Raw genomic sequence first — 279,966 nt, 5'->3', positions numbered from 1 at the left:
ATTTAACGGGGGCCTTTTGGGTGTGGTTTTTTTTCAAGGTTTTTCTTAGTTTTGTTTCTTAAGACAAGGTCTTGCTTTTAGCCCAGGTTGACCTCAAACTCTGGTTCCTTCTGCTTCTTAGTCCTCAGTGCTGGGATTACAGGCATGTGCCTCCATACCTGACTGGATTCCCTGTAGTAAGTATGTGTTATTTAGAAAGAAGGGGAGTAAGTAAGTGGATGATGATTCCCTTCTGAAGTGGGCCTGGATGGTCCATCTGGGAAGGGGGATGTTTCAAATGAAGAAAACTGTTTGTTCTGGAAAGAGATACAGCTATCCTTGTGAAAAGTAATACCTAGGCCCTGGGAAAGGGAGGACAGGGGTCTCAGCTTAGAAGCCTGATTAGGGCTGTTTTATTCTGAGGGAACACATCTAAGGTTGCTTCCCAGACAATAGGTTTGGAAAAGGAAAGAACAGAGATAAAGGTTACAAATGCCTCTGGATGGTGAGCCGGGGCAACGTCAGATAGATTCACCCTACCCGCTTCTCAGACTTCCCAAGGCGGGATCCAGGGTGAAAAGTCTGTGCTCCTCCTTTTGCCCCTCACTCTGAAGGCTAACGGGAATGTGGAGGCAACCTGGTCCTTTTGTCACTGGTAGGTGAAACACCTGATGGTCCACCAACTAGTCCCTAGACTTAGCTGTAGCCTGGCCTACCCTCTCTGACCAGCAGAGGGCGCGCACCACTAGCGGGAAAAGAGTCGACTAGTCGCCAAGACACTATGAGAAATCCTTTCAAAGAGCAGAGGCATCTAAGGGGCAGGATGGGAGCCAAAGCTGCTGGGAGCAGGAGCAGGGGGTTTGTGAAGGAAAGTGAGAGAAGGTATTAAGAGAACTGGATGAAGCAGGCGGGGAAAGGTATTAAATTGGGGTAAAATGGAGTGGCTGATGGGAGGTTGGGATAGAATGAAGGAAAGGATGTGGGTGGCTTGTTGAGATGAGGGCAGGGGATGGCAGAATGATAGGGGTGGAGAAAGGTGGAATGGGGTGGCCGTTGGGTTGGAAGTTGGGATGGTATGGGTGAGGGTGAGAGACACACCCTCTCAGAATCCCACCCACCGGCCCCTCCTCACTTGCGGCCACCGGCCACCACCGACACCCAGACCTGCTTGCTCTCACTCTCCGGAGGCCTTTTGCTCTGCCTACGCTGAGCCTTTACCTCCTCGGCCTCCCCAAAAAGGGCCCTGGTGCAGCAAGGAACAGAGAGGAGGCAGTAGGGAGCTTGGGAGCTTTAATGGGGCTGAAAGGGTTAGGTACACGCTGGGTCCTTGAGCCAGAGTGTGGGGATGGGAGAGAGGGAAGTCAGAGTGTTGGGGTGAGGGGTGGGGAACGACAGAGATGTTTATCAAGCCTTCTCGGGTCCTGAGAAGGAGGAGTATGAGAAGCCTCAAGGTACTAGGGTTTGGAGCAGGTCGTGGGAGAGAGAAAAAAAAATGAGGAAAGAAACTAGAAAAACAGGGTCCATAAAGAAGGAGCCAGGGATGCAGGTGAGAAGAGAAAAAGACACCACGAGAGTTCCAGAATCTGGGGACTTGAAAGAGAAAAATCAAAGTGGGGGCACATTCGCCTCTCTTGGGGTGGAAATAATGGGAGGGGCTGGAAGCCTAGTGTTCTAGGAAGACCTCCGAAGCCTCCAATCTTTTCTTCCCTGGGATGGGCGCAACCGCTGCAATGAAATCTGTGATAATGGAACGTCGTCCCAGGATGAGGGTGGGATTGGCCACTGGACGTCTGGGAGAGGCCCTGCCGCCCCGGGCCGCCCCGTCTAGTGATAATGACCCCCCAAGTGCGAGGCGGCGGCCACTGCGCCGAAGGGCCCGGGCGGGGGCTGCAAGCCCGGGGTGGGGTAGAGGGCTGCGGTGGCGGCGGCGGCGGTGGCGTTGGGGCCGGGCCAGTAGGAGAAGCCAGCGGGCGCGACGCCGGCCGAGGCTGCCATGAGGTTGAGTTTGGAGAGGCCGGGGAAGGGCAGCGGGGCCAGGCCGGCCGGGAGCTTGTAGAGGGCTCCGTCCTGGGCGGCGGCGGCGGCTGCAGCGGCGGCGGCCGCGGCGTGGGCGTGCGCGGGCGGCGGCTGGCAAGCCTGCGCCAGGCCCTGGAAGTCAAAGCGGTAGGCGTAGCGCTTGCCGTGCACCTTGCTCATGATGTTTTTGTCGTAGTAGTAGCGCAGCGCGCGGCTTAGCTTGTCGTAGTTCATGTTGGGCTTGCTTTTGCGCTCGCCCCAGCGCCGCGCCACCTCGTCGGGGTCGGTGAGCTTGAACTCGCCATGGCCCCCTTCCCACGCGATGCAGCCGGCGTTTGCGCGGTCTGCCAGCAGCTCCAGGAGAAATTGCCACAGCTGGATCTGCCCGCTGCCTGTGGGGGGTGGGGAGGAGGGGAGCGGTCAGCCACGGACAGGGCAGGTTGGAACTAGGGGGTTGGAAGGGAAACAAGAAAACAACCCAAACCACTGGCAATCCTCCGACTGCACCCCGGTGAGCAGCAGGAGGCTGCTGGTCAACCACTGTAGACCAGCAGAGCACAATGGAAACGTCTTTCATTTCGGAGGAGCTAGGGCACATTGTTTCTGGCTTGGTTGGGTGTGGAGAAGCATTGTCTCCCTCGTGGAGAAGCAATGGTGAATCAAAGCTCTAGGCTTGTCCTGGGTAAGGGCCAGACATCAGCCTCTCATCCTCCTGGGCCAGCCTCCCTTATTTAGGACAGTCTGCACAGCGGTGCAAGACAGCCCGGGGCTGCATGTTGAACCAGGTGAGGGCCTGTCCAGAGATCCAGGCCGAAAGGACATGCATGTAGATAGATGGCGATTCCTGCCCCCATCCGCACGAGCACCAGACAGTCCCTACCACCCAAAGGCATACAGTAAGACAGGCCTGGCTTGAAGAAGCACCATGACAGACAAGAACAGAGGCCCTGTGTACTGAGAAGAGAGACCGATTCTCGGAGGCTTCCCATCCTCACCACCTTCGGGTCACTGACCTCTGTGATGCTGGGGAAGATGTGTGTGTTTGTGTGGGCGGGGTGTTGGTGGGGCTGGTGGGCAACTCCGAGGAAAGAGGTAGGGTTACAAAAGGATTGTGCGAGAATCCTGGATGGTCTTCCTACAGATCTCAGGGTTTCTGGTAGTGACAAGGAGGTTCTCCCCGGATATGCTGGAGGTGAGGTGGTGAGTGACCCAGAACCCACACTCTCCGGCTTTGAAGGCTTAAGGGACAAAAATCTCGGCAAACTGCCCCCATTCCTTTTTAGAAGGAAAACGGGTTTGCCTCAGGTGGAGCCTCGTGAGTCTCACTTCCCTTCCCAGTGCGGCTCGCTCAGAACCCAAAAGCTTCTTTTCTTCCACAGTTTCAAGCCCAGTTCCTCTAAGCCAGATCAGTGAAGATCTGGTTGCTTCTCGGAAGCCAGGGCTTAGTTTTAGAGCAGAAGTATGGGAAGCTTTGTTCTAAAGGGTGCACACAGCACCAAGAGAGAGCAACAGAGATGGCCTCCCCACCCCCCACCCCCTCTTCCCTGCTGGGTGCTACATCCCCTTCCTTCAGAGAAGAAAAGCAGTTGCCAGTCTCCTGTGGCTTCTTGTGAGATTAAGGCACTGGCTGGGACAGGAACTATGTGGGAAAGAGTTGAAATGCCAGCCATCAACAGGGTGATTGACTCACAGGTCAGTTGCCTGCTGCAGTAAACCTAGGTATCAAATGCAACGCCAAGGCTGGCGTGGCTGGCAGAGTCAGAAAGTTTGGCAGGGGTAGCGGGAAGTGCCTGCTAGGGATTTAGGCGTCTGGTAGCCTGGGGTGGCTGGAGAGGCCTCCCCACCCCACCCCATGAAGTGCTATGACTTTGGTCCACAGACAACCGACACAAAAAGGATGCTTATCACCACAGCAGCCTCTTGACAGCTTGGAAAAACCATCCTTGACAGAAAAAAGTCTGGAAGCCAAGGTCCCCTTCGTGTGACCTGTCCGGAAAACCTAGCGAGAGGACCCAGAAAATGCACGGAAGGCCAAATCAATGTCTTCCCAAGGCCTCTGCACAACCTGCCCACGGCCTTATAATTTTCCATAACGTGGGGTGCACACCTCTCTGCCCCTCTGTCTAGTGGCAGGGGTATCCTTCTCATTGGGTTCGTACCCCTGCGCCCATCTACTACCATCGTCTCTCTCCATCAGCCCAGTGTACCATTCGGCTCACCTTTCTGTACCGCGGGGCTCAGCGGCCCCCAGCTCGGGCTCTTCCCTTCCTTAAAAAGACCATCTCCGACGGGATCTGCGGCGCAGAAGAAAACAGTCAAGCAGACCTAGGCGGAAGTTGCGGGTTTGACCGAAAGGGCCCCGGGCTGCAGTGTTCTAGGGGTCCGGGCCACCCAGCTCCTCCTCCCCAAGCTAGGCTGCGACGCCGCGTGCGGCGCAGAGCCCCTCCGTAGCGCCCAAGTCAGGAAACGCGTCCAGGAAAAAGGAAATCCGCTTTCCAAAGGGGCCGGCTGGAGCCTTATAAAACCCAGAGGGGATTGCGCCAGCCGAGTCTGAGCTAGCGGAGCCCCTCGAAAAGAGGAAGAGGGCGCTTGGAGGGCTCGACCGGTGTGAACACTCGGAGGACGAAGGTGAGGACCCTTGAGGGCGCAGGGGCGACGCCCAGCGGATCACAGCTTTCAGGCAAAGCGGGAGCCCGGAGACCATCAACCTCTTAGGATCCCGAATCTGCAAGTCCTATCTAGACCCACACTGAAACCTCAGAGCTCTCTGTCTACCTTGCAGGTTCCCTGAACGCCCCAGATTGCAACCATTAGTCCCTTTCACACACCCACAAAGCTACCCTCTTGGAAGCATTCCCTTCCTTTGGTCCACCGAACTTGCCCCTTGCCTAGACTTCCCGCCCAGGGTCTTGGTGCCTCCAGCCCGCGGCTGGTCCCTGAGTACCTGGCAGGTACATGTTGATCAGCAGGGGCTGGGAGGCGCCGCTCTGTCTCATCGCTGCCGGGGGACTGGGCGGTGGGAGATGGGGGGGCGCTACGGGGGGGCACGTCAGCTTTGCGCTTAGGGTGCCGATCCCCGCCCGAGGCGACCGTGGGTGACGGGGAAGAGTAGACGCCACTGGGTCCGGCAAGGCCTGGCGGGAGCGGGCAGCCAGGGTGTGGCGCGGAGGGAGGGGGTCCTGGAGCGATGCTCCGAGCTACAGGGCCGCTTGCAGCCCTCCGGCCCCGCGCGGGCAGGGGCCGCAATTTCCGTTTTAATTAAAGTGCAGCCGCCTCGGCCCCCCAGACCCCGCCCCCGCCCCTCTTATCTTCCCATCGCAATAAAGTCTCCAACGCCGCCGCAGCGCCTCAGCCAAGCGCACCCGGCAGCCCCCTGCGCCCCGCAGCCCGGGAGACACGCGGGGGATGGGCCCCGGCTCCGCGCTCAGACGGGGGGGGGGGGGCAGGAGCGCGGTTTCTTTTCCGCCTCCCCGACTCTCTGAAAACATCGACCGGGCGGGAATGCTAGCCCCACTTCGGACCTCCGAGGCCACAGCCTCAGGCCCCCTCCCCAGAGCCCTTTTTTCCAACCCTCTCCCTCCCTTCTCTCCCGGCTTACTCTCTGCCCCTTTCCTCCCCCTACCCGGGTCCCCGTCTCCAGGCTGCGTTATCTGCATCTTCACTTTTAAATTTCCGCTTCCCTCCCTCTCGCCTGTCGCTGCGCTCCCGGCCGCGCTGCCGGAGCTCCCTTTATCTTTGCCCACCCCCTTGCCTTCTCCCTCCTTTCTCCTACTCTCAGCTGGTCCCTAGAGACCCGATCTCCTTCTCGGTCTCCCCTATGCTTTCACTGGTTTCCTGGCCCCGGGCCTCAGGCAGGACGCCGGGGCATCTCCCCTGGCAACTTCTGAGTTGGTCGTTTCTCCTCTGCTTCTTCTTAGGTCTCCTTGCTGCCCTGTGCCTGCTACGTTTTTCTCCTCCTTCCTCCCCTCTTCCTCCCTCTTTTTCATCTGTTCAATCCCTGTAAATTGGTTGGACCCTCTTGTCTAACCCGAGACAGAATGAATATAAGCTGCTACCCCCCCCCTTGTAGATTCCTGTTCTTTCCCCCACTTCTCACCAGAACTATTTCTCTCTTCCTACCCTTCCCGACTCTCACAAACACGCCCATGCTGCTCATGACTGGACTACACTGCTGGGTGACAGGGATCATTATAGAGCCGGCACCTGTGCCTTTCCTAGTGCGTGATGTGGCTTCCAAGAAGACCAGGGTGTCTGGGTACCTGTGAGACTTCCCAGCCCTGAAACTGGAGTTGGGACCCTGGGTTAGGAAGGCCTTTTCTGCAACCCTGTGACACTTGGGTATGTGATATTCGACACATATGACGGGGGCGGGGGAGGGGGCTGCTGTCAGACTCGCTGTTCTCTGGGTCATCCTCTCACTTAAACACAGGAGCTAGGAGAGCTGGAAATGGGCAGGGTCCTTGTCCCTAGGGTGCCTGTAGGAGGACTGTGCAAAAATCCCGCTCGGGTTCTGCAGGGGCCCTGGCCACCCTCACTTGCTCTAAGTCACAGGAGAGCTCATCTTGGCTAGTCGAAGGTGCAAAGGTGAAGAGGATTGCGGGAGGCAGTCAACAGAATCCTCTCCAGACCGGGATGGCGACTTCAGGATGCAGACACGGAATCTAGTGGGACCAAATGCAGAGGCTGGGGTGTGTGGGGGAACAAGCTTGGGACACCACAGGAAAGGGCCTCAGGGTGCTGCAGCTCAGTCCTCCTCCTGCACCCTCTTCTGGCTCCTTCCCACCACTACTGACAGCGGGCAACAGCAAGAAGGTAAAACCAGGAAGAGCTGGGAGGCTTGGAGGTTCATCCACTTACTATTCTCAGCAGGAGGCTGAGGCAGAAGGGAGGAGAGGTGTGTGTGTGTGTGTGTGTGTGTGTGTGTGTGTGTGTGTGTGTGTCTTACCCAAACACACTAGCTATATGCTGGGCAAGTATGAACAGCTCAGGCTTTGTGCTCAGCCGAACAGAGAACTCAGGTGCTGACGAAATGAGGCACTGGTATAAAAAAAAAATGTGTGTGTGTGTGTGTGTGTGTGTGTGTGTGTGTGTGTAAAAGTCTCCCCACCCCACTTTCTCCAGTTCCTCCTGATGACACATATTAGCGGTCAATGACAGCTTCTCTTCCATTGTCTCCCTGCTAAGCTGTCATGGCTCCTCCTGAGTCTACAGACCACCAACCAGCCTGTCCAGAATGGGAGAACCAGAGATTAAAACTCTCAGATATGATTCCTTCAACCTCTCCTTAAAAGCTGCCAGGGGGCCGGGCGGTGGTGGTGCACGCCTTTAATCCCAGCACTCGGGAGGCAGAGCCAGGTGGATCTCTGTGAGTTTGAGGCCAGCCTGGGCTACAGAGCAAGATCCAGGACAGGAACCAAAACTACACAGAGAAACCCTGTCTCAAAAACCAAAAAAAAAAAAAAAAAAAAAAAAAAAAAAGCTGCCAGGGGATGATAGATGTGGGTAGCAGAATGTGACTCCTGGATCCAAGAAAACCTAAAAACATCCATGCTGGCAAAAGCTGGGTCAAACAAACCTAAGACCCTCAGCAAACTATCCAGGGTCCCTCTGCTAGGTCCTAGAGGTATCTTCTTGATGCTTTCCAAGTGACCACAGATGCTCTTAGCAGGAGGATCACTCATCCAAGAGAAGGTACCAGGGTTCTCTCTCTCTCTCTCTCTCTCTCTCTCTCTCTCTCTCTCTCTCTCTCTCTCTCATTACCTATTTCTGACAACAGGTAAGGAGATGGGCTCTAAAGCCAAGATGGCCAGAGTTCTGGAATCTTGTCTATTTTCTACTTGTGTGACATTGCGGAAGTTAAATTTCATTTGAATTGTGCTTAGACTCATTGTCATAAAATTGAAAATTTACACATCTGCATGGTGTGAGCTTTTCATAAGATAGCACATGGTAAGTGCTTAAGGACCAAGTTGTATGCATTTAGCTTTGTTAATACTACCAACCTGCAAGAGATGACCAGTCAGGAACCCCACATATATTTCAGGCTTTATTGAAACCTGAGGGGTTTTAGCTCAATTTACCCTTAATTGAACCTGGACTTGGCATGGGGGCCCTGTTTTCAAACCCTGGCTTAGTCACTGATTGGGCAGGTAACCTCTGTAAGCCCCAATTTCTTTGTTACTGAGAGAGATGAAGAGTGTAGGGTATTTGGAGGATCAGATGCAACAGGAGCCATGAACTCTAGAGCCCATTCAGAATTCATAGTATTGAGAACTCTGATCCTTGGTTTCAAGACCTGTGACAGGGCAGGTGGAGGGTCCTACATCTACTGTCCCAATGCTTTTCCACAACCTTCCACATGCCCTTAGGGTGTTCTTATTAAATCCTCACAACAACCCCTAGACACACATGAGGCATGGATCAGAAGCTTCAGTTTACAGGCAGATGAAGTTTAATGTCACAGGAGGTGCAAATGATTGCTGTTAGAGTCTTGGGTCTGGGCTCGGAAGGATAAAGCCTCACCTGTAGAAGGACACAGTGGACAGTGGAACCTCCCATTAATGCTTCTCCTGGGATCAAAAGGAAGGGGACTATTGCAAGACACTGGCAGGTTTCCCTGGCTGCCTGGAAGCCAGGGTGAAGACACAGGCTGAAGATGGCCCCGGGTGGAGGTGCGGAACCAAGAAGAGCTTTTGCATATGGCCCATAATACTGTGTCCTGCAGCGTGCTTCCTGACCCAGGGAGTGTGTAGTGGTTGAAATTCAGCTGTGGATCCTACTTCAGGGTAGGATTGTTGATCCATCTAGAGAATGGCAAAGGTGCCACCTGGACTTTCAATACTTTGACCTATGAGGATGGGCTTTTCCCAAGGCTAGATCTGGAACTGGCTGCATCTTGTTGGATCCCACAGCTCTTGCTGGCTGTTCCTTTTTGGCTCCCGAGAGCATACCCATGCTCATCCAAGTTAGGTCATGCTTGATAGGTAAAGGTTCTGGGGCCTTATTGGAAGGAAGAAACAATCCACAGAAAGATAAGAATGAAGATGGAGGCACACACCTTTAATCCCAGCACTCAAGAGGCAGAGGCAGGCGGGTCTCTGTGAGTTCGAGGCCAGCCTGGTCTACAGAGCCAGATCCAGGACAGCCAAGGCTGTTACACAGAGAAACCCTGTCTCAAAAAACAAACAAACAAACAAACAAAACCCCAAAAGAAGAATGCACAAATGCATAAAGCTCTAGGTTCCATCACACACACACACACACACACACACACACACACACACACACACACACACACACACACACGAGGGAGTCCAAGACACCAAGAAAAGAGACAAGGGGGGGGGCAGATAGAGTCAAGAGCTTTTATTGAGAATCTTAGGGGTGATGATGACTGGGAATGCGAAGCCTAGTGCTGGACTCTTCGAATGGACTGCAGCTGTCCAGTATGAGCCTGTGTGCCAAAGTCACTGTAGGTACGGAACTCCCCACTGTGCCGGTCCCGCTCTAAAATGTACTGGTAGCCTCGGTAGCCAGGGTACTGGTAGGCCACCCACCTAGGATAGCGAAGAAAACCGTAGTGGGAGGACACTGCATCACTCCCACCTTGTGGTCCCCTCAATAGTCCCCTGTCCCAGCTACCAGCAGCCAGCTCTGAAACCATTGGTCCAGCTCTGCCTTTTGCTCTGGGCCTTCTTGTGATCTGTCTCCGTCTCCCCCATCCACCTAAGTTTTCACACACACCCCCACATTCCCACATACTCCCGTGGCTCCTGGTCTGTGTTTCCTCTTCCTACTCTTTCCATCCTCTTATTCCTCTCATCTCTGTTCACCTCTAGCACCCTCCACCATCCCCTCATCTTTTCTTTTGTTTTCATGAACTTCCCACTCTCCCCATCTCCCCTGGTCCAGCCCCAGGACTCACGCTCCAGAGCTGACTTTGAGGGAACCCACGTCTTTGCTGGTCCAGCCCATGGAAGGCAGCGATGGGTAGTCATCACTGAGTTCAAACTTGCAGCCTTGGAAGTTTTCCCCCTCAAACAGTGTCACACGGCTGTCGCCGTGGTTCTGAGGCACAGAAACAGGAAGTGGGAGTTACAGAGATGTCAGGCCCCCCAAAGGGGTGTTCATGGATATAACCTTAACCCTAGTCACCCAGCTCCTGCTCAGTACATATCATGCAGCCTCTTAGGCATTTCAGGAAAGTTTACCTCATCAGCTCCTAGTAAGTCTGGCCAGCTGGGATGCTCAGAGGCTCCATCTGGGCCCTGCCAAGACTTTGAGTTGTTTGCAAAAACTAGGCAATTCCCAGGGATTCTTTGAGCTCAATGCTGAAGGGACAGAACCTTTTTGTTATCGTCATCTCTTTGTTTTATTTGTGATTAATGGAGATCAAACCCAGCTGAGAATGCTAGGTTAGCCTTCAGTTTGTGATGCTACTGTCTTAGCCTCCAAAGAAGCTGGAATTATAGGCATGTACCACTCTCGCCCTGGGCCTACTTTTTAGGAGGAAACCACAGTCTCTGAGACAAAAGTCTGGCCCCTTAACCAAGATATTTCTTTAAGAGTCTCATTGACCACCCAACTCCTTGCTCAACTTCCCATCACTGCCCCTCTCAGATTGGGACCCAGCTAAGGGATACTGGATGGAACAGTCAGAACAGACAGGTGGGCATGGTGGTGTTGGCTGCACTTGGCCTCCCTAGCACAAGGGTCTTCCTCCTGCAGGGTTATGGTCCCTCACAGCCTCTGGGAACAGATGAATTGGACTGGACTGGGTCCACTAACCTTTACCACCAAACCCAGGGCTCACCAGTATCTAAGTGAGCATGGATGAAGAGTGAGGACCTCCTCTCTGGGACATTTGCCTCATTATTTTACACACACACACACACACACACACACACACACACACACACACACATCTCCAACACTCAAAGACACGCTGACACTGACCCTGTTCTCAGCCTAGTGTCATCTGTATTAACACATTTGACCCTGTTAAGTCACATTGTGTCTCGTTTCTAAGATTGTGTATGGGGCTAACAGCAGCCACCTCAGTTTCCGGGGACTGCGTGATTGATAAAGGTTCCTCACACCTATGGTGGACTGAGACTAGGACCGGGCATGCTCAGAACTGACTGTCTTTGATGCTGTCCGTGGTGCTGATCCAGGACTGTGTCCAGAGCCCCCATTTTCAGGCGTTTTTGGTTCTGGGGTAATGCCACGACCACCGACCACCGCCCCTCCCCGCCAGGAGTTTGTTCGCATATCCTGTTCAGGGGCAGTAGATTTTCCAAGGCACCACGCTTTTGCTGGGGCCTGGAGCTAGGCGACGGGAAAGGAGGGGAAGTGGGCCGTGCTCACCGCACAGAGCACTGGCCTGAAGGACAGCAATTGGTTGCTGTGGTGGCTGCTACTGCCGCTCCAGGCACTCCAACAGGGATAGTCTCCCTTCTCTAGAATGAACTGCTGTCCCTGGAAATCGGGGTACTCGAAGGCCACCCATCTGAAAAAGGAGAAGGGGAGCTGGGAGGCATCTGTCCGATCTCTCTCACCATCGTTATCACCTTCTTTGCTGTTATTAAAAAAAAAAAAAAAAAAGACCCAGGGACCCAAACTCTTTCTCCAACTCTAGATCATTCCCCAGACACACCCAGTCCCTCTGGAGAATGAAAACCCCAAACCCAGTGCTTTCGGGGCTTGGAAAGGCCTAGGCCTCCCATTCATGACCTACAGGTTAGAAGGAATGCTTCGGTTTACAAACACCACCAGATCAAGGACTGTCTTCAGGGATTTATGTGCCTTCGGAGGGATGCATCCAGCCCTCCGGCCTGCAAAGAAACCTCAGCTCTCTCCAAGACCCCAAGCTGGCTTCTAGGCTATTAAGATGGGGCCGGCAGGAAGGATCTGTCTCCACAAAGCCACCTGTCTCCACAAAGACTTCTCACAAAGAAACCTGTTAGGGTTTCAGGGCGCCCCGTAGATTGTGTCTCGCCTTTGTCTTGGGGAGGGTTGGGAGTTTTGGAGAGGACCAAGGTTTCTCTGGTTGATGAATCTGTCTAGGGGCATCCTGGAGTGCAGGCTGGAGTCCCAGGCTCTGACTTTGGCTGGGGTGGAAATGAGAGAAGCTGGACACCCCCCCTGAATTAGTTCAGCCGCCGCGGCAGGATCACTCACGCGCCGTTTTCCACCTTGACCGAGCGCACCCTGCGCAGGGCTCCTCGCTCGCAGACGTTCGCACAGTCGCTCAGCAGTCGGCAGCGACGACCCTGGAAGTCCTCCTCATCCCAGAGTGTGAGGCAGGCGGGCGCCGGGCCCGGCGCGGGGGCGCTGCTCATGCCGCTGCGGTTTAGGTAGGGCGGGATCACTGACTAAGCTCCCAGGAGCCCCTCTATTTAGCCTAAGCCTGCCCGTTCCCGGTAGGGTGTACCGGACCCTGGGGCTGGATCCGGCCTGGGTCTAGATACAGACAGCCGGAGGCAGGGGCTTTCCCTCGTTTCTCCCTCCCTTTCTCCAGCCCCAGGTACTCACGGGATGGGGGAGCAACGCACGCCCGGAGAATGGACAGGCTGCGCGCGAGTCTGGTGCGCACCGCTTTATACCCGCGTCTGGCTGCCTCTCCCTGTGGGATCCGGGCGCGGTGGGCCAGCTGAGTCAGCTGGCAGGCTTTGGTCAGCCCTGGTCTGCATAGGCAGCGGAGCCACCGATCTGGTCCCAGCCCGCCCGGGGTGACAACGGAAAATGCTGAGGCGCACATCGCGCGTCCGCAGGAGCCCAGGCTGACTCTGCGCTTTCTTTCAGTGGAGGCTTAAGCCTGGCAGAGACTCCCAGCCTAGGGGCAGAACATGCACACCCTGGCACAGACTCTCAGGCGTGAAGGGTAAGCCCGAGACTTAGCCTTTTCCTAAGCCTGACCCAGCACGGTTCTTCCCAATGCTGCAACTCCCTAGGTGAAGGTCGTCGCTAGGACGGAGGAAGAGAAGACCCTTCTCTAACGACCCTACATCAAGCCCCCAGGCCTCGTTAAGCTGGAAGATCTGTCCATCACTGCCCTTTCTTCCCGAGCTGGCCTTCCCAACCAGACTTCTCCCGCCCCGAGGTCCAGACCAGGCCTCGCCGCCAGGCGGCACTAAACACAAAAAAAGCATCCGGGAGCGCATATGTTTGCCTGGATTTTAGGACTACTGGTGCCAAGAGGAGGATTGACTGTCCTAGGTCGAAAGAGCATCTCAACCTTCCCCACCACCCGCTAGAGAGCCGAGGCCGCTCGAGCCCCAAAATGCAGGGCTCCTGACATAGGCGGCGGCCGTGGTGGGGGGCGGGGGGCGCTGGGGGGCAATAAAGGCTTAGAGCTCCAGGAAGGCAGGTACAGGTTCGCCTCGCCGTTAGCTGTCAACTAGACAGCTTCTTGCAGGTCTGTAATGCAAGTGCTCTTTAATGGTGAGAGGCTACCCGAGCAGGAGAGGTGGGGGATGGAGGGAACTATTTTGCTACTCCTGCTTGCCAAGCGCCTCCCTTAGAAACTCAACAGCGGCCTGGTGGGTTCAGTTTGCACACAAATGTGGAAATTGAAACTCAACCTGGTTTGGGGCTCTGCACAAACTCGCAACTGGCCAGTTTCAGAGTTAAGAAAAGCCAGGATTTTTGTTCTGTTGCCTCCCACCCCAACTCCTGGAAGCTTACTTAAGGCTCTATCTTTCACCTAATCTGCCAAGTCCGTTCCCAGCCCAGAGCCTTTACATTTGCCCTTGGAATCCCCTGGAGTGTCTTAACCACACACTCTTGGCATGCAGCTCCCCTGACACTTTGTGGGTGATGCTTGTCACAGCACACTTACCATCCATCACGTCCATTTCCTCTCCAGCATTTGTCAGTCTGAAGATACCCTCCTCTTAGTTCATGAAGGCACCGGCGCCCCCTTCACCAGACTGTAAGCTCCACACAAATGGGTAGGAACTATACTTGCCTTGTTCCCAGATATCATCCTCAAATCTAGCATGATACGGAGCAGGAATTCAATAAAACTGGAGTGGATTAACAAGACAACCAACTGTGGGCCAAATGCCCCCGGGGAAGGAGTGTACAAGAACATCTCCAGATGGTTTGCCCTTCCTACTAATCCCATTTCTGGAGTTCTGAGCTTCTAGGGGAGGGGGGAGGGAGCACCTCCCTTTGGCCTCTCCATTCATTCACTAGTGAGAAATGACTGCTGGGATTCACATACATGAACTTGAGGCTACAGTCCAAGCCAGGAGAACATGGGTGGAAAACAGGATAAGCCTGGCTAGGTTTGATGGAGCGTGGAGCCGGAATTACAGCTCAACTGCTTGACTCTTCCCTAGAGAGGGCTAGACAAACAAAAGGACTGTGATTTTTCCCAGACCATAGCGGAAAGTCCTGATTCCATATAGCACAGCAGCTACTCCTGAATGCTTAGTATTCTCGTTTCTGCTCTGTGTCACAAGTCCTGACTGTAGCAAGAAGTGAGGCTTGAGAAAAGAAAAAATATATATAATAAAAGATCATTTTCCTTCCATTAGACAATTCTAGAGGTGGCCACCAGGGGGCGGAGCCAGTCTGCACTGGCCAGAAAGCCAGACCTGGTGGTGTGGTGTGGGGGGCGGGGGTGGGGGGGAGGTTGCTCAGGAGGGGCTGTGGTGGTGACTGCAGGCTACACGTCTGTGCTGCTGGTGACTGTGCTCATGTGTTAGCTCCGAGACTGTGTTTGTCATGTTTAGCAGGAGCTGGGCCTGGGGTGGAGGCAGCTTCCAGTCCGTGTGTTGGTTAGGAGTCCTCAGAGATGTGCGTTAGCTCCAGGGTTTGGAAAGACACAGAGGGAAGATGAGCTCCTCCTTAGAATTAGGGGTATCCTGGTTTGGGGGGTGGTGATTTCTATGAAAGTCTACCCTTTCCAGTTGGACGTTCTCTTGGCAGCAGCCAGCCTCCCCGCTCCATCTGCACCACCACGGTTCCCTCATCGGGAAAATATAAAGGTCGCACCGCACGTCCATGGCTAAACGGCACATCTGTCACCACCACACCTGCTTCTGCCACCCACAGCAACTGAGGTCCCGTGTCCCCAAGCCTCAGAGAATGAGAAAGGGACCCAGACACCACTGAGAGGGGCCAGGAGGCTCCCAGGCAGCCCCAGCACCCTGACGGGCCAGAACAAAACTATGAGGGGTGCTGGGCTGTAGACGCCTTCCATTATCCTCCCGTCCCCAGCGGGCGGGTCCAGCTCCAGCCCCTGGTCTCCCCCTCATGCTCCTCCTGCCCCCAGCAGCTGTTCCTGTTTGTTTTCCCAGATTGGCTGAGCTTAGAGCTTCCTGAAGGATGGATGCCCAGGTGGCTTTGTTTGCCAGCTTAGTACCATCCCTTTTACCTCCTCCACATCCACAGATTTGACATTCAGGGAACAGTCAGGAAAAAAAACAAAGCCAAACCAGAAACCCAGCAACCTCAGCTCTACATCCCCCAAATCACTTGGAGACCTCACAAGGCTCTCTGACCCCACTGAGGTGATCATCTCACATAGGGACCTTTGGCACACACATCCCAGGAGTCAGTCCTAAGACCTTATCCACATCACCATTCCTGTTCTGTCTACCTCCCACCCCATGATTTTAAGAAAATACCCAATCCATGTTGACCCTTGGATCCACAAGGAACCTTCAGGCTTGAGCTTGATTGCTTCCATAAGGAGCTCACACTCCACCCAAATCCTCCATCCCGTGTGGGACCTTGTGGACTCTGCAGATAAGTGCCCAGACCCAATCCTGAGTTCCCATTCACAGCTCCATCTCAGTAAAGATCCAGAGAATGCCTGGGGAAGGGGCACTGCCCCTATATGGAGTCTTAATCCATGAAGAAGCCTGCTTCTCAGTATTGCTGGACAGTTTAGAGGTGCTGGTGGCTAATGTCCTTCCCTCAAGGTGGCCTGATCCCACCTCTTCCCCTCATTTCACAGGGAAATTATCCAGGGCCTTGGGGACTGAAAAATGCAAATTCTGTGAGTGGTGCCCTCATCCACCCCAGTCCCATTGCCGGCCTGTCCTCTGCAGCCTCCTAGCTCCTCTAGGCCCCGCCCACTTCAGCTCTGGAACAGGCTGATGAGCTCCTTCCCTGGGGCTGTACACGCCTTGTCTCCCAGGAGACAGAGATAAGTCAACCAACATGAGACAAAGCCAGTTCACCATACAGATGGGAGCCCTACCCACATAGACCCATGATCCCACCCTAGCTTATCTGTCCCTCAGTAGGGCTGGAGAACTGATCTCCATCCAAAGAGGTGAGAGGTGGCTCTCGCCTCTATGAACCAATCTCAACACAAGGCCACAAGACTCTTCTAGGACGTCAGGGCGAGGATACGTGCCCGTAGGTTCGCAGTGAGGTAGAGGTAGAGTCATCCTCAGTGACAGGTACATGGGCACGACCCCACAGCTTGATATGTGAATTGCCCTGTCCCGGGGCTCAATGGACACCTCAGCATCTGTCCGTTTGTGGGACAATGCTTGTTCAGTCATTTATGTGCCACGCATGGGGGAGGGCTCACACTGGAGCACACCCTCATGCGCTTTGACATGCAACGCAGCGGCCCCTCTGCAGTGACCCAGAGAGGCGTCATCTTAGCTGTTTAGCTGTGATCACGAAGGTACTGAAGGCTAGCTGGGCTCTGGAGCCTGTTGCTGCCTGAGATCAAATCCTAACTCTACTGTTCAAAAGCCATTGCACTTTACCCTTCCATTTTTCTCCTCTGTAAAATGGGAATCATTGTCTTGACTGCTGTGGGGATTTAAATGTATGTAAAACACAGAACCACCCTGCAATACACACTCAGATGGTAGCCGTTGCTGCTGCTATATTTTCCAGTTATGAACGTCTTTGTCTCAGGGTTCTCCCCACTTCCTCTGGGGTTGGATTGGGAGGGGTTGGGTAGCCAGCACAGCCCTGGGATCCTTAACCTCCTTTTCCCACCTGATCCTGGTTCTAGAAGCCAGCAGAGCAATCCACAGGAAGCCTTTCACTTTCCATCTCCCCGATCCACTCTGCTGACTCACGTTTGACAGGTCAGGGGATGTGTTCCAAGTCCCCCATTCTTGCTCAGGCCTATGCTGTCAAGGAAAAAAAAAAAGGTGTTTCCTCTGGTTTTCTTGGCTCCATAAGTGGCCTTTGCCAACCCTCTCCCACCCCCATCCTCCGCATGGGGCCTGAGTTTTTCACCTGTAAATTAAGTTGGCTGCTGGAGGAGGCCTTGGTGCTGCCACTTCTGAAGAAGACTCTCTTCCTTCCCCATCCTGCCCCCGGCTTGCCCCACCGGCCCCACCAGCTACCCACCTGGCCTAGCCAGAGTGAGGGGGTGAGCTGCGGTCACCATGGGGATTAATCTCCAAGAAGGTCACCAAGGCTCTGGTACCAACCTGGATAGGGATTAGCACCTGGATGTGAGCGCCCACTCCTAAGTCTCTCCATTCTCATGCAGACCCCCGGGAAGCCTCCGAGCCCAGAAGTTCCCAAGGCTGAGTCAATGCATCAGGGTGGGTGGGGGCGGGGTCTGTCTGTCTGTCTGTCTCTGTCAGTCTCTCTTTCTCTCTCTCTGCTCTCCTCTCTCTCTTTCTCTCTCTCTCTCTCTCTCTCTCTCTCTCTCTCTCTCTCTCTCTCTCTCTCTGTGTGTGTGTGTGTGTCTGTGTCTGTGTCTGTGGTGTGTGCCTGCGTGTGTCTGCTTTCTCTCTGCCTCTGCCCCTGGTTTCCCCCCTAGGTCCTGCCTCCACTGTCTGAAGGTTCTATACCTCTCCCTTCCCTGCCGGAGTGCTCCCCCTCTGGTTCTGACCTGACTTGGCTCTGAGCTACACTCTCCATCTGCCTTTTGCCCCTGTTATCCGGCCTCTTCTTCCTCAGCCACCCCTTTGGCCATTTCTGGGTCTCCCCGTCTCCCCCACCCCTACCCCCAGGGCAGCACTTCAACTCATCTGTCCCTTCCCTCTTCCCCCCTACCTGTTCCCTCCCCCCCCCCAACCCGGAGTGCTGACAGGGAAGACAGGAAGCAGGCTCTGGCTTCGAGCAGGAAGGGGGAGGGGCAGCCCGCACACCAGCTGCTGTGTACCCCCCCCTTTCCATCCCAGCACCTGCAGGCTTGTCAGACTCCACCTCGGTCTGAAGGGGAGGGACCCAGAGGAGAGGCCAGATGCCCCGCCATGGCCTGGAAAAGTGAATCTTGGAAATGGGTAGGGGGTGGGGACCCGGGAAAGGTGGCTTTAGGGAGGGGCAGCAATGCCCATCCCCAGGCCAGATCCTCAGCCCACTGCGTGGTCTCTCTTTGGTCACCCTACTTTCAAGGGCTGTTTTTTTATATGTTCTGGGGACCATTCCAGGGAGGGACCTCCGTTGTGCAGACTCAAGATCTGGAAGGCCCAAGGAGCGCTAGCTCCATGTCATCATCGGGGAGGGAAGAGTGTGCTGTCAAAGACTAGAAGGTGATCCGGGCTGCTGAAGGGTAATTCGCTCAGTGCCAGCGAGGGCAAGGGAGGAGGACTGTGCCAAGGGACGGACCTAGTCCAGGAGGCCAGGATGGGGATTACGTATACCCATCTGAGGACATGTGGATCTAGCCTGGCCTTGGGGTTAGCTCAGGCGAGAGCCCACCCTCCCTCATCAGGGCCACTTTTAAACCATCCCTCGGGAGCTCAGCAGATCCTGTGGGGCCCCTGGACAGCAGTGAAGGGGTGGCCGATGGGACAAGACAGCACTTCTGGGGACATTTGAACTGGTGACCCTAGTGTTCCATCTTCCTGGCATTGCTTCTGTCTGGGTGTGTGGGGTACCACTCTCCACCGCTGCTCCTTGACCCGAATGGGAAACCAGCCAAGGGATCCTTGCTGCTGGGCGAGGATGCTTTTTATGCCATCCTACAGCTGGCCTTTGTCACCACACAGTCTCAGAGAAGGCACCTGGAGTCAGAGGACAGACTCACTGCTCTCTGGCCTGGCCTCTCCCCCTTGTGCCAGGCTCTCAGTCGGGGCTCCCCTGCCAGAGTGTAAGACAATCCCCTTCTTGCAGGCCAGGTCACGGCATTTTAAGTAACTGAAATGGAGGTGGCCCATCCCAGGTCTGGGTTGTGACTAATGATCCATGACGGAACTCTGGCTGAGCTGAGCGCTTACCTAGACTCACTCAGACTAGCCTGTCGGACTGGGATGCAGAGAGCACAAGATTAGGGGGTCTGAGAAAGGTGGTGAGCCCTGTCCTGTGTCTGAAGACCCTGAGTTTGTCCTCTTGGCTGATCTCAGATTTGATTGGACTGAAAAACGGACCCAGGAGGTGGTAGAAGTGAAAATTGGGGGTGGCTGCGGCAGCGTGGAAGAGAGCTGGAGGGGTAGATTTGAGTCGACACAGACGTCTTCAGCTCACAATACCCAGATTTTCTACACCTCACAGCTCTGGCACCTGCTCTTAGAGGGCCAGGTTAAAGGGATTCAAGGGATTCAACAGAATGGTAGGAGCCCAGGAACCAGGTTAAAGAGGTTGGTGGAGGCCCTCACTCCTGTGAGAAACAAAGTTTTTTTTTTTTGCAAACGCGAGAACCAAGAGGCTGGGAAAACACTTGCCCAAGGCCACAGAATTCGCCCCGACCGAGCGGGGCTAGAATCCCAGTTTCCACCTTCAGAAGGGGATCTGTTCTGGACCTCAGCCCATTCCAGCCACCCCGCTGGAGCCTGCTCAGCCCGCATTACCCTGCAGCGAGCTGTGCCTGGCAGCTCGGAGTCTGCGGGCAGGGGCAGGCGGGGCCTGATGGGAGCCGGATGTCCCCCCGGGCACGGTGCGCAGTCTCTGCGACCCATATGGTGGCGGTGGCGGTGGTGGTGGCGGCGGCGGCGGCGGGCAGGTGCTTGCTTGCTTGCTTGCTTGCTTGCTTGCTTGCGTGGCGATCGGGCCAAGCCCCGGGGCTGCTGTTGCGAAGCTGCTGTTGAGAAGCCGCCCCGGCCTCACGCGAGCCGAACGAACAAAACGCTCAGGTCCGGTTTGTGCGAGGGGCTCGTCGCGGGGCCGGAGCGGAGGACCCGGGGCCCTGGCGGCGCTCGTCGGCGATGGCTCGTGGGTGATCCTCCTCCTCGAGGGCAGCGCCGCACCACGCTCCGCTAGCCGGCCGCCGCTCTCACCTGCGCGCCCCGGGGGAGCTGACACGTCGGCGGGCGGCAGCGGCGGACGCCACAGGTGCACACCTGGCCCGCCCCTCCCTCCCTCCCCGGCCACCCTCCTCCGCCGCTTTCCTGCCCCTCCGCCCAAACCAGCCAGGCTTGGCTTCGTCCCCAGCCCACGCCCCGGAGCCTGTGCCCTAGCCGGGGTTCAGAGCACTCTTATACTGCCAGTTCAGTCCCCGCCCCTACACACACACACACACACACACACACACACACACACACACACACACACACACACACCTGTCCGGGCGCCCGTTTGCTCGGGGCAAATATTGACTCATGGAGGCGGAGCGTCCCCCTCCCCCGCCCTGGCTCCGAGACCAAGCTTCTGCAGAGGCCTTGGCGGCGCGGGCTGGGGGGGGGGGGGGGAAGGGGGACGCAGGGGAGGGTGCCGGGGACCTGAGCGCCTCTGGAACAACACCAGATGTCACTTTTCCACCCACCTGGCTCTGAGCTCAGGGAGGAGCAGAGGACAGAGGCTGCAGGGCCGGGCTTAGGGAAAAAACAGAGGCGGACGTCCTAGTGAAGGCAGACCTTCTCTGGGTCTGAGGATTGGTAATGGGGGTCACTGAGCAGCGTCCGTAGCCCCTTAAACCGTGGCTTCCAAAAGTGCCTGCTGCTATTGAGTACCTCAGTTTCCCCTACGTCTTAACCTTTTTTGTTTGTTTACTTTGCTTTTGGTTTGGTTTTCAGAGACAAGGTTTCTTTATGTAGCTCTGATGGATTGTTCAGGAAGTAGCTCTGTAGACCAGGCTGGCCCTGAGCTCACAGAGATCCTCCTGCCTCTGTCTCCCGAGTGCTGGGACTAAAGGCGTGCGCCACCACCGCGCTCGGCTTCTTCTTACCCTCTTAGAAGAGATCAAGGAACCAGGCTGGCCCTGGAGGTGCTGGTGAACAGATGTGGGAAGTTGTGTCCATCCAGCCTCTGTGGCCACCTGTTTAGCCCACCAGGCCTAGCGCTTGGATTCTTGTCTTCCAGGATACACTGTAGCAAAGTCCAGCCGTGCCCCTCCTGAAGCGCCCTCCACTGGCCAGACTAAGTCCAGCACCCCTCTGCAAGTATCAAGCACTCTTACCAGCCCAGGGGAAACTCTTCCTCCCATTTCTAGAGGTATGGTGGGTCTCTGTGGTCCACACCAGCAGCTCTCACCTTCCTTCCACACATCTCAACATACTTCTTTTCTCCAGGCAGGGGAAAATAAAATCCAATTCTATAGGGAGAGGAATGCTAAATGTTTTACTAGCAGGACGATAAAGAGGGGACGGGGTGGGGGGAATTAGACATGCATGTATGAGGGGCTGGATGACGGCACCAGTAAACAGTCCATAGGAGGCTGTATCTCAGTGCAGATTACTTCTCCTTGTTGCATGGGCAACAACAGGGTGTCTGTCCTGCAAAACAGAAAGCCGAGGGTAGCAGTGAGGGAGGGGCTTCTAACCACATCTGAATGCATCTCCTGTCTCGCTCCCCTCCAAGCAGCGAGTATAACCCCGCAGAGACCTGTGCACGCTGACTGGTGGCAGGGCGATGATGCGGGGCCTGGAGGTGAGCACCACTTCTCCACGGCTTGCCTCCACCAGTATGTTCTGGATCATGTTCTCCAGTATCGACTCCTGCAGGTTGGCAAAGGCGGGTAGCCTGGGAAGGAGGGTGTTGCTCTTGTTAGCAAGGTTGCAGATCTACAAGCCGCTTCTCCACTTAGCGGTGTGCAAGTGTGCCGTGAGGGGGGGGGGGGGGCTCTGCACAGATTCCCACGGGAACCCCTACCCCTCCCAGCCCTAACACGATGGGGGCACCCTGCTGCCATGTCACAGATGCTAAGGTGTGTGGCTAGGAATCAAACCTGGCAGTGGCCACAGCAGAGCCAGGTTTGGAGGATGGTAGTGATGAGAGGATGCAGGAGTGGCTGGCTGTGTGGGGCCAAGGAATCTCAAAGGACAGAATAAACTGCCCCCCCTCCAAAAAAGCCCCAGGAGAAAGTGGTATCAGAAAAGTGGAACCTGTCCTCTGGCCCTCCCTGCTAGTGAAGAGACTTTGAAGCCTACCACCCCACTCCCGGTAGCGCTATGCTGATAGAGGCTATCAATCGGGTATCACACACTACATAAAACTGGGGTCTGCTCTTTGGAAAATCCTCCCACCCAAATCTTACACTACACCAAGAGGTTGTCCCTGGGGCCCGAGTTAGGAAGAGCGTCACACTCGGGTTGGGGGCTGCCTCGGTGTAAGCCTCTTCCCGGTTCTCCTCTGGTCCCAGCGGCTCACCTTCCGATGGCCTCCTTCTCATCGTTCTCTTGCTCCTCCTTGATCACGATTTTCAGATCCTGCTGCCAATGCCACTGCAAGGACTGCTGGGACTCAGAGGCTGTGGCTGTGCGGTGGCCTTGATCTCCGACCAGGTCAACTTCACGTCCTTGTCTATCTCCTCTTCCATCTCCTCCTTGATCAGCTCCTCCTCTTCTCTCTCCTCCTCTTCCTCTTCTTCTGCCTCCTCCTCTTCTTCCTCTTCCTCTTCATCATCCTCATCACCTTCCCCGGCACTCTTTCCATAGCCATATTTGTCCTCCCCCTCTTTGTCTTTTCCTTCCTCAAAGCAGCTGGAGGGAAGGGACAGGATGGGCATTAAGTACAAGCTGCTCTTCTGGGCCAGGAACCTGGCCGACTGCTCGTTCCAGAATTGGCAGAAGTAGGGAACCTGCTCCACCAGGCTTTGGTCCACAGCCTCATGGAAATTCTTGTCTTCCAGCAGGCCCCTGGGCAGAAAAAGAAAAAGAAGAAGAAGAAGAAGGGATGGAATATAACAAAAGGACTTTCAGCTGGGACAAGGTTGTCTGGAACCCCTGCTTCCTAAGGGACAGTTCTGGCTACTGTGTTTACTATCAAGTGCTAGGTCTGGGAGGAAAGCCCTTGGAGCAAGGCATCTTTGATCCCTATAGTCTTAGAGGCGACCAGGATGTGGTGCAGGCAGAGCCAGCAAGTCACAATACAGATAAAGGGCAGAGCTCCCGAGGTCATAGGCAACTGGCTCTAGATAACATCAGGACCAGCCGTAGAAAGGGAAATCATCAGGACTCAGCTCGGTTAGACCTGTTCTGTCCCAAGGGTCCTCCAGGAGAGGGATCTTGCAAAGGAATTCTCTTTTCCTCAGAGAGGGGCGTATTGGAGTTTCCAAAGCTTTCTCCGACGCAGCTGGAGAGGTGGGAGGGTGAGGACGAAGGGGCACAGAGCAGTTGGTACCTGATGATGGTGGTGAGACAGTCGACCAGAAGCTGCTTCTTCTGCCTCGAGATAGGACCCTCCTTTTCAGGGAGTTCGTCCTCAAAAGCTTTCGGCTCTTCCCTGGAGGATTTCTTCTTTGGCAGCTCCCTGGGGCAGACCAGGATATTCTGAGCGGACTTGGAAAGCTACTATGCGGTAGCGGCGGGGGCACAAAGCCATGATGATAGCTGCCTAGTCGTGAGGACGTAAATATGCTGGGCACACTCCCAGCCTTAACACAATGTAGTTGCTGTCCTAAGAGAGCCACACCCGACCCTTAGGTTAGAGAGGACCCAGAGGCTCCAAGATGGCAAAAGAGGAGAGTGGGAAGCCTTGGTGGATTTCTCAGGGCCTCTTTATTACTCTCTTCCAAACGACTTAAGCACGGAGGCCAGCCTGGTCTACAAAGTGCGCTGCAGCCAGGGCTGTTACACAGAGAAACTCTGTTTCAAAAAACTACAAACCAACCAACCAACAAACAACCACAAGGGACCTAGGCAGTAAGGATGGTATTTCGGGCCTATGGCGCCCTATGACTGCCTCTGCTCCTGCTTCAAGCCTTCCTAAAGGTTGAGTGTGGACACTGCTGCCCTACAAGGGGGGGGGGCGGCGGGGGAGAGGATTAAGCTGAGAGGAAGGCGGCCCATGCTTCCCCAAGAGTTCACCGGTACAGGAAGTGGCAGGGAAACTCAGAGAAGAAGTTGGCCAGGTAGTAGTCAATGGCATGGGCCCTCGCAGTGAGGCCTAGACAGAGCAGGCCTGGTACAGGTGGTTGAGGACATGGCCACGATGTCTCCTCCTTTGCCAACTTCAGGTTCCAGCTGGCAGGCCGGCTGAGAGATGGTTGGTTTGTGATGGGAGGCAGTGTCTTTAGGAAGAGGCAGGTATAGGTGATAGGACAACTCCCACGGCTCCTGGGTCCCCTGGCCGAGCTCCCTAGGGTTGTGGACTTGCTTAATAGTACCTTCCTCCCTCCCTTCTAGAAGGCTTGAGAGTCTCTCTGGGGGCAAACGAGGACCTTTTCCCTGTTACCCCAAGAATGTCATGGGGCTTTCTGGCTTACCTTATACTTCTTCACAGGCTCACAGGCTGTGCAATATGCTCTCCGCTGTAAGAGAGAGCCCAGCTTAGCATGTGACAGCCCCATGCATGTCCCCATCCCATCTCTCTCTGTGTAACCAGACCTTGCTTCCCTCTGGGTTTTGCCCACGGCCCAGTCAGTGCTACTCCTTTCTCGGACCTTCCCTAGGTAAGTGCCGCCTGAGAACACTCAAGGGGAAACCTGTCTAGTCAAGTGAAGGCTGGAGAAGGACCGTGATCAGATGTAGGGAGGCGGGCCCTGAGGGTGCTTTGCCCTTGGTACCCTGGGTCTTTGAGACTCAGAGAGACAAGGAAACAGCCTGCATTCTGAAGCCAGCCAGAAAGCGCGTGCGCGCCCGCGAGTCCCTACACGATCTGTATTCACAGGGGCCCAAGCTTCAGGGGAGCAGATGCTTCTGAGAACGGTCACAGAGGAGATCGAGGGATAAGAACTTGAGTGGAGGAAGGCGAGGAAATTAGGAGGAAGTAAGGTGTGCTATGTTTCCTGTTGGTCTCCCTGCAGAGGTATGGCAGCCTGTGTTTTGGAAATGGTCTCTGGATACTGGGCTCGACTCTAGGCACACTGTGTGTATTAATGTTGACAGCAAAGTGGATATTTCGCTAGCATGAGAACATATTTTAAAACATTTGTTGTTGACCGAGTGTGGTGCCTCATGGAAGCACTTAAGAGACTGAAACAGGAAGAGTTCAACTCCCTGTTTAAAAAAACTGAATGCCCAAATCCCCATATTTTATACACAAAGGGGATCAAATGCTACAAAGAATTCCCATCGTTCAGTCACTCAGCGCTATCTATTAACAACTCATGGCCAATCTGGTCTTACTTGTCTCTCACCTGTGGGTTTCTAGAAGAAAATCCCTCATTCCCGTTATTTTCATTTTACAGTTAAGGGACTGAGAGGCTAAGTGGCTTAACCACACAGTTAGCAAAGGTCAAAGCCAAGAGTCCAACCTAGGGCTCTCTCCAGACCCTGCGCCTAAAGCCACCAGGCCACAGTGTCCATCAGGTAAGCCCGGTGTGGGTTCCGCTGCCTTCAGCGCTCTGCGCACCACAGGCACCCACGGCATCCTTCTGTGTGGAGCAGGCGATCGCCCGCCAGCCAGCCTTGCTCACGCTGGGTGGCTCTGGCCAGCTGTGGGGCTGCTATCCTGAGTCTAGTGAGTAGAATCTAATCTCGTGGGGCGGACCGGCCAGTTTCCCGTGGAGGGCCAGCCCGGCCCGCCACTTCCGTCTCTTCTGCTGAGGCCGGTGGGGTCCGGGAAGGTGAGTCCCGCTCAGCTCTCCTCACCTTGACTTTCTTGTCTGTGATGGTGAACTCCACCTCCTGCCGCGCCTTCTCCTCATGCCACTCCTGTAACTCCTTGTGGTACCGATGCATGAGTTCCTGCCGGTAGACCTGAGGCCAGCACAAGGCGGGAGAAGGCCTAGACCTGGAGGCCCTCGACTGCAGCTTACCTTGGGCCCTTCCGAGGGTTGGCTCCCGCCTTTCTCTGGGGGTTCGGAGACCTCAGGACCCTCCTCTAGCTCATACTTGGGAGCTGTGTCTCAATCCCCCTGTGTTTCTCCGTAGCTGGTTCCTACCTTGCATATCAGGTCCACACTGTAGAAGCTGGCATGAACCGAGGCCTTGAGGGTCACCAGGATTGGGGCTGCCTCTTCGGGAGTCACTTCTCCTTCCATGGGGCTCACAGTTACCTGTTGATTTAGAGAAAGGGTCTGTGGATGTGGGAAAAGAGGATGGCAGAGGATAGGAGGAGGCAAGGTGGTACAAGATGGGATGGGATGAGACAGAATGCACAGGATGGGACGTGAGGGACTAGGCCAAGAGGGAATGGGATAGAAAAGGATGGGATGGGGTTGGAGGGGACAGTAGGAGATGAGGAAGGACATGATGGGATGTAATAGGGTAGGATGAGATGGGATGGGACAGCACGGGATGAGTTTGGAGCCTTGCCCTAAGTTCTGATCAGGGGAGCAAATGGACTCTCACCTCTCCGAAATCTAAGGGCCTTGGCTTCCAGGTGAAGACAATCGTTTCGTTTTTGGAGATGTTGTTGAGGAAGAGCAGGCGGCTACACTTGCTCTGCACAGGGATGTTTCCCAGGGAGATGTGGGACTGGGACAGGAAGACATTCTGTTGGTGAAGACAGCGTAGCATCAACTTGGGGGGCGTGAAGAAGAAACCGCAGAAACACTACCAGTTCCTGTGCGTCGCCCACTGGGCCATTATTGTGTTCGTTTCCCACACGTCTGACTCCCACAGTGGCCCTGTGCTGTAGGGACAGTTGTTCTTCTCTTGTGTCGGGTGTGTTAGGAAGGTTCAGGGGCACAGATAACTTCCCCAAATTCCTCTCACATGCAGAGCTAAGATAACCCCCAAAAGCCTCACCCCGAAGCCTGTTGCGTTCCCAGGGTTTCCAGTGTCCATCCTGAATTAGGGGTCTAATGGGGCTCTTAATAGAAAAGCGGGCAAGTGTGTAGTGATTAGATGGGTGGGCCCATGGAGAGATGGTTGTATAGAAGGATACAGACATTCGTAAGCGGTATGAGGTTCAACGGGTAGATGGAAAAATAGCTGAATAAATGGTGGTTAGATGAATGTGCCAGGCCTCCCAACAATAAGACTAAAGGTAGCATTAGCGACCACTAATATCTTGAGCAAAATCTACCTGACCCCAAGAGAGGGGCTGTTCTATATGAAGACAGTGCCTAGAATAGGAAGATTTCTTTATACATCTTGCTATAGCCCTCAACTCTATGCTTATAAAAAAGGCTGGGATCAAGGGTGCTGAAGCAGGGCCGGTGTCCCAAGAATACTATACATCACACGCACATGCTGTGTCTAGTATACCAAGGATACTAGACGTCAGCGGACAGGGCCAGCCTCTTGCAGAGCTGGTTCTCTTCGAAGCTGGCGCCAGGCTGATTCCAAGTCTCACCCTCTATCCCTCCTTAACCTGTATCCTTTTTTCTCCCTAGCCTCCCCAGCCCTTGGTCCTGGCTACCCTTGACTCTACTGCATCAGGCATTCCAAGCCCCCTTCCTCCCACCTGCCCAGGCACCATCAGCCTAGAGTATATGGAACTGTTGTCCCACGAGGATATGTTGTGGAAGGGGGCTGTGTCACCCATGACATAGGGGTCGTATCCCACTCCTTGGAAGCGGATGACAGCTGAGTTCCATCCGAGGATGTGTATGGGTACATCCACCTGGGAAGTTACAGAGGTGGGGAAGGGACCAGTGAAATCAGGGTACAGTGAGGAAGTCACAGCGCCAACCCCCACTATCCCAACATCATCCTGGCCGCTGCTCACGGTGTAGGTCTTGGCCTCGATGGGTGAGAAGATCCACAGGGTCCGAGCAGTAGTACCTGGCTGGATCTCCCCTTTGGGGTTCAGGCAGCAGAAAATAGGGTGGTCAAAATTTTTCTCTTGAACCTGAGACAGAACGCTGACCTGGACCTCGTATGTCACGGGCACCGAACCACCATTGTATAGCTCGTAAATCTGCAAGGGCAGGAATGGGGAGACCATCAACCAGCTCAAGGCTGCAGAGCGGAGAGCCTAGGACTCTGTCCATTTGGGGAGAGCAGGTCATCTTCACAATAAACCTGAAGATCTCCGGGCTCCACCCCCCAGTCATTTTCCCCTCTGGCCTGATACTTGGATATTCAGTCTCTAACATTTTGGGATACCAGCAACTCTGTTTGGAAAACAAGCAGCTTACTTCATTTGCCCTCAATTTACGCTTGCCCAGTTTATAAAAGGCCCTGATATAAGTGTCATTCATGTTGGGATTTGAGGAAATGTCCACATATGCCTAGACACCATCTGGACCCTTTATCGTCTAAGACTTTCAGTCTAGTCCATCATGACGACTGCCACTTTCCATGTCTGCTGTTAGAGGAAGTCCTGTTTAAAAGAGAGTGGGGGAGAGTTCTGAAGAACCAAAGAACGCCCCCAAAGGATGTCTTGGGAAAAAAAAAAAAACAGAGCTGTCTAATCCTTTTTTTTTTTTTTAAGAGTAAGAATGAAAACCAGAGAAAAGCAAAGAGTTCACCAGGGTTTGGTCCTGGTCCTTTCTCTTAGTACTCTCTCCTGAGTATGCTGACTTTGTTTCTCCAGCATGATCCATCTCATTGATCTCCAGATCCAGGGCTTTAGGCTGAATATTTGTGCCTACTCTGTACCCAGGTTCATTGGCTGAAACCTCATCTCCAGGGCAGAAATCAAGTTGGCACTGACAGAGCCTTCCTCCTTGCTGGCATAGGTTCCATAGCATGGGGAGTTGTAATGTAGGCTGCTCGGAGGAAATCATCAGTCCTACCTAACCGTGAACCTGCAAACTACAATAAGGACCAGCATGGCAAAGATACGTCGTGGGCACAATAATGACATGAATGTTCTGCGGGCAGCCAAGTATTTTCTGATTAGATTTAAGACCCCTCTCCACAGGAGGAAATGCGTGCCTGGTTCATGGTTTAGAACCCATGGTTGGTGGTGTGCACACACCAGACACCACCAAATCTTGGACCTCACCTGGCCTTCATTTTGGAATTCCCAGGCCTCAGAACTTCAGAACTCTAAGATCTCTCTCTCTCTCTCTCTCTCTCTCTCTCTCTCTCTCTCTCTCTCATATGTGGGTGTATGTATGTACGTTTGCGCATACATGTGGAGGCCAGAGGTGAACATAGGTGTTCTCAAGCCAGCTTGGTTGGCGGAGAATGGTTTTTTAAAAAGAGCTCTGACCTACACACACACACACACACACACACACACACACACACACGCACACGCACATGCACAAACACGTACATACACACATACACACAAAAGGAAAAAGTCTGCAACTGCTAGAGATTCACATTCCTATCCTCAGCTCTCTGGAAAGAGGAGCTTCTAAGAGCAATGTTTTCCAAGCTATGGCTGAGACCTCCTGGCAAACAGGTCTAAATGAACTAATGGGCCATAGCTAGCACTTAAAACATAGGACAGAATGACATTCAAAAGACATTACTTGGGGGTTGGGGATTTAGCTCAGTGGTAGAGTGCTTGCCTAGCAAGCGCAAGGCCCTGGGTTCGGTCCTCAGCTCCAGAAAAAAAAAAAAGACATTATTTGTGTAGTTTGTATATGTAGGGGCAGATCTGCAATAATTCTAGTTGAATGTGTATGTCAACACTGGAAGGCAGCATAAACGATATAAACATCTTAGTGTGGTCCAGGATCAAAGAAGCTGGAAGACCCTTTTGCTAACAAGGGAACAATACTTGTGCATTGGAATGGAGGCTGGCAAAGTGCTTTAGTTCCTGAAGACTTGGCCTTAAATCTCCCCAGCTGTCCCGTGTGGGGCAGTGTCTGTCATCTTGTCAAGACTGACACAGACACCCAGAGACCCATACTTAGGCCTCTTGGTGACAGGATCACACACACCACTGACCTGGCGCGGGGGCATGTGTCCCCAATGGGGACAGGAATGAACTGGTGGGTGGTAGAGGTGAAGTGCACATATTTCTGCTCCGGCCTCACTGTCACACCGATGAACTGTAGCTGGAAATGAAGAGCCCAGGGGTGTCACGCTGCCCGCGAGAACTGGCATGCCCAGCCGAGATCCCGGCCCCAGGTCCCCAAGGGGCACCACTCCCTGTCCAAAGAGCTCCCATAGCCAGTTCCCAGGAGGACAAGGGTGTCGGGTCTCACCAGGATCTCCCGTCCGTGGGACACCTTGAAGAGCACGGAGAGGCGGTCAGTGCCAACGAACAAGTGGCTGAAAGGAGGAGACAAGTTGGGCAGTGAGTTCTGGAGTCTTCTCTGAGTGGGAAAACAAGTGTGGCTTTGAGCCAGACAACCACCGCTTAGTTGGGATGAGGCAGAAATGACATGGACTTTCACTGCAGGGGATGGCCTCCCGGGGCGGGGGGCGGGATTGTCTAGAGTCCCCTGGAGTCATACAGAGAAAAGTCAGAGCTAGGGATCTCCTGGAAGGAAGGGCAGGGTGTGGGGTGCGGAGCACCTGTATTTGAACTCCACCATCTGCTCCTGCCCGGGGTTCAGGCTCCCTGACTTGGGGCTGATGAAGAAGAGGCAGTTATCCTCCGCACGCATTTGGTGGAGCTCAGCGCTGTTAAGCTCTGCCTGCTCCACCCACAGATCCAGGTCCAGCTGCTGGTCGCTTGGGAAGAGGAAGGCCCTGGAGAAAGCAAGCGAGAGGAGGGAAGCCATGCAAAGGGTAGGTCAGTCAGAGAGCCAGGCAGACAGAGGGGCTTGCACCACACCTCAGGCACCTTGCAACCCCCCCCATTTCATAAGCTGGCCCAGGTTCTGGTGAGCAAATGTAGCTAGGCGGATTCTCCTTTCATAACTGTCCCCAAACCTAGGAATAGCCAGCAGGGGTTCACACCTGTAGGACTAGCACTTGGGTGAGTGGTCAGGAAGATGGCCGAAAGCCAAAGTCAATTTGGGCTGCATAGTGAGCCCCAGACTGGGTTGGAGAATGAGAATGGCTCCTCGTATGTTTGAGGACTGGATCCCCTGTTAGTGGAACTGTTTGGGAAGGATTAAGAGGTGTGGCCATGTTGGAGGAGGCGTGTCACTGGGGGTGGGCTTGGAGGTATCAAAGGCCCGTGCCAGGCCCAGCCTCACTCTTTCCCTGCCTGCTGCCTTCAGGTCAGGATGTGAGCTCTCAGCTACTTCTCCAGCACCATGCCAGTCTGCTCCCTGCCGTAATGATCCCGGACTAACGCTCTAAGATTGTAAGCAAGCACCCAATTAAATGCTTCTCTTTATAATAGTTGTTTTGGACATGGTGTTTCACCACAGCAATAGAATAGTGACTGAGACACTGTCTTAAAACAAACAAACAAACAAACAAACAACAAACAAACACTAACTAGAGACAGGTGCAGAGCCAAAATGAGTAAAGAAAAGTGAAGGCCGGGATGCTCGTTTTGGGAACCAGGAGCCAAGGGAGTCACTTGTATAGGTGAGTCACCTAGGGCTGGCCACTGGTCCTTCTTCCATAAGTGCTGTGGGACAATCTTTCTGTACTCTGTGAATATTTGTTGTTCTCATTGGTTTAATAAAGGGCTAAATGGCCAATAGCTAGGCAGGTAGAGGTTGGGTGGGACTCGCGGACAAAAAGAGAGTGTGAAAAGAGAGCACGGGGAAGAAGGGTGGAGTCATGGGGAGCCAGAGGCAGAGGAAGCAGGAGATGAACATGCCTTGCTGAAAAGAGGTACTGCCACTTGTTAGTGCGTAGATAAGAAATATGGGTTAATTTAAGTTGTAAGAGCTAGTTAGTAACAAGCCTGAGGTATCAGCTGAGCATTTATAATAATAATAATAAGTCTCTTTGTGGCTATTTGGGGAGCCAGCTGGCGGGACAGTGACAGACAAACCTCGCCTACACATAAGATCTCAGGAAGGGGCCATTTGCAACTCCTGGGAATGCTGGCAGTGCCACCCAGGGGCCCCTGAGAAGGAGGGTGTTGAGGCTAGCTTGGACACAGGCTAGAGAACAGGTTCCCCGAGGGCTGGTGATCAGGAAGCAAACAAGAGCGTGAAGAGAACCGCCCACTCCCTTGCAAGGCCTCACACTGGAGCAAAGTAGATATTGCCATCCAACCAGCTGGCAAAACCGGTGACGAAGGGTCCCAAGGCCACCATTTGATAGGACTCGCTCAGAGATATGGGAGGGAATTGGCCCCAGTGGCAAACTGGGCCAGGGGTTGAACAGAGAGTACCCAGAAATAGAAGGCAGAAGAGCCGACAAGCCTCGCAGGAGTCAGGAACTACACTCCAAATTCATGAGGGGTCTGCCCGGGTTCCTCTCCCATGGGAAATTTGAAAAACAGATGCACGCAGTGCTGGTAAAGTTCCGGAAGAGCAGACATCCCCAAATGTAGGTGGAGTGAGAGGAAGTTCTGCCACCTTTTGGAAAAAATTTGGCGGCATCTACTACGATCAAGCACACATGTGAACATTTGACCCAGAAGCCCTACTTTCAGGATTCCACATGTGTGATTAAAATGCAAACATGAAAATATACCAACACATACTGAACATCTAAAAAATGTGTGTGTGTGTGTGTGTGTGTGTCATATGTGTACATTGTGTGAGTGTGGGCGCACATTGCCACAGCATGCATTTGGTCAGAGGGCAACTCTGGGTATCAGTCCTTGCCTTCCATCTTGTTTGAGACAGGCTTTGTTTACCACCATGGGTGTCAGACTAGTGGCCCACAAGCTCCTGGGAATGACTCTTCTGTCTCCACATCCCATCTTGACACAAGAACATTGGAGTTACAGACACGTGCTATTGTGACTGGCCTTACATGGGTTCTGGGATTCCAAACTCAGGACTTCATGCTTGTACATCAACTGAACCATCTCCCCAGTCCCACACACTTATATTTATATGTATGAAACTTTCTTCGTGGCGGCAAAAAGAGAAAAACATTTTGGGTTCTTTTTATTGGGAACAAAATCTTCCAGTAAAGGGGTGGCCTAATAATTTAAGTCCTTTTATACTGTAGAATATCGTGCAACTGACAAAGAGGACGTACTAGATCTATACGTACTGTACTTCGTATGTTCTTCCCTCACAGTGCACATTCTGGAAGGGATATTGCTGATGTGACGCCGACTGAAATCTGAATAGTATTGTGCCTTCTCTTACAAAAACCAAAAGAATCACTTGGCAGAGCATCCAACTGTCTGCGTGTGGGGCAAAGCCTGAGAGCAGAGCGTACTCCCAAGCCCTGGACGCTCCAGGATGGGCATGAGCCTGAGGGGGAAGGCTCTGACTGCAGGTGAGTGCTGCTTCTGTACTCTTATTTGGGGGACGCTGACCAGAGGCAGAGTGGGAACTCTGGCTATTTCAGGATGCTCTGGGAAGTTTCTGCATCTCCTTTACACACAGTCACTCAGCTGCTCTCCTGATTAAATGATTTCACGGCCTCTTCCCTGGCTTTTTCTTTTCTTCTCCTATTTTTTTTTTTTTTTTTTTTTTTGGGTTTTTTGAGACAGGGTTTCTCTTTTCTCTGTGTAGCCTTGGCTGTCCTAGAACTTGCTCAGTAGATGGGGCAGGCCTCGAACTCACAGAGATCTCCCTGCCTCTGCCTCTCGAGTGCCAGGATTAAAGGCATGTGCCACTACCACCCGGCACCCTAACTTGTTCTAATGTGCATGCTTTCTCCCACATCTGGAGGAGGACCACACCCAACTAATCCATCATTCCCCTGGATCTTCCCCTGGATCTTCCCCTGGATCATCCCCTGGATCATCCCCTGGATCTTCCCCTGGATCTTCCCCTGGATATTCCCGGCTCTGCAGCTCCCATCTCCTCAGTCACTTAACAAGTTCAAACTCTCTAGAGGAAGATTCCAGGCCCTTCATGTCCTGCCTCTGCCTGTACCTCCAGCTGCATTCAAGGTCCCCCTTCTCTCAATTTCTTAAAAACACTTCCCTCCTCATCCTCCTCCTCCTCCTCTTTCTCCTCATCATGCTAGGGATTGAACCCAGGGCTCTGTACACGCTAGGCAAGCGCTCCACTAAGTGAGCCGCTACACACCCAGCCCTCCTGAAAGTCTTTAGATGTCACCACCACCCTGACAAATGTGGGCAATGACCCCTGGGAATGTCACTTCTCCCTCCTTCTCAGGACACTGCCCCATCCTGGGGTCCTGGGAGGCCGTTCTACCCTGGGTTCCTGTTATACTTCAGAGGGCAGGGACTGGCCTGGTCCATATTTCCATTCTCAGGACTGACCTGAAGCTTAATTTTAGGAAGCACCTGGGACAAATTTAGCCCGTGAAATAAAAGCACACCGTGAACTAAGGTTAAGCTGCGTACTTGGCGTCTTTGAGGCGGTTCACTTGGATACGAGGTACTATGCAACCATACCCCAGAGTCAAACACAGCAGAAGTGTCGGGGGGAAAAGGATTGAGGGGGAAAGGCAGCTTCGTGGCTCTCTGACCCTCCTTTCCAACTCAGGGTCTCCCTCTGTCCTGTCTACCCTCATCTCCCGCCTAGCTCCACACTCTCCTCGCACCACTGGTCCTGGGAGGAATCGAAGATTCCATCTATTCTTTATGAGCCCAGCAGAGAAATGTTAGCGTTTGCAAAAAGAATCTTCTGAGAAATTGAAAGGAACCACAGCACAAAAAGCACAGAAGAGTCGGGCCACTTGAACTCTGGAAGAAGCGTGCCAGCTTCCTGTACTTTGGATCTCCTGCTGAGAGAATCCAGTCTGGTGAACTCTCCACCTGGGTCTTTCCTGCCCCGCTTGCCAACCTCCTGGACCTTCTCCACAGAGAGTGTGAGCTGAGTTGCTCCTACACGTACATGCCCATGTCCACCAAAATATCCCAGGACACAGGTCAAGCCCTGAGCTCTACAGATGCTGGCTCCTGGCCTGCTTAGAGGGGCCCAGCCAGTATCGAATCTGAAGCCCAAGGCAGGCTCTGGGCTTCCCCAACCACCAAGCTTTCCAGTTACTCCCAACCCTGCCTTTTCCTGTCGGTTGCAGCCTAATGAACCAATTTCCTCATCTCAACACCACAGAGGTGTGAGGCAGTCAGAGTTTAGGGGTGACCATTATACGCCTATCGGTACAGAGCCCCTTCCTTTACCCTACTTCCAAGACGTCCTCTGCTCAGGCCAGCAGGTTCTGACCAGGCGCCCTGGCTTGCGTCTTCTCCCTCCCTCACCTTCCCAGCACCCTCAGGCTGGGTCTCATCTCCCTCAGCCTGATCCAGATCAAGACCCTTCTTTTATACTTCTCATTAGGCAACCAGAACTGAAGGTCTGTAAATAGACATTTACTAAGAAATCTAAGCATACTCATGCTAGAAATGTGAACAAGCCTGGCCTGGAAACAGGAAGCTTGCTGGGCATGAGTTCTGGGCTCTGACTAGAGATCAGAAGAACAGAAGAGTGAGCTTGGCAGGCTCAGGTCATTAAGCCTGGCTTCCGGTGACCTGACCTGCGAGGTGACTCCGTTTTGTGGCCAGCCTCCACTTTGCTCACTCATGCCCTCCAGTGGCAGGCTCCTTCCTCCGTGGCAGCAGATGCTTGTCCTCCATGCTAACCTAGATTTGCCTCCATTTGACCCCAGCCCCTGAACTGGGAATCTGGCAGGCAGCCCGGTGCCTAGACAGTCCTGATGTACAGAAGCAACTTGAAGCCTTCTTGCTGACTAACTGGGGTAGGCAGGCGCCCTGGAGCTGGTACATCTGGATTTGAACCTGGCTCTGCCTCTAACAGCTGGGTGTCTTTGACTAAGTCCTTAGTCCATTGACCCTCAGTCCCTGTCTTTTTGAACAAGCCCGGAGAGGTCTTTTTCACAGGATCATAAAGATCCAGGATTGAAGGCTGGAAAAACACAGTGCCTGCTCTGTAGCATTCCTTCTTTTACCGACAGAGCGGTAACCAGTTTCCAGGAACTGTACACTGCCCAGAGTCCAGCTGCAGCCAGTGACACCCCCCAAGTGCTGTGGGTAACTGCAGTCTCCTCCAGGCCCCCTTACTCTGCCGCTGGGAGATCCACTGGCAGACCCCAGCTTTCCCAGGAAGCCCCAGAAAGTGGCTGTTCCCTATCCGGGCCTACAGAGCTCTGTCCTCAGACCCTTGTAGCAGCGCCCCTCTGCCCAGCCATACCAGTCCAAGGACACCAGCCCACTGTTCTTCAGCACCAGGAGGACCACAGACGGCAGCGCATTAAGCGGTGCTGCTCCAAAATTGAAGTCCAGTTTCAGAGGAGTGAAGATCGGAGGCGTGTGGCTCATGCTGTGGGAGGCAGAGAAACGGCTCCGTGCAAGGAGGTGGAGACCAGTCCGGGCTCTCGCCTTGGGTCCCACCCCCAGGTACAAAGCGAAAAGTCTGGAACTCAGGGCCAGTGAGGCAGCTCCTTAGTCCTTGCCTTCCCAGGTCCCTCTAGGAATAGACGAGAATTTGCTCCCCCACCCTCACCCCCCTCTCAGCTTCCTGGGGAAGGCCTGGTGTCGGAGGGTTGGCGGGTGGTCCGCGGACATCTCCGGCACTTCCTGCCTGCCCCCGAGTCCATTATCTTACCTGTGCCGGGTGGGCACTTTGTAGGTGAGCTCGCCGAAGGTGGGGTCACGTGCCAAGTAACTGTTGAGCACGTCGAGGTTGAAGAGGCGCCAGAGGTGCTTCCGGGTGATGCCCTCCGCACTGCCCATGGAGCAGATATCCAGGATGGAGAGCAGAGGAAACACAGCTTCCAGAGACACGTGGCACAGTTCCTGCCTTTCGCCAACCACGCTGTCTGGGGGGGGGGCGGGAGCGTGGGGGAGAGCAGAGGGTTTAGCCCCCCCCGGGGGGGTGGATGCAGAACCCTGGTCAGAAGCAGCGGCTGACCTTCAGGCTGGAGCACATTTCCGACGGCAGCCAACCCTTCTTGTCTAAGACTTTCTGTGTGCCAGGCACTGCTTTGTTTGAACACACATCCTGGCACTTCACTTGTACCACCGTTGATTGTCAGTCTCGATGCAACAGAGCGTAATTCACAGACTGTAAAAACTACACTCTGACACATACAAGTCGGTAGGCTTTATATATTCACAGGCAGGCAACCACCGCCACTAAGTTTTAGAGAGCTTCTACTGTTCCCTTAAAAAAAACTCAGTACCAACTAGTCAACACTCCCCCTCTAGGCCTGCCCCACCTCCAGCTACCACGAATCTAGTCTCTGGCTGTGTATTTTATCTATTTCGAATGTTCCAAACATGGAATCATTCAGGGCTTGGGTTTTTTTTCTGACTGGTTTCTTTCACTTAGCGTCGCGTTTTCAATGTCCATCAATGTGGTGGCATACGTTATCACTTTATCCTTTTTCTGTAATGGCCTCCCTTTTACTGATGGGGAAGGTGAGGCATATTTTGGTAGTGCCACACTACCAGTAAGTGTGGGAGAGTCAGAACCCAATCCCATTGGGTGACTATTCTTCTGACGATGCCTGTTCCAGGAACTTCCGGCGGGCACAGGGAACAGTAACAACTCCATCTCATGGTGGAGAGAGCCCCGAAGCTTGACTCGGGATTTGCCTGTCATCTCAATAGAAGGCAGCACATTTGCTGACTCTTATGTCACCACAGCTCGGGGACACATGTATGGGTGTCCCAGGGACAGACGCGGTTACACACATCAGATCCCAAAGGCGCGGTCCATCCCGCCCTCATCCGCTGGGCCAGCTTGTCTTGAACTGAGCGTGCTTCTAGGGCTGCATCTCACAATTCACCTCTTCCCTTCTCCCCTTCCGGGCCCCAAATCTCTACTGAGCGCCCAGGTACCTTTGTGGGACAGGAGACAGTAGCTAATGGTCCAGAAGTACTGGGAACGGCTCTTAGGACAGGCAGTCAGATAGAGGGTATCCTGGGAATGAGGCGGCATGGTCCCCTCCAAGCGGTTGAATTCTAGAGCTGCTGGGAGACGGTGCAGGGGTCACCGGTGGGCAACTGGACAGAGGCGTCCTGGCCTCTCACGTTCCTCCTCAGATGCCCTCCCCTGGGTCACCACAACACTCCCTGAGAGCAGAGCAGGCTTGGGGTGGAAAGAACTACGCGTCTTGATGTCATTTGCATCTGCCCCAGTTACAAAGTGGCAAGGCGACGTTTTCCACTGTCTTGCCTGATCCACACATGGTGTGGGTCACCTGTCTTAAGGACACACAGACACACGCCTCCCTGGCCCCAGCCCCAGCCCAGCCCCCAGTACCACAGGGGTCGTTGTTGAGGCCCTTGGGTCTGTGCTGCTCCAGGACCAGGCGGTAGTAGAGGGTGCAGTTGCCATCATTCAGGAGCACCAAAGGTTTGACCTCCCGGCTGTTCACCAGTATGTTCCCGAAGTCCAGCTCCTTTGGCCTTGCCTGAGATCACAGTCAGCCGGCTGCTGGGGGCTCCCCCAACCCTTCAGAGCATTCCCCAAGGAAAGGCAGATCTGAGGTCGTGTGCAAGGATCCATATCTCGTCCCCTGCCTTCTTAAGGTACCTGGGTACCCGGGACTTTCCCTCCCTTCTAGGTCCTGGCTCCGCCTCCACCAGGGCCTCCACTCACTGAGAGGCATCCGGTAACGCCCATGCCCACCAGCCGAATCCTGTAGTATTTGGTGGCTCGGGGATTGGTCTTTGGCGGCTGTCTGGCTTCCCAGACCCACATCCCCACTCGGAACAGGTACTTGGTCTCCTCCAAAGGGCTGAAGGTCCACGTCAGTGTCTGGGGTCACAGAGACAATTCATTCTTGCATGCATGTGTCCAGGACGCCCCCTCCTGGGCTCCTGGCTGGGGGAGGTCTCAATACCAAAGCTTGACACCATTTTCCATCTGCCTGTTTATTCAAATGCTGAGCACTTTGCACACATCGTATTATCCTGTCTCTGACGCCCCTCAATCCTGCATCCCCATGACAGGGCGAACTTATTTTGATGGAAACTGGAGCCTCAGAGAAATGGAATTCCTGGACCAGGGTCAGAAACCTGGTGACAGGGCCTGGGGCAGGAACTCAAGTGGGTTCCTACATGTGTGTGATTTCTCAGGCTCCTGTTTCCTGTCCCTGGGTGTTAATGGGTACCAAGTATTGGTAGTTACTGCTCTGCATCTGATCTACCTCAGACTAGGGACAAAGTTTGTTGTTTCAGGTGCCCATTTGGGTTCCCCTTTTGTACTAATCTGGAACACCCCTTCCTGAGAGAGTCACCCATTTGGACCATATCCAGCTGATTCAAACTACCTGCCAAGAATCTTGCTGCTTGGATACCATGAGTGATAAAATTTAGACATGTTGGGACCCTGGCATCACGGATGCCACATCCAGTCCCAACTCTGCACTCCTAATATCGATCTTAATTAAATACTCTTCCCCTGAGTCTTGATTTCCTGTAAGATGAGGGTGAGGAAGGTGTTACCAAAACCTTCTAAACCTCAGGCTGGGGGGAGGTGACTACGGATTGCTCAGATGGGTGTACATCACAGGCCATGAGAGCCACAAGTAAGCAACGGAAAAGGTAAGCGTGACAGGTACCCTCTCATCTACGCTTGGCAATGGGGCCCAGGCACTCACAAGATTCTCATGGGGTTGGATGATGCCCTTGGAGGGCTGGACAGCCAGCATCTTTTGGTGCTGCTGGGAGACTCTCCATTCGAACTCCAGGGGCAGCCGTGAGGGGTTGTGAAAGGTGAGGTCGCTGGTAGAGGAACAGCCCACCCAGGTGGGCTTGAAGAAGATGCTTTTGCAGGTGTCCAGCTTCAGCTGCAGGGGCTCCTCTCTGCTCTGAATGCTCAGCTCCTGAGCCAGAGGAAGGGAGGAAGGACAAGACTGTGACCTCTTGGCTCTCCCAACATGTTTAGGAGGAGGCATGGCTGTGCAGATTGTCACCCTTGGAAGGACATAGACAGAGCTGCTTTCCAGCTTGAACATAGCAGCTTCTCTCAAAAGCAGATTAAGATGAACCCAGAGCTAGGTGTGGTAGATCACTCCAGAAATCCCAGCACTAGAGTAGATGAGGCAGGAGGATTGCCTTGAGTCCAAGACCAGACTAGCCTGTTTAGTGATATTCTCTCTCTCTCTCTCTCTCTCTCTCTCTCTCTCTCTCTCTCTCTCTCTCTCTCTATTCTTTGAGATAGAGTTTTTCTCTGTAGCTTTGGAGCCTGTCCTGGAACTTCCCCTGTAGACCAGGTTGGCCTCAAACTCACAGAGATCCACCTGGCTCTGCCTCCCAAGTGCTGGGATTAAAGGTGTGTGCCACCACTGCCCAGCTGTGATATACTGTCTTTAAAACACAAACATCAAACTCTCAGGGACCCAGAGAGGATGTATCAGTTTTTCATGGGGTAGGATGTGGGTCTGCTATCCAGCCCTGCCCCTGCACTGGCTGAAAACAGGACTCTACCACTTACAGTATGAGTCTGGGGTTACTGCAGATTTTTCTCTGGCCCCAGACTCCACGAAGCAGGCAACTCACTGAGAAGCAGCAGAGTTGTCACAGGTGGAGCCCACGGCTCGCTCCCTACTATTTCTCTTTATTAGAGAAATGCCCCCATCCCCACCCACCAGCTACTTTGGCAGGGACCCTAAAAATGTGGCCTAAGGACCCGGTCTCCCTCTCCCCCGCCTCCTACCTTGAGATACTGGGGGTAAAAGTTGAATTGCAGGTAGAAAATGTGCTGCTTCCATGAGGTGCCCTTGGGGCATGTGCTGATAAGGAAGACCTGGTGGGCCTCAGGAGCTACAAGGCCAGAGGGGGGCCTCAGGGTGATGTCCGAGCTGCTGTTGGGGGCCAGGCTGAAGGTCAACAGCATGGGGCCTTTGTTGACCAGAAGCAGGCTTCTGTAGGAGGGCTCCCCAGAAGACACTGCTGGGAACATCTGGGAGTTGGGGAGAATAAGAGAGAAAGGGATCCTTCCTCAGGTCTTCACCCTAGATACTCATTCAGGGACACTCCGGTTGGGATGATGCTGTCTCCAAGGAGACCCAAGATCTCTGCACACAGCCCAAGCATCGAAGAATTCCTGATAATTAGAGGAGGTCACAGCCTGCCACCAAAGAATGCTTGTGTCCTCCAAAGACCTCCAGACATAGGGATGTGGTGACCTCAGGTCCCAGGGAAAGTCAGGTCTCTAAGGCCTGTCCTCAAGTTTAGAGGAGGTGGTGTTTTTAGCAATGATTTCCAGTTACTCTTTGAAGACTTGCTTCTACCCATCCTCGGTCAGAAGATCGGGGTCATTCGCTCTTTCTAGATGATTCCCACTCAGGTGTCAGAGGGAGATCCCCCACAATAGTCCCAGCTCCTAAACACTTCTCAGCCGTCTTGGATAAGGCCAGGACTAGGCTAAACGCTAAACAGGCTTCACAACCCAAGGCTCATAATCCCTGGGCCAAGTGCCTATCTGGCTGTGCCAAAAAGTTCATGTGAGTCAACAGACGTAACACAGGCGGCCACTAGACCGTGGGAGGGCCTCAAGTCACACTAGGAGGAGCTGGCCAGGGACCAAAGGCATCCGTGAAGACACCCTTGAGCACCGCGGAAGAGCTTTAGTTGAGGGAGGGGCGGCCTCGAGGTGGATATGAAGGAGGCACAGGCTTGGGATGGTGAACAGACGGGAAGCTGATGGAGAAAGCAGGGTGGTCTCATGCCCTTGTCTCAAAGAGGCATCCTTCCCAGTAACAAAAAACCGGTCAAAAATTGACATAGAGCAAAAGGCTGGGAAGGGACAGCAGAATTGGATTCTGGGAACTTGGCCCCAGGCCATGCACTTTTCAGCCGGGTGTCATCCGGCCTCCCAGGGCCAAGGACACCTCCAAGGCCTGTCTGAGAAGAGGTCTGGGAATTCTGACTCTCTCAAGAGTGATTGCGCTCTTGCTTTGGGCTGGTTTATCCCTAGGGTCCAGCCTAGGGCTTGGGAGCCAGCGGGTGCTCCGTGAGCAGGACAAATGAAGGACCTGGAAAGTATGGAGGACCAGGTGAAGGTTCCAGAAGGGGTGGAGAAGGACTGGTGTCCAGTCTCTAGACCGTTCTTGTGCTGGGACCATGGTCCAAGAGCGTGTTATTCACTGGCCTCACTCCCTCGAATGGCCAGGAAGGACATGGGGATGTATGACTGAGGCCTTCAGAAAGAGAGGCTGGGTGGGGTCTCTCGTCCTGCTCCCACTGTGGTTGGGGCCACGCTCACCTTGGGTACATCCAGGGAATATTGGGGGATGTGGTGCTCTAAGGCAGGATAGTAGCTGTGTCCTCGAGCCCGAACTTTCAGACACCAGGATGGGACCACTGTGCAGTCCTCCTCAATATTGCTGTAGCTCTGAAGGACCTGTAGGGGCCAGGCCACGAGGAAATTCAGAGTTCAGTCTGACCCTTCAGGCCAGTCACCTTGCCCCTCCCTGGCCCTAAGCTGTAGGCATTCTATATTGGGCGCAAGAAAGGAGGATTGAGGGAGGCTGCAGAGGATGGCCAGCCATGCCCTGTCCCTTCAGCTGGAGCCTCTGACTGGCTCTCTGTACACTCTGTGGGAGGAGAGTGCGGTGAGATGTGGAAGCAGCATTCATTCTATAGGAATGGGCCCAGAGCAGTGCTGGCCAATGGGAATACAACAGGAGCCACAGATTCCGGCTGAAAATGCAATTTTAAATGTTTCTGTGTTTGTTTAAACATTTTTTTTTTGTTTTGTTTTTTTTTTTTTTTTTGGTTTTTTTTTTTTTTTTTTTTGGTTTTTCGAGACAGGGTTTCTCTGTGTAGCTTTGCGCCTTTCCTGGAACTCACTTGGTAGCCCAGGCTGGCCTCGAAGTCACAGAGATCCGCCTGGCTCTGCCTCCCGAGTGCTGGGATTAAAGGCGTGCGCCACCACCGCCCGGCAAACATTTTTTTTAAAAAGTGAAATTGATTTCAATAATATATTTTATTTAACTTAATAGGTAAACGTTATCATGCAATCATTATAAAAGCTATTACTAAGATTGTTTACATTCTTTTCATACTAAATCTATGAAATTTGGGTATTTTTTACACTCATGGTACATCTCTACTTGGACCACCATACCTCAGGTGTTCGCTGGTCATGTATGACCAACACAGGTCTGAAACCTGATGTGCTCAGCTTTGGCCCGCCAGAAGTTAGCATCCTATTCCCCCGCGTCTCCCATTTCCCTGCTAATACATGAGGATGGGGACAGTTAAAGGGATAGGCATGGTGGCCTATGCCTTGGTCTACATAGGGAGTTCCAGGCAAGCTGAGGCTACACAGTGAGACCCTGTCTCATAAAAAAAAGAAAGAAGGACAAGACAAGATGCTGGGGGTATAGTTCAGTTGGTAGAGTGCCTGCCTATCATGCATCAAGCCTTGGGTTCGGTCCCCAGCACCAAATTAACGGAGTGTGGTAGTTCATATCTGTAATCTCAGTACTCAGGTAATGGAGGCCATCCTTGGCTATACAGCAAATTCAAGGCTTGGCCTGCACTAGACAAGATCTTCTCTACAAAAACAAAACACTGCAACCAAGCTTAGAAGCTGAGGCAGAAAGATTGAAATGAGTTGAGGCCAACCCTGACTATATAGTGAAAGGAACCCTGTCTATTGAAAAACAACAGAAAACATAAACTACAAAATAAAAACAGTGACTTTGCTTTGGAATACCTTCTTCAAGGTCTAGAAACCAGGGACCCTCTATCTGAGACCCCCAGAGAGTTCCCCCTAGGTACTAAGTTTTCCCAAAGTGCTTTATTCCAGCTGTGTTCTTCCCTGAGGGGAGGAGAGGGGAGGGAGGGAGACCACACAGAAGTGGGAATCAGAAGGACCGAGTCAGGCCATGAGCCTGGGAGGATCAAACCAGTAGAGGGCACTGTCTAGCCAAGGAAAAAATAGGAGAAGCCTGCGCGGAGAGGATGGGCTCTGTGGCCGCCGGGCATCCTTGTAACTGGCCTCTGCCCTTCAGGCTCCAGGGAGGGACCACTTGTCTGGTCTGTATGCACACACCTTATAGACAGCGAAGGCTTCTAGCTCCACCGCGTAGAGGCTGTTGGGGGCGGGTGGCTGGAAGTGCAGGCGCAAGGCTACGGACTTGAGTGGGCGCACGTCACTGGTGTTTGGGGTCACCCAGAAAGGGCAGTCAGATCTGCAAGTCCAGACCACGGTGATCTTGCCCTTGGTATGGTTCTTCAGGCACAAGGGAACAGGGTTGGGGACCTCAGGCCCAGGGCAGGCACCGAAGTCCACATCAATAGGCTCTAGACTGACAGCCGGGGGGAAGACGGCCAGGTCCTTGGTGCCATCAAAAAAGTACTCCGTCATGGGGGGGTGTGGGGGTACTTGGTGGCTGGCTGTTCCACATCCTGCAGCTCCTGCATAGGGAGAGACTGGGACAGGGTTCAAATGTCATTCATCTTGCTGCTGACTTTCTTCAGCTCCCTCCTCTCCAGAAAAGACTGCAAGCTCTCCGGGCAGGTCGTCTCCAGCTACGGTGGTGTAGGACACAGGCCTACTCAATGACCACTAGGGAAGGGACCAGGGTCCTGGTGAGAGCAGCCTGCCTCTGGGGGGGGGCTGCAATGTCCGGCACCCCACATACCTCCATGGGCAACATGAGGGCCCCGTTCTCATCCCGTTCCAGCTTTTTCTCTTTCAGCATGGCAGCCAGGATATCTGGAGAGTAAAGCGTCAAGCCCCGAGCCAGGTGTGTTCGGTACCAGGTGAGGTGCTGAGGCCTCAGGATGACTGGCTTGATGTTGTCTGAGTGGCAGGTTCCAATCAGGTCCAGAAACAGTGGGTCCTGGGACACCAAAGTCCACATCACACGGTGACATTTGTCCGTGTGAGACAGGGCATGGGGTAGGTGGTGAGGCCAGGAGATGTAGGGGTTGGACAGAGGATAGATGGGGAGCAGAGGCGGAAGGGTGGCCAGTCAGGGGAGCATCCTGAGAACTGCCCTCTAGCTGAGGAGATAGTGGGTGGGACTCCAGAACAAGTCAAGAGGAGCAACCTCCACCTGGAGATAGGATGCTCAGTTATTGCCTGCCCTTCCCCACTTCCCTTGGGTCCTGGGCATTCTCCTGTGTATCAGGGCCGATCAGGAGCCTACCAGACTAGCATTTAGCCCTGCCCATGGAGGGGGGATGGTGGAAACCAGGGTTGTTCTACCCTTTCGCCCCAAGGCCTCCAAGAGCTCATGCTTCACTTGTGAGAATCGGGCAAAGAAACCCTTCCCTAGGTAGAGGGGTGCAGCCCCGGGCCCAATTGATGAGGACAGGCTACATCTCAGCCTAAACTTCGTCATGGTGTCCAGATACTGCACATCACATTTGCCCAAGGGGGCTGGGTTTGGGCTCTGGCTTCAGAGTCCCCACCCTGCACATGCGGTGTGGGCTGATGTCCAAAGCTCCCCTTCCCAGCTCGCTGTCAGCAATACCAGCAGGTGTGGAAGCAGCAGAGCCTAAGGCAAACTTAGGCATGCCCGCCTGGATTAGTGAGCTTTCACGCACCCCTGGCCAAACTCAGCCTCTAAAGCCATGGCAGAGAGTCGAAAGATGACCCAGGCAGACAGCCTTGGATGTTCTGAAAAGAGGGAATAACCCACCAAGCCTTGCTTCCATCTCTGAGTCTCACGGCCTCTCACTAAACAGAACGGCCTCTTCGCCCCCATCTCGGTCCCTTCTCCATCACTCACCTGGTGGTGGATGAGACAGGCCACCCTCCGGAAGCAGATGATAGGATGTGTGGGCTGGTAGGCGCAGCGCAGGGTCATACGGGCCTTGCCTGCCAGGGTTCCAAAGGCAGGCCTGATGCTGAAGACACTCTCCGGGCAGTCGATGTCAAACTGGAAGTGAGCTATGCAGTCCGACTTGTTCTCGATCCACAGGGTCTGCTCGGAATGCTCCCCGAGCCGGATCCAGCTGAAGTTGATGCAGTAATGCTGCAGGGATACATCGGGACCTAGGCAGAGGAGATGGGTCCTCGTGAGAGGGCCCTGCCTCCTTGTGTGGGCTGGGGTGCCAGCCTCGAAGGAGATCTCATGAGAGGTCCCACGGCTGGGATGAGGACGCCCCCTAGAGCTAGGTGGCCAGGCTGGATAAGGCCCAGGGCCCCTGCAAAATTCTGAGTTCCACCATCACTATCTGGAAAGATGGGATCACCAGGCATCCAGAATGCTCCCCTACACGGCCACCAGGGGACAGCAGACGCCTAGGCTGAGGGACCGGAAGCAAAGGTCTCTCTGGAGTAGACAAAGAGCTCAACAGATTGACTCCCTAGTGGGATGCTTATGTTCTGGGAAGTACAGCCTCCTGGGATGGCCGTTACCTTTACAGAAACCAACGACTTGGAGCAGAGTTGGGGAGGCACAACCAGAAGGCACAATGGAGAAGTAGTCTATGGCTCTGCTGTCCAGGGTCTTGGGGTGGAAGAACACTGACAGGTACTTCTTCTCTCCTGCGGGCACGATGCCTTGGCTTATGGAGCACGAGAAGGTATGGTCTTTGGTCAGCATGTCCTCAGACATTTCAATCTTGAAGGGGGCGTTCACCTGTCAGGTCAGGGGTCACGGGGAGGAGAAGTTCTAGTCACAAGTTCAGGCAGTCTGTGGAAGGCTTCCTCATACTGAGGACGCCACACGAGGGATCGGGGACAACTCGTATCCGGTCCGGTCTATGTGAGTATCGGGTAACACAGGGAGAAAGGAGCCACACTGTGTGGCCCACCTCAAGGCTGCCCAAAGTGGGGGCATCTTTTTCTTCTCCCAAAGGTAGTGTGAGAGCTAGCCTCAGACCTGGGGTCAGGACACTCAGGGGGCTAAGGGCACCTGAACCCAGCCTCAGCTGACAAGAGAGAGAGGAACACCTGATGACGGCTGTTCACACACACACACACACACACACACACACACACACACACACACACACGTGTCCTGTGTTTGTATCAACAGTCACTAGTGTACAAGGCTTCGGGTCTGAGGGTGGAGAGGAGGGAGGAGGGCTTATAAGGGGGGGTCCTAAGCATACCGAGTCTTGGGGTCCCTGAGGCCTGCCCCTTCCCTCTTGCCCATCCCCTCCCAGTACATGCACACCACAGACGGATTGTACAGCCTGATCTGCCGCTCCATGGTGCAGCCCACGGCGACGGAGCCAAAGTGTAACACCTTCTGGAAGCCCTCCGTGTCCTGGTCCTTTGGCTGCTTGTGCTTTATGCTCACCAGCAGCTGCGTACATTTAGCTGGGGCAGAGATGGGGTGGGGGCTTGAGGGGGCCCTATCAGGGCCTCTGTAGCCCCAGTGAACAGTCCCTAGAAGGCACATGTCATTGTCCCCCTGCCCACCACCGGGAGGGATCGTCTGTGACTTGATAGACAATGAAGCAGGTGAAAAGACAAGAGGGGGCGGGGGGGGGGGGCACACTGAAGTCTAAAACCAAGGTCTCTGGGGACAGAGGGGAAGGCAGGTTTACCTGCAGCCTGTATCTGGACGCTGTTCTTCTGTCTGGCGCCCTTTCCGTACCAGCACAATGCCTCGACGTCATGGATGACAGCTATGAGGGGCTCAAAGGTCACTTTGATCTTACAACCCAGGCCTGGCTCCAGCATGCCCGTGGTGGGAAGTATCTGGAATGGGGTTGGGACTTCCCAGGTGAAGAAGGTGGGCAGATCCCTAAGAGTGAGGGGGTAGGTCAGGTCCTGGGGTTCTGCTGCCCCCCTGGCATAAACTTGTCTCCTCCGCTCCCTACGACTCTCTCCTCCCAGGGGCCGCTATCTCCCTCTCAGGACCTTAGCCCTATCTCCTCACCCCACGTTGTTCAGACAGAACCAGGTCTCCACTGTGTCCCCGATGGCACATATGGGCAGTTGCAGGGACGATGGGCAGTCTAGCATGTGGCAAGGCAAGGTGGCCTTCAGGGACACACAGAATACCCCTTCTTCTTTCTCAAACCACAGCTGGTCCGTGTATTCCTTCTGCAGGACGGAAGGCCGAGGAAGAGGCAGTCACCAGTGAGTGGTACCCAGGTAAAACTCGGGCTCACCTCTGCTAAGCCATCCCTTTGATAAATCCCTGGCAGGCAGGCGTGGCTGTAGCCCATCATGTCAAAACTTCCTGAGCTCTTATATTGTCTTGGCCTCTGAGAAAAGGGCCACTTCTGTGGGGAACAAGGAATTCCAAGAAGCCAGATACAATGGCACACCCCTGCAATTGCAGCTATTCGGGAAGTGGATGCAGGAGGATCACGAAAACCTAGAGGTATTAGGACAACCTGGGTCACATAGTGAGACTATGACTCAACATAATGACCCTCAAAGACAAAAAGTTTCACACACACACACACACACACACACACACACACACACACACAATCTGAGAAGTTTGCAGGGATCAAGAGGCTAAGGAATCTAGAGCTTTCTGGTGATAATCACAGCCTTTATGACCCCATACTCAGTGGGGAGCATCCCTCTATTGAATGAGATCAAGGTCTGAGCCTTCTTTTTTGGAGTCTTTCTAAGTTGTATATCTTTTTGTTTGTTTGATTGGTTGATTTTTTTTTTTTTTCTGAGACGGGATCTCATTTTGTAGCCTTGACTGGCTTGAACTTGTTATGTAGACCAGGATAGCCTTAAACTCAGAGAAATTCATCCGCCTCTGCTTCCCAAATGCAGAATGTACAGGTGTGTGGGGAAATCCCTGCTGCTGGGACAATCCTCCTAGTCTGAGGTCTCTGTTCTTTTGCCCTTCCCTATACTTCCTTGTTTCTCTGGAAGACCTTACCTCTTCCAGAGGTCGGAAGATGATGGGAAGTGTGAGGGTTATGCCTGGGCTCAGGAAGATGGGCTGAGGAACCATGGTGAAGAAGAACTTGGTCTTGGGAGACCTGCAGAGAAGAGCTAGGTGATGAGCATGTCAGAGCTGGGCTCAGAACCACCAGACGAAGCCAAAGTCAGAAGACTGAGGAAACTCAATAGGGGGCCGGATTGCAAGTCCTTCTCCTTTTATTTTTATTTTATTTTATTTTTTGAGATAGGGTCTTGTGTAGCGAGGCTGACCTCAAACTCACTACATGGAGCCTTGAACTCTTGATCCTGAAGGTATGTGTCCCCATACCTGACTCCTACAGTGTGTACACACATGTAGACACACACATATGCAGACACACACACATATGCAGACACACATATGCATATAAATAAAAATAAATCTTAAAAACAACTTTTAGGGACTGGAGAGATGGCTCAGTGGTTAAGAGCATTGGCAGTTCTTCTAAAGGTCCTGAGTTCAATTCCCAGCAACCACATGGTGGCTCATAGCCACCTATAATGGGATCTGATGCCCTCTTCTGGCGTGCAGGTGTACATGCAGATAGAGCACCATATACATAAAATAAATAACTCTTAATAAACTGTTATTTAAAACAAAAACAAAAAACAAAAAAAAAACAACTTTAAAAAATGTTAGAAAACCTGGCCAGTTGGTGGTTCATAATTGTAATGCCATCACCTGGGAGGATTGCCACAAGTTCGAGGCCAGCCTGGTTTATATAATGAGTTCTTGGTCAGGCAGGGCTATATAGTAAGATCCTATCTCAAAACAAACAAAAAATTGACAGCCTTCAAAAAACTGTCAACCAACAAAAAACAAAAGCAACTTTAAGCATATCGCATATAGCCGGGCACAGTGACACACGTCTATAATCCCAGAACTTGAGAACCAGATGTAAGGGGACTCAGTACTGTAATGTGTAATCCCCCAAATCGTCTATATATTCAGTCAAACCCCGTTATCACACACAAAAAGTAGGTGTGTATTGAGCTGATTTTAAGCTTTTAAGGAAGTTCAAAGGGAGAAGGACCACAGGTCATCTTGAGAAGGTGGAGGACCTCACACAACCAAGTATCAAGTTTACGGTAAATTCAACTAATTAATTCAGGCTACAACGATTAAGCCCAGGATAACACTAGTAGGTCAGGAGCACAGAGTGGTTCCCAGCTATGAATCAACACATCAACAGTCGGTGTGTGTCGGTGGCAGAGACACCATCAACTGGAATGTGTCAGCTTCCATAAATGATGCTGAGAAAACCGAACATTCAGTTGAGGAAGTGTATCATCAAACCATTCACAAACAGCAATTCCATATAGGTAAAAGAACAATTCGAAAGTCTCTTTGGAAAAATACTCTAGGGGAATATCTTCATGACCTGGAGGTGTATACAGAAAGGCAAATCAAGTTTTTTTTTAAATGTTACAAAAGCATATCATATTCTTTCATTCAAAGTTCATGAGGCAAATTAAACTCTATTATTTAAGGATGCCAACACATAACGGCAAATCCATTTGGAAACAGCAAGGAAGTTGTTAAAGCTGGAGGCGGGATGGTTCTCTGTGGGGAGGAAGGTCCCACGCTGTGGGCTCCAGTTATTATTTCTAGGATTCTTCACACTGCATGTGTTTTGAACGTTCTTCTGGATTGGTGGGTTTTAAAAGGTTGTTTTGTTTTCTTTTTAAAGAGAACCCACTTCAGGGACTTGAGGGCTCAGGTTCTGGGCCCCTCGTTCTGGTACCTGTACTTTAGCTTCTGAATCTTCAAGGAGAGGTTTTTCAGAACCAGGTTCCTCGTGATCTCCTTGCCCAGCTCCCAGCCTTTCCAGTGAAGCTCCTCAGTGACCTCGATGCCCCAGACCACCCTCTTCTTCACTTCATTTTGCTTCTTGGCGACGCATATTTTCCTGCTCAGGGGACTTGAAAGCTATTCGGGCATCAGGAAAAAGGGAAGAAGCAAAGCCAGTCAGCGGGAATAGGATGCTAAGACTCAGAAAACAGGTGAAGATGCCCCATCTCCATCCTGTTTTCAGCACTTCAGGGATGGTGACATCCCTCAGCCTGGGGTGTGGGCTAGAGAGAAAATGGAGTCCAGCATCATCACATCCAAAGTCACTGCAATGGTTTGCTCATAAAAGGCCCAGCAATGAGGCCTTACCGAGGCTGCCCTATCCAACTCCATCAGGTTTGCAGATGGAAGTCCCGGCTGCTGGGTTCTGTCCCTTGGGCATCCTCAGGCACCTCTTCCTGAGGAGCCTTTGCCTCCTGCTCTTTCTCTACCTGCCCTGCTCCCCAGAAGCCTCTCCTAGCTGGAATAATCTACCACAGGCATTTCTCCAGAATGAAGGACGTCCCACAGTTCCTTCACCTGACCATCAGCTGGCTATTGAAGCAGAAGAAGGAGCCAAGTTGCCCATGACCAACTCCCACCATGCCCTCCTAGGCCAGCTTACACGCTGCTTAAGACTTAGGGTGCCAGTGTTTCCCTGACTGTAACTAACAGAAACAAACAAACCAACCACTTCTTCCATTGATCCGTATCACTTATCTAGCTGAGAAGGGAAGAGGCTGAAACCTCTTAGGCAGTAAGATGGAGGACAGGTGAACTGGACACCTCTTCCTGCCATGACCATTGCCGTGGACACTCAACTCACTGCTTTTTTTTTATCTTTGACCAGTTATTGCTTGTCTGTTGTTCCACAACACAAGATGGAGTCATCCAGTCAGCAAATATCTGTTGACTGCCACGTGCCAGGCACTGTACGAGGCACTTGGGCTATGATGGTGAAGAAGACATAAATCCCTTCCCTCTGGAGATTACACTCTCCATTTCAGTGTTTCCTAAGAGCCTTGGATGGCCAGTATCCTTTCTTTCCCTGATTGCCTATGGAGGAAAGGGGGTACAGATGATGGAGAGGAATCCATCATCCAAATCAGTTAGTGCATCCATCAGGATCCAAGCAGGAAATAAGAAGCCGCTCGAGTGCTTGCTCAATCAGGGGGTCTCAGGCTCAGTGGGTGGGGTGCTTCCTGGGCTAAGGTGAGGAACTGATTCCAGATGCCCAGCACCCATGTAAAAGCTGATTGATTGCAGTGGCATGTGCCTGTAACCCCAGCCCTGGGCAGGGGTGAGGGCCAGAGAGTTGGAGACAGGCAGATCCCAGGGACTCGCTAGACAGATAGTCTAGCCAAAATGACAAGCCCCTTCACTTCAGTGAAATGCTCTCTCAAAATGTAAGGTGGAGAGTGAGAGAGAAAGATACCTGATAGTAATTTCTGGTTTCCAAACATGCCCATATAGACAAGTACACACCACACACACACACACACACACAACACACACACACTACCAAGCAGTGCAATACACAAAGACAGAGAAAAAAAAACCCTACAGGTTATCAACATCAATAAATGCCCAGCAGGATTGGAGAGAGAGCTCAGAAGTTGGCAGCCCTCGCTGCTCTGGCAGAGGACCAAGTCCACTCCCAGCCACCCACCTGTACTCATATCTGCCCAGGGCTCCATCTAGGGAGGGTAAGTGCCCGAGTGTATATGGGGGAGTCAGTCCCTCAGATTCTCACCACGTTGTACTGTCCCAGCGCCCCTCCATGGTCTTGCCAACGCTTGGTCCACCATCCTGACCAGATCCTCACCTGGGTAGTGGTGACACTGCTGCTTGCCAATGTGCTGGCACTCAGGCATGATCCATCATTCACAGTGTTCACGGTGCAGTCGCCGCTCTCCCGGGGCCTCGTGGTGTGGCATGAGTGTGCGATGAGCATCTCTAGCCAAGGCAGAAATTCCTACCAGATCCACACAGGAGTCTGGCACTGGGAGGGGAGCAGAGGAGGAACATGAAGAAGAGACTTGATGGGGGGAACTCACCATTATTGAGATGGAGGAGAGGTATGCTCCCTATTCTGACTGCTCTGAGGTGGCCCCGTGAGAAACGAGGTTGAACGCAAGCTCCAGAGCTTTGGCTCAGTGGCCTGAAGTACCACTCAGGAAACCACACGTAAAGTTCACGCAACCATGTTCTTCCATGGCCACACGTGACTTTAGTTTGCTTTCTACTGCTGCAATAGATGCCATGACCAAAAATGACTTAGAAAGGAAAGGGCTCATGTTTGTCTTCCAACTCCCAAGAAAGTCAAGGCAGGAACCTGGAAGAAGGAACTGAAGCAGGAACACTTTTTAAAGGCTTGCTCTCCATGGTTTACTCGGCTTGCTATTTTGTTTGTTTTTAGACATAGCCTCACTATATAGCCCTGGCTAGCCAGGAACTCGTTCTGTAGACCAGGCTGGCCTTGACTCACAGAGATCTGCCTGCCTCTGCCTCCCAGCTGCTGGGATTAAAGGTGTACATCACTGGCTGACTGTGACTTGCCTTTTATTTAACCTAAAAATCTCCCGTTTCAAGTTGGTGGTTGAGTTCCCCGCGCATTCAGATTCAACAACCTCGTGATCACCTGTGGGAGTTTACACACTTCCTGCAGACACACTCATTCCCTCTCCACCAAGCAGAGAAAGCCTCTGTTGACTCATTTCTTCCTAGAGGGTTCTCCAACCACTGGAGGGAACCGTCTCCGTTCATGCCTTCATCCCATCCATTCATTCACAGAGCATTTGCTAAACACTTACGACCCAGCCTGCACTCTGCTAGACATGGGACAAGACAAGTAAGGTTCCTACCTTCAACTGCAAAATGGGTGATCCAGACGGGATCCAATGAATACAAGCTGGGGATGAGGAGAAGAGTCGTCACTTCTCTGTCTTGGGATAGCTTTGCAATCCTGCCCCTATTCCCTGATTTCTCAGATATCAGGGGATTCGACAGACAGTTCCTGCCTCACCGCTCTGAAAGCCCCCACACAACAAATCAACCTATTTCTGAAAGGTCAGAGAAGAGAGGAAACGAAGTAGGGTAGAGGAGCGGTCCAACTCGGTCTTAGCGCAGTGAGCACGGAGCCTGCTGGGGACAGATGGGGTCATTTCCAACGTTTCGCGGTCAAAAGACAGGGCAGCTGTGGGGATTTTGTTGCTTTGCTTCTCGGTTTTGTTTTAAACCAATTTTCTAGTTTCAAGGTGGGGGGAAAAAGATACCACCAGCTCCTTTTATTTGCCTAATTTCCGATCTTAAAATTTTCCAAAATGACCGGTGGGAACACGGGGGTGGGAGGAGTGGATGTTGCCATGTGTAGTCGAGAAGAAAACGGGTAAAGCGAAGGGAACAAATTATACTTAGAGGGCTTCTCCAGGTCTCCCCGATCCCGCGGCTGATTAATCCCGCCCATGACGAAAGGGCTCTCGGGAGACCCGCCGAGGTTTCCTGGAGGAAGGGGTCTCGGTACAGATACCTTCCTTGACACTTCTCTCGCTGGGCTCCAACGTTCAGAACTCATACTGCCGCCATACTGACGTCTCCATAGATACAGGACGCGAGGGACACAGCGTCTCTTGGTATCCCAGGGCAACGACGGCAACCCAAAAGAGCCAAAGTTCAGAGAAAGCGAATGAGCACTTCCCCCCCTTCATTTATTTTCTTCATTCTCCCTTTTCTTCTCTTTTCTTCTTCTCCTTCTCCTCCTCCTTCTCCTCCTCTTCCTTCTCCTCCTCCTCTTCCTCTTCTCCTTCTCCTCCCCTCCTCTTCTCCTCCTGTTTCTGCTTCTTTTGGTGATGAGGATCAATTAATCACTAAGTCCTGACATTCAGTCTTGACTCCCAGACTTTCCCTATTGTAGCAGCTACTGTGATCTTCTTCCAGTTCCCGACAAAGTAAACATGGTCCCCCTAATTTTCAGGGCGTCCTGGCAGTCATTACTTTAGTAGACAACCATATTAATATACTGTTGCTGGGCTCAGTACCTGAATGGGAGTCATTCCTAATCTCTTGGGGTAGACATTGTTGATCTCAGCTCAGCGTATCATTCCTTATGATTACAACTATTCAGTTGAAAACAGCCCCTGGGTATTTCTTACTGCACAGGGATTTGTGAATGTGTTCCTTCTGCTGGTGAAAGAGAATGTCTTTGGCATTTTCTTCCAGGGTGTCTTCTGGCCCAAGATCAAGGTGAATCAACTCATTTGAAGAGAGTCAAAAGTTAGTGGTGTTGGGGATTTAGCTCAGTGTAGAGCGCTTGCTCTTACATATAATAGGGATTTTGGGAAGCCCTGTTGTCTGTGCATTGGTGTGCATGTCGGGAGAAAGGTCTCATTGCATGAACAGGGCTGCGAATCTCAAAGTTCATTCTTTGGCAATTAAATATGTTTTACTGCCTCAGGCGTGAACCCATTTCTTCTCAGAATGAAAAGGGTGTGGTATGGTTATAGAAGGAGAGCTTAGAGAGCTGGGGGCAAACCCAGAAAATAAACCAGCAGTTTGGAGGATCGGGGTTCCCTTGTGTAAGGTGGGCCAACGTGACAAAGCGACCTGAGTTGGCCTGGGAGATCACGGGACCAGCGGAAGGCAGAAGCGCAGGAAGGGCAGGCCAGGAGGTCAGTTAAGTCATGCCAGTCCGAGGAAGCCTGGAGCTTTCTGGGGATTAAAGGATGTGGGTCTCAGTGGGTGCTTCACTGGTTTGAACGGATTCTCAGAATCAAAAGCCTGCACTTTGGACATGATGTCGTTTATGCTGCTCGGAGTTCCTGTAATGATTTCTTTCTTGTTTTTCCTCAAGTTCTTTTTTAATCAGCCTGACTCAGCTGGACTTTACTGGGGGGACCTTTTCATCCTTATGCCAGAAAGAAGTGGAGAGAGCATTGACCCTTGAAGCGAGACTTGGTGGGGACCTTAGGGACCCCAATAAGAAAAAAGCTGATGATGAAATCAGACTTTTTCGGAGCCATGCGTCCTTCAGTCTTCATCCATGAGAGACTTCTTCCCAGAATCCCGTCTGTTTATAACTTGGCGGATTCTGAGCTGGGATGAAGAAAGGACACGGTCCCTTTTGTCATCACACGCTGTGTTTCTATGGAATTTTAACGGCCTCCTGGAAGCCTGGTGGTGTGACCTCAACTGATGTGGGGACTCCCAAGGAGAGGCCCCCGCCTACTGGACTTTGCCCAGCAAGGTGAATAACCTGGAAAGGTATGGTTGGGTGCTGGGTGTGAGTGGAGGGAAGAGGAAGCTGGACTGGCCTTGGAAGTCCCCTTCTCAGGAGCTGAGATTCTCTGGAAGATAATAGGTGTTGGATCCCAGTGGTCACATCCTCCGCAGGCCCGTAGACACAGGTTCTGTTCTTTTCAAGGTTGTGAGTGAAAGTGAATGATGGTTTCAGGAAACTGATAAGGACCAACACGTTAGAAAAAGGAAGGATGTGGGGGAAACCTGGGGCTGGGGGGCAAAGCACAATTAGCAATTTGGGCTTCACCACATACAAAATATTCATGCTAAGTGTCCTTTCCAAGTGTCTTCTCACCTCCTCCCCCTGGAATAGAGACGATCCTGGCTGGGAAATCAGACAGGCCTGTGATTAACCTTTGTTATCTTCTGGCTGTAAGACTTTGAAAAAGTCATGTGATCTCTCTGAGCCACAACTTCCTTATCTATTTGTTGTGGGCAGTTGTTTTCTCTTTCGTGTGTTTGTAGATACAGGTTCTCATTTCGCAGACCAGGCCTGCCTTGCACATGAAATCCCCCTGCATCAGCCTGCAGGGTTCTAGGCATTTGACACAAAGGCTTTGTTGATTAACTTCCAAAACACAGAGTGAAGATAAAAAACACTTTCTCCCCGCCTCTCCGATCTCCATAAATAAGCCACCCAGCTTCCTGCACACCTTCTCTCTCTCTCTCTCTCTCTCTCTCTCTCTCTCTCTCTCTCTCTCTCTCTCTCTCTCCCTTCCTTTCTCTTTCTTTCTTCCTTTCTCTCTTCCTTCTTCTCTCTCTCTTTCTTTCTCTCCCTTCCTTCCTTTCTTTATGTTTTTGTTTATGTTTTCATTTTTTGAGGATAGAGTTTCTCTATGTAACAGCCTTTGTTGTCCTGGCACTCAGTCTGTAGTCCAGACTGGCCTCAAACCCACAGAGATCTGCCTGCCTCTGCCTCCTGAGTGTGGAAATTAAAGGCGTGCACCACCATGCCTGGCCTCACCTTCCCTCTCTGCCAGCCTTGGCCTCTCAGGGGTGCATTTCCCCTTTCCATATTCCCTTCCTCTGTTTCTCCAGGACAGAGGCTGTTTTGCTGTGCTGAGATAGAGAAAGCTAAACAGAGGGTACCTATGTGCTGGGGGATGCTCTGCTGACCAGTCGACAAGTCCACCCTGCACCTACAGATGAAAGGGCTGCCCTTCCAGAACTGAAGGGGCTGGAGGCCAATGTATTCGTTACATTTTCCACCATTGTTACTGAATGCCTAATAGATGAAATTGAAAGGAGGAAGGACTGGTTTGGGCTTGAGATTTGAGAGGGTGTTGTCCGGCATGGCGGGGAAGGCACGGCGGAGTCCGTGGCGGTGGGAGCACGCGTCTGGGACTCCTCACATCTTGACACACCAGCAAACAAAGAAAGAGCAGTGCTAGCACCACACTCTTCTGGGGTTCTTCTCTCCCCCCTTTTATTCAGGCTGGGCCTCCGGCTCGCAGGGCGATGCCACCCACATGCAGGGTAAGTCCTTCCTCCCGAGTTAATCTCTCTGTAAACACCCTCATAGCCGTGCCCAGAGGTGTGTCCCCAGAGGAACCAGTCATGCTGACAGGGAAGATTAGCCATTACAGCTGTCACGTGACAAGAGAGCTCAGAGGAAAGGGCTTCGACCTGTTTAGGGCCAACTGTGGGAGCCCAGCTTCCCTAGACAAACCTCACCCCTCCTTCTCCCTTCACCGATGCTCTGAACTGCCACAGAGTAGAAAGCCACGGAGCCAAGAGTAAAGGAAAGGGAGAAAAAAAAAAAAAAACCCGTGCTACTTCATCTTAAAATTTTTAAGCTCAAGTCCTGGTTCCATCTTTCTCTTTGTTTTTATTTATTTATTTGTTTTTAAGATTGTATTTATTATGTATGCAGTGTTCTGCTGGCAGGCCAGAAGAGGGCGCCAGATCTCATTACAGATGGTTGTGAGCCACCATGTGGGTACTGGGAATTGAACTCAGGACCTCTCTGGAAGAGCAGCCAGTGCTCTTAACCTCTGAGCCATCTCTCCAACCCCCTTTTTCTTTGTTTTCATTTGTTTGTCTGTTTGTTTAGTTGGTTGGTTGGTTTGGTTTTTGAGACAGCGTTTCTCTGGGTAGCCTTGGTTGTCCTGGAGCTTGCTCTGTAGACCTTGAACTCAGAGATCTGCCTGCCTCTGCCTCCTGAGTGCTAGGGTTAAAGGCGTGCGCCACCACTGCCTGGCTGGTTCCATCTTTCAATAGCTGGACAATGTTAGGCAAATAGTAAAGCCTCTCTTTAGCTATCTGTTAAACTGGAACAAAGAGGGGTAGTATTCAAAACACTTAACAGATGGATTTCATAACATAAACACCAGCTTTCTTTGAGGCAGAACAGTGTCCTAGAGCACACATTGTCCCAGAGCTTGACTCGTTAGTTCTTGGGTCATGAGAGAGAGCTGGGATGTGGGGAGAAGACTGAGAGACCAAGCTTGAGGGGGCGGGGTTCAGCCAGTGGCCAGTAAAGCTATACTATACTAGTTTCAACTCAGTCTTGAGGACAGATTCTTACCTTACCAGCAACTGTACATCCAGATCTTTATTTCCACATGAAGTCCCTCAAATCTAAGTGATGGGGTTGAATTCATTTAGTTTGATGACCCCAGGCTCTTTCCCAAGCACTCTAGTCTACTGTATTCCCAGGAATACCCTCCCTCAGTTCATTTTATGCTTTGGGGGCTTGGGGTTAGGAAAGAGAAGCTTAGAAAGCCAAGGAAAGAGGAAGGGGGAATGGCCAGGACTGCTGGAGCTGTCCATGGTGCTGGTACCTCAAGTAGACCTAGAACTGGAAGGCCAGAAGACTATGTGGGCAAGAAAGGAAGACTAAACCCAGCAGGCCCTCTGCCAATGACGAGGATCAATAAGTGGAGACCGTAGATCTGAGGGACTTCCTGTTGGAATAAAGACATGACAGCTGGCTTCCTGTAGACATGAAAGTCCTCTTGGGCGAAGATGGGAAAAGAGTTCACTTGTGGTTGGTCCACAAGATTCTGTCTTCATTAGATTTTTTTTTTTAATTTGGTTTTTCGAGACAGGGTTTCTCTGTGTAGCTTTGCGCCTTTCCTGGAACTCGCTTTGGAGACCAGGCTGGCTCGAACTCAGAGATCCCTGCTCTGCTCCTGATGTGGATTAAAGGCGTGCGCCACCACTGCCCGGCATAGATTTTTTTTTTTAATCATGCCAGTTTGTATTATTTGGCATTGCTAAGCTTGATCTCTTTGTTAAAGTGGTGTCTGCCAGAATGTTCCAGTATAAAGTTGTGATTTCATCTACTCCTTATTAGATTTTAGTTCTGTTCAGTTTTTCCTTCTCTAGGATTAAGAGATTAAAACTGCAGGGTGGGTGATGGTGGTGGTGGTGGTGGTGGTGGTGGTGGTGGTGGTGGTGGTGGTGTCCGAGGTGCATGCCTTTAATCCCAGCGCTTGGAATGCAGAGGCAGGTGGATCTCTGTGAGTTTGAGGCCAGCCTAGTCTACAGAGCAAGTTCCAGTATAGCCAGGGCTACACAGAGAAACCCTGTCTCAAAAAACCAAAGAGGGAGAGATTAAAACTGGGTGGGCAAGATTGCTCAGTGGGTAAAACATTCGCTGTGCAAGTCTGACAATCCGAGTTCGAAACCCAGAACCACATTAGAATGATGTCCCAGATGACACACTCCCATGGCTGCAGACTGTTGGCCAGGAGCTCTGTCAGGCCATGAACCGAACACCCACATCTAGGTAGAACTAGAAAGAAGTGGTACAGGCATTTCCTACTTGTTAGAGTTACTTAGTGTCAGAGCATCCCCTTCCTTTCCTGAGGATGAGGAAGAGCAAAGAACTAGTAGATGTATTTTAAGCACCCCATACCCTATCTTGGGTTCCCCCACAGCATTTAGGTCATTCCTCCTCCAGGGCTACCTTTTTTCTAAGAGGGTTATGCCCATTCCTGGATTCATCAGGCCCTTTAGCTTGTGGCTAGGAGTGCTTTCTTTTAATACCCTTAAAATGGACTCATCAGTTCCCTCCTCCCTAGCTTTCTGCTGCACAGGACCTGGGTTCTGATCTAGGCTCTGCTATTGCATTTGGGAAAAAAAGTCACCTCTCTGGGCCTTCATTTCTTCATATGCAAAGAAAAAGTATTAGTATCCCCCCTTGGCGTTTAGGGCTGGAAGCAGTGATGTGACTAGCATGTCTAGCACACTTGACCTTTAGGAAGAGTTCCTGATAGGATGAAATTAACGCAAACAAGGTGCTTTCTCTCTGGGAAGCTAATTTTTTTTTCATCTCTGAAACAGGTATACTAATTCTCCTATTCTATCTCCCTGTGGGATGACGGACATTTTAAAGGGGCTGCAGGTAGGGCTACACCAGAGGACAAGCACACCCTGACTTGGCTAGGAAGGCCCCCATGTCTCTGCCTATCCTGGGTAGATGCATACGTGCGTGCGTGCCAGGCAGTGGGTGTGGCTCAAGGCAGTGTAGCACTTGGGGCTGGGCTGCTATCTACCCAGAGAGGCCTTATCAGATCCAGGCTGGCCAGGTTCAACCTGAGAAACAAAGAGGCTTTGAGAAGCTGACTGGGGTGTGGGATGTGGGGCTGAGCCCCAGCAGGTGCAGCCATCCAGAGGTCAGAGGGCATGAGGTAGTGGGAGCTGTCACCACGGGAGGTTTATCTGGACAGGGGCACCCTCTGGGGTGAGAGATAGGGCTTGTGCTCCCCTTCAGAGGCCCCCATTGCTAGACTCCGTCCTCTTTGGGAAGTTGTGCTGAGCTTTTCACATAGCTGTTAGCCCTGCCCCTGCCACAGTTCCTAGTCCCCACCCCACATCCTTGTCTCCCTTCTGACACCTTTAGCTCCAGTTATCACGTCCTTCAGCCCCGGAGGGTGCCTCGAACCTCACTTCCACACACCAGCTCCTGATGATCCACTCACCTACCTTTGCCCAAGTCATGCAGTGTCATAAAGGCTCCACCTTGTGTCTTTTTAGTGGAAAGTGCCTCCTTCTGTTCCTGTGATGTTAGACCACCACCTAAAGAGCCATTGCCTGGGCTCAGCTCTGATCAGCACAGGGTCCACCCACTGTCAAAAGCCTTCCATGTGAGCAAAAGGAGAGGAGTGAGACCCAGTTGGCTTCCAATGAGCCGTGCCAATCCTGGGATGATTTCTAAACAAGAGAGAAATCTGCAGGAATGGCTTGGCATGAGTACATTCAGAGAGACCCTGGCACAGACAGGAGGGGGTACCTAATTGCACTGGACCTCTCATTGAGGGTAGACTTCCCAGGCAGCTCCAGAGATCGTCCCCCCGCCCCCCACATCTAGGAAGTTTTCTAATTTCATTTTCTGAACCCCAACGCTGCAGATCTCACTATCTCCAGGTCTCCGCCAGAACATGTGGACTTGAACCTATGGACAGAGGGATAATCTGAGTTCCTTCTCCACACACTTTCAACGTATGGGGGTGCCATGGTTTGATTTCAAAATGCGTGTGTTATAAAAATAACCCTCAATGTATCTGCGTCAAGAGAGAGGACCCGTAAGAGTGATAAGATTGTGAGGTCTCTGCTCCTGTGCATGCATAAATGCCAATATCCTGGGCATGGGTTAGACATTGCCAAGTGAACTCCCGATAAAGCGATGTGTTTGCCCCCCTTCATTTACCTCTCCTGCCATTTGGCATTATGCCATCAGATGGCACAGCACAGAACCACCACCCCCCAAGATGCCAACACTTTGATAGTGGACACCCAACCTCAGGAACTGTGAGAAGGAAATGACCTTTTCTCACCAGCTCCTCTGCCTGTAGTGTTCTCTCATGGTGGCACTAAACGAAGTAAGATGAAGTAAGATGGAGCGAGAGAGCAGGCAGAGAGAGCGGGAGCCTCGGTGTGGGGTGGTGTCTCATGTACCCAGGAAAACCAGCTTTCAGCAACAAGGAGACCGCCCTGAAAACTCTTTCCGGGGCAGCCACTGAGGCCAAATGGTACTTGTGGGTGGAGAGGTGAAGGTCCACACTGACAAGCCCCAAACTTCACTTTGGTCCTTTCCTGACCAACCACCACGAGCCCTCTGGTCTCGGCTTCGATCTTTGGTTTTTGTCGCTTGAATATCTATACTCTGTCATCATTTTTCTAACCAAGCTGAGCTATGTCCCATGCTGATCTGCCTGGTCCAAGACCTCAGCATCCCAAACCACAAGGTAGCGAAGAGAGAAAGAGCGCATGTACATCCAGGTCTTAAGGGTCCCCCAGTGGCCACGCCCCGGGGCAGGGACCTCAAGGCCATACATAGGCAGGTGTAACAGCTACCTGTTACTTCACTGGGGGCGGTGCTTCAGGACATGGCTCAGACAGCTCCCACTACACCATGGCCAGGTCACCTACTCTTCCTTCAGTTGATGGACTCTCTGCTTCCAGGCTGTCCCTGCTACTCTCTATATTCAGAAGCCAGAGAAGCTTTTGGAAACTCTGGTCATGAGCTCCTCCTTGCTTAAAGCTCTCTAGGCCCTTTCGTTGACTCCAGCCAGGCCTTTCCCCCTGGCTCCTATTGCCTTGGCAATGAACACAATGATTACCATGACCATTATTATTAATTGAATTTTTCTTTTTGTTTTATTTTGTTTTCTCCCCTGCTCCCTGATCTGTGACCCCCTCCTCCTCTCTCTTCCCCTCCTCCCCCTCCCCCTCTGTTCTCCATGGCCTGGAGAGCTATCTATTCTATGCACCTGTATTCTCCAACAGGTTTTTATAACCTAATCTACCAGAAAAAGAAGGGGAAAGAAAATGGACAAGGACGTCATCACTGTCACCTCCTACTTCTCATTATACAAGAGCTGTGGACTTTTTAGCCTGTGGAGCAAAGATCTGCCATAGAGAGATGGGTCCATTCTAGGTGTGCCAACGCAGCCGACTTCCAGGCCTGGAATGTGAGGAGTGGCCTTCCAGAGTGGTCACAAGTTCACCCAGGGCAGGGGGAGGGGAGCCCATGACAATGGTGGCCTGAGAGGCAAACTAGAAGGCTACAAATCTTACCTCCGTCCCTTGTGGTATCACCTCCAGTGTTGTCATTTGGAAAATGGCGATATTAGTAAACACACCACACAGGGTTGTTATAAGCATTAAATGGGCTACAAGGGTCAAGTCTAGAATAATGATTAGCAATAATCTTCATTAGATGACAGCCTGTGGGTACCTATGGCACCAACCCTTAGGGCAATGATTGCTTGTTGCTTGCTTCTTTATTTTGTGTCAAGGTCTTATGTAGCCCTGCCTGGCCTGGAAAATTATTACATGTCATAGGCATGTGCCACCATGACCTGTGTTTGTTTTGAAACAGGGTCTCATGACATAGCCCTGATTGGCTTCCAATTCACAATCCTTCTGCCTCAGCCTCCCAAGTGCTGGGATTATAGGCAAGTGACACCTTGTCCAGCTCAGGAACAGCTGATTTCAGGAACAGCTTTCTGATTTCCTTGATGGTCCCTGGATATCACTGCCTATTTCTCCTGATCTGACTCAGGCAGGAAAATTTGCTTCATGTTAGAGCAACAGAAAGTGAGGGGTGCTATTCTGTCTTGGCAATAAGCTGGCTCTTCTGGAGGCACCACAGCACTTCTATGTGGTGGTGTGGTTTGGGATATGAAATGTCCTCCCATGAAAGCTTGGCAGTGGCTCTGACTTCTTTCCCCAACAATGAGTTCATAACTGAATGGGCTGTGAGAGGGTAGGTCGCTGTGTAGAAAGTAGGTCGCTGGAGGGGTCTTTTGAAAGGTAGATCTTGACCCCCGACCCTTTACTCTCTCTGTCTCTGTTTCCCAGATGTCATGAGAGGACCCGTGGAGCTGGCAGGCTGTGGAATGAAACCTCAGAGACCATGAAACAAAATAAACCATTTCTCTGGTTTTTCTCAAGTATTTTCTCCTCATGACAAAATGCTAACTGGTGTCCATAGGCCATTCACCATGTGTGAGACATTTGTAAAAATTAATTCCTGGGCCTCACATTGGAGCCCTGGAGACAGGAGCCTGGAAGTCAAGAGCATCCTTTAAACAAGCTGCCCAGGTAATTCTGATGGCTGACAGCTGCTGGTTTAGGGCTTGTCTAAGAAGTCAGAATGGACCGCCAAGAAACATGAATTCCACAGAAGCATTTCTTTCCATACTTCAGACCATTATGAATAGAAAAGAGTTTAAAAGCCAGGCCCTCTCTGAGAAAGTTCAAGACAAACAGGAGAGAAACTTTCACTAGGGCACAATATCATGGTTCTGGGTGTGTGGCATGACCATGGTTTAGTTACCTCTGTTCTGTCTCTGGCACAGCCGTGTTTAGGGAAAACTGAAAAGCCCTGCCCCATGCTCATCTGCCAGGTGAGAAAGGGCTTGTAGTGAGGCCAGGAGCTCTGAGGTTCGCCCTTAAAGGAAGGCACCTAGACCACCGATGGGTGACTGTAGCCGACTGTGCATTGGCCCCACTCAGCGTCCTGGATTCCATAGCTCTAACAATTTAAATAGTTTTTATTACAAAAGAAAGGAAAGACCAAAACATTCCCAAAATTCTCCCATGGGTTCCCCCTCCATGCAAATAAATAAGGTGAGGGAGACAGACTGGAGGAGGGGGTGGGGAGGGTTGTGGTTCAGCAGAAAAGGGGGCTTAGCCTGGGCAGGGGTGGCAAGGTCACCCAGGCTCCTCCCCCAGCGCCAGGTACTAGGGTCGCATTGCCTGGAGCAGAGACTCTGCCCATTGACAGCAAAGTCTGGGGCTGTATCTGCGGGAGTGTGGCCTTCAGAGAAGGTCATGTTTCAGGCTGGCCAGGCTGGCTGTGGTCTCTCAGTTCTGGGAGGCAGTGAGTCCAGCCAGCTCCCCTCTGGCTCCTAGGGAATCTAGCAGCATTGAATGAGGTGTAAGCCTACCTACGGGCAGACTCTCTTCATACTGTGATCAGTTGCCAACAGTGAAGTCACAAACCCAGGCTCCAGGAAACACTGGGGTAAGCCGTCCACAGACAGATGGAACGGGGCCTCCCTGGGCACGGAGGTGGGGTGTGAAGAATCGCAGTGAGCTAGTTAGGTTTCAAGGTCTCTGGGAGAAGAGAGCCTACCACCCCTTGTCAGCTTAGTTCACAGCTCTACCACTACACCAAGAGGAAGGCATGGGACCCAGCACCATCTGGCCAAGTCTCAATGGTGCCCCCACTCTGGACAGAGTAGGGAGACAGGTATCCTCAGGCCAGGTGCCTTCCAAGGTCAGAGCCTTCCTGGTGAGGAGGCGTTTGGACCCAGCATAGCAGTTCCAGGAGGGCAGGGGTTGGAGTCCTTTCAGCTTCCTGCCCCGGACATGCCCAGTGGATGAAAACTGCTCTCTTCTAGCAAGAGACGCCCCAGGCGGTAGAGCAGCTGGGGGTACCAATGAACCCCCTCACTTGGGGTCCAGCTGCCCCACGCCAAGCTGGGAAACAGTCGCAAGGGCCAGAAGGCCAGTTGAGCCAGGTGGTGATCAGCCACAGCTGCAAAGCAGGAGGCCACCACATCCTCCACCACCAATGTCCCATGCCTTGTGAGTGGAGCATAGGACCCCAGGGCCACATGGGTGGAGACAGCCGCCACCCGAGCAGGCTGTAGGCCTGGCACCCCTGCTACCAGCACGTACTGGCCTGGCTGCACGTGGCTGGCAAATGTGGCCCGGAAGCGGGCGGCTGGTTCTGTGTGATTGTCAGCAATAAAGAGCAGGTGGGCAGGCGTGAGTGCCAGCCGACGTGGGGGATCCTGGGTCTCGATGACCTGGAATGCTCTCAGCCTGTTTGGCTCGCGGTCCAGGAAAATGAGCACGTCGCTGAAGGTGGGGTTCCCATCCTCCCCCATGGCCAGCACCCGGTCTCCTGGCTTCACAGCTGACAGGGCCACACGTGCCCCGTTCTCCAGGCGCACCTGGGCTCCAGCAGGGAAGCAGCCACCCGTCTTGGCAGCAGCCGAGTGCTCTGTGGGGAGAAGGGACATGAAGGTGTTACTGCTGGGTGATCACACTCTCAGGTACAATGCCCCTCTCCTAGCCACCCTGGCCCGGGGGGAGCTGCTGTTGTTTTCAGATACGCCCCTTATCACTGTACCTCAGCCTCTGCTGACCCATCCCAACCCATATTATGGTTCTCTGTCCCTCTCCTCTCCAGCCCAAATCCTGGCCAGCGAGGGGAGCACACTGGGGCCCGAACACCAGGTGATGTCCCCATCTGGTCACCTTCTGCTGTAAAGCACCCAGAGGCTGGAGGTCAGCAGAGCCATTGACTACTGATGGCCTGACCCCAGGAAAGCTACCGTCTTGTGGAAATGGGGGGTTGCTTAGCATTGATGGCCTGCTCTACCACTTGACTGAATACTTCCAAGAAACGGCCCTCCCAGACCGAGGTTGCAAGGGCTGTGGTGGAGCTGACCATTTGAATCTATGGACGTTAGAGGAAAGCCAGCCCATGGAGAAAACAAACTCCTAAGACACCCTCAGAGTGAGTGCTCAGGGACGAGTTAACGGGAAGGAATGGTCGTTTTCAGTTCATGTGTTGGTCACTTATGCAGGGACTGGACGCAGTGGCATCAGAAGGTGGGATGGAGGACAGTGTTTGGGGCCAGGAGTCGTGGAACAGAAGTGGCCACTTGGAAGCTGACCTTGGGTCAGTGTTTTAGATGAAGGTGGATATGATTTTAAGTACACACAGTTGGAAGGGTCAGGTTGTGGGCAGGGGTTGTTGGTAGGATCACCCGTGTGAACCCAGGTGGATCAAAACTACACACACAAAAAAAGATCTAGTGTGCCAGTCTGTGAGTGCAACTACTATATGGTCCCATGTAGAGGGTGGAGCCCGCAGCCAGCTGAGGCCCGCAGGAGAACCACGTGAAGCGTTCATGAGTGGGTTAAGTGTAAGCCACAGGGGCACCAGTGAGACTGGGCATGAGGGGGGCAAGGCTCCAGTGCCTGCCAGTTCCGATCAACAAGGCGGCCAATCTGGGAAAATCCACTTTATTGAGTCCACTTTATTTTGGGCTTTACCCCAAAATGTCCAGTTTGGGGGCTCTGGGGAAGAGGTTGGGGACGCCTGCGCCCCACTGGGGGAGGCCTGACCTGCATCTGGGTGGTAGGTTCTGAACCTTTGGGCTCCTGGTCAGGCATACTGATGTCTGGACACACTCTGGCCCCTAGCCCCACCACGCCTTGGTCTGTATGGGCCCGGATGGGGGAGAGGGCGGTGGTGCCTGCCAGCCTGGCTTCCTCCATCTCTTCCGCTTGTTCTGTCTTGCACTTCCTGTGACAGTCTCTGGGCTGTGGACCACCACCTCAGCTCTCAGTAGCACGGGAATAGACCCTGTCTCTCTAGGCTCCAGCCATGGCACTACCGGACATGGGAGGAGCAGGCAGTCCAATGCAGCTGCGGGAGCGCCGCTGCCGCCTCCGAAATCCTCTTCCCTCGGGTCCCCGCCTCCATCCCCTGGAGGCCATCTTCACCTTCTTGGCCCTCGTGGGCCTTGCTCTGTCTGCCCATGCCCTGCGGCCCCGGCCCCGGGCCCAGCCCCCCGGCAGCGGCTCACCAGACTTGACAGAGCAATGCACGTGGGCCTTGGACTCGTAATACACCCAGTCGAAGCCGGCCTCCACTGCCAAGCGCGCCAGCAGTCCATACTTATTTCGGTCGCGATCGGAGGTGGTGATATCCACGGCACGGCCCTCATAGTGTAAAGACTCCTCTGAATGATGACCGTCTTCATCCCAGCCTTCGGTCACCCGCAGCTTCACACCGGGCCACTGGTTCATGACAGAGATCGCCAGCGAGTTCAGACGGTCCTTGCAGCGCTGTGGAGGGGAAGGAGCTCGGAGTTAGGGAAAAGGAGCCACAGGGTGCAGGTAACAGAAATTTCAGCCGACTCTCCCACAGCTCTCAAGGGACTTGGAAAACTTGGGAGGACCTCTGCCCTTTTCCCTTAGGAATAGAGGACTCTAAATGTGTTCTCCCAGTCTAGCGGCCGGGAGTCCCCAGGGAACTGGGCCACAGAGTGGCGCCACAAATCTGGAGGGCGCACGGAGTTGCGCACCCCCAGGGGACTCTTCTCCAGTCAGTAGAGTTCCGCTTGGCTCCCTCTGCCCTGATTAGCGTTTGCTTTCGCCACAAATGTAGCTACGCTTTTCCAGAGTCGGTTTCTCGGTTTTACCTAGGCACCAAGGCCGGCGCTCGGCAGGGAGGGAGAGAGTCCCTGTCGCTCCACTCACATTGCCTGCGGGCTGACCTGCTAGGCATGCAAGGCCAAAGGTGACCAGTAGGTGTCACCGCAGCCCCAGAGCTGAGGCCACCAGACCCCGAGCTTTGCCAGCACTGGCAGGTGCAGACCCGGCCAGCAGCGTGGGTCAGGGGGTGTGTTGGAGGAAAATTCCAGGTCCACTTAGATCCCTCCAGCAAGTGCCACAAAAACATTCCCGTTGGGACCTTCTTTTGAGCCTACGCCTGCCCACGCTTAGTTGGAGATATGACAGGCAGAGAGCCATGGTATCCTGGCCATCTGACTGGGACAGAGAGTCCCCCACCCTGCAAGGGACCAGGGAGCTCTCAACACCTCCACCAGGGTGCATTGTCCCTATTTAGGAAGGGGCCGGAGAAGAACCCTAGCCTTTGATCTCAGGAAACTGGCTCTCAATCTTCAGGATCTTCCTTGAACACTGTGGGAATAGAGCTGCACCCTGGGAACATGGATCATCAGCGCTGGCTGCCTCCCCAAGGGTCCCGGTCCTTCGCCCAGGGGACTGTGCAGTTGACTGAGGAAAGGGGGTGGCGTTCTCACCTGCGGGGAAGGGGCCCTCCACCGAGGTGAGGTGCTAGGCTCGCCAAGTATCAACTTACCTCTGCCCCACTGAGCTCGGGGCCCCACAGACCCTTGGACTTAGCCTCCCAGGAGCCAACAGTGACTATAATCCAAGGTCTAGTCAGTTTTCTCCACTGCGCAGCCTGGCTTAGGGGTGCTAACCCCCCGAGGGAGATATGAGCTCCTTCTAGATACTTGTGGTCCAGTCCTTAGAGCTCATGTACGTCTGTCTGCCTTACTAGCCAGCTCCCCGTCGACTCTTCCCCTCTACCCCTCCTTCTGGTACAGAGCCTGGGCGCTCGCTGTCAATGATTGCCCAGCCTGTGGCCCGGATCCTTATCTGCATTCCTCGGCGCCCAGCCCGGCCCGGCCACCGGCCAACCTTCGGCCCCGACACCGGCCGGCCGGCCCCGGCGCCAGGGCACATGCTGAAGGCCGTGGTTTAGCCGCTCTCTCTAAAGATTTAGAAAAGGGGCAGCTTATTAATACGGGATGGGTCTGTAGACCCCAGCGGAAAGGGACGTAAGTCTTTCCCAAGGCGCGCCAGGCTTTGGAGAAGGAAGTGTGCAACCCCGCTGTCTGGCGGAGTTGGGTCCTGTTCCGCGCGTGGAGAGATAAGTTAGTGTCAGCTCTGCTCCCTGACTTCCTAGGCATCCCTACTCATATTTCCAATCCCTCTCGTCCGTGCCACCAAGCTCAAAGATTCCCCCAAGCTTGGTCTCCGAGTCTGAAGGCTCCAGCACCCCACCCTTTAACCACAACCGCGCCGCTCAACCCTCGCGACAGACACGTGGGCTTACTCGGCTGGTTCCCTTTCCTACCTCTGCCTCCAAACTCAACTTTCCCTTGCTATTCCTTAAGCCCAGAGCCAGCCAAGACACGGCTCCGGGAGAGGGCAGCGCAGCTGATCAAGGGCACATGGGGAGGGAAGTCCACGGGGTCCCTGATGTCCCGAGCTCGCCTTAGGGGTGCCAAGTGGCTTTGAAATGACCAGGGTCGGGCTGTGAGAAATGTTAGGCCGGGAGGGATGGCGTGGTCCCGGAGGCGCAAGAGGCAGCCAGGTCGAGGTACCTTCGAGTGCCAGATCTGACCTGAGCTTCAGGCAGAGGGGCCGCCCGCCAACCTGCTGAGCTGTGGGACTTGGCAGCAGCAGAGAACTCCTCTCAAAGACACCGGGGCGGGATCCGGGATGCCAGCACTCCCGCGGGGTCCCTCGGCCAGCCCGTCTTGGGCAGAAAGACACCCGGGATTCATGAAGGGCAGGTGCCAGGGGGGGCGTGCCAGGCACTCGGGGAAAAGGTGCCAGGCGAGAGGCTAGGGCCGGGCTGGTGGCAGTGCTTCGATGGCGCGCTGGGAGGACGGATCGCTCTCACCTGGGTCATGAGGCGGTCGGCCCCGGTGTTCTCCTCGTCCTTGAAGATGATGTCGGGGTTGTAGTTGGGGGTGAGCTCCTTGAAGCGCTCCGAGCTGCGCGCGATCTTGCCTTCGTAGCGCCCGCTGGCGCCCAGGGTCTTCTCCGGCACGTTGGGGCTGAACTGCTTGTAAGCGAGCGGCACGAGTTTGCGAGGCGGCCTCCGGCGACTGCCCACCACCCGGCCCGGCCCGCAACCCCGCGCCGCGGGCACCAGCAGCAGCACCAGCAGGAGCAGACAGAACCGCAGTCGGGGCCGGAGCCAGGCGGGAGACATGGCCGGGTAGCCCGGGAGAGCGGCAGGCGAGGGCGCCTGGTGGGCTGATGGGTGGGCTCGTGCCTGGGAGAGCTTTGGGGGCTCAGGCGTCTGGGTGGCTCTTGGGGACTCCAGGCGGGGGCGCCATGGGCAGCGCGGCGCGGCTCGAGGCCGGCGGGACTCAGGTGCGGGGCGGGGGCCCGGGGCCCTGGCTGGTGACGGCGTGCTGTCCCCCTCGGCGCCTCGACTCTGAGCTGCCCGGCTCGTCGGCCGCCAATAAATAGGCCGGCCCGTTTGTTTTGGCAACGCGGCGACGGCGGGGGGCGGCGGGCGGCGAGGCTGCGGGCCGCCGGGCTGGGCTGGGCTGGCCGGGCCGGCGGGCTGGAGGGACCCGCGGTTAGCACCCCGGCCCGGCGGTCAGGCGGCTCGGGCAGAGCGGGAGCTGCTGCCGTCTGCGGCGCAGCCCGGGGTCGAGTGAGAGGGGAAATGGAAGAGATCCGGGCTCGGGGCCCCGCGCAGACCGCACCCTATCCATGTCCCTGCCTCCTGCGCGCTCGACAGCGAACCTGCAGCAAGGGCGGCCCAGCCTCCTCCCCCTCGGGCGGGCGGCCCCTAGGCTAGCCAGCCCTGTCCCGCGCGCTCCTTAGCCGCGCGTCCGCCCGCCCGCCCGCTGCCCTCTGCGCCCCCTGCGCGGCTGCCTGCGTTTGTCCTCCTCGCCCGGACGCGCCTCACCCCGCCCTGGTCTCGCCTCCCGGTTCCTCGCGGCTCCGGGGAGGCCCGCCAGGCGCAAACCTCCTGGACAGGAGATGCCACCCCCACGGAGACCGCAACCCACGTCGCAGCCGGACACAAGGGGCGGGGGGCAGTGGCGGGACCGCACAGCCGCCTACGGTGTCCCCTGCGGAGAAGCAAACCCAAAAGCTGGAGGCCATTCATAACCCGGTGCCCCACCCTGGCCCAGGCAATACGCCCTCTTCCCAGCTTGGAGGAGCAGAAGTATGGACCCGGTGCAAACCCCACGACCCTATACCTGCTGTGTACGAAACTGGGGTGAGGGGTGGGGTGCAGCCTTGTCAAGGGTCAAATAGGGCTTCTGAGTTGGAAACACTGTTAAAACAAGCTGGACGAAGTTGCAAAGGGAAAGGCCAGGACAGAACAGCTAAAATGGGGCTAGCCGCAGAGATGGAAGGTCACTGGGTGCCATGGGACAAGCAACAATGACTTCAGGAGCCGGGGCTGGGTACAAAAGCCAAAAGGATCCCAAACCACCGGCATACAGGCACTGCACGGGATCGCTCTGTTCCACTTCACAAATGCAAGAGGGCATGGAGTCCACAGAGGAAGTGAACGTGGGTTGTACACTTTAATAGGGCATTCAGAAAGACAGAATGACTTAATCTATGCTCCCCAAACAAGAAGAGGCACAAATCACCACCACAATGTCAAATCCTGTCGGCTGCAACATATTACACAAATTCAATAGAGTTAGAATTTTAAAAGTTCAAGCTCCCTCTGTCCCTTTCCTCTCTTCCTTCCTTCCTTCTTTTTTCTTTCTTTCTTTCTTTTCTTCCTTCCTTCTTTCTTTCTTTTTCTTCCTTCCTTCCTTCCTTCCTTCCTTCCTTCCTTTCTTTTGTTGTTTGTTTACAGATGGAGTCTCACCTATGTAGTCCAGGCTAGCCTTTAGTTCTGAATTCTCCTGCTTCCACTTGCTGAGTGTTGGGATTACAATCGAGTACCACCATCTTAGACTTGCTAGAGAAATCATTATGATACACACACACACACACACACACACACACACACACACACACACACACACCATCTGCCCGCCTTCCTCTACTAACGGAGATTGGACTGGTGCTGCTGATCTATATTGAAGTTCAGGTCATTTGTTTTGTTCGTTTGAGACAGGATCTCATGTAGCTGAGGCTGATTCCTTTGCTGTGCAGTTGAGGGTGACCTTGAACTACTGATCCTCCTGCCTCTGCCTCCCAAGTGAAGGGTTTATAATTATATATAGTGGAACTTAAATGGTGCCACTACCCCTTGCTCAAGATTCAGATCTCGAAGCACCATTGTGTCCTGAGAAAAGAGGATAATTTTGGAGTATAAACATTCTCCAGCTCCCCACCTCCACCTCTTAGACAAAGTCTTACTATGTAGCCCTGGCTGGCCTGGACCTCTCTATGTAGACCTTGATCCTCTTGCTTCTGCCTCTCAAGTGCTAAGATTACAGGCTTGCTCCACCACGCCTAACTCCAAGTTCTTTGAGTTCAAACTTTAGCCTAACAGGTTAAGTGATCTCAGGTTTATTTCTCAAAGCTTGAAGTTGTAAACATTAGTAAAATTGAAAGAAATGATGGCTAGGCATGGAGCTAAGCATGTATCTTGGTAGTAGACATAAGCAGGTGTGAGAACCTGGGTTCAATCCTCAGCACACACTGGCCCAACCACCAACAAACCCACCAGCAACCTGTGCAAAGAGGAACAGAGAGGTAATTGTGGTGGATTTTGCTAATTAGATAAAGCACCTATTACAAATAGAAGGTTTCAGGTAGATAAGCCTCCACAGTGTGCCTCTTGAAGAGCACATGCCTTCAATCCCTGCACCTAAGTGATCAGCCTGGCTGAGAGGGGTTGCATCTCAGAGAAACCCAAGCCAGCCAAGGGAGCAGCCCTTTGCAGACACACACCTGATGGCCAGTGGCAGCCTCACTGTGTAAGTAGTTCTTATTTGACACTGATCAGATCTTTAGAGACTCATATTCAAAAGGATAAGGGTTACAGTCTGAAAGAGGAGTGAGTAGGTGGCTAGATATTAGATCGTCTGAAATAATCCTTTCAAAATGTTATTCTTTAAGTTTCATGCATGTATACAACAACATATGATCATATTCACCTGCTTCCATTTCACTCAAGAAAAGAGTGTTAGGAAATCATAAAGTCTTGGGTTCAGTCCCCATTACCAAAAAACAAAACTGAAGAAAGATGGTGGGGTTCTCTAGAAGTGACCCGAAACTCTGGTTTTTTTGTTTTTTATTTTTGTTTGTTTGTTTGTTTGGAGACATGATCTCACCATGTAGCCTAGCCTGATCTTGAGCTGGTAATCCTTTTGCCTCTTCTACCTTGAAATCATAGGCAGACCGCATTATACCCTACAACCTGGGTCTTTTTAAATTCATGACAGGGCCTTAAGGACTTGGATCACTGGAGCTGAAGAGACGGCTCAGTCATCAAGAGCACTTGCTGCTTTTGCAGAGGCCCTAGGTTTGAGTTCCAGCACCCACAGCTCACAACTGACTATAACTCCAGTCTCAGGGCATCCAACACAGTCTTCGGACTCTTGTGGGCAATGCATAACATGTGATGCATAGACACACATGAAAAAAAAACCAGATACAAAAAAAAAATAAAGAATTAAAAATGTAAAAGAACTTAGAAAACTGTTTGGCTGCTTGTGTTCTTAGCTGCTTAGTAGATGTAGGATGGCTTCTGAATCAGGCCAGTCCCTGAATGATATCAAACAAAGCCTAATGCTTTTTCTGATCACCACCAAGCTGCCACGTTAACACTAGAGAACTGAGATGTGCCGTTCTGGAGGCACCAATGGTCTGGGATATCGTAACCTCATCCTCAGGAGTCAGAATCAGCGACTGCCTCTTCAGGGCACACAGCACTCCCCAGCCTGGGGCTTGCTGGTAAGATGGCTCTCTTCTTTCACACCGGACCTCAATCATCTCTATTTTAAAAAACAAAGAAAATCCATTGCTTTAGAAATACAACTTCTTTTCTTGTCTACAGAAGCAAAAGTTAGAAAAAGTGGGTTGTAAAGCATTGGAAGGGCTGACAAGATGGCCCAGCAGGTAAAGACAATTGCTACCAAGCCTGACAATCCGTGTTTGATTCCCTGGACCCACATGGTGAATGGAAAGAGCAGATCCTCACAAGTTGTCCTCTGACCACCATATAACCCACAGGCTAATGCTCCCCTCCTTCCCTCCTCTCTCCCTCCCCCCATTGTCTGTCTCTCTTTCCTCCCTCCCTCCCCCTCTCTTCTTCTTCTTCTTCTTCTTCTTCTTCTTCTTCTTCTTCTTCTTCTTCTTCTTCTTCTTCTTCTTCTCCTTCTCTCTCTCTCTCTCTCTCTCTCTCTCTCTCTCTCTCTCTCTCTCTCTCTCTCTATTTAATAAAAATGCTTTTAAGGCCCAGCATGGTAACACATGCCTTTAACCCCAGCACTCAGGAGGCAGGGGCAGGCAGATCTCTGTGAGTTCAAGGCCAGCCTGATCTACATAGTTTATTCCAGGCCAACCAGGGCTGTGTAGAGAGACCCTGTCTCAAAAAACAACGACAACAAAATGTCTTGAGAAAGGATTGGAAAATGCATCATAGGACCCAATAACTTAAACATCTGTTTGGTAAATGACCATGTTGACATTTTTAGTAAACCTTACTTTAATGCTATAATAGAAATACAGTATATTTATAGTATATAATGATATATACGTACGTGCACTATATACTCATATACATGCATGAACTACATAGGATCCATACTGCTAAAATACGATTTTTTTTCTCATAGTTCTGCCATTTGGCCAGGTTAATCCAGCTCTAAACCCCGTGGTGCTGGGCCACAACCAGAAGTTTCCAGGAATGCAGTTAGTCAAATGTCCTCCAGTGACTCAGGGTGCAGCAGCCCTGACCCAGCAGAAACAGCACTAGACCGGCGGGAGCAAGACATTGTCTTTGTGCCTTCTGCTCGTGTGACCTTTCAGAATTTCAGCTTTCTCATTCACAAAATAAGAATAATGCCAGGCGTGGTGCTCCGTGCCTGTAACCTCAGCACTTGGAGAGCTGAGGCAAGAGGACCGTGAATTCCCGGCTAGCAACAAAGCAACAGACTATTTCCAAAAATCAAAAACAAGAACAAAAAACAACTCCTACCTCAAAGAGTTGTTGAGAGGATTGAAAAATATAAACAATCAAGGATAGATGCTCTGTGTCCGTTGTTTTTATTCTCTGCGGCTTCACTGGAGGCGGTAGCCGTCCTCTGACTTCTACGGTCTGTCTATTGGGAATAGTTAAGGATGCCAGGTTTTGTGTGCCCTGACAGCAGTGGTCATTAGTAGGCCCTGCAACTTTCTTTTTAAAAAATTAGTTGTGTAAACCAGGCAGTGGTGGTGCATACCTTTAATCCTAGTACTTCGGAGGCAGAGGCAGGCCAATCTCTGAGTTTAAGGCTAGCCTGGGCTACAGAGAGAGTTCTAGGATAGCCATGGCACACAGAGAAACCCTGTCTCAAAACAGCAGCAACAACAAACATTAGTTGTGTGTGTGTGATATATGTATATGTACGCAAGCACACGTATGTGTTCATATGTGAGAGTAGGTGCAACATGGTGTACATGCCTAGATCCAAGGAAAAGTCTCAGCCTTAGTCTTTGCCTTACAAGTTGCTTAAGACTGGGTCTCTTGGCTGTTTGCTGAGGCGGGGGCAGGGGGGCATACACCAGGCTAGCTGGCCTGTGAACTTCTAGGGATTCTCCTGTTTTCACCTCCCAGCTCCTTGTAGGACTGTAGATTCGTGCCACCATGAGCAACTGTATGTGGATTCTGCAGATTCAGAATGAGATCTTCACCCTTGTAAGGCAAGCTGCTTTACTCAGTGGGCTGCCTCCCATCACCAGGTCCTGAATCCTTCCATTAGAGAACGTCTACCTGGCCATGGTAGTCTAATAGGAATGGAGGGAACTGGCAAAGCAGAAGATGTAGTCTTGTCCCCAGGAACTTACTATTCACCCTCCAGAGAAGCCACTACGACAAAAGGCAATTATAAAGGCACGCATGCCATTCATTAATGAGCACAGGGAAGCACATGATAAACTAGATAGACTAATAGATAAAATGAATTCCATCTAGGAAAATACAGAATCAAGAAACAATTATGGGGTGGGGTTGGGGGCTAGAAATCTCCCGAGAAAAACACTTTTGAAGGGGGGAAAGGAATGATGACCACAGATGGACAGAAAGGCCACTCAAAGGTGTAGGACAAACAAAATGATAGCCCTCACTGTGATGAAGAGCCAAGTGACATGGCCTAGGCAAGGGGACCTTTACAAAAGCCTTGGGAGAGGCGACACCATTATCTTCATTGTACAGATGAGGAAACCATCTACAAAGGCAGGGGAGCCTGGCTCAGACCTTGCACGTGAGAGACCGGGAGTCAGAACGTAGACCTGTGTGACTCCACAATGACGTGCTTTCTTGGAGAGTGACTCCTAGGGCAAGCATGCTAGGCTGCCGACTTCTATTCAAGCCAGTTATTTTTTCTGTGTAATCTGGAGAACTGTTTTTTCCTTCCAAGACCTGTTACCTTCTGAGTCCTCACACTTTATTTCTATGACTGGTTGGGGTCACGTTGACTCCTATTTTAATTTTTTTTTTTTTTTGGAAGAGGTTAGCAACTCCCAACAAATTTGACCTACCTGAAAGAAGCATGCTTCTCTTTCAACCCTCAGATCAGTTCAGAACACACTTAGAGACCTAATTAGAGCCACTGAAACCTAACAATGCTTTGAAAGGCAGCTATTGATTAGAAATGAGAATGTCAAGTTACCTTTGGGCAAACAATAAGCTCATTACAGGGTACTTCAGAGAGACCTGGGCATTCAAGACTTTGCTTTGATGACTTTGAACTGGCATGAAAAGGCAGAAGAATTGCTAACAGAGTGTTTACCTCAAGTCAGAGGCAAAGATGGGGGAAAGCTGTGGTGATACATTGTGTACCCCAATAAAGCTTACCTGGGGATCAAAGGAAAGAACAGAGCCAGCCACTAAATTAGACATAGAGGTCAGGCAGTGGTGGCACACATCTTTAATCCTATTAACTCAGGAGGCAGAGATCCATCTGGATCCCTGTGAGTTCAAGGTCACACTGGGCTACATGAGAGAAACAGAACCAGGCAGTGGTGACACACGCTTTTTAATCTCAGGAAGTAATATGGCAGGGCAGAGAAAGGTATATAAGGCGTGAGGAAACAGGAACTCACTCTCTGGAGGCTGAGGATTTCATAGAGGTAAGCCAGTGGCTGGCTGTTCTGCTTCTCTGATCTTTCAGCTTTCACCCCAATATGTGGCTCTGGGTTTTTTATTATAAGACCTTTTAAGATTCGTGTTACAGAAAGCCACTGTATAGACAAATATTTGCAGATACACATACATATAAATGTATTTCTCAGCCACAGGCCTGCAACCCTACTTCCCTAGGAAACTGAGGCCGGAGACAGTTGAGATCACTTTGTACAACACAATAATATCCCATCTCAAAAGAAACAGGGAAACAAAGGCTGATAAAGGTCTATGGTAGAGGGCTTGCCCAGAATGTGCAAGACAAAGGTTCAAGTCCCACTATTGCAAAAATAAGATAAATAGAGGAGTGGGGGGAAGAGAGGCTGAGGGAACGCACGTGACATAAAAGCGTCAGTGGGAAGGGTGCAGGGAAGATATATGCTCTGTTTGGGGGACAACGGGGGCCAGGAAGAGAAGGGAAGGTGGGGGCGGTGGGTGACTAAGAAAGAATAAGAAAAAATAATGTCATGATGAAATCCATTTCCCTGTCTTCTAACTTTTAAGAAAGATTTATAGTGTGTGTGAGTATGTGTGTGTGTGTGTGTGTGTGTGTGTGTGTGTGTGTGTGTGTGTGTGCGCGCAGAAGCCTGTGGAAGCCAGAAGAGGGCATCATATCCTCTGGAACAGGAGTTAAAAGTGGTTGACATCTGATCTGCCTGGTGTGGGTGCTGAGAACCAGGCTCAGGTCCTCTGCGAGGACAGCAAGTGCTGTCTCCACTGAGCTCCTTGTGTGCTAGCTAACTTTTAAGATTTGGTTTTAAAACGTGTTTCTATACAGGATGACGGCGTGTTTACTGATGGGCTTTGCTTGTGCCCTGGCGTCTCTATTTGGAATTACTTGCTTAAGAGAAAACCTTGGAGAATACTAGTTCAGTGAATGTCCCACAGGGGTACCACGCTATACTAGAGTGATGCCTTTTTCACGCCTGTCAGCTTCCTAGGCTTGATTTGTGGTTTTCATTCCCGCTCCTACCCAGTTCCTCTTGACAGATGTCACCTGAAGGATGCTGAGGACCTAGAACAGTGCTTCTCAACCTTCCTGATGCTGCGACCCTTTCCCCAGTTCCTCCTGTTGTGGCACCCCCTCCCCCGTCATGAAATTATTTTCGCTGCTACTTCATAACTGCAATTTTGCTACTGTTATGAATCGTAATGTAAATGTCTGTGTTCTCCGATGGTCTTAGGTGGCCCCCACGCACAGGTGGGGAACTGCTGACCCAGAGAAACAAAAGCAAGATGGTGCACACTTACTTCTTTCTACCTGCTGATAGTCTTCGTTTCCACAAACCAAAGCTCACTCCTTCACAGTAATAGCTGAGAAAAGACATTCAGCCCCCACTCCCACCGTATATCAGATGTCCCCCAATACAAAGTATGGCGGTCATAGCCACAAGTTTCTAAGGCATTCCTAGATCTTGCTGATACGAAAATGGGAATTCATGTGAATCTTTTTCAGTTATTAACTCAATAAAAAGACATTTACTTAATGCATAATTGTTCTTGGTTGCTGGGATATGAAAAAAATCAATGTTATTAAATTTTAAAGTATATTTGTGTGTGTGTGTGTGTGTGTGTGTGTGTGTGTGTGTGTGTGTGTCAAGGTGTGTAAAAGTCAGAAAGGTCAACTTTCAGGATTTGGTTTTGTCATTCTACCATGAGGGTTCCAGAGAACAAACTTGGGCCATCAAGCTTGGTGGCAAATGAGATTATCCACTGAGCAGGGACCAAAAAAAATAATAAAATAAAATAAAGTAACAACCCAGATTCTGGATCTCATGAAGATTTATTCTAGTGGAAGGAATTGGGGAGATAGACAGTTAAAAACAAAGATAAGGGCGTTGGGCAGCTTAATCAGCATCGGAGCAGAGCAGGCGGATTCTGTGAGTTCGAGAAGCTGGCTACAAGTGAGTAGGAAAGCGCAAAGCTAACAGAAAACCGTCTAAAAAAAAAAAAAAAAAAAAAAAAAAAAAAAAAAAAAAAAAAAAAAAAACAAAGATAATAAGGTAAAATACACATTGTGTTAGAAAAACCTTAGGGGGATAATGAACAAAATGCATTAACGGGGCAAGGGCTTGGGGGCCAGCCAGTCTGTAGGGAGGGGAGCTCAGTGGGTAGACCTCACCTGGAAGGGGCAATCTGCAAAGACCTGAAGGAACTGAAGGCTTGACTCAAGCACAACCCCGGGGAAGGAACAGTCTAAGTGGACAGAGCAGCCTGGAGTGGGGCCCCGACGAGCCTGACATGCCCCCGACAGAGCAAGGCACGTGCTGTACCCCTGAGCCATACCTCCAGTCCTTGAAGGTGATTTCCAAACTTTTTTTTTATAAAGCTCAAAGTGAAGATAATTTATCCCTTAAAGGCACTAATATGTAAATATAGATGAACACAATATAGTTCAGAGTAGGTACAGAACATAGTTATATATAAGATTTTGAAATGAGAGAGAAGGGGGTCTCTATTTAATATGCTTGGGTAACCTGAGGGAATAAAACCTACCCTTTAAATATCTGCTCTCTGCTTTGGGTTTGTGCAGGGTTGTTGAAAAGAAGGCGTGTGTCTATGTGGCCACACAGAGGTAACATAATAACCAGTTGGTAGGGATGCTTAATATATACATGGTTTGAGTTAATGCATGTTCAGTAACTCCCGTTTTCTATCTATTCCCAATACTTAACCACACCCTTGTGCCAGCCCCTTCAAGTCTTTTGTAGTAATCTGAACTGTTTTTTTTCCCGTTGGTCTTTTCCACCCACAATTCAAGTCCACGGGCACCATGAGATCTAACCAGCCATTTTGGCTTCTCATGCCCTACTTTCTGGTCAATGATACGGCACATTGTCTAGAGTTTCTAGGGGGACCGTGCTTCCCACTGAATCCTTCCCACTCACCATCTCAACCACTTAAATGTTAAGGTGCTCCCATCATCTTTAGATTATCATGGTGCTGGTGCCTCTACCTGCTTCGGCCCCAGTTGTTGACCACAAGTGATTCAGGAGATTCCCACCCAGAACTATATGTACATCTTAGATGCTTACTCCCAGGAGCTGCTAGCTCTCCAGGCCGCTTTCTGGTGGGAAGCTCAGCTCCCACCAAGTCGTGCCTGTTTTACAATGCCTTTGAAAAGTTCTCTCTAGGAACCCTGGCACTCCCTGGATCATCACTTAGCACCCTTAGGAAAAAACAGTTTCAGGACTTCTTCAGTGTTGTCCCGCCCCGCCCTATACGAACAGATTAATACAGTTTCACTTGGCACAGATCTGCCATTACCATTCTTCAAATCCTAAAAATGCACGTATACTTTGACCGTTCAATAGTCCACAGTGCTGGCACTGGGGCCTCACTGTAACTCACGTCACTGACTGGTGACACCTCCAAAAGCAGTGTGGCTGTAACCTGTGGCCTGTATATCTGGGGTGTACACAGCCAAGTGCAAACCCAGAGAGGCTCAGAGTCTGCAAAGGGAACTTTCTCTGCCTCTCCATGAACAGATCATAATCTAGGCACTGCATCTTTTCTTTCAATTCAAAACTCACTCACTCACTCACTCTTCTTCTCCTCTGATTTATTCCTTTGTGCTACATTTAATTCACATCCATCAAAGCTAGTGGCCCAGTGGAGCTGGCCACCACCGTGAAACCACGCAGGCTGTCGTTAGTATCGCCCCCACAGACCTTTGCGATATTAGTACTAAGTCTGTTGCCTATTGGTTTATTAACACTCCACCTTCCCAACCAGTGTCTTCCCATTCCTCCCAGGAGTGGTGCAAGACCAGCCGTGGCACTGCTCTGTGCCCTGGGAGCATCAGATGGCAATGATACCATCAGAAGTCTTTGCTGCTCACGTCTTGGATATGGGATTTCTTTGCCCCCCACGATCCCAAGCAGCACTGTTCTTGACTCCTCTTATCGCTCCTGTTCACCATTCCAGGCCTGGAGGAGGAGGGAAAGGATGGACAGGCAGTCAAGAGGACTGTTTCCCCCCTGCTCCCTTCTCCCCTCTCCTGTCACTGATTTCTGACCAGGCTGTCGATCCTATCAGGGGTCCATAAAGCTGGGAGGACTCTGGCCCGAGAGAGGGGGGTAGGGGTTAGGCAAACAGGCCAGGGAGGCAGTTGGTTGAAATTTAACCACAATATTCTTGGTCTCTATTGTTTTGAGTGAGGCCCAATATTTCCACAGCAGGATTATAGGATCTGATTAACCATGTTAGACGACAATGGTGAGCTGGGATGGGCTTCCCCTTCCAGCTGCCAATATGAAAAAGCAAATATAACACCCAGATTTCAGAAGAGACTCCCAGGAGCCCCAAGTTCTACTCTCTAGTTCCCCAGCTCTGCCACTGTTTGGGGCCCCAAAGTCCAAGGAGGCAGAGTGGTACTGCATGCTCCTTTAACTACTGGCCCTTGGCCCAGCAGACAAGTAATCCTGGCACGGTCTTCCCAGGTGAGTCAATGGCTGTGTGCTCCCCACACCCTGGAGTTCTCTCAGTGCCTCTTCCGGGTTCCCCTGGTAGGTCGGTCTGATTCTCAGAAGTCCATGAGAGTCGGATGCCCAGAAGGTCCATTCATGAGGGTCCAAGACTGTGGAAAGCCAGCAAAGGTCTGTTGGGGTCCAGACAGAAAAACTGAGGGAGAGTATGAGACTTACCAGCCCAGAAAAGAGAGTAAGCATTTGGAAAAGTGCTTTGGTACCATCTAATGACATCCCACGTGCCAGGGTGGAAACCACGGCACTGGGAAGATGTAGAAAGGACCATCATAAAGGCAGTGTCTGTATGTGAAGGTGTTCCTTAAAGCGCTCTGAGATGAAAGAGTAGGTGGTGGCTGGAGCTTCTCCAGGGTCCCCAGGGTCCCCATCCCTCACACACAGACAAGCGGCCTCATACTCACTCCTCTCAATGTTTTCCCTCAAGGAGCATCTTCTGAGGCTGTGGGCCGTGGACCAAGGAAGGGACCAAGATCAACAAAGACACCTGAACTTGAGTATCATATAGTATCCTTGGGGTCAGCAACCAGGGGCCCCCCAAAAGCAACTTCCTCCTTTGCCTGAGGTTTCTCCTGTATCTGAAGAGTCTAGTATAATTTGTTCTAACTTTTCCAGGTAACAGGGACCAGTGACCATGGTTGATGGCTTTCTTACAGTATGTCACTTGCTCCCTTTGAACAGGTTCCTCCCACCTCTAAGAATATTACAAAAGACAAATTACTCAGAGAAGAATTTAGAAAAATACATTCTGATTGCTTAAAAGACGTCGCCATAGTTATTATACCTTTAGTACTTACTATATTATCATTGCAGTGACATTTTCCAGTTAGAGTCAGAAACTCTGTTCACGGGAAACGAGGAAAACAAAGTGCATGAGAAAAGTGCTTGTTGACATAGGTTACGTTAATAACACAGTGGTGACGGGGTTAGCAGAGGTTAGCTCACATCAGGACGAAGTCATTGAAGGAGTTAGGGCCCCCTAAACTCCGTGGAGCAAATCTTTGCAGTTTTGTGAGTAGGAGAAAAGAAGAGACGAAGTAAGTAGAGAAAAGGAACATTGTCCCTAGCAACATCAAAGAATGATGGAGAAAGAATCCCGGGCTAGGTGGGAGCAGAGGTGCACACCTCTCAAGTCACGACCATCTTTGTAGCATACACAGGGGCCCCTGTGACTCTCCTGATGTCCCCACCTGTACAGGGCTGTAAGGGCTTGGGAGGTGAAAGGGGGTTTAAATGAACAAGGAGTGTCCTCCCCTCAAGGCCCGGGATGAACCCTGCAGCCCTCCGTAAAGATCTTAGTCAGGCCAGGCTGAGCTCTGCCAGTCCGGACCTCTCCCTTTGCCACCTTGGGATTTAGGAATTCCAGGGAAGACGAAGATGGCTCCTTCCTCTTCAGTTCCTTCGCTCTCCCTTGGAAACACTCTTGGATCGGGAGGCTGGCTCCTGGTGTCCAGAAAAAGGAGTGACGCGGCTGGGATTTTCCAGGACTCAGCTTGGACGGGCCGCTGGGAAACCCCGGGAGACACCAGGTAAGGGGGCACTCCCCAGCTGCAGTACAGAGAGGACACCCCCTTCGGCGCGGAGTGACCTGTGCTAGCTGGCGGGTCCCTAGCTGACTGCGGGTAATCAACCAACAAGACCACGGAGGCCTTGCGACCTAGGTGGCGCTGTTTCCCTACTTTTTAGGACCGGTTGCCGCAGGAACTTCCTCGAGGTCCGGAGCCCTGCTCCGGGCTTGCTGGCTTGCTCGTGTAAACCACCTTATATTATTTTTTTTTCTAAAAATACTCCAAAGCAATTGAAAGAGTCCCTTCTCCCACCAGCCAGCCCTGGCCCCAGCCCCGGCCCCGGGGAGCGGGCGGGTAGGCGGGGAGGTGGGCCACTGCTTTATTAAACACAGGGAAAACTAATATTTACGGAATAAAATTTATGGAGCAGCCACGAGAATTCGACCCTTTTATGTGCATGGGCAGTGGGGGTTGGGCCAGGCTGGGGGCCTCAGGGAGGGGCCCAAGCCAGGGGCAGGGCTGGAATAGAGCCTGGTTAGGCCAATTTGTCAAAGCGGGGATTTCCCTGGAGTTGCCCTGGGATGAATGATTCTCAAACACCACCCTAGCTCAGGGGTAAGGGCTTCAGTGATGCCTGAGCCAGGGCCTCTGGCAGTAATGCTTCCCTAACAGCGCATTTGAGCAATGCTCCCAAGGCAGGAGCAGCCTTTAGGAACACAGGAGCAGTGGACTGGAAGGTGACTAGGAATACTCTTGACAGAGTCCCACAATCTCACGAGAAAATGAACCAAGTTATGTTTGGGGAATTTTCCTTGCAATTTTAGGGGATTCGTGATTAAGAACGCCAGCTCAAGGCTACCATTTGGGCAGAAGGATTAGCCAGCATCGGGCACAGAGCTTCACTGTGGTGAGTGTCTACCGCAGGGCACACCCACGGTGTGGCCCGAAGGTAGAGGAAGGTAGAGCGATGTGAGCCACAGCAGGAGCATGGCGGCAGCAGAAAGTCCCAGCATCCTCAGGGGCTCCTGCTTTGGTGAGTCTGCACGCAGGAGAGAGATGTAGACTGTGGAAGACGGCAAGAGAACAGAAAATCTTCCTGGAAATAGGTTCAGTCAAGTATCTAATAAGCTGTGACTGGCTGAGATGTTCACTAATTCTGCCTGTCACTTACTAGCTGTATGACCTTTAACAGGTCAGTCATTTCAAGACTAGGTTTTCTAATGGGTCACTGGTACCATCTTCAGATGATGACGCTCTGCGCCCGACACTCATTTGGACAGACTACTCGGGACATGAACTACTCAGTAAGAGCTAGCCATTTGTTGTAATAATTAGTACTTTAGTATGACTTCTATGACCCTGTCTCCAAGGACTGACATCTGGACAGAGACATCAGTTTCAGGGAGAGAGGGAAGAGACATGGAAGAGGAAGCCCCCCAAAGCAAGCATACCAAAATGGCTTCCTCATCTCCCCCCCTCTACCTCAGTGTTCCCACTGAACATCTGAGTTCACTTTCCACTGCTACCAACCCAAGTTCAAGTTTCAGATGGTCTTACTATAGAGGAGGACATGGTGGAGAAGGTCAAGGTACTGTGCAGATAAGCCAGGTGCCCGAGAGTGACTTTGGGCTTCTGCCCTTTACACAGCCTTTTCTTGGTTTCAGACAAGATCTTATTCTGTGGCCCAAGCTGGCCTTGAACTCATAGCAATCTTCCAGGGGCATCCTAGCCTTAATACAATCTTCCCATTAGATACTGTTCAATACCAGTTCTGTTCTAGGGGACTTCTGGGGTTCCTGTTCCCTAGCCTCATAGCTAAACTTACTCCATTATTTAAAGTGAAGAAAGAGAAGTCAAATTTAGAGGTGTAGCTTACTAGGCAGAGTACTTGCCTAGCATGCAAGAAGCTCTGGACTTGATCTCCAGAATGCATAAACCAGGTGTGGTGGCACACATGCTTGTAATCCTAGCACTTAAGTGCAGGCAGAAGGACCAGTAGTTCAAGGCCATCCTCTTGTACATAGTTCAAGCCAGCACATGCCTTTAATCCCAGCACTTGGAAGGCAGATCTCTGAATTCATAGGCCAGCCTGGTCTACATAGTGAGTTCCAGGCCAGCTGGGGCTATACAGTGAGACCCTGTCTTGGGATGGGGGGGGGACGGGCTGGCTGTAAAGACAAAGACCACACACACACAGAGAGAGAGAGAGAGAGAGAGAGAGAGAGAGAGAGAGAGAGAGAGAGAGAGAGAGAGAGCAAGAAAGTCAAATTCCCTTTTCTCCCACCCCTGGGGCCTGACTTTTGCCCTAGTTCTTGAAGCCATTTGTAATCTGTCTGACACTATGGTTTAACCTGTTCTCTGTGCTTTAGAAGGACACAGAAGAAATACACCCAAGCTTGACAGAGAGCAGTAATCTGTCTTGTACCACCATGGAGAGTTCTCAAGATCAAGATGTCTAATTGTGACTAACCTCAGGCCACATCAGAGAAGCTGATGAGAACTCTGTAGGATGTAGGATCAGTCGTGAGGCAGAGATAACAGGGGCTGTGGGCATGAACAGGTTCTAGACCACAAACAGGCAGGCTCAACAGCAGGGGAGCATGGGCCCTTTATTCTGTTAGGAGAGGAGCGCTTTTCTAAGGGCCATGTAGGACTGGCGAGGGGCCTTTACAAAAAGCAGATGGGTGTCTTGGGCACATGCCTCTTTGCAGACTTGCTTTAATCTAAGTTCACCATAGGGTACGAGTTCTAGAGAAAATGCCACTGAATGAGGAGCTGACTTCAATCTATATGGAATACCAATACCAATGAGTTGGAGGCAGAGCCAAGCTTCCACCAGTGAGGAAGTCCCCATTCAGGTGGCCTGTCAACATAAACTTAGGCCTCCGACTGCAGCTCCATCCGAGGGATGCTCTGCCATGCAAGCTCCTTCCCAGATTATGCTGGGAAAGCTGTTCTGCTCCCTTCTCGGTGGCAGAGACATGGCAAGTTAACTGAAGAGTCCTCTTGGCTTTTTCCTCTTGGACTTGGCCAGCTGAGGTCTCTGCGTTGGGCCTGAAGCACCCTAGAAGAAAAGGAATTCCAGTTAATTGGAGTTTTGAAACAGATCTCTCTTGGCTCCTGGTTGGTATGAAGCCCTCCTTAAAGTATCTGATGTAGATGTTTTGAGGTTTATTTTAGGAAGTGCTATAAGATTCTAAGTGGGCATGTCTCTCATGGTCCATCACCGGAAGTAGAGTATATTCCGCTTCCGGTGAAAAGGGAGTCGAGGTTCATCACTCAACTCAAGAATGACAGGAGACGGCAAGGGAGGAGGATGTGAGAAAGCACGATGCTCTACAACTTGGCAGGAGCCCACAATCTCTCTCACACCACCAAGGCGGTGTCAACTAGGCAGCAAGTGCAGAAACCACGGCGGCCAGGTTACGGGGCCAACCTCTCCAGTGTTCGGAAGGCCGCCCAGGAAGCTGCTCCTGTCACTCACGGTGGGCTCCTGTTCAGGCTCTGAGAGGGCTGGAGTGGAGGAGGCGGCTGTTCTGGCTGGCTCAGAAGCTGGCTATCAGTTCTTCGAGGGGAGGTGCTGCACGATGTCTGAGTCTCTCCTGAAATCAGAAAGATCAACAGAAGGCAGAGAAAAATGCCTGCTCTCCGGAGAGCAGAAGCATTCACCAAGCATTGGACGAAGGGCAGAGTTTGCTATTAATATATTAACAGATTGAAAGAGGCAGCTTCCAGCTGACGGTGAGCAAACCCTGTTCCTACGAAGACTCCAAAGCCCACTTTCAGCACGTAGGTTGAGTTTCCTTGGTTCACGGGAGGTGAGCAAATCTCTATGCAGCCCCGGGTTAATTTTCTGGTTAGTGCTCTTGCTAACTCCTAGGCACTGGGGCCGGCTAGCTATGAGAATGCTCTGTGGTGGGGCATGTGTTCTGTATCTGCACCGGCCACGTGGCTACTGAGCACTTGAAATATGGCTAAAGTACACACGGGAATGATTTTTGATTTTATTTAGTTCTTACTAATTGAAATGTGAATAGATGATACGGTTAGAACTGCTAAATCCAACAGCATAGACCTGAGCTCTAACTCTACCCACGCAGGCCAGCTGTGACTGGAATACTCACCAGAGCCATGGCGCTTCTGCCCTGCTTGGATCTGCTGTCTGGTGACTGCCGCATACAGAGTCTGCAGATTCATGGCAAATGGCCTTCCATCACCAACGGTGCATGCCTCCGGCAGTTTCTAGAGGAAAGGTGACATTGTCATTGGTCTGCCTGGCTAAAGAAGAGAGCTGATATCCCACTGACAGAACTGCCATCAACCGCAGACCCAATACTTCTTCTGAACGAAGAAGTATGACCCTATACACGGCTTCCCTTTGAAAGCCTGCTGGAGCTGCTAGAATAAGCCTTCCTGTGCACTGTCCCCTGAAAGGTCACTCTGACGGCTCCTCCAGTCATGAAGTCAACTGTGTTTTCCTGTGAACCCTCCACAGGCCTCTGGCCTCTTTCTTTTTAACCTCTTGGGGGGCTGTTTTAGGAAACTATCTTCCTTGGCTGGGGGTACAGTTTATTGACAGAGTGCTTGCCTCGCATGTATAGGTCCCTGGGTTCAATCCCCAGCAGCACCACCATCCACCAAAGAAATGATCTGTCCTAAGCATCCCTGAGATGTACGGTTTGCTGTCTTAATGACGTTTACTTCTGAACTTCCACAGTAGAATGAGATAAAGAATGAAATCCAGATGGGAGAAGGGGATGAAATAGGGACAACAGACTGAGAAACAAGAAAGAATTATGGTGGCGTGACTTCAGTCAGAGTTGGAAAGTACAGTGGACAGAGCTTTGGGACCCACCTGCCACCTTATACTCTGGACCTGAAATCCAGATGTGCTTACTCTACTCCACAGGCCCCTCAGTGAAGGGATACTTCTCCCAAGGGGAGTGAGAAGTTTCTCGAGGAGTGAAAAAAGTTCCTCTTTTATAGTACATTAACATAGACACATACAGTGCATAGATGTTATCTTTGCATTCACTCATTTATGCATCTCTGCAAACACATATGCAGAGGTTAGAAGACAACCTGTGGGAGGTGGTTTTCTCCTCCTATCGCACGGGTTCTGGGATGGAACTCAGGTCATAAGACTTTGCAGTCAGCGCCTTTATCTGTGGAGCCATCTTACAGGCTCCATAGACAGACCTTTGGTACATCTGTGGAATTATGATTTAGGAAAAGTTGAGAGATTCCTGAAGGAGATAACGATGACATGGAAGTTGGGAAACTGCTTTAATTATATCACCATTGCCACGGGATGAATGGTAGACAACTTCCATTCACAGCAACAGGCTTTGCTTAATTTCTCTTTTCAGCTGAACTGAACTGAAAGAACGGCCGAAGACTGAACTACACGCAGTAAAAATGTGATGAGAGTATGGTGTCTGGTGGTCCCAATCTAGCTGTACTTCAGAGTCCTGGAATTCATCTGTCCCTAGGCATGCCAACAATGATGGTTCCCAGCCAAATTAGCAGGTCCAGGAGAGCAGCTGGGCCAGGAGCTTACACGAGAATCAAGTCCTCAGCCTGTACTTAAGATCTCATGTCAAGCTCCTTTCCTGTGATCTAAGGACATTTTTTTTGTTTGTTTGTTTGTTTGTTTTATTTATTTATTTATTTTTTTGAGACAGGGTTTCTCTGTGTAGCTTTGCACCTTTCCTGGAACTCACTTGGTAGCCCAGGCTGGCCTTGAACTCACAGAGATCCGCCTGCCTCTGCCTCCCGAGTGCTGGGATTAAAGGCGTGCGCCACCACCGCCCGGCCCGAGAACTTTTTTTCTTTATGGCGCTGGGCATCGAGCCTAAGGCTTCACTCATGCTAGGTGGATGCTCTACCCCTGAAGCTACACCCCAGCGTGACATCATTTCTGAAGCCCACTGTGGGGAAAGAACGGCCCAGAACTTGGGGGAAGCAGTGGGGTGGGTGCTGGATCACCAGGGTTATAGTCAGTCTCCCTGAGTGGGTGGAGGCTCAAGAGTCAGTCCGTTGACCCCAGGGGATAAAAACATTCATCACTCTGTGAGGACTACCTCAGGCATGGACTTTCTTTCATTTTAGTGCGATAGAACCCAGGTTTCAATGAGGCTTGGACTTTCACTGGAGAGCACAGACAATGAATCAGAGAGCCCAGGTCTAAACTTTGCCTCCGGCAGTAATCCCAGCGAGTTATCATACGGGCCATCTTCAGTTACACTCTGAGGAGTGACCTGAAACCGAAGGTGAAGCAGCAGGCCACAGCGCCTCCACTCTGCCTCTCTTTACTCTCCGATCCTTAAGCCAGCTCTCCAGAAGACAGCCCTCTACTAGCTGGGCAGCAGACCCTGGCAGCTGAGAAACGAAAAGATGCTCTCCTTTCTTCAGTGTCTGGGGTCTGTGCTCAAGAAATGGATCTCCTCCTGGGTCGTTCACATACAATTCAGTAGGCACAGCCCAGTCTGTACAAACAGGCCTGGCAGAATCCAGGCAGCCAGGGGCTTGGCTCCTTCCCTTTACATGGAAGGAACAGACTCATTTTGTAGGCTGATCTTTACCCAGCTCCTGTCCTCACCCCGTAAATGAAGTGCTAGAAGTAAAAGTCATTCAAGCTGTGGCTACCCTGGCCCTACATCCAAGTCTAGGACCTAATCTTGGTCCCTCCTCTATTCTCCCTTCTCGAGGGATCTGGCCCTGTGGCTGCCAATGGCTATCCTGTTCACATATCTAGTCTCAGAAAAGTACTAGCAATACCACTACATTTTCTAAATGCCTACTGTGTACATTGCTCTAAGGATTTTAAATACTAACCCACTGTTTTTAATCTTCTTAATGACCACTTTCCTGTCACTTAGAAGAGCTCCTCGCCTGCTGGGGGCTCAACTATTTGTGAATGAACGAACATGGTGGGCGCTAGTGTGAACCCATTGACTGAGATAGTTAGCCACAACTAGTCAACAGAAGAAACTGGATACTAAGCAGTCTGTCCTCACGACATAAACATAACACCACTACTTATTTACTTCTCTGAACGGCAGGTTTAGTCAAAATGGAAATCTAGCCTTTATCAGGATCACATCATAGTTTAGCTGTTATCACTAAGGGGACAAGAAAACCTAACAGATAAGAAAGGAGAACTGACTGGGGGAGAGAAAAGCAGTAACTGGTACAGACTGGAGCCCTCGGGGGCTGAGCCGCCATCCTCTATTCACAGTGGCTCTCCAGCATGACTGAGTCCCTGGGCATCCTCTCAGCATAGCCAGGGCAGAGAGTTATGTGGCCACCTGAGTTAGGAAAGCAGCAACATTAGCTCCCAGGACCGGACAATGGTAGGGGCGAGGTGGGGCAGGCCACAGAGATCAAAGCGAGAATGCTGGAGTTGGAACTAAGCAAAGCAAATAAATAGTGTCTCCTGCTGTAAGTACACCTAGCCAGGAGCACTGTGTACCAGCACAGAGCGGGTCACTGCCCAGAATGGCAGGGCAGGAAGAGTCAGGTGAGCCCACTGCAGAACCCTTTCATCTGATTAGCCCGAGATAATTCGAGCCAGGGAAAAGGGGACTGGGATTACAGAGAGCAGGCACTATAGGAGGAGGTGCAGAGGATGGACTCAGATCTGAGTCAACAACACAGCCGTAAATAAAAGTCCTACCTTTGAGAATTCACATTTGCATGTGTGTGATAGGCAGATATTTATTGTTTGGTTTTGTGTTTCGAGAGATATGGAGTTACAGAATTACAAACCAATGGTGATAAAAATTCAGAGAAGAAAGGGGTGAATTCCAACTGAGAGTCCTGAAAAAAAGCCTCACAAATGGTGACATCAAGGGGAGCTTTGAAAGGCAGACTCTGAGCATAGTGGAAACGTGAGGTACAAAAGTGTGAAAGAATGGGATGTGCAATGCAGAGTGCAACCAGAAAGCTAAATTCACACCCACTGGATTGCAGCCGCTTTCTCTGAATCGGGGTTATGCCCGTGGAGATTTCCTTGTGTTTTATAATTGGCTTTCTCTATTTGATAGTGTTTGCAATGGCTTCCTTGGTGCCCAAGTAATACTAAAACAATGATGTGGACTCAGAACTTCCTCTGGGTTCCACTTTTAGATTTTCTGTTACATTTATTTCAACTCCTAGTCCTTCTTCATTACTGACTTCAATAGTCACAAGTACTGCATAGCCCTCCCACCAGCCACTGCACAGCCCTCCCACCAGCCACTGCATAGCCCTCCCACCAGCCACTGCATAGCCCTCCCACCAGCCACTGCACAGCCCTCCCACCAGCCACTGCACAGCCCTCCCACCAGCCACTGCATAGCCCTCCCACCAGCCACTGCATAGCCCTCCCACCAGCCACTGCATAGCCCTCCCACCAGCCACTGCATAGCCCTCCCACCAGCCACTGCATAGCCCTTTCATCACCAACAAATGTTTACCCTCCTGAGATACTTCACTAGGACTCTGGCTCCTGTTATACCTTATCAGAAACTTTGGGGAAACCAAAGTGACAGAACCCCCTTGGGGTACCTTATTTTCCCTTCTTGTCCCTGATGCAGTCTACCTTTGCTACTGGGGCCCACCTTCTTTTGTGGTCACTCCCACCTTCACCAACTCCAAACACATACATTCCCAACGGTGAAGAAATGCAAGGAATCCTAGAGGATTTGTGGGTAAGATCCCAATGGGCACTTTCAATAGAAGTAGGTGGTCTGCTCCCCCATTCTTTCTTCTGAGATGTTCCAGAAAAGAAACCGAGTCCTGAGAAAGGCTCACACTAACACACAGCTCCCATCTGGATATGTATTTCTGTCTAAGGACAGATCTGCTAGATAGAAAGAGAAGGGAACAAGTTAACCAGAACCCTCCAGCATCCTTCCCTGGGTTGCTTCTGGCATTTGTCCCAGAAGCTAGCACAGTCCCAAGGCCTGGGGACTAACCCTCATCCTGTCACAGCCACCAAGGTCAGGTCCCCAAACGTGACTTCTCTAAAGGTAAGAAGTTCTCGCTGTCTCCCTACAGAGCCCACACCTCTGTCTGGGATTCTGGTGACACTCACCATTAGCTTCTCTTAGAGACAAGAAACAGCTTTAGAAAACTCCTCTAAGGCTTTAACCACCAAAAGGATTGCCAAAATAAGCAGATGGGAGCATGACAAATGATTTAGAAGGTATCTAGTGAGAAAGTCTTTTCAAGAAACATGACCCCCTCTGCCAACCTATTCAAGTCTAAAAACTACCGACCATTTACTAAGGCACGCAGGACTGAGCAGGTGCTGCCCTCTTGAGGCTTGCACTCTAGAGAGACCCACAACAAACACAGGGCTGATTTCATACTCTCAGGGGCTGGCAAGATGGCCCCCAAGCCCAATGCCCAGGACCTACAGGGTAGAAGGAGAGAAGCTATTCCCACAAGTTGTCCTCTGATTTCTACATGGGTGCCATGGCACGGCTGTCACCCTAAGTTTCTCTCTCTCTCTCTCTCTCTCTCTCTCTCTCTCTCTCTCTCTCACACACACACACACACACACACACACACAGAATCTTGGGGGGGGGGAAGTCCATCGAATAAAATAACTTAGTCAAAGTATTGTGGAATGGGGCAATAATTTTATGCACTGTTTTTATTTATTTATTTATTTATTTATTTATTTATTTATTTAGTGTGTGTGTGTGTGTGTGTGTGTCTGTCGTCCATCCGTCCGTCCATGCCCCCATAGGTCAGAAGAGGATGTCAGATCCCCTAGAGGTGAGTTACAGGCAGCTGCAGCCAGCTGACATGGGTGCTGGGTGCTGGGAAGCCATGCTCAGTCCTCTGGAAGAGCAGCAAGCTCTATTAACTGCTGAGCCATCTCTGCAGCCCTATATAGTTTTAAACAGAGGTCAAGGAGGGTATCATGCAGTATAATTCAAAAACTTTAAATGGAAGTGAGAGAGTGATCCATCCATATGGGTGACTTATTTCCAGTTTTCCTGGAACAGTCCAGTTTAAGCTCACTATCCATTTTAATTATTATTAGAACCTCTTTCTCTTTACAGGTGTCTGGATATGAACGACACATTGGGTGGTCACCCTGCATGAGAGGACGAGCATGGCAGGTGCACGGATATGTTCCTGTGCTTACAGCAATCATGACATGATGCAGCGGAAGCTGACATGGTCTGCTTTATGTTCAGAAGGATCACTGAGTGAGGGGATAGAAGAGAGCTGCTTAGGAAGCTGCAAGGGATAGTGGGTGAGAGCAGCGCGGGCTGTGAGGTTTGGGGAATCTAAAAGGGTGGCCTGCACACCTTCAAGCTGCTGGGCTGGGTGTCATGGGACAGGAGTCAGGCACAGGGCAGATGTAACAGGAAGGATCTAGAAACCTAGGAACTCCCGAAGTCAAAGGAAAGCTGGCGCATGCTCAGTGGTGGAAGGTTTGTCTAGCATGTGAAGGCCTAGGTTCCGTCCCCAGAAATGCATAAGAAAGAAGAAAAAGACAGCAATCTGAGCTGATGGCTGTGTCCACAACACCCAGTTCCTGCATCTAGTGTCTTGTTTTGAGAAAGCAGGGGAGGGGAAGAAGACAGAGGGGCAGAGGAAGCCGAGACTGGGAACACCTGTACCACAGAGCTTGTGAGGAGATTAGTAAGAGAACCGAGCACTATTCAGGAAATGGATGCTCTTCCCTTTGTAGGGCACACTGGGACCGTATTGTGTAGCTCAGGGTGGCCTCACACACGTTACCATGTATCAGGGACTGGCTTGGAATTCTGATCCTTCTTCCTCCACCTCCTGGAGAGGCATTCACCACCATGTGGGGCCAACTTCTGAGCCTTCTCTTGCCTGGTCCTATTCCTCCACCAAGCTGACTCTAGGAATGTCCAAATGATAACACATATGGAGAAAGCAGGGTCTTGTGACTGGCATCCCAAAGCACAGAATTTCCAACAACTCAGTGATTCGTCAAGACACAGGTGAGGGAGAGAGCCCAGGGTCACCATCTCCTTCCACCATGCCAGCCTATTCCTCAGTCTCTGAAGACCAAGAGTGAGGCTTCTGTGTGAGAAGGCCTGGGTCTAGATCCTACCTCCACCAGTGCCCTAGCGAGTTACTAGCTGCTGCTCTGAAAACCTTTGTTACCTCACCAGAAAAATAAGTCACTCACACTTACTTCGGGAGCATAGTCATGGATCCTGGGAGGTGATTAATTTTGGTCTTTTAGAAGCCGTATTTTTATTTTTTTAATTATGTGATACATGGGGGAAGGTCTATACATGTGGAATGTATGTACTGTGGAGTCCAGAGAGGATACTGGATCCTCTGGAGCTGGAATTACAGAGGTAGTGAGTCTACCTGACCTGGGAACCAAATTCCGGTCCTCTGCAAGAGCAGCAAGTGCTCTTAATTGCCAAGCTGCCTTCCCTGGTGTTTGTGAAGGACACCCGCTCCTCATTTCCCCATACCAACTCTTGTTGATCCTCAAAAGTCACCTTTGGATGCTGGGTGGCGGTGGCGCACGCCTTTAATCCCAGCACTCAGGAGGCAGAGGCAGGCGGATCTCTGTGAGTTCGAGGCCAACCTGGTCTACAGAGTGAGTTCCAGGACAGGCGCCAAAGCTACACAGAGAATCCCTGTCTCGAAAACAAAACAAAACAAGTCACCTTTGTTCTCCCACTTCTCAGGACCTGCTCAAGAGATCAAGGCTTTACCTCATTCCATCTGACCTTTGTAGGAGGAAACAGGGACAAAGGAAATTCAGTTCTAACTCTCTTCATGAAACATGCAAAACATGACCTCCACTGGCATACCATGGCATGTATGTGCATGTGTGTGTGCACACACAATTTAAATAATTTTTAAAGTATTAAGAGAGCCCAAGCTGCCTAGCGGTGTTTCAACTGGGAATGCTTTCTCATGACTACTGATATTTCCTGCTTCCTGACAAGGCTATGGAAGGACTGCTACATAACTCCATGAGGGCTATTTGGAAAACAGAAAAGCTTGTCTTCCAGTCCATCACCAAAAGGGTTGACAGCCAAATGGTTTTGGGTGGGATTAATCTCTTGGATTCCTCAGAAGTGAGAGAGGGCAACAGGAAGGGGACCGAGAGAACAGTCACACAGTGGCGACGCCTGGGCTTCAGACGACAACCGTCCCATCCTGCTTTTCCACAGCAGCTCATCCAGATACAGTTTCTGAGTTTTCGGCAAGACCTAACCATAAGGGGCTCCCCTGTTTTGTCCCTCACTGTCTTGACAGTCCCATATCAGATTAATATGACCAAAGTACATATTTCATATGTACGGAAATGTCATGCTGAAACCCACTGTTTTGTACAAATAATAGTCGCTCATGAAGGGGAGAAAAAAGTCGACCTGTCTATCTGCTCAGATGAGAAACCTTGGTATCTCGGGAAGAACACACAGCATCCTAAGGGCACACTGTCCTTGAAGTCCACGTGTGAGGTCAACAGCGCAGCTGACGCTGCTCAGTGTTTGGTCTGACTCAGCTTTGTTTGGGTCTGTGCCTGTCACAAGGCCACCACTGACCTCCACAATTAGCCTCTCGCTCCTAAGCAGCCACACAGCGCTGGGCTGTAGGGAAAACAACAGTGAGCAAGCTGGGATAATCTTGTGTTTAGAGACCTTACAAATCCATTGTGGCTTAGAAAGCTTGAAAATTATTTAACGTACAGTCTCCTTTCCCCTTTCCCCTTTCGAATGAGGTGGGGAACAGAGGCATGTTCACATCGAACGTGTAAGCATCCTGTGTGCCATCCAGTCCAGTTCCCTGGTCGCCTCCTGAGGCCTCACTTGAGACTGGGATAATTTTAACATCTGGTTCTCACCATGCTGGAATTACAACAGAGGTTAACACAGGTGAAGAGTTCAACGCAGTTCCAGGTAGACAGTCGCAAAAGTCTGGTTGTGCTACTTAACTCCTCTGGTTCAGTCTGAGAAGAGGGAAGGGAAGAAAGCCCCACAGGAAAGGTCCAAGCGGAAGGCTGCAACCGCACTTCCAAGACTAAAAATTTTGATTTTTATGCTTGGTTTGGTTTGATTTTTTGAAACAGCATCTCACTGGGTAGTTGGTCTCGAACTTGCTTGTGATCGTTTTGTGAATGTCACCACACCTGGCTAACTTAAAAAGCGATGTGACGCTGGAGAGTCACACATGCTAAGCACATCCTCTACCACCAAGTTACGAAGCTGCTGTCCTGAACAACTAACTTTTTAAATTAACCCAACAGATCTCCATAGTTACCTTATCAGCCAGGCAGTAAAATATTCTCATTTCATACATGAAAAAAACAAAGGCCCAAGGGATTAATTAGTTCTCCCAACGCACAGCAGAACGGAGAAGATCCAAAGAAGCGGCCTTCAGAACGTGCCCATGACCCACGACGAGGCAGAAGCCTCACAGAACCACCTTGGACAAGTCCATTTCTCCCTGAGGGGATGGTTCCTGTTCTGAGACCCAGCAGCTGCTAGAAACCAGCTCTGTCTCCCTTCTGAGGCCCCAAAGGGCCAGCCCAAGCTGCAGAGGTGAGAACACAATGCCTTCTTGAGGGGGTGAGCCGTGCTTCACCCCTGCACAGCCTCCCAGGGCACCAGAAAGTCACAAATTGACTGCGGCCCAGGGAGACTGGAGATTCTGAATCGCCTTTAGAAAGAAGCACAGCCTCTCCGAGTCGTTGCAGGAAGGCCCCAAAGAAAAATAATGGCAGAGGGAGTGGAGTGGGGGCGGGGCGGGGCGGCTGCTCTCATAAGAGCCCTTTGTGGTGGCTGCCTCTGAAAGGAGGTTTTGCTAGACAAGGTGGGACTTCTCAAGGTGACAAGCAAATGGCACAGACTGAGCTGTGACCCTCCGCTCACTCCAGAGCCACCCCCTCCCCTTTGGAGGGCCAGAGCCCAAACTGTCCCTGGAGCCCCACCCAGCCCCAGCACAAACCATGGCTTTCTAGTCTGCCGAGCAACTAATGAGTGGCAAAGGGGCTCCAGGGACCAGAGTGGTTTCCTGGGGGGATGAGTCCTCTGAGCCTCGCAGAAAGTGGAATCAGTGGACTCGCAACTCCAACTCCCTTTCCTCTGCTTTGCCCCCCCCCCTTTGCCCAAAACAAGCAGCTCCTGTCCCTCTGGCTCCGGCTGGCCTCACAGGGGGACAGGCAGTCTCAACATCAGGTTATCACCCCTCTCACATTCTGTTACCTCAACATCCCTTCCCAAATGGAAACGAAGCAGTGTGGTGGAACCAGGAAGGGAAAAGCACCACGTTTAACAACACACTCCCAGTTAGTTCTAACACTCCCAAGGCCCCAGCTCTGCGCCGTGCCACAGCCCCGTGCGGATTCCTCTGCCTTCCTGGTTTTGTGGAGACGAGAGGACAGTCAGCTGGGCCCACAGGTGCAAAGGTGAAGTGGGGGACCAGCAGTGTTCCCCGCAAGACCTCTGCCGCCATGGAGATTCTCTTTCACCGGATTACATGCCTGACAGCTGGGAACACAGCCTGTGGCCGGGTTCAAGGGCTCCCCGCCTTCACCTGCCTGCTGCCTGCTCTCTGTGGGGTGGTAGTGTCTTCTCCCTGAGAAATCCTGTTCCACTGGATGATGTACCACTTTCCCAAATGTGCACACAAGCGCATGTGCATACACACATGTGCATACACACACACACACACACACACACACACACACACACACACACACACACGCTCATCAGGCCCCGGAAAATATGCGATATAACCTAAACTCTCACAATATTAGGGCCAGCAAGACGGCTCAGCTGGTAAAAGCATCTTCCCTTGCAACCTGACAACCTGAGTTCAATCCCTGGAACCCACAGTGGACAGAGAAAACTATCTCCAGAAAGACATCCTCTGATCTCCACACGTGTTCCACGAGACACACACGCATGCACGCACGCACGCACGCACACACGCACGCCAATAGTAAAAATGAAAAAAAAAACTTTAAGCTCTCAAATCAGTATCTGAGAATAAACTGAGGAATAAACTGAGAATAAACATGGGAATAAACTGAGGTGATCACTTTGAAAAATGATTTGGCAGTTATCTATTAAATCAAAACATTCACAAATTACCTGTGAGGCAACCATTCCAATCCACTGTGCTCATTCAAATACAAATTGTGGCACAGTCTTACAGAGACATAGTACACAGAAATGAAAACCATGCCATATGGATCAATTTTATAAACGGAGTGAAAGAAGTCAGACAAACGAATGTATGTGATATGACTGTATTCAGATAAAATTTAAAACAGGCAAAATTAATGATTATATAAGAAGTCAGGACACTGGTTACCCTTCTGAGGTGGAAGAGGAGTACTTCTGAGAACTGAAATGTTCTAATTCTTTTTAAATTTTTTGACTTTATTTTTATTTTATAAATATGAATGTTTTGCCTGAATATTTGTGTGTGCATCACATGTGTACAGTCCCTACAGAGACCAGAAGAGGGCATCAGATCCCCTGAGGCTGGAGCTATGGTTGTGAACTAACATGTGGGTGCTGGGAATTGAACCCAGGTCCTCTGGAAGAGAAGCCAGTGCTCTTAACTGCTGAGCCATCTCTCCAGCTTCCAAATTTTTAAGTTTTGATTTGGGTGCTGGTTACAGAGCTGTTTATTTTGCAACATTTCTCCAAGTTAGGTGCTTATTGACATTTTTTTAAAATATGCATCCTATATTCTAAGTGGTTTTCTTGTTGCTTTGAGACAGTGACCTACTATGTAGACCTGGCCAGCCTGGAACTTTTACACAAACCAGCCTAGTTTCAAGTTCATAGAGCTACACCTGTGTCTGCCTTGTGAGTGCTGGAATTAAAGGCAGGTACTACCATGTCCAGCTGCACCTTATATTTTGATTCAAAATATTTATTAATATAAGAAAAAGTACTCCTGAAAACAGGTAATTCCTCAAAGAGACAACAATAGATTACTCTATGACTCAAACGTTCAAAGCTGAAACATGGTCACACAATAATGTGTACATCTTGGGGGATGTGGTTGAGGATGTGGGTTTGTGGTAGAGTGTAACCCTGGGGCCAAACCTCAACCCACAAAACTGTACACAAATATTCACAGCAGCATTGTTCATGATGGTAAAGGGGGTGGAGAGAACGTAAATGCCCATCAACAGATGGAGGGATACACAAAGAATATGGCATATCTGGGCTGGTGAGACGGCTCAGTAGGTAAAGGTACTTATCACATGTGAGCTTGGTGACCTGAGTTCAGTTGCCAGAACCCACGGTAGGAAAAGAACCAACTCAACAAAACTGTCCTCTGACCCTGACATGCACAACATGATGTCCACGTCCACACACATTGTGCCACACACATACTTACACATATGCAATAATAATAGTAATATAAAATTTCAAAAGTTTTTTAAAGGGGCCACTAAAGCTGGACAACCTAAGTCTGATTTCTGAGACCCGCGTGGTGGGTGGAAGGAATCAGCTGACTCCTGCATGTTGTCCTCTGGCCTCCAAGTGCTTGTTATAGCGCCCCCCATACATACATAAATAAACAGAATAAATGAACAAATACCCTTCTGTGAGTGTGGTGACATATACACTTAACCCCAACACTCAGAAGGCAGAAGCAGGCAGATCTATGGTTTCAGGACCAACCTGGTCTATACATCGAGTTCCAGGACCCCCAGAGCTACACAGCGAGACCCTGTCCCAAACAAACAAACAAACAAACAAACAAACAAACAAAATACCCCCCAAATATGTCAAAAATCATAGACTGGAGCTTTGTTTTTCCATAAACAGGCATGGAATACTGATAATTGCTTTAATACATGGATCCTGAAAGCACACTGCTAAATGAAAGAAGACAGACACAAAGACACCACAGCAGGCTCCACTCATATGAAATACACAGAATGGGCAAATTCCTGGAAACAGAGTAAGTCAGGGGTTTCTAGGGACTTGGGGTGGGTGAATAGAGAATAATTGCAAATGAATTTGGGATTTCTCTGGAGATGATGAGAATAGATATTGGTTACAACTGCACAATCATGTGACTGTTTAAATCACTGAATGGTGCACACTTGTTAAAGTATTTATTTTATGTATATGAATGTTTTGTCTGAATATATAGCTGTGTACCACATATGCACAGTGCCCACAGAGGCCAGAAGAAGGCATTAGATCCCTCCCTTGGTGCTGGAGTTATACACGGTTGTGAGTCACCATGTAGGTACTGAGAACCAAACCCGAAACCTCTGGAAGAGCAAGTGCTGAGCACTCCTTATTTTACTGCATCCTGATTATATTTCAATTTTAAAAATTATTTATGTGTGTGGATATTTTATTTGCCCATATGTTTGTATACTACATGCTTGCCTGGTGCTACAAGGCCAAAAGAGCTTGATCCCCTGGGACTGGAGTTACAGATGGTTGTAAACCACCATGTGGGTACTGGGAATTGAACCCAGGTCCTCTGAAAGAGCAACAAGTATTCTTAACCACTGAGCCATCTCTCCAGCCCCAGCTCATTTTCTTAAAGGATTATAAAATGATTAAGTCTCTACTATCCCACCCTCCTTTAATTATTTTTCCATACTGGTTCCTCTCTTAGGAATAACAGGCTCCCAACAAACCTGGACAACTTGTTTGTTTTGAGACAAGGTCTCACTGTGTATCCCTGGGTATCCTGCTTCTGTCTCCCAGGAGCTGGGATTAAAGGGGTGTGCCATTACACCTAGCCCCTGAACAATTTTTAAGTAGTTCAGACAGTTCTCAGCCTCCTCAGTAACTGGGCTATCAGGAGTGAGCCACTATTCCGTCAGACTTGAGCAACTTTTTTTTTTTTTTTTTTTTTTTTTTTTTTTTTTTGAGACAGGGTCTTAATACATAGCTGTGGTTGGCCAGGAATCACTAGATAGATCAGGCTGGCTTGGAACTAGCACACGTCTCCTCTTGCCTCAGTCTTCCCAGTGTTCTGAGGTCTAGATACTGTGTGTGTGTGTGTGTGTGTGTGTACATACTCATGTATATGTACACGGAGACCAGAAATTGATGTTGGATGTCTTCCTTTATTGCTCTTCACCTTATTTTGGGGGCGGGGTCTCTCACTGAACTGCAGCTCACCAATTTGGCTAGACTACCTAGCAGCCAGAAATCCCCAGTGATCTCCCTGTCTCTGCCCGCCCAACCCTGGGATTACAGGCATGTGCTGCCATGGGCTTTTTTATGTGGGTACTGGAGACAGAACTAAGGTTCTTACCTGTGGTGTGGCAAGCACTTCACAAGCTGTGTCCTCTCCCCAGCCCAGAGGCCTAGACACCCTTTAAAAGCCTTCAACACAGTCAGTAGCACAGACACCCAGTGCCTGAGCAACTGGAGTTGAATTGTGGAAGACCTGAGAATCTAGAATCAAACAGACCTAGTTTTGAATCAGTCCACCACCTAGATACTTGCTATATTATCTTGACCAAGCAACTTAATTTTTTATGCTTCAACTTTCTCACAATAAAATTAGTAAAATAAAGGCTGGGGATGTTGCTCAGAGGTAGAGTGGCTGGCTAGCATATGTGAGGCCCTAGATTTCATCTCCAACATCACACACACACACACACACACACACACACACACACACACACACACACTAAGTCCTTATCCATGAGGGCTGTCACAATGATAGTCAAAAGAGACAATATAAGTGATGCATTAATTCTGTTCCCCTGTGAGCTCCAAACACTTGAAGGCAACCAGGAAAAATACTTCATTTCAGCAAAACAGCAGGGTTCTGTAGTCACATGGCTAACACTTAAATCTCCGGGTCCATTACTTCATCTTTCTGAAACCTTTGTTTCTCCAACTGTGTAAGGGAACAATAATTCTATTTTCATTATGGAGTTATTACTAGGATTAAGTGAGATAATGCAAACTGTTCATTACAGGGCTTGGCACCTAGAAAGTATACAATAAATATCAACTGTTATTCACTCAGTCACTAAACAAAATTATTGAGTATGCCAGTCACAAGCTGTGTCCTGGGATGAAACAAGCTTCACTGCCCTCAAGAAGCTCATAGTCTGGTTAGGGAGTCAGACACATAAACAACCAATTGTTCTTCGTGGTCAGCCACACACTGCAGCCTTTGATTCAGTCAACAGCAGCAGATCTGGGGCATCATGGAACAAAGCCGGAATGTAAGGAACACTATGAGGAGGGGCAGCAGTGAATGGACCCTTCTTTCCCCACAAAATACCTATGGAAGTCTAGATAAACAGCCATGCTGATTTCCTCCTTGGCATTACTACTAGCTGGCCAAGGTCTGAAGGACACCTCTTTCCTATCTTGTCTCCCCTGCTCTTACAGTGACTGGGACCTTCTCATCACTCAGGTCACTGATCATCATCTATAACATCTGCCTTTGGAGCATTCTGTTCTTTTCCTCAAAACACCTATAACATTTTTAGTTACTCGAGTTTTGTTTCTGTTTTTGTTTTTGAGACAAGGTCACACATTCAGACTGGCCTCAAACTCTCAATCCTCCTTCCTCAGCCCCCACTGAGATTACAGAAGCATATACCACATGCCAAGCCTCGATTATCAATTGTTCGCAGGTTTCTGATCTCTCTCCAGGACATGAAGCTCTAGTATCTAGAGACCACTCACTCGGATAATGTGTGCTGAGTACCTCCTGTGTGTCAGGTCCTGAAGTGGGTGCTTGAGGTTCAGATGGGAACAGAGATATGGCCACTCTGCTCATGGGACTTACAGTCCATAGTCACAAAAAGTTTTGAGATGGATGTTTATCCAGTTCTCGCTGAGAACCCTCTTCTGACTGACCTGGTTAGAGATGAGTTCTTGACTATTCCTTTGAACTTTTTTAAAAAAAGCAAGAAGCTAGAACACAGTGCAGATGGTAATGTGGTGCCTCCTGCGGCCCTGGATACCCATGCTCATTGCCCAAAAGTTTATCTTAGGGCCCACAGCACCACCCCGGAGTCACTTCAGCAAGCTCTTCTCTTACGAAGCTGTGTATTGGCATTCTAGGTATAAGCATGGTAGATATCAAGCCAGAGACATATTGGCTGGGTGGAGGCCGGGGCAGAAAGTGTGGACAAAGTCTCCTCAGGACCCGTAGAGATGAAATAACCGAGCCTCAGAATGCCCAGCCATCCACACCCTTCATCTTCTCCTTGTCGTTCCAATGTTAGTATACAGGCTGCCAAATGAGCACCGGCAGCTCAGCCAGAGGTCTTGAGTTCAATTCCCAGCAACCACATCCTTCAGATGCAATGTCCAGAGACTCCCAGGTGGTGGCTGCTCACAATCTGAGTTTCTCTATCATTGAGTCTGACTTCATCTGAAAGGCTGCTTCCTGCTACATTAGCCTGAGGTCTAGAGATGCTGAATTCAACTCCAGTAAAAATATGCAGTGGCAACTCCCTGGAGAGAGGCCAAGAGAACATTTTTCCAGGGCTGGACGACAACAGCCTCAGAAGCTCAATGAAAAGGTTGCTTCCAATTCTTTATTCAATGAAGAAGGGTTTGTGCATATAAAATTAATGAAGCCTGGCATGGTGGCACACTCCTTTAAGCCCAGCACTCAGGAGGCAGAAGCTGGTAAATCTCTGAGTTTGAGGTCAGCCTGATCTATAGATCAAGTTCCAGAACAGCCTGGGCTACACAGAGAAACCCCGTCTCAACTCCAGTCCCCCAACAAACAAACAAATAAAATTAATGAACAAACCCTTGGTTACAGCAGGGAATAATGTCCTGAAAGCAGAATCAGAGACAAAACCACAGAAACAAATATTCAAGAACCAGTGACCAGGCATCTTCACTGAGCCAGGCTATTCTGGGTACAAAGAAATAAATTAATGTCTACGTGTTGGTAAAGTCTGTGGAGTTCTATGATACAGGTCCTCACACAGCCTGTTTGAGAGAAAATCAGGAGGCCCATAGGATTACCCCAACTTTGTCAGGGGTTTTTCTTGCCCCACCCTCAGCTCCCTCCCCTTAACCTGAATCAGGAAAGACCAGAAGCAATGGTAAGGCATCAGGGTTCTGGAGGAGGTAGACCAGGATGAAGGTGTACCCATAAACACTGAACAGCACACAAGGTTGAACAGAGGAAGGAAATCCACAGGAGCCAGTCAACTAACAGCCGTGGTCCAAATAACCGCCGCCAACGACCTGCCAGAATTAATGATGCAGCTACAGGCAAGCTGACAAAGAGAGACAGCCTCATGTGGGGAACAATGTTTGCAAGTAATCTATATTAGCTTGTGCTGTGAAAATGAAGTGATTTTCTCTCCAGGCTAGGAATTCGAACCCAAGGTGTCATGCATTCAAGGAAAGTACTCCACCTGGTTGGAAAAAATGAAATTCTCTGGAAATCTCTGCATTCCAGGTTCAAATTCAGTCCTAGGTTAGGAGAATGCTTGTCCTTAGCATTTAATCTCTGCCGATCCTCTTCGGGAAGATAGTTGGCATTATGCTGTTCTGATATAAGAACTTTCATATTTTAGATCAACATTCTAAGTGCATCTACTACAGATGTATCTTGGAATAACCTCTAATTTGAAAAAAAAAAAAGATATAAAGAACAGTAGTTCTCCCAGGATCTAATGATCCTGGGAGATACACACACACACACACACACACACACACACACACACACACACACACTCCGTTCAGCATCAAACTTTGCTATTCCAATCCCTGTGTTTCCTTACCATATGTATAATTTTTATTACTGTGTGCATGTGTGAGTAATGTATGTGGGTACACGCATGCTATAGCACACATGTGGAGGCCAGGAGTCAGCTAGCTCCATCCATCTTTATGTGGGTTCCAGAGATTGGTCTCGGGAGTCAGGCATGTGCAGCAGGCACCTTTACCTGCTGAGCCATCTTGCCCTTTCACGTCATATTAATATGCTACTTAGTGCCACCAAACAGTGCTACTCATTTTGGATGCATTTGATCTATCTGCATTTCATTATCTGGTTCCTTCAATGACTAGAGCACACTTTTTTTGGATGGATAGTACAACATGACGAAAAAGGGAGCTTTATACATCAGAGGTAATGACAACCAAGTTAACTGGGGTGGCCAGCTCAGCCATGCTCCCCGAAAGCCTCCCTTGAAGTCAGGCATGACAGCATGCCTGTAATCCCAATACTCCTAACACTGAGGCAGGAAGACTGCAAACTCAAGGTTAGCCAGGGCTACGCATTATGAGATGCCCTCCACCAAAGGAGAAAGGGGCTGGAGATATGGCTCAGCAGTTAAGATGCAGAACAGCCAGGTTGGTTCCCAGTGCGCGCGCGCGCACACACACACACACACACACACACACACACACACACACACACACACACCAGGAGGTTCACAAACTACAGCATCCTCTTCTGCCTCCTCAGGTACCTGCATGCATGTGGTACACGTATACACTCACACACACATACACATGAAATAAGTATATTTTATATTAGTAAGCCAAAATATTAAGTTGATTGAAACTAATTATGGAGAGACTATTTTAGATAAATATTTTTATTCATACATGTTTATATTACATGTATTTGTTTATACAGATTGAATAACCCTTATCCAAAATGCTTGAGACAAAATGTGTTTTGGATTTCAGATTTTAGGATTTTTTTTATATACATAAGGTATTTTGAGGATGGATTAAATATGAATTTTTTATGTTTTTTATGTATTTACTGAAAGCAATTTTATGTAATATTTTTAGTGCTGATATATTCTGTTTGTGACCCACCACATGAGGTCAGTGTAGAATTTCCCAGGTGTTATATCAACACTCAAAAAGTTTCAGATAAGACATCACACACTTTTGTCGTAAGAGGCGTAGAAATCAAGTTGGTACTGACCAGGAAGCTTCCACTCCACTGGCTAGCTTTCATAGGACCGGAGGGTGCTTGCTACGCAGGCTGCTGGGGGAGAGAAGTCATCAACAATCTTACCCAGCTGTGAACTCTGTGAGCTGCAAGAAGAGCTGGTGTGGCATATGCCTGTGGGTGCAGTAACGGCATGATGTTATAGAGGTAGCCAATCATTTTCTGGTTGGATTTCAGGCCCTATCCTGAGGGGGAATTGCATGCCTGGTACTATTAAATATGGCCAAGAACCCACAGTTGGGGAAGTCACAGGCTCCAAGGGTGAACCTACTACTACTATTCTGCTAAATGGAGATAGTATTAAACTGCCCTCTAATTCATATCTCTACCCCATAGATTAGTGAAGCTCTCAGACATCATTACAAAAGCATCTTTGTGCAGTGGACAGTAGTTAACTCAGAAACCTACAACTAGTCAAAGTGCAGAGATTTTGTTTTGAATACTGGATCAGGGAAGTTTGACCTGTATCAGTACCTGATAGGGTTATAAGGCTTAATTATTTCAGATTAAGTAAGTGTTCTCACCCCTTCCTTAAGGTTCAGGGACATTACAGAAAACTGTAAGACCCAGAAGTCAGAAAGTATCAGAGTGAACAGTGTCTTTTGGACATGACAGGACTGATGCACTCACTGACTCACAGCAGCTGTGGGAGGCTACACAAGACCTGTACAAGATCAAGCCAGTCGATAGCCCAGTATAGAGTGAGGAGTGGCTCATGAGCCCCTACACCTAGCTGAAGAACTATTACCAATTGACAGCTTTTAGGGGCAGGAGAGCCAATTTTTCTTCATGCCCAGGAATATATATGGGCATCACAAATCCACTTTGGTGGATTGCTGGAGGGAGAAAACGAGGACATAAAGTTGGGAGGAGGTGAGGAGAGGAAGTGCATATTCAGGGGAGTGAATATAATCAGAATACACTGTATGCACATAAGAAATTCTCAAGTAAAATATATATAATACATATTTAAGTTTCTGATATGGGGAGCGAAGCTTGGTAGTGCATGTTTTGTAATTCCTATACTTGAGAAATAAAAACAGGAGGATCAGAAGTTCAAAGACCATCCTGGGCTACATATTGAGCTCAAAGTCATTCTGGGCTACTCAAGACTGTCTTAAAAGAAACAATCTTCAGGTATTGAAGCATTTCATGTCTTGGATACTGGATTAGGGAAGTTTGGCCTGCATCAGTACCTGATTGGGTTATGAAGCTTAATTATTTCAGAGTGCAATTCTGTTACATAGAACCATGGCTGCTGAGTTCCATAAACCTTCTGTAGAAGACACCAATGGTAGCAAGTGCTTCTGGGGAGGAGGGAACTCTGTCTTCTGTCTGTTTGTCTTCTGTCTGTCTATGGAGATACATGGAGCTCACAGGAGCCAGACAAAAGGAGCAGGATGAGGAATCACCGATGAAGTCACAGTACTACCTAAATCATCTATCTCCAGGTTTCAGGAAAGCACGGGCAAGGGGGAGACAGAAAGGCCAAAATAAACCAAAGCTGCTCTGTTTTACTGATGAAAGAAAAACTGAGGAAGAGAAACCATGTCCTGAACATTTTCTTGTTATAAAAGTAACACAGATGTCAACGCCTAAACCATCACCAAATGATGTAGGCCTGCAGTCACTCCTGTGAAAAAGGGAACAGGACCCTTAAGGCTTCTCCAGTTGGAATTCCTGTTGTTCTTAATGCCTGAATTCAGCACCTCAGAGGTATTTACAGAGCTCCTAGGAAAAGATGCATTATAGGGAGGAAAACAAACTGAAGAACAAATGATGCTCACGCATGTGTCATTTAACATGGGGACACATTCTGAGAAATGTGTTGTTAGGTGTTCCACTGTTGTGTGAATATCACAGTGTACTTACACAAACTGAGATAGCTACAATGATATCAGGTAATATAATCTTATGGGACCATCATTGTAAATGTGGTCCATTGTTGACTTTTAGTCATGCAGAGCATGATTATTCTTCAGTTTGGAACTCAACTCAGAATAGGAGGCTGTGGCACTATGGGGAGGAGTGGGTAGGTTCTGGGAGAAAGGCTAGGGAAAGAGATATGTAAGGATCTGCAGAGGAGCCAAGATGGACCAGACTGTGATCAGTCTAGGAGCTGGGTGAGTTTATTGGACTTCTGGTCTTTTAGTCCAGACTTTTTGAATACCAGACTGTCGACTTCCTGGGAACAGTCAGGTATCCTGAAAGCCCAAATCAGTTCTGATCTTGTATAGTGCATCTCACACTCTTTTGGATACAGGTTTTACTGAGGTTATTTGATTTAGCATTTCCTAAAAGCTAAATGTCTCATTTCCTTGTAGTAAACCATAGCTTGCATGTGTACAATTCTCTGTGATTTGTTAATATCCCATTCTCAAGCTTGGAGGCAAAACCAGGCAGTCTGACACCAGGGTGACCCTAAGCAACATAGCTGCTCTGCTCCCTCAGGGTTCATCTTCAGGTGAGGGATGAAGGAGAACAAGCTCCAGGCTCTGGTTACAGGGCATCTAGAACACCTGCTGTTAATAAAACACTGTCTGTCAAGGCCTTAGGCCTCCAACCACCAAAGCAGAGGGAAGGGATAAGAGGAATTTTATGCCCTCTGATTTTCACCCCAGGGAATAATCACCCCCACGGTCCACCCCCAAAGCTACTAACTAGTAGAGAGGAGTACCAAATGACTCAGAAAACACTGCTACCATGGTCAGAGTAGTCATAGCAATCTCTCCCGGCAAGGGACGTTGGTCAGAGGATAAGGGTGAAGGGAAACTTGGCCAAGTGAGCTTGTGTCCCACCTCCAGGGGGCCTAACTGCCAAGGGAGCTAAGATGTATGGAAGAAGGTGGCAGGGAAAAGAACGGGGGAATGGCCCATCCTAACAAAACTGAGACTTCCGCAAGGGATGCGGTTGCAGCTTAATGGTGAAGTGCTTGCCCAGCATGTCTGGGGCCTCGTGCTCATCCTCAGCTGAAAAGGAAATTAAATAGGGGAAGGTTTTTGGTGTTTTGTTTTTTGTTTTGTTTGTTTGTTTTGCACTGGGGATGTAGCTCAGTAGCAGAGCTACAAGGGACATAAGAGTGGGTAGAGTTCTAGCCCAAGATGCCAGGCTTCATTTGGCAGGGAGCATGACTGTGAGAGGTAACTGGTTATTTGTTTCCCAGTACTTCTTAATACTGAGATCTCACCCCTGTTCCCTCTCAATTGCTCCCTTCCTCCCTCCCTCTTCACCTCCTCTTCTTGATGTGTGCTTCTATATGGCATAGCATAATGCTTTACACTTACTGCTCACCTAATAGCTGCCTCAGCCCTGCAATCAAAACCTTAGACAGTTAATAGTCTTCATCTCGGCCAACTCCTTGTGCCCAGCCTGCTATGGCTCAAGACAGTCCTTAGCATAGAAATGACAGCTACCAATGAGACAGCACCAGCTGGAGCAAGGATTTGTTTCTCTATCAAAGTGGACTGTTGCAGGAATCTTAAAGAGTCTTACTAATAAAATCAAACCCGGCCAGGTATTGGGGTGAACTGGAAGATCAGAGAACCAGAACAAGCCACAGCTAACCTCACCTGGCCAACTTCTCAGCTGATCTTGTTTCCTCAGACTGGAGGCCTCTGAGTCCTCATATCCAAATGGCTATCAGCTGAACTGTGCTGCTAGAAGCCTGAAGCTTAACCAGCCAAAAGCTTAACCAGCCAAAATGCTTCTAGTTCCTGGTCCTCACGCCTTATATATATATCTTTCTGCCTTCTACCATCACTCCCTGGGATTAAAGGCATGAGTCACCATGCTTGGCTGTATCCTTGAACACATGGATTTCTGCCTAGCTCTGCCTCCCAAGTACTGGGATTAAAGGCGTGTGCTACTGCTGCCTATCCTCTGTGTTTAATATTGTGACTGTTCTGTCTCTGACCCCAGATAAGTTTATTAGGGTGCACAATATTTCGGGGAATACAATACCACCACAGTGGACAGTGTGATAAATGCAATTAGAGAGCTAAGGGCAGACTTCACAGTGAACACTGAAAAATATTTTCAGTGAGGCAGTAAAGGGAACTTAAGGCTAGATAAAGAGCTGTGAGAAGCAGTAAATGTAACAATGATATGACATCAGAACTGAGGACCAGTGAGATGGCTCAGCACTTGCCCACAAGCCTGACGGCCTGTTTGATCTCAGGAACCCACATGGTGGAAAGAGAGAACTGACTCCTGAAAGTTCTATCTGACCTCCACACATGCATGGCACATGCATGCACACACAATAAATCAATAAAAGAGACAATGAAGAAGAGACTCAATAAACCAAAATGTAGACTGAGGAGAAAGACAGAGCCATGCTTATTAAGGGACTCATGGTAAACACCATCATGCTTCACCTGGAAATACTTTCTAAATTGGACTCCAGAGTCTAGGCATCAAGGAGCCAAATTTCAGAATGTACAAGTATGAGAACCTAACTTCAAGTCCTCAGAATCCACATTAAAAACCAGGAGTGGTCTCATGCCTGTAAAAGATGGGGAGACAGAAGGATCCCTAGGGATTGCTGGCCACACACATGCAAGCACACATGTACACACATGCACACACACACATACATACACAAATACCTATGAACAAACATATACAGGAAGTGATATAGAACTTTACATGATTATTTTTAGGTCCCATTTAGGACCAGAGACCAGCAAGGAGGCTACTGTGGAGTGAAAGTCATCCAGTGAGGAAGGCAGCCTAAGGGAGGAGCAAGTGTACCTCACACCAAGGGGGTAGAATTAGAGGCAGATTTTGAATTTAATTTGGAAGATGAGCTATCAGGATCTCCTGACGGACCAGATGTGGGACATGAGAGAAAGACAGATCAAACGCACCCCAAGGTTTCCAACCTGAGCAACTGGAAGGATGAAGTTGCCATCAACTGAGGTTCCGGTTAGAGCAGCTTGGGACGTCAAGGGGGGGAATCAGGAGTTCCACATAGACAGTGAACTTGGCATCACCAGACTTCCAAGTGGAAATGCTTACGCAGTCATCCACCCAGGTGTGGAAATAAGGCATAAAGATGGTGTCTGAAGCTGAGACTGAATGGGATCACTAACAGAGAATGGAAAGGCCAAGGAGTGGGCAGGCCCTGAAGCCATGGGGAAGAGACAGGGTTGGCTGTAGAGAAGCCCCAGATGGGCTGCTGAGCTGGCTCCATGGGTAAAGGCACTTGGCACTGAACTTGATGAGCTGAGTGCAATCCCACAGAAAACCAAGTCAGAAAGGTCTGCACCTCTGGATCCAACTGAAGAAATGGGCTGAGAGAGACTGGGCCCACCTGCACTGAGTGCTATTTGTATACCAGAGGGGATGAGAACCATTTACTGGATTTGCAATAAGAAAGTCAGTAGTGACATTTCAGCAATAATTTCAGGAGACTAAAAAAGAGCCAAAAAAAAAAAAAAGACAAAAACAAAACAAAAAAAAAACCTACAGAAATAATCTTAGAAGAGGAGAGGACACAGTGAAAGTGGGCAGTTCTTATTGGGACCTTTACAGCACAAGGGGGCAAAGGAGAGTGCTGTTAGGTGGGCAAGTGGGCCAGCAAGAAGATTTCCCTGTGTGTGTTGGGGACAGGGTCCTATAGAGATCAGCCTGGCCTCACATTCTCTGTGTAGCCAAGTATGATCTTGAACATTGGATGCTCCTGCCTCAACTACTAGGACAACAGGTGTGAACCACCATACCTGGGAAATGAGGATTTTTTTTTAAGACGGAAGAATAATAGCACACTTATATGCTAGCACGATAAACAGAACACAAAATGCTTGGGAGAAGAGAATTATTGATGCTTTTTTCCTTGGTAGATGTAATCAGGGATCTAGTAAACAAACATGGGGATGGCTTTTAGCCTCAGAGTGGCTAACTTACCCAGGCAAGTGAGTCCAAGGGCAGTGTCTGGATGCACACAGACAAGTGAGTCCAAGGGCAGTGTCTGGATGCACACAGACAAGTGAGTCCAAGGGCAGTGTCTGGATGCACACTGCAGACAGACAAGTGAGTCCAAGGGCAGTGTCTGGATGCACAGGGACAAGTGAGTCCAAGGGCAGTGTCTGGAAGCACACTGCAGACAGACAAGTGAATTCAAAGGCAGTGTCTGGATGCACACGGACAAGTGAATCCAAGGGCAGTGTCTGGATGCACACTGCAGACAGACAAGTGAGTCCAAGGACAGTGTCTGGATGCACACGGACAAGTGAATCCAAGGGCAGTGTCTGGATGCACACAGACAAGTGAGTCCAAGGGCAGTGTCTGGATGCACACAGACAAGTGAGTCCAAGGACAGTGTCTGGATATACACTGCAGACAGACAAGTGAGTCCAAGGGCAGTGTCTGGATGCACACTGCAGACAGACAAGTGAGTCCAAGGGCAGTGTCTGGATGCACACTGCAGACAGACAAGTGAGTCCAAGGGCAGTGTCTGGATGCACACAGACAAGTGAGTCCAAGGGCAGTGTCTGGATGCACACAGACAAGTGAGTCCAAGGGCAGTGTCTGGATGCACACAGACAAGTGAGTCCAAGGACAGTGTCTGGATGTACACTGCAGACAGACAAGTGAGTCCAAGGGCAGTGTCTGGATGCACACTGCAGACAGACAAGTGAGTCCAAGGGCAGTGTCTGTATGCACATGGACAAGTGAGTCCAAGGACAGTGTCTGCATGTACAGGGGCTTACAAGAAGCAGAAGTGGAGTTTTATTTCTGCTAAAGTTAATTTCTGAGTGATTCACTCTACCACCACCACCACCAACAACAACAACACCTCCAGCAACATAGAAGCAATGCCAGGGTGATGAAGAAGTAGTCATCTAGGATTATGGGAGAGTGAATGGCTTAGGGCAGTATACTTACCAGGCAGTATTAAGAACATATTAGGCACAGTCAAGAATTTGAATTTAAAAACCAGTCAGCATGTTTTGTTTTTGTTTTGTTCTGATTATACCTGGCTATATATGCAGGTATAAAGGAGTTAGAATAGAAATATATTTTAATTATACACCAGAGATGAAAATGGAACCAAGAGTGTATGCAAGAGGGGAGTTATAATGATTGACTGGAAGTTAGGTAAGGAAGGAAGGAAGGCCCTCAAAGAAGTCAGGACAATAAAAGGAAGGGAACACCCACAGACTACACTGCTCCACAAGACTGAGGAAAGCTGGGTCAAGGCAGAAGAGTGGAAAAACAGATGGAGAAAGTGGTCAAAAGTACAATGTGCAGAGCTGATGTCTCAGGTATGGAGGCGGGATGATCACTGGTGATAAGAAGGCTTACAGTAGAGTCCAGAGCAGGGCAGCTTAGTAGTGGCATTGATGACACTTAGGGCTGTTTTATGGACTCTAGGATGCTGAATGGTGCCTGGATTCGAACTACTACACCAGTGTTAGGAGCACCTCCTAAGCAAAGGCAACTAAATATGCTTCCATGTGTTTCTAAATAGTCTCTGAAGCCAAAACATCCCATCCTGGGGAACCAATGCTCTAGAGAATGTCCAGGAAATCAGTGAAGGAGGAGGAGTCAGGATGATTGGGTAAGTCCTGGGGAAAGTAGAGTTGGGATGATTGGGTAAGTCCTGGGGAAAGTAGAGTCAGGATGATTGGGTATGTCCTGGGGAAAGTAGAGTCAGCATGATTGGGTAAGTCCTAGAGAAAGTAGAGTCAGGATGACTGGGTAAGTTATGGGGAAAGTAGAGTCGGGATGATTGGGTAAGTTCTGGGGAAAGTAGAGTCAGGATGATTGGGTAAGTCATGGGGAAAGTAGAGTCAGGATGATTGGGTAAGTCATGGGGAAAGTAGAGTCAGGATGATTGGGTAAGTTCTGGGGAAAGTAGAGTCAGGATGATCGGGTAAGTCCTGAGGAAAGTAGAGTCAGAATGATTGGGTAAGTTCTGGGGAAAGTAGAGTCAGCATGATCGGGTAAGTCCTGGGGAAAGTAGAGTTGGGATGACTGGGTAAGTTCTGGGGAAAGTAGCAGAGTCAGGAGCTGAAGTCTTCAGGGTGTGACTCAGTCAGTGCATGATGGTAACAACGACACAAGACTCAAAATTGGGGCTTCTTAGGAAGAGGGCCAAGGAGTGGCCAGAAGGCAATGATTAGAATCAAGGAGATCATGGATCCCAACTCCATAATCAGTGGGAAGAGGGTTAGAAAGCAAGAGCAGCCATGTGAGAGGACAGCAGGAAAGGGAGCATCCTTGGAGCACAGCCAGACTTCTGAGTAGGAAGGAGAAAGTGACACTCTGGGAAGACACTGAAGATGAAGATGACTGTGCCGACATGAACTCCAGAGAGCCACTAGAGACTGCAGGAGAGTAAAGAAAGAGCACAGAGTGAAGAAACACAAGATGCTTCAGAGTGAATGCTGGGAGCTTGTGTAGGCCTCGAAGGGACGGTGGGACTGAGGGGACAGGTCTTTAAAATAAGAGAAGGAAGCCTTTGCTGTTTAAATTTTTAATTGCATTTAATTTTGTAATTCTCTCTCTGCATGCGTGCGTGCCTCTGTGTGTGTGTGTGTGTGTGTGTGTGTGTGTGTGTGAGAGAGAGAGAGAGAGAGAGAGAGAGAGAGAGAGAGAGAGAGAGAGAGAGAGAGAGAACCTAGGCCATGGCACTCATGTGGAGGTCAGAGACAGCTTGAGAGAAATGGTCCTCTTGTGGGTTCCAAGGATCTAGCTCAGGTTGTCATTAAGTGTTTTGACCCACTGTGCAATCTCATGACCCACTGTGCTGGCTAGTTTTCGGTCAACAGCTAAGAGGAGAAAACCCTAATTGAGAAATTGCCTCCATAAGACCAGGCATAGGCAAGCTTTTAGGGCATTTTCTTAATTAGTGATTGATGTGGGAGGACCCAAGCCATAGGTTGGTGGTCCTGGCTTCTATAACAAAGTAGGCTGAGCAAGCCATGAGGAGTAAGCCAGTAAGAGAAGCATTCCTCCATGGCCTTTGCATCAGTTCCTTCCCAATCTGAGTTCCCACCTTGGCTTTCTGAAAAAGACTGTGATTCTGGATACATAAGCAAAGTAAACTTTATGTTCCCAACATTGCCTGTGGTCATGATGCTTCAACATAGCAATATTGACCCTGACTAAAATAACCACCTTTATCATTTTTGCAAGAATGTGGACATCAAGTTAAGAATCAATTGGAAGTTTGACACCTGCCACTAGAATCACATCAACCCTATTCTAGAACTAGTCTGGCCAGAGTGGATAATTTTCTAAGCTTCCTCAGCTTTACTGTTAGGAAGTCAATCAATTAGATAAATCTATCTAGAAGTGAGGATGGAGTTTCCAAAAGTCTGAGACGTAATGAAACCTTCAAGAAGGGTGAATCTTATGTGAGGTAAGTTCAAACAGGCCTAAAAACATATGTAAAATTATTGGGTCATTTAGAAAAATGCCTTTTCATGAAAGGATGAAAATTGGGCTGATCTTAAAGAGAGGGCAGAGAAGAGCAGAATATGACAGAAAAAAAAATTTCAGACAATCTGTATAGAGCTCAACACTCTGTGGAAGAGAACTAGAAAGCAGATTCCCAGAGGGACAGACAATCCCACCAGGCGTGAAAAGGCTGTGGGAAGGAACCTGGGACTAGTGATCCCAGGATGTAAGCCAACTGAGCTACAAAAAGGCAAAGACTCCATAAGATACAGAGCTAGGGGCTGGAGAGGACTCCGTGGTTAAGAATGCTTCCTGCTCTTCCAGAGGACCCACATCAGGCGTCTCACAACTGCCTGTAATTCCATCTGCAGGGAATCTGATACCCTCTTCTGACCTCTGCAGGCACCCACATATATAAATACAAATAATAGTAAAACAAAAAATTTAAGTTTTAAAAAGATGTTGAACTGGTGCTGAATAAGACTAGCTGTTTGCATCCCTTCTCTGTGGGCACTTTAAAGAAATTACAAAAAATACAGATTCAAATCGAAGCACTGTAGAGGTATATACATACTAGCAAGACAGCCCTTCTTACTTTTGACCCGCTCTTCAGCCTATACTTCAAAAGAGACTCCTGTGAACAACTTGATGTCTACCCTCTTAGGCTTTTTTCTATCATGTATAAACAAACCCAGGTGTCCTCTAAGGCTCAGGGAGCATCATGGAACAGAAGGCAGAAAGAATGTAAGAGATAAGGAGAGGGAGGATGCTGTGAAACACCATCTTCTGGGCACAAACTCACAGCAGCTGTGGTTACCTGCAGAAGCCTGTACAAGATGTGGCCATCAATATCTCATCATGGCCGGGAAAGGGGCTCATGAGCCCCCACCCATCCCCAGGGAGCTATTTATTAGCAGGTAATGGTTGCTAGGGAAGGGGAAGTCATTTTCTTCAGTGTTATAGCCACCCACGTTCCAGTAAATAACACCCACCCATGCTTATGCAAGCAATCCTAATTAAACTAAGTGGGTCACAAACAGGACACAACACAACAAAACAAATAGATGTGAAAATATGAGGACACTTGTTGGGGAGGAGTACATAGAGAAGGATGGGGGACGAGAGAATGTAACATGAGAAAATGACCCAAAGGATGACATACATGTATAAACATGATAATGAAAAATAAAAAATACAAAATCAGTCCACAGGCACTGATCTCCAAATGCCCAAATGGGATGATAATATATACATGTACACACACACATACACACACACACACACACACACACACACACACACACACACACACACACACGTCATTTTTTCTTCCTCTTTTTTGGAGACAGGGTCTTACTATATAGCTCAGGCTAGCCTTGGACTTGAAGTAATACTTCTGTCTCAGTCTCCTGAGGGCTGGAATTATAGACATGTACCCTGATGCTTTGTTTTACATTATGTCTATTATTGTGCATCTTTACAGTATATCATAGCCATCTTTTGAAATTATATCTAGGCTTATCTTATTTTCAATGGCTTCACTGCATTCTACTGCACAGATAAACCATGATTTTTTCATATTTTCTTTTCTCCTTGTAGTTGTGGTTATTACTTTGAGACAGGGTCTTGCCTTGGCTGACCTGCAACTCACTATGTAGACTAGTCTGATCTCAAATTTGCACTGATCCTCTTGCCTCTGACTCCTGATTGCTGGAGTAATAGGTGTGTGCTACCACACCTGGCTACTTTCCATATTTCTAATGTTCTGTATTTTAAACAATGTTGTGTTTATGTATTTTAAACAATGCATGTATGTGTGTGTACACATGTGCATGTGCGTGCAGAGGCCAACACCAGCTGTCTTTTCAATTGCTCTCCACCTTACTTTTTGAGGTAGAATCTCTTACTGAACTTGGGACTCATCTGTTTGGTGAGACTGACTGGTCAGTAAGCCTCAGGAATTCTCCTTCTCCACCTCCTCAGCCCTGGGGTTAACAGGTGCTTACCCAGCTTTTCTGGGGGTGTTGGGGGTTGAACTTGGGTCCTCAGGCTTGCATAGAAAGCACTTTATAACTGAGCCATCTCCCCAGCCCCAGCAACACTACTTTGAAAATGCTTAAGCAGATGTCTTTGCACATGCATAACTCTTCAGATTACATTCTACCTGCTAGACTAAAGGACAGATCTGATGCTGTCACCTCCTACACAAAAGCTATCAATTTACATTCCTACCAAAGTATAGCGTATCCAATCCCACCCTCTTGCCAAACCCATAACAATCTTAATGTCTGCTAACTGATAGAAGGGAATTTCACTCTTGTTTTAATGTGAACATTGCTTGTTTTAAGGAAAATGTCTGTCTAAGAACACTGAAAACATTTCAAATTCATGTTATGCATAAAACAATGAAACAAGAAGATATTATTTTCATTAAATGCTCTCTAAATGGAAGGAAGCTTGGGAACAGCGTGTCACATGTAAAGCTATTACTTCTGAATGCTTATAATGTGCAGTACAAGAAGAGTACTTCTCTCTCTCTCTTGTTGAGCTCTCATAACTCTATAGAGGACTGTGGTGGTTTGAAAGAAAATGGCCCCCAAAGGGAGTGGCGCTATCAGGAGGTGTGGCTTTGTTGCAGTGGGTGTGGCCTTGTTGGAGGAAGTGTGTCACCGTGGAGATGGACTTTGAGGTCTTGTATATGCTGAAGTCACACCCAGTGTCTCAGACCACTTCCTGTTGCCTGTGAATCAAGATGTAAGGACTCTCAGCTCCTTCTCTAGCACCATGTCTGCCTGCAGGCTGCCTTGCTTCCTGCCATGACAGACAATGGACTAAACCTCTGAAGTATAAGCGAGCCACCTCAATTAAATGTTTTCCATTATGAGTTGCCATGGTCATGGTGTCTCTTCACAGCAATAGATTCACAGCAATAGAAACCCTAACTAAGACAAGAGCATTAGCCTTATTGCACAAAAAGAAACTGAAACCATACAGATTAACTTTTTCAAAGTCACACAGGAGGAACCGAGTAGAGGAAGGTTTTGAACCCAGAGCACCTGACTTTGAAGCCCTCATTTAGACAGATTAAGTAACCTGCTCACCCTAAGTAGAGTAGCAAGTAAGTAGTATGGTCAGACTTCAGACCCAGGACTGCCTAACTCTATAGCACATGTAGGTGAGTTGTTTGTTTCATATTTTTTACATCATCTGTATAAATAATACGATGGCAGTATTGAGAAGATTTTCTTACTATCCAAACATGTTTTAGGTTATAGTTTTGGTATTTTGGGTTCTTTTTTTGGCATTGCTTCGACAAACTAGCAACCACTGCATTGCGTCATTCCAGGAGCATCTTGTTTGTGTGAATAGTCAAGGCATTCAACATGGTGGCCCCACAACCACATACAGGCTGACTGACTAAAGGAAAGGGAAATTTTCTGCCCACAGGCTGCCAAGAGTTAAGGGGAACAGAGTGTCCCCTGGTGGTTGAGAATGGTATTGCGTTTTGCAAGCGTCTAGAAGTCAGAGACCTGGAGTAGCTGCTGAGCTAGGATTAGGAGACACCAAAGCATCATTGTCTTCTTGGCCCTGGGTTTTCCTTATGAGTGTGCAACATCTACCAAGACTCCTCTACAGACAACCAATGCAGAGACACTCAGGTCCAAGAGCAACGCATCTACTCAGTAAATGATGACTGGACAGGAGAGCGATTTGTATCTTAAGAGAATAGGTGGCCGAGAAAGGGAAATATACAGGAATAGACTCAAGACTAGATCATCAGTTCTGGAAACTTCTGTGCAATCTTCCAATGCCACCCCCCTAAAAAAAAAAAAAAAAGCACTAGAAAATTAGGAAAACCTTGAAAATGTTCTCAAGGGAGAAAATGATGCTAAAAGAAACCCAGATGTGGTGAGTATGAAATGAATGGAATTTTGGATTCATTCCTACTGTCAGCCTCTCTTAGAATTGAGGCAAAGGCAATTGCAGACTTGGGAAGAAAGGCTTAACTTGACCAAATTAAAATGGCCTCAAGCCATGAAGAGACCATGGGTAAAAGAGAAACACACATCAGCAGGGGTAGAAGACAGCCCCAGAGTCGGTGCGTGACTGAAGGAGATGAAGAAGCTTCAGCCACAGCTAACATGATCCCCGCTGAGTGCTGATCCCGCTGATTGAGAAGGAGATACTCTAGCTAATCACGTTTTCTACTTTAACGTTTACCATTTGTTTCTTATATAGATTACCAATTTTCAAAGAATTAGAAGGCACATTATAAAATAAAAATAACACGAAAATATAAGCCTTTGCATTATCTTCCAAAAAACATGGGGAGTTCATCAAAAGTGCCAATCATCACCGTTGTCTAAGGGTTGTGCAGAATCTGGTCTCAGTTATTGACCTGTCAAAGAGTTGGCCAAGTAGAAATATCTAGACAAACTTAGATGGTACCAAGTAAGGAAATGATGATGCTCAAACAAACAAGCAAACAAAGCTATTCTTTGTTGTTCAAACAATTTAGTACTGTGACAAGCACAGTAAATAACAGCAGTGGGAAAAAGGAGGAAATGCCACATTCTGACATCTGGTTCAATGAGAGCAAGGGCCTTTGCATTGGTCATCACCCACCACTGCTTCCAGAACACTGACTGGTGCACAGTAGGGACTCAGAAGTCTTGACTTGCAGAAGGAATGTGTGTTCCCGCTTAAAATGAGACCCCTTCCTCCAAAAGCATTTCCTGAAATAAGGACGAATGTTGTGGCTAATATAGCTTTTCCCTTAATTGAGGAGATTCTCATACTTCCCAGTCTAGCTCAAATTTCACTTCTTCAAAGTCTTCCCACACCTCTTCCTACTGCCTACAGCCCTGCCTCCCTCAAAAGGTCAGAATTAAACCCTCTTCATTCTTTATTCTCTACAACATATTACTTGTTCTTTCCATATCTATCTTGTCATTGTTTGAGACAAATATATATATATAATTAAATTACTCAGGCTGGCCTTGAAGTCACTCTGTAGCCCAAGCAGCCTTGAGCCATGATTTTCCTGCCTGAGATTCCTGGGTAGCAAAGATTAGAAAGCCCACATCACCAGGCCTGACTCATTCATTCTATGTTAAACTACAATGTTTACTTATCTGACTCTTCTGCAGGGTTCTAAGCTCCATGAGGGCACAGTTCTAATTTAATCTATTCGTGTACAACAACATCACCATCCTCTCCTATTCTTCCTCCCTCTTTTAGTTTTCTGATAGTCTCCTTTTATGTAGCCCAGGCTGACTTGGAACTCATGCTCTTCTTGACTCAACCTTCCAAGTGCTAGGATTACCATCAGGCCCAGCACAAACCTTCATCTTCCAACATAGTAACAAATGCTTAAGTGTCTGTTGGTTTTCACAAAATAGAATTATATTCTTGGTGTCCAGTAAGATACCAGCATAAGCCGGAAGGTGGTGGTGCACACCTTTAATCCCAGCACTCGGGAGGCAGAGGCAGGTGGATCTCTGTGAGTTTGAGGCCAGCCTGGTCTACAAAAGTGAGTTCCAGGACAGCCAGGAGTTACACAGAGAAACTTTGTCTTGAAAAAGAAAAAGATACCAGCATATATTAGATGCTCACAAGTGTTCATTACATAAATGAATTGAAAGAAAAGTCATTCCAACACAGCTAAGGTGCTTCAAATCCCAGGGTTGGGAGACATCATACCTTGAATATAGAAAAAAAATCTCTCTCTTTCCCTTGTTTCTAAGCAGACTGTCCTAGTTAGGGTTTTTATCGCTGTGATAAACACCATGAACAAAAGCAACTTGGGTTCATTTCATCTTACAACTCTCAAGTCACACTCCATCACTGAGGGAAGTCAGGACAGGAACTCAGGGCAGGAACCTGGAGGCTGGAACTGAAGTAGAGGCTAAGGCGAAGTCTGCTTACTAGCTTGCTCCCCAGGGGTTTGCTCAGCTTGTTTTCTTACAGCACCCAGAACCACCAGCCCAGGGTGGCACCACCCAGGGCGTGCTGGGCCCTCCCACATCAATTATCAATCAAGAAAATGCATCACAAGCCTGCCCACAATCTGGTGGGGAAATTTTCTCAATTGAGGTTTCCTCTTCCAAAATGACTCCAGCTTGTGTCAAGTTGACATAAAACAAAACAGAAAACCTTGCCTAGATCCTGTCCCCAAGGTTGAACACTGGCACCAAAGCTGTAGAGATAAGTTTGAGGGAGTTCCAGCAGAAGTAACATAAGTGAGGTGGGTGAGATGGCTTAGTAGTTCAAATGCTAGAGTGAGGACCAGAGTTCAAATTCCCAGAACCCACAAAAATGTCAGATGGGCATGGTGGCCTCCCTATGATTCCAGCTTCCAAAGGAGAGACAAGGGGTCCACAGAACAAGCTCATTAGAGAGACTAGCCATATTGGTGAGCACTGGGTTTGACTGAGAGAACTCTGGCTCAATTAGTGAGGTGAAAGACCAATGGAGAACAATTTCCAGCATCAGCTTCAGGCTACACACACACTTGCATGTGTACACATGCATGTGTTGTTCACACATGCAAATATGCATGCATGTACATGCAACAAACACACACACACATAAAAAATACAAAAACATAAAATAATTGTGCCATAACTGCTGTGGGCTGGAAGAAAAAGGGATGAAGAAGGAGAGCTCAGGTGCTCGAGCTAGGCAGATGTGTTAAGTGACGTCTGAAACTAGACATGATAACCTTCTGCCAGCACTGGGAGAGTGTAAACACCTCCAAGGGAGGGATTGTTTAGCCTGGCCCAACAAGCTCAAAGCAAGAGAAAGAATGAAACCAGGAGGAGAGATCAAAGCCTCTGACAGGACAGTGAAGTGAAGAGACACTGTTCCCTTTGGACTGAGAAAACAGTGCTACACACATTTTCACAGACATCAACAACTGTTACTGTCCTCAGTAGGAGGCACGAAGGAGAGCCACACATGGTCGGACCATCACAGCTTGAAGAACTAAACCTTAATGCAAACAGCTTTTGCTTGGGATGGGAAACCCTTTTACCCATTATGCAAAATACAGTCGCACACCCAGTGTGATCAGAGTGGTGTCTAAAACCCACTGACTGACTGCTCTACGAGTGAACGTACCTTCAAGAGAAGATGAAGAAAGAAAAAACAGAGAGAAAGAATCAGCAAAGCCAGGGAATGGATTCTCCCAAGCTCAGGGGTGTGCAAACTAGCAAAATCTCCCAGGTACATTCTCATTGACTATTCACCACTGCCCATGACCAGTGACCCCTCACCCTGGAGTTTGAAGAACACACACTCACTTCTTCCTATTTCCTGTTTCAATGAAGTTTGCCTGCCTGCCTTCTGGCAGGTTCTAGGAGACCTCAGTGATTCTTATGACACAGACAGTGATTGTGATAAGGAACACATGGTGTTCTTCCTGAGTGCATTGTAATCTGCCTGAGAGAGTTTTTAAAAAAGTATGTGAAAACCTTAAGAAAATACTGAAAAAAGGAATACAATACCCACAAGGGAAAATAGGATAAACTATAGAATTGCTGTGAAATGTGGGGACGGTAAGACTGAGGAGGCCTCCCCACCACAGATGAGCTTCCCAGAGGAGAAAGACAGACATTAATTAGCTGAAAGCATTTAAGATGTATGCTATCAAAATTACTTGTTCAACAGATGAGTTAAACAAAAAGCCAGGGATCTTAATTAATATATCCAAGTGACAAAGAAAGAAAAAGAAAAGAAAGAACTGGACTATAAAGCAAAGTATTTTGGCTTCAAATCCAAGGCAGATGCTAGGAATAGGTGAGAAGAAGCAAGAAATGTGAAGTAGGGCTAAGCAGAGGCTTTGGCTGAGGTAAAGGGAGTGATTCATAGAATAATGAGAAATCAGCAGCCCCTTCTCTTCCCAAATAATCTTAGTGGCTCCTTCTCTTCAGGAATACCCGCCACATCTTGAATCAGCCACAGGCGCCCTACAGGACTTCTGTATTCCTCACAATTGTGCCCAGCTCTAGAACCTGCTTCCCTTCTTAGGGATGCCATCCTTATTCCCAGATGCCTTCCTGGTCCTAAGGGCCCTAGAAGCATCACATTTTACATATGGCACAGCCACGAGAAGTCACTCCACATACGAACTGGCTCCGCTCACAACTCCACCCTCCTCTCTTGCTCCCACCAACGCTAAGGAAACCAGATGTACAAATGGTTAACAGAGGGGGGAAAATCCCACCCAGACCACTTGAAACGCGGCTAGTCTGGCTGGGCTTCCAGTCTGCTCAGCCACTGCTCCATGACTGCTATTTATAGTCTCTGGGTGCCCAGCCCAGCTTCCAGGTCACTAATTGTGGCCCAACCCTGAGCCAACTCCACACCTCCTCCTCCGCCCTGTAACACAAGGAACAAGAAGCAAATCCAGCTTCGTCCAGCTGAGAACAGCCAGGAGTGAGACCTGAACCCAAGACCAGCTTCTAAACGCCTTGCAGGAGGCACCACAGTTGTCTAAGGCCTGCTGCCCTCGTACTGCATGTGCGGGAGAGCTCAACTGTCTCACCTCTAAAGGCAGCTTGCCTGGATTCTCGAAGTTCATCTAAAGTAAAGCCTGAGTTCAGCCATTACCACACTAGAGAAGCAAGGTGAGGGTTGACTAAGTGTCTAAGCATTCACAGAGCTGCATGCCTCTTCTGAGTCTGTTGGCTTATCCATCCATCCATCTGTATTACTACTCCAGTTGCCCACAACAAGAAAAGTAATCAGAGAGGAGGCATGCTCAGAACTAAACTTTTCAAAATGCTTCCCTAGCACCTACAGAATACATTTAAATCCTCAACCTTCTTAGTTTCAGATAGAGACCCCGAGAGTATGAGTTTCCTGAGAATGTTGGGAATAATCCCTTCTGATTTCAAAGGCTATTATTTGAGTATTGTTCTATAATAATATACTTTCCCCAGAGATGCAGAATACTAAAATGGGCAATGACTTTTTTTGGCATGTGAGGCTATGTGAAGTTATCCATATATATATTCAGAAAAGCTAGTCCAAAGACTTGCTAAGTTTTTTTGTTTTGTTTTTATGTTAGATCTGTGTCTGAGCTGCACTGGAAAGCCACCAATGGATCACAATGAATCTACCATGAATTCTGTATCTGAACCCTTGGTCCCATCCATCCTAATTAAATTTGGCAGTTGTCAGTGACGTTCACATTCAGAACAAAGGACAGGGACTAGAGATGAAGGAAAAGGTAGAGCAAGAGCAAGATGGCCCCTCCATTCCCAAAGCACGGTCACCCTTCTTCCCATCAGTGCGAGTCTCCACCCTCTGTTCCCTTGACTTAGACCACTCAAGACTACACACCCTGATGCCAGTCATCTTCTCATTTGGGGTTCAACTTAGCCATTGGTTTATAGGCCAGGGATTCTAGTTATTCTGAAGCAAGAACCAGAATGTTGCTGCGCTACCTCATCATCACCCACAAATACCCATTCCCAGCCCCAAATCTTTCCTCCCAAGACCACAAGGGGGAAAAAGTTTCCAAATTAAAAAACTAAAACTGGCAACAAAGGTGCCCCATGGCAGTAACCTTTAAAACTGGCCATTAAAGTTTATAAGTCAGACGGGCACCAAGTGAATGATCAAGAAGAGAAAAACAGCCCCCTCCCTTCAGGACCCAGAGCCACAGCCTCCTGCCACACAGCTGATGTCACAAGAAGCACTTGCAGCCATCAAGGGCTCTCTGTGTCCCAACTACAACTGCTCATGATATAGGTAGCCTCTGTGTGTCTAGCTACCTAGAAAGAGAAGAGGAGGGACAAGGAATCATGGTTTGGGGTATGGATGAGGTAGGGAAAGATGCGAAAGGAGAGGAAACACCCAAGACCTTTCCCTAGTAGGAAGACTGCCGAGAGCCACAGGCCAGAGGGGAACAGACCTCATCAGACTCCTAGGACAGCAGTTCTCAACTTTTATTTCAACCCGGTGCACATGAGGCACAGCGCAGATTCCCACCAGTCGCTATGATTCATTATGCAATGACCCTTAGTTATCCTGGGACAAAGGGGTGCATATCAGAGTTATTTTGATGAAAATATTGTAGCTTAGAAAGCCTTCCAAATCCCTCTGATCACCTTCCTTGTGGGGTATGTACCCCTAGGAAGAACCACGAGTTTGGAGACGCTACTTCTTCCTCCCCTCCCTTCTTTCCACATGGAAAGTGTATTCAACAAATACACCCAGAAGGCTCTTGTGCCAGGCATCGTTCTTGGGGCACCGGGAACGAGCATGGACACACAGACCTAAATTCCTGCTCTCACTGAGAATCTAATCCCACTAGAGAAGAAAGGCCACACACTAAAAAGAGCAACATCTGCAGAATATGGGCCCCAGCAAACACTGAGAGAGAAAACAGAGTGAGGTAAGGAGGGAAGGGGCTGGGGCACCGTGCTGCAGGTCAACAAAGCACTCAAGAGGCTGAGACACGAGAACTGCAAGTTCAAGGCCAACTCAGGCTGCAATCTCTCAAACAAACACTGCTAGCTGGGCTTGGATGGAGGTGAGGCTGAAACTGTAGATAAGGTAGTCAGAATATCCTCAATTAGAAGGTAGCACTTGAGAAAAGACCTAAAGAAAAAGAAGCATTGGTTAAGATGGGTCAGTAGTTAAGGGCACCTGCCAGCTACCAGGCCTGAACACCTGACTGCAATCCCTAGGATCTACACGCTGGAAGGGAGAGAAGTGACCCACTGTCCTCTCACATCCAAGCATGTCCTGATGTGTGTTTGCCCCAAACCCCATGGCACATACCATGCACACAGAATGAATAAATGAAAATGAAACCTAAAAGAGAAAATGAGCCATGCATACATCAGTAGAGGTAAGAACAAATGAAAAGGTTTGAGATTGGGGCACATATCTAGTATAGCACTAGACACACTAATATAAGGAGGAGGGCACAGCACTGAGCCTATGTACCATTGGCCATCACAGGGCTCCTCCTCTGTCTTGGATCTTAAGGCTCTGGGTAGGATGGGCTGACTGCCTGTTGGACTAAATCATCCAGGCCAGGGACATACCAACAAGCAGAAAAAACTTAAATAGCTTAGTGGAAGAGCATATGGGTAAGGTGAGCTTAATATCAAAGGACTTCTCTTTATTTAACTATCTTCAAGTTCCCTTAAACAGAATCTCATCTGTCTTCACAAAATCCAAGTAAGGAGCAGAAGCTATGCCTTAAGTTAATAACTAGCAAGGAGAGAAGGGATCATTTATTTTAAATCTAGAGCTGGAATAGGAATTTGCTCTTATTACCCTATCATAAAATCACAGAATACTTAAAAAAAAAATACAAGACATATTAGCTTTCCCAGTCCTCTCATCTTAAGAAGCACTTAGCAAAATTAAAATTCAGCTTCCTAAGCAAGTGTTAACACTCCTTAGAAAGCAAAATGGTGGTGCAGTTTTTGAAAAAGAGAGACCAATTCTCTCAAATCCCACATTCTAGAAACTCCCCAGCAAGGAAAGATATGGTGATGTCATCAGGGTCAGAGAAGACCAAACAGCATCTTCTGTCTTCTCACCCCTAGAAAAAGCCTGGGTCCACTGTCCTTTATCCAGCTCCCTTCAGCTTAACGTCCTTTGGTGACAGAAGCTTCCCTAGCCAGGGGGCAGCAGCTCTGAGACCCAAACTAAATCTGTAGCATGAATCTACACACACACACACACACACACACACACACACACACACACACACACACACGTGTGGGGGAGCTTGTGCATGCATGCACAAACGTGTACAGTCAGTGGTGAGGCACACATACAACACAACACAGCAGGGCAGCTGCAGAAAACAACTGCTTGTTAAGTTAAAATTAAACTCTGCACAAATATTGACCTTTGGAGGGGACAGAAACCGGCCCCATATTTACCAGCTTTATAAATGGGCTTGACCACAGCTGCCCCACGTGCTTGGCCGGCATGATGGCAGGATGGGGTGAGGCCCCACTCTGGGGGGTGGGAGATGGACAAGAGGGGCAGAATACATTTTAAACACTTTCTGAAACGTACTCCCTCTTGAAAAGTCAAAGTGCCCAAAGCCTTACAGTGGAAGATCTAGGAAAGCAAATAAGGGAGTCTCGGAAAGTGGGGGTGGGTGTCAGAGAAACAGGACTAGAGAAGAAAAAGGAAATAACCGAAAGGCGAAACGCTAAGAAGAGTGAGATGCAGAATACATTAAAGCAGAATGTGGAGAACACTGAGCAGCTTATCCTTTTGAACCCTGGCCCTTGGTCAAACCAAGAGTCATAAGGTAGACCAGGTGACCAATTTAAGTAACCTAGCAGAACAACGTGAACTGACCTGGTTTGAGTTTGGGCTATGCTGCTTATGGGATATATAACCTGGGGAACTCAATCACCCTCAGTTTCCTCATCTATAATATATTAATATTCATATATTAATAAAAATATTGCCCTAATTCACTAGAATCAAAAGAAGGCAACATGAGTGAGAGTACTTTGTCAACCATAAAGACCACACAGATATCAATCATTTTATTAGTTCTGTGCCAGCTAATTGCTTATCTTCATATTCCACACTTGTGGGCAAACTAAAATCTCCCTTGGGCAAAGTCATAGGCTGGAAAGGACAGCTTAACTGTGCCCTGAACTGTTTAAAGGGTCCTCGCCTTGCAGTATGATAACATCGAAGCCAGCTCAATGAACACAGGACCATCCCCAATCCAGACTTGGGCCAGACGCAAAGGAGGAGAAAGGACTCATGAGATCCTGCTTCCCTGAACGCTGAATTCATGCAACCCAAGGTTTTACAGGAACACACATCAGAGATGCTTGGAAAATTAGTTCTGTCCTGAATCTCAGGTTTCGCCCTCTTTTACACCCCTTTATGCTCATGATCTACACTGTACAGAAAGATGCACAAAAGTCTAGATTCATTTCTGTGTGTCATCATACACATCTCGTATGTTTGAATATGAAATATCCCAAAGGCTCATGAGTTAAAAGTTTGGCCCCCTGTTGGGGGGGGGGTGGTGGCGGCGGCGCACACCTTTAATCCCAGCATTTGGGAGGCACAGGCAGAGGTAAGTGGATCTCTATGAGTTCCAGGCCAGCCTGGTCTACAGAGCGAGTTCCAGGACAGCCAAGGCTACACAAAGAAACCTTGTCTCGAAAACAAACAAACAAACAAACAAACAGGTTTGGTTCCCAACCAATCAATGATCAGAAGTAGGCTGCAGGAGGAGTAATTGGCCTCTGAGGCTCTGACCTTATCAATGGACTCCTAACTTGATGGTGCTATGGGTAGGTGACAAAAACCCTAGGCAGTGGGACCTAGTTAAAAGGAATGGGGCCTTGGTGGCATGCTTTTAGAGGACATATCTTGTCACCAGGCCCACTCATTTTACTCTCTCTGCCTCACAGACCTCAGCAAATGAGTATCTTCGCTTCCGCTTCAGCACGTGTTCCTCACCATGGTGTTCTACCTCACTACCAGTCCACATCTACAACCGAAACCTCAGAAACCCTGAGCTGAAAATAGCCTTTCTCTCCTTTAAGTTCATTTTCTCAAGTAGTTCTGTCTCGGCAATGGAAAGCAGACTAACATACCCACTAAAATTCAGAAAGTATTGCAAATAAAAAGTACACAGAGATTTCCCCCCCCCCAATTAGATGCCCAGCTTTGCCTGACATTCCTGTGCCTGTATGTGGTATATTGCTCCCACTATACATCTTAAAACCATGGAGTGGACAAGCAGCTACTGTTTATGCATCTGAAAAAGGTGGTGACTAAATTAAATCCTTTGCCGTCTTGGTGCTAAGCTGCTATAAACCACTAGTGTCTTTTAGATTCTGCTTTGCTCATTCAATGCTTTACCTTAATATATTACAGTTTATATTGTTGAACGTGCGTCATAAAACACACACAATGTACAGCAGGGCCGTGTCAGCAATTCAGGAAGAATTCCCAACGTTGCAGTCTCTGTGGTCACAAGGCACGAAGATGTTTTTGCATTCACGGCACCAAATACGTGCTGAAGCATAAACTCGAAACAAACTGGGGAGGAAGAGATGGACAGGGATGGTCGGGGTGGGTGGGAACTAAGTTGCAGGTGGAGGACTATCTCCCTTGGACACTGATCCGAGAACTCACATCAAAACTGTAACCCTTAGCAATCTCTGTAGCCCTCTTCTATGGCTTTGTCCTTGATGGCCTCCAGAAAGGCGCTCAGGCTTCAGGTTCAGCCACTCACAGAGGAGTCCTTTCCTTACACAAACCTTCCTCATGGACACATGGCTCACCTCAGTAGTCCCTCTTCTACAAAAATGTGGAGAAGTAGAGCTAGCTGGCCTTCCCTGTATAAGCCTACGGTTTCTGGTCAAGCCCATTAGACTATAGCCAGAATGGATATTGTTTGCAAGGTATTCCATACTTGTAGAAAAAGGGAAGGAAAGCCATCAACACCACACACACACACACACACACACACACACACACACACACACACACAGGGTGGAGAAAGAGACAGAGAACCTTTTTTCTTTCTTTTTCTTATTAAACTTTTTCCTTTATTTTACATACCAATCACAGTCTCCTCCTCTCTTCCCGTCCCCTCCCCCCATCCACTTCTCATTCAGAAAGGGGCAGACCTCCCATGGGAGTCAACAAAGCATGGCATATCACGTTGAGGTAGGACCAAGCTCCTCCCCCTGCTTCAAGTCTGGGTGAGGCATCCCAGCATGGGGAATAGGTTCCAAAAAGCCAGCTCATGTGCGATGGACAGGTCCTGATCCCACTGCTAGGGACCCCACAAACAGACCAAGCTACACAACTGTCATCCACATGCAGAGGGCCTAGGTCAGTTCCATGAAGGCTCCCTAGCTGTGGGTCCAGAGTTCATGAGCTCCCATTAGCTCAGGTCAGCTGTCTCTGTGGGTTTCCCCATCATGATCTTGACCCCCTTTGCTTATACAATCCCTCCTCCCTCTTGTCAACTGAACTCCCAGAGCTTGGCCCAGTGTTTGGCTGTAGATCTCGGCATCTGCTTCCATCAGTTACTGGATGAAGGTTCTCTGTTGACAATTAGGAGATTCACCAATCTGATTACAGGAGAAGGCCAGTTCAGGCACCCTCTCCACTATTGCTAGAAGTCTTCGCTGTGGTCTTCCTGTGGATTCCTGGGAGTTACCCTGGTACTAGGTTTCTCCCTAACCCCCAAATGGCCCCATCTAGCAAGATATCTCTTTCATTACTCTCCCCTCCTTGTCCCGCGCCCCAACTCAACCAACCTGATCGCTCATGTTCCCATTCCCCATCCACTCCCCTCCACCCGCCCACCCTGGTCCCCAGTTTATCCAGGAGATCTCATCTATTTCCCCTTCCCAGGGAAATCCATGCATCCCTCTTAGGGTCCCCTTTGTTAGCTAGCTTCTCTGGGGCTGTGGATTGTAGCCTGGTTAACTTTGCTTTGCGTCTAATATCCACTTATGAGTGAGTACATCCCCCCAAATCAATAACTCTGGCAGGGAGGTTCTTTGGAGAAGAGTCGGGCAGGGACTGGAAACAAATATTATATAAAGCAAAACATTCTTCAGAAGAAATCTAGGACTTTACACAAACTAGTTAATCTGTGAAAAGAACAAAAAAGCCCACAATAAGACAAATGATTATCATCCAGCAGAAGATGTGGCACATCCATTTGTCTACAAGGGGTTTCCTGATTCTACCCACAGCTCCATCTATGACCCTCCTGAGAGTTCCCAGACTAAATTCAGACCACCCAACTTCAACAGTTTTGAAACTACAAACACACATAAGATTTACAGTTAAATACTATTTGTTTTCAGTGATCTGTGTTCTCCTGGCTGAGTGGTAGATTAGTATCTCTGAGATGTTGGTCCTAAGCAGATCATGTGACATTAGAACCGAATCCTATTTAGAAAGTCTTAGTCCAAGCAAGCAAAATATTATTCCTAGGGGCTTCTGAGCAAAAGATACTTTAACACTGAAGACAATAGCAATGTAAGTACTCTATAGGTCAATAAGACTCAAAAGGCTTATATACGGGTATGAGAAATGGACATGGAAGACAGGTCCTGGGAAATGAGCAGATGTGGCCCAACAAGAAGGATACTCTTATATGAAAACTGGATGACCAAGACAGAGTGACCCCCCCCCCAAAAAAAAGAGACAGCTAGATGTAGTGGCACACCTTTAATCCCAGCACTCGGGAGGCAGAGGTGGGTGAATCTCCGTGAGTTCGAGGCCAGCCCGATTTATGTTGTGAGCTCTAAAGTAGCAGAGCTAGGCTCTGTCTCAAAGAGAGAGACAGAGAGACGGAGAGACAGAGGAGAGACTCACAGACCCAGGGATGTGTCCGCACTCAGGAGCTGACCTACTTTCTATCTGAGACCCGGGCATAGCAGCAGTCTCTGGCTGCCCAGGACTGTCTGAAATCCGAAATGACCAGACTTCAAGCACACTGGGAAGCGCCCTCCACTGTACTCCTTGAAGCTCTCAGAGAAGCAAATAAGGAAACACTGCTACCGGGTACCTGTGAGTGCCGCCGACTCGCCAGCCCCGGGAAACAGCCTGAATAGAGTCCTATTCAGGCCAAGGGAAAACGCTGTTAAAACATACAAAACTCCTTTGACTAATGGGAGAGGGGGAAAGAGCCTCTATAATTAACAGAGACTGTCACAGGCATCAGGGGCCTCGGACGTGTTCGATGCAAACCACTTGAAAGACCCAATCTTTTAAGAGAAGGCTGGGGTTTGTGAGCAGGGCTCCAACAGGCTGGGGACAACTTTTCCAAAAGCATCCCACCATATTTAAAAAGAAGAAGAGAAATGGGGGTGGAGTATGGGGAGGAAAAACCCCAAACCTCAACTTAATGTTTTCCCACCACTGGAACTAAAGAGTGAAAAGAAGAAGTCCAAAGGCAAGCGGGTTTCAATTAGGGCCTAATTAGAAAGAAAGTGGCAACTGCTTTGACAGATCCAGAGGGGAGATGCAGTCGGGCCTTCTTCTGGGCCGGCCATCCACTTGAAAGCCTGAAAGCCACGATGATTAGAGGACAGTTTATGGGGAGAGGTGGCAGGGGGGAGGGGGGAGGAGGAGCAGAAGAAGAGAGATTGGGGCTGACCAATCCTGCAAGGCAAGGGCCAGAACAGAGAGTCAGAAGCGCACACTGATCAGCCAGCCACCATGTGTAAAGCATTACACAGAGGGCAGCAAGGGGAAAGGACCCCACTCAGGCTCAGCACTCACCACTACACACACACACACACACACACACACACGCACACGCACACGCACACACGCAAAAGTGTTCCGGGAATTTTAAACTCCGCTTCTTTAGAGACACAGATTCACATGGATAACTCACAGGGCCTCTCTGCTTTTCTCTCAGATCCTACTAAGTTTTGTACATGACGCACAGAGAGCTGCTTAGGAGGAAAGCATTCTATCATCAAATATTCCTGAATGAAGAGCTCTGGATTTGCCCCAGCTCTCAAAAGAAGCCAAGTTAAGCTTAAGCTTATCCCAGCAGGGAGGAGAATGGCTGGAAAGGCGTTTTCTCTTTTCCTTTTGATCGCAGAGGATTTAAGTCCTTTCTCTAGGAAGGCCATGCATGATACACAAGAACGGGTAGACAGGAGCAGGTAGCACCCTCGTGTACAGTGCAGGAGGAGAGGAACAGCCTGTTGAACTCCAATGGGCAAGAAGACTCGAGCGGTCTGACTAGACGGCACGGACTACTTTCCCCTTGCTCGAGGGTACACTCTCCCTTGTTGACTTAGTCCAGGCAGCTTGGAGGAGGGACAGGACGGGCCACAGCAAACATGTCACAGCCTGAGTGAAAAGGGCCGACTGAAAGACGAGGCAAAGACCAGAGCGGAGGGGAAGGAAAGGAGGAGAGGCCTCTCTTCCCACCCCACAGCCTGGGCTCCATCCAACACAAAGTTCATTGCTAACCTCGACTTCGCCACTCTGCCCACTGCTTACATGATTTATCCCCCTATCTGCCTGCATGGCCTTCATGAGCCTCCCAGCCCTACGCACCATCATAAGAGATGTCTGTGCTGCTGGCTCAGCCTGGTCCAGCACTGGCTCCTGCCACGGTGGTAACCCTTCTCCACCCTTACATTTCACAAGCCTTCCACCATCACGGAAATCTGAAATCCCACGAAAGAACAGTAAACAAACACCACAGAGGAAAGAAAACACCTATCCAGGCCACTCAGGACGGCAAAAGTCACGAAGAGATGGACGTCTGAAGGCCTCCAGGCACCAGCGGTGAGCTGCCGTCTTGGCTGGGCCCAGCTGGACAGGAAGAAGGAACTTCACACAGATGAGCTGATCCTTCGTGGGACAAAGCCAAGTCTGAACTTCAGTTTTACTCCCTGTACTATGGATGATATTAATTCATAAAAATGTGACAGTTAGCATTCAGAGCCACAGCTGAGTGCCCGGCATACAACAGGTACACAAAATAGTGGCTACTAAGCGGGCAGTGGTGGCACACACCTTTAATCCCAGCACTCAGGAGGCAGAGCCAGGCAGATCTCTGGGAGTTCGAGGCCAGCCTGGTTAACAGAGCAAGCTCCAGGACAGGCACCAAAACTACACAGAGAAACCTTGTCTCGAGGGGGAAAAATAGTAGCTACTGTGATCTGGGATGTTAAACATCTGAAAAATGGAGGTAGGATAGCAGTTCCTATGTCTTCCTAATCCAAATTTAAACGTCTCAATAAGGTTTCTTCTTTATTCTGTACAAACTTTCCCTTTCAAAACTAGATTCCACTGATGGACCCAACCCAAGAAGAAGCCGAATGAAGTTTCCTGGGAGTGGTGTCTGTTTTACCGTCTTTTTGTCTGCTTGTTTGGTTTTTTGTTTTCTGGAACACTGTCTCTCTCTGTAGCCCAGGCTGACCCAGAACTCACTATGTAAACTCAGGCTGGTGATCCACTTGCCTCAGCCTCCCAGGTGCTGGGATTACAGATGTGGATCATCACTGCCTGGATATTCTCTACTGTCTTGTATAACCTGGTCTCTTCATCACTTTGAACCCATAAAATCTACATCTGCTCCTGCATCTCCTCAGATATCCTCAAGACTCCCTCAGTGTCAGCGTCAAAGGCTATGCTTTCTCATCACAGGCCTCCAGAGAACCTGCCAATGCTGCTGGAATCTGTTCTTTCCCTAAAATGCCCTCTTACCACAGAGCCTAAGCCAAAAATTAGGGTCAGACCTTCCCCCAGTTAACTTGGCTGAGAATGGACACTAAGGAATTCTCCGCAAGTCTCTGGGGCTCCGATTGCTCTGCCAAGGAGCCCGAGCACTCCCCCAGGGTTCTGTTGTTCACTTGGGGTTAAGGAGCCAGGAGATGGAGGCGGAGGGCAGGAGGGTTGGGGAGGGCAGGAAGAGAAGAGAGCTTTGATTCAGCGACCAGACTGAGTTCTCTACAGGCCGGGCTCCGCTGAGGTTTCTCGGGTGAAACAGGCCTCTGTGGTAGCTGTGTCTGTAAAGCGGATGGAAATGCCCATAAAGCCATATCAAACCCTGTGCAGAGAAGGACAAGGATATATATAGAACCAGGAACCAAAGGAGCCACAGGGGATTCAGGCGGCCAGCTCCGCCCAGCCCTTAAACACGCCTCAGGGAAGGGGGAGGCCCAAGGAACAAGCTCCAGGAATGAAGGCTGGAGACAGCCCGGCGGGTTTGCCAAGGGAGTGGGGAAATTAGGGGCGTCTCAGGGACAATGCTGGAAGGGAGCTAACAACTAGGCTGTTGGAATCAATCAGGGCTGGGGGCAGCCTAGGCCTGCACCAGCTCAGGGATGCTAAGGAAGCCGACTAAGGAGTTTGCTCAGAGCCTGGGCGACTGTGACAGTCTGCTTTGACAGTACACTGTTTCCTTCTCAGAGCCAAAGAGCCACTAATCAATTTGCTTCCCTGGCCTTACTCTCCCAACCAGCACCTCCACTTTAAATTAGTCCAGGAACTAGGGTGTGCCATCCCCCCCCACCCCGCCCCCAATCCCAGCCTCCCAGAGAAACTGGAGTGGAGGGCAGGTGAAAACAACAGAAATCTATCCTTAGGAAGTGTCTTGAAACAAAGAAAGTGCCCCAAGAAGAAAAACTGCCCCAAAACAGAATCAAGTCAGGCGAGCTGGTACACATCTGTGTTTCCAGCACCTCGGAGGCCTAGGCAGGATTACTGTGAGTCTGAGGTAAGCCAAGTGCATATATCAAGTTTGAGGACAGCTTGAGCTACATAGTGAGACCTTGTCTCAAGAAAACAAAGGATAACAAGAAAAAGAAAACAGAGATGCTGATGAAGGTCAGTCATCAACAGGGAGCATGCTAGCAGGCACAAGGTCCGGAGTTGATGCCCAGTCACACAAACAAAACAACCCCAAACAAATTCACAGGGAAGGGCAGCTCAGGGAATGAGGCCAGAGCCTTCCAAACCACTGTACCTGCTAGAACAAGGCTCAGAAGAGACAGTCGGGAGTGACCAGGCTCATCGGCTCATATGGGCTAGGATCCCTCCCTCCCACTAACCATCTTGCCAAAAGTAGGCTGTCAAGACCCAATGCCTGGGTATTGGGTGCTGGGGAGCTAGAAGACACCAAGCCTACATGAATGTCTTATCTGAGCCACATCCAGGCAACCAATCCTCCAACTCCCTTGACCCAGTCAAGAGAAGCCCTCCCTCTCTGAGTCACCAGTCTCAGGCAGCACAAATATACCAAGGTTTTGGCGCCACCTGCCGTCTACTCCCTGGTAGCTGAGTGGACAGGACGGACCTGGCTTTTGCCTTCCTTAATTCATCACAAATGCTAAAGGAATAAAGTTTAAGAGAACATTAAGTTCTATAAGTTCTGAAACCAGGGTATATCTCAGTGGTACAGTACTTGCTTAATTCCTACCAAAGGGTGATCCCTGGAGAAATTCACTCCAGTTTCCAGGTCTGACACCTTGGGAACTCCAACTACAATTCCTTTGCATTTCTGGTTCTTCCAAAGCAGTGGTTCTCAACCTTCCTAATGCTGTGACCGTTTAATACAGTTCTTCATATTGTGGTGACGCCCAAGCACACAATTATTTTCATTGCTACTTCCTAATTGTGATTTTGCTACTGCTAAGAGTCGTAATGTGAATATCTGATATGCAGAATATCTGATATTCAACCCCTGTAAAGAGTCGTTTGAACTCCAAGGGGCCACATCCACAGGTTGAGAACCACTTCTCCAGAGCCTTCTATTGTGTGTTTATTTCCAGGGTTAAAGCCATTAGTCTTCCAAGTTCCTTTTCCAAGAGTCTTGTATTTTTCTAGTTAATACAGTCTATTTTTAAATTCTCTCTACAGCACTTTATTTGGGTTTTCTTGGTTTTAAGTAGAGATTCTAATTTTGCACCTACGTGACATAATCAGGTTCTTCTCATCCAATATTTTAATGACAACAGTTCTCATCAAGCAATGACTTAGTTAGTTCAGACTGCTTTATGTTCTGTGTCTCTCGTTCTGATATCTCATACGTTCACTGAGAAGTCAGTTTATCCCACAGATAATACATCTGTTAATTCAATTTACCAGATATATCTATAGCATCTACATGGACCTGACATGAAACTGGAGCTAGGGTGGTAAGAGATACAAGGTCTCTACTCTTGTACATTCTAGAATCTTTTACCTACTGACTTATTAGGTGTAGAAATTCTTCATTCATCTTAAAGAATACCTGTGTGATCCACAAAGATCAAAATAAAAACCTACACACCTTTGTAAATAGATAAAATGAAGAAATATGAGGAGATGGGGGAGCAATGGGTGGGTAATACCAGGACTTGGGAGGCTGAGACAGGAAGATTGCTCTGAGTTTGAACTATGAAGTGAGTTCCAGTCCAGCAGGCTAGTCCATGGGGAGGGGAAAGGAAGGAAGTTTGGAGATTTTGTCTCTAAAGACCAAAATTAAGTTTCCCCTACTACACAATACTGAACCAGTTCTAGGGGCCACGTGCTTCCTCCGGTCCCAAGGTCTTTATTGGGAAGAAAGGAGGGAGATGCTATCTGCCCCACATTAGGCTTAATGGTTCAAGATGTATATAAGCATTTCTCCAAATGGCACCACAAAAATATGTGGGATTCCATCAAATGAAATGATGAGAGGGTTTTTAAAAAATAATTTGTTTATTATATATGTATGGTTGTTTTGCCTGCATATATGTCTATGAGCCACATGCATGCAGTGCCCACAGAGGCCAGAAAAAGGGCATCATATTCCCTTGGAAGTGGAGTTATAGATGGTTGTGAACCATCATGTGGGTGCTGGGAATCAAACCCTGGTCCTCTGGAAGAAGAGAGAGGGTGTTTTGCTTGCTTGTTTGTTTTTTAACGGATCTTATCAGAAACTGGTAAGCTAAGGGAAATAAAGTCAGCCATAGAATTGTAGGATACTCATGTCCTCTCCTAATCTAGCTCCCTAGTTTTCCCAGGTGAGACTGATACACTGGTCATTAGAGAAGGCACCTCAAATTCTAGAAAAAGGGTTCCCAAAGCTTCTGGCAATAGTCTCATCAGGTAAGACAATCTCCCTCAACTATAGCATTACTATCACAAGTTTATTTCTTTTTGGACTATCCTGAATGAAATGGCTGGGAGTATAATCCATTTCTTTTATTATTGCCCTGGTTCTCCTATGGTACAAGGCCCCCGTGAATCTTTCAAGCATGACACCAAAATTCCCAGAGCCCACTAATCCTAAATACGACGGGAGGGAGGGAGGGAGGGCGGCCTGGCCCTGCTGTGATTTCTTCAGTCACGCTGTCATCTCAAGTGTTTGCTTACTTAGGTGGTTGACCTGGGCTTTTGTTTTGAATTTTGTTGTTTCTATTGTTTGTCTATATTTTTTAGGCAGAATCTCATGCCTATAATCTCAAGATTTGCGATGTGGAGACAGAAGGATCAAGAATCCAAAGCCAACCTAGAGAGTTGGAGGTCAATCTGGACTACAAGAGGCCATTTCAAAAAAAAAAAAATTTTTTTGAACAAAACAATAACAACAACCCTGAAAAATCCAAAGGCAATAGATTTTTTTCTCTTGTCTTAAAAATTAAACAAAACAAAAAAACAAGTGTTTTTAGTGTGTAGCCCAGGCTGGCTTTAAACTTCCAACTGTCTTCTTGTCTACCAAGTTTAGATTACAGGTGTGCCCATCCTGAGGCTAGCCTCAGCTGGCTATGGAGCTGAGGATGACTGTGAGCTCCAAATCCTCCTGCCCCACCTGCAAGGTGTGCATCACCAGAATGGCTAACTCTGATGCTAAGTTTCCAAACTGAACCAAAGAACAGACCACAGTTGAGGGAGCTACGTTAAATCTTTCAAGGGAGAGTCCCTTGAAATTCCCCACGTCGGATGCATGCTTAGAGGTCCCACTCAACAAGTCTGAGGACAGGGGAGACCCTGATGAAGGCAGAGATGGTCAAGGCTAACAAGCAGGGAACCCAGAAGAAGGTTCCTCCAAGTGACTTTCCTTATGTGTTATCAATCTTCCTAATGTTGCCACCCGTTAGTACAGTTCCTCACGGTGTGGTGACCCCCAACCATAAGATTACTTCTGCTCCTACTTCACAGCTGTAAGTTTCCTACTGTTGTGGATCATAATGTAAACATCTGTTTTCCAATGGTCTTAGGCACCACCCATGTGAAAGGGTCATTTGACCCCCCAAAGGGGTCGTGATCCACAGGTTTGAGAACTGCTTTAGATCTAGCCATTTCTCGGGAGCTTTCTGAGAGTCCACGAATTTCCCCACAGAGAACACTCAATTTGTCCTCATTAGACAATTTGTTTTTCCCTACATAGCACTCTTTTTTGGGCTGTGTGTGCATGAAAACCTGTGCCCACGTCTAAGACATCTGATTCTTGGGACAAGAATCAGGTCAAGTCATCTTTGTATCCCTAGCACTTAACTAGAGATATGTCGGGGGAGGGGCGGGGAGGTGGCTCCCCTGGCAAAGTGTTTACTGTGCACGCCGAAGGACCTGAGCTCAGTCCCTACATATATAGATATGCTGGGGTCTGATGGCTGTACCTCTAATTCTAGCCCTGGGAAGGCAGACAAGGATCCATGAAGCTTGTTGGCCAGCCGGAGAATCTGCAAGCTCGAGCCTCAGTGAGAGGCCTTCTCTCAAAGCAACAGTAAGTTCCAGGCTCAGGAGGTGACGCTCGGTTGGTAAGCACAAGTATGAGGACCTGAGTTTGAGTGCCCAGAAGCCATGGAGAGCCAGGCACAGCAGCAGCACACATCTGTAATCCCAGCATTTCCAAGGGGAGTTGGGGGAGAATAGCCAGAAGCTCACAGGCCAGAAAGCCTGGCGTATGCAGTGGAAAAAAAAAAAAAGCAAGAAACCCTGTCTCAAACAAGGTGGAAGGCTGCCCTCTGCTCTCCACACACAAATGCAGATGCATGCACATACAGACACATATACACAGAGACGCTAGTTCCCTGTCCTCCATTCCAGTACCTGTGCCCAAGAAATCTAAACCCAGTAGTGCTCAGTAAATGCTGGGTAAGGACAATAACATTCACAGCAGCCGTCCAGCACAACTCTAGGTTGTCAGACCAGTTCAGGATATTGGCATGAAAATTTTACTCTTGGCCCAGACATTTACTCTTAAGGTTTGCCTCCTCCTCAAAAGACTCTAGGAAATAGGGTTAGTTTTAAGTTCTAGAAACTCTAATCATTCCTGTTTTCTCCAAGCTAAGAGCCTGAAGGAAGACTGTGGATACCTCATGAATATTGATGAGTCCCTGCGGTCACATGAATATTAACAACGCCCTGTGGCTTTCGGGAATAACTGCCCAGCTAGAAGGTCTAATATTAACCTTGGCTAGGCCAGAAAGGTGGAATGAGCATATGCCCATACATCCCCGTGGGGAGTAATGGGTGGATGGTGGGGGCCAGTTTAGGGGTTGGCCTCTACGCAAACATGGGCACGTGGGCAATTAAGGAAAGACTAAACATGTGCCTCACATCCCTGGCACTGGAGGCTCTGTTAGCTGCAACCTGGGCAGGAATCTCCAATTCTCATGCTTTGCAAGCTAGGCTGCAGAAGCTAAATCACACACAATTCGGGGCTGGGGAGGCATCGTTAAAATACACTGATCTATTTCAATTGCTAAAGCAGAGGGGTAGGCAAGGTTGGAAGTCAGACCACATTGGACAGAACCTAGGATCAAATAAGACTCAATCAAGTAGCTAAATATGGAGTTTGCAGGTTACATATTAACAGTAATGAAAGATCTACAAACTGAATTAGCAGACAAAGGAACAATAGCAGATTTAAGAGGAAAGTGTCCTCAGGCTGAAAAGGTAAGAGATGGAAAGGGTTAATCTATATTTATACCTATAGCTAGGGTGTATTTCAGTGGTAGAGAACTTGCTAGGCATGCACAGGTTCAATCTCTAATATATATGTGTGTGTACATGTATACATGTATATATGGTTGTGCGTGTGTGTATGTGCGTGAGTATGTACAGATGTAAAGATATTCACACCTACAGATTTTGAGGCAGGAGACATCAAGAAGGATGACTTTTTCTTAGTGTTTTGTTAATTTGTGTAGTTTGGGGCTTTGCCCAAATTATGCATTATGTTTGTACAGCGCCCTTGGAGACCACACGAGAACTTGGGCCCTGGGACTGGAGTTTCAAACGGTTGTGTTACAGACGGCTGGGAGCTACCATATGAGTGTTGGGAATCGAACCCCAGTTCACTGCAAGAGCAGCCAGAGCTCTTAACCACTAAGCCATGGCTCCAGCCCACCCCGCTGCTTTAAGTAATACTGTGAATCAAAATCAAGCGAAGAACCCTATTGCCCCCCACCTTGGGTCTAAGTTTCAAGCCTACTTCTGTGCCACGCGACAGTCCTATTCAAAGGACAAGCAGGTCCAAGGCCTCTGGACTAGTGAGACTTATTGCTAATGAAGAGATTCTCACTGCACTCCCACACTAGGACAAACTACTCTGAAAAAACTTCTAGGCTGATGTGCTCAAAGGCCTTGACCCCTGAGCTCTGTCTGAAAACACCGACCCAGCCCCCCTCAAGCACACTTAGGAGGAACAGAGGGGCCTGTGGACCTAACCCAAGCTGAGGTGGTGAGAGGCCACACCTAGGAAGAAGGGGGGCTACTCACGGGAGCTGTGTTCTGTCACACAATTACCATATTATGTGGGTCTAATAAAAAGAAATACTTGAAGTTTTACTAGTGCCATATAATAAAGTATTTATAGAATCCGGGAGGGGGGGGACGGGGAGGGAAACAGGCAGAATCAGAATTGTTAGTAACAGCCTGGCAACAACAACTCCCAGTGTCAGCCATCCAGGTGAGATCTGAATGCAGAGCCTCCACTGTGGGGGTCGGGAACGGCATGAACACAACACACAACACAGACCCTTTCCTCAACAGTGGGTCTCTGGCTTCTCTCTGGCTCACTGCAAGTGAGGTGAGGAAAAGGCAGGAAGAATGTGGAACACCGGCAGAACCGCTGGGTCCAGGCCTCACCGGGCTGGGGACAGAGAAAAGGGGCATCACTGGAAGAGGCGTGGGTGACAGCTTTACAGGATTCTATTCTGGAGTGAAACTTCCAGCACCACCCCACACACCTGACCATTCTGAACCCTGCCCAGGTAGGGCTTGCCATTATCATGCCTGCCCTTTCACAGACCTCTCAAACTCCACAAGGGTGCTGTACCCCCATCTGCCCCAGCCACAGTACACACCCACTGCTTCTCCCATAAGGCCTTCTCTTCATACACGCATCCTCACAACCACGGTATACACGTATGTATGTGCATACAACATACACACACATGCACACACATGTAAGCCCATGCACGCTCACACCAGCACACTGCTTCCTCAAGGCACAGACTGCTCGCCTTGCCTTGGGCACCTTCCCAGATGAAGACAGTCTAGATAAAAACGTCTTCTGAGTCTATATTCCTCTTTTAACATTTCAGAATTTTCTATTACCCAGAAAATCTCCCTAAAGAGAAAGAGAAGCGAGGGCTGTGGCATTATTACAGAGGAGACTATAAACAGAACAAATATAGAGTTGCTTTATTACAAGGCAGTGTGGGCTGGTGGCTGACTGATTACAGGGACACTCCCCAGGGCTCTCTGCAGTCCCAAACCTCAATAAAGGCCAGACTAGAGCTGCCATCAAGTGAGTGGCAGTTGGATCCAGGGCACCCTAGAATCCCTCCAGATTCCAGTCCAGGATGTGATACCTGCCTTGGCTGAAGATAAGGAGGAAAGCAAACACAGTCTAAGAGCTGGGCTTGGCAAAAAGCCATCAGGCCATCTTCTCAAAGGCAAACACAATTAGTTATGGTTTGGGTTTCTTGAAATCAATAGATTCTAAATTCCAGTAGGAAAAAAAAAAAAACTGGAACTCAAGAACAAATTGACAGATTCAAAATCCATATATATCAAGAACAGTACAAAGGGGGGTGTAGTTAGAGGCAGGAGAGGAGCAGTACAACTGGCCTGACTAAAACAACCCATACTACGCACAAGATCATAGAAGGAAAGAGTGGGAAATCCACAGATCCTCCCTCCTGGGCTCCGGGCACACGGCGTCCCTTCCTGGGTGACTCACAGTGGGATCACCTTCACCCCCTGCTTCATGTGGTGAAGCCCTCTTTATAAGGAGACACACTGCGAGCCTTCTCCTCCTCCTTGCCTGCAAGCCAGGGCAATTGCGTCACTGACCCTCACACACTCCCTCCTCTTTCCAGCAGCCACCACACAAGGGATCTTGTCTTGTGGTCCCCGAAATCCTTTCATCTGGGCTCCAAACCCACTGTCACCTTGGCCTTGAATCACTTTCCAGGAGACACTTGGGAAACAGCGGGACAGAGTGTGTCTGGTCCTGAAGGCTAGAATCTACTGATCCCTGCTGGCCCATGCTCTTCTCTGCCCAAAGGCAGGGCACAGGAATAAATTCTGAACCTGGCCCTGCCTACAGACTAGGTTTCCCACTGAAATGGATGATCATTCCCATAACTCCAGTTCCCAAATTGAGGGATAAAAAGGAATGAGAGGCATCATTATACATTGTAACTCCTCCACCCTCCTTGTTTAGAAGAATTGATAGTGTTGAAGAATGGCTCGCAAATATGTGCCCCTGACTTCTGCTCTCACCCCATTTGGTCAATCTATTCTCAGTCCCAATGAAAGCATTTGGCAACTGAAAATGTCAGTATCTCTCAGATCCTTCTCCAGGATAGAGGAGTCCTTCCGATCCCCTTTCAACTCATTCCTAGGTTGCATAGTTCTAACATTTCTCCTTGACCTTCTATGTGGGAATAATTTCCGCTTGCCCATTCTCCTCTAACTTCAGAACCTGCACTTCAAATGGCAGGTTCACGGCGAGATACAGCAGTGCTCTCCTATCTCAAACACATCTTGTCAGAACAGAGCCGAAGAAGCAATCTGGGATTGTAGGGAAAGTGTTGTACTAGCGAGTCAGAGGATAAGGTCCTGCTCCACCTCAGTGACTTGTGAGACTTGGGTTCATGCAATTTCTGTGAGACAAGGCATCATATCTCCTCAGCCTCAAGTGGCCTATGGGCTTAAAACAAAACAAGGACTATGTAAATTGGTTCTATGTTTTTATTTATTTATTTTATTTATTTTGAGGCAAAGTCTCATTATGTAGCCCTGGCTGTCCTTGAATTTGATATGTAGACCAGGCTGGCCTTGAACTCATAGAGATCCTCCTGCTTCAGCCTTTAGAGTGCTGAGATGAAAGGCCTGTGCCCCCCGCCCAGTTGAGTTTTATTCTTTTTAGCTAAGTAGGTGATCAAGATTTTGTGCTGATTTTACTCAGTGGAGCCTGCCTGTTTCACCGGGTAGCTATGAAATCATAAAGACAGAAGTTCTCTGAACACTCTGTGGCAGCTGGTGAAGGTAGTGCATGCCTGTGATCCTAGCACTAGGGAAGCTGAGGCAGGGGGATCATGATTTCAAGGCCAGCCTAGACTACAAGTGAGACCCTGTCAAGAAAGAAGAGGGAAGGGAGCGGGGAGGGCAGAGGGAGGGTAGGAAGAGGAGGGTGGGATGAAAGGGAAGAAGAGAGAGGAGACGAGACAAGAAAAACCAATGAGTGCTTTCAATGGATCAGCCAAGTTAAACACCATGTAATGTCCCCGGGAGGGAGGCCACAACAGACACTAGTTACAGTACTGTTGAGATGACATGGACAACAGGAGGAGAGGAGAGGAGAGGAGCACACAGGGCAGGCAGATGCAGAGGACCAGAGGCATCCCCGTGGAGGAAGGAACATCTTCACTGAAATCCAACCATGAAGAGAAGAGAGGCAGGCGATGTAGCTCAGTGGTAGAGCACTTGCCCCACGTGAGAAAAACAAGTTGAAAATCCGTGCTGCTGGCATGCATGGGCTCCTGGCGGCATCACAAGGAGGAGCCCCACCTGCTAAAAACTACAGCTACAGAAAACAATGGACTCCAGGCACGGACAGCAGCTCACATCACTCAAAGTGTAGAGTTGAGACAGAAGGGGTGTGTGGGCATGGTTATGACTGTGCCTAGGTAGCACAAGAATGGGGATAAAGTTAGAGGTAAAAGTAATGCTTAGAGTTTAAAGGGCCTTGACAGATTAGTGGGGTGAGCTTTATCTTAAGGGAAGCCACCAATCTTTTAAGATTCCCTTTGGCCAAAGCTTCTCCCTGGTTTCTTTTCCTGATGTGGATCTCCGGAGCTAATGGGGCATTAGTAAAGACACAGACTTCAGGCTGGGTCTACTTACTTCTTTCCAGCCTTTAGCAACGGTGGAATTCAGCAGACTCCCAACTCTTTCCTCATGAGACTCTAGTCCTTTAAACTCTTGGTTTACTTTTCAAACAGGCTCTCTCGCTATCCCCTTATTGCCGCCCCCACCCAGAAAGGAAAAACCTTTGATTGTGTAGCTGATGCCTTCCAACTAGCTGTCCTATTGACCTGGGCTTTTAGCCTCTTTTCTTGACTATTTCCTCACCATCGCCAGCCTCCAAATAGGGCTGTCAACTAACCCTGCCAATAATCCACATTTCTAATCCAAAGCTCATTTCTTATCTCTCACCTGAATTCCACCAACTCTGTCAATATTTACTTTTCTCCCCAATCCAAGATCTCTCAACCTCTAGAAACAATTTGGTGGCCCTCTAACAGAAGACCAAGATAATGCTGGCCAAACACGTGATCAATCGTGTAAGAAAGGCCTCGTATCTAGCTGATAGTGGCAGACTAGAAAATAAACCAACTGAAAGCCTCCACCGCTTTGCTTTCTTCCTTACCTCATTAAGTTGCCTGAAGGGTAGTTTAAAGCCTAGGATCAATACCCTACCGGAAAATCACCACAGTCCTTAACTTTATCTCTTGGCCTCACACCATTTAACCTTAGAATCCCAGAACCTTGGCATTGAGAAAGAAACCTTGAGTCCACCCTTCCACCTCATGTCAGAGCCCTTTAGCATGAACTGGTAACTGAGGCTCAGTGCTTCTAGCTGACAGAAATCTCCTGGAAATTCTGTGTGTGTGTGTGTGTGTGTGTGTGTGTGTGTGTGTGTGTGTGTGTGTGTGTGTGTGTGTTGGGGCGCACGTGGGGGGTGTTTGGTTGGTTTTGGGTGGGGTTTTTTTTGTTTGTTTGTTTTGGGGTTTTTTTTGAGACAGGGTCTCACTGTGTAGCTCTGGTTATCCTGGAACTCACTACACAGATCAGGCTGGTCCTGAAGTCATGGAGATCCGCCTGTCTCTGCCTCCTGAGTGCTGAGTGCTGGGATTAAAGGTATATGCCATCACACCCAACAAAGATTTATTTATTTTGATTTTATGTGTATGAGTATTTTCTCTCCATGTGTTCTGTATTCAGTGTGGGGGGGGGGCAGGAGAGCATCAGATCCCCCGAAACTGTTTATATGTGGGTGTGAGCTGCATGTGGGTACTGGGAACTGAACCTGGGTCTTCCACAAGAACATCAAGTACTCTTAACCACTGAGCCAGAGTCTTTTCCAGGGAGGCTTATGTCTGTGATCCAAGCACTCAGAAGGCTGAGGCAGAAGGCCTGTCACAAGTTGAAGGTCAGCCTGAGCTACATAGTAATTACTAGGCCATCCAAGCCTACACAGTAAGATGCTGGTTCAAATAAATAAATAAATAAATAAATAAAAATAAATTTTAAAAAACCTTGAATGAAGAAAAGAGAGAGAGAGAGAGAGAGAAAGAAAGAAAGAAAGAAAGAAAGAAAGAAAGAAAGAAAGAAAGAAAGAAAGAAAGAAAGAGAAAGAAAGAAAGAAGAGAACCCCGCCCCCAGGCAGATTTAGGGTCAGGTCACTAGGCTGATAGATCCAACAGGGTTGAATTCCACTCACAAGATTCCTTTATTTGGTTGATTTTGGTTTTCTGAAACAAGGTCTGCCTATGAAGCTCTGATTGCCCTGGAACTTGCTCGGTGGACCTCAAATTCTATCACCCTCCTTCATCAGCCTCTCAAGCCTCATCTGACACAGCCAGCTTCACCGAGTCTCCAAATTCTAGGATGGTGCTATTTCAAGTAAGAGCGGCCCCTGGGTGCTGTGGCTTGCTCTCTAGTCCCAGCTATCTACTCAGGAGGCTGACTGGGAGGGCCTGAATGCAAAGGCAGTCTGGGCAACACAGCAAGATCCCATCTTTAAAAAGATGAACTGTGTGATCAGAAAACTGGTGGTGAGATATGAAGAAGCTGAGCATAAGCCTTTAAACACTTCTATGTCATGACACCCACACGCGTTCAGAGGACTCATCTCAATGAACAGGACATCTATAGAACAGCCTGGGTGCCGCTGAACTTGTACCAGCTGTGGGGCTCATGCCACCTCATTTATGTGCAACAAGACCATAGGTCAGATTATTTTTAAAGTGCTTGCTCAAGGTCTCAGTGGAAGACACCAATAGGACCTGGGTATAAAGCTAACTCCTCTTTTCCTTCTTTCTGGGGTCAGGAGAGTGAACCTGCTGTCTCGGATGAGGACAGGAAGCTGTCCCCACCAAGTCACTGGCTGTATGGGGTGAAGAGGAGGGCAGGAGTTGGTGGCCAGGTTATCAGGCAATAACAAACTCAGTACCCAAGCACGCGACTTCCAGCAATGCAAGGAGCTTCCTTTGTTTTGCGAAAACAAGAGCTGCAAGAAGCTTCTCCCTGACACGTTCATGCCTGGCTTCAGAGGAGTCCAACCTCCCCCAACACACAAATAGGACAGTCTTGGCCAATGATGGAGAAGCCAGCACCCTGACCACAACCCCTGTTTGCTCTTCCTTTTCCACCACTTCCTCAGTTGGAGGGCCACTCTGGGGCCATAGGTGGCTGGCAGCCTAGGTCACAGTCAAGAACTTCACCCCCAATGACCCAGTACCTAGTCCACACAACTCTCCTAATGCCCTTTCAGCCTGTGTTCTCTCCCAAGTACGGTATTTTTGGTCTCAGAACAAAGGCCCATTCTCTGGACATGCAGGTAGGCTAACAAATTAAACCCCAAGCAGCACCTATCCAAGTGCAAGAACAACACTTGACATTTCACCAAAATATTCCGAGCATGGATTTGTGTGTGTGCTTGTGTGCACAGGTGCATGAAAACTTGAGCGGATGTGCACATAGGGGCCAGAGGTCTACGCCAGGTGCCTTCCTCTGATGCTCTCCACCTTCTTCTTTTTTAAATGTTTGAATATTTATTTGGTGTGTGTGTGTGTGTGTGTGTGTGTGTGTGTGTGTGTGTGTGACGTGTGTGTGTGTCACGTGTGGAAGTCAGAGGACTATTTTCTGTAGTCAACCCTCTTCTATCATGTGGGTTCCAGCAATCCAGGTCAAACTCCAGTCATCAGGCTTGGCAGCGGGCACCTTTCCCTGCTGGGCCATCTCACGGGCTTTCTAGCTCATTTTTGAGACAGGTTCTCTCAATGAACCTGAAGCTCACAGATGGACTAGGTGGGCTGAGCTCCAGGGATCCACCTGCCTCTGCCCCGCTGAGAGCTGGATTACAGACCTGTTCCACTGCACCCAGTCTTTTACATGGGTGCTCAGGATCCAAACTCAGGATCCAGGCCAGTGAGATGGCTCAGCCAGTAAAGGTGCCTGCTGCCGAGCTTAATGGCCTGAGTCTGCAGCTCAAACGGTGGAAGGACAGGTCCAACACTCTCAAGTCCTCTCCCCTCCTCCACATGTGCACCCTCTCCCCTCCTCCACACACAAAGAAAGAAACACGAGCCAGCTCAGGGCCTCGAGAGTCTGCCTGCTGAGCTATCTCCCCTGCCTTCTACCATGCATTTTTATGTTACTTCAAGAGTCACTGATTCATTAAAAGTTCTGTTATCTCCATAACTAAAGTATTGAAAACAACACATGGGTTGTTCTGTTTTTGTAGATGGGGAGGGAGGTCTCTCTATGCAGTCCTGGCTGTTCTAGAACTCTCTGTGTTTACCATTCTGGCCTCGAACTCACAGTGATCTGCCTGCCTCTGCCTCCCAAGTGCTAGAACTAAAGGTGTGTGCTACTATGCCCAACTGTACTTATTTTTGATGCAAAATGCTGTCACATCTTCCAGGCTTCCAAGGATTTAACTGGAGGGAGGTAGCTGGGGGAAGGCTTAGGACCAAATACCAAAAGCATCCATCGACACCTGGAAGATCCTCACTCTTGAGGGTGTAAACAGAGTAAGTCCTGACATTTCAGACTCACGTGAAAGTGCCACCTCAGGCCAAAGACTGCAGGGTATTTTTCCCTCAGGAGCTAAGAAACAGAACCCAAGAGGCAAACCCTTAGGGGGCCAGTAACCCTTCCTCCCACTCTGATTAATCAATGGCTCTTACTCTGTACTCTGATGGTCCAAGAGCCCAAGTTTCTGTGAAGACTCATTTGTCCAGGAAGGGGAGGGGTGTGGGGGCGGGACTCCCCCCACCCCAGGCCTCTTTTGTGCCAAAGAAGGAGGAAACAGAATAAGCAAAATAAAATTCATAAAGCAAAGCAGTAATTATGGTGTGGTCAACAAGAGGCAGCTACTCAGGCCCATCATTATGTGGCTAAATTTAACGCCCTGAAAGGCCAGGGGAGCCATGCGCCCCGGGCACGGTGTGTCCACACAGACGCCAGCTCTGCCACCTTCTCCCGCTCACAGCCGCCAGGGTTGCCAGAAAGCAGGTCACCCTTTTTTTATAGTCTGTTTACTAAGATGCTGTTTTTACTGCCGGCGCTTCTCTCATTTTATCTTTTTCCCTTTTCCCCAAACAGACTGGCCTGTATTTTCTGTCCTGTTTTTTTTTTTCCTCCCTCTCTCAGTACTATTTTCAGAACTCTAATTTTATATGGTATGTCCCCCCCCCCTTTTTTTGGTAAATATTTGCCATAACTAAGCCAGGCACATCCAGTTTAAAAGACTCCGTCCCACAAAACATCAGACCTTTAACGATATGCATCTCATTAGCTTGCCTCATGAAAGGGAGTATAGAAAAAAAGCAATTTACAGACTCTCTCCCTTTTTATATCTAGAAAGACCTATATTTATATGTGAGGACAAGTTGAACACTGGCCCTGGGAGCCCCGATAGGAGTAGTACAATGGCCATTTGATTCAGGCTTCCAGCCTCGGGAACAGTTTTAGGAGAGTCCAACTCATGGTCTGTGTATTGCTGCTGGTCCACCCAGGCCGTTCTGAACAGTCAGTACAGCTAGAACATTCCCTGGTCATTAGGGCTCTCCAGGATTAGGTGGGATAAAACTCTAGATCCTAAACTGTCAAAATATAAGAAAACAACAAAAGGCAGAAGGCCACAGATGTTCCGTCTTTCTCTGGCCAATAAAGTTACAGAAAGGCAGCTGTGAACTAAGAGAGGGACACTTTCCAAGTCAGAACTTCTACCCCACCCACTCACCGTCCAGGACTTCTCTAGACGAGCAAAGCCCCAGAAGTGAGGGAGGACTTCTCACTGTACGTGTGAGGTTCAATGAAAGTTGTATAACTGAATCTGCATCCTTCCCTAAAGAAGGGCACAGCATCCAATAAACAATCTCCAAACATCTGAGACACTTTTAAACTCAAGATGCAATTAGAGGCACGCCTGTCTGCAGTGTTTTCAATGAAAAGTAGGGGAACCATAGGGGGAGGGGTTAGGGAGAGGGCTCCAGTGCTAACGTTCTTACTGGACAAGCCCAAGCCCAGAGTTTGATTCTCACACCACGTAAAAAGCCAAGGGCGGCAGCAGATGCTTGTAATCCCAACACAGGGGCAGGCGAGCTGGCCACCGGTGGGGATTAATTTGCAGCAAGGGGGAGAATGAGTGACAAAAATACTCAAGCGCGCGCGCGCGCACGCGCGCGCGCGCACACACACACACACACGTGCACTAATGCTAATGCAGCAGCAGTAAAGAGGCCCACTGTGAGAAAGCTTCTTCTGGTCAAGAGAACAGACTCTCTAGAATGGTGGAGTTGGGCAAGTCAATCACCTGGCCAAGGAATCACCCCCCAGGAAGATGAGCCACCCCTAGGAAAGTGGGTTCCCTTTAAGCCACGCTAATGTGATAAGTAGAATAATTAGCCCTTTAAAGAGAGAATGCATTTCTCCTTCTCAGAATTCTCACCCCTGGAATGTTTCTTACGTAACTGCAGACAAGCAGCTTACATCTGCCCACTTTTCTAAATTACCCGGGAAAGTGCTGCGTCCTTTTTCTCCCTCTTTTCTAAGCATGCTTTCTCTCACACTTCGAGTGCCCCTAGTATGCTGGGCTTTCTCATCCCGTTTTTTGTTGTTGTTGTTGTTGTTGTTGTTGTTGTTGTTTTGTTTTGTTTTTTTGTTTTTTTTTTGGTTTTTCGAGACAGGGTTTCTCTGTGTAGCTTTGCGCCTTTCCTGGATCTCGCTTTCTAGACCAGGCTGGCCTTGAACTCACAGAGATCCGCCTGGCTCTGCCTCCCGCGTGCTGGGATTAAAGGCGTGCGCCCAGGGCCTTACCCCATTTTTAAAGCTTCCTGTCCCGCCACGTGGCAGCCTGCTTTCCTGTGGCTCACTTCCATGCAAGCTCAATTCTAATGACCCAGCCTTCTCCTTCTCCTCCACCACCCTCCTGCAGGCATTTCAGAGATTCAGTCTGCCTGCCCTGCAGTTCTTCTTTTAAACTCCAATAAAATTGTTCTCAAGCTTCTACTTGAGCCTATTTTTAAATTATTTTACTAATGAGACCAAGAACATTAAGAGGGGAACCCTGGGATCCCTTGGATCATCTGGTAACCACGAAGGGATGCCCCAAATTTCTGATGACAGTACAAATGAGGGAAGGCAGATGAGCCTAAGCATGCAGTTCTGGTTACTTAGAGCCTGGGAACGGTCCAGGAGTTCAAGGACATCTGAGGCAACAAGCTCCAAGGAAGGAAGTGATGAAGGAGGGAAAAAAGGAGAGAGGAAGGGAGGTGAGAGAACAAGCTGGGGTGGGAAAGAAACACATGGATTGAAAAGCCTTACCTGGGGTTGAGCTGGCTCACTGGGTAAGAGTACTTTTTAAGCAGGAAGACCTGAGTTTGAATCTCCACCTCCACATAAAAGCCAGGCATACAAATGAATGGAAACATATGAACTATGAACCAAAGGCTGAGGGGCCCCCAGCTGGATCAGGCCCTCTGAATAGGTGAGACAGTTGATTGGCTTGATCTGTTTGGGAGGCATCCAGGTAGTGGGACCAGGTCCTGTCCTCAGTGCATGAGCTGGCTGTTTGAAACCTGGAGCTTATGCAGGGTCACTTGGCTCAATCTGGGAGGAGGGGACTGGACCTGCCTGGACTGAGTCTACCAGGTTGATTGCAGTCCTCGGGGGAGGATTTGACCTGGAGGAGGTGGGAATGGGGGGTGGGCTGGGGGTAAGGGGAGGGCGTGGGAGGGGGGAGAATAGAGGAACCCGTGGCTGATATGTAGAACTGAATGGTATTGTAAAATAAAATAAATAAAATTTAAAAAAAAAAAAAAGGCTAGGCATACTCCCCATCCCATGCACAGGGCAGCAGGGACAAGCTAGGCCCAGGACCTCACTGCCCGCACCCCCCCCAGCCAAAACAGAAAGGTCTAACATCTTTAACCTGCTTTTCTTAGTTCATTTAGGAACGAAGACATTTAAATCCAATTTATTAGTTACTACGTGGAAATTAGGCTCTTCCAATTACTGAAACATCTTCAGACGTTGCTTTCCCTGGGAAATTGAATATACACTGAGAATGCTACTTGCTAAAACCAGAAAAGATAAAAAGTAGTAAATGGCTTTAGGGAGAATTCACATACTTTGTGTGAGGTAGAATTGTGTGTTACATTGTATCAATCTTTCCCAAGATGCTAGATACATAGTTATTCTTTGGTTTCTCTTCTCTCTGTTTTTAGTACATGCCCCCAGACACTAAAAGGAAGCATTTCTAATTGCATATAAGACCATTAAATTAAACATCTCATCCTGCTCATTCTCGAGCCTCTCAATGGAATACTGCCATTTCTGCCAACTGTTCCTTCTTTAGTTAGTTAGTTCTGTTATTTGAGTCAGGGCCTCACAATGTAGCCCAGGCTAGCCTCAAGCTCATGGCAATCCTCCTGCCTCAGCCCCTCCCCAACTGCCAGAATTATAGACATGAGCCACCACACCTGGATAACTAACTGCTCTTTTGTTCTTTTTAATTTTTAAAATTACAAGCATTTATTTATGTGTACAAGTATGTGGGCACATGTATGCTACAGCACACATGTGGAGGTCAGAGAACAACTTGGAGAAGGTTCTCTCCTTCCTCCACGTGGGTCTTGTGAACTCAGGGTGTCAGACTTGGCACCAGTGTCTTTCCCTGCTGAGCCGTGTGACCAGTCTGTCCTCAGCCCTTTCTTCTTTAAATCAGCATCTCAAAGTGCAGCCCCACCCTACCTTTGCCTACACTGGACTGGAAGGGGCTCTCGAAGTAAAGATTCGAAGAGGCCAATGCACAACTTCAAAACGGCTCAGACTTTAAGTGTAAAACTAACTGGACCAGTAGAGGCAGGTGGATCTCTGTGAATTCCAGACCAGCCTGGTCTACATAGGGAGATCCAGGATAGCCAAGGCTACACAGAGAAACCCTGTCTTAAAAAACAAAAACAAAAACAAAATTAACTGGACCAAATGAGCCCTTGAAGGATTCCCTTAAACCATCATATGATAGACAATGTCCACTTGAAAAGACCTAGAATGACCTAGGAGACAAACCTCTAGGTGTACGAATGTGTCAGAGTTTCTAGATTGAGGGAGGAAGACCCACTCTAAATCTGAGCAGTACCACACCATGGGCTGGGGTGCTGGAATGAATAAAAAGGAGAAAATCAGCTGGGCGGTGGTGGCTCCCGCCTTTAACCCCAGCACTCAGCAGGCAGAGGCAGAGGCAGGTGGATCTCTGTGAGTTCGAGGCCAGCCTGGTCTACAGAGTGAGATCTAGGACAGCTGGGCTCCACAGAGAAATGCTGTGGGGAGGGGAATAAGTTAAGCACCAGTGTCTGTCTCTCTGTGCTTCCTGCATGTAGATGCAATGTAAGCAGCTGCCTCGCTCCTGCTGCCACGGCCTCCCTATCATGGTGGACTACACACTCAAAACGTGAGCCAAAACAAGTCTTCCTTCCTTCCATGCCTCTGTCAAGAAACACTCGGGAAACAAGTACAGATATTCTTGTAACACCAGCTACACTGACACAGGAAAAACCCAGTATGTTATAGGAGCTCAGAAGAGGAAAAGAGTATCGCTCAGACTCTAAATTCTGTCCTTTCCACTGTTTCTACTACACACACACACACACACACTATGTACTTTATATTGCACCAGTTCCCCTTGGCTATCTGCAACTCTATCCTAACTCTCTTCGTCTCTAAAGTTTCCTTCATGGGTTCCTACTCCATTCAATTATGAAAGTTCCCCAAATTTCCATCACCAGGCCTTTGCCTTTTTTCTCCATGCTCTCTTCAGTAAACAATAAATCCATCCTCATAATTTCAAACACTGCTCCTTTGCAGATCCCCAATCTGTGCCTACATGTCTTTTCAATATAAGCTTCAATTTCTATAGGCCCCTTTTTCTTTTTTATTTGGGGGGGGGGGTTTGAGATAGAGTTTCACTATGTAGCCTTGGCTGCCTAGAACTCACTATGTAGACCAGGCTGGCTCATACTCACAGAGATCCACTTTCCTATGCCTCCAGAGTGCTGTGATTAGAAGGCCTGTGTCACCGTAACCACCTTAGAAGAGGTCCTGTGGAAATCCACTCATGTACAAGCTAATTAAAATATATTTTAGCAGGAGTTTTAACAGAAGTACCCTCCCTGATAGACAGTGATGCTCCCAGAAGACATGGGTTATTAAATAAAAATCTCAATGTCATGCATGGGATATTCCCTATAAATTATTGGTTAGGGAGGCCCCAGAGGCACATAGAACAATACAGGTCGTTGCTATCACTTTTGGTTGCCCACTGCAACTAGATTATAAGGCCCGATTACTGAAGACACCACTCTCTTTGGATGCAGAACATAAAGAAAGCGACCTTGAACTGATCGGGAGACTTGCTTCCTAATGACCAGGTCATGTTGTGTCAGAAGGCTATGCAGGCTGCTGGGGAGAAGAGGCATCAACGGTGTTATACAATACCAACCGCCCCCGCCGGCTGCATCTACGGTGCAATGGTGGCCTGATGGTTATGGAGGCAACCAGCCACGTCCTGAGGAACTCCGAGCTGACCTGACCAGCTGAGTGCTCCGAGGTTCCTGAGGTGGCAACACAGATGGCAGTAAGGAGGCCGGGGATAGCAGGGCAGTAGTAAGAGCGGGAGATTAGGGACTCCTCCTTTCAGGACTGGATATAGGACGGAAGAGAACAAAAATCAAGGGTTTTGCTCAATTAAGTAGGAGGATGAAGTTTTGATTGACTTAAATAGGAAGGTGCTGGGTTTTTTACGTACTTGGTACGTAAGACTCTATAGATGCACCCTCCCTGGCATTCAGTTTGGGACATACCACATATAAAATGTCTATTACATTTCCACATTAGTTTGTTATTTGCATTTGTTTTAGGAGTTCTGGGTTTGGTTTGTTTTGATACGGGGTCTTACTGAGTAGTCTAGGCTGGCTTTGAGTTCACTTTACAGCCCAGGCTGACTTCAAAGTCCCTGTCACCCTCTTGCCTTACCCTCCTGAGTGCTGGGACTACAGCATGTACCCCATGCCAGGCTCTCACTTGGGAGTACTGAGCAAACGGTCTGGAGCTGTAGAGGAAGGTCCAATCAGAGAACACTTAAAGCTGTGGGACTGTCAAGATGAATGAGAGTGAAGAAGAAAGAAGAAAACCAAGGACAGGAGCTGGCGAGACGGCTCTGCGGTTAAGAGCACTGGCTGCTCTTCCAGAGGACCTGGGTTCAATTTCCAGCACCCACATGGTACTCACAACTGCCTGTAACTCTAGTCCCGGGTGATCTGCCACCCTCACACAGACATATATGCAGGCAAACACCAATGCACATAAAATAAATAAATAAAAATGAAATGAAGTAATTAAAGAAAAAGAAAAAGGAAACCAAGGACTGAGTCCTTAGGAGCTCCAACAGCTTAGCAAACAAATGGCAAGAGTTTGTGAGAAGAGACCAAAAACAAGGTGGAGAGGAGAGGAGAGGGTGTGATGCAGGACCCATACTAAAAAAGAACCTGAGCAGGGACCCTGCCACATCCCTGCAATCCCAGCCTTTGGGAGTCTAATGGAGGAAGATCAGGAGTTTGAGGCCAATTTGGCCTCATAGTGAGACTGTCTCAAAAAAAAAAAAAAAAAAAAAAGGTGTGAGGAAAAAGACTCGCCAAGCACCATACAGGAAAATCTAATGGAGAAGGGGTGGCCAACTCAAGTTTCACTGTCTCCCTTCTTGCTATCTGGGCCCTCCCACATGACAAATGTTCTGGCAGAGGGTTGTAGGAATAGCACCATGGTCTATTATGCCTGAAAGAAGAGCAGGCTAAGGGAAGGAAAAATTGTCACAGAAGACCAATGAAGAGCTGGGAATAGTGAACCGGACAGAAGAAGAAAATACCAGTTAAATGGAATGAGATGTGTACAAGTGGGAAGCTATCAACACTTTAGATGTACAAGTTCAGGGCACAGTGATGGAGCCACAGAGGATCAGGATGAAGAGGTAAGCAGGACCAATCATGAATGGTCTTGTGCAGCATACAAGGAGTTTGAACTTTATCCTATACACCACTATAAACCACTAAAGAACGGTAAACAAGAAAGCAGGACAATCAGGTTTCTTTTTCAAAGAGACTGTTCTGATAAATGTAAAGTCAACTGGGAAGTAGAAAGAGGATGATGGGAAGACAGGTAAGGAGGCTGTTGCAGGGTCAAGGCAAAAGGGGTAATGCTTATCTAAGGCAACAGGAGCTGGGATAGAGAAGAACAGATCTCACCACGATAGTTGATGAGTCCTAATTGGAAACAAAGACCAAAAGGAATGCAGGAATGAAGGCAAATCCCTAGTTTCTAGCTTAGAAAACTGACTGGTGATGGTTCAATTTGCCAAGGTAAGAAATACAACAAAAGAAATGGGTTTGGAGAAGTAGATAATGCATGTGGAACATGCATGGGATGCAATGATACTTGTGAGGTATCCATGTGGAAGTATCAAGGATGCAGAAAAAAGCATGGGCCTAAAGCACGTGATGCTATAAAACTGGCTCTCAGAGGTTTATAGTGATGCTGAGACCGGGCTCTCAATGAGACAGCCCAGAGAGAAGGAGAATGAAGAATAAGACCATCTTGGATACAATTCTGGGTAACACTGACCTTGCTAAGGCAAGCTTTTTTTTGTTTTGTTTTGTTTTTTTAAAAAAGGAGAGCCATGCAAAGAAAACGAGGAGACCCCCCTGTTGACATATGTAACAGGACAGCAGTTTTCAGGTTGCAAGTATGAGTATCTCGAACTTAGTGCCTTTGACATAAACTCAGGCTTAGGAAGAGCAGCAGTGGGTATCCCTTTATATAAGTAGTGCTCTAAAATGAGGCTGCAACCAGACTATGCTACAGCTGCATTTAGGATACTGAGTCAGATCAACGTTAACTATCACCCCAAACTTCTTGGCTAACATACTACACTGAGGACAGTATTTAAGTGTTCCGAGACATTCAGAATACAGCAATGGGAGTCATTGGTGGGCTGGGTATCCTTGTGTAAAGTCTAGGGAGAGAACTGCAAAATCTCTATCTCTGTTAAGGGCCCCCACCCAGAGAAAGCCAACTTCGTGCAGCTGCCCAGGTTTCAGTGACAAGGGCTGATTCCCAGCCAGAGGTTGCCAGCTGCAGAGGGCGGGGCTCTATTTTGGGCTGCCTGCTGTCCCTGAGCCTGGCCGAGTCTGGTTTGAGCAGCATGCAGCCCCAGTGACTCACACACCCATGCAACCGCCTGTGGCTCAGTGGCATGGCCTCAGAAAGCCAACCACAGGCCAGCTCCCTCCTCACCCCATTACACTGGGATAAATAAATAAAGATCCCGCCAGCAGCCACATAGCCTGATAGCAACCAGATGGAGAGAAAAAGACATGGACAGGGCCAGGGGAAGGAACTCCTCCAGCAGAACAGCCTGCAAGGGGCCACACCAGCCCATTCGCTCTAAATGCTATCTTTAACATAGTCACATTGCCATGTATAACAGTCTCCAATTGCTCGGCTTTTCTTCCGCTCCTAAAGATGCCCCTCAGCCTCTAGTCTTGGGCAATGGTGTATTTGGGGGATCTTAGTCTATGGAAGGATTACCCAAGAGACACCATACCCAGCCCTGAACTATCAACATTACTTGAGAGAGTTCCAGGATGCCGAAGCTAAAGAAGATATTTAACCATTGGACAGGGGTTACTTCCCCATCTTTCTGCTTTAATTCTTGCCTTGAGAAACTCTGATGTAGCCAGGTGCACACCTTCAACCCCAGCACTCAGGAGGCAGAAGCAGGCAGATCTCTGGGAGTTCCAGCCAGCCTGATCTACATAGCAAATTTCCCCTTTGGTAGGGTCACTAGTAATTAGTGTCCACAGGTTCTCTGGAAGTGAAAAATTAGAGATTTATTTTTCATTGTTGTATTTCTTTGTTTGGTTGTTTGGGGATTTTGGGGGGTTTGTTGGATTTTTTGTTTGTTTGTTTGTTTTGTTTTGTTTTTATATAGGGTCACTACATAGCCCTGTCTGGCCTGGAACCAGCCATGAAGACCTACCTCTCTTGAACTCCCAGAGATCTGCCTGCTTCTGCCTCCTGAGTGCTGAGGTTGAAGGTGTGCACCTGGCTACATCAGAGTTTCTTAGGGAAAATTTAAACAAAAAGATCAAATATGGGGAATAACCCCGTCCAATGGCTAAATACCTTCTCTAGCTTTGGTATCCCAGAACTCTCCCTGCCCTCCTGCCCTGTGCTCTAGGAGGCTATGGCCTTGTGCCTAGCAGTATTTCCAATGGGAACAGAAGTGGCCCCAGGCACTGACCGAATGGCCCTCTGACACTAGCCTGGCCTCCTTGCCTGTTCATCCCAAACTGTCTCCCTGGTTTGTTTATTTTCTATTCAGTGTTGCTTATTTTGATGGCACATCCTTTCAGTCCAGTCTCAGGTGACCTCCTGACCCCTCTATGTCCTGTTTATAGGACCCCAGGCCAGCACAGTAACTGAAAAGATGCTGGAGCTGCACAGGCCCAGTATCACACCTTTCCGCTCTAGCAGCTCTACGGGACGTTCTGAAGATAGCACAGGCGCCCCAGGGGTCACAAGCATCCTCATCACCCTAGCAGCGTTCATGGTTCCCTTCACTGGTGTATACAATGAGATTGGTGAGATACAACAGCGATGGACGGAGACGGCCTTGGGCGTACAGACTTCAGATTTCAAAACAGAAATCTGAGACTGGTGAGATGGCTCAGAGAGCAAAAGAGCTGCCACCAAACCTGACGACCTCAGAACCTACATGGTGGAAGGAGGGAAATGACTCCTACAACTCCTCTGACCTACACACACACACACACACACACACACACACACACACACACACACTATTTTGTTTTACAGGGTCTTGCTATGGAAGATGCTTGGTACTCACTTTGCAGCTCAATGTGGCCTAAAACTCATGGTAATCCTGCTGCTTCAGCCTCCTTATGACTAGGATTTTACAGGCTTGAGCCACACACCTGACTTGGGTGCTGTGTTTTGGAAGCAGCTACTTCAATTTCTGGTCCTCTGGGATCTGAGTGGATGAACCAAGCCTCACCGACTTAAAAACATAAACGTAAAATATCTGAGAGACAGGTGGCTGTAGCCTTCTGTTTTTGTCTTTGGTGTTTGTTTTTTTCAAGACAGGGTTTCTCTGTGTGGTCCTGGCTCTCCTGCAACTCACTCTGTAGATGAGGCTGGCCTCGAACTCAGAGATCTACCTGCCTCTGCATCCCCAGTGCTAGGATTAAGGGCATGCGCCGCCACCGCCACCACCACTGCCGCCGCCACAACACACCCCCCCACCCCACCTCCCCCACCCACCTCCCGACCCCCGATGCCTTCTGTTCTTTAAAAGCTTGATGTTTAAAAATTGTATTCATTTGTTTTTGTTTTTGTTTTGTTTGTTTGCTTGTTTGGTTTGGTTTTGGTTTTGGTTTTTTGAGACAGGGTTTCTCTGTGTAGTTTTGGTGCCTGTCCTGGAAATTACTCTGTAGACCAGGATGGCCTTGAACTCACAGAGATCTGCCTGCCTCTGCCTCCCGAGTGCTGGGATTAAAGGCATGAGCCACCACCACCCAGCCATTTGCTATTTTTTATTAGTGTGTGTGCGCGTGTGCGTGTGCGTGTGTGTGTGTGTGTGTGTGTGTGTGTCTCAGAGGACAGTTTGCAGGAGCTGGTTCTCTCCTACCACCTGAGGACTCTTTCATTCATCTCAGGATGGACAGTCCGGAGTTTGAAGGCAGGCCGTCAGGCTTGGTGGCAAGGGCCTTTGCCCACTGAGCTATCCCTCTGGCCCTTCTTTATTATTATTTTTTAACCATAGGTTGGTTCCATGTAGCCAGGACTGGCCTTAAACCCACCATGTTGCCCAGGCTTGCCTCTAACTCATGGCCCTACCTTAGCTTCCCAAGAACTGGAACTGCAAGCTTGCGGTACCTCACCAGAGCAACTTTTATTACACACACACACACACACACACACACACACACACACACACTCTCTTGGGATGGCACCTGATTCTACATGCTTTCTCATACCATTCTACAGGGCTCTCTCTTCCATGACAGCATGAAAAAGAGGAGCCTTCAATTTTACAAATGAGATAATAGTGGTCCTGAGGGAAGTGATTTGTTCCAGGCTATAAAAATAAACCTTGAGAATAACAGACTTCCTCCAATACAACTCTAATAAGCAACACTGTGTCCATGGGACACATTGCCACAATTTTCACAAGATCCTTGGCACAAATGTCTTAAAATATTTATTCAGAAAACTTATCAAGGTCCTCCTACTTCTAGCCACTACCATCCATGTGAAGGATATAGAAATGCTGTCATCCAGTCCTTGGTCTCAGAACTGCTCACAGGTCAGTGCAAAAGAGCGCTGTAGTCTTCAGACCACATATAAACAGTGAGTGGTAGAGATGTAGGCCATAGCACTCTAATAGCGGGGAAGGATTACTCTTCCAAGGAAGGTCTAGAAAGGCTTCCCAAGAAGCCGAAGCTAATGCTTGAAAAGATGAATAGAGCCAGGCAGTGGAGATGCACACCTTTAACCCCAGCACAGGGGAGGCAGAGCAGGCGGATCTCTGTGAGTTCAAGGCCATCCTGGTCTACAGAGTGAGTTCCAGGACAGCCATGGCTACACAGAGAAACCCTGTTTCAAATAACCAAAAGAAAGGAAAAATGGGTAGTCATTTACAGATAGATAAGAAGGCATGGGCATTCCTGAAAAAGGAAAGAACATACGTACAGACACAGGCAAGCAAAGACAGCCCTTGGGAAAATTAAAGTCATCCCATCCAGCTGGTACAGACGCACATGGAGTAAGTGTGTAGAAGTCAAGCTGGAGAGGGATGAGGCAGGAGAATTAGCTTTGCACGGCTTCACTACGTAGCTGAGGGACGGAGCTAGCATGTCATCCCTGGACTACATTAACCTCCTCTCATGTTCAGATTAACAGAGAGAAGTCACTGAGAGAAAAGTGGCCTAGAGAATCTCTTACAAGTTCTAGTTTAATAATCTCTTTTCCCCCCACAAAAATTAACAACTGGGGCCAGCAAAATGGTTCACTAGGTAAAAGCACTTGCCACACAATCCCAGGAAACCACACTGTAAGGAGAGAAGCGACTTCTGAAAGCTGTGGCGTGTGTGTCCCCACCTCATATATACCATTCACACACACACACACACACAAATAATAATAATAATAATAATAATAATAATAATAATAATAATAATAATAAATAAAACATTTTGACACCTGTTAAGCCTAAGACTTCAACATGAGTGACTCTTCCTCCCGCGGAGTGTGAGTGCTCCAGTCCAAGGGTGGGGCACCCACCACACACTTTTTTCTCTTAATGTTAAGACTCTGGGTATGAGAGCTCAGCCAAGGTTCAGAGGAAGAATCGAAGGTTCTCAGTCAAGAACATTCGCTCTGTGCCTCTCCCAGTGGGGAAAAGAATGCTAACTTCCCCATTCAGAAAAGGTATGACACACAGACTTTGTCCATGGAAAGCTTACAATTAGTCTAGATGGCAAAACAGAAACATGAACCATCCATTTCAATACTATAAAAGCATTGTCTACTTTCATCATAAAGCAGCAATGTGGGTAGCTAACATGTATGAATTTAAAATGGAGCAACAATACTAAGGTACTACCCACATGACCAACAAGTTCCAGAAGAGTCGAGAAGGGAAAGACCAATATTGACTGGTATTATCAAAGGTCACTATTAATACTCCCACTGTTTGGCATTCAGTGGCTATTTCTTTTGGCCAAGCTCAATCCTTAGAAGGGAACCTCGGCAGAAGCTTCTGACAGGCCACAATTATCTACTCCCCATTCATTCCTGTGCCAGCCCCTTGTATAAACACTGTGATTTTCCACAGCCTGCTGTGCCCACAAGACAGTCCCCAGATGGTAGCCCTGAGCTTCTTACCCCTTCCTCTACTGCTGGATGCTAACGGGACCAGACAATGGACGAACGAACAGCCACCCTTCTACTGCACAACCCAGGTCTCAACAAACAGACCAACCAACCTTCCCAGCGTTAAAGAATGCTAAATGACACCCCGTGTGCCACCTCAACAGAGTGGTGGGTGGGAAAAGCCCACTTTTGCCTCCTCACTCTTCCCCCCACCTCCTCTACACACATCGCAAGCTTCATCAAACTTTCCACCGGCAACTTTTTCAGGCAAAGGGCTTTCCAACCACACAAGCCACCTAACGCCCCAAATGCAGGTTGCCACCCAGGCACTCTGCCCAAATTTGTAAAAGGAGAAGGGAAATAACAAATACCCTACCTCTACCATAAACTGTTCCAAGAAAGAATTTTCTTCAAATGGCTCTGTCTTCAATCGACCTGTAATTAAGAGGAGATAGAGAAAGGAAACATGAACCTAAGGATGAGCTTCATACCTATCAGATGACAGGGAAGAGAGCCCAGGACTTCTAGGAAAAGAAGTCAGAGACCTGACACCATAGGACCCTAGGCTGGGGAGAGAAGAAGGGTTGAGGGTAGGAGCACAAACGGGGAAATAGGGGCAATTAGCAACAGTGGGTCAGCAGTGGCATTCGCTCTAGAAGATTCTCCTGCCATAATGACAAGGAGGTGCAGAACTTTTATTCTGAAACTAGAACTATAGAGGGTCCTCAGCACTGGAGCCCACATTCTGCTAATACAGTTTTGGAGAGCTGTTGACCCCCTTCCAAAGTCGTTCCCCCCATTGTCTAGGACACGTCTGGACTTGGTTTTGGCTTCTGCTGGCCACATGGGCCCCAGCCAGGTACCTGAGGCAGACAGAAGGGATATCCAGTATTGAGTCCTCAGCTGCTAAAGTTCCTAGCACCTATCCTTGGAGAGAAAATTTTGTCTGTTGTTTGGGCTTTTTGTTTTGTTTTGAGACAAGGTCTAATGTACCCCAGGCTAGCTTTGAGCTTACTGGGTAGCCAAGGATAACTTCCTGCCCCTAAGTCTTGAGTGCTGGGATCATATGTGTATATCAACACTCCCATTTATGCAGTTCTAAGGATCAAACCCAGGAGTTGGTGTATGCTAAGCACCCACCCACCCAACTGATCCACAACTCTAGCTCAAGAAGTATTTTTAATGCAAATTATACTCTCCTTTTTCTAAGACCCTTAGACTACCTGCTAAGACCACTACTCCCCACCCATCCCTCCAAGAATGCCCTCTTACTTCGGCTCAGCACAGCCCCACTCTCCTGGTAGGCCTGGATCTCTAGGTCCTTCTTCCGAAGCAATGTTGCTAGCTCCTTCCCATGACACTGCAGTGCCAGGCTCATACCCATCAGAGGACGGATCAAATGCTGAGAGACCTTGATGAAGACGAAGTATCAGTTAGCCAACAGGTACTTGCAAAGTACTCTCAAATGCTGCACTAGCTACTACAAGAAAAATACTCAGGAATAAACATTTTCACAAGAACTTACAATTTCATAGATTTATTTATATGAGCATAAATACAAATGCAACAGTTAAATTTACGTATTAAAGAGACTCAGGGATTTTCTTTGTGGCCCAGATATGGAGTGGGAAAAATAAAACAAGAAGAGGGATGGACAAAAAATCTGCAGTTCTGATTTAAAGAAAGAAATATATGAGCTGGAGAGATGGATCAGTGGTTAAGAACACTGGCTGCACTTCCAGAAGGCCTGGGTTCTATTCCTGGCACCCACATGGCAGCTCACAACTGTCTGTAAATTCAGATCAGGGATCATGTGCTGTCTACTGGCTTCTGCAGGCCCTGCAGGCACACGGTGCACAGACACACATGCAGGAAGGAAAAATCTTAAAAAATAAGTCGATAAAAAGAAAAGGATGATGTAGTTGAGAAGAGGGCAGTGCTGACTCAACTCTCAACAGAAGACAAGAGCAGAAGACTCAAGGAATCCTCCAGAAAGGGGTGTGGTTGAAACAGCACACCAATGGGAGAAAAAAACAAAACAGAAACTTCATCTAGATTTGTATTCAGAGCCATTTCAGGGCTGATAAAAGGTCAGAGTTTGAAGCTAGTCCCACAAATACAGCAGAATTTAAAGCCAGTTACCCAGAGACTAGAGTGGGAAGACACAAACCAGCCCACTTCACAGTGCGGCTACACTGAGCACTCCTACACTGAGCACTCCTACAATGAGCACCTTACACTGAGCACCCTACACTGAGCAACCTACACTGAGCAACCTACACTGAGCACTCCTACACTGAGCACTCTACACTGAGAACTCTACACTGAGCACTCCTCCTACACTGAGCACCTTACACTGAGCACCCTACACTGAGCACTCCTACAATGAGCACCCTACACTGAGCACTCCTCCTACACTGAGCACCCTACACTGAGCACTCTTACACTGAGCACCCTACACTGAGCACTCCTACAATGAGCACTCCTACAATGAGCACCTTACACTGAGCACTCCTACACTGAGCACTCCTACACTGAGCACTCCTACACTGAGCACCCTACACTGAGCACTCCTACACTGAGCACCCTACACTGAGCACAGTCACACAGAGTCACGGGAGTCACCGATGCCAGGTGGCCATTAGCCTGTGGCTGGGGGAGGTCATCAGCCTTTTGCTTCCACCAAGGGCATGAACTACAGGAGACAGTAAGTGAAAGGGACGCCCTAGATGAGGGGTCAGCAAGCTTTTCCGGGAAGAGCCAGATAGTCAATATTTTCAGCTCTGTGGCCCACAGAGTCTCTGCCGCAGCTACTCAGCTTTGCTGTTGCGGCACGCGAAAGCAGCCACAGACAATATGTAAACAAACGAGGTGGCTGGGCTCCAGTATAACTCTACAGAAGCAGGCAGCGGGCCACATTTGGCCTGCTGGCCATCGGATGCTCATCCCTGGCTAGATCTAAAGAGGGAGCATTTTAGACAAGATCCCCCAACCTGGGCTTGAAATAAGGAGAAGGTACACAGGATCCCATCACCTGGGTCAGGACCCCAAGCAATAATTCCCCAGACGCCTGGTTTTGCTGCCCATCGAGTCTCTAGAGGAAACCAAAGGCGCAGCTTGTGCTGCAGCTCAGGTTATAAGGCAAAGACTTTTCTATGTTTCTCTAAAGATTGGTCAGCAGAGAAGAAAGACTGGATGTGGAGGTATGGCTGGGCAGAAAAGGGCAGTAGCTTTTTGTATCAGAATCCAAGAAATGGAGGTGTCCTGGCACAGGGAATAAGACAGAGTCTAGCCGGGCGGTGATGGTGCACGCCTTTAATCCCAGCACTCGGGAGGCAGAGGCAGGCGGATCTTTGTGAGTTCGAGGCCAGCCTGGGCTACCAAGTGAGTTCCAGGAAAGGCGCAAAGCTACACAGAGAAACCCTGTCTCGAGAAAAAGAAAGAAAGACAGAGTCTAGACCAGCTATAGATAATTTTTACCTTTTTTTGTCACTGGCACACCCCAGCCTGGTACTGCTCCCCATCCTAGGTCCAAAGGAAGGACTTAAGCCTCCAAGAAGTACTGCTCAGAACTCCTGGCTTTAAGACATATCCTGGGCCTGTGAGACGTTCAGCAAGCTGACAAGCTTGATGACCTGAATTCAAACCCCCAGACCCACATAGTAGAAGGAGAACTCGTCCCTGCAAGCTGTCCTCTGACCTCCACATGGGTATTGTAGCACTCATGAACACATATAATAATTAACTCAAGACAGTGATTTTAAAAAAAAATAAGGTGGTCTAGGCTCAACTCTATACCCTAGGAATTATTCCTGGTCAAGGTAGATTAGAAAAACAGGCAAATAATTATATGAAAGCCAATAGGGGTTTGGTGGGTTGAACTGAAAATAATCATCATTGCTAACCAAGCAGCCACAGTGGCCCTTTGGTGGCACCCCTCAAATAACAGAAACCCTAATGTTAATAACCAGCTTCTCACCATGGTGGGCTGGGGAGCACTACCTTTGAGGTACTAAATATAACAACATGGAACACGGCAAGGAATAGTTTTTAACCAATGCCATCTCTATAGAAATATGATAGCATGGTCTCCAGCAACTGGAATGATCTACTGGACTGCAACGTCTATATAGAAAAAAAATGTTTTTTAATCAGGAAATATTTTAGCTTCCCAAATAATTTCACACCACTCTAAACTCCTGAGCTATAATTAATTTCAAAGTTAGATGAACATTAAAATGATTTCTCTTGGGCCTGAGAGGGTTTCTTTGTTTTTAAACTTATATGAATGCTGGTTAGAAGTCCCCAAAATATCTATTAATGGTCATAAAAATATTAGTATAAAAATAAAAAACAAAAACAAAAAGGCATGCAATCATGTAGAAAGATCGGTGTGCTTCCAAAGGCACAACAAGGAAAAACTATGCAGTGCTTTAGGAAAGGGACATCCCCTTTCATTCATGGAAAGCAAAATAAGAAGACATGTGCTCACAAGCCAGTTCAGCCTATATCCACTGGGAACTAGGCTCTGAGGCCTCTGCCTTTGAAGAGCTCCCATGATGGGCCAGGAAGTGTGGTAGGTACAATAGACGTTACCACTCTTCCCCAGAGAGGAAATAATCCCACCCCCTAAATTCTGATTTCCTACAGAATTTTTGTGAGTCCTAGGCAGGAGAGAGCTGGCACCAGATGAGATATATCAGATAGTACAGTGAAACCAAGCAGACTGGAGGATCAGGAGACAGATTCTAGTCCTGGATCTGCCAGCATCTCATATGACCACAGCTTTCACTGTCCTTATCCTTCACAAGAAAAAAATGAGTGTTATAACACTTTCCCTCACAGCCCTCTATAATCCTGCAGTAATGCTGCATGTGTCCTCTTTTTGAATCATCATAAGCCCATAGTAATGTTGTAACTAGCATTTGATAGATGGACAAATTGAGTTGTAAAAATTCTAGTCCTAATCCAAGGTAGCATATATGTAATCTAAAGGTAGTAGGGTTGACTGAATTTGTCTTCTGGTTCCAAAGCTTGTGTTCTTCCTACCACTAAGAAACTCTGGGGTGTGACCCTAACAATCATAAAAAACCAAACCTGTGACAAGTCTGAAAGTGACAACACAGAATATCAAGGATTATATTAGATGCACAGCTGTAATCTCAGGAACGGGAGGCTGGAGCACGAAAACCACAAGTTTGAGGACAGTCTGAGTCAGACTGTGAAACTCAGTCTCAAAAAACAAACACAGGGCTGGAGAGATGGCCCAGTGGTTAACAGCACTGGCGCTGCTCCTGCAGAGGACCTGGGTTCAGTCCCCAACACCCACATGCTGGCTCACAACTCTCTGTAACTCCAGTTCCAGGAGATCAGATGCCATCTCTGGCCTCTTTGGACACCAGACATGCACATGATGCACATACATACATGCAGGCAAAATACTCGTACACATAAAATAAATAAATCTAATAAAAATTGAAACAAACAGAAAAAGTATGAGGAATAGTTATATCAGATACTAGAAAGAACAGACAATAGGAAAAAGGGAGGAGTAAAGGAAAAATTTGCCAGGAGTAGAGACCGATGCAGAATCATGAAGCAGAGACCCAAAGCCTTACATATTCCACAACTACTACAGATCATTAAGAACTATTACGTCCCTTAGAGTTAATAACATGTGATGGCTTGCACCTGCAATCTCAGCATCTGGGAAACAGAGGCAGAAACATTTTAAACTCGAGCTGGGCTACAGGGCAACACCCCATCAAAGAGAAAGAAAAGATGGTCAAGAATGTGCCTCAGCTCACAGTCTTTGTCTTGAATGCATGGAGCCCTGGGTTGAGCTCAGTTGCCAACACCTGAATCCCAGTGCTAAGGATGTGGAGGCAGGAAAAGAGAGCTTGAAGGGTCCTTGGCTACACTGTGACTTTGAGGATAGCCTGGACTACATAAGACTGTGGGGCGGGGGGAGGGGGGGATGAGTAAAAAGATTCAGTAATCGGTAATTGCTTTAGAAGGAAAATAAGAGCAGACAGATCCCATTTGTTTGTTTCTTAGACTGTATACTTTAAATGCCGCATGAAATGTTTGTCTTTGGCATGAATTACCCATTCAAAAAAAAAAGCAAATGAAAACTATCACAAGAATGAGTAACAGACAAAACTTCCAACCGCATGACCTCACAGACACACACACCCGCCTGAAATAGCAGCCACCGACATCCCTGATAGTGTCTACCAGCTCCAGCTTCCTCCCTGCGAAGTTCCCTGCAGCCCAGGGGTTTCCCTGGGAGAACAGTCTTCTTCATCTCATGATAAGGACTTCACCTGAACTTCAACTGTGCGTGTTAACCAACTGCTCTGAGCCAGTGTCTCCCTGTGGCCATCCAACACTCATTCTCCTCCAAACACCGCAGCTTCTTTCCCTGACAGCTCCTCGGCTGGAAGACCACACTAAAATAATTACCTTCGCCTTTCATTTTTCCTCTATCATTGTATCATTCCTCCAGTGTTCTTTATCGCCTTTTCCCCCCAGGGCTGGAGTTCCTGGCCCATGCTGAACAAGGGCTCTGACACTGAGCTAGCTACACCCCTGACCTCCTCTGCACTTTTGAAAGAAGAAATTACTAGAGGGAACCTCCAGGAAAGCTGCCTCCCCACTCACACTAGTCTGACTTCGTAGGACTATACGATACGACTAGCTATCCTAGCTATCGATGGGGATTCTCAAAGGTTTCAAATGGCTGGAGGCCAGAACAAGCATCCCTGAGGAGACAGTGCCCCCTGCTGTCACCTAGAAAAAACCAGGGGCTTTGAATGACTACGGCGTTCTGTATGTAAAGTGGGATGGAAGAGTTCTCAAGAAATTCACTTCAAGTCAACAAAGGTGAGGGTTAACTACATGACAGACCTGTGGGTAGCCCTCAGCAGTTTCTTCCTAAAGTCAGTCACAATGGGGCACACCTGTAGCCATCGCTACTTGAGAGATGAGGTGGTCTTGCCCCCAGGAGTTAGAGGCCAGCCTTGGCAACATCAGAGAACATCCTTAGCTGGGGTATAGCTCAGTGGTAGAGTGCATGCCTAACAAGTGTGAGGCCCCGGGTTTGGTCCCCAGTACCACAAGCCAACCAGTGATGAGTGGGCAGTTCTAGCACTCAAGTGTGGCTTTACAAAGTTCCAGACAAAAAATAAACAGCAGCCAACAGTCTCTCAAGAAGTCCTTTGCTGGCTGGAGAGATGGCTCAGAGGTTAAGGGCACTTGCTGCTCTTCCAGAGGACACAGTTTGGTTCCCAGCAACCGCTCTAACTCCAGGTCCAGGAGATCTTCTGGCCTCTCAAGTACACAAACCCACTCACAGAAATACACATTATTAAAAATTAAATCCTTAAAAATAAAGAAGTTCTTTGTTCCATCTACAGTCTCCCTCTCTTTTTTGTTTTGTTTTGTTTTGTTTTTTTGTTATTGTTATTGTTGTTGTTTTGTTTTGTTTTTCAAGACAGGGTTTCTCTGTGTAGCTCTGGCTGTCCTGGAAATCACTCTGTAGACCAGGCTGGTCTCGAACTAGAGATCCGCCTGCCTCTGCCTCCCAAGTGCTGGGATTAAAGGCGTACGCCACCACCACTTGGCTCCATCTAGATTCATTTATTGGTGCCAAACTATCACATCACCTGTAGGAAACTTCAAGTAGAAAACCTTGAAGTGGGAACTCGAAAATGATGCTTTTGCGGATGGCGCTGCTGGACAACCTGCAGCTACACCTCTCAAAGAACACTCTGATCACTGAGGGCTACTGAACACGGCGAGCACCATTCACTGATTCTTGAAACTTTATATATAGTTTTAAGAATCAATAAATATAATATATATATACATATATATATATATGATATACTATAATTAGTTTAACCATTCACCTCTTGGGTTATTTCTGGCTTGGAAACAAACAAAGACACCAGGGCTGGAGAGATGGCTCAGCAGTTACGAGAACTGGCTGCTCCCCCAGAGGACCTGGGATCATTCAGTTCCTAGCATCCACATGGCAGCTCCCAACTCTGCAACTTCCAGGAGGTCCTGATACCCTCTTCTGGCATCTGCAGGTATCAGACACACATGCGGTACAGAGACAGATATGAAGGCTAAACATGTGCACACAAAACAAAGTTCTTAAAATGCCACAATGAACATTTGGGAAGAAATCTGAGTGGCTCTATGTGGGGAAGGGAGCCTGAGAGAGTTGTTTCTTGTTTGGTGATACTGGGTGATACTGTGAAACTGTGAAGCTCTGGCTGGCCTAGAACTCACTACATAGCCTAAGCAGGCCTCAAACTCCTGGTGCTCTTCTCGCCTCTGCCTCCAGAGTACTGGGATTAAAGGCATGTACCACTATACCTAGCTAGACACGTGTTTTCATCACTCTTAAGCAAACATCCAGGAATCGAATGGCTGGATGAAGTAGGGTATACGCAGCTTAAAAACAAAGATTGGGGCCAGGGGAGTCGGCTCAGTCAGTAGAGTCTGAAGCTCCAGCACCCACATAAAAAATAGTGAGCTGTTCGAGGCCAGCCTGGTCTACAGAGCGAGTTCTAGGACAGCCAGAGCTACATAGTGAGATCCAAAAGCCAAACAAACGAACAAAGAGAAAGCGGTAAGCATCTGTTATCCTACACCACAGGGGCAGACAGGAGGGTTTCTGGACATCGCTGGCCATCCAATCTAGCCAAATCAGCAAGCTTCAGGTTTAATGAGAGCCGCCTCTGTCTCCAACAACAAGGTAGAGAAGAAATTAAAGAAGACACCTGAAGCTGGGCAGTGGCGGCACATGCCTTTAATCCCAGCCTAGTCCACTAGAGCGCTCCAGGACAGCCAGCACCACACAGAGAAAATACGGGGCGATTTGAAAGAAAAGGGCCCCCAAAAGGACTTGTACTGTTAGGGGGTGTGGCTTCGTTGGAATGGGTGTGGCCTTGTTGGAGGAAGTGTGTCACTGTGAAGGCAGACTTTGAGGTTTCATATATGCCCAAGATACTTCCCAGTGTCCCAGGCCACTTCCTGTTCCCTTCTGATCAAGATGTAGCCAGCACCATGTCTGCCTGCCTGCCCACATGTCCCATTACGATGACAGTGGACTGAACCTCTGAAAATATAAGCCACCCCATTAAATGTTTTCCTTTATAAGAGTTACCATGGTCATGGTGTCTCTTCACAGCAATAGAAACCCTCACTAAAACACCCTGTTGGAAAAAAAAAAAAAAAAAAGGTGTGTGGGAGACACCTAAATTTGACATTTGGCCTCCACACATATTCTAACGCACTTGCACATGTACCTGTGCACACATACACACACATTATTCCCCAAACTGCCTGTAGTGGTTCCAATGTGACTAGCCCTATAAGCTCATAGGGAGTGGCACTATTAGGAGGTGTGGCCTTGTTGGAGGAAGTGTGTCACTGTGGGGGCGGGCTTTGAGGTCTCCTATGCTCAAGCTACACCCAGTGTCTCAGTTCACTTTCTGTTGCCTGCAAATCAAGATGTAGGATTTTCAGCTCCTTCTCCAGCATCATGTCTGCCTGCCTGCTGCTGTGTCCCCCCATGATGATAATGGACTAGCCTCTAACTGTAAGCTAGACCAATCAAATGTTTCCCTTTCTAAGAGTTGCTGTGGTCATGGTGTCTCTTTACAGCAACAGAGACCTTAAGCCACTGTCTGTGTCACTGTACATTCCCATCAGCTACAGTGGGTATTTGGAAGAAATTCAAGACTTTAAGTTTTATAAACTATCTCAAATCCTCAAAGCGATGAAGATGGGATTCAAACAAGATATACTAAATCCAAAGTCAGTTTCTTTCTTCCTTCCTTTTTTGTTTTTGTTTTGTTTTTTTTTTGTTTTTTGTTTTCTATGTAACAGTCCTGGCTGTCCCAGAACTCTCTGTTTACCAGGATGGCCTCGAGCTCACAAAGGCCCACCTGCCTCTGCCTCTGCCTCCTGAGTGCTGGGAATAAAGGCATTTACCATGCCCAGCAGTTGGTTGGTTTTTGAGACAGAGTATCATGTAGCCCATGCTATACTCAAACTCACTATGCAGCTGAGGATGGCCTTGAACTTATAATCCTCCTGCCTCTCTCTCCCTAGTGCTATGATTACAGACATGTACAATCATGCCCAGCTTTGAAAATGTGTCTTTTTGTTTTGTTTTTTGTTTTTTGAGACAAGATCTCTCTATTATGCAGTTCTGGCTGTCCTGGAACTTGCTACATAGACCAGGCAGGCCTCAAACTTAAGTGCTGGGATTAAAGGCATGTGCCACTACACCCGGCTGAAAACTTGTTCTTAAATTTATTATTAATTATTAATAAAAGTTCTTAGGGCATTAAAGCTATAAGCAAGAAGAAGGCATGATCCTCCTAGTCTGTAAAAGAGAGCTTTGAAGTTCACTAGACTAATACAGAGTTCAAATTCTAGTCATGAATAAGCTGGATGGCTTTGGGCAAATTACTTTCAATCTTGGTTTCCTGTTCTGAAAAATAGAAATAATAATATCTATCTTGTAGAAAAATCATAAGGACAAAAAGAGGAGAAAATGCTTAGATAAGTATCACACTCCACTCTGTTATCAAAGTGGTCTTGGTAAGTCACAACTTGGAACTATTAAAGCCTCTGCTTTAAGCCAGGTATAGTGAATCCCAGCATTTGGAAGCTGAGTCAGAAGGATTGCTTCAAGTTCAAGGCAAGCCTGGGTTATACAGTGATTTCAGGGCAGCTAAGGCTACATAATAAGACTCTCAAAAAAAAAAAATCAAGAAAAGTGGAACTGGTATCAGGCAGAGATGGGCAGATCTCTGTGAGTTCCAGCCAGGGCTACAGTGAGACCCTATCTCAAAACATCAAGAAAGCCCAGGGATATACTCTGTAGAGTGCTTGTCCAGCACAAATCCCTGGGTTCGACCCCTCAGTGCTGCCTAAGTGAGCATGGTGGTGGATCTGTAACACTCGGGTGAAAGAATGAGGTAGTCCTAGAATAGCCTAGCATACATGAGATCCTGTCATTAAAATAATAACATTGGCCGGGCAGTGGTGGTCACGCTTTAATAGCACTCAGGAGCAGAGCCAGGATCTCTGTGAATTCGAGGCAGCTGGCTACATGATAGAAAGCACAAAGTACACAGAGAAACCTGTTCGAAAAACAAAAATAATAATAATAATAATAATAATAATAATAATAAAAAACATGAAAAAAAAAAAAAAAAAAAAAAAAAAAAACTTGAAAAAAAAAAAAAATGTGAAGATCCAAACCCTGTTTCCAAGGCAAGGCTATATCAGTTAAAAAATCCCCAAAGCCTCTGGTCTAGTCAGGGAGGGTTTATTATTATTATTATTATTATTATAAAAGAATTTCAGCAAGACAGCAGTTTAATCCCAGCACTAAAAGGCAGAGGCAGGTGTGATCTCTGTGATTTCAAGGTCAGCCTGGTCCACAGAGTGAGTTTCAGGACAGCCAGTGCTACACAGAGAAACCCTGTCTTGAAAAGAAAAAAAAAGAATTTCAGGAAATATAAGGGCACCCCGATCTTTACCTGAGGCGGCTGGGATCCCCACCTGCAGCCTCATCTAAATTGCACTCACCAGTGAAGAACTAGCTGGAGTACAGTGGAAATGCCAGTTGAAGGGGAGACCAGACAGCTCACTCCGCACCCGAAGAATCAGTGCCTCTGCTACCCGTCACAGGAGAAGGTAGCTTGGCTAGGGTGAGCAGGATCTTTAAAGAACGGGACAAGCACTTCCTCCAGATGGCGGAGAAAGGCTGACGGGGGAGCAGTTAGGCGCTTGTTCAGCTCCTAGAGAGACAGAGTGGGGGCGTTAAAAGGCAACTCCTCAAAGGCAGGAGCAAAGGGGAACCCATGAAGACAACGGGCAGGAGAGGAAGGGAAGGCAAGGGGAAGGCATGGCGGCAAAATGAAGACAAGAAAAAGAGCTGTGAAGGTCGACTAGCCTGCTCCGCAGCTCTGTCCTGGGGAAGAACAGTGCACTGAGGCCTGAATACATCATACGACAGAGATGACCGTGTGCATTATTGTTCTCTCGCGCATTCTCTCTCTCTTGCTCTCCAGAAATGTTTCAGACTTCCGAGTTTCTTGGATTTTGGAAGATATGCATAGATTTTCACCAGTTGCATAACTCTAACCCCAAAATCTGAACTGATCTAAAATCTACAACTTTTTGAATGCTTGCGTATTTAGGATGTAAAAAGTTTCATATTTTAGAGCAATTCAGATTTTGCATCTTTAGGATAGAGATGTTAAGCCAATAATTGTTTCAAACCAACTCAGCCCTTCTTGCCAATGTATAGATAGACAGGTTGATGATATTAATGTCCTATGGCCAGCACACCACACCACAGTGATACCTCTCTTCACACTTATATTCTTACCTTGGCTCGCTGGCTGACCACCAAAGTATCCGCCTGTTCATGCCACACCTGTTGAAGATCTGAAATCAGCAAGGCATAGCCCTGCTTGGAGATAGACGCCTTGGCCAAGAGTGAGTTCTCAGCAAGTTGTAGCCACGCCCATGGCTGCATCAACAGGCCTTGCTCTAGTTCCTCCATCTGCAGGAAAGTCCTAATTTAGCACCGTGCCTCCAGGAAATTCAACCCCCAAGAGGACCACTCACAATCCCACGTCAACTGAAATCGTGTGAAAATCGTCCCCAGTAAAACAGAGGCATGAAAGCATACACATACACCCCACCCACCTCTACATAACCAGTCTACCCCTTGACAATTGACCTCAAATTTATTTAGAATCTGGGGCTGGAGAGATGGCACAGAGGTTAGAGCACTGTTTGCTTTTCCAGGATTGAATTCCCAGCACCCACATGGCAGCGTACAACTATCCGTAACTCCAGTTCCAGGGGATCTAATGCCCTCTTCTGGCCTCTTCAAGCACTGCACATGTAGTATCTGCATACATGCCAGATACTACAAATACTTATACACATAAAATAAAAATGAATGAAATCTTTTTTTAAAGATCAGAATATTTCTTACAATAAGTTCCTAAAGAATAGAAAACCTGTCTTTACCAAGTGTGGTGGTGCATGCCTGTAATCCCAGCATTGAGAGATGGAGGCAGGGAGTTCAGGATTCCCAGGCCAGCTGGGGATACACCAGACAGACTCAACTTGGTGTAAAAGGAGGAAGGGAGGAAGAAAAAGAGAGAACAAAGGAGGAAAGGGGAAGAAAGATCTCTTTCTTCCATAGTGTTTAAACAGCATATTGATGCATTTACTATAATATGGAAACCCAAGCCAATCCTGCTGAATCTTTACTTGGATCCTACATGTGTGATGCTATCCTCCCCAGAACTTTAAGAAGGAAAAGAATGACTCTTGTCTTGAAAAAAAAAAATTTGCCAGGGCAGTGGTGGTGCACACCTTTAATTATAGCACCTGGGAGGCAGAGGCAGGTGGATCTCCAAGTTTGAGGCCAGCCTGGTCTACAGAGTGGGTTCCAGGACAGCTAAGGCTACACAGAGAAACCCTGTCTCAAAAAACTAAATAAATAAAACTTAAGTCCTGAATATGAGGGGCTGGACATTGAAATTATTTGACTGCTAAAAGCAAAGTTAGGGTCAGTGAGCTGGCTCAGCAGGAAAAGGCATTTGTTCTAAGCCTGATGACTTGAGTTGCATCCCTAGGATTCATATGGTAGAGGAGAGAATTATCTTCCATAAGTTGTTCTCTGACCTCCACAAAGGCACCAATAAGTGCTATACTTGTTTTGTTTTTCAAGACAGGGGTTCTTCATGAAGCCCTGCTGTCCTGGAACTCTGTAAACCAGACTGGCCTTGAACTCAGAGATCCGCCTGCCTCTGCCTCCCAAATGCTAGGATTAAAGGTGTGCGCCACCACCACCTGTGCTATAATTTTTTTAATAAAAAAGAAAGAAAGTTTGAAAACAAATAATAAAATCCTAATCCCAACACTGGGGGGAAGGAGGTGGCAGACCAAGGCTGGCTCTAATGGTACCACACCTGCCTCACAGGGACCTAGATCCAGATGCCCAGAACCTACAGAAAAAGCTTCGTGGGGTGGTTTGTACCTGTAGTCCCAGGACTAACTAGAGAGAGGCCAAGAAAGGCCGAGAAGCAGGCAGCTACACCCAGGCCTACTTACCAGAGTTCTAAGCTGAGACTCTATCTCACAAAGCAGTAGGAGGCGCCTGACGACCACCCCTGAGATGGTCCTCTGACTTCTATATGCATTGTGCTTATACACACACACACACACACACACACACACACACACACACACACACATCCTTACTCCCAGATAGGAGAATATGAAATGAATAAATAAAATTTTTTTTTTAAAAAAATAACAAAATTCTTAAAAATTTACAAGCAATAAGAAAAAAAAAAAAAATTTAAAAAAAAAAAAAAAAAAAAAAAAAATTTCCAAATAAGTTCAGGCGTCAGGCGGCGACGACGACGACGACGCACGTCTTTAATCCCAGCACTTGGGAGGCAGAACCAGGTGGATCTCTGTGAGTTCAAGGCCAGCCTGGTCTACAGAGCGAGATGCAGGATAGGCACCAAAACTACACAGAGAAACCCTGTCTCCAAAAAAAAAAAAAAAAAAAAAAAAAAAAAGGAAATAACCAAATAAACAAAAGTTCAACTTACATAATGAGTTCAAGCAAGGTCATCCCGGACTACATAAAACCCTGTCTTTAAAAAAAAAAAAAAAAAAAATCCTAAAACAGAGATTCATTTTGAAGTCTTCCAGAGGTCCCGGGTTCAATTCCCAGCACCCACATGGCAGTTCACAACTATCTGTAATCCAGCTCCAAGTGATCTGACACCCTCACACAGACATACATGCAGGCAAAATGCCAATGCACATAAAAATAAATAAAATAATTGAAAAAATGCTGTATCCTCAACCTAGTTAAATAGGTAGTAACTAAGTCTGTCTGACAGAATTTATTTTTCCTGTGGGAATAAAAAGTCAGATGATTTCCTTCATTTTCTTCATCTATAAATACAAAATGAAGTGCCAGGAGGTGAAAACTTAAGACTACAAAGAAAATAATGAAATTCCTGTTTAAATCTGATGTAACAGTCATTTCCAACTCAGCCGAAGCCATCAGCCTCCCTAGCTTTCAAAGCACTGTCTCGTGGAACTCCTTAATTTGCACTGTAATTAACAGGTGGAACATAAATGTATGGAGTCAGAAAGGCTGCATTTATGACAGGGATACTTTAAGATCGTAGAACTGAGTGACATGACTGCCATCTTGGTCCAAGCATGCGCACTGTGTGTGATATCTGCACAGTGATGGAACTGCCTCACAACACAGTTCTCAAAAAACGTATGTCCACTTCAAGTGACAACCAACTGCATACATGGTGGTTATTGGCAGCAGCCTTGGAACCGTCTGTGTTGAGATGGTTATTTCCATCACGTGCTGTTCCAACAGGGAAGGCTGGCCTTGGAATAGTTAAAGAGTCTTCACTGGGCAAGAGTTTACATTGGAAAAGTTCAGAAATACAAATGAAGTTGCCAAACCCTCTAATTTCCCTTATAGGCACATCCTGGCATGCACTCTAAAAGTCACCAAAATTGAGTTTATTGGCCTAACTGGTCCTTCCTTAAGTCTCGAAGGTCAAAACCCACAAGTTAATGTTTTGTCTGAATGGGAGGAAGCTGTTTAATGTGGCCAGGGACAGCTTGCCCTATAAAAAAATGTGTAAAGCATTCAGCACCAGACCCAGGCTGGCTACTCCCTACCACTCAGCCTGGACTGAGGTAAGCTTAACTCGGTGAGTCAAGCATGATGAGGCATGCACACAGGAAGCTGAGGCAGGAAGAATCTTGATTTGGAGACCAACATAGCAAGAGCCTCTCCCCAAAAAAAAAACCAAAAAACAAAACAAACAAAAAAAACCCAAAAACAAAAAAACCCACAAAACAAAAACTCTCAAAAACAAAACAAAACAAACAAACAACCCAAAACTCCGTGGTAGAATGGATCGGGGCCTGAGATCGCCTCCAGGATGGTGGGAGAAGGAATCTCTGGGTTTTACGTTCCCCAGTCCAAGTTGGTCTTCAAGAACATGTTAACCAATTTCACCGGTGTGATGGTCTTTTAAACAGTGAGAAAGCGAAGTTGCAAAGGAGTTCTGTCACTCGGCCGTGGGTGCTCCTCAGGACAGTTCCTACAACACCCTGCAGAGGGCAACGAGGCCCCACAGACCATGCGGCGGGTCCACGCCCTGTGCCACCAGAGAGGGCCCTTGCAGCCAGAGGCCACCCCGGGAGCGCCCTCCGTAGGGCGTCCATCCACCACTCCCGCAGGGCCTGGATCGCCCGTCTCTCATTTTTAAAGCACCGGAAGCATGCACGTATGGCTCAGGACCCTAAAGGGGTAACAAAGCTAATTCAGCCCAATCGGCCGAAGGGCCAGCCAGCTAAGGATAAGGAGCCACCCGTGAAGACTGACGCCGCAGGGGGATTGCGCACGCGCAGGACCGCCCACTCCTGGAGGCCTGCCCCAAAGCCCGGGCTGCGCGCGGTCCCTTCTGGGAAAAAGCACCCGGGGTAGGGGGGTCACCGTGAGAGTTCCTCTCCGCTTTTCGGCGTCCGGCGGACCCGGATCGCGGCTCTGACTCGAAACCGAGCCTACCTACCGTCAGCGGCTGCGGGAGCTCCCACCCTCCTCACGGCGGGCCTGCCCTCGTGCGCAAACTGAAAGGCCTTAGGGTAGAGGCCACCCCCCCCTCACTCGGGAAGGCGGGGTTTTGGGATATGGGGCGGAGCCAAGACCTGGGGTGGGCGGGGACCCGAAAACCCACTCGTCAAGACTACTCGCAACCCTGCTGCTTTCCTAATTCCTTTCCAGTCGAAACGAAATACCACTTCCTCCTTGCCCCCTCATCATTATTTTCGTCTGCATTATAAACTGTCTTCTGCTTTGCATTTTAGTCACTAATTTAAACCTTAAATGCAGGGAGAGGGCAGGGACCCCTGCCATATTCATATCTGTGGATGCAGGACCTTGCTCGTGGGAAGCACTCGATAAAGTATTTGAACGCTAGAGTTCATTCAAGCGGCATTGACAGTCCACAGGCAAAAAAATCTCATTTATTCACTAAACCCACGCCCCCTGCTTTCTGAACACTTCAGCCTGATTAAGAGGAGGAAAGGCAGCCCTTTCTGCTGGGAAACGGCGCATCTAGGTGGGCCACGTACACCTTCTCACTGGGAGAAAGTATTGCCTTGAAGGCAAGAGGCTCCAGCAAGCTGGGAGTGACTGCTAAACTAATAAAGACAAAAATGGTGCTCTTGGTAATTACTGGGACCTAAACCCGTCTCTGCTCGCTGTAGGGCATGACTCGTCAGAGTTAGGCAGCAAGTCGGCCATCTCTCCTGTTTCAGAGGGCCCTCCTTCCTCATCCTCAGAGTCCTCCGGCATTGGACAGAGGCAATGGAGAGGCTGTGGGATGCAGGAACACAAGTTTTGAATGGGTAAAGGAAGCCCATACTCTTGAGCAGCCTTCTCCCTGGACTTCTGAGTTTCTTGGGCAGTGAAAGAAGTTGGCAGCCTTTGACCCAGGCCTCGCTCAGTCTGTGTACCTGCAAAAGAGGGATGGGTCAGGCTGGAGGGATAGCTCCCCAGTTAAGAGTTGGTACTACTCGCACGGAGGACCCAAGTTCCCAGTCCCAGCATTGATATCAAATGGCTTACAGCTGCCTGTAACTCCGGGTCTGGAGGGATATGAATTCATATGCATATCCCCACAGACACACATGCATGCATACCCATAATTTAAAATGAAAATAAGTTCTTAAAAACAAGTAAGCTGGGCAAGCGTTTAATCCCTGCACTTGGGAAGCAGAGGCAGATGGATCTCTGTGAATTCGAGGCCAGCCTGGTCTACAAAGTGAGTTCCAGGACAGCCAGGGTTCTATCACGCAAAGAAAACCTGCCTTGAAAAAATAAAATAAGTACAAGGAGGGATTAGTCTGGTCATTACCCAACTCAGGGAGTCATGACTTCCCAGCCACTCCCCTAGGACCTAGTCCCAACTTACCAGAAATGGTGTTTTCTAGAAGAAAGCCCAAAAGACCAGCTAGAAAAATGGGTTCTGCCAGCAATGAACGCAGGAACATATCCAAGGGGCTCCAGCCTACAAAGGGTTGGGGCCAGGCAGGAAAGTAACTCATACTGTCCGAGGCAATGTATCTTCCTTTTCAGACCTAAACTAAGTCTTGGACCAGGGCCAGGCTTCACTAAGTCATCATTCCATCCCACTCTGTCCCTCTACAAACTCCATTTCCCATACTCAGGCCCTTCCCATAGGATCCCTTCTTAATACCATGTTTTCTAAGCACCCACACACCCTCCAGATACCCTTTGTCCCAGGCTCCCTTTCTCTGGAAAGTTTGGCATTAAAAAGCCCCAGTCTCTCCCACTTCTGACCTTTGGTGCTCTAGCCTGAGCCTCGAAACTTCAGTCCTACTAACACTTTGGACCGGATAATCCTGTTATAAGGAGCTGTCCAATGCTTCAAAGGATGTTTAACAACCTCTATAAGCACTGAATGCCTGTAAAAATCCTTTTTCTCACCAGATGTGGTGGCACATGTCTTTAATCCCAGCACTTGGGTGGAAGAGACAGGAAGACTCTGTGAATTCGAAGCCAGCCTGGGCTACAAGTTCCAGGATAGCCTGGACTATTACACAGAAAAACCCTGTCTCAAAACAAGCAAACAATTAAAAAAAAATCCTCTTTCTCCCCATTTCTGACATCCAAAAAAATGTCTCCAGACATTGCCAAATGTTCCCCATGGAACAAAATCACCCCCAGTTGAAAACCACTGCTCTAGACAACCCATGTTGTTTGCAGCTTTCAGGAAACGCTACTTCTGTCCCATAATCCTATTTTCTATCTTTGTATATGATAGAAATGTGATCAAGAATGATCTTATCAGCTGGGTGGTGGTGGTGGTGGTGGTGGTGGTGGTGGTGGTGGTGGTGGTGGTGGTGGTGGTGGCACATGCCTTTAATCCCAGCACTGGGGAGGCAGAGCCAGGAGGATGTCTGTGAGTTTGAGGCCAACCTGGTCTACAGAGCAAGATCCAGGACAGGCACCAAAACTACACGGAGAAAGCCTGTCTCAAAAAAAGAAAAAGAAAAAAAAAGAAAGAAAATAATGATCTTATCAGCTGTCCATGTGGCTTGCATCTATAATCTTGTCACTTGGGAGTCTGACGCAGGAGGATTGCCAAAAGTTTGAAGCCAGTCTAGGTTCCAAAATGAGACCATGTCTCTCACACACACGGAAATGGCCTTTTGCCAAGAATGTTTGTTTCAGTTTTTCCATCCTCAAAGACCAGTTCGGTTCTACTGAATCACCTCAGACAGAAGCTACTCTTGTCATTGAGTACCACAGGTCCTTTGTTCTTGTTTTTGTCAGGGTCTCTCTTTGTACCCCTGCCTGGCCTGGAACTCACTGTGTAGCCTATTGGCCTCAAATTCAGAGATGCCACCAGCTTGTTGAATGATGGAATTAAAGGCATGATCCATCACGCCCTACGCACAGCTCTTATCTTAACCTGCCTTGTGATACTCCTAACAAATCACCTCTTTCCTAACACTGTACCACCCAGAGAGAGGCACTTTTGGGTCTTGACCTAGCTAGCTTGTTTTAAAAATGTGTTTAGGGGAGGGGTTTTGTAACTTGTTAGCTCTAACTGTTAACTTGTCACTGCCTAGGGTCATGTGAGAAGTGAGTCCCAATTGAGGAATTGCCTAGATCAGATTTGCTTGTGAGATAAGTCTGTAGGGGACTGACTTTCTTGGTGTGATTGATTTAGTAGGGCCTGGCTCACCATAGGCGGTACCAACCCTAGACAGGTGGTCTTGAACTGTATAAGAGAGTTAGCTGAGCTTGAGGCACCATCGTCCATGGTTCCTGCCGTACTTCTTGGCTGTGAAGTGAGTCCCTTGTTTGGAGGTAATGCCATGTAGATTAGTAAGCAGGCCTGTCTTCAAGAGTCTGCCTTGAGTTCCTGCCATGGCTTCCCTCAATGATGGAATGTGATCTGGAACTGTTAACTGAATAAACCTTTTCCTCCCCTACGTTGCCTTTGGTCCGAGTGCTTTACCACAGCAACAGAAATAAAACCAAGACACAAACACACAAAAAAATGGGAGCACGGGGCTCAATGAGCATTTGTTAAATAAATGAATAAAGTGCATACAAAATCCCATTGTGAGACCAAGAATTCAGAGAGCCTAAAGCAGTGGTTCTCAACCTTCCTAACGCTGCGACCCTTTAATACAGTTCCTCATGTTGTGGTGACCCCGACCACACAATTATTTTCATTGGTACTTCATAACTGTAGTTTTGCTACTGTTATGAGTTGCAATGTAAATATCTGTGCTTCCTGATTACCTTAGGCGACCCCTGTGAGAGGGTCATTTGACCCCCAAAGGGGTCATGACCTACATACAGATTGAGAGCCACTGGCCTAAAGCCTCAACCCTACCCCCCTTTTTTTTTTCCTCCACCCCACTTGCCTGTGTTGAGCAGGACTGGGGCTTCCCGGAGCCACCTTGGCAGAAGCAGGGCCATGAAAATGGAGAAACCCACGATGAAGACATTTCGTCCAGAGTCGATGTCAGCCAGGTGGAAGCTGGAGAAGCCAGCAGACAGAACTACAGCCTGGGTCACTCCCAGGACCCCACCTGCCTCGTACAGAAGAAAACAAAGCAGTGGGACGAGGGCAAAGTTCAGGGTTTGTCGGACAGGCAGGTTGTACAGAGAAAAGATAACCAACAGGCTTGTTTCTGGTTCTGCAAGAGTCTCAGTCGGACTGAGAAAACAAGAGCATACGACCGTATCCATTCAGAGAAGCTATTTAGAAAGAAATGGCACCAGCCTGGCCAACTGGTTGGGCCAAATAGCATTCTAATACCTGTCTTCACATCTATTCACTCACCAAGCACAGGCAGTGGGATGTTGGTGAAGAGCTGAGCCAGCCTTGGGGAGAGCCCAAGCCCCATGCAGAACAGCCCCACAAGGTGGGCTACTCGCCGTGAACCGGTCTGCATGAAGAAGAGACACTAGAAAACACAGCCAACTCCTTGGACTACACCAGATGTTTGCCTGGCCCGCTCCATCTCATCCTTCATATCCCAGCTTAAGTGTGACCCTTGTAAGCATCCTAGCCACTCCATCCAAAGGAGCCTCTTTGCTCAGCCCATACACCATTGCTTTCGCGACAGTGTTGACTGCTCTCAAATTATGCTATATGCTTCCTTTTCTTGCCAAGTTCCCAAGAGAATGGGGCTTTCTCTGATTCATTCTTCGCTGTAGTGAGCTTTGGCGGAGCTCCCAATTCACCTGGCATACCGATGTCCTGTTTCTCTACATTCATAGCATTTAGCACTTCTAGGCACCTCCCTCCGTGGACTGCCTGCCTGAGAGCTGGCCCAGCCGACAGCCAACCACCCTGAGCTCCTGCCCCTGTACTGCCAATCCCCTCAGTCCTGTCTCAGATCCACGTACCTGGAAAAGACTCACTGTGCCTACATTAGGGAAGCTGGATGCGGTGCCCAGGGGACTCCCCAGCAGCCCTGCCAGCACACTGCCCAGCCCCTCCATGCTCAGCCCTCGACTGCAGGCATGGGGTGGTGGAGGAGACAGATGCAGCAGCTGGCCACACAGGGCATAGCACCCCAAGGAGCTGGTGGAGGTTGCCAAGGCCATGGAGATTCCTGCAGCCAGGGCTCTGGGCGTCAACAAGGGCCAATCCCACTCACCTGAGGAAGAAGAAGGAGTCATCTAGAGACCAGACTCAAGCCTGGAGCATCCCTCTGCCCCTAAATGTCTATACCACAAGAATCCCAGATGCTCTAACTTTTCAGGATAATACTGTGGGGCAAAACCACTGAACTCTAAATAAAGACCCTTCTTTTCACTATGATCTACCAGGTTGGTCTGACTCTCAGTTCTGTTCTAGTCCCATTTCCTGTCACATTCCACTTTACTTCAAACACACTAGTCTTGTTTTGGGCCCTGGATTTACTGTGTTCCTGATGACCACAGGGCCCTTGCACATGCTGTTTACCTAGTATGCTGTTGTCTCCTGCATCCTGTCCAACTGGCTCCTACTCTCTCCACCTCTTACATCTCATCTCACTTCTTCAAGGACTATTTCTCCCACCACATCCAAGTGGGGTGATGCATCCCTGTAATTACAACGCTCACAAAGCTACAGGGAGTTTAAGGCCATCCTTGGCTACCATTGCAAGTTCAAGGTCAACCTGGGCTATGTGAGGTCTTGTCTCAAAACAACAACAGAAGGAATGTAAGAACTGGGGGATGGGGAGGAATGCTGTGAGAAGCTGTCTTCAGGACATGACAAGGCCATTGCACTCATGATGTCGCAGCAGCCATGGTCACCTGCACAAGACCTGTACAAGATCAAGCCATGCAAGAGTCCAGCATGGAAGCATGAGGGAGGTAAAGGTTCATGAGGCTTCACCCCTAGATGAGGAGCTATATTCGGTGCTAACTGCTGGGGTAAGGGACTGTCATTTTCTTTCAGCGGTGCAGACCCTAGCAGATAGCCCCATACCCATGCACATCCACGCAGTACCTAATCTGACTCAGTGAATCTTTTTTCTTTTTTTTTTTTTTAAGGACATGCAGATGGGATGGGGATGTATTGGGGACAGTGGGAGGAAGAGTTGGATATGATCAAGATACATTGTATACATGTATGGAACATGTCAAGAAATAATTTGAAAAGAAAAAAATCTAAATAAAAAAACCCACTTCTCTCGACTCCGCTAATAGCGTCAAATTCCCCATTATTTTCTCTCACCACAAATCCTAGTTTTACTTAGGTACATTTACTATGACGCCAGTTTCACATTATTTAGTTGCTTATTTGGTTCTATATACCCCTAGTAGACTGTCAGCTCTGTGAAGCAGACATTATTACTCCTGTATCCATCACTACGCCTACCATGTGCTTAGGGCCTCATCAGAACTCAACTGGCCGTTGTTAAACTGTTCCATGAAGGGCTCGGGTAGAGTTCAGTGTAAGGCACTTGCTGAGTATTCTGCACAAGGTTCTAAGATTGATCCCCACCACCATGACAAATGAACATGAGTGACAAAATCTCACATACGCTGACTCCAAGGCAGGAACTCTACAGTTTACCAACAGAGATGTCCACAGGGGCTGAGAATGTAAACTTGTTCATTGGTCAGGGATATCAGGAGTAAGCAATGGGGTGGAGAGTAAGGATACATGGTATAACATCTCCTGACTCTAACCCAAATAATGCATCTGCAGTGAAGTGGGGGGGGGTGGAGCAACCCCTCAAATTGGCGGTTTCTCCATCTGTGTTTTGAGAAAACACAGATTTTATTCAGAAGTAAAAAGTGAGCTCCATTAAATCTTTTGTGTGACTTTTTTTTTTTTTTTTTTTGAAAAGGGCCTCATGTAGCCCAGGTTGGCTTCAAACTCGATATGTAGCTGCAGATGACCCTGAATTCCTGCTCCTCCTACCTCCACTTCCCGAGTATTGGGATTACAGACGTGTGCCACCTCACCTGGCCGAAGACTATGAAATTGTGAATGCAAAGAAATAGAAGCCTTGGTTTGAGCGAGAGAATGGAAGCATGGGGAAAAACCTACCTGGGTGAGGCAGCCAAAACCATGGTGCCTCAGTGGGGTCAGAAAGCTGCAGGGGGATGACACTCAGACCCAGAAGGGCAGAGATGATCCACACACAGGCCACAGGGGTAAGCACCTGAAGGGCAATAATGAGATGGACAAGAGCTCCCTCCTCCCCAGAACCTTCTGAGTCAGCCTGGGTGGGGTCATCAGAAACTCAGAAATAGGGACCAAGGGAACATTCCAGGTCAACCCCACACGCTTTTGTCTGTTTCAACGATTTGATTTGATTTTTGAGATAGGATCTCTCTGTAGCCCTGGCTGTCCTGTAACTCTCTATGTAAACCAGGCTGGCCTCAAGCTTACAGAGATCTGCCTGCCTTGGCCTCTCAAGTGCTAGGATTAAAGGCGTGCGCCACCACACTTTGCTCAACTATTTTATTTTTATTTTGTTTGTGTATGGGGGAGCAGCTGGAAGGCCAGAAGAGGGACTTGGCTTCTGGAGCAGGAGTTGCGGGCAGTTATGAGCCACCCACATGTGTGATGAGAGCCAATACGGGGGTTTTCGTCCATGTATTTCAGGCTGGGCTGAAAATTCCTAAATAGCAGAACTTGAACTCCTCAATCCTTCTGCCTCCACCTGCCCAGGGTGGAATTATAGGTGTGTGCCACCTCACCTGGCTATGCACATCAGCCAGCCCTTCTCACTTCATCTGCCCAGGGGCCCCACATACCGAAAGGAGCCGGAAGACAGGCATATAAATGGGAGTTGAAGAAGCTGAAGCTGACCTCCAGGAGCACAGGGGTACCTGGCAGGAACCTAAGTGCTGAGAACATACCACCATGAGCAGGATGAGCCTAGGAAAGAGAAGGAGCTTTGCAGGTCCGAAGCCTCAGAATCCTGAATGCGGGCAATGCAGGGGAGCAGACTATTGTAAAAGGAGGCCCCAAGGAAGAAGCTCCTCATGGAAGGGGTGGGGAGGTACCCTAAGGTACCATAGCATGTGACTATGAATATCAGGAAGACTGCATGAATTCAAAGAAAGCCTTGGATTCCAAACCTCAAACCTCTATCCCTGCCCAGGTAGCTGTGGAATCTGATAAGCCAGAAGCTCTGCCCTCCCCAGGTCTGCACACCCACTGGGTACCATCCCACACCTCTCGGGACTCACTTACAGCAAGGCCAGGCCCCAGTGAGCGGAACAGAACTGGGCCACCTCCTTGTGAGCCGAGAGCCCTGCTACAACCAGGCTGGGAGCCAGCACCAGTGGCCCACAGTAGGGGAACACACGGCCAGGCACCCCTAGAAGTCCTATTGTGCCCTGCAGCAGCCCGGATACCACCACTGCCCCCGACACCTGATGGAGCAGAGGAGAGGATGGAGAGAAGACTTTCTGTTCAACCAAGTTGACTTCAGCCTGAAATTTCTTTTCTTTTTCTTCTTTTTTTTTAAAATAATTTATTTACTTTTATTTCATTTGCATTGGTATTTTGCCTGTGTGCATGTCTGTGTGAGGGTGTCAGATCTTGGAGTTAACAGACAGTTGTGAGATGCCATGTGGATATTGGAAATTGAACCCGGGTCCTCTGGAAGAGCAGAGAGTGTTCTTAACTGCTGAACCATCTCTCCAGGTCCAGCCTGGAATTTCTAACTAATTCCAAGGATAGGCTCCTGCCTCGCTCCTTAGCATCATAGATAGCATCAGTGTCTGCATAATGGAAGTAAGAATGTCGCCATGCTGGGACCATCCAGTCTTTCTGCTGTCTTTTTCCAGGCACTCACCTCTCGGAGAGGAGTGTTCCAGAGCTCCAGGCCATGGCAGCTTGTCAAACTACACAGGCGCAGTGAGAGGGAGACTGTAAGTTTGGGGTACAGAGAGGTGTAAATGGAATGGAGACTCAGTGCTCTCCTGTCCCAAATGATGCCTGGTGTGACGCCCAAGACCTCTCTCTATGATGCTCAGCCACAGTACTAACCGCCCAACCTCCAGCCAGCAAGTACTTCTGCCACTAGCCTGTCTTGACTTTGTACTCACCATTTCCAGGTGTCTTGGTGGTCAGAGGTAGCTTCTGGTTTGTCAGCACCAGCGCGGGGATAAGGAATTCTAAGGATGGAGCCTGGACTAGAGGCAGCCTGAAGGAACAGCGGCCCCAGCAGGTTTGGAAACGTGTGACCGTCAGCAGGATTCCCTTAAGTCTCTTTCTGGGAGCCTACTCCCTCTCTCAAAGGAGTGCCCCTCACCTGCTGCCCATCCAAGTTTGCAGGACCGTAGACACACCGCAGGAAAAGAAACTGGAAGCCAGGAGCTGAGCAGGTGAGTATGAGAGCCCCCCTGGGGGAAGACTGTGGAGCAGCAGCAGGTGGGAGGCACAGAGCAGAGATGCCAGGACCAGGAAATGCTGCGGATAGTGTAGAGGGATGAGCCGCAGAAGTTTACCTATCTGTGTGGGTTTCTCGCGACTCATTGACTCCCTCCAAATACCCATCTCAGCCGGCGCCTCCACCTCCTACCTGCAGAGCCAGAAGACAGCTGAGGCCCCAGGTGGAAGGCCCACACCGAGAGGCCCGTGAGTGGGAGGGGGGATTCTGAAGAGGGGGCAGCAGTGGTGGCAGGGGAGCAGGGGCATCCTGGGAGCCCACAGGTAGGAGTGGGATTGGATGGAGAGGTGATCGGCTCATGCTGCCCTGACTTGATTGTGTCTGGGCCGCCCTGGGCTAGTTGAGTAAAGTAAGAGGTCAGAGTGTGAGCAGAGTGCGCTGGCTGTTGTGGGGAGGAGCTGGGGGGGTGTCAATGAAGCGGAGAGAGAGAAATAAGGGCTTGGGAGCAGGACATGGCTCTTTCACCTTTGCCCAGCTCTTGAGCAAATTCCATCAGCCATTAACCTAGCAGCTGAGTTCTGGACCCCTCCCTGAAGAATTTTCAGCCATATCCCCTGCTTCTAGACCAGGCTCTGGAAACGGGAGGGTTAGGGAAGACCCATCAAGATAGCCTGAAGAAATTTTGCAAACTGCCTCATCAGCATTCAGCATCATCTATTAGGTGCACATTCCTCAACCAAACAAGACATGCCCTGGATCAGTTCAAAACAAAACTCATGCATAAAATGCCCACATCAGCTGGGTGGGGGGGGGCACATGCCTTTAATCCCAGCACTCGGGAGGCAGAGCTCTGTGAGTTTGAGGCCATCCTGGTCTACAGAGTGAGCTCCAGGATGGGCACCAAAACTACACAGAGAAATCCTGTTTCGAAAAACGAAAATAAATAAATAAAAAATAAATAATAAAATGCCCACATCCCGTATGACAATGACCACTACATAAAACGCACTCACTGTAAAGCAAGAGTAATTAATAGTAATATGTACTTCAAAATGTGAAAGTTTGGGCACAAATAAACCAGAAGAAATGGAACAGTCTGCCGCCTGCACCCATAAACAGGATCACTGTGGATGTGATAGCCAGTCAATGACATTTAATGGGAATTCAGATGTCATAAGCAGGATTGACATTGGTGACCAGGTTTTCTAAAATAGTGAACAAACTTTTGGTAAAACACTGAACAAAGTACACATTTACTTTACATGGAAGTATAATTCCCTGAAAATTATGTTTAAATTTTTTTTTTTATTTTTGAGATTATATCACTTCTGCCTTCCCTTTCCTCCCTGGAAACCCTCCCAGATACCCCTCCACATCACTTTTCACTTTCATGTCCCTTTTATTATTATACAAATATATGTATATACACATATGTATTACTAACTATAACCTGCTCAGTCTGTATAGTGTTATTCGTAGGTATGTTTCCAGAACTGACCATTTGGTATTGGATAACCAATTGGTATGCCATTCCCTGGGGGAAGACTTACTCCCATTCCCAACATTCCTTTGTTGCATTCAATTCTTTGTGTAGGTTTGAGTCCTCCATTCCCCCCCCCAAAATACACAAAAATATTTCATGTTTGCACTTAAAAAAATATCTTCAGAATTGACTAGGGGTGGTGGCACATGCCTGTACCCCAACACTCTGAAGGCAGATATAAGTGGATCACAAGTTCCAGATCAGCATGAACCTCGTGAGACCATTTCCAACAGCAGCCAACTCCAGGCTCATATAAAACAGGATTTTCATCTGCATGATGACGTCTATCTAGGGAACTGTTCACAGTAAAGGAGGTTTTAAACCCTTTAGGGTGTCTAGCATCCCACTCAAGATGAAAAAATGCCAGTAGCATTCCCCAAGAGTCAACCAAATAAAATGAGTACATGTCCACAATGACCCTTGGGGACAGAAGCACCCACCGGTCCACGGACATCTCCTCCTGCCCCAGACACCCCTCAACTATCTTTGGCAGTCAGCTAGCAGTCCACACACCATAGATTGTTCTCTTATTGATGACCCAGCTCTGGTTCTTCAGCACCAGCTACTTCCATGAGTCACCTTGGTGAAGCGGTCAGCAGGGCTCACATTCTAGGAGCTAACCAGGTATGTGTTTTGACACCACAAGGATCCACAAGGCTGGTACCCACCCAGGCTATGCAACAGCAGACAAGGCCTTCCCAGGCCTGGGACAGTCATTGCTTGTATCCCATGGTAGGCCATATCCAGCAATCCCAGCCACCCCCCCCCAAGGTAGGAGCAGTAGGGATGCAGGAAAGCTTGAAACAGGAACCAGTAACTTTGAAACTAACAGGAAGTTTTGAAACAGAGATCAGAGAAGACGCTATGTGTTGACAGGATAGTGCAACTGACTTGGGAGGCAGATGAGAGAAGGTCCTCAAAGGATGGTGCAGAAGGAAGAGGCCAGGCCATGCAACAGAAACTGTTTATTGAAACCTCAGTTCTACAAAAGCGTGAAAAAACTCAGATACAAAGCAGTGGTGCCCAGAGAGGCGAGGCCCGGAAGGAGAACACCTGGAAAAGAACTGGTCAAGTGGGAAGCCTTGGAGCAGGATGCTAAGGTTGGAAGACAAAAGGACAAGGTTGAAGGGCCCCGGAATCCTTGGCTGTGACAACTACATCCAAGGGATGGGCGTGGCAAGCTTCCTGCCTCGGGAAGCCTTCCCTCAGCGGCTCCCATCTTGGTACCATCCGTCCCTGGTTTTCCTGCCTCGGGGACATCACAAATACAGAACTACATGAATGTCTCATTTCCCCCCTCATCCACCTCCCACACCCCCCACCTCTACCTTCCCATCTTTGGAAAAGCAAAAGCAAAAGTCTACCCCACCCCCCAGGCTTGAGAAGACAGAAAGAGAGGTGCTTCTCTGTCGTCGTCGTCGTCGTCGTCGGTGACATGCCGCTGGTAACTGAGCCGAAACTGTACCAGGCACTATCGATGTCCTAACCCACTAGCCAGCCTCTGAGGTCTAGGAGGGTGACCAACCTTGCTCTGCCCCAGAATCCCAGGTTCCTACTCAGGAGGACAGGAGACTAGCCAAGGACCCAGAGAGGTAGCAAAAATCTAAATCAAGTTTTCCTCTCCCAGGTTCTTAGGGACTCCCAAAACCTCGTAATGAGTTCCTCAGAGCCCTGCCTACCCTGGAAAAATGAAAGACTTGAGACGGGCCAGCTCCATGACACTAAAAAGAGAACACTGCTGGGGTTGGAGGAATGGAGGGGCTACCGGGTTCGAGAGCCAGGGTGGGGCCAGGCCGTGGGTATGGTAGAAGGGGCGTGAAGGACCAATAGACACCGTACGGTTAGGCTGGTGGCAGGCACGGCAGTTTGGGGGATTTCTCTGGAACTTCTGGCAAAGGGGGCATTTGTGGAGAAGAGTAGGTGGGGCCGGGGGGTCTGGGGGAGGGACTGGAGGGGGTGTCAGTGAGGCCAGAAGGGTGCCCCAGAGTGACGGCCACTCCACATTGCCTTCCGGGCAGCTGGAGACATTAGTCAGGCACTGTGGCATGGGGGGAGGCATGCAGGGCTGCGAGAGGCCTTTGGAAACCAGTCTGAGGTCAGGAGGGCCTGGCGAGGGGCTGCAGGACAGCCCCAAGGACTGGTGTATTACAGCCACCGACGCCACAGCTAGGGCCACACTGCTCACATATGCCACGGCTAACAGGCAGGACAGCTGCAGGAGAGAAGATAAGAACACAGCGGGCTGTTGACTCCCGTCAACTCTTCCCCACTCCCAGCCTCTCACACGGAAGCTCTCTGTAACTCCCTCTGCCTCCCCTGCTCTCCCATCTACTCTCAAATTTCTCCTGAGCCTTTCAGAATTTGCAGCACGCATGCTCGCTCTCTCGTGATCTTTCTCAAGCCCTCTCTTTAACAGCCCCTTCTCACCTTGACCAGCCGCTGGCAGAGGGAGCCCAGAGACAGCTGCCACGCCGGCTGCTCCAGCAGCACACACAGGTCTGTGTAGGTGTACCAGCCACGCCGACGCCCTTGCTGCTCAGCCACGCTAGTTGGGAGGAGAAACAAGGGGTTGGGGACTCTCCTGCAGTGAGCCCAGGGGCCCGCATCAGAACCCATCAGAAGACACTAAGGAGCTGGTCAAATACACAGATCCCTAGCCTACCCACTGATCCAGAAGATGAGACCAAGACCTAAATGTCAAATTAGCTGCTACCACCACCAAAGGAGGGCAAAGAGGTCGACTACTTTGAACAATTCTCTTTCTCTTCTCTTCTTTCTCGCAGCCACACAGACCTCATCTCTAGCTCCTATGGCACTAGCCTATGCCTCTAAATGCCTCAAACCCCTCTTACCAATTCCTGGAACTCACCAGCTCTCCAGCCAATTCAGCACCTCAAAGATCTCCCGCGGATCAGTGTAGAGACGCCAATCCTGTGTGCAACAAGAAAGGTAGGGATGGTAGTTCATCCCTATGACCTCAGTACTTGGGAAGCTGAAGTATTGCTGCAAGTTACAGGCCAGCCTGGGCTACATAGTGAGTCTAGGCCAGCCTGGGCTATAGTGTAAGCTTATCTCAAAATATCCTAAGTAAATAAGAACAGGGAAGAGAGCACACGGTGTGGTCTGATCGGAGCAGCTACAACCATCAGCTGAAAAGATGTGCTAACTACTATCCAAAGGGCTTGCGTTTATTCTATCATGCAATCACTACCTACCTGACCTCGAATTAATTACCCTCCTCTACAAAGTACAAAGGGAGAAAATAAACCCAAGAATGGCCAGTGTCCACAGGGAGCTCAAAGTCTAAGGTGGGAAAAGTCTGAAAGCAAATATTCCGAGGCCAAAACTACAGGGTCTGCCTCAGAGTGTGCCCTAGAGGAAGAGGGTGTGACGTGACTTCTGGACTCACTGTTCCAGAAGCCTCGAAACTCGTCCTGAGAGAACTGGAAAGGAAGACCCTGCCAAAGACACAAGGGGCAGCCACGCAAAGCCAGGTGCGGTCTGTGCACCTACGATCAGCACTGGAGACCAACGCAGAAGGGACAGGAGATCCATCACAAGGTCAAGGCCAGCCTTGTCTACCCAGTGATTTCTAGGACAGACTAACTTGAAAGAAACAGGGTCTGACTATGAAGCCCTGACTGTCCTGAAATGGACCAGGCTGGCCTCGAACTTAGAGCTCTGCCTGGGATTAAATGTGTGTACAAGCACATCTGGTAGGAAAAAAAAAAAATTAAATGAGGACAGTTGCTAGTTCAGTTAGTAAAGACCATATATGCAAGCATCAGAAACTGAGAGGCCCCGGACCCACATAAAACAAGTGGGCATGACATGATGGCATGCACTTTTTATTATCTCTGCACTAAGGAGGCAAAGACAAGCAGATCCCTGAGGCTTGCTGGTCAGCCAGCCAGCCAGCCTGCCCTAATCCGTGAGCTAAATAAGAGACCCTATTTCAAAAAGCAAAGTAGACAGTTCTTCAGGAAGAACACTGGAGGTTATCTGGTGTACACACACAAAGAAAGAGAGAGAGAGACAAAGAGAGAGAGCGCTAAAGACAACAACAGAAAGCTGAGAGAGAACAAAGAATAAAGGGAAAAAAGACAGATAAGAGCCACTCACCATGGCACTCAGGAAGCTCCTTTCCAAGGCATTGAGAGTAGACACGGCCATTCCCCCAGCAGCTCCCCATTCATCATTGAAGACCTCCTCTTCCTCCCCTTCATCGTAAAGGTATTTGCTGGCCACCATCTGTAGAGAAGCCAGAAGCAGCATCAGGGGAGCTCTTACCTGGTGCCTGGCTCACTAGGGAAATAAAAGGAGGGGACACCTTACCATGGAGATCAGAAACAAGTCAGAAGAGGACACGTGCTGCAGGTAGTCTGGGTTTCTGTGCCGGAGCCGCTCAATGTACACCAGAGCTAACATCATAGCACAAGGGGATATACAAGCCTCCCTGCGAGGTGGAAAGGATCAGTAATTAAACCCAAGGGTCCTTCAACTCTCAAGATGCTCATCTGTCTCTACACTTTCTCTTTAGAGACAATACCACCCCCCTCACACACACAAACACTCTCTCTCTCTTCTTCTATGCCCGCAATCCCAGCCTCACCGGGACACGTGAGCTACATATTTCTTCTGGAGTCGGCGAATAGGACTGGGTGCTGCTTTCTGAAGAAGTTCCACAGTAATGTCTGCAGGAGATAGAGGGGGCAGAACAGTCAACCCCCCCAACATACACACCAGTCCCTATAATTGTCAGGGAAGACCTAGGTCTGTAGTGTCTGGGATCTGACTGTCACAGAAACCTAGAAGTCAAGTTCTCCTAAGCTGGGAGGGCATGGTGAAATATGCCTGTAATCCCAATACTCAAGACACAGGGGCAGGGGGATTGGATTACTCCATGACCAGCCTGATCTACAGATGAATTGCAGGTGAATTATAGGCTAGTTAGATCTATGTAGTTAGATCTATGTAGTAAGTAAGACACTGTCTCAACCTTTCATCCTTGATTTTCCCACCTCCCCCTCCTCCAATTCTAAGTAGATAAAAGCCTTGATTCTCAGCCTTTCCTTCTGTTGAGTTATTTGTGTTTATTTTTCACTAATGTTCATCTAAGAACTGTGCTTTGTTTACTTGGGAAACATATAACAAATATAATTAGAAAACCTAAGTTTCTGACCCTATAAGTCAAAGGGGCAGCATGACTTTAGGGTAGAGCTCCATGGTAAAATGCTTGCCTGGCACACACACAAGGCCCTAAAAATAAGAGACTGCGATTTATGAGCTGTTTTTACTCACGTGGGCTAAAAGAATGTGAAACGCATCTTGCATTGTCAAACCAAGTACCAAGTGAGGTAAGTTATGAGACACAGTGCAGCTCAGCAAACCTCTAGGCATCTGGGTGACTACTGAAAACCCTGCCCTCAAAGATACTTGCTCAGACACACACACACACACACACACACACACACACACACACACACACACACCCTCTAACCTGCCACAGGGCTGGAGAGCTCCTCCAGGCTGCAATCTGTCTCCCAGTCCCAGCCATAATAGAGTCGCCTTCGGATTCGAGCACTCAGTTTTTGGTGTCCTGGAAGGAACTGAAACAGGGCCAGTAGTGGAGGGTGAAGGGCAGGGAAGGGTTTGGTGGACGTCCTGGGTTGGGGCTGGAAGGCTGTACAGGACTTGCTGCCACTGGGCCTATGCCCCACCCAGCTCCGAGTTCCCAGGATCTTTTGCTAATGGTAGCCTAGTCCTGTCCTCGGGGAGAGGAAGAAAGACACCCTGTCATCACTAAGGGCTCCCAGGAGAAGACTAGAAAACTAGAACCCAGATGGACCCTAGTCGAACCACCCGTAGTTCCCTTCCCATAACCTGAGGCTTTGCCTCCAGGCCCAAGTGGCCCGGGCCTCGAGTAGGCATTGCTCTCAACAGCTGCCCAATCCGGGGCATGGCAAGTGACACAGTTCCCATTCCGCTCGGGTCCGGAGGGAAACGCCCCGGAGTCCTGACTCCCAACCTAGGGGGGTGGGTGCTAAGGACAGGCGGACTGTGCTCTCACCGTGAAGTCCTGGAAACCGGTGAGGGAAAAGGTGCCTTCTTCGTCCAGTAGGAGCCCAGCCAGGTCCATCGCGCCGCCGTCAGCCGCCCCCCTGTGAAGGGGAGGGGGAGAAAAGGAATAGTAAGTTGCGGACAGAGCCGTCCTCTCCCGTTGGCCCACCTGCCCGCCTCTCCCGAGAGGGCCGCCGCCCGGGTCCGCGCAGTCTCCTCCCCTCTCGCCGGCAGCCGCAGGACGCCTCTTCCTGTTCCGCGCGCTGCCTGGGCCTCCCGGCGCCCGACGATCGACGATCGGCGCGGCGCTCACCAGGCCGAGTAGGAAGAGGTCCGAGGGCCAGAAGCGTTCTCAGCCCGTGCTGCGTCCGCCTGGCGTTTACAAGCGGCGGGCGTGTCGCCGACGAGTCAGCCCGCCGGGCAGGAAGTGCCGACCGCCCGGCCCAGCCTCCCCGCCGAGAGCTCCGGGTCACGAGAGCTCCAGCACCAGGGTCTGATTTTTGGATTACGGTTCCCTAGGGGACCGGGACGCACCAAGGGTGAACGAGCTGGCCAAACCTCGTGGTAGTGGTGCCCGATATTAGCGAGACTAACACAAGAGGTAACATACAACGAGTTGTTTCCCGGAATTTAGTAGGGAAGATGCACGCACTCAGCAATGCACAGGAAAGATGAACAAGAAACTTACCCGTGGGAGAACTGTGGATAAGGTGGAAGGGAATCTGTTGAACCACTATGCCCCTTACGAGTTTGAAATTGTAAAGCTCGAATGCATACTGTATTTTGTAGGGTTACTCCAGCAAATTAAATGATCTCAAAAGATACGAAGCCTCAAAGAACGATGTCAACAAGTCTCCCAAAAGTAAACAGCACCTAAATGAGGTTTTATTTTCAAACGCGCCTTCCACCCAATTTGCCGCCGAAAGATTTGGGAAAGAAAGAGCGCCGACGCTCGGAGCGGGAAGAAGCAACTTTTCTAAACTGGTGAGGCTGCTCTTAAGGCATTAAAGTCACGCGCTGGTGTTTTGTTTATCCGCTGAGGGGAGGAGGGGACCGGAGGCGACGAGGATTGAGTAATGGCAATGCCGCCGCCCTTCCAGAGCCGAAGCAGATCCTAGCCAGGATCCTGGGCGCCTGGAGGCCGACTTCCACCGGGCGGGGTCGCACGGGAGCTACGGGTCGCCAGCAGCTTCCCCAGCCGCCCTGACACCACCGGGAGAAGACCGCAGGCTGCGGAGACTCCACGCGCCGCGCCCGGGGTTGGCTGCTCCGGCGGCCTGGGAAGCCCACCTGCGTGGGTGCGCGAAGCGCAGCCGCCGCCGCCCCCCTGCGCACGCGCGGACCTCCCATCCGGGCTGTTTGGGTCGCGTCACGTGACCGCGCGCCCCGTCACATGACCGCGCGCCCGCAGGTCCGCCTCGCCCGGGCGTGCGCCCCCTTCCGCCTGACGCGCCCCCGGCGGCGGCCGCGCAGCCCTGGCTCCTCGCGGGGCTCGGGCAGCGGCTGCGGCGCGGTGATGGCGAGCGGCGGCGGCGGCACCCACCACCGGCGCAGGTGGGACCTCGGGGCTAGGCCTGGGCCTGGGGCTGAGCCTCAGCATGGGGGAGGCCCCGGCGACGCGGAGGAGGAGGCGGCGGCGGCCGAGGCGGTGGGACGCCTGGCCACGTCGCTGTGGCTGCGGCTCCGCGGCTGGGAGGCGGTGCTGGCGGCCGCGCAGCGACTGCTGGTGTGGAGAAGCCGCTGCACAGCCTGGTCACGGCGGCCGCACTCAACGGCCTCTTCTGGTAACGGCCGCGGAGGTGGAGGAGGAGGGGGGGGCGGGGCCGGGCTGCGCGGGAGAGCGGGGGGCGGGAGGACCGGGGGCACCCTCCCCTGGAAGGGCTGTCAGCCGCTGGAGCGGTGATCCACCGTCAGGTTGCCCCCTTGCTTAGTCTCTCGGTGGCGGGGTAAGGCTTAAGAGGGCCGTCTCCCTGTCGGTGGGTCTTTCTGCCCTTTCCGCTGGGTTTGGGAGCCTCTCACCTACGCGCGGCTGAGATGCCTGTCTCCCCAAGGTTGCTGTCTTCGTCGTCCCTCCGACCCTTCTTCGTGCTCAGCATCTCACTTCTGACCTATTTTCTGCTGGATCTCTGGCATCCCCGCTTTCTCCCCGACGCTTCAGGTGAGTTTCTTCATTCCGCACGCACGCACGCACGCACTGTTCTGCACAGGCCGTGTTGCGAGGTTGAACAGCAAAGGGAAGAAGGTACAGCGGGGCCGTTTGCGCCTCCTCGGCATACTCCGTGCCCGCCCCCCTCCCTCATCCCCGTTTTAAGAAATTGCCAGAAATGAGAATCGTCTCGTTCCCAAAAGTAACGTTCTTGGGGTTTTAGTAGTCAAAACTGTGGAGTTTAGAGCGGAGTGTGGTGGTGCACGCCTTTGATCCCAGTACGCAGGAGACAGAGACAGGCGGATCTCTGGGAGGTCTAGGCCAGCCCGAGTTACATAGTGTGACATTGTCTCAAAAAGTAAATAAAAGACTGTAGAGTGTGTAGCCAAAGCACCTGAGATAGAATTCCCTACTATGCCCTTAATCAGGTGCATGGACTTGTAAGGAATTGCAAAAGTAGGGACTTTGTTTGTTTGTTGTTTTTTGAGGCAGGGTTTCTCTGTGTAGCCTTCCTATCCTGGACCTCCTCTGTAGACTAGGCTGACCTCTAACTCACAGGAATCCCCCTACCTCTGCCTCCCGAGATCAATCCCTCCTGGGATTAAAGGTGTGTGCTACCACTGCCTGGCTTCTTTTGGCTTTCTTACACGCACCTAATGTGCATCGTGGAACAACTATGTATTGGGCCGTGTATAAATTATTGGGGACACAGACGAATAAAGTGTGGGCTTCTGTGTTTGATAAAGGCTGAATCTAAAGAAGGAGACAAAGGTAGCCCTGGCGGTACAGACCTGCCATCTCAGCTGCGTAAGAGGCTGAGGCAGGGGAGGGTCCAAATTCAAGGCCTACCCTGTCTCAAGGAACAGGGGACATAGCTCAGGGGACATAACATCATTTGCCTGATGTTTACCGCAGGTTCAGTTCCAAGTACTGCGAAAAAGAAAAAGGGTGCAGAAGCAGCATGTAGTACAGCCTGTTGTTAGCGTAGGAAGGAAGTTCTGTGTGCCTGTGCAGTGGTTGATGCCTATAAGTGAGAATTTGACGTGAACAGTGCCGGGGAGCAGCAGTTCTTTCTGATTTGGGATCTGTCTCTCAGTGCCTCTTGCACTCTTAATTTAGTGCCCCTTTTTCTCTATAGCATCGCCCCCTGAGGAACCACACTCTGACAGGTGAGTACAGACCACCTTTTAAAGAAGATGCCCAGATGTGGTCTGCTTACCATGTTCGGGTCAGCTCCTAGAAGAGCAAGGCTGCTACTTCTGCACGCATAGGCCCCAGTATAGTGAAGGGGCTTGCAGCAAGCGAAAGTGTGCTGGCCCTAGACTTTTATGTGCCTTTTCCTGTGGAGGTAGAGTTGAGTATCCTGGGGATTTGCTTTCCCGGACTAGGGTGACCTCTGGGGGAGGTGGGGTTTTCCACGTCTCCAGATTGAAGAGCTCATCAGCAATCTCAGAGTGATGTGAGTGCTTTAGAAAGCTGGTTTCTGAGGCTTCCAGGGGTCATGTCATGTCTCCCCAGTGAGGGTGCGGGGTCAGGCGCCCAGCCGCACCTGCTGAGTGTGCCCGAGTTGTGCAGATACCTGGCTGAGAGCTGGCTCACCTTCCAGATTCACCTGCAAGAGCTGTTGCAGTACAAGAGGCAGAATCCAGCTCAGGTAAAGCTCCTCCTGTAGTGGTTGTTCCTGAGCCAGAGGGGATGGGAGAGGAGCGGTATGAGCAGTATCTGCTGTAGTTTCCCAGTCTGGTCCCATTCTTCCAGCGGATGAGTAGTGTTTCCTAGGTGACGGGGCACATGGGCTTAGTCCAGGGTTTTCATAGACCTGTGCTCTTCTCCGCAGTTCTGTGCTCGAGTCTGTTCTGGCTGTGCTGTGCTAGCTGTGTTGGGACACTATGTTCCAGGGATTATGATTTCCTACATTGTCTGTGAGTGGAGGCCAGCCCTGCCCTTTCCAAAGCCCTTCCTATTCTTTCCCTGGATTGACCCGGAGGACAGACTGGGTCTTCTTTGTCAGTTACCTGTCTGGGGAGGAGAGTAGGAGATGAGGGAAGAGGATGTCACTGCCTTGGGGAAGGATCTCATCTTTGTTTAGACCTACCTGTCCAGGGGACAGTTTAAAGAAGGCTCTTGGGAAATTGGCATGCTGAGCTCTGAGTGGACTTTCTAACCCACAGTGTTGAGTATCCTGCTGTGGCCCCTGGTGGTTTATCATGAGCTGATCCAGAGGATGTACACTCGCCTGGAGCCCTTGCTCATGCAGTTGGACTACAGCATGAAAGCAGAAGCTGATGCCCTGCACCACAAACACGACAAGAGGAGTAAGGGGTTCCCTTCACCCCGAGGGAAAGGCGGGAGGGAGGGCCTGAGGTTCTTGGCTCATGATGTGTCCTGGACTCTAAATCATTTCCAGTTCCTTAGTCATACTTGTCTCCTCCCATTGTCTTTGCTCACACTGCCTTATTGCCCTTCTCTAGAGCGGCAAGGGAAGAATGCACCCCCAGCAGGTGATGAGCCCCTGGCTGAAACAGAGAGTGAGAGCGAGGCAGAGTTGGCTGGCTTCTCTCCAGTGGTGAGGTCCAGGGAAGATGGGGTGTCAAACAGAAGGCTCAAGGGAAGCTGGGTGTGGTGATGCACACCTGTAATCCTATTTGAGGGGTGGAAGCAGAAGGAGCAAGAATTCATTATGAGTTTGAGACCAGCCTGGGCTGTACAAGACCCCTTCTCCAAAAACTGAAAGGCAGAGGGAGGGGGGAGAAGCTGACTGCTTCAGAGCTACCACTTCTGGAGTAGGTGGGACCGGAAGGCTTGGGGTAAAGTGTTTGTATCCCTCCCTCCCTTTGGGTTCATCCTGGTTCTTCTGCAGGTGGATGTGAAGAAAACAGCACTGGCCTTGGCTATTACAGACTCGGAGCTGTCAGATGAGGAGGCTTCTATTTTAGAGAGCGGCGGCTTCTCTGTATCTCGGGCCACCACCCCACAACTGACAGACGTTTCTGAGGGTACGAGCAGTCTTTGCCCTCTTAATCTTCCTGCTCCCTGATGTTGACTTGTTGCAGGCTTTGTTCTCTGAGTTCCAGAAATGCTTCCTCTAGCTAGTTGATTCTCTGATTTACCCTAAGCTCCCCAAAGACCTTGGCTCAGTATTCCATCTTCACTTTGCTTTGCTTTGTGGTCTTTAACTGTCCTTTTATTGTTTTCAGATCTGTTATTTTATGTGTGTGAGTATTTGGCCTGCATGTATGTGTACAACACATGCATGTCTGGTGCCTGCAGAAGTCAAAAGAGGGCAACTGACCTCCTGGAGTTGGAGTTGTGGATGGTTGTGAGCCACCATGTGGGTGCTGGGAATCGAACCTTGGTCTTCTGCAATAGCAGCAAGTGCTCTTAACCACTAAGCCGTCTCTCTAGCTCTACTTTGCTTTTTGATAAGGATCTTATATAGCTCAGGCTTGCTTCAAACTCTATAGCAGAGGATGGCCTGAACCCCTGATCCCTCCTGCCTCCCCTCAAATGCTGGGATTACAATAGACGTGTGCCACAGAGCCTGGCTTCTTAAGTTCTCTTCGTGAACTTACTGGCTTTTGTGGCCAGTCAGAGAAACCAGCCCATTCCTAACCCTGTGTTCTCTGCACAGATTTGGACCAGCAGAGCCTCCCAAGTGAGCCAGAAGAGGCTCTGAGCCGAGAACTGGGGGAGGGGGAAGAGGCAGAGCTGGCCCCTCCTGAAGACCTGCTCACTGCCTCTCCAGCCCTCACAAAGCAAGCCCTGGATACAGAGGAAGAGGCTGTCGTCAAGGAAGCCTTGCTTCGGCTCTCCTCCCCGCTTCACTTTGTGAATACGCACTTCAATGGAGCAGGGTCCCCCCAGGATGAAGTGAAATGCTCTCCTGGAGGACCAGTGGAGACCCTGAGCCCAGAGGCTCCACCCAGCACCCTCTCACCCCCACTTTGCCTGGCTGAAAGTGGTCCAGTTACCCTCCTCTCCCCCTCTGTGCTCCCGCCCCTTCCCCAGGACTCACCTCAAGCCCTGGCTGCCCCTGAGGAGGAAGAGGTACTCACCACTGAGGACTTTGAGTTGCTGGATCAGGGGGAGCTGGAGCAACTGAATGCAGAGCTGGGCTTGGGACCAGAGATGCCCCCAAAGCCCCCTGATGTACTGCCTCCTCCCTCTCCTCCTCCCCCTCCCCCCCTCCTCCTCCCCTGGGGCCAGACAGTCCGTCTCTGGTCCAGTCAGACCAAGAGGCTCATGCCGTGGTTGAGCCATGAGCCGTGGCAGAGTGAGTGCAGGCACAGAGGCTTCCTGACTAGGGCTGCCACAGCTCCTCCTTCCCTCCTCCTCTGGGGAGAGGCACTGTGTGGAGAAGCTGGCTGTCCGATAGAAGCCAGCCCACTGTCTGCCCGCCCACCTGCCCGCCTGCCTGCCTGCTGTCCTGGGACCTGGTACAGTACCTGTGCCTAGGGTTGGTTTTAAGTTTGTAAATAACTTTCCATTTGGGTTAGTGGATGTGATGGGGCTAGGGAAGTCCTCCATAGCCTGCACTCGCTTCCCTGCCTCATCTCTTCTCATTGTGTCCCGAGCCCTGCTGGTCTGCCCTTTCTTTTTCTTCTTCCTGTCCTCAGGGACCTGTGCTGCTCTGCCCTCATGTCCCACTTGGTTGTTTAGCTCAGGCACTTTATCATTTTTCTCTACTGTCCTAACTCCCCTTGGCTTTATTTCCCTGCTGTGTCCTGTCCTTACCAGCGTGCTCCCCACTCTTTGCCAACTCCTCCTTCCACAGGCACTGACCACGTTTTAGGGCAGGTTCTCTTCTGAGAAAAGAAGAGACCTGGAGTGCTGTCAGGCCAGTAGTGCTGCACTTCGGTCACTGTAGCCTCGAACCTGCACTGTACCCTTGCCTGGTTCACCCTCATGATGCAGGACAGCAGGGTCCCCTAGCACTTTGCCAGCACTGTGGTTGATGAGCATGCTCTCTCGGTTTGAGCTGAGGGACTTCTTACTGTCTTAGAGAGGAAGAACAAACCTACTCTTCTGGACCACAGTTGAGACTGCTAGGGTCTAAGTGGGTAGTAACATCTGTGTAGGTGTTAACTGGAAAAATAAAGTGTTGATTGGCTAGAACTCTTGCCTGCCTGTCTCACTGAGAGCTGCTTGCATACTGTTCACCTTGTCCCTCCTCACCCCGATGCCCTCATCCCAATGCTGCCCCTGGTTTATTTTCCTTGGTGTAAGACAAAGTCAGAAGCGGGGATTGTCCTGACAACCCTGCCAGCTCAACCATCTTCCTTGAATGTGCGGTATGTGGTGAGACTTAGCATGTGTAAATAAATTACACACAGAAGGAAATTGCCTTGCCTTCCTAGTCAGTGGAAGCATGGAGCCATAACAACTGGTTCCTACTGCATGCCTAAGCTTTTAACATTGTCTCCTTAAGTGACCCATCTGCGCCGGGTGGTGGTGCTGCTGCTGCTGCTGCTGCTGCTGCTGCTGCTGCTGCTGTACGCCTTTAATCCCAGCACTTGGGAGGCAGAGGCAGGCGGATCTTTGAGTTCGAGGCCAGCCTGGGCTACCAAGTGAGTTCCAGGAAAGGCGCAAAGCTACTCAGAGGAACCTTGTCTCGAAAAACCAAAAAAAAAAAAAAAAAAAAAAGTGACCCATCTTCATGCTAACATCTCAATCTGATGTCAATACTAGGCCCACTAACCAGCAATGGAATACTGTTCATATTAATAGAAACTGGTTTCAAGACAAGGGACTAAAGAAATGGTATCTTAACTTTTTTTTTAAGTGTAATATGTATTTGGCACTAAGTTATTTATTCAGTTATTTTCAACAGGATTTCTCCGTGTAGCCCTGACTGGCCTAGAACTCAGAAATTTGCCTGCCTCTGCCTCCCAAGTGCTGGGATTAAATGTGGGCCACCACCACTGGGCTGATTCTAAGTGATTTATATATAATAATGGTTGGGGGCTTTTCCTCAGCTTTTAAAATGAATTGGCTCATTACTAGACATAGTAGCTGACATTTGTAATCCCAGCAGTTGTGAGGCAGAGGCCAGAGGATTCAGGCTGGCCTGGGATACTGAGGGAAAAGACCCTATCTCAAACAAAGCCCACTACAATTAAAACAAAACAAAAACAAAAATCAAAACACTGCTATTAACTTTTTTTTTTTTTAAAGTTTTTTCGAGACAGGGTTTCTCTGTGTAGCTTTGGAGCCTGTCCTGGATCTCGCTCTGTAGACCAGGCTGGCCTCGAACTCATAGAGATTCTCCTGCCTCTGCCTTCTGAATGCTGGGATTAAAGGCGTCCGCTGCTGCTGCTGCCGCCGCCGCCCCCCCCGCCGCCCCCCCCCCCCCACCACCCAGCTTTAACTCAATTTTTAAACACAGCTTAACTTCCTGAAGGGCCTTAAGGCTCTAGGAATGGAGCCATGATTCAAACCGATTAACACAGTTAAGCTCCTGTCCAAGATGGGCACAAGGGAAGAAGCCAGGAACTGAGAACACCAGTCTAATGTCTTTGGCTTTGTGAAGAGTGAACTCTTTTTTTTTTTTTTTTTTTTTTTTTGGTTTTTCGAGACAGGGTTTCTCTATGTAGCTTTGCGCCTTTCCTGGAACTCACTTGGTAGCCCAGGCTGGCCTCAAACTCACAGAGATCCACCTGCCTCTGGAAGAGTGAACTCTTAGCTGTCGTTGCACTGTGGTGAACAGTTTAGAACAGAGCCAGGAGTTCAGGTCCTCTGCCTTCAGCTGCAGGTACAATGTAGCAATGCTACTTGTCTTTGAGGTGGGCCTCCTGAAACAGGTGTGTCCCGGGGTATCCCATTTTCTGAGAGAATTTTCTGTTTCACATTTCAGAGAATCCGTGTTGACCGAGGCCTGGTTCTATATATTGAAGGAACTTGCTAATGCAGAGATTAGCATTTCTGATGAGAATACAAAAACAGATCTAACCAATAAACAGGCAGTCCCAAAAGGAAATAACCAATCAAAAAGAATTGTTGCCTTAACCCATTTCCTTATTAAACACCAAGTCTGAACTTAGAACCGGAACCCTGTAGCTGGATCAAAATATTACAGGTTTGGAGTCAGTGTCACCCCTTCACATTTCCATTGTCTGGTGTTTTCTATGTGTTTGGTTGGTGGTGATGTCCACTATCAGATATCTTGATCAGTGCTCTCCTGAAAGGCACGTGATGAAAGCTTTTCCTAAGTAAAAGGAAAATGAGCAGAAATGTGAAGCCCATTATTAGGACACACACACACACACACACACACAGTCCCAGCACCCCAAGAGGGCAGGACTGAAGGACTGGGCATAGGTTGAGGCCAGCCTGAGCTACATAAGAGACTGTCCTAAGAGATGGGGGGAAGGAGAAGTGGGGAGAGGAAATCTAACAAGAAGAGTTGGCTACATGTTTTATGTTCAGGGAAGGGGACGGTACATTTTAGTTAACATGTATCCAGATAGTTAATAGTGTATCTTGTCTGCCTTAATGGAAGTGTAGCCTTTAATAAGCAGGTAGTACTTCTGTGTCATGCCTAAATTAGCATGCTTCCACAAAGGAAGGCTTTGTGCATTGAGTTTATTGACAAATTCACAGACTACAATGTGCCCAAGAGAAGACTACCAGAGGCTGGATGCTGTAGGCAGAATTCTTGAAGGAATTGGGAATGTTTAGTCCAACAGAGAAAGGAGTTGGATTATGTCAACAGCCTTCAAAGTTTGAAGGATTGTCAGTAAGACTTCAGAAGGCAGAAGTGAATTGGGTGACCATGGATAGATAAAAATGCTAGATAGAATTTAGTGTTCTGGCCAAGACACACAGCAAAACAAAATGGTCGGAGGATAGGGGAGGGGGCCAGCATATTTGGGTTTTGTTTTTTTGACACAGTGTCTCATGTAGCCCAAGCTAGCCTCTAACTCTTGGTTTTCCAGCCACAGCTTCTGAAGGGCTGGTATTACAGATACACAAAAACACAAGCAAAGAACAGACAAGATTAGTGTTTTATGGGGGCAGGGTGGGGCAGAGCAAGAGCTCTATCACTGAACAGCACCCCCACATCCTAAGTGATCTTTAAAGTTATAGCAGTTCTAAGAATAATTTTATCATGGAGGGGACACGTCACTTTGCCTTGTGTGTCCAACCAAAGTCGGCTTCTTCTACCTTACATATGGGTATATCATTGTGTGTCACTGGCCCAGGCATCACTGTACTCTGCTCACTCATCCTGGGCAGTTTCACATGTTCACCCATTTGCTTCTTCCTCGTATGCTGATAATCTCTATCTCATAGGTCAGTTCTTTTCCCAGAACTTCCACCTAGACACCTTCACTTGAATGTGCCGCAGGTACCTCTATTCAACTCATCAACACTGAACTCTACTCTACATTCCACCCACCTGCCTCCAACAGCGGCCTGTTCTGTAGTTTTTATACCGCTTATTGACACTCTCAACCACACAGGCTCATTTTTTTTTCTTCACCCTACACCCAGTAGATCTAGTTGTTTTCAGTTTTGTGTCCTGTTAATTTGTTTCTTAGCCAGGTGTCATGGCACTACATGGTGAGAACCTGCCTTGGGGGAGGGGCTCCAGGTTTAGTGAGAGATTCTCAAGAAATACGGCACAAAAATGTAATCCCAGCACCCAGGAGGCAGTCGCAGGCAGATCTCTGAACTCAGACCAGTCTGACCTACATGGAAAGTTCTAGGTAAGGTGGCAACAAACTAACAAAATACAGTTAAATATAACACAGATGTTTCCTGCCCCAGGCACAAATGCTGTAGGCAGAATTCTTGAAGGAATTGGTAATGTTTAGTCCAAAAAGCTAAACATGGTGGGAAAAAAATTATATATATCTATATATCCATTATATAGATAGATATATAGATATATATATAGTTTTTTGTTTTGTTTTTTGGGGGTGGGTTTTTTGTTTTGTGTTTTTTGAGACAGGGTTTCTCTGTGTAGCCCTAGCTGTCCTGGAACTCACTTTGTAGACTAGGCTGGCCTTGAACTCAGAGATCCACCTGCCTCTGCCTCCCAAGTTCTGGGATTAAAGGTGTGTGCCGCTGCCACCATCATCCAGCACATAGTGGAATATTTAGAGAAATAAATAGAATGTGCAAATAGTAATTATAAATGAAATATAGATATATTTTGTAAATTTTGTAAACAATATTAAGCAATAGACAAAATCATATATATGATTCCATTTATATAAAAAAGTATAATGCTATACATAATGTTAGTAACTACTTTTGTGGGTGGGAAACCAGTGACTGAAGGGATCTTCTGAAATTCAGTATATATATTTCCCTCTATTTGGTGTTGGAACTGAACCAAGGGTCCCACAGATCCTTGGTAAGTGTTCTTATCACTGCACTACCCCAGGCATTGACTTATTCTGAGGACTGGTTATGTGGGAGTGTTCCATTTATGAGAATTTGTTGTGGCATCTCATTTTGTATTTGCGTCACACTGTGGTCCGAATGTTGAAGTCACCTCTTTTAGTTCTTTTGTGCTACTGTAATGAACATCTGAGTCTGGATAATTTTTAAACAACAGAATTTTATTTCTCACTGTTTGGGAAGCTGGGGACCTTAAGATCAAGGATCCAACAGCTTGAGTGTCTGGTGAAGGCCAGATCTGCTTCCAAGAGAGGATCTACTGTTGGGTCTTGCAGAGGGCTCTGTGGCTGTGGACTTACATGGGGAAGGGACAAACAGCGATTTTGGACTTCTTTTATAGTCATGAATCCCATTCACAAGAGTTTCATCCTTATGACTTAATTACTTCCGAAGACCTCACTTCTCAAACCACCACAATAGCAATTAAATTGTTTCTTATTTTCATGTAGGTTTGACTGCGTTAGATCTTGGTTATTTTATGGATTGAAAGACCTTGTACATGGTTGGGCTTAGAAAGAAGCCTTGGCGTGGGAACTGTAAAATAGTGATAGACAGGGTGGTCTTTGGTGCCCAAAATGTTTTAGGATTGAAGTTTTAATAGATGAATCTCCAGCCAATTGTGAGTGTGTACACTTGCACACTCAGGGGATGACAAAAGAGGACAACCACTAATTTGAAGTCAACCTGGTCTATATAATGAATTCCAGGTTACCTAAGGCTACATAATCTAATCCCCAGTGTGATAGTATGGTTATGAAGGGTAGATACTTATTTTTAAGATTTATTTATTCATGTATTTTATGGATATGAGTGTTCTGTCTTTATGCACATCAGAAGAGGGCATCAGGCCCCATTGCAGATGATTGTGAGTCACCATGTGGTTGCTGAGAATTGAACTCAGGACCTCTGGAAGAGCAGTCAGTGCTCTTAACCTCTGAGCCATCTCTCCCACCCTGGGTAGATACTTTTTTGGTGGTGGGGTTAAACAGGGTTTCATGTATTCCAGGCAGACCTCAAACTTACATGTAATCCCTGACCCTTTCCTTTCTACCTCCCAAGTGCTGGGATTATGTGTGTGCATGTGCCACTTTAGAATTTTTTGAGGCAGGGTCTCACTGCGTAGCTTTGGCTGGCCTGGAACTTTCTAAGTAGACTAGGTTGGCCTCAAACATACAGAGATCTGCCTGTCTCTGCCTCCCAGATGCTAGGATCAAGTGTGTGACATCACTCTGGACTTCCAGCTCCTTTTTGAAAAGACAAACATTGAGCTGGTGAGGTAGTTTGGCAAGTGAATGTGTTTTTCTTTCAAGCCTGATGAGGTGAGTTCAATTGCTGGGACCCATGTTAGAAAGCTGGATTTGGTGGTTATCATCCCAGAACAACTGACAATGAGATGGGGGACAAAGATAGAGAATCACACAGAAGCCTGTAGAACAGCAAGCCTTGAGAAAGGATCATAACAAAAACAAGAGAGACCCTACCTCAAAGACTGAAAGAGCCAACTGCAAAACTTGACCTCTAACCTCCATGTAAGCCATGGCGTGTATACCCCTGCACTCACATACACACCCCACACTACTAATAAAACATTACAAGATAAGTGATGAACATTTTGCTTTAAGTATAAGTTATTACCAGGAAATGGTGGCACATGCCTTTAACTCCAGCACATATACAACACACACACACACACACACACACACACACACACACACACACACAAATTAAATTTTTAATTAAAGAAGATAGCTTAGTCTACAAATCGAGTTCCAGGACAGCCAAGGCTGTTACACAGAGAAATCCTGTCTGGGGGAAAAAAAGACATAGGTGGGAAATGGGTTAAGCTGCTGTAACATAATCCAACCGCAGCATAAACAAGTTTAATTTCTTGCTTGTATGAGAATCCTGAACTGGTGTGACATTCAGAAGCCCCGGGTCCTCCTAGTTTGTTGCTCTGTCTAAAGTGCTGCCTCAATCCATGTGTTTCCAATTGAGTCCTTATTTCAGGCCACAGAATGTGGGAAAAGAAAAGGATGGCATACCTCGGCCGTTTGAGGGCCTGACCCCAGTCAGCTTGTGTAATTTCTGAACACTTTGCACTGGCTAGCACTTACTCACATGGTCATGCTTGGCTCCAAGGGAGCTGGAAAATGCAGGTGGCCATGTGCCAGATAAAACTTGAGGAAGAGCAGATATTTGTACAACAATTGGTGTCACAGAGGGACGTAAAGGGTGACTTTTGCGGTATTGAGAACATGCTAAGCCTGAAGTAATGAGACAAACGTTAGGTCCTGTAAGGCTTTTGTCTTGGCTTATGATCTTGACCTGGAAAACAACAGGATTGAGTATTACTTTGTCAATCTCCTATGGTGACCGTCTCTGTTGGTTGTCTGTCCAATATCCACTCCCCACCTCCCTTCTTAAAGACAAAACCTTCTTAAAGACAAGACCTTAGTTAGTCATCATACACTGAACAATTGCATTTTGTTTTGGTTTTTTTCTGGGTTTTCGAGGCAGGGTTTCTCTGTGTAGCATTGGCTGTCCTGAAACTGGCTCTGTAGACCAGGCTGGCCTTGAACTCAGAGATTCTCCTGCTTCTGCCTCCCGAGTGCTGGGACTAAAGGCGTGCACTAGCACCTTCTGGATCTTTTTATTTTGAGACAGAGCCTCTTCTCTAAGTTGCCCAGACTGGTCTCAAATTTGTGATCCTGCTGCCTCAGCCTCCTGGATAGCTGGGATTGTAGACACTGACCATTGAATTCCAGCTAGAGTGAGTCTTTTTGTTTTTGTTGTTGTTGTTGTTTTGTTTTGTTGGTTAGTTGGGTTTTTGTTTGTTTGTTTGTTTTGGGTTTTTTGGTGTTTTTTTTTTTTTGTTTTTTTTTTTTGAGAAAGGATTTCTCTGTGTAGCAGTTCTGGCTTTCCTGGAACTGGATTTGTAGACTGGGCTGGCCTCAAACTCACAAGAGATCCACCTGCTTCTGCCTCCCATGAGTGCTGGGATTAAAGATGTGTGCCACCACTGCTTGACTGGAGCCAGTCTTAAAGTAGATGTGTGTTTTGTTTTGTTTTGTTTTTATGGTGGTGCATGCCTTTAATCTCAGCACTCAGGAGGCAGAGGCAGGCAGATCTCTATGAATTTGAAGCCATCCTGGTCTACAGAGCTAGTTCTAGGTCAGCCAGGGCTACACAAAGAAACCCTGTCTCAAAAAACCAAAAAGAAAAGAAAAAAAAATAGTAAAGTATTGCATACCAAGTTTGAGGCCAGTCTGGATACACTATACACGGTGTATACAGAAATAAATAAGCTAAAGTGAGTTAATAGGCTTGGGGTGTTATTGTGTGGTGGAACACTGACTTAGCATATTCAAGACTTGGTTCCCAGCACCACAAAGGTAAATAAGTTTCTCACTGTAAAGTAAGAAAATAAGAATGGAGATGCTGGTAAAGGTCACTGTGTTCTTAGCTGTCCATCTGCAGTATCTAGTATTCACTGGCAGTGGGATTTGAGCCCTTGAAGAATGGTGCCAGTTTTCTTCTTCTTTTTTTAAGATTTATTTATTTATTATGTATACAGTGTTCTTCTGCCTACATGTATGCCTACAGGCCAAAAGAGGGCACCAGATCTCATTACAGATGGTTGTGAGCCACCATGTGGCTGCTGGGAATTGAACTCAGGGCCTTTGGAAGAATAGTCAGTGCTCTTTACCTCTGAGCCATCTCTCCAGCCCACCAGTTTTCTTCTTAATTTTAATTGTGTGCCTGCCTGCCTGTCTGTCTGTCAAATATAGGTGCACTCTGCTGTAGTGCAGGTGTGGAGGTCAGAGGACAACTTTCAGGAGTTGGTTCTTGAGACCCCTCAATCCATTTGTTGTTGTTGGTTTTCTGGTTGCTGTTGTTTTTTTTTTAAGAAAAATGCAAGGTTGGGTGGTGGTGGTGGTGGTGGTGGTGGTGGTGTGGTGGTGGTACACACCCTTACTCCCAGCCCTCAGGAGGCAGAGGCAGGGGAATCTCTGACTTTAAGGCCAGCCTGGTCTACAGAGTGAGTTCCAGCAGGGCTACACAGAGAACCTTGTCTCAAAAAAACAAAAACAATGGCCGGGCGGTGGCGGCGCACGCCTCTATTCCCAGCACTTGGGAGGCAGAGCCTTGCGAGTCTCTGTGAGTTCGAGGCCAGCCTGGCCTACAGATCGAGATCCAGGACAGGCACCAAAGCTACACAGAGAAACCCTGTCTCGAAAAACCAAACCAAAACAAAAAGATGCTGATTTATTGATATCTACTGTATAGCATAATAACATGAGTTCTAGGTTCAACTTTGTTTTGAATTATCATACAAAGTAATTGGTTTAATTATGACATTTTAATTCAACATGCCATATTACTTGGCTCATGTTCACTCCTCCACTACCCTCTCTGGTACACACACACACACACACACACACACACACACACACACACACACACCACACCCCTCAAGACTTATATAAGTAATATTATATGAGTAATGCTCAGCTCCAGTTGGCAGAGGATTGAAGAGTGGTTATGTCATAAGGGCGCTCCCCTCATGAATAGGTTAATCCTGTGATGACTCCATAGCTGAACAGTCTATTGGGGCAGAGCGGAGTTGGAGGATTATAGCTCCATGCCTTTGGAGACATGGGATCTCCTCAGACCCTTCCTCTCTCCCCTCTGCTTCTACTTTTTCGTCACATGATGCTCACACGAGCCCACAGCAATGGGGAGGAGGGGCCATGGACTCAAACCTTCCCTCTTTGAAGCTGTTTTTCTTGGGTATTTTCTCCCAGTGACGAGAGAAGGACTAACACAATAACTTTACTGATAATTATCTATTTCTGATTCATGAAATAACCTCAGACAGCAGATTTTCAAAAATCTAACATACAGGAGGGAGAAAGGAAAAATAAAAGTAAACAGAAAAGAAAGTTAGGTGAAAAATATAATCACACAAATGCGAAATTCAGATGAATGGCTACAATGTAAATTTGAGAAAATAATTTTGAGAACAACAGAAATATAAGCTGGGTGTAGTGTCATCCACTTGTGATTTTATTTTATTTTATTTTATTTTATTTTATTTTATTTTATTTTATTTTATTTTATTTTATTTTGGCAAGGTTTAACCCTGGATGTACTGGAACTCACTCTGTAGCCCACAAATCCACCTGCCTCTGCCTCCCAAGTGCCTTCCAAGGACTAAAGGTGTGTGCCACCATCACTCGGTTCCATCTGTAATCTTAGCACCTGGGAAAGAGCCAGGAGGGTTAGAAGTTCAAAGTCATCCTCAGCAACATAAAACAGTTTGAGGGCTTGGGCAACATGAGACCTAGTCTCAAGAAATGTGGGAGAGGGGCCGGGCAGAGGGAGGAAGGGAGTTTGGGAGGGTGGGTTGCAGTAGCCTTAGAGGCCATTGAAGGGGAACCCTTCCCTCATGAGGGGTTTTGGACCCCACTTCCCACTTCCCTCTAACACTGGAAAGGGAAAGGTGAGCCTTAAGCCTTCCAGTCAAGAGAATGGGCTATCTCTGGCCCTGGCTGGAGACATGACATTTTGCTCTGCTCTGAAGATTAGAACATTGCATAGTATTGATTCCTTACTTAAGAGTTAATCTAACTGCGCCTGTCAATCACCTGGCCAGGAGTCCACCCCGCAGGAAATCTAATGCACCTGAACACTTGCTAAGGATATGGGAATAATAATTATCTCTTTTTCTTTCAGTTAATGACCAAAGCCTAGGCATTCTTTCCAAACGATGTTGGCTTTCTCTTTCTCTGAAGTCACGCATCCCTTCTGCCTTGCGGCTACCTCCACCGTAAAAGGTATAGCTAACTTTTTCTTCTCTATCTTCCTCTTCTGGGCAGATGTTGAAGTTTATAGCTTGCCTGCCTGTTGTTTTTTCTTAAACTCAAATAAAATTGTCCTTGACCTTCTTTCTGAGTCTATTGATTCTGTTTTAATTAAAGTGTGTGTGTGTGTGTGTGTGTGTGTGTGTGTGTGTGTGTGTGTGTACTTGGGTATATAGAAGTGTACCATGTGCATGCAGGAGCCTGTGGGTATAGGAAGAGGGCATCAGATCCTCTGGAACTTGAGTTGCAGGCAGTTGTGAGCTGACCAATATGGGTCCTGGGAACTCAGGTCCTCTGCAAGAGCATTAAGTGCTCTTAACTGATGCGTTTATCTAACTTATTTCTTTCTTTTCTTTTCTTTTTTCTTTTTTTTGGTTTTTTTTTGTTTGTTTTTTTGTTTTTTTGTTTTTCGAGACAGGGTTTCTCTGCGTAGCTTTGCGCCTTTCCTGGAACTCACTTGGTAGCCCAGGCTGGTCCTGAACTCACAGAGATCCGCCTGGCTCTGCCTCCCAAGTGCTGGGATTAAAGGTGTGCGCCACCACTGCCCGGCAATCTAACTTATTTCTAATATCAATAAAAACTCAGGAGTTAGGTATTGGGGGGCGGGAACCTAATAGATCCAAAGAGCTGTAGAGGAACAGCTCTCCACACTTCCCATAGCAAAAAGGTCTTGAGGGGTTGGGGATTTAGCTCAGTGGTAGAGCGCTTTCCTAGCAAGCACAAGGCCCTGGGTTCGATCCTCAGCTCAAAAAAAAAAAAAGCCTTGAATCTCTCCAAGCCCCTCCCTATCTCTTCCTGTGCCCCCTATCTGGGTCCTCTAAAATCTCTAAGGCTAATTCTGGTCAGCCAATCACTGACTCTGCCCTTTGATTCAAGGTAAACTTTATTGGCAGTCTTGGAGTGTCAGTGAAAACAAATATCCCTCAACACTTAACTGTTGAGCCATCTCTTCGGGCCCCAGGGTTAACATTTTGTTGGCAACCTCCAGGGACAATACCCATGGATTTTTAAGTCTGTTTAGCTCCCTAGAGAAAAACTTGTAGTATACAGTGTGGTGCATTGGTCTGGGTCCAGGAGAGGAGAGGTGTGGTTTCTCCTCCTGACTACTCTGGAGGAGGCCCCTCTGATTTAGTCTACAGAGAATAGTCTTCCTGCCTTTTATCAGGGTAGGAGGGTGAAATCATTAGGAGAGAGTCTGAGGTCCTAACTGTTCCTTCCATAAGACTTTGCTATGATTTATATATGGTTGACCCATTTTGAAACTTAAATTGAAAATGAATCCCCACTAAAGAGTATTGGCTTGGTGGTAGAGTGTTTGCCTAGGTTGTTTAAAGTCTTTCCATCACACTGTGAGAAAGAAAAACATAATCCGCTTTATGAGCTATTAAGATGTGTGGTCAAAAAAGACAGCCTACAGAATGGGAAAAGACCTTTACCAACCCTGCATCTGACAGAGGACTGATCTCCAAAGTATATAAAGAACTCAAGAAACTAGGCATCAAAATACTGAACAATCCAATTAAAAAATGGGCTAAAGAGCTAAACAGAGAATTCTCAAAAGAAGAATCACAAATGGCTGAAAGACATTTAAAGAAATGCTCAACATCCTTAATCATCAGAGAAATGCAAATCCAAACAACTCTGAGATACCACCTTACACCTGTCAGAATGGCAATGATCAAAAACACTAACGACAGTCAATGTTGGAGAGGATGTGGAGCAAAGGGAACACTCCTCCACTGTTGGTGGGAATGCAAACTTGTACAACCACTGTGGAAATCAGTATGGCGGTTTCTCAGAAAATTGGGAATCAATCTACCTCAAGACCCAGCCATACCATTCTTGGGCATATACCCAAGGAATGCTCAATCATACCACAAAGATACATGTTCAACTATGTTCATAGCAGCACTATTTGTAATAGCCAGAACCTGGAAACAACTGAGATGTCCGTCAAAAAATGACAGCATGAAATTTGCAGGCAAATGGATGGAAGTAGAAAATATATCATCCTGAGTGAGGTAACCCAAACCCAGAAGGACAAACATGGTATGTACTCACTCATAAGTGGATTCTAGATACAAAGCAAAGAACAATCAGACTGCAACCCACAGAACCAGGGAGGCTACATAGCAGGGGGGACCCTAGGATGACTGTGGCTTAGAATAAGTTTTGGTTTTACTAATAAATAAATAAGTAAATAAATAAATAAATAAATAAATAAATAAATAAATAAATAAACAAACAAAAAAATAAGTAAAAAAAAAAAAAAGATGTGTGGTCAAGTGGGACATTTAGGAGCTCAATAGGGCTATAATGAATTGTCTCAAGATTGGTCTGTTACAAAAAACCAGTATGGCTAAGCCTCTCCTGCATTTCTGACTCTTGCTGTCTTGGAACTCTTTCAGCAAGAAGATGTTGGACTAGAATTGTGAACCAAAACAAACTCTCTAAAATGCTGTGTATGTGGCACATGCCTGTAATCTCAGCACTCAGGATGCTGAAGCAGGAGGATTACAACATTCAGATCAGCTTGGGATAAATAGCAAGAGCCTGTTTCAAAAAAAAAACAACTCCATTTTTCAGTTGTTAAGGACATTATAGAGCAGGTTTGGGGAGGTGATGTTGTACAATATAAAGAATAGGTAGGGCCAGGCAGTGGTGCCATACACCTTTAATCCCAGCACTTGGGAGGCAGAGGCAGACAGATCTCTTTGAGTTCTAGGCCAGGCTGGTCTACAAGAGTGAGTTCCAAGACAGCCAGGGCTACACAGAGAAACCCTGTCTCTGAAGAAAAAAAAAAAGAAACAGAATAGGTGCTGAATATGGTGGTACACACCTTTGATCCCAGCACTTGGGCAACAGGCAAATCTCTGTAAGTTCGAGGCCAGCCTGGTCTACAGATCAAGTTCCAGGACAGCCAGGACTACATAGAGAAACCCTGTCTCAAACAAACAAACAAACAAATCTGGATTCAGCCCAGTATGGTGGTACAGACCTTTAGTCCCAGCACTCAGGAGACAGAGGCAGGCAGATCTTTGAGTCTGAGGCAGCCTGGTCTAAAGAGCAATTTCCAGGACAGCCAGGGCTACACGAAGAAACCTTGTCTCAAAAAGGAAAAAAACAACCTGGCTTCAGATTTTCTCTGTTTAAGGAAGTAACCTAATCCCTCTTAGCCTCAGCTGGAGTGGAACTGGGGCCAAGACAACTTGCTGGTCATTCTCGCTTTGACCTTGCTTGCTTTACGCCTGCTGAAGCTGAAATTAGAGACGTTGGGCCATGACTATACTTACCAACTCTTAGAGGTGCCCGTGTCTGATATCCTACAAAGCTGTGGGTTCTATTAACACTGCCACTGCCCAGAGCCGTTTAGCGGGTCTAGGCGTGCTCTGTGGCTCTACAAAAGGCATGACATAGCGCTGTTCGGTTGACAATTGACATCCCAGAAACAACCGTGTAGGTTGCAAATCATTGTTCGATTCCTTTAGTTTGGAACCCAGGACACTGCCTCCAAGCTCTGTGCTGGGGAAACTGTGGCTGTTTTGTCCCGCCAGCCTTCTCTCTGAAACCGAGGGGCTTCGTAGCAGGCAGTGTTAACGAATGCCAGGAGCTGATGATAACCGGTCAGTAGGGAAATAGTCGCTAAGATGCTGAGGGCTTCGGCTTCTGTTATTGAGACAAGGCCACTAAGGCAACTAAAATATGCTAGCCCAGGCAGGGCCTGAGGTTCTAGCTCAGTGGCAGAGCACTTGCTCAGCTTGCTCAGCATGTGTAAGGGCTTGGCTTCCACAGCCAACATTATAGACAACAACAAAGTAAACAAACAAAATCCATAAAACCTAATTAAACCATTCTGATTCTTACAAAAGAGAGAACCCCAAAGATCTCTCTCTCTCTCTCTCTCTCTCTCTCTCTCAGCCTACAATTCTAAAACCACTGATGAGCAGCGTATGAAAAATGAAGAACTATAACTCTTGAAACCATCTGATTATACTTTTACTTGGAAATAATTATTTAAATTCATTTGTTAAATTAAGAGGTTAGGGATGCATCCCAGTGGTAGAGTATGCCTACCATGTCCAAGGTTCTAGGTTCAATCCTAAATAAATAAATATAAGCATTTATAATCTTGAAGAAAATGCAATGAACAGAATGTACATACATACTATGTCTATACTGGTATTGGTGGGTCCCAAACCCAAGACCTTACTTATGTTAGACAAGTACTGTACCCCTGACCCACACTCTTAGCTCCAGTCAATGGAATATTAATATAGCATAATAACATTATATGGGAGCCTTTCTAGATCTGTGATGGTAGGGTATTCAGTTTCAGAGCTTAGCAACCATTCTTCACCTACCATCAAAACCACCAGGATGTAGACCGTAAGCCCGTAAAGAATTCTCACTGGGCAAATGCTCATTTTTATTAAGATAAGCTAACCATAGCAGCTGTTATCTAAAAGAGAGTTTGGGGTTTCAAAACACACAGACCTCCTAACAAGGCTATTTATTCACTTATATAAGAAGAGTGCAGACTAATGTCCAGTTAGTCAACTCTATCAGTGACCCTGGAGTTTTCCTACCTAACTTTTCTACCATCTTCAGAGTGTTGTCTTGTTTTCTCTGCCTGGTCCTACTCACCGTTTCGTTTGCTGGTTTGTTTAAAAGGCTGTCTGAGTGATGAATGTCACAGGTAATTTCAAAGCAGAAATAAACTTTCATTTAAATGGATAGTATGAGCTGGGTATGGTATAATCCTGTGGTCCCAGTACTCAGGAGGTTGAGGCAGGTTTTCCACAAGACCAAGACTATTCTGGGCTACAAAGTAAGGCTGTTTCAAAACAAAAACAAAAACAACAACAACAAAAAAACACAACAAAACAAACACCAAGCTGAGCATGGTGGTGTTCTTTAACCCCAGCACTTCAGAGGCAGATGCAGGTAGATCTCTGTGAGTTCAAGACTAGCCTGGTCTACATGGTGAGTTCCAAGTTAGCTCCTGGATTGTATCTCTACAGATAGAGTCTCTAGCAAAACCAAACAACCAAACAAACGAGAAAACCGGGCCAGGTTAAAGCTGTAGGTTCACTACCACTCCACTGTACCGCCAAAATCTGAGTAATGGGAGGTAGAGGCAAGAGGCGCAGGAGTTCAAGGTCATTACTGGCTAGATAGGGAGTTTAAAGCCAGCTGGGTTATGGGACTATCTCAAAAAAAAAAAAAAAAGAAAAAGACATACACATTTTAACATTTAAATCATTAATGAGGAATACAAAGTTGTCAGCATTTTTCTGGAAATAAATCTTTTGAAATGACTAGGTTATAAAGTAAATTGATTAATATTCAAAACAAGCATAAGTCCCAGAATACATTTGGAGTCAACGCCTCTTCCGGGCGACATAGGAGCGACCCCTTATCAGCTTGTGCAGGGTACACTGCTTTTTATCAGCAGGGGGTTGTCGGTCAAGCACACTGGAACAGCATTTACAATGCCTAAGAGCAGCAGATGAACAGAAAGCGGCTTACTGGAAAGGCACGAGTGGCATCTTTTCAAAAGAAAGTGGCTAACACTTTTGTTTTTCTAAATGTTAATTTTTTTCTACACATGCCATGCTCAAGGAGAAAGATGGTAGTTTAATTGGCTTAGAGATTTTTTTTCTCCAAAAATTTTAGATTGCAAAGTATTAATGGGATGGTGGGTATCTTAATGAGGGTTACTGCTATTGTGACAAAATTACCACCATGACCAAAAGCAACTTGGGGAGAAAGGGTTTATTTAACTCACAGTTCCATATCATCAAAAACAGTGAGGGCAGGAACTCAAGCAAAGCAAGAACCTGGAGATAGAAGCAGATGAGGCCATAGAGGGGTACTGCTCATCATAGCTCGATCTGCTTTCTTTCTTTTTTTTTTTTTTTTTTTTTTTTTTGGTTTTTTGAGATAGGGTTCCTCTAGTGTAGCTTTTCACCTTTCCTGGAACTCGCTTTGTAGACCAGGCCGGCCTCGAACTCACAGAGGTTCGCCTGCCTCTGCCTCCCGAGTGCTGGGATTAAAGGTGTGCGCCGGGCTAGAGAGGTGGCTCAGAGGTTAAGAGCACTGACTGCTCTTCCAGAGGTCCTGAGTTCAATTCCCAGCAACCACATGGTGGCTCACAACCATCTGTAATGAGATCTGGTGCCCTCTTCTGGCCTGCAGTCATATATGCTGTATACATAATAAATAAAGGTGTGTGCCACCACTGCCCGGCAGCCTGCCTTCTTAAAGAAGCCAGGACCACCAGCTCAGGACTAGCCACACCCACAATGGGTTGGGCCCTTCCCATCAATCAATAATTAAGAAAATATCCTACACTTCACATAATGCTAACTTGTATCAAGTTGACATAAAATTAGTCATCACAGAGGGATGAAAAAAATCCATAGTATATTGCAACCAGTATATTGCAATCTTTTAAAAAGTGAATAGAAGAATAGAATATCAAACATAAAAAAGAAAAGTAAATAGAAATAATATCAAATGTAAGGTCAAGACTTTTTTTTTTCTTTTGTTTTTTTGAGACAGGGTTTCTCTGTGTAACAGCCTTGGCTGTCCTGGAACTCTATAGACCAGGCTGTCCTGGAACTCACAGAGATCTGCTCAAGTGCTGGGATTGAAGGAATGTGCCACCACCACCCAGCAAACATGGTTTTTATTAATATGGGTAATGGCTAAAGATTTGGAAAATATCCTCTCCCAACCTCTTTTGAGACAGGGTCTTACTATGTAGCCTCGGTTGGCCCAGAACTTGCTCTGTAGACTAGACTGGCCTGGAACTCACAGTGATCATCCTGCCTCTGGATCCATGTGTTGGTATTAAAGGTGTGTGCCACCATAAAAACAAAACAAACCAAAATACAACTACTTTAGGACTATCTCAGGGGCTGGAGAGATGGCTCAGTGGTAAGAGCACTGACTGCTCTTCGAGAGGACCCAGGTTCAAGTCCCAGCACCCATATGGCAGCTGACAACTGTCTGTAATTCCAGTCCCAGGGGACTTGAAACCCATGGCAAAACAACAATGGACATAAAATAAAAAATAAATTAATTAAAAAATATAAAATAAATGACTGGCTCAGGCAAGTCAGTGGTGCACGCCTTTAATCACAGCACATGGGAGGCAGAGGCAGGTGGATCGCTATGAGTTCCAGGCCAGCCCAGTTTGCAAATTCCAGGACAGACAGAGCTGTTACATAGAGAAACTCTGTCTCAATCCAACCAACCAAACAACAAACAAACAAAAAACTGGCTCTAGCTTCTAGCTTGAGTTTTTCCGCCTTGCCCACAGTCAGGACAAATCTCTGTCACACACCAGTCCCACAGCCGCTCAGACCCAACCAAGTAAACACAGAGACTTCTATTGCTTACAAACTGTATGGCCGTGGCAGGCTTCTTGTTAACTATTCTTATATCTTAAAGTAACGCATTTCTACAAATCTATACCTCGCCACGTGGCTGGTGGCTTATCGGCGTCTTCACATGTTGCTGGTCATGGCGGCGGCTGCAGCCAGTCCTTCTGCCTTCCTGTCCTTTTATTTCTCCTCTCTGTTAGTCCCGCCTATCCTTCCTGCCTAGCCACAGCCGATCAGGTTTTATTTATTGACCAATCAGAACAACTTGACATACAGACCATCCCCCAGCACAGCCAAGTGCAGACCATCTCAAACACCTGCACTCAGGCCCATGGTCCTAATCATCCTCTACACGGACCTGCTGGGTAACGCCACAAAGAACCCAAGAAGGGCTCCCACAGGACATACAGATCATCCCACAGCACTAGCTGGAATTCAATGGTCAGTGCCTACAATCCCAGCTACTCCGGAGGTTGAGGCAGCGGGATCACATATTTGAGACCAGTCTGGGCAATTTAGAGAAGAGGCTGTCTCAAAATAAAATAAAAATAAAAAGGGCCAGACAATGCTTGTGCATGCTTTTAGTCCCAGCATTCAAGAGGCAAAAGTAGGAGAATCTCTGAGTTTAAGGCCAGCCTGGTCTACAGAGCCAGTTTCAGGACACAGGGCTACACAGAGAAACCCTGTCTCAAAAAATCAAAATAAATAAAATAAAAAAGGGGCTGTTGGGTAGTAGTGGTGTACACCTTTAATCCCAGCACATGGGGAGGAGGCAAAGGCAGGCAGATTGCTGTGAGATTGAGACCAGCCTTATCTACAGAGCCAGTTTCAGGACAGCCAGGGCTACACAAAGAAACCCTGCCTCAAAAACCCAGAAAAAAAACAAAACAAAATGCAATTGTTCAGTGTATGGTGACTAACTAAGGTCTTGTCTTTAAGAAGGTTTTGTCAGCCAGGCGGTGGTGGTGCATGCCTTTAATCCCAGCACTTGGGAGGCAGAGGCAGGTGAAAGCACTTGGGAGGCAGAGGCAGGCGAATCTCTGTGAGTTCGAGGCCAGCCTGGTCTCCAGAGCAAGTTCCAGGAAAGGCACAAAGCTACACAGAGAAACCCTGTCTCAAAAAACCAAAAAAAAAAAAAAAAAAGAAGAAGGTTTTGTCTTTAAGAAGGGAGGTGGGGAGTGGATATTGGACAGACAACCAACAGAGATAGTCACAATAGGAGACTGACAAAGTAATACTCAATCCTGTTGTTTTCCAGGTCAAGATCATAAGCCAAGACAAAAGCCTTACAGGACCTAACGTTTGTTTCATTACTTCAGGCTTAGCATGTTCTCACTACCACAAAAGTCACCCTTTACGTCCCTCTGTGACACCAATTGTTGTACAAATATCTGCTCTTCCTCAAGTTTTATCTGGCCCATGGCCACCTGCATTTTCCAGCTCCCTTGGAGCCAAGCATGACCATGTGAGTAAGTGCTGGCCAGTGCAAAGTGTTCAGAAATTACACAAGCTGACTGGGGTCAGGCCCTCAAACGGCAGAGGTATGCCTGTTATTTATTAAGCGGCACAATGTTATTTATTAAGCGGTGCTGTTTACCATGTGAGAAAAGCCACGAGGCACAACAAAACCCACTATAAGTTTATTAAGGGAAGGGAATAGAAAGGGTGTGCATAGGCCTATGGAATGTCTGTTAAGGAAGAGAAGGAAGGAATAGATGGAACCCACTTTTATAGGTCCCCCTGCACATGCGCATATGGGCTTATGTAGCTATGACCACACAGCCCAAGGATTACACAGGACGTAAGGCCCTGGGATGACTAAGCAACTTGCCTGGCTGCTGGACAGCGCATGTGTGGTCATATAGCAGGGGGAGTGGCTAGGAATTCTAACAATGTCTTCCTTTTCTTTTCCCACATTCTGTGGCCTGAAATAAGGACTCAATTGGAAACACGTGGATTAAGGCAACCCCTTAGAGAGACAGAGCAACAAATTAGGAGGACCTGGGGCTTCTGAATGTCACACCAGTTGAGGATTCTCATACAAGCAAGAAATTAAACTTGTTTATGCTGCTCTTGGAGTATGCTGTAGCTGCTTAACCCATTTCCCAACTTGTCTTTGCCCCCTTCCCCCAGACAGGATGTCTCTGTATAACAGCCTTGGTTGTTCTGGAACTTGGCTGGCCTCAAATTCACAGAGATCCACCTGCCTCCCAAGCGCTGGGATTAAAGGTGTGCTCCACCATACCTGGCTTTATGTCTTTTTTGTTTTTTTGTTTGTTTGTGTAATTAAAAATTTTTTTTACATATTTTTCGTATGTGTTGTGTATGCACACGTGCTACAACACACATGTGGAGGTCAGAGGACACCTGTACAGGGTCTGTCCCTCTTTCCAATAGGTGAGTCCTGAAGAGTGAACTCAGGCACCAGGCTCGGCAGCAAGAGGCTGTACTAGCCGAACCAACACACTGGCCCGTGTTACCTGTTTTCTACTCTATTAGCTACAAATGGTAGGCGTCAGAGGACGTAGCCGTAGATAGTTCACCTATCAGATCTTAAAGTGTATAGCGCTTTGTCGTTCTGAGGACTGAAACTAGGTTCCTGTACACACCAGGCAAGCACTCCTTTCCCATTAAGTGGTATCTCCAGCCTCTTTTTACTTTCCTGAGGCAATGCCTCACTGAATAACCCAAAGCTGCCCTTGAACTTGTGATTCTCCCACTTCAGCCTTTTCAAGCAGCTGGGCTTACACTCCTGTGAGGACAGGTCCTGTGGTACTTGGCCGATACAATACACCATGCACAGTTTTATGCTTTTTTTTTTTTTTTTTTTTTTTTGAGACAGGGTTTCTCTGTCTAGCTCTGGCTATCCTGGAACTCACTCTGTAGACCAGGCTGGCCTCGAATTCAGAGATCCAATTGCCTATGCTTTCCAAGTGCTAGGATTAAGGATGTGTGTCACCACCACCTGGTGGTATTAGGAGGCTGAGGATTTTGTTTTGTTTTGTTTTGTTTTTTCAAGACAGGGTTTCTCTGTGTAGTTTTAGTGCCTGTCCTGGATCTCGCTCTGCAGACCAGGCTGGCCTCGAAACTCAGAGATCCATCTGCCTCTGCCTCCTGAGTGATGGGATTAAAAGCGTGCGCCACTGCTGCCTCATGAGGCTGAGGATTTTCACAGTCAGAGCAAAATAATTCTTGCCAGTGAGATGTATTGTTTACATTCAACTAAATCACATTTTGTTTTTATCATTTTTTTTTCTTTCCCCATTTGTGGGTGTGTGTGTGCCATGCACACACATATTGATGTATAAATGTTTCCATGTGTGGTCACATGTGTGGGTGGGTGTGGACATGAATTTGTGTGCACATGGAGGCCTGAGGCTGATGCCAGGAATCAATTTTTATCGATTGCTCTTCCCTTTATTCATTGAGGCAGAGTCTCTCAATTAAACCCAGAGTTTGCTGATATGACTAGTCTTGGACTTGCTCTGAGGATACCCCATCTCTGAGACTGGAATTACAGGGGAGCCTCTGGACATTTTATTGGCGTTCTGGGGATCCAAACTCTGGTCCTTGCACTTAGGCAGCGAATACTGTAACTGCCGAGCCCTTTGCTGTGCGCTTTAAGACAGGTTCCTGCTGTGTACCCCAAAACCTCTCAAGGGGTAGAATTATAGGCATCACCACTACAGTTTGGCTTGTTTTTGTAAGTATAAAAAGTGGTTAAATAGGGGCTGGAGAGATGGCTCAGAGGTTAAGAGCACTGACTGCTCTTCCAGAGGTCCTGAGTTCAATTCCCAGGACCCACATGGTGGCTCACAACCATCTGTAGTGAGATCTGGCACCCTGTTCTGGCCTGAAGGGACACATGCAGGCAAAACATTGTATACATAATAAATAAATCTCTAAAAAAAAAAGGGGGGGGGGTGGTGGAGATGGCTCCATGGGTAAAGGCACTGCCAAACCTGGACACTCATGTTTCATCCCAAGGATCCATGTGGTGGGAGGAGAGACCTGACTCCCCCAGTTTGTCCTCTGACCTCCACACTTGTGCTGTGACTCCTCCTTCCCACCCCCCTCTACAAGTGACTAGAACCACAGCATGGGAAGGGGAACAGAGACACACAGATCCTGAGTTTGTTGGCCAGCCAGTCTGCTGCGAGGTGAGCTTCCAGTTCAGCGAGAGAGCCTGTCTCAAAGCAATAGGCAGACAGCAACAGAAGACGACCGCTGACATCTTGCTCTGGCTTCCACGAGGCATGTGTACCTTCAGACTCATACACATCACACACACACGCACACACACAGAACAAAGGAAAAATACAAAAAGGAGAGAGAGAGAGAGAGAGAGAGAGAGAGAGAGAGAGAGAGAGAGAGAGAGAGAGAGAGGTGAAATCAATAAAATAGCAGTTAGCCATAGATTTGCTGGGGGTTGGAAACTCAGAGAGGAGTCAGATAATGACTTAAATCCTTGGTGTGAGCTGCAAGATCCGTGTCTTTCTATGGAGCTGTGTCCCATCAGAGCATTTCAGTGTGACAATATGGCAGATAGTCATCCCATAGATTATATGTTACAGACCAACTTTATTATGCACACTGATTCTCTTGGCCTTGATTCTGAATAAGAATCGGATTGGCCATATGTAGCCGATGCTCCAGGTGCCCTGTGTCACAGCTGCCCTGCCCATTCCAAACTTCAGCTTTCCCTGCAACAGACAGTGCCTGGGAGCCTTAGTGGCCCGCCTAGCCTCAGGATTTCTGTCTCAGGACATTTTTGTAAGGCCTCTGAAGCTGAATCAGCAAGCATACATGTGTGGCGGGCACATAAGTTGGAAGATGACCAAAGACAAGGTGACTGGGTACAGTGGGAGCCAGGAATAGGGCTTCTGCCTGAGGTAGCCAGGGAAGACAGTATTAATTTCTACTGGCCTTAGAGTTGTGAGGGTCCAAGAAGTAGACACAGCGAAAACCGAAGTTGGAAGATGAGGGGAAGGTTGAAAGGGACAAACTGTCTCTTTACTTCACCTGTTTGCTTTTTTTTTTTTTTTTTTTTTTTTTTTTTTAGCTGAGGACCAAACCCAGAGCCTTGTGCTTGCTAGGCAAGCGCTCCACCACTGAGCTAAATCCCCAACCCCCTTTCCATGTTTATACCTATGGGAAGATAGACTGACCACCAGTCCCAAGTAGGAGAAGCCATGTAAAAAGCATGTGAGAAGCAAATGTGCTGAACAGGAAGGCCTTAGTCTGTGGTTCCTAAAGGTGGATACGAGTCTAACGACTTCCACACTTCATTAAAACAAAACAAGACATATTCCAGAACACTGAGAACATACTAAGCTAGTGTTTTTCAAAATGTGATGCATGAGAAATCTGCATGAACAATCCTTCGGGAGCTTCCCACTGAATTGGAAGTTCTAAGACCCACGGATCTACTTTAAATTAGCTTTGTAGGTGATTAGGCATCTGATGGCCACTGTATTCTGGGTAGTCAGGTGTTGGGACTCAACATACAACAAGGTAGACCTGGTCCCTGACTCATTATACTTTAATTTCATCCCCCCTCTCCCTCCCTCTCCTTTTCTTTTTCTGTCTCTGTGTGTGCGCGCGCGCGTGCGTAAGTCAGAGGGCAGCTCTCCGAAGTTATGGCATCAAACTTAAGAGATACCCACCTGCATCTGCCTCCCAAGTGTTGGGATTAAAGGCGTGAACCACCAAGCCAGACTGGTGAACAACTGATTCCAAAGAGCTGGAATGGCAGGAAGGAGATGACACAGCAGGTGTGCCTAGGTCAGACTGACAAGAGCCAGGGGATCTTAAAGGATGGATGTCAAACCTAAAACCTGGAGAGGAATCTGCACTACAGAGAAACATAGTAGCTGTCATTTCTTAGAAAAGAGGCAGCGTTGGGCTTGAGAAGCGGCCAGAGAAAAGAGACGCAGTGAGAAGCAGACCAAAGACAGAACTGCCTCCAAACCACCCTGGTCCACCGATACGCCCATTTCCGCCCTCAGCGATCGTTTCGCTCATACCCGAGGCTTCCAGAAAAACCCTTCTCGGAGCTACACGGGCTCGAGGGAGGCCGGGTCCCAGGCGTGCGTAACTCTCCTGGGATTCTCCGCCCGCAGCTCGCTGCCCACCCGCGGCGGGCCCGCCCGACGCGATGACGTCAGTGCGCGCGCGCCAGCGGGAGGAGGAGTAGGGGCCGCGGGCCGGCAGGCGCCCGGGCTTCGGTAACCTGTGCTGGGCGGGGGAGAGGAAGGGGCGGGGCGGGGAGCCCCCCGGAGTTGCTGGGTTGCGGACCGGACCCGGAGCGGGAGTCCTCGGCACGCTCGGCGCTCGCTGCTTCCCCGCGGCCGGCCCCGCACGGTCTGGCCATGGAGTTTCCGGACCTCGGGGCTCACTGTTCCGAGCCGAGCTGTCAGCGCTTGGGTGAGGGGCGGAGCGCGCGCGCGGGGGGGGGGGGCGGGGGCGGGGCCGGACGGCTGGGACCGGGGACTGCAGGTGGGGCGGGGAGGGTGGGCACCGGAGCTGGCGATGCCAGGAGGGCGGGGCTCCAAGTTGGGGAGGGGCGGGGGTGCCGGGGGGCGTGGCCAAAGGCATCGTGGACAGTGGAAGGAAGGGGTGCAGTGTGCGGCAAATAGGGCGGGGTTTTCCCTACCGGAGTGGAAGCCTTTTAGCTAGAGGAAAGGACAGCCAGGTTAGTTTCCCTTTGAACCTGCAATCCCTGCCATTCTCTGTAGATTTTTTGCCACTCAAGTGCGATGCCTGCTCCGGCATCTTCTGCGCAGACCATGTGGCCTACGCCCAGCATCACTGTGGATCAGCTTACCAAAAGGTGAGGGGGCGATCGTGAGGGTGAAAGGGGGTGGTTCTGAGAAGAGCGGGAGCAGATGCTTTCAGGAATCTGTCTGCCTTATATTTCCCACTCTTAGTTATTGTGTTTCTAAGCCCCGGTCCTGGGAAACTTTGTTTTCTAGTGTATTTGTGGGTGGTATATCCAGGTTAAGAGGTTGGTGGGCGCTCAGACTGACTCCTGCTCCTTGACTATAGGATATCCAGGTACCTGTGTGCCCCCTCTGTAATGTGCCTGTGCCGGTGGCCAGAGGGGAGGCTCCTGACCGGGCTGTGGGAGAGCATATTGACAGAGACTGTCGCTCGATCCCGCGCAGCAAAAACGCAAGGTAAATGAATAATGGAAGGGTTGGTGATAGACAGCCCAGCTTCGAAATACCGATGTCTGCAAACCTAAACAGCTAGCTCGGTGGGGAGAAAAGAGTTTCATAAATGACAAACCCTGCTTCATCTCAGATCTTCACCAATAAGTGTGAACGTTCGGGCTGCCGGCAGAGGGAGATGATGAAACTGACCTGTGACCAGTGTGGCCGAAACTTCTGCATCAAGCACCGTCACCCACTGGACCATGATTGCTCTGGGGAGGGTCATCTGACCAGCCGGGCGGGGTAATTGCCACCAAGTACTCTGTTGGCTTTGCTTCAGCCATAGCTGCCTTGACCAAAGTAGTCTTTGTGCTTTTCCCCCTTTTGTTTCCGGAGCGAACCCAGAGCCTTGCACACACTAGGCAAGCACTGTACCACTGAGCCCTTTGTTGTTCTTTCAGAGGTTTCACTTTTTAGCTCAGACTGGCTCAACTTGTGGCTGTCCTCCTGCCTCAGACCTCAAATTCTGGGATTACAGTGTACATTATTTCAGGCTCTTTTTATTCCTTTGAGACAAGAGTCCACTAAGTTGCCCAGGTGTCATTGAACTCACTCTGCCCTGTCTGAACCCTCTAGGGAGCTGAAATTATAGACTATATGCAAAATTGGGCCTGGATTTAACTCCTTTTATTTATTTATTTGTTTATTTTAGTTTTTTCGAGACAAGGTTTCTCTGTGGTGCTTTGGTGCCTGTCCTGGAACTCCCTTTTTAGACCAGGCTGGCCTCGAACTCACAGAGATCCGCCTGGCTCTGCCTCCCGAGTGCTGGGATTAAAGGCGTACGCCACCGCCCGGCCTCCGATTTAACTCCTTTTCAAAGTATACATTTTGCAGAGTGCTTAGAGGAACTACCCTCTTAACTTCCAAAGCATATCCTGGGAGTGTGTTAGAATGCCTTTCTTCCCTGCAGGCTTGCTGCTATCTCCAGAGCTCAAGGTCTGGCTTCTGCAAGCACTGTCCCCAGTCCAAGTCGGACCCTGCCTTCCTCTTCCTCTCCCAGCAGGTAGGCCTACCTGTCTCTTCTCTCCCCCTTTGAACCCCTTCACATCTCTAACCACAGTCTGTTTAATGTTTGTCCTAGAGTCACATCCCAGACTCCACCCCGGACATCTCCTCCAGTGATTGCTTTACAGAATGGCTTGGTGAGTTAGGGAAGGTTGGATAGACAGAAGTAGATCCATACAGAGTCAAGTCCAAGGAAACTGGTCTTTCTTTCTCCCTTTGCAGAGTGAGGATGAGGCTCTGCAACGCGCCCTGGAACTGTCCCTTGCAGAGGCTAAACCCCAGGTCCCGAGGTACCTGCTCTAAATGAAGGCAAGATCTGTTTGGAAGGATGGAGATGGGCCACTCCAACCCACTCCAGTAGCTAACAACTTCGTTTCCAGATTAGATGAAGTATCCCTAGAGGCCTTGATTTTCTCTGTACCAACAGCAACAATGCTAATATCTATATATTATAGATCTATATATCTATCTATATATATAGGTTATAGTAAAGATTGAGGTCACACTCAAGAGGTACTCAGCACCATGATACTGAACAGATCACATCCTCGGGTTTTATAAACTTAAACTCTTCCTTTCTCAGTTCTCAGGAGGAAGAAGACTTGGCATTGGCACAGGCACTGTCAGCCAGTGAGGCAGAATACCAACAGCAGCAGGTATGCGGACTGGCTAAAATGGGTCTTGTGTTGGGGGGTGAGAATTAGGGCCGCTCCCTCCCAGCTCTGGAGAGTATGGGGTGGGTGATTATCTCTGCCTCCCTCCAGTGACTCCAGCTCAGGCTGAGCTGGCCCGGGACCTGCTCGCTCCTGTCCTGACTTTACCCTGTCTTCTCCTCTCCTTGCTCCAGGCGCAGAGCCGTAGCTTGAAGCCGTCCAACTGCAGCCTGTGCTAGGGTCCTGGGCTTGGGGAGGGAGGCTCACCTGAGGACTGTGACCCTCACATCTCCAGGGTACCCAGGGGAAGGAAGCACAGAGAAGAAGCCCGGATTGCAGAGACAAGCAAGAGTGACGTGGAGGACACTCCATGGAGCCTGGAGAGGAAGGAAGTTTGTCCAGCCAAGCCAAGGAACGACCCTGCTAGTTCTGCTGCTGCAGAGGGTGGCTGGGAACCATTCTCTGTCTGGAGCCTTGGTAGACTCCACCCCCAGCCGCTTTCATCATGTCACCCCCACCCCCAACCCTTCACCCCTCACCCCAGGCTGCCACATGTAGTGGACAGGGAGAGGCCTGGGCAGAGTAAAGACCTTGGCAGTTAGTAAGAAGTCTGTGTGTTTCTTTCTCCTCTCTAACCCAGAATAATCAGTGTTGACAGGAATGTTCATTCAAGGGTAGAGGCCCCTCGCGGTCCCCCACACAACCAAGCCACAGCCATCCTTGCGCAGTCCATTTAATTCCTTACAGTGCTTTCTGGAAGGCCCCCTTCCTGTACAATAGCGAGCACCGAACTCCTACAGCAGGATGAAAGAGGCCACGGAGAGGGAAGGCATCTTTTTCTCCTGAGTTAGCTTTTGGGAGGGAAGAGGCCACCCTCGTCACTGTGCGGAGTCCTGAGGTTTAGCGTCTTCAGAGACAGTTTCTTGTCCTTGCTGCTGCAGCTGCCACATTTCAGCATACACACCGCCTCGGGACAACAGAGCTTCGTGCCTGGGGTGATAAGGCAAGTCTAAGTCCCACCCACAGGTCTCACCCCAATCTCAAAGAGAACGGAGTAAACAAGGGAGACGCCCGCCCTCCAGGAACCTCCGCCCTGCTCATCCTGCATGACTCACCTTCCTCTCTCTATGATGCAGCCGTCTTTGATGACAAGAATCTGGTCAGCATGGACCACAGTTGAGAGCCTGAGAGGTCAGACATCAGTTACCTCCTACCCCCACCCAAAGCGGTCCGCAGGGCCAACATACGAGCGCGCCCCGTAGTCCTGTACCTGTGTGCTACGACGATGGTGGTGCGGTTGGTGCAGACTTTGGCCAGCGAGGCCTGGATGGCTCTCTCGTTGGATGTATCCAGTGCTGATGTTGCCTACAGGGAGAGCTTGGGTGAGAAGGTCTGGCTACCCCGAGACGCCAAGGGGAGGAGGATGCAGGTTCCTAGGGGAGGCCTCCAGGATAGTTTGGCTTTATGAACTACGTAAGACTTTGGTAAAGATGGACTGGTGATAGCTACGCGAGGTAGGAGCTGCTTGGGGCGTGGCTTGGCCGTGGATGGGAGAAGGACGGGCAAGTGTCGGGGCCTCACCTCATCCAGCAGAATGATGTCTGGAGCCTTGAGAATGGTGCGGGCGATGGCCACTCGCTGCTTCTCACCCCCACTCAGCTTCAGCCCCCGCTCGCCCACCTGCGTCTCATACCCTGTGGATATTAAGCCCCTCCCTCGCGTCACATGTAAATCCACTGGGTTTCTGTGGGCAGGTGGGCAAGGGGAGGGTGGAACTGAATCTGAGGGATTAACAGGACTTCACTGGGTGGGGAGAGAGACCTCACCTTCAGGGAAAGAGAGGATGGCATCATGAATGCCTGCAGCCTGAGCAGCAGCCTCTACCTCGCTGTCCCCGGCTGTGACGCGACCGTAGCGGATGTTGTTGGCGATGGTGTCATTGAAGAGGACAGTGTCCTGGGGCACAACTCCAATGTGAGACCGGAGAGAGATCTGGGTCACCTGAGACCAAAAGACCAAAGATACCCTGTTCCTGTGAGATCCCTTCAAGCTTCCAGGAAGCATTGGGAAAAGCTGCTTGGGGAAGATTCCACCATGGCCACCACAAATCCTAGCTGGGTGAACAAATCACACATCTCTCCAGGTCCTCTCCATTCACAAGCAGAAAACATGGCTTCTGCCTCTTGAGAGACAGACATGCACACCTCACATGGCACGCTGTCCTTGCGATTACTTCCCTGGGTGACTCTTGGTCACATGGCACTAAGGCCCAGGTTCTTACATTTTTGGAGGTCTGGAGAGTAAACCTGGGAGCCTCCCTTCCCCCCATTTATTTGGAGACAGGGTCTAGCTGAGTTAACTCAGGTTGGCCTTGAACTCATTTGTAGCTCTGGCAGAACTTGACCTTGCTATCCTCCAGCCTGGGATCACAGTCCAGCACCATCAGACCATGCAAGGCCCTAGCTTTTTTGCAAGGCTGATATCTCAGGGATGCCTATCCTTTGCTGTTCCTCCATAGATCCCTAGCCTAGATCAGTCTTCTCTGCGGCAACCTTACCTGTGAAATGTCCTGTCCATCTATTCGGATGCAGCCAGAGTTGATGTCATAGAAGCGAAAGAGCAGGCGTAGAATTGTGCTCTTTCCTGACCCAGATGGCCCCACCTGTGACATTGGAAACATGGGAAGAAAGTTCTCAGACCTTCTGGCTTTTAAGGCTCCCTCTTTAAAAGGCCACCAAGATCCAGGAAGGCTACACCATTCAATCCTGTTGCCTGTTACAATCAGGCTCTGAATGCCTAGCCAGGGTCATAGGGAGCCATCATCAGCTCTGAATGAGAGAAAGTCAAGGAATTCCGGCCGAGTAGCTAGGTCTTCCCTCACCAGAGCCACCGTCTGTCCAGGCATCACAGTGAAGGACACATCCTGTAAGGTCTCCCGCCTGCAAGAAAGAACACTGGATTCAACAGTGGATCTATGGAATCCGTCAGGAGCAGATGGACTCTCCAACCCCAGAGCTAGCAGTGGTCCCTCCCCTCTCCTGTCCAGGCTCCCTCTGTTCCCGATAGCACAGTGGTGGATTGCAGAGCTGGGCTTCTGAGCAGGACGGAGGGCAGGAAGGCGGTGTGCAAACAGACGAGGGGAAAGAAAGCACAAGGCAACGCTCACCCATCAGCGTAGCTGAAGTGCACATTCTCAAACTCAATCTGGCCCTTGTGAAAACGAAGGGGCCCTGCTCCAGGAACATCCTTCACCTGGAGAACACAGCCAACATGTGCTACCATCACTGGCCTGGGATTCCCAGACACAGAAACCCGCCCCCTACCCCGTCTGACTCCTCCCCTTCTACTCACTTCTGTCTCCTCTTTCAGCAAGTCAAACATGTTCTCCATGTCAATGAAGTTAGTCTGGATCATCCTGCAAAAAGAGTGACAGCTGGGGCTCCCGCGAGGGACTGTGGGAGCCGTGCACCCCGAGCGGATGAGGGATGGGGACCAGGTTACCTGTAATAGGTGCCAAACCAGTTGAGAGGCATGTACAGTTGAGTGATGTAAGTGCCGAAAAGCACAAAGTCCCCAACCTATGGAGACCCGGAGAAGCAAGTATGTCACGGGAAGGCTGCAGTTGCTCTTGCTGTCCCTTTGTCGACAGCCCATCCAGGAGCCTAGCGGCTCACACGGGGCCTCGGGACCCTCTCCTTTCTCTCTCATGAGTCTGCCTCACCTGCAGCTTCTGCTCGCTGACGAAGTACGCACAAAGCAAGGAGCCAGCGAGGAGCCCAAGTCCAATCACCAAGTTCTGGGTCTGATTCAGGACCACCAGCGAAGCACTGGACTTCCACTCCAAACTCTAGGGACAGAAAAAAACAACGGGAGGAAGGACCGGCCTGTGTGGGCCAACCACGGTCCAACCCCAATCAGGGCCCAAGAACCTCCAAGTTTAACCCCTGGTGATGACTCAGGTCAACTCACACGAGCATCCTCACCTGATACTTGATGATGGCCTCCCGATAGCGCTCTACTTCATAACCCTCAGCGTTGTAGTATTTCACCTGAGGAGTTCACACAGCACAGAACCGTTGGAGCATTCCCTCCAGAGGCCTGATCCCTTCTTCTCACTTTCTAAATTTGTTTCACTTTTATTTTTTGGTTTTTCGAGACAAGGTTTCTCTGTGGAGCCTGGTTATCTTGGAACTTACTCTGTAGATCAGGCTGGCCTGGAACTCAGAGATTCACCTGCCTCTGCCTCCTGAGAGCTGGGATTAAACTGTGTGCTGCTACAGCCTGGCATCTATATTTATTTTTTAAGATTTATTTATTTATTATGTATACAGCATGTATGATTGCAGGCCAGAAGAGGGCATCAGATCTCATTACAGATGGCTGTGAGCCACCATGTGGTTGCTGGGAATTGAACTCAGGACTTCTGGAAGAACAGTCAGTGCTCTTAACCTCTGAGCCATCTCTCCAGCCCCTAAATTTATTTTTAATAATTAAAAAAATATTTTTTTGAGATGGGGTCTTGTTATGTAGCCTGGTTGACCTGGAACTTGCTACGTTGTCCGAGCTGGGCTTGAACTCAAGAGTCTTCCTGCCTCTGCCGCTTCCCAATTTCTAATATCCCCTCCGGATCCTTTATCATTTCAGTGGTCCCAGCCATGCTCCCCCGCCGCCTCTCCTCGCTTCCCACCACCATCTCAGGGCCTCTGTTACCGTCTCAAAGTTCAGCAGAGAGTCCACTGCTCGGGCCTTGGTGACATTTTCCTGTGTGTTCATGCTCCGGCGAAACTTGGCTCTCCACTCAGTGACCACAATCGTCAGTACTAGAGGAGGATGACAGGAGGGAGAGGAACAGGACATCATCCCCAACAGTTGAGACCAAATATAGATGTCCATGCCCTGTGCCGCACATTCTAAACCTATGCTAGCACCCAGGAACCCAGAACTGGAAAGAGAGAGGAGAACTGTACATTCACCAAGGAAAGGAGTTGCATGCAAGATATCTTTGTAGTCTTGCAAAGATTCAAGTAGAAAAAATGCTTTTAATTGGCACATGAAAAGAAGATGCATTGTGTTACATAGTTTTTCCTTGACCGGTCAGGTCACATGGGGAGGACCTAATGTGACATACATGCCCTTCCCTGGCTTTCAACCAAGCTTTGAACTAAGGTTCAACCTTGACAGGGAGTCAAGCCCACCCACCCTGAGGCTGCTGAAGGTCAATGGGCTGAGTGAGGGTAGGGCTCATGGCCAAGGAAGACCCACACAGTTCAGGGAGATGGTTTCCCCAAGGCAGCACTCACTGAGGTAAAGACTCATGCACAGGAACACAATGAGGCCAAACCAGGCATTGAAGAACATGCTGAAGTAGATGATGCCAATAATAATGTCAGCCAGGGTGGGGATGATGTTGAACACCAGGTAGCTAGAAGAGGAAGTCAGTCAGGTGAGAGAAAGGTTGGCAGATTGAGACCCAGCAGTCTTAGCTCCACGAGTGTGTTACTGTAGTGTCTCATTTCCAACAGCAACAAATCTAACTACCTTTCAAGAGGTAGATGGCTAGTAAGTCCTGCTGACAAAGGTCTATAATCCCAGTTCTCTAGAAATTAAGGCAAGACTGAGAGCTTAAGGCTAGCCTGGGTAAAGACAAGGCTGAGGATGTGGACGGATTGCTTTCTTAGCATGTGCAAGGCCCTAAGTGGTTCAATCTTCAGCATCTCTCTCTCTCTCTCTCTCTCTCTCACACACACACACACACACACACAACCAAAAGACAAAAACCCAAAACAATAACAAATAACCTCTATCAATTACAAGTAAGAGAGATCTTTGTACATGGATGAAATGGAATCTCGGCTGGGCGTGGTGGCACACTCGGGAGGCAGAGGCAAGGGGATCTCTGTGAGTTCAAGGCCAGCCTGGTCTACAGAGGGAGTTCTAGGATAGCCAGGACTACACAGAAAAACTGTCTTGAAAAAACAAAAGAAGGAAGGAGAGAGAGAAAGAAGGGAAGGAGGGAGGGAAGGAAGGAAACAAATCTCATGAGGTTTTGTTAAAGCAATTTTGAGAAAGGACCTATGTTGTGGTAGCTTTTGGTTTAAAAAAAGAGTACCACATTAGTTCTGACTCTTCAGAGATTTAAAGCAAGATACAAAAGCATAACTTAACATAGTAAGGTAACTCTAGAAGAACAAATGGAATTAAGATTTGTTCTCTCTACATCTTCCTTTCTTTGTAAATTACATGCCTATGGTTGGTAGGTGTGGGAGGCACCTTAGGAGGCCAGAAGACAGTGTGGGCTCTCCTGGAACTGAACTCAGGTCCTCTGCAAAAAGCAGTGTGTGCTCTTAACTGCTGAGCCTTCTCTCTAGGCCCCACTTTCGTTTCATGAGACAGAATCCCAAGTCTTCCAAGATAAGCTCCAAGTCATTATGTAGCCGAGGCTAGCCCTGAACTCCTGACCCTCCTGCTTCTACCTCTTAAGTACTGGGATTACAGGCATGTGCCACCACATGAACGGTCTGCATTGTTTGAGTTACTTCACATAATACTTCTTCCTGTAATTTGCCAAAAAGACCTTAAAGTAAGGTGTGGGGGGGGGAACGACAAGGCAGCTCAGGCTGGGTTGTCCCAGCTCCCCCGCCCACACCCCCCTCCCGCTGGTGTGGCACCTGAGCAGTCCTGTGACACTGGACGTTCCCCGGTCCACGATCCGAAGCACCTCCCCTGTCCGCCGGCCCAGGTGCCAGCGCAGTGAGAGTTCGTGCAGGTGGGAGAAGAGGCGTAGCTCCACGCCACGGGAGGTGAACTGCTGTACCCGGATCCACAGGAAGGTTCGGAGGTTGCTCACAAAACCTGGAGGAACCAGGGAAGCCTTACTACTTGGTCTCGGGGGATGAGAAACATCAGCCCAACACCAAGAGGTCTAAGAGCCCAAAGGGCCCGCGGAAAGAAGGATCAGAAACAAGACAGTGAGGGAGTTGCCGTGGGAGAGACTGACGTCAACCAGGGTGAGGACAGAGTCCCTCATACCTGTACTGCCAGTGCCGCCCCCCTGGAGGAACTTGAGGAAGACATAAGTGGTAACAGTCCGGGCCAGGGAGCTCCAAGGAGCCTTCGAAGTCAGCAAGTTCACTGTGGATTAAAGGTACCGGGGTTCACCTCCAACACCCAGGTTCTGACCACCCAGCTTCCGTCTTCGTATAACCTCCCTAGGTAAGAGCCACCCCCAGCCACTAAGCTGAACATCCTCTTCCACCCCCCTCACCAATGTCCCTATAGAAGATGGGGACCAACACATTGAGTGCCCGGTCCAACCCCATGAGCCCCAGGCAGAAGAGCACAGTCAGCTGTAGTGCGGGACTCCCCCGAGGCCATAAGTAGCTGCTCAGGAGGCGAAGCTTCCTGCCAAGGTCTTTCCAGGTGGATGTCCGGTCTGTGGATCGGGCCTAGGAAGGTGGCACACAGGAGAGGAGTTAGAAGCAAAGAAGTAGACTCGCCCCAGTATCCTCAGGAAATAACAGAGGGGACCACAGTTCATGGGCATCTGGCGCTCACAAGTGTCCCCTCTCAGTGGTTGGGAAAGCCACTGGATCACAGACTGAACTTTGTGATGAGGACTCATTCACCTCTGGGGGCAGGATGATCAGGTCCCCCGGGGAAATTTCTTCTCCCAAAGTTTGGTGGCATTGATACAAAAGCCAGCATTCGCCCAGAGGCTTGAAGATAGTTCTACTTGTTAAAAGGAGTTATTCTGATCTCTGGCAAAGGGGGTACATGGCTCTTCCACTGACATATAACTATGGTGCCACCTATTAGCACGTCAATGCTAGCCTCTTGGCTCCTCCCTAGTCACAAGTCCCCACCCTAGCTCAGACTCCCTTCCTTCCAGGTCTCATATAACCCTGGAGACACGCACCCTCCCACACACACACCCCTGTTACTTCTCTGCCTTCCCCAGAGACGGCTTTGGTTGTTTGGAATAAACTTTTCACCCATGGAGAGGCTGTTTTGATGTCTTTGTTGTGCCCATTTTATTCAAGGATGATGACAGAGTATAAAATCAAACATTTACAAGGTACTGTATTCTACCCCCAGCATAGACACAAAGATACACTCTTGATTGAAAAAAAAAATAGGTATACCTGGTCCTTTTCTTTTTTCTTTTTGGTTTTACAAGACAGGGTTTCTCTGTGTAACAGCCCTGGCTGTCCTAGAACTCACTTTGTAGACCAGGCTGGCCTTCAACTCACAGAGATCCGCCTGCCTCCGGAATTAAAGGCATGGGCTACCAAACTTGGCATACCTGGTTCCTTTCTACATCTTGGTCTTCTTCGTGAACCCGTAGGGTGTATGACTGGGGTCGAAGTCCAGGGGCCCAGAGCCCCAGGATAAACAGTCCTCCAGAGGTCACATATCGCAGGATCCACAGGCCGAACTGAACCTGGAATGAAACAGAGCACAGGTGTAAACCAGGATGCAAAACCCATTGTATTACTGCTTATAACACTCAGATGCTTCTCAGGGGCCTAGCAACAGGTTTAAAAAAAAAAAAACAAAACCACAGTGACTCAGCACAGACACACCCCATTCAATGCTAGCTATTCCCACCAGTTGACTATCAGCCTCCAGCCACCTTCAGACACCATTCTTTTCTTTCTTAAAAGAGTCATCCTAAAGCATGGAACCAGTAGGTCCAGAAGCAGTACTTATCAACCATCAATGCTTCTCCTCCTCCTCCCCAGAAGGCCCCCTCACCTGCTGGCCCAGATCTGCCCTGGCCCACCACCACTGTGGGCTGTTCCAGGATACCAGGGCCAAGTTCTCGGCTGCAAACGCCACGGTCCAGAGGAGCAGGAGACCCGAGCTATGCCTGAACTTCATCCAGACGCCCATTGCCAGACTCTGCCGTGCCAGGCGCCGCTCCACCACGAGCAGCCACAAGCCACAGGTGCTGGCCAGACTCTCCAGCGCGGAAGCCAACAGTAGGTAGCCTGGCAAGCGGACCCCCGTGCGTGCAGTGCCCACTCGGCCAGTAAGGCCGGCCAGGGGCAGTGCCACCTGAAGCGTGGCCAGAAACAGCTGCAGCGCATAGGGAGCCACCCGAGGGCCAGCCGCCCAAAAGAGTTCCTCTGTGCCAGCAGGCACCTCCCGACGCCTGCAGGGAAGAACCAGCACCAAGGCCAGTACCCCCAGGGCCATGAGTGTCGAGGGCACGAGTGTGAAGAAGAAGCAGGGGCTCAAGCCATTCTGAGTCCAAGCCGGCCCCACCGGCCCTTCGGCCTCGCAGTAGTTGCCCACGGTCACCATGGCGATGGGTGGCTGCCGCCCGAACTGGAGGTCACTGCAGTAGCAGGGAGTCGGGCCGGCCACTCGGGGAGGGCCGCGGAGGCCGGGGTGTCTTGGGACATGGAGCTACGCCGCTGGGGTCGCGGCGAGGGCCGCACGTGGACCTGCCACCCTGCCCCACTCGGCTCGCGCACGCGCCGTCACCACGCACACTCACGCAAGCCACGTACGCCGTCCCAGCCGATTCCCACTCGCTAGCAGCTGGGACCCTCCGGCCCAGAGCCGCGGCACACACACACACACACAAAAAATGTTGTGCCCTTTACGGCAGCGGCCCCGCCCACCGGATCTATCCAGGGCTCCCATTGGTCAAGCGCGAGGAACGCACCCAGGGCTGAGAGCCGACTAGGTCACGTGTTCAGGGCGGGAAATCTGACCTGGTGTCTTACTGGAGACCTTGACCTCCACAGAATTGTCCCTCAGAATCAGCGCCACCCACCTCCGCCCTTTAAATAGTTGTTACACTGTAGCTCAGCTGGTCTTGAACCCGCTTCAGTTCCCTTGTTTTAGCCTCCTAGTACTGGGATTTCAAGCATGAGCCAACAGGATGACTTTTGTTTTCTTCGGTGCTAGAGATCAAACCCAGAGCCTCAACAAGCTACTGAGCTACACTGGAAACAGCCCTGCTAGCTCTGTATCTCTGCCGTGCCACAGCTCTGCGTGTTTCCCGAGTCTCCCGGCCAGGTCTCTTACACCTAAGATCCCAGCTGCTGCGTGAGAAAAAGGAGGCACAACCCAATCAAAGTCCCTTCTTTATTAAGGGTTATCAAGCTGTATAGGGTTTCCCACCCTGTTCTGCTGTGGACAAGGACAGCAGAGTCCACCACCTTCGGCATAGTTTACCTCCCACAGTCAACAGAGCTGGGGACGGGAGTGTGGGGAGGGTAGGAGCTGAACCCCAGCATGCAATGTCAAAGCCCTAGGCTAGGGTGAGTCCATTATCCCTTTATCCTCCTCTAGAGAAGTGAGGGATGCAGGGCAGAGCTCTCTTGCTGGGATATAGATGACTGAGGTCACAATCCTGCCCTGGCAGTCCCCCGCCCCGTGCAGGGGGTGGTACGGTAAGCAGCAGTGGGGGGGGGGGCAGGGCAGGAAGGCTTCACACTCCCAAGTGCCCACCCTAAAAGTCGGAGAGGGTAGTAAAGAATTTCCATCCTGTTCCTGCGGGATTTAGAAACCTCCCATCTTAGTGTCAAAAGATAGTGAGTGTGAGGGGAGCTGGGAGCTATGGCTCTCACCCCAACAAAAAGCAAGAAGCCAAACAGAAGGAGGCGGGCGAACAGAAGAGGAGCAAGGAGCGCACACACATGCCAGTGATGTGGAGGGGGCAGGAGAGGTGAGCTGGCTGTAGCGCTGGGTGAGGACTGGGGGTGAGGTAAGGGCCACAGCCTGAGCTGCTCAGCTGTTTCAGATGGGGGGGGCTGGGCTGCAGGGGTTGAGGGTTCGGGCCCTGCCTCCCCCACTCCACGGTTGGCACACAGGTTCTTCCGCTTGGCAGCTTCTGTGGTAGGAAGCCCTCTGGAGACTTGCAGGGGTGGGTGCAAAGATGGCAGTGCCAGGAGTGGGCTGGGGACCAGTTTCTAGCACCACACTCTGAGCCAAGGGAGGCCTGGGGATGAGGCTAGAGTCTTGCGTGCCCCTAGTCCCTAGGCCTCAAACTCCTCTTGGGCTATGGCAAGCCCAGCGTTGGCACCTCCCTTGGCCGCGCAGGGACACACAAACACCACACACGTGGGGCCAGGCAACACTCAGAGACCCCCTCTCGTGGCAGGCAGATGGTTGGCAGGGCAGCTGTTGCCTCCATCCTGGAGCATGGGGACCCTCTTCTACCTTGTCTATACCTGTGGAGAGAAAATTGACTGGCGGTAGATAGTCGTCAGCTATCTTCTTGCCCTACAGGAGGAGTCTAGACATAAAGGAAATAAAAAGCTGGAAGCTTGGGGGAGTAAGCCTTGAACTTCAGAACAGTAAAAGGAAGTTTTTTTTAAAATTTATTTTGGTGTTTTGTCTGCATGTAAGTCTGTGAATCACTTACGTGCAGTGCCTGCGGAGACCAGAAAGCATCTGATCCCCTGAGACTGGGGTTATACATGGTTCTGAGCCACCATGTGGGTGCTGGAAATCCAGCCTGGGTCCCCTGGAAGAGCCCCCAGGGTCCTTAACCATTGAGCCATCTCTCCAGCCCCAAGAAAGTGTGTTTTGAAGGGGTGTGGAGAGCACCATGCGCTGAGTGGGACACACTTTCCTTACAGGGGAAGCTGTGCTGTCCCCCCCCCCCCCCCCGGAAGTCACTACTGCCGGCAGCTGTTGTTGCTCTTGAGCCCTTACCTTGTGCACTTGAGGGGGCAGCTCATCCTCCGAGCCCTCCTCGGGCACGGGCTCCGGATGTCTTGACGCTGGCTGCCCATCTTCTGCCCATCCTCCCAGGGGCAGCCTGGAGAAGTGAGAGGGAGCGCGGGGCACTGTGCCGGGGTCTGTAGAGAGAGGCAAGAACACGAAGGGCAAGGTGAAGGTCCGGGGGAGGCTTCGTCTCCTTGGACCCCATCCCGCCGGTCTCCTTCTCCTTCTAAAGGACCACCCTTCTCCAGAAACCTCTCTGCTCCGCGACTCCCAGTCGGATACCTGTGATGCCCCCGTAGCGTCTCTGGAAGCCCCCGTGCAGGGCGGTGGTCTCGGGTGCTCCAGGCCGGGCTGCGGCACAGGGATAGCTGGCGGACCGTGGGATAGGTTGGGAGGCCCGGGCACCCTCTCCCCCCTCTTCAGGGGCGCTCTCTCCACTCTCATCGCTCTCCCGGCGGTGCCACACATGCCGCTCGGGCTCAGCCTGGGTCTGCTGCTTGTGGAGCTGAAGAAGTGGGCGGGTAGGGGCGATTAGTGGGGACCGAAGGGAGTCTACCTGAAACAGCCGTACCCACCACAGCACGGTCCACTCCCACTCCCGGCATCGAAGATGGTAGTCGTGTACAACAGATGTGGGATGCTCTGTGGAGAGCCCTGGAAAAGTCCCCTGCGTAGCTCAGGTTGACCTTAAACCCAACTCGTCATTGATACCGATCTTGAATTTCTGATCCTCCTGACTTTGTCTCCCCCAGGATTAGAAACATTTAGGCGGTGCTGGGGACGGAACTACCGACCATGCACATGGAGTAAGCACCCTACTAAATGAGCTACACCCCCAGGCCTCACTTTACCCACTCTGATTAAAGGACGTTCACAGAGGGGTCTAAGTGCCAGGTACTGTTTTAGGTGCGCAGAGCGCAGTAGTGAACAGACAGAACTGGTCCCCTTGTGTGGCTTATACCCTAGTGGTGGTGGTTAGGAGGCAGAATTGACCATAGACTGTTAAATATAGACACAGATGAATCTCAGATAGCACCGGATGCCTTGGGGAAGACAAGAAAACCCAGGAGGCAGCTGTGTGTGTGAGAACTCAACATGAGGCAGCAGGAATAAGGCCAGCCTGGTCTGCAGTCAAGAGTCAGGCTGTTTTCAAAAGCCAAGACAAAAAGAAAGGGAGGGAGGAAGGAGAGGAGGAGAGGGGGAAGAGAAGGAAAAAGATTTAGGCGGAGGAGCTGGGCCTGGAGGCACAGGCCTGTAACCCCAGCTACTTGGGAGGCCACGGAAGGAAGATCTTTAGGTAATTTCGTGAAAATGGCTCTCAAAATAAAATAGTAAGAAAAAGGAAGGCTGAGGATATATATAGTTTCGGGCTTGCCCAGCATGTCCAGGGCCCCAAGTTCAATCCTCAGTACTGAAAAAAAGACATTAGATTCAAGAGAGTGGAGACAGGAGGCTTTTACTGAGAACCATTAGAAAGTCTTGGAGAGAGGAGGAGGTGAGAGAGCCTCCAGGAAACAGGAGAGCACTCTTGGCTAAAGATGCCATTAAGAGGACATGTGTGACCATGGAGACCACAGAGCAGGTAAGGGGCAGAGAAGGGCTGAAATCTCCTGCGGTTCAGCTGCCCACTCACCTGGTGCATATAGAGGGCATGAAGACTCATCTCCGTGGACGCGTATTCTGACAGCACCAGGCTCTGTAGCTGGCCTTCCCACACACTGCTCCCGGAGCTGGCTGTCCTGGCGTCCACTCTGTCCCTCCCAGCACAGACAGACAGCAGTCGTCAACGTTTTCAAGATCTGTACGCGTTTCTGTGGGCTACTGCCATGCCCCCCCATCACGACCCACCTCCACTCACCCAGAGCCTGTCATGGTGCTGGGGGCCCGGCCTTGGGGCGGCTGGCCAGGTTGTAGCGGGGAGAAGGAGCGGAGGGCAGAAGCAACTTCAGCCCTGTGCCTGGAGCCCTGCAGGTCTCTGGAAAGTGGGGGTCCCCGGCAGGATGAGCCAGCTACCACATTTGCAATAAGACTCAGCGGCTATGAAAGAAAGGGATGAGCACAATGCTCAGGGCAGGGTGAGGCCTCTAATGTCCTAGACCTCAGGACCCAGTGGCCCAGACTGAACAGTCAAAGGGACCTCCCCACCCTGTCACCCGGTGTCCCGTGCTCATTCCCCTCACTGGAATCCACCATGCCCACCATCGCCCAGGCCCTAGATACGCACCTCAGACTCAGACTGTAGGGACTGGATGGACGTGAAAAGGGCATTCTCAGGGAGCAGACCACCTTGGGCAAGGCTGGCAGCTGCTCCATCCCGCTGAACCTGCTCCTTGAGGAAGCCCAGGAAGGCTGTGCTCTCGCGAGGTGGCTGCCAGCCGGGATTAGTGATGGCGAAGTGCATGAGCGACAGCTCCGTCTTCCCATCCTCAGCCTGCTGGTACACCGAGGCCTCGGTCTGCCCTCCAGACAGCCACTGCGCAGGGGAGAAGGCCGTAAGCAGGCCTGAGTGCAAACAGGAACCCTCCCTGGGTTTTTTGTTTTTTTGGTTTTCCTGCTGGGAAGAGGCCCTGACCCTGGAGGACCGTGACTGCACTGCATTGTCGTATCTGTCCAGAAACCCTGATGCCCGCCCCAGGAGTGGCCACACACTGGGTCGGTCACTTGTCCTGTACTTTTCTCAAGGGGCATGGCTGACGGTTCAAATCAAGGCTGGAATCCAGTCAGATTCCTGGAGACCGGTGCATCCTTGGTGCAGGGATGCCCACAGGCAGGACTACCTTTTTGTGGTGTGCGGGCTTGGAAAGGATAGCTTCTTGCAGTTTTTCCAAGGTTACTATGTGCCGACGTTGTCCCTGACCATCGGCCCTGACCTGCCCTCGTACCTGAGGATGACCATGCTGGCGAACATCCATCTGAGCAAAGGAGCAGGTGTCCCCAACGCCGACAACCTCCACTGTGAAGTTGCGGAAGAAGTCTATGATCTCCAGGGCCCGCGGGCGTAGGCAGAAAATGAGAATCAGGGGTGTGACAATGGGACTCAGCAGCTCCTCCAAGATGAACACCTAAAAGGGAGGGGGGCTCGGGTTACAGGCAAGCAGGAGAGAGCCCAGCCCTTATCACCAAGACACCAGTCGGTCTCTAGCAGGCCCTAACTCCAACTCCACTCACTGCCTTGTACTGGAAGAGCTGGGCAAACTCGTCCCGGGTCTGTGAGCGGTGGGCATTACCCTGCCAGTGGTCAGGCATGTAGTGGATATGAGCGAGGATCACTCGGAGCAGCTGCTCAGGGCAGAACACCATGTGCTGGTCTGGGATGAAGGACCTAAGCGGGATCAGGTTCGTGGTTAAGACAGAAGCCTTTCCCAGAATGCCAGTCAGCTGCTGACTCCCACCCACTGCCCTGGCACACCTGCACACGGTCACTGTGACCCCCAGAAGTGTGACGGTAGTGAGGACATGTTCCACAGCTAACACATCTTCGTCATAGATGGTGAGAGCGATCAGCACAGCCAGGATCGAGCCGGCGAAGAAAGCACCATTCTTGGCCAGCAGAGTTAGGAGCGGCGACAGGAAGCAGTTCATGTACTTGGAGGCCGGCTTGTAGCCGCGGTTGAGGCGGGACTGCAGCTCGTGTTCCAGCTCATTGAAGTGGCGGAGGTAGCAGCGGCCATACAGTGACCAGCAACGCGCTCCCAGGGCCCCCGGCTCTCTCTTCAGCACCTCAGCGTAGCTGAAGAAGGCGTAGAGGATCTGCCAGATGAGGATGAGGGGGCACAGCAGGAAGTTGGCGATGCCGATCCACAGGATGCGGTTGCTGAGGCGCTGGGCCAGCTCCAGCCGCTGCCCCCCACGCTTGTACTCTGCCTTGAGGCTCCATTCATTGAGAAACAGAGAGCCGGGTCCCCAGAAGAGGATCAGCTCAAAGTTGTACTTGAGACCCCGCGTGAAAAAGACCACCTCTCCAAGGCCAGGCAGGCGGAAGCGCAGAGGCAGGAGGGACTTGTTCACCAGGGCCACCATGTAGTTCTGGAAACGCAGGATGCGGTGGTAGATGTCCAACTCGGTCAGCTCACGCTTGTGGATGCAGATCTGATGCTCTTTCTGGGTCTGCACAATCCGGGCCTGCACCTCCTGCCATGTGCAATATGGAAGGGCCGACTGCAGGGTGGGGTAGACAGAAGACAGAGCATAGGAGATGTTACCCGAAGCCTTGGCCCTACCCAGATCTAAGTCGTGTGCTTAGAAGAGAGGGGTTCCCTGACCTGTTTTAGTTCAGGTCTGGAATGCCCCTCAAAGGCCCATGTGTTAAGGGCTGGCTCCCCAGCCAGGGCTACTACTGGCAAGTGGTAGAATGCTCAAGAGGGAGGGCTAGAGGGATTAAATTAGGTCACGGGGGCTGCTCTTGGATGACATCATTGGGACTTTGGATCCTGCCTCTTCCTGCCTTCCTCTTTGCTTCCTGTCTGCCATGATGTGAACAGGCTTCCTCTGTCATGTATGCTGGCCATGACGTGTCATGTGATGTGCTCTTACTGTGACATGTGTTATGTTCTTGACATGACATGTGATGTGCTCTTGCTGTGACGTGTCATACGCTCTTGCCGTGACATGTGTTATGTTCTTGCCGTGACATGTGATGTGCTCTTGCCGTGACATGTGATGTGCTCTTGCTGTGACATGTCATGCGCTCTTGCCATAATTTGCTATCTCACTACAGGCACCAAAGAAACTGGACCAACTGACCATAGACTCCTATCTCCAAAACGGAGCCCAAATCAATCCTTATACGCTGATTATAGCATATATCTTTTCACATTAACAGAACGCTGACTACCATACCTGCCAGTGACAGCTATGGACACGTGATGCTCAAGATACACCCCACCCTTCCTAGTTTGTCTTAGGCTGTGTTGCCAACGGCCCAACTTCTGGTCTTACCATGGGGATACGGAGAGCATGCAGGTAGAAGGAGTGGATCTCCCAATAGCAGCAAATGTTATAGATGAACTTGATAAGCCGGTGGACCCAGAAGACACCGGCAATGACCAGGATGGTGATGAGCGAGCCATTTTCCTGAATCCTGGTAGGGAAAGAGGAAAGGAGATGGGGTCCTTGAGGTTAGAGTCTTAGCAACATGTTCTGACAGGGGAGTCGCGGCCTCATACTCCACTCTCTACTCACTAGCAGTGTCTCAGGGCCTGCATCCTTACCTGGCACTACAGACTTGGGCAGGCAAAAAGGCATCTGGCAGAGTGACCTTCACAGGCTCAGTAGGGTGAAGACTGTGGTTCACCATCTTGTTGGCAAATAGGATGTCGTAGTCCACACAGCTAACCAGGAAGGTGGTGAAGGCAACCACAAAGAGGAACTGCCTGGGAAGGGGAAGAGAAGGGATGCCAGCCAAGAGTCAGAGAGGTACCAGTGAGATACAGTGGAACAAGCAGATGCCGGACGAGAGTCAGAAAGGTACCAGTGAGATGATACAGGGGGACAGGGATGCTGGCCAAGAGTCAGAGAGGTACCAGTGAGATGATACAGTGGGACAGGGATGCTGGCCAAGAGTCAGAGAGGTACCAGTGAGATGATACAGTGGGAAGGGATGGGCGGAGCAGGAGGTACCAGTGAGATGATACAGTGGAACATGGATGCCGGGCGAGAGTCAGAGAGGTACCAGTGAGATGATACAGGGGGACAGGGATGCTGGCCAAGAGTCAGAGAGGTACCAGTGAGATACAGTGGAACAAGCAATGAGCCTAGAAACCACTGAACAAGATGGGGAGTTAAAGGGGCTGGAGAATTCCTAATGGAAGGCTCTGTGTTAGCATTTAGGCATCTGTACTGGCCTGCCCTTAGGGTCCTGACGGATAGACCTCAGCTGTAGCCAGTAAGAGAACCCCCTGTGTGCATTCGCTTAGGTTTCCTTATAAAAGGCGGGCCTCGCCCACCACCCATCCCCAGGGACCAGTTCCTGGCCCCTTCTCTGCCCTTCCCCTCAATAAACCTCCTCCGTGGGCCCTGTTGTATGATGTGACTCCTTCTTGCCGTTTTTTAAAATACAACACTGTGCCTACTGCTCAATCTCATAAGACCTTTTAGGCACAAACTGGCTGTTGGCTCCTATATTTTACTCTTAGGTTCAGGTACCATAGCAGCACCAAGCTTGCTTTTGCATCACTGGACTTGATTTTCAGAGGTTTTATGATTATGGCCTATGGTCTCTAGCCTTTGACTTTGTGTGTGTGTGTGTGTGTGTGTGTGTGTGTGTGTGCGCGCGCGCGCGCGCGCCCGCTCACCAGGGTTTCTTTGTGTAACAGTCTTGGCTGTCCTGGAACTTGTTTTGTAGACCAGGCTGGCCTCGAACTCAGAGATCCACCTGCCTCTGCCTCCCGAGTGCTGGGAGCTACCAACACCTGGCTAGTGAACTCATTCTTTTTTTGTTTGTTTGTTTGTTTTTCGAGACAGTTTCAAGACGGTTTCTCTGTGTAGCTTTGCGCCTTTCCTGGAACTCGCTTTGTAGACCAGGCTGGCCTTGAACTCACAAAGATCTGCCTGCCTCTGCCTCCAGAGTGCTGGGATTAAAGTCGCGTGCCACCACCGACCGCTAGTGAGCTCATTCTTATCATTAAGAAAAACAACAACAACAACAAAAGAACTCCCATTCATGGGCATGCTGACTCATGCCTTTAATCCCCGACTCAAGCAGGCAAATTTCTGAGTTTAAGCCTAGCCTAATCTACAAAGGGAGTTCCAGGACAGCCAGAGATACATGAAGCAATCCTGTCTCAAACAAATAAACAAACAAAAAACCCCTCCCTTCCTAACTCCTCCCCTCTGGCAACACCAAACTATTTCTCCCCACTTAAAAGGCTCTCCACCCTAGCAGCAGAGCTGATGTGAACCAGACAGAATATAGACTCTTTCCTAAGACTCCTGACTGAACCACATATGTCCTCTTACAGACTTGAGAGAATGAGTGGTAAGTTCTTGTCATGAAAGAGAGAGAACCCGAGAAGCCCTTCTTGCAAGAGGTTTTGGTACTATCCTTGGCGGTAAAGGTTTGCAGGGTTTGGGGCCTAGGGTTGACTTGCACTGGCAGGTGTGGCCAGGTGTGAGCAAAAGCGAAGAGCAGGATAAGTATTCCTTTACCACAGCACCCATCCCTTTGCTTACTTACATGAGTTCAAAAATCTCTCCAATGAGCATGCATGTGAAGCCATTCTTCTGATGTAGATTATAAACGTGTAAGTGTTAAGAACAAATGGCCAGTAAGCACAGACACTTAAGAACAAAGACTTTGATGTCCTCACACTCCCAAGCTAAAGTCCTGGCTCTGTAACTTTCTGGAGTGTGATCTTTAACAAGTTACTTCTCTAAGTTTTATCCATAGTGGCAAATTAATAGTAGCCATAATTACCTTTCAGGATTATTAATCCAGGAAAATGCATTCACAAAGAATTTAACACAGAATTGACAGAATCTAAAGACATTATTACCATTAACAATCCTATTAGAAAAGTTTCCTTATAAATTAACATCCTTAGAAAAGTTCTTCAATGCCAGGCAGTGGTGGTGGGGTGGTGGTGGTGGTGGTGGTGGTGGTGGTGGTGTGGTGGTGGTGCACGCCTTTAATCCCAGCACTCGGAGGCAGAGCCAGGTGGATCTCTGTGAGCTGGAGGCTAGCCTGGTCTACAGAGCGAGATCCAGGCACCAAAACTACAGAGAAACCCTGTCTCAAAAAACCAAAAAAAGAAAAGAAAAGTTCTTCATAAATGAACACAAGTGCATATAGTTCTCAGTAAATATATTATTATTTTTTTTTTTTTGAGACAAGGTTTCTCTGTGTAGCTTTGCGCCTTTCCTGATCTATCTCTGTAGACCAGGCTGGCCTTGAACTCACAAAGATCCGCCTGGCTCTGCCTCCCAAGTGCTGGGATTAAAGGCGTGCACCACCACCACCACCACCACCACCACCACCACCACCACCACCACCACCCTGTCTATTTTTTTTTTCAAGACTGGGGTTTCTCTGTGTAGCCTTGACTGTCTTGAAACTAATTTTGTAGACCAAGTGGGCCTTAAACTCATAGAGATCTACCTGCTTCTGCCTCCCAAGTGGGATTAAAGGCATGTACCACCACTGCCCAGCTGTATCATTACTTTAAACAATTGTTATTTCAGAATGAGTTTCATTTCCCCTTCCATGGACTGGAGTGGAACTCATCCCCATTTCCCATCAGGGACCTAGCTCGGAGGAAGGCTAAAAGGTCCTAGAGCTCCAACACAGAAACACAAAGGATATTCGAGAGAAGAAGAGGTCAAGGTTTTCGATGTGGTGCCAAGGTGCTGTGGACACAGGAACAGAAACGTCAGATTCCTAAAGTCCCCTGCCACCCTGCCCCTTCAGGGTCCCTCCAGGAACTTCCACCCATGCCCCTGCTCTGGCTGTCACGTCATGTCTCTAAACTCACATTTGCTCCCCTCTGCCACGTGCACCAGCAGGTCCTCTTCCCCAGGGGGTGAATCGCTATAGGAGGCCTCTAGGCGCTGGTATTCAGTGTCAAACTGTGCCATCACCGCGGCCTCCTGTCCACCTTGTTAACCTGCAGTTGGGGAAGAAGAAAGGAACCTGTATCAGATTCAGGCACTAGCTATGCGCTGTCCTGCCCTTGAGGGGGCCTTAATTCTGGTCATCCATTCCCAGAACCTTTACTGGGCGGCTACTGTGCCACACAATCTGACCCTTTGGTGTGGGGTGAACTGTTTCCTTTTCTGTCCAATGAAGAGAAAGTCTCCTCCCCTGCCCCTCCTGGAAACCCTGATCTCTCCAGAGACCAACAGTTTGAAACATTTTTTGTAAACAAACAGTGAAGATAAGCATATAACCCTACCAGCTCCATGGACAGTTTCTGCTCCACGCCAGTCCTGGATGCCCTGGTTGGACAGCTGATGGAGGAAAAGGAGTCAGGGCCTCAAAGAGTGGGGAGTTGGGACAGAAAGGAACCCAACTCTCCCACCCATCCAAGCCCCACTAAGAGGAAGGCAGAGAAAACGGCAACCGGGGAAGAGGCACCTTCCCTGTTGTGGCAGACCTCTCCTGGGTGTTCTATGTAGGACCATTCATCTACTTCTAGGATACCCAGGAATAACTCAACTCTCCGGCCCTGTGGAGACTAAGTCAGTACAGGTCAGAGTCTATACAGCCCTTCGGGACTGTTTTACCTTTGGTCCACCTCAACTTCAGAAACCAGATATGCTTTTCAGAGTCCAGAAAACCCCAGTGAGAGTCTTCTCTTAAGATTTTTCTGGTTCCCTAGCATCAGAGACCCTTCTGCGTCCCTAGCATCAGAGACCTAAGCAGGCATGGCTTCTGGATGGGAAATTTCCAGTCTGTGTAGACTCCAGATCCCAGCTGAGTAAGTGGGTTCTCTAGGTGCCTAGAGCCAGGTGGGGTCAAGGGTATGGTATACTCCTCCCAGTTAGTGAACACTCTGGGGACAGTGGATCTTGGTCCGCCCTGGTCCCAAAGGGAATCCCTCGGTTAGTGAAAGTGCCCTGTGCCTCAGGAAACACACTCACCTGGTCAGTGTAGACCCAGCCCCCATGGATCTCCCCAGGAAGGGCCTGTGCTCAGGGGTGTTTGCGGATGGTGAAAGGGTCGAGCCAGACCTACAGCTGGTATCCCTGATGGGCTGGGATGCCTCCCCCAACCCAGCCACCTAGACCTGAGCACAGCGCGCCCCAGGGTCGCCCGGCCCCAGGCCGGGGGCTAGGCTCCCAACAGCGGACAGCCCGGCGCGCGGCCCCGGCGCACGCGCGCTCCCCTGGCCGCGCGCGCCCTCTATCAAAACATTCTGGCTGCGCGCCCCCGGCCCGCCCGCGGCTCCCCTTCCCCCGTTACGCATCGCGAACTCACTTGGGGCTCTGTGGGCACCCCTGGGCAGCCTGGGCCTGGGTCTGAGGATTCCAGTTACCAGCCTCGCGTGTCACCGCAGGAACCGCGACCCGGGCGATTCCAGAAGCCCGGTCTGTTCTGCTGGGCTCGGCCAGACCCGGAGCGCTAGGCCCTCCGTCTGTCATTCACTGTCACCCGCAGCCGGTCTAGCCAATGAACAAAGTGGGTGGAGACATGGTGGCCAATTCTTGGCCCAGGGGGCAGGGCGAAAGGTTGGAGGCGGGTCTTGTAGAGCAGAGGACCAATAGTGAGCTCTACGTGGTGCAGGGCTGGGCTACCGGCGCCGCGGTGTGTCCCTCTCGCCGCTCCGTAGCCTCCAGATCGTGGTGTTGCAGAAATCCAGCTTTCGAACGGTAGACGTGCGTGCGGCTCGCCTCTCGGGTCATTAGTGGCGGCTTCTAAGGACGGGGACGAGGGACGAGGTTCAGTCGGTGTCGGTGCCAGTCGATCAGGTTACTAGCCTCCGACTGGTAACTGCTGGACACGATTTGGGTCTGGGTGCTCTTGACTGTAAGGTCCTCACGTATTTACCAAAGAACTGATTCGTGGGGGCAGGTGAGGGCCGAGGGGCCTTTCTGCGTGGGGATGGCCAGGCCGGGCCGCCTGGAGACTCGGCAGTAGAATCTCGTCCTGGAGGGCTGTGTCTCCCCTCCGTTTCTGCTCCAGGAGCTGCTTCTGAGTTACTCTGCTTCAGCCATGTCGCCAGCTCCAGGTGCAGGCCTGACTCCTGCCTCGGTCTCCCTGTTGGACCTCAGCGCGGAAGCCCCACTCGTTCGGGGCCTGAGCCTGGTGAGCCAAGCACCCGCGGAAGCTCTGGCCGGGGCGTCGCATACTCCCTGTCCAGGTATCCGGGATGCTTTGGGGTGGACCTATGAGGAATATCCGTGGACTCTGTTAACACGGAAGACTTTCACACTGTCATTTCCCAGCTTAGGAGTCCACACTGATTCTTTCTGTTGGACACCCCCCCCCCCAGTATCTTTCAACCTTGGGTGGTTTACAGCGCAGGCCCATGAATTGTCACCAAATAAGTCTCTGGTTTTTGTTTATTACTCGTCACGTTAATACCACTGCTTTTAAAACACACGGTTCCTAGGTCTCCAGTCAGATCTATTCCCTTGTGCTAAATACAGACTAATTTACTGATTTTATACGTTAGTCTTTGTCTGTGTTTTCTTGCACTTTTCTTAGGTTGTCCGCTGTAACTGGAACTGTAAGATATACATTGGCATCTAGGAACTGGTTTTATATAGTTAAAAGTAATTTTAATCTGGGAGTCGTGGCACTCACCTGTAATCCCAGCACTTAGGAAACTGAGGCAAGGAGGAGAAGTAGGGGTTCAAGAACAACCTGCACCATAGTGAGACCTTGGGGGGTGGAGGTGGGAAACAACACAGAAGAAAAAAAATGTTTTAAGTGCTAGAGGATGTAGCTCAATAGTAGACCTGGGTTCTACCCCCAGTACTTCGGAAGTATTATTTTAGGGCCTACTAGGGAGAGAGTTGAAGTCCAGTTACTTTTAAGACACCTTGAAGTAAGGTTTTGCTTAGGTATTAAGATGTGGTGCAAGATTGATTCTCCCTGGACTTGGTTTCCTGGGTGTGTGCCTGCTCATCCTCAGAGAGACCACTGTGTACATCCAAAGTTCACTATCAGGAGCAAGGGGTGTAAGGGGTTGCCCATTGCCCATGTCAACGTAGTTTTTGTTCATTTGTTTTATTTTTGGTTTGGTTTTCAGACAGGGTCTTACTACATAGCCTTGGATGGCCTGGAGCTCACTATGTAGAACAGGCTGACCCCTAACTCATTGAGCTCTGCCTCTGCCTTCTGAGTGCACTGCCATGTCTGGCTTCAGTGAAGTTTGAGGTAGACAGACATGTGTTCTTCCAGAGTTAACTTTTACTGTGTATCTAAGGATGTGGAAAACATTGATTCAGGAAGCGTTTTCCTGATTGATGAAAAATGACTGAGTTTTGATAATTTACCCTTGCTCTAGGGTTCTTCAGGTGTGTTAGGTAGCACTTAATAGACTGGGGGGGAGGGGGTGGGGTGCAACTCAGTGGAACAGAATATGCTTAGGAGGTGTGAGGCCTTAAAACCCCAACACCAAAAATAAAAGGATTTTTGTTTGTTTGGTTTTTTGTTTTGTTTTTTGAGAAAGGGTTTCTCTGTGTAGTTTTGGAGCCTGTCCTGGAACTCACTTTGTAGACCAGGCTGGCCTCAAACAATCCTTGAAGACAATCCATTTGGATAATTGGATTGTAATATTTGTTAATTTTACATGTATCTTTTTAAAAGTATATTTATTGTACGGAACAGTTACTGTATCATTTATTTCATGATTGCCAGATTGTAAATTCTTGGAAGGCAAGGTCATGCCATCTTTTCCTTCTATATTATCCTTTTAATGGGTATTTGATATAGTTCTAGGTACTGTAAGTTCTCTGTAGACTTGCTACTTTCAACTACCCTTTTCTTCTGTTCAGGAGAGAGCACACTGTCAGGAAGAAAAGTATCCCCATGTTCTCTGGATATTTCAGAGAAATTATTTTGTTCAGCCTGTGACCAGATCTTCCAGAACCACCAGGAACAGGTAAAGGCCAGGGTATAGGGCTAGCTATTAGGAGCAGAAGTGTCACGGTGGGTGGGATGAGGTACTTGAGTTAATAAAGATCCATACTTTGTCTAATGCACTTGGCGCTGCCTGATTCCTAGACTTCTGTGACTACTTTGCTTCCTGGATGAGGCCAAGGTAGAATGTATCCCCACTCTGCCTCCCTTTCCCTTCACACCAGAGAGAGCATTATAAACTTGATTGGCATCGCTTTAACCTAAAACAACGTCTCAAGAACAAGCCTCCCTTGTCTGCTTCGGACTTTGAAAAGCAGAGCTCCACAGGTTAATGCTGGGTATGGGGAAGCCTGTATGGGAGCGGGGGTAGGGTGGAAAAGACACAGTGGGGTTTGAAGAAAGGTCAAAGGTGGCGTGTCAAACTTGCATGTCCCATATTTGTCACAGGAGATCTTTCCAGCATCTCGGGATCCGAAGACTCAGACTCCTCTAGCGAGGAGGACTTGCTGACGCAGGATGAGGGGAGGGCGGAGTTTGAAAAACCTAACCGACCCCGAGGATTCTACCCACATCGGGTCCTTTTCAAAAACGCCCAAGGCCAGTTTCTGTATGCCTATCGCTGTGTCCTAGGCCCTCACCAGGCAAGTAACAGTACAGGTTGTGTGATCAATCCCAGCTCTTATATATACACTCAGCCTGGATTTTCTTTAGCCCATGCATGTCTCATTTCCTCCCTTCCTTTTGGGTTCGGCTATCATACCTCACAGCACAATCTTGAATTGAAACTGGCCAGAATCTTGAAAGGGTCAACTGTAAAGGGATAAGTCTAAATTTTGACTCTACCACTTCCATCTTCTATCTCTGCCTCTCCGCGCCTCGAATATCCTTCTTTGTGGAATGGAAATGAGGCGAGGGTGGTTGTAATTAATGAGATAATGCAAGTGTAACACTTGGTGTCTTGTTCTCAATGCATGCATCATGTGGAATGTGTCTGTTGCATCCGTCCTATAGATTCCCCCAGAAAAAGCGGAGTTGCTGCTACAGAGCCTGCAAAGTGGAGGTCCCAGGTACTACGTGGTGCTCATGGCTGCGGCTGGGCATTTTGCTGGTGCCATTTTTCAAGGGTGAGAGGGTGCTGCATGGGGCTTAAGGATGGACCCCGTTAACCTGGGAGCACCGGCTGGTCTGGAGTACTGAGTGTGTGCCATCTACAGAAGAGAAGTGGTGACACACAAAACCTTTCACCGTTACACCGTGCGGGCCAAGAGGGGCACAGCCCAGGGGCTTCAGGATGCCCAGGGGAGGCCGTCACGTTCGGCTGGAGCCAACTTGAGGCGCTACAATGAAGCCATGCTGTATAAGGTGAGTTAGGCCTCACAGATCCCTGTGATAGTCCTGTGATCTCTCAGTCTTTGTAGTTTTCTGGGTAGACAGTAGAAGAGGGATCTCCAGGAATATTCTCTCATTCTTTCTCCCTCTCTAGCTGCCACTCCCTGCATATGATCAGAGGGCCATTGTTTTGTTTGGAGATTTTTTTAAAAAGTAAGTGAAACATGCTAAGTGGAGTTACTCTCTTTAGGATGTTCGTGACCTGCTAGCAGGGCCAGCCTGGGCTAAAGCACTGGGGGAGGCAGACATAATACTGCTACGTGCCCCACGCTCTGGCCGGTCCTTGTTCTTTGGAGGCCAAGGGGCACCCTTGCAAAAGGATGATTCCAGACTTTGGGATATCCCCCTCACCACCCGAAGACCCACTTTTGGAGAGCTCCAGCGTGTGCTTCATAAGCTGACGACCTTGCAGGTGTATGGTGAGCTATTCTAGGCCTTGGGACCTCACACACAGACCTATATATACCATGGGGTTTTCTAGCCTGTGGACTGCAGCCCAATTGACCTGGGCTGGCTTCTCCACACTTAAGTTTGAGAAAGAACTTTTTGTTTTGTGGCAGATGAAGACCCTCGAGAAATGGTCAGATTTCATTCACCTGAGAAACACTGGAAGCCAGTGAGAGAGGAGAGGAAAAAGGCTGCTGATAAAGAAAAAACAAAGGTCCCCAGTGATGAAAATAAGGCACTTGGGCAGGATGAAGAATCACTCAAACAAGGTTTGAGCACCATCTGGCAATTTTCAAATATATCTACATGTCTGCTTTGGAAATGCAGTGACCAGTTCTCATAACTGACCCATCTACTAGTTGATAGGTGAGCCCATCAAAATAACCCACACCCATCCACTCATCCCTACCAGCATCTGTTTATAAAATAAGGTATGTTTTCAGACAGTCTCACTTTAGCCCAGAACCCATGTGAACTAGTCTACCCTGGCCTTGAAATCATGGCGATCTTTCTGCCTCAGCCTCCCAAATGCTAGATTACACTCCTGAGCCACCACACCAAGCTGCTTCCTTATTGAGGCGGGGTCTTTGTTGTCTGGCCCAGGCTGGCCTGGAGCTCTCTATGTAGCCCAGGCTGATCTTGAACTCACTGTCCTTCTGCCTCTAGTTTCCAAATGCTGGGATTACAGGCATGCACTAAGACATGTTTAGTGACCTTGCCAAATCTTATTACTGCTCATAGATTGATTCCTGGTACTTAGCATGGAGGGTACTTAGCATGTGTTGTTTGAGTGATTAGATGCTGTGCGTTGGGCTAAGGGTTGCTTTCCTCTATTTTTTTTTTTCTTTTGGTTTTTTGAGACAGGGTTTCTCTGTGTAGTTTTGGTGCCTGTCCTGGATCTCACTCTGCAGACCAGGCTGGCCTTGAACTCACAGAGATCCACCTGGCTCTGCCTCCCAAGTGCTAGGACTAAGTCGTGTCCCACCACGATGGTGCTTTCTTCTACTTTGTACTGTCCTGATGCTGTTCACTGGGAGAGTCCAGGGACAGAACAGAAACACTTCATTTCAGGATGATCTGAGTATCTTTTTATAAATGTAAACCCATCTGAGGACGCCCACAGCCTTCCACCCTCTCCCTATTCTTTAGATAGATCTAACATCATATTTTTCCCTAGGTTCAGAGTCTCAGGAAGAAGATGGCTCCCAAGTAGAGTTGGAGCTAGTAGAATTGACACTGGGGACCCTGGATCTTCGTGAGTTTGAGGTGTTGCCCAAGCGGAGGAGGAGGAAAAAGAAGGAGAGGAGTCAAGGCCAGCAGTGTGGGACACACGTGACTCTTCTTCAGCAACCTCGAGACCAGCCCCTCTCACAGGCAGACCAAGTGGTTACAGCCAAAGCCCCTGACCAGCCAGAGCTCTGGGACATGCTTCTGTCGGCTTGCCGAGCTGGGGAAGTTGAGGTGCTAAAGCTCCAGCTCGCTACTGGACCTGTCGATCCTGGAGTTAGGTCCCTACTCAATGCCCCTTTGGGCTCTGGTGGCTTTACTCTCCTGCATGCAGCGGCCGCAGCCGGAAGAGGCTTAGTAGTCCGTCTTCTGTTGGAGGCAGGTGCTGACCCTACTATACAGTAAGTATATCTCCATCCTGAGCATAATGTGGTGGGGGCTCCTGTTGGCACCTGATACTATTTCCTTGGGTGATGTCAGAAAAAGCAGAAGGCAAGTTGAACTCGGTTTTGGGTTTTTGTCCTTAGGGACTCTAGGGCTCGGCCACCTTATACCGTGGCAGCTGACAAATCCACACGGAATGAATTCCGAAGGTTCATGGAGAAGAATCTTGATGCCTATGATTACAACAAGGCTCGGGTGAGCTGGAAAAGGAGCGGCAGAATGGGAGGGCATCGGATCCTCACCGGGTCCTTACAGTTTTACAGTATCTTTGGGAAATCCTCCAGGTGCCAGGGCCACTGACTCAAGAAATGGAGGCCCGCCAGGCCGCAAGGAAGAAGGAGCAGAAGGCGGCCCGCCGGCAGCGGGAGCAGCAGCAGCAGAAGCAGAGGGAACAGGAAGAGCAGGAGCAGGAAGAGCAGCGGCGATTTGCTGCCCTCAGTGACCGAGAGAAGGTGAGGCCATACCTCCCCTCCCCGGAGTGAGCTGTCACCTCCTGCGTGTGCGCTTCACCCCTGCGGACTCTTCTTTAACTTCGATTCTGGTTTCCAGAGGGCCCTGGCTGCAGAACGCCGACTCGCTGCCCAGTTGGGAGCCCCTAGCCCTCCAGTTCCTGACTCTGCGGCTGTCAGTGCTGGGTACGGGGGCCAGGGAATGAAAGGGTGGGCTCCTGGGTCATAGGGGTCACTCGGGGGATGAGGAATGAGGGCCTTCGTGGTGTTGAGAAGGATCATGGAGGGGACTTGAGGCTCTCTGGGATCTTTAAGGGCTGGGCAAAGCTGAGACGGGACAGTTGTGGGGTATCTGTGCAGTCATTTGTCTTCCTTTTCTTTAGACGCTGTTGGAGTTGTGGCGTGTCCCTCCAAGGCCTCGTTCCCTTTCACTACCTCGACTTCTCTTTCTGCTCCACACGTTGCCTCCGAGACCATCGAAGTCAGGCAGGGAGGCCTTCTTCCTGATTTCTTATACCATCTGGGGCCAACTCTAGGCCCTGAGAGGACACATTCAGACCTAGAGTTTCTCTTCCTCCTCACGAAGCTCGAGATTATGTGGAAGATGGGGGTGAAGGACTCAGGAACAAGGGCAAGGGCAGGGCCCCAGAGGTGTGGGGAGCCGTCCTGTCTTTGGAATTTTAATCACAATAAAGTTTGGCAAGAAAACTGTATCTGTACTTACATTCAGAGGGATTGTAGCCTTTGATTCTTTATGGTCACTGTGGCCACACCAAAAGCTCCTGCCCTGTGCCCAGATTCAAGGGTCATCTTTCTTTCAGTGCCCACTTAACTCCATTGGTTCATATGAACCTTGTGTTTCTGGGAGAAAATAGGCATATCCCCAATGCAAAGTGCTATTGAGGATATGTGTATCCAAAAATTGGATTTGGGGCTCCTGAGGCACGTTTTCTAGCTCCAGCAATGTGATTTTGTTGACAGATCTACCAAACAGCAGAAGTCTTGGCACATATAGGGTCTGTTGTGGACCCCGATTTGTCCAGTACCGGCCCAAGTTAAACCCATTGATCCATACTTGGCCCTGGGAGAGGGGATGGAGTGGAAAAACAAAGATCAGCTCTCCACGGGGTAGAACTGCCCCCTTTCAAGTTCTAACCCAATGAGTAATTTCTAGTCCCAGTTTGTTTTTCTGGTCATGTGCCCCCCACACTTCAACTACCACCGTTAGCAATACCTTCGTCCATCCGGGTAGATAGAGAAATGTGTCCCCAAGTTTGCCTAGCACTGTAAATGTGGTGGAGTAGAAGGCGGGGCCAGAGGCAGGCGGAGGCTGGGCTCTCTTCATCAGCTGCAGGGGGAACCACCACCTGACAAGCTTATCAACTTTGAGAGGGAACATCATCCACTCGGTGAGGATCGTCTGCCCCAGAAGCGGTGGCTCTAACAGGCCCTGTGGGGAAGCAAATGAGAAGCCACTCACTGCATCCACACAAGGGCCCACGCTATCCCTAACCAAGCTCTGGAATGTAACTGGCCATGTCCATGTATTCGAGCACCATTCCTCGACCTAAGCCTAGGGACGGACGTCTTCCATTAGGCCCTGTTCTCCAAGAGAGGTGGTCAGTCCTGGGGAAGAATAGGCAAAACCAGCTTACCTTGAAGTCACTGTGGTTAGACCCAAAACTGAGCCTCCCCATGTTCTCTAGCAAGATATCCAGCTTGGCCCCTGCTTTCCCAGTCAAATATAGTTCATTTTTCAAATTCCGCTCCAGAACACCCATCAGTTCCTATGGATAGAGACAGGTTCCAGTAAAGCAAACACCCAGTACTCAGTTCTTGGCGCCTACACAGTGAATCACATTAGAAGACTTTATTTGGAGAGAATGGGATCGTCTTGTTGGTTATCTACCGTTCTTCTGGTACTCTGCTTTCTTGAGACAGGGTCTCTGTGTAGTCCAGACTGCCAAAACACACTGGGTAGCCCATGCTGTGACTTCTCTGCTGCAGCCTACTGAGGGCTGGGAATGCAGGTGTGCCCACCACATCCCTGGTTAAAAAACTATCCTTAATCACGTTCTCCCTCATCCCAGCTTATAACCTGAACCTCTATCCATGTGGGCAAACAGGTGGGAAAGGGTTAGTGAGAGATGGGGGCTTGGGGGTAGGGGAAGAAATTGAGATTATAAATTGGTTGGGAATTAGGTTCTTACCCCATCCACCATCACATAGGCACGGTCATGAATTCCATTATTTGGCACCCAGAATAGTGTTGGTTTAAAAATAGTGTGAGTCAGATAGGTCCGGTACAGCATAAAGCCGTGATCCTAGATACAGAAGACTGGGTTACTTAAGATGAGCTGGTGATAAGGACGGGCACCGTGGGAACATTAGTGGCTAGAGAACTTTGGGCTGCGGCTGTTGAAGGAGTCTGCCACTCCCATCCGATGGGAGTTTATACCTTACCTGCTTGACAGCCTCAAAGGTCAACGGCAAAACGGAACGGATGGGGCCGTGGGGGCAGAGAAAGTCTAGGAAAGACAGCAAATTCCCATCCTGTGAGGACAAAGAGCAACCAAACTGCTAAGTGTCTGACTTGAGGGCTGCTCAGGGTGAATGATTCAGAAAACATTGGTATAAGATCAGGAAAGAGGAGGAGAAACTTACCAGGCTCAAAGTCAGAGGTCCAAGCTTCATCTTGGGGCTGGGGGGAGGTAAAGGTCCCAAGGGAATTTCCTGGAACTGAGCCCAAATTCTCTCAGTAGTCATAGGAAAAGCAAAATAATCCAAGGCCCTAAAAAAGGTTCTTGACCTGGAACCCAGGGATGGACTGCAGGAAGCCATGAAGACCCTATAATTTTTCACATGTGTATAGCTCCCCAGATGTCCCATGTGAGTGGTAAATACTTCATGAAATGCTAAGAGGGCTCTGTTACCCAGACAAGCACCACCAGTTTGTAGGGCTCTTTAACAATATGAAACTCTCCCTTCTCCCCAATGAATAAAAGGGCACCTTGCTGATGACATTTCGAAGTGCAAAAAGCTTAGGTGTGGGATCCCCTGCTTCAGATATGGGTGCATCATAGTCGTAGCTGGTAGTAATTGGAAGAAAGTGTCCCTTCTCGTCAGCACCTGGGTTAAAGTAATTAACATCGTCTTAAGTGATAAGCACTAAGCAAAGAACTTTGTGCAGAAAACCTTGCGATTAGGGGGGACAGTGGTAGCCATACACAGCTTCTAGACCTCCTAATCTGTGCAGTCCAAGATTTTAATTCCTTATTACCTCCCTGCGTCCACCACAGGGACGGCACTCACCATTCCAGTATCCAAAGTTAGTCCCTCCATGGAACATGTACCTACAGTGGGGGTGGGTGGGAGAAAGGGTAAAATCTGACCTATGGAATCTTAACTTTAAACTTTAAACCCCCAGGAACATAAGTGTGTCCTCAGTTACATGTTCACACTGGCTCCCAACTCGAGCATTTTTTCTAGTCCCTGGGCGATAGATGTACTGGATCGGGTGGAGTGATTCTGGCCCCAGTAATCCAGCCAGCCTGTATAGTACTCAGAGTTCACCTAGAGAGAGACGTGAAAGAGTCATGGTGAGGTGGGAATAAAGCTGGTCCCATTCCAGCCAAATTATGATTTTTTTTTGATTCCCCTTCCTGATAGCCCCTCACCAGTGGCCCATGGGGTTCATAACTCCGAAGCAGGGCAAAGAGTTTGGTCATGTTGTCAGCTGCCAAAAGAACACACGGGTAAAGAACACATATCACAGAGGAGGTGCCCAGACTCCACTCCCAACCCTTGTTTAGGAGACCTGGGCCAAAATCTATAGTGGTATAGAGTCCTGGGAGGGAACCACATCTGAGTCCTTGAGGCCCATCTGTGGTGAAGAGCAAGATCTCGTCTCCTAGCAATGCCCGGAAGAGGCCAGCCAAGTGTCTCATGTACTTGAAGTCACAGGCCTTGTAGCTACCATACTCATTCTCCACCTACCAGGGAAAAGAGGGCCTGCCGTGAGGCAAGGGAGGTCGAGGACACCTGGACCTTCTTCTCTTGCCCAGCCCACTCCCCATCCATACCTGAATGCTAATGATGTTGCCCCCATTGTGGTAGAGAAATGGATATATCTTGGGCAGCAAGACCTGGAACCAGGAGTCCACAGCAGCAAGGAAGTCTAAAGGAAGGAGCAGTGTGCTCTGCTCATTAGGGGTCACTGCCTTCACAGCCCCCCCCAGCATTCTTGATAGTCTCCTCAGTGCCACACTCTAGGCTGTAGCCTCCCTTTTCCTTGGCTCCCAACTAAATCTAGAGAGCAGTGACTCTTTCTGAATTTTATTATTTTTATTTCTTTTTTTATATGTATGAATGTGTTGCCTGCATGTCTTTGTACCATGGGCCTCGGTAGCTGCAGAGGAGGCCAGAAGAGGGCATCGTATCCTCTGGAGCTAGAGTTACAGATGGTGATGAGGCACCACATGGGTGCTGGAAGTCAAACCTGGCTGCTCCAGAAGTCAGTGCTCTGATGTGCCGAGCCCCCCCCCCCCCAGCCTCAGCAGCAGTGACTCTCCGAGGAAACTCTAGGAGTGCAGGAAACTAAACTGTTTCCTAAGACTCTGTGTAAGACAAGAGGCTAACCACCTAACATGGAGTTATGTAGTCAACTTACACCTAAGAGTGCTGTGGAATTTCACAGAAAAGTAGTGTTTGACTTGGATGAACTCTCATTTAATGAACAGTTCATGTGATTTCATGCCTTAAATTCTCAACTCTTATTTATTACTTTTATGATTCCCCCTCAGTGCCTTCATGCATGTTACTTCTTCTTCCTGACACTTTTTCTCCCATCCCCCTCTCTCTGGTTGATGTTAATTTATGTCTCCATTCTTTATGCTCATATTTTAAAATTGCATTTATTTATTTGTGTGTGTGTGTGTGTGTGTGTGTGTGTGTGTGTGTGTGTGTGTATGCTATTATGATGGCTGAGGGGTGGTTTGGAACCAGAAGTATTAAACTCAATGTTGTTGAGAGTAACACTGACGTGTGTGTGTGTGTGTGTGTGTGTGTGTGTGTGTGTGTGTGTGTGTATAAATGGATGTGCTGTGGTGACATAGGAGTGAAAGTCGACCTTCAGGAGTCAGTTTTCTCCTTCCACCACTTGGGTCCCAAGTATCAAACTCTGGTCATCAGGCTTGGTGACAGGCATCTTGACTTATGCCTTCCTTATTTTTTTTTTTTAAACAGGGTCTTCCTATGTAGCATGGACTGTCTTGAAATTCACTATATAAATCAGAATGGCCTCGAACTCACAGAGATCTGCCTGCTTCTGCCTCCTGATCACTGGCACCACCACCCCCTGGCTTAAAAGAAGTTTTTATTAACGTTCATTGTGTGTGTGTGTGTGTGTGTGTGTGTGTGTGTGTGTGTGTGCCACAGCATGCTTGTTGAGGTCAAAGGACAACTTGCAGGAGTTGGTTCTCTCCATTCACCACACAAGTCCAAGGGACTCAAACTCAGGCTGGCAGGGTTGGAAGTGACAGGAGACTGGTTCATATTCTGAATGAGAGGAGCGCGTGTTAGGGAGGCTTAAGTAGCACTATGATATGACTTGAGATGTATGTTTCCACCATTTCCACAGAAGTTCACTGGCTGCGATACTAAGAACAGACTACATGGGAGGGAGAATAAACCAGGAAGAGCAACGATGGGAGGCTGGGGCCAGCCGGTGGCAGCGGAAGTGACTGGAAATAATGAAATTCAATGTTGTTGAGAGTCATACTGACAAGATTTTTCTGATGGCCTGAATGCAGGGTGACAGGAAAGAGTGTGAATGCAGGAGAGGTGTGAAGGGTTACACCACAGTGTGTAGAGTGCTGGGGAGGAAGATGGAGTGCCACTGGCTCAGATGGGACGATTCTAGGGACAAATAAGTAGCTGGTTTGAAAAGCCCATCCCAGAAACTTAGTTCCAGCTATGTCCCTGCCCCTTTTCTCTGTCTAGATAGAGAAGCAACACAGGGATTTAGTGTGTGCAGAGAAGTCATGGGGAAGGTCCTAGGAGAGAAGGGCATATTTGGGCGTCATTAGATACTTCACAGGTTAATTCTGTCACACAAATGGATGGGATTACCTAAAGAACGAAATTAGAAAAGAGATATATCCAAGGACTTCGTCCTGGGATAGTCCAGCACTTAGAGGAAAGGGAAATGGAGGAACGGACTGAGCCTGAGAAGGATGATCTTAAACTCCTGATCCTCCTGTCTCTATCGTGTAAGCGATAGGATTGTAGGAGTACATCACATGTCTGCTCTGCACCGCACGGTATTCAAAGTGGTTTTTTTTTTGTTTGTTTGTTTTTTTGGTTTTTCAAGGCAGGGTTTCTCTGTGTAGCTTTGCGCCTTTCCTGGAACTCACTCTGTAGCCCAGGCTGGCCTCGAACTCACTGAGATCCGCCTGGCTCTGCCTCCCCAGTGCTGGGATTAAAGGCGTGCGCCGCCGCCACCCGGCAGTATTAAAAGTTTTATTTTGCCCAGGGACTAGTTCTCTCGGTTCCCAGTTTCTAGCATTCTGCTAGACATGAAGGAAAGAATAAATGTATGACCTCCAAGTGAAGGACGGTCTCTTGTTCAGGCACTCAAATCTTTTGTCTCAACTCACCTGGATCTGAGGATCTCAGATGAATATTAGGTTTTCGAAGCAGCCAAGATGGGAGGCCTCCCTTGAGAAAAACATAAGGCAACAATAAGCATACAGGATTTTTGTTTTGTTTTGAGACAGGTTCACTGTAGCCTAGGCTAGCCTCAAACTCAAGCAGCAGTCTTCCTGTCTCAGCCTCCTAAGTGCTGGGATTACAGGATAAGCTACCCTGTGAGCTACAGATAGCTTTGTTTTGGGGTGCAGTGGGGGAGGTAAGAAGGGAGGGAGCTGAGTGTAAGTGCTGGAAATGGCCCCCACTGTATGGGCAGATGGTAGTATTTGAAACCCCGCAAGAACTTCGCCTTTGGTCCTGCCCTTCTCCAACTCACTCACCATCTCCCACTCTGCACAGATGTAAGGTCCTGGTCTCAGTATGACCAACAGGTTCGCTCTAGCTGCCTCATTCAAAAAAGCAATGAGATCCCGGCTCCCGTTAAAGTTATAGACCCCAGGCTCTGGCTCATGGTAGTTCCAGGGCACGTAACTGAGAAAGGAAGATGTTAACAGGTCTCAGAGGTAACTAGGGGAGTCAGGACTTGCAGAGAGAGAAGCAGCTGGAAGGAGGTTCTGGGCCACCCTTTCCCGCCCTTGCCTGAGGAGTCCTGGAGCTCCAACCCCTTTCAAACCCAGTCTTGTTTTCCTGTTCCCCGTTCTAAGGAAGAGGAAACGTCGCTTCCACCAAGCTCTCCAGAGCACTTCTTACAACTGTACAGCGTTGAGGCCGCTCATTTGCATCTTGAGAAGCCGGTCGGCCCAAAGTACCGGCGGTACGCGAAAGTAGTGCAGGCTGCCAGAAATATAGCGGAACGGGGCCCCGTTCAGGAGGAATCTGTCATGTTGCCGATCCACGACGAAGGAGCGAGTTTCTGCCTGCAAGGGAGAAGCCTGGCTCAGCAGAGGTCTGGAGCAAGGGTCAGTGTCTGCCAAGTGCTTCAGAGATTGAACTGGCCCTGTCGGTGGTTGACCATCTTTCCTCCGCCGGTTCTGTTTTCCTTTTCCCCACACCCAGCCAGGCAGTTCGACCCTCTCCGCTTACCTGGGCCAGCGGCAGGGGCAGCAGCAGCAATAGCAGCATCACAAGCTTCGGCGGCAGGGAAGGCAGGTCAGGAGGCATCTTCACAGCCACGCATTTACAGGGTTCTTCTGCTCTGTGAGGGCTGTCCCACCCGTCACGTCACGTGTCGGATTCCTGGGAGGGAACCTCAGCAAGCAAAGGGGCGGGGACCACCTCAAGTTTTCAGGCAGTTAACCCGGACTTTGCCTTTTGCCTGCAGCCACCCACCACCCACTAGTTTGTTAAATCCTCTACATCTTGCTACTCAAAGTGCTGTTCACGGATCAGCTTCATCAGCATCACCTGGGAGCTTGTTAGAAATGCAGAATCCCGGGTCTTACCCCCGACCTATAGGATCAGAATCTGCATTTTAATAAGGTGTCCTGCTCTTCTACACTGAACTCTCTGAACGCTAGTAGGGCGTCTTGAATCTTCATGACTAGCAAAGGATCTGGCACACATCAAGTTAAATCTATATGAGTGGCAACAGAACCAAGGGCTACAATAGGTTCAGAAACAGCGAAAAACGTAGAAAATCTTCATGGTGATCACAACTATGGAAAGGGGAAACTGAGTTACAAGGAGTCTGTTTGGCCAATATTTTTTTTTTTTTTTTTTTTGGAGGTGCACTCCTTTCCAATATATCTGCCTGTCTAGGCAAGAGATGTGAAAAAAACATAGTGCAAAGCTTGGAAATCCAATTTTCCAGTTCGCCTGCCTTCACAACTGTGACGAATCAGAGTAGAAAATACTACTATTTCTGTTTATCGACACACATTGAAGGCTATGTGTCAGATAATGTACGAAAGACATTTCATTTGATCTTGAAAAAAAAAAACCCATGAAATAATTATCATTCTCATCTTACACATAAGGAAAATGAATTAAATGTCTGTCCAAGGCACAATTAGATCACTAGAGCTGGGATTGGAACTAGTTGGTTTGGCCTCACATTTCACAACACTTACTTAGCCCTAGGTACTACTACTGTCTTACAGCTGGGAAAAGGGAGGTTCTGAGAGGCTAAATCACTTCCTGGAGGTCACGCAGCTAGGAGACTGTTTAGGACCAGATTTAGAAACTGTGGCACGCTGGTTCAAAGGCGCACTCCGACACTAGCTAAGGCAATGGAACACAGGGCCAGAGCCCTGAAAGTGTTACGGGATCAGACCTCCAGGCGTCTAAGGGCCAGCACCCGTCCCTCCCTGGATCCTCCTCCAAGTTAGGCTACTGTAGCGGGCCACTTTCGGACTCCAGCGCGCGGGGGAGGTATGAGGCCTCCTACCTCCGACATTGGGGGACGGAGGTCCTAGAGGCCTCGGGCAGAGCCCGGCTTTGCTCCCCTTTGGTACAAGTCCCTGCGTCTTGACCCTTCCTGAAGGCCAAGTGGGAACCCTCAGGGAGATACCGAAACCATTCCACCCTCCGGGTCTAGCCGGGCCCCCGCCTCTCACTTCCGGGTCCCCACATCCTCTTGCCGCCTCTTGTTGCTAGGACACGGCGGGCCGTTACTTCGACGCGGACTGATGATGTCACCGCGGCTTCCGGCCCCTGGCCTTTTGCTCAGGCCCGAGCCAGGTCAGTGGAGAACCTGTCCTTGCAGACCCTGGGCTCGGTCCCGGGCGCCGGAGGGTGGGCTCAGCCAGAGGTGGGCTCGAGTCCCGCACCTCCTGCCCAGCCACCCCATGCCCGCCGGGCGTGAGAGCGGGACCTGGCCGAAGGTGTGCCCGGGGTGGAAGGAAGCGGCCTGGTAAGACGCAGCATGGCTTAGCGCTTTGAAGCGCCACAACTCAGCCGTCTTAGCGCTGGAGTCGCCGGGGTCTGTTTTCTTTAGACGTGAATCTGGGTCCCCAGAGCTGGACCTGAGCTCTCCGTGTTGGTACCTGAGTGGCTCTCGGGATTGTTCTTGACCCTCCACCTGCTGTTTTCATTCCAGCATGCTGCGCGGGGCCCCCAGCCCATCGCCTGGAAGAGCCCACTCTCCCCGGAAGATAGACCATCCTTGAAGAGGATGACTGAGACATTATGGGTCACGCACTGTGTGTCTGCTCCCGGGGAACTGTCATCATTGACAATAAGCGTTACCTCTTCATCCATAAACTGGGGGAGGGGTGAGTGTTTGGAAGTCACTTAGCTAGTCCCAGGTCATTTAAGGACAATGGTCAGCACATGATAGAAACGCCAGAGTGTTAGCCTTAGATTCTTCCTCACCCGACTTAGCTGAATGGGTCAAGAAAGTGGAATCTGGACCCTGGCCTCCTGGATCCACCTTGTGTGACCTTAAGTCAACTGTGGGTTTCTTCATCTGCTTAATGAAGATGATTATAATGTCTCACTGAGGGACTTGTGAGAACTGAGATAGTATATTTATCAAAACATGTCACCCAGTGCCTGGCTCATAAGCACTTGATAAATTCACCCAGTGCCTGGCTCATAAGCACTTGATAAATGTTGATTGCTACTTGATCTTAATTGAATATCTTGTACTCAGACCATAGAACCTTGGTAATTTCTGTGTCCCTGCTTCACGAGGAGCTCAAACCCTAAATCTTGAAACTATCTGAGAACCACCTCCTGGGAGGGTTTCTACTCCATGTGAGAGGCACCCCTCCCTAAGGGAATTCCTCTGGGTCCAAGCCATGTGGGAGATGACCATGGTCCTTCACTGACCCCTTTGGCCCACAGTGGGTTCAGCTATGTGGACCTAGTGGAGGGGTTACATGATGGACACTTCTACGCCCTGAAGCGAATCCTGTGTCATGAGCAGCAGGACCAGGAAGAGGCCCAGCGAGAGGCGGACATGCACCGCCTCTTCCAGCATCCCAACATCCTTCGCCTCATGGCTTACTGTCTGAAAGAGCGAGGTGCTAAGCATGAAGCCTGGTTGCTACTACCCTTTTTCAAGGTCAGAAAGGCTGCTGGCTACAGAGGGGGTTGTAACAGATTGCACAGCCCTGCCCAGGGCTCTGTGGGTAGTCGAACATAAGCGTGCTGGGAACACATGTCCTGGTCTGGGCCATTTTAAATTTGGGGCCTAGAGAACCACAGGGTCCCATCTGAATTTGACACACAAAGCCCCAGAGGATCAGTAACAGTGTATGTGGTAAAAGGTTGACAGACTTTGACACAGAATAAAAGGGAGTCCCGGGTAGTAGAGACTTCAAAAATATCTCCATCTAGGACATTTTGTGTTGTAGAGAGGTACACTGTGGAATGAGATAGAAAGGCTGAAGGACCAAGGCAACTTCCTGACTGAAGACCAAATCCTTCCATTGTTGCTGGGTATCTGCAGAGGCCTTGAGGCTATTCATGCCAAAGGTTATGCGCACAGGTCAGTGGGAGGGGCCCTATGCGCTTATTGGCACTGAGTGGGAAGAGCTGGTCCAAGAGAATTGGGGCATCCTTGCACTCTTCCCATGGTGCTCCCTAGGACCCCAGCTTCCCCGTCCAGGATGCCCTTGGGTCATTTTCTCTTCCCTCCAGGGACCTGAAGCCCACCAATATTTTGCTTGGTGATGAGGGGCAGCCAGTGTTAATGGACTTGGGTTCTATGAATCAAGCGTGTATCCAGGTGGAGGGCTCCCGCCAGGCCCTGGCTCTACAGGTAAGAGAGTCTCCCAAGTTCCTTTGGCCACCTCCTCCCCATCCCCAACTCATTCTGATGCATGTGCCAGTTTGGTCACGTGACCCGGCTCGTGCTCCACTTTGGCGCTCTGGGGACACTTTTCCAGGACTGGGCGGCCCAGCGGTGCACCATCTCCTACCGGGCCCCTGAGCTGTTTTCTGTGCCGAGCCACTGTGTCATCGATGAGCGGACTGATGTCTGGGTGAGGAGCATCTGGGTGGAGAGGGGTGTGGCTCGGTAGCTACTATGGAACAGAGGGAAGGAGACCTTTGGTTGCTGTTGCATGGAACCCCAGAACCACACTATGTCTCCATCTCTCTCCACTTCCTCCCTGGGAACCAGCACGGTTACTGTTCTCAGGAAGTGGTGTCATCTCTGTGGCTGAACTGGGTCAACTGCTGGAGGCAGTAACTGAGCAGGGGCCTGAAGAGGCCTCCTGCTAACAGTTCCTCTGGCTGAGGCTGGCATATTTTTAGCTTACGCGGTCTCCTTTTTATCACAGCAGTAAGCGGGATACCATTTTTCCCCTTCCAGGAACTAACCAAATTATGTTCAGTCCCTAGGCTGCGTGCTTTATGCCATGATGTTTGGGGAAGGCCCTTATGATATGGTGTTCCAGAAGGGTGACAGTGTGGCCCTTGCCGTGCAGAATGAACTCAGCATCCCACAGAGCCCCAGGTGAGCGGCAAGAGGGACCCCAAGTGTTGTAGACTCTTGCCTAGAGCCAGTCAAGGTGGAATCTCATCAGTTCTAGGCGTCCTTCAGTCCTCTGCCCTCCACCTCCCACAGGCATTCTTCAGCCTTGCGACAGCTTTTGGCCTCTATGATGACTGTGGACCCCCAGCAGCGCCCTCACATTCCTGTCCTCCTGAGTCAGTTGGAGGCATTGCAGCCACCGACTTCAGGCCAGCACACCACCCAGATCTGATCAAAGCCATGGGCATGTTGGGAAGATGACCTTGAAGCGGCTTTCAGCTTTCACTGGAACTTCCTTCCGTTCTCCCCAGGATGGGTCTTAACAGCTAGGGGCAAGAATGGTGGGTCCTTGTGTGTTCTGCTCTCTTATCCCAGTACCTGGGCAAGGAGCCTAGGGTGAGGTGAGGGGGAAGTATAACAGAAAATAGAGCTCAAAGCTGGACTGCTGGGCACACATCATGTTCTATCTCCAAATCTGGGAGCAGGAGAATACATAAAAAGGAGAATAAAGTGAAAACAGGCTGTATTTTAGATCACTGTGTCCGGAGGGAAAGAACAATGAACTGTCTGGTTGCCATTTCCAAGGGGAATAGCCTGGGAAGAGGGACTGGTGTGTGATGTCAGAGGCAGATGTACTTGAGATTTGGCTGCTTGGCAGCAGACAGGTCTTTAAGCTTGCCTTAGTCAAAACCAGAGTCTCCAGCTTGAGCTGGTTTCTGCCTGTGCCAAGAAGTGGGACCAGGGTCCCCTTGAAAGCACACTCAACTAGTTTTCTGTCATTGTGAAGGTGGGTAGCTTAGTCAGAACAGCAGCCCAGCCTGGCAGGTTTACCAAGTCTGTGACCTCTGGGTGGAAGCACACCGGGTCTCCCCTCCTCAGCTGAGGACAAGGGGAGTGGAGCTGGCATCCATTTTTTCCAGTCTCCCTGACTAGCCCATACAGAGTTAATAATTGATGAGGCCAGTGGCCTGTGGCAGTATCCAGCAGGCACTTCCTGCCCCATTTGCTGAGTAAACAGGCACCCTGCCTTAGCTGGGCTTTAAACCAGTTCCTCAGGGAAGGGCACTGCGTCCCTGAATCACCAGGGAGGGGAGGCAAGGGCAGGGTTGGCTCTCCTGGAGACTTTGAGGCTTCCTTCCCCAAGCCATGCCCACCCCTACATGCTGACGTCAACCTGAGTCCTAGGGTGCCTATTAGCAAAGTGTAATTTTTCCCTTGGGTCCAGGCAGAGGCTGAGGCCAAAAGAAAGCACAAACAGAGGGGAGACGTCCTGACTTCTAATAGCAGCCCCAGAAAGCCAGATAGACAGCGAGCTCCGCAAAGCTGCTAGAGGAGCCATGGCACAAACCGCCAGGAGATTGCCCTGTTCCTGCCCATCCCCCAAGTGGGTGAGGTGGCTCTGTGCCCAGGAACTTTGGGCCCGCCCAGCCCCCATTCCAAACCCTCAGTGTACAGCCACGCTTGGGCCAAGCCTTGCTTCTAAAGCTGTTGAGTGAAGGAACAGCAGCAGCTGGGCAAGAGCAGCCCAGCCATCCAGCACAGAAGCCACCAGACAACAATTCCTGGTTGGGAAAGTGAAGACTTGGATCTTGCAATAGTTTGTAGCTACCCAGAAAGGTCCAAGATTTGGCTTCTTGTTTCTTTCCTATCCTGGGTGTCCTTAGGACCTTACAAAGTCCTTAGGTTCATACTTTCTGGGGCTCAATACGGGCCCACCCTCAGCCATGTAAGGCTAAAAGGTCAAGAGTGGCAAACAGCGGGAAGTAGCAGAGCCACGGCAGGAAGGGGACAGCAGAAAGGGGACTCAAGCACTCACAAAGGGGACAAGAAACCGTGCAAGGAGACTTTTATTTCGAAAGGATTTTGCAATGAGCACAATGAAAATAGGCTCCAAGTATCTGTCTATTCTTCTCCCTCATCCTCATCCTCGTAGGAGTCGATGCCTACTTCCTCATAATCCTTTTCCAGGGCAGCCATATCCTCTCGAGCCTCAGAGAACTCACCCTCCTCCATGCCCTCACCCACATACCAGTGTACAAAAGCCCTCTTGGCATACATCAAGTCAAACTTGTGGTCCAGGCGGGCCCAGGCCTCAGCAATGGCGGTAGTGTTGCTCAGCATGCACACTGCACGCTGCACCTTGGCCAGGTCCCCCCCAGGCACCACGGTGGGTGGCTGGTAGTTGATACCAACCTTGAAGCCCGTGGGGCACCAGTCCACAAACTGGATGCTGCGCTTGGTCTTGATGGCAGCAGATGGCAGCGTTGACATCTTTGGGCACCACGTCTCCACGGTACAGCAGGCAGCAGGCCATGTACTTGCCATGCCGAGGGTCACACTTCACCATCTGGTTGGCAGGCTCAAAGCAGGCATTGGTGATCTCTGCCACTGACAGCTGCTCGTGGTAGGCCTTCTCTGCAGAGATGACTGGGGCATAGGTGGCCAGGGGGAAGTGGATGCGAGGGTAGGGCACCAGGTTGGTCTGGAACTCCGTCAGGTCCACATTGAGGGCCCCATCAAAGCGCAAGGAAGCTGTGATGGAGGAGACGATCTGGCTGATGAGGCGGTTGAGGTTGGTATAGGTTGGACGCTCGATGTCGAGGTTTCTACGACAGATGTCATAGATGGCCTCGTTGTCTACCATGAAGGCACAGTCTGAGTGCTCCAGGGTGGTATGGGTGGTCAGGATGGAGTTATAGGGCTCCACCACAGCTGTGGACACTTGTGGAGCCGGGTAAATGGAGAATTCCAGCTTGGACTTCTTGCCATAGTCAACAGAAAGCCGCTCCATGAGCAGGGAAGTGAAGCCAGAGCCGGTGCCCCCTCCAAAACTGTGGAATACTAGGAAGCCCTGAAGTCCGGTGCACTGATCAGACTGAAAGGCAAGGAAGAAAGAGCAATATAGGTAGGGAGAGGCCCAAGGAATTTTCTTCTAGTTTTGTGAGACCTAAAGTATCTCAGAAGTTAGGGCAAAGACTGAATGTCCCCCTAAACAGCACCGAATTCTAAAACACAGCCAGAGGTGATCCTGGAAATGGATCTGAAAACTTCCTGCACATTGAGTCCAAAGCTCCCTCCCTGCCAAGCTATAGTCTCACCAGTTTGCGGATCCGGTCCAGCACTGGGTCGATGATCTCTTTCCCAATAGTATAATGGCCACGAGCATAGTTGTTGGCCGCATCTTCTTTCCCAGTGATTAGCTGCTCTGGGTGGAAGAGCTGGCGGTATGGGCCGTTTCGGATCTCATCTGAAAGACCATACATCACATTGCTGAGACAAAAACCACAAGGCTATGCTCAGCAGAGACCCTTCTCCCCACCCTCAGAGTGGCAGCTAAAGCCAGATACATAGCACTAGCTTATCCTGCCAGCCCGGGGCCAGCATCCATCTTCATCATCAAATAAAGTCAAGGGGCTTCAAGATCACAAAAACCCAGTCTAGACACTTCAAGAGACACTCTCGACCTTCCTCAAGAGTGCACCCTCATCCCCTCTCCCCACCCCCCGCTCACCAATTACGGTAGGTTCCAGATCCACAAAGACAGCCCGAGGCACGTGTTTCCCAGCTCCAGTTTCGCAGAAGAAGGTGGTGAAGGAGTCATCTCCTCCACCAATGGTCTTATCACTAGGCATCTGCCCATCAGGCTGAATCCCATGTTCCAAACAGTAGAGCTCCCAGCAGGCATTGCCCATCTGGACACCCGCCTGCCCCACATGAACTGAAATGCATTCACGCTGAGGGATACAGAGAAGGTCACAGCATGAGTGCCACATCCACAACTCCCCACCTCATGACGGTCTCTCCTGGCCTGGCACCTATTAGCTAAGGTCACTCAGTTGGTAAAAGTACAGTAAGGTTGGAGCTGACAGAGGTCAGAAGCATCTGGGAGCCTCTCCAGTCTCAACACAGGGCTCCCCAGACTGGAGGCATCCATCCAGTAGGGCAGACCGACCCCTTAGCCTAGTTCTCAGTAGAGAGTTTATCAAGTGAGAGCTGTATAATCCTGTTACATCCACAGGACACAGAGAGGACAGAGGGCACGCACACATGACAGGCAGAGCTGCGGCAACTATAACAGGGTGTGTGTGAGAGAGACAGAGACAGACACACAGAGAGACAGACACACAGAGAAACAGAGAGAGAGGAGAGAGAAGAGAGACAGAGAAGAGAGAGAAGAGAGAGAGAGAAGAGAGACAGAGAGAGAGACAGAGAGACAGAGACAGAGAGACAGAAGAGACAGAGAGACAGACAGACAGACAGAGACAGAGAGACAGACAGACAGACAGAGACAGAGAGACAGAGACAGACAGAGACAGACAGAGAGACAGACAGACAGAGAGACAGAGAGAGAGACAGACAGAGAGACACACAGAGAGACACACAGAGAGACACAGAGAGAGACACAGAGAGACACACAGAGAGACACACAGAGAGACACACAGAGAGACACACAGAGAGACACAGAGAGACACAGAGAGACACAGAGAGACACAGAGACAGAGAGACAGAGAGACAGAGAGACAGAGAGACAGAGAGACAGAGACAGAGACAGACAGACAGAGAGACAGACAGACAGAGACAGACAGACAGAGGACAGACAGAGAGACAGAGACAGACAGAGACAGACAGACAGAGACAGACAGAGACAGACAGACAGACACAGGCTTTCCAGCTGCTTCCAATCCATGCAGCTTCCAAAATATGTTTTTACAGTTTATAGCCAGCACCCTACTTGTTTAATCTTTGCATCGAAGATGAACTAAAATTTCTCACAACCTTCTCCCCTTCTTTCCTGTGGGCAAAGAGGTATCTCAACCTTCCATCTGGTATCCACTGACCCATTCTGGCCATCAGGATGCGGTAACCCCCACCACCTTTAAATCCCATCTGGCCTTGGGGAATCAATCCCATCTGCCTCCTTCCTCTCCCCACCTCCACCCCCACACTCTGCATGGCTTCACCACCTCCATCCTCCGCCTCAGCCTGCACCGAAATAGCAGCAATAATGCGGGTAAGCGCTGACGGCAGGTGCAGGCAATACAGGTATGCTGGCGCACTGGCGGCCCAAGGCTCCCTCCGGCCAGGCAGTCCATAATTTAACCCCCCGCAGCACCCTTCCCACAACCAAATGGCCAGGGGGTGGGGGTGTATGCAATTTCTAAGTACCCAGAAAAGGAAGCGGAACCTGCTAGGGGGCCCTTGAGGAAACCCGCCTTGCCTCTCGCACCAGGCAAGGGGAGAGCCATCTGTACCTGGGCCCTACGTCTAGCTCTCCTACTGGAGTCTTTCCAGTTACTTCCCAGCCGAAAGCCCGGATTGGGTTTCTGCCCCCGCTCCGGGGCTATAAATACAACCCCCTACGTGCACCTCTTTCCCCTCCCCCCCCCCCCCCCCCCCCCCCCGGCCAACCTGGCCTCGGCCGGGGCTGTCGATCAGCGCCAGCTGTCTCTCCCCGTCCTCCAAGCACCCAAGCTCCCGTAGGAGGGGCCCGCTGGCCTCCCGAGGCCAAACCCCATTCCCGCCACCCCTCCTGGCTCAGAAGGGGGTGCTGAGTCACGTATGGGGGTGTAAGTGGGAAGGAGGCACACAGAGGAAGTCGGGGTGCGGTACTAAGTAACCCCTTCTACCAACCGGCGCCAAGCACGTGTTCGGTCAGTTCCAGGGACTCAGGGGATAGATAGATGGGTGGCGGGGGCAGCCAAGCAGGTCTTCCGCCGCCCGAGAGGACTGGGTGCAGGACCGCGTGACTCCCCTTAGGAGGGTTGGGGCACAAGACGCTTGGTACGGCAGGAGGGCACCACAGTAGGGCCCCTCTCTGCCAGTGAAGAAGCATCCTCCCCCGGTCCCCAGACTCTGAAGGTGGACAACACACTAGGCCAAAGTCACCAGGAGGGGTGGGGGGGGAAGTGCAAAACTCTTGCATCTCCCGGAGACTCGGAGTGCTAAGTGAAGGGTCCCCGGCATCTCTAGAGGAAGTTTCCCAAAGGAGCGGGGCATTTACAGGACCAGACAGATCCTGGTGGGGCCTCACTCACCATGATGAATCTGGGCTGTGCGTCTCACGTAGAGTCAGGGTCACGGGTCTCGGTGAGATCTGCGGAGCTGCAGTGCCGCACCACTCTTATAGGCAGGAGGCGGGACCCGCGCGCTCAGCCCGCCCACCACGGGGCGGGGCGGTCTAAAGACCACACCCCGTCAGGGTAGGTGGCCCCCAGGAATGAAGCCAAGTCTGATCTGATCCCTCCCCCTGCCGCGCCGGATTCCCTCACCTGTCGGGTTTGGGTTAGGAGCAGCGGCCCATTTTCGTTTCTAGTTTTGAGCGGACGCCACGGATTCCGAAGATCCGAAGCAGGGACGCAGGGTGCGGTGGCAGGGCGTGTCTTGACTGCACCTGCGTCATGTGGACGCCCATGGTGCAGGTGTTCCGATTGAGGGGGAATGAGGTTCAAGCAATCCTTCAGAAGCGGCTGTCCCTGGCCTTCTCCGCTGTCCTCCAAGCGTCGCCACCCCGGAGCCTCGGGAGGGCTGGGTTGTTGGGGCTGGTCGCCCGAGACCCCCTTACTGCAGACCGCCGCCTGCTGGTCCCCGGCCGAGATGGCAGGCTTTCGCCCACACCTGTGGGAGGCCGAGGACCGAGAACTACAGAGCCTGAGCCCCAGGGTGCCGATCCTGTAGACTGTCCGGCAGCGCCAAGCCGCGCAGCCAATCTGTGAGAGCCGACGCGAGAATCTGCCACCTCTCACCGGCCACCCGCCGGTCAGCGGCTCCGTCATTAGCGCCGTCACTATTAGTGAGCTCTCGCCGCGACCGCCTGCCCGCTGCTGCGGAGCACAAAACCCAGAGCCCCCGGGATAGCATCCGGGCGCCCCTATGCAACTCGGGGCAAGTGACTTGGCTCCACCGAGTTCTTGGCGTTAACAGCTGAAGAGATTCCTCCTTTTTACGTCTCATTTCCGTTTTGTTTTGACAGGCCTTTCTAAAAGTTCTTTCTGCTGTCTCAGACTGACATTACTCTCGCAGAGAAAAATCCATCAAACAGCCCAGGTGCTGGTTGTCATGACCTTAAGAAACCTGATCCCCAGGTTAGTCACTTGGAAAAGATTCACCGGCCTTTCTTCCCATCCTCGTCTTAGGGACAGGGCTGTTTGACAACATAACACAATACCATAAAATATACAGTGATGGCAACTTTCCATCAACAAAGTAGCTAGTGGCATTTGACTTAGAGAAGATAGAAAAGAATACAATAAATTTGACAAACTCTCTTCCCAGTCCTTGCCATCTGGTTAGAATTAAAGTTCATCGGAGAGCCTGAAGGTGTATTCATTTGGTAGCATGCTTGTCCATCATTGTGAAGTCCTGTGTTCAATCCCTAGCATGGGGGGTGGTGGTGGCACTCATTCATAAAATGAAAATGAGCAAGGGCATTTAGGGCACTAGGCTGCTTCCAAACATGAGTCATGCTCTGGTCAGAGGAAAGAGCCTTGATGATCGCAGGACGCAGTAACCACGTCGGTGGCAGCCTTCTCTTGTTTCCTTGCGTACCCACCCAGCAGAAGGGATATAAAAGATCTGAGGTATCAGGCAAAACTCTAAACTTGTTCGACCTTCAGATGTAGCTCTTCATTTGTAAAAACTGAGGTAACCATTTCAGTTGTGGGCGCCAGACAAGTGCAGAGCAATGGATAAGGAACCGCCTGGATTCTCATAGCTTCCATTCACGCTTGTCTTAGTATCTGTACTGCGTACCACTCTAGTTGGTTGTGAACCTGTCTCATATCCCTGAAGGCAAGGGCTATGTTGCATCATTCATCATTCTGTTTGTTTATTCGGTTTTTTTTTTTTTTTGTTGTTGTTGTTTTTTAGTCCTTGGTTCTTAGCATGGTACTTAGAACATTTGCTAAGAATGCATTCATTCAATAATCTGTTATCCTTCGGAGATGGGGCTGCATCTGAACAGCTGAGAGGCCAAAGTCCCTCTCAGAAATGTTGCGTTCTGCTAGGGGTATAGCTTGGAGGTAGAGTGCTTGCTTAGCATGTGCAAGGCCCTAGGTTCAGTCCCCAGTACTGCAAAAGCAAACAAACAAAAGAAGAAAGGTTTTATTTGGACTTCGTGGTGTTAGCATATGAAAAGATCAAGGAGTTTTGGGTTGTGGTATCCTGAAAGACCCCCACCCCCATGTTAGAAGAGTCCCTAGGACTCACAGATTTTTCACATAATGTGCTCATGGCTTAGGTTGACAGCAATTATGTGGTAATGATGGGCAACTGGGTCAGAAGGGGAAAGACACAGGGGACTGGGGGAAGTCTATGCTTTTTATCTCCCATCAGGGCTCACGCAAAGCATGCTCTTCTTTCAACATAGAAAACCAGTAACATTTCCCTGCGATATTTCTGTTCATGTGTGAGGAGCCAATGAAGGCCTGAGTGAACGCGTGAAGAGTGAATGACAACCTGGGTGCATGTGTATTTTTTTTTATTTTTTTATAATTTATTTGTATTTTATGTACATTGGTGTTTTGCCCACATGTATGCCTGTGTGAGGGTGTTGGATCTCCTGGAACAGGAGTTACAGACAGTTGTGAGCTGCTACGTGGGTGCTGGGAATTGAACCCTGGTCCTCTGGAAGAGCAGCCACTGCTCTTAACCTACTTGCCATCTCTCCAGCCCATGCATGTGTATTTGTGACATGGGCACAGCTATGTCAAGAACCAACACCCTAGACCCACGGGAAAGCACCAAAGTATTCTTCAGTTATGCTCAGAATGGCAAAGCCTTCCTCTGATCCAAGCATGAATGTTTATGAATTATTGGTCAGTATATGCAAAAACTAGCAACTACAGCTTCCCTGGATGTTTATAACCTGAGAGTGCTTCCTTACAGAGACTTAATTCCTCTCCCATGCTATACATAATAAATGTGTTAAGGTTCTAGTTGTTTCAGTAATTAGTAGGTCTCCATCAGAGTGCTCACAGTCCACCCGATCCTAGCTTTTCTGTTTCTATGTCTGTCTGTTTTCATTCACTTGACTCACTCTAGCCCAGGCTGGCCTCGAACTCACAGAGATCCACCTGGCTCTGGCTCCCAAGTGCTGGGATTAAAGGCGTTTGTGTGCCACCACCGCCTGACTGTCAGCCAGGTTTCTATACCCAAGCCTCAAGGGATACAGTGCCCATGTAAAACCACTGGAGATTCAGTAGCTGAGATTTTCCCAAAGGCTTGCCCCATAAGCACCTCTGCCTAGCACTTACCAAAATGTTAGAATCATAATGGAAAGTGGGT

The 279,966-nt window shown here is 49.4% G+C and overlaps 15 protein-coding genes and 1 long non-coding RNA gene across 24 annotated transcripts; 4 read left to right on the top strand and 12 right to left on the bottom strand.

Annotated features, from left to right (window-relative positions):
- Positions 1-1,255: 1,255 nt before the first annotated feature.
- Positions 1,256-5,181, bottom strand: Fev (FEV transcription factor, ETS family member). Its single transcript, XM_028893034.1, has 3 exons — positions 4,940-5,181; positions 4,215-4,289; positions 1,256-2,387 (listed from the first exon to the last, which is right to left on the bottom strand). Exons 1-3 carry the CDS (start codon positions 4,989-4,991, stop codon positions 1,804-1,806), a joined length of 711 nt encoding a protein of 236 aa, XP_028748867.1. The 5' UTR covers positions 4,992-5,181; the 3' UTR covers positions 1,256-1,803.
- A 4,164-nt stretch (positions 5,182-9,345) lies between these two features.
- On the bottom strand, positions 9,346-13,282 carry Cryba2 (crystallin beta A2). Its single transcript, XM_028893106.2, has 5 exons — positions 12,529-13,282; positions 12,175-12,339; positions 11,362-11,503; positions 9,920-10,062; positions 9,346-9,551 (listed from the first exon to the last, which is right to left on the bottom strand). Exons 2-5 carry the CDS (start codon positions 12,333-12,335, stop codon positions 9,404-9,406), a joined length of 594 nt encoding a protein of 197 aa, XP_028748939.1. The 5' UTR covers positions 12,336-12,339; positions 12,529-13,282; the 3' UTR covers positions 9,346-9,403.
- Positions 13,283-16,833: 3,551 nt separating this feature from the next.
- On the bottom strand, positions 16,834-19,962 carry LOC119088902. Its single transcript, XR_005092658.1, has 2 exons — positions 19,725-19,962; positions 16,834-17,108 (listed from the first exon to the last, which is right to left on the bottom strand). It is a non-coding gene; the product is annotated as an uncharacterized LOC119088902 (long non-coding RNA).
- A 1,446-nt stretch (positions 19,963-21,408) lies between these two features.
- On the bottom strand, positions 21,409-54,280 carry Cfap65 (cilia and flagella associated protein 65). Its single transcript, XM_028893104.2, is given in 36 exon segments — positions 21,409-21,584; positions 21,694-21,831; positions 22,459-22,568; positions 22,571-22,946; positions 23,431-23,559; positions 24,117-24,319; positions 24,515-24,559; positions 25,842-25,949; positions 26,135-26,248; positions 26,544-26,687; positions 27,604-27,762; positions 27,868-28,059; positions 29,987-30,100; positions 30,251-30,317; positions 30,564-30,740; positions 36,209-36,337; positions 36,623-36,836; positions 37,861-37,989; positions 38,285-38,435; positions 38,624-38,782; positions 39,627-39,851; positions 40,685-40,930; positions 42,236-42,373; positions 44,033-44,355; positions 44,358-44,412; positions 44,625-44,825; positions 45,720-45,985; positions 46,352-46,574; positions 47,115-47,260; positions 47,491-47,690; positions 47,826-47,992; positions 48,798-48,900; positions 50,587-50,771; positions 52,498-52,674; positions 53,537-53,583; positions 54,202-54,280. Coding segments are annotated over 34 exon segments (5,580 nt in total). The 5' UTR covers positions 52,627-52,674; positions 53,537-53,583; positions 54,202-54,280; the 3' UTR covers positions 21,409-21,469.
- Positions 54,281-64,454: 10,174 nt separating this feature from the next.
- Positions 64,455-70,935, bottom strand: Ihh (Indian hedgehog signaling molecule). Its single transcript, XM_028893075.2, has 3 exons — positions 70,168-70,935; positions 67,532-67,793; positions 64,455-65,934 (listed from the first exon to the last, which is right to left on the bottom strand). The coding sequence occupies exons 1-3, from the start codon at positions 70,480-70,482 to the stop codon at positions 65,276-65,278; spliced, it is 1,236 nt and encodes a 411-aa protein (XP_028748908.1). The 5' UTR covers positions 70,483-70,935; the 3' UTR covers positions 64,455-65,275.
- Positions 70,936-86,165: 15,230 nt separating this feature from the next.
- Positions 86,166-179,932, bottom strand: Nhej1 (non-homologous end joining factor 1). The gene is given in 10 exon segments (XM_028893100.2): positions 86,166-86,645; positions 87,066-87,109; positions 87,112-87,183; positions 87,706-87,823; positions 163,527-163,585; positions 164,423-164,561; positions 174,773-174,864; positions 174,867-174,984; positions 175,578-175,754; positions 179,839-179,932. Coding segments are annotated over 9 exon segments (894 nt in total). The 5' UTR covers positions 179,839-179,932; the 3' UTR covers positions 86,166-86,570.
- Positions 179,933-180,263: 331 nt separating this feature from the next.
- Slc23a3 (solute carrier family 23 member 3) lies at positions 180,264-189,861 on the bottom strand. Of its 2 annotated transcripts, none has more exons than XM_037210254.1 (12): positions 189,359-189,861; positions 189,089-189,246; positions 188,883-188,980; positions 188,630-188,703; positions 188,023-188,204; positions 187,581-187,704; positions 186,868-186,982; positions 184,725-184,978; positions 184,156-184,279; positions 183,734-183,901; positions 181,243-181,338; positions 180,264-180,784 (listed from the first exon to the last, which is right to left on the bottom strand). In XM_037210254.1, the coding sequence occupies exons 1-12, from the start codon at positions 189,524-189,526 to the stop codon at positions 180,501-180,503; spliced, it is 1,845 nt and encodes a 614-aa protein (XP_037066149.1). In that variant the 5' UTR covers positions 189,527-189,861; the 3' UTR covers positions 180,264-180,500. The 2 variants fall into 2 exon arrangements, with proteins under 2 accessions (XP_037066149.1, XP_037066150.1); XM_037210255.1 differs by having other exon boundaries at positions 184,156-184,261; positions 189,359-189,857.
- Positions 189,862-191,659: 1,798 nt separating this feature from the next.
- On the bottom strand, positions 191,660-197,922 carry Cnppd1 (cyclin Pas1/PHO80 domain containing 1). Of its 3 annotated transcripts, XM_028893048.2 has the most exons (10): positions 197,459-197,554; positions 197,083-197,156; positions 196,780-196,870; positions 196,210-196,318; positions 195,322-195,403; positions 195,045-195,165; positions 194,832-194,960; positions 193,579-193,640; positions 193,137-193,254; positions 191,660-192,921 (listed from the first exon to the last, which is right to left on the bottom strand). In XM_028893048.2, the coding sequence occupies exons 3-10, from the start codon at positions 196,846-196,848 to the stop codon at positions 192,385-192,387; spliced, it is 1,227 nt and encodes a 408-aa protein (XP_028748881.1). In that variant the 5' UTR covers positions 196,849-196,870; positions 197,083-197,156; positions 197,459-197,554; the 3' UTR covers positions 191,660-192,384. The 3 variants fall into 3 exon arrangements, with proteins under 3 accessions (XP_028748881.1, XP_028748880.1, XP_037066148.1); XM_028893047.2 differs by lacking the exon at positions 197,083-197,156 and having other exon boundaries at positions 197,458-197,922; XM_037210253.1 differs by having other exon boundaries at positions 196,780-197,141; positions 197,458-197,921.
- Positions 197,923-198,270: 348 nt separating this feature from the next.
- Retreg2 (reticulophagy regulator family member 2) lies at positions 198,271-203,273 on the top strand. The gene is given in 13 exon segments (XM_028893046.2): positions 198,271-198,312; positions 198,314-198,377; positions 198,380-198,499; positions 198,502-198,553; positions 198,821-198,927; positions 200,054-200,084; positions 200,434-200,569; positions 200,753-200,837; positions 201,087-201,230; positions 201,387-201,481; positions 201,776-201,911; positions 202,547-203,097; positions 203,100-203,273. Coding segments are annotated over 13 exon segments (1,626 nt in total). The 5' UTR covers positions 198,271-198,285; the 3' UTR covers positions 203,178-203,273.
- Positions 203,274-227,771: 24,498 nt separating this feature from the next.
- Zfand2b (zinc finger AN1-type containing 2B) lies at positions 227,772-231,055 on the top strand. Its single transcript, XM_028893074.2, is given in 10 exon segments — positions 227,772-228,004; positions 228,316-228,410; positions 228,626-228,728; positions 228,731-228,756; positions 228,884-229,035; positions 229,703-229,795; positions 229,874-229,934; positions 230,020-230,087; positions 230,381-230,453; positions 230,645-231,055. Coding segments are annotated over 10 exon segments (771 nt in total). The 5' UTR covers positions 227,772-227,949; the 3' UTR covers positions 230,690-231,055.
- Positions 231,056-231,165: 110 nt separating this feature from the next.
- On the bottom strand, positions 231,166-240,050 carry Abcb6 (ATP binding cassette subfamily B member 6 (Langereis blood group)). Its single transcript, XM_028893073.2, has 19 exons — positions 239,205-240,050; positions 238,753-238,890; positions 237,715-237,895; positions 237,480-237,581; positions 237,119-237,302; positions 235,751-235,872; positions 235,161-235,270; positions 234,434-234,499; positions 234,172-234,297; positions 233,952-234,028; positions 233,802-233,865; positions 233,617-233,702; positions 233,332-233,389; positions 233,008-233,112; positions 232,277-232,451; positions 232,032-232,144; positions 231,721-231,815; positions 231,566-231,634; positions 231,166-231,440 (listed from the first exon to the last, which is right to left on the bottom strand). The coding sequence occupies exons 1-19, from the start codon at positions 239,754-239,756 to the stop codon at positions 231,329-231,331; spliced, it is 2,535 nt and encodes an 844-aa protein (XP_028748906.1). The 5' UTR covers positions 239,757-240,050; the 3' UTR covers positions 231,166-231,328.
- Positions 240,051-240,530: 480 nt separating this feature from the next.
- Atg9a (autophagy related 9A) lies at positions 240,531-252,234 on the bottom strand. Of its 2 annotated transcripts, none has more exons than XM_028893107.2 (16): positions 252,049-252,234; positions 251,024-251,078; positions 250,604-250,735; positions 250,435-250,478; positions 249,310-249,374; positions 247,346-247,507; positions 247,074-247,215; positions 245,545-246,293; positions 245,304-245,457; positions 245,018-245,197; positions 244,360-244,608; positions 243,994-244,172; positions 243,769-243,886; positions 242,418-242,640; positions 242,124-242,269; positions 240,531-241,636 (listed from the first exon to the last, which is right to left on the bottom strand). In XM_028893107.2, exons 3-16 carry the CDS (start codon positions 250,704-250,706, stop codon positions 241,631-241,633), a joined length of 2,520 nt encoding a protein of 839 aa, XP_028748940.1. In that variant the 5' UTR covers positions 250,707-250,735; positions 251,024-251,078; positions 252,049-252,234; the 3' UTR covers positions 240,531-241,630. The 2 variants fall into 2 exon arrangements, with proteins under 2 accessions (XP_028748940.1, XP_028748941.1); XM_028893108.2 differs by lacking the exon at positions 252,049-252,234 and adding an exon at positions 251,712-251,937.
- A 136-nt stretch (positions 252,235-252,370) lies between these two features.
- Positions 252,371-259,343, top strand: Ankzf1 (ankyrin repeat and zinc finger peptidyl tRNA hydrolase 1). The gene is made up of 14 exons (XM_037210251.1): positions 252,371-252,642; positions 252,754-252,931; positions 254,574-254,680; positions 254,883-254,985; positions 255,106-255,299; positions 255,670-255,782; positions 255,873-256,020; positions 256,238-256,466; positions 256,608-256,763; positions 257,672-258,122; positions 258,249-258,360; positions 258,450-258,617; positions 258,715-258,800; positions 258,998-259,343. The coding sequence occupies exons 2-14, from the start codon at positions 252,784-252,786 to the stop codon at positions 259,119-259,121; spliced, it is 2,139 nt and encodes a 712-aa protein (XP_037066146.1). The 5' UTR covers positions 252,371-252,642; positions 252,754-252,783; the 3' UTR covers positions 259,122-259,343.
- Glb1l (galactosidase beta 1 like) lies at positions 257,560-267,802 on the bottom strand. 4 transcript variants are annotated; one of them, XM_028893114.2, is made up of 17 exons: positions 267,649-267,802; positions 266,346-266,466; positions 266,013-266,179; positions 265,643-265,793; positions 265,271-265,331; positions 262,697-262,791; positions 262,432-262,606; positions 262,292-262,350; positions 262,066-262,187; positions 261,927-261,967; positions 261,625-261,743; positions 261,279-261,353; positions 261,078-261,167; positions 260,825-260,938; positions 260,270-260,401; positions 259,849-260,064; positions 257,560-259,695 (listed from the first exon to the last, which is right to left on the bottom strand). In XM_028893114.2, exons 2-17 carry the CDS (start codon positions 266,421-266,423, stop codon positions 259,432-259,434), a joined length of 1,959 nt encoding a protein of 652 aa, XP_028748947.1. In that variant the 5' UTR covers positions 266,424-266,466; positions 267,649-267,802; the 3' UTR covers positions 257,560-259,431. The 4 variants fall into 4 exon arrangements, with proteins under 4 accessions (XP_028748947.1, XP_028748945.1, XP_028748946.1 ...); XM_028893112.2 differs by having other exon boundaries at positions 266,346-266,510; positions 267,649-267,801; XM_028893113.2 differs by having other exon boundaries at positions 266,346-266,498; positions 267,649-267,801.
- A 49-nt stretch (positions 267,803-267,851) lies between these two features.
- Positions 267,852-271,215, top strand: Stk16 (serine/threonine kinase 16). Of its 2 annotated transcripts, none has more exons than XM_028893117.2 (8): positions 267,852-267,941; positions 268,300-268,474; positions 269,049-269,268; positions 269,561-269,694; positions 269,847-269,967; positions 270,095-270,190; positions 270,545-270,666; positions 270,778-271,215. In XM_028893117.2, exons 2-8 carry the CDS (start codon positions 268,389-268,391, stop codon positions 270,914-270,916), a joined length of 918 nt encoding a protein of 305 aa, XP_028748950.1. In that variant the 5' UTR covers positions 267,852-267,941; positions 268,300-268,388; the 3' UTR covers positions 270,917-271,215. The 2 variants fall into 2 exon arrangements, with proteins under 2 accessions (XP_028748950.1, XP_028748949.1); XM_028893116.2 differs by lacking the exon at positions 267,852-267,941 and adding an exon at positions 267,948-268,113.
- Positions 271,216-272,513: 1,298 nt separating this feature from the next.
- Positions 272,514-276,167, bottom strand: Tuba4a (tubulin alpha 4a). The gene is given in 5 exon segments (XM_037210252.1): positions 272,514-272,937; positions 272,939-273,559; positions 273,783-273,931; positions 274,196-274,418; positions 276,094-276,167. Coding segments are annotated over 4 exon segments (1,302 nt in total). The 5' UTR covers positions 274,377-274,418; positions 276,094-276,167; the 3' UTR covers positions 272,514-272,586.
- Positions 276,168-279,966: the final 3,799 nt, after the last annotated feature.

The sequence above is a fragment of the Peromyscus leucopus genome, chromosome 13 (genome assembly GCF_004664715.2).
Source record: "Peromyscus leucopus breed LL Stock chromosome 13, UCI_PerLeu_2.1, whole genome shotgun sequence".
In the NCBI taxonomy this organism is placed as follows: Eukaryota; Metazoa; Chordata; class Mammalia; order Rodentia; family Cricetidae; genus Peromyscus; species Peromyscus leucopus.
Note: the sequence above shows the minus strand (reverse complement) of the source record. Positions and strands in the feature narration are given on the sequence as shown.

Coding starts and splice junctions, on each gene's coding strand:
- Fev (XM_028893034.1), bottom strand. CDS start 4,991: ATGAGACAGAGCGGCGCCTCCCAGCCCCTGCTGATCAACATGTACCTG. Junction 4,290..4,939: donor GATCAACATGTACCTGCCAG/GTACTCAGGGAC, acceptor TCTGCGCCGCAG/ATCCCGTCGGAGATGGTCTT. Junction 2,388..4,214: donor GAGCCCCGCGGTACAGAAAG/GTGAGCCGAATG, acceptor CACCCCCCACAG/GCAGCGGGCAGATCCAGCTG.
- Cryba2 (XM_028893106.2), bottom strand. CDS start 12,335: ATGAGCAGCGCCCCCGCGCCGGGCCCGGCGCCCGCCTGCCTCACACTC. Junction 11,504..12,174: donor GTCAAGGTGGAAAACGGCGC/GTGAGTGATCCT, acceptor CTCCTTTTTCAG/ATGGGTGGCCTTCGAGTACC. Junction 10,063..11,361: donor TCAGGCCAGTGCTCTGTGCG/GTGAGCACGGCC, acceptor TCTGTGCCTCAG/AACCACGGCGACAGCCGTGT.
- Ihh (XM_028893075.2), bottom strand. CDS start 70,482: ATGTCTCCCGCCTGGCTCCGGCCCCGACTGCGGTTCTGTCTGCTCCTG. Junction 67,794..70,167: donor CCGACCGCCTCATGACCCAG/GTGAGAGCGATC, acceptor TCCCCTCCACAG/CGCTGCAAGGACCGTCTGAA. Junction 65,935..67,531: donor GCATTGCTCTGTCAAGTCTG/GTGAGCCGCTGC, acceptor TTCTCCCCACAG/AGCACTCGGCTGCTGCCAAG.
- Slc23a3 (XM_037210254.1), bottom strand. CDS start 189,526: ATGAGCCGATCACCTCTCCATCCAATCCCACTCCTACCTGTGGGCTCC. Junction 188,205..188,629: donor GGAACACTCCTCTCCGAGAG/GTGAGTGCCTGG, acceptor CTGCTCCATCAG/GTGTCGGGGGCAGTGGTGGT. Junction 184,280..184,724: donor GCACAGTGAGTCTTTTCCAG/GTACGTGGATCT, acceptor TGTGTTTTCTAG/TGTCTCTTCTTCATGCAGAC.
- Cnppd1 (XM_028893047.2), bottom strand. CDS start 196,848: ATGGACCTGGCTGGGCTCCTACTGGACGAAGAAGGCACCTTTTCCCTC. Junction 193,255..193,578: donor CTGAATTGGCTGGAGAGCTG/GTGAGTTCCAGG, acceptor CCTCCCAACTAG/CGTGGCTGAGCAGCAAGGGC. Junction 192,922..193,136: donor TCTGCCAGCGGCTGGTCAAG/GTGAGAAGGGGC, acceptor TCTCTCCTGCAG/CTGTCCTGCCTGTTAGCCGT.
- Abcb6 (XM_028893073.2), bottom strand. CDS start 239,756: ATGGTGACCGTGGGCAACTACTGCGAGGCCGAAGGGCCGGTGGGGCCG. Junction 237,303..237,479: donor GGGCGGCACTGGCAGTACAG/GTATGAGGGACT, acceptor TGGTTCCTCCAG/GTTTTGTGAGCAACCTCCGA. Junction 234,298..234,433: donor AGGCCATCATCAAGTATCAG/GTGAGGATGCTC, acceptor TTCTGTCCCTAG/AGTTTGGAGTGGAAGTCCAG.
- Atg9a (XM_028893107.2), bottom strand. CDS start 250,706: ATGGCACAGTTTGACACTGAATACCAGCGCCTAGAGGCCTCCTATAGC. Junction 245,458..245,544: donor GTCACAGTGACCGTGTGCAG/GTGTGCCAGGGC, acceptor GATCCCGCTTAG/GTCCTTCATCCCAGACCAGC. Junction 244,173..244,359: donor CCCTACAGTCTGAGTCTGAG/GTGCGTATCTAG, acceptor TTTCTTTCATAG/CCGCTGAGTCTTATTGCAAA.
- Ankzf1 (XM_037210251.1), top strand. CDS start 252,784: ATGTCGCCAGCTCCAGGTGCAGGCCTGACTCCTGCCTCGGTCTCCCTG. Junction 254,681..254,882: donor TCCAGAACCACCAGGAACAG/GTAAAGGCCAGG, acceptor CCTTCACACCAG/AGAGAGCATTATAAACTTGA. Junction 258,361..258,449: donor ATGATTACAACAAGGCTCGG/GTGAGCTGGAAA, acceptor GAAATCCTCCAG/GTGCCAGGGCCACTGACTCA.
- Glb1l (XM_028893114.2), bottom strand. CDS start 266,423: ATGCCTCCTGACCTGCCTTCCCTGCCGCCGAAGCTTGTGATGCTGCTA. Junction 260,939..261,077: donor CCTTTGAGGCTGTCAAGCAG/GTAAGGTATAAA, acceptor TTCTGTATCTAG/GATCACGGCTTTATGCTGTA. Junction 260,065..260,269: donor CTAACCACAGTGACTTCAAG/GTAAGCTGGTTT, acceptor GCTTCCCCACAG/GGCCTGTTAGAGCCACCGCT.
- Stk16 (XM_028893117.2), top strand. CDS start 268,389: ATGGGTCACGCACTGTGTGTCTGCTCCCGGGGAACTGTCATCATTGAC. Junction 268,475..269,048: donor ATCCATAAACTGGGGGAGGG/GTGAGTGTTTGG, acceptor TTTGGCCCACAG/TGGGTTCAGCTATGTGGACC. Junction 269,968..270,094: donor GCCAGGCCCTGGCTCTACAG/GTAAGAGAGTCT, acceptor ACACTTTTCCAG/GACTGGGCGGCCCAGCGGTG.